This window comes from Emys orbicularis, chromosome 6, assembly GCF_028017835.1.
Source record: "Emys orbicularis isolate rEmyOrb1 chromosome 6, rEmyOrb1.hap1, whole genome shotgun sequence".
NCBI lineage: Eukaryota > Metazoa > Chordata > Testudines > Emydidae > Emys > Emys orbicularis.
The window spans coordinates 119,880,950-120,169,307 of record NC_088688.1 but is presented as its reverse complement, the minus strand read 5'-3'; the positions used below and the strand labels follow the sequence as shown (position 1 = coordinate 120,169,307).

Below are 288,358 nucleotides of genomic sequence, written 5' to 3'. Positions count from 1 at the left end.
CAAGGTAAAATACATTGTATTTTTCATCTATAAAATTGATTTTATTTCATTTGTAACGTGTTGTCAAGGCTGTATCCCCACTTTGAACTTTAGGGTACAACTGTGGGGGCCTGCATGAAGACTTCTAAGCTTAACCACCAGCTTAGATCTGGTCCGCTGCCACCATTCCCAAAGCTAATTCCCTTCCCTGGGAAGCCTTGAGAAACCTTTCACCAGTTCCCTGGTGAATACAGATCCAAACCCCTTGGATCTTAAGACAAGGAGAAATTAACCATCCCCCTCCTTTCTCCCACCAACTCCTGGTGAATACAGATCCAAACCCCTTGGATCTTAAAACAAGGAGAAATTGACCATCCCCCTCCTTTCTCCCACCAACTCCTGGTGAATACAGATCCAACCCCCTTGGATCTAAAACAAGGAAAAATCAATCAGGTTCTTAAAAAGAAGGCTTTTAATTAAAGAAAAAGGTAAAAATCATCTCTGTAAAATCAGTATGGAAAATAACTTTACAGGGTAATCAAACTTAAAGAGCTCAGAGGACTCCCCTCTAGTCTCAGGTTCAAAGTACAGCAAACAAAGATAAACACTCTAGTAAAAGGTACATTTACAAGTTGAGAAAACAAAGTAAAACTAAGACGCCTTGCCTGGCTATTTACTTACAAGTTTGAAATAGGAGAGACTTGTTTAGAAAGATGTGGAGAACCTGGATTGATGTCTGGTCCCTCTCAGTCCCAAGAGCGAACAACAACCAAACAAAGAGTACAAACAAAAGCCTTTCCCCCCCCCCCAAGATTTGAAAGTATCTTGTCCCCTTATTGGTCCTTTGGGTCAGGTGTCAGCCAGGTTACCCGAGCTTCTTAACCCTTTACAGGTAAAAGGATTTTGGAGTCTCGGGCCAGGAGGGGTTTTATAGTACTGTACACAGGAGAGCTGTTACCCTTCCCTTTATAGTTATGACACGTGTGGTTCAATAAGTCTGGCAAATTATTCACAAACTTTCAAGCGTTTCCCATCTTAAGGGCTGATGGTAACAGACCTGTTTTTTTGTTTCCAAAAGGTCTCCATTAATACAGTCCTAGTTAGGCATGTTATTTTTAATAACCTGAATATCCGAATACTAAAAAGTATTCAAATCCAAATCTAAATTTCACATGCTTCAGAAATGTTGGTCATGATTAATCATACATTGTAGGCAATGTTTAAATGACATTCCCACATGTGTAATTTACAGAGAAAAACACCAGTATGTTTTTGTTGTCCTTTTCTTTGTGGTCAGTGGCTGTTTTTGTCATATCCCTGTCATGGAGTTCAGGGTATACTCCAGTCCAGGAAGGGGTGGTCACCTCTTAACCCTGTAACCCTGAGTGCCTCACAATACTTTGCTACTGTAGCTCCCAGCCTGGGACACTCACAGTCAGCAACAAACATGCAGGTCACAGCCTGAGTGTCTGTGTGCTATACAGCCAATGCTGGTTCAGAAACTCTGACGCCAGCAGTCAGTCTACAGCCTTACAGCCCCACTCTGGCTTCCACAGCCTTGATTACAACGAGCAAGGTGGCCCCAACACACTCCCAGTCCCAAATTTTCCCAAGACCTTGTGTTCTGCAATGTCCAGCCCTCTCCTGGACATATCAGAGAAATAAGAAATTCAGTTGTATGTCTTAACACTACATAAGGATTTATGAATGCTTATTTGGGTCACAGACTGTAAAGCGTGATATTAATAAGTATTCATAATTTCTTATAAGGTGTTAATACATACAATTCACAATGATATTAATAAAAGCTCTCATGCAATAGCGTGTTATAATACAGTAATATTCTATACAATCTGGTCTGTATTACAGACCTATATTGATATAATTACATCGCTCAGGGGTGTGAAAAATCCAGAACCCTGAACAACGTAGTTATACTGACCTAACCCACTGTGTGCACAGCGCTATGTCAGCGGGAGAGCTTCTTCCACCAACATAGCTACCACCTCTTGGGGTTAATTAGGCCGACGGGAGAGCTGTCTCCTGTCAGCTTAGAGCATCTTCTTTAAAGCGCTACAGTGGCTCAGCTGCATTGGTGCAGTTGCACCAATGCAGCACTTTAAGTGTATACTTGCCCTCAGTTGATTCAATTGTTTATCACTTGAAGTTCAGCCCCCTCCCCTCATCTTTATAGACCAATAGGTCTACACAACACACTTACTTCGGTGGTAAAAAATCCACACCCCTGAGCGATATAGTTATACCGACCTTAACCCCCTGTGTAGACAGCGCTATGTCAGTGTGAGAGCTTCTCCCACCGACATAGCTACCGCTTCTGGCAGAGGTAGAGTAACGAAGCCAATGGGAGAACTTTCCCCCATCAACTTAGAGCAGGGGTGGGAAAACATTTTGGCCTGAGGGCCACATCGGGGTTCCGAAACTGAATGGAGGGCTGGGTAGGGAAGGCTGTGCCTCCCCAAACAGCCTGGCCCCTGCCCCCATCTGACCCCTCCCACTTCCCGCCTCCCTCAGAACCCCCGACCCATCCAACCCCCCTGCTCCTTGTCCCCTAACCGCCCTCTCCCGGGAGCCACATATTAACTTCTGAAGAACTGCATGTGGTTCCGGAGCCACAGGTTGGCCACCCCTGCTTAAGAGTCTTCAATTTAATTCAAGATTAATTCAAAGGTGTTTATATATTATGAAAGACAGATGATTTCAGAAATTTAGCAGGACCCAGGAAATCTGATACTATGGTCCAACCTAACCATGGTGCTCCCACTTATGGGCTCTGATCTCTCACTGGTTTGTAATGATATGCTACAATCCACATGACAGCTAGAGCCATGGCCTTATCTGTGCCAGTAAAGAGGTTCCTCTGGCTAAAATAGTGGGCAGTGGAACAATCCTTCAGGGCCAGGCTGCCGGTCCTTCCCTTTAAAGACAGGCTATTCTTTCGGGAAGAGTTGGAGAAGATTCAGCAGTCCCTGTCTGTGCCAAAGAACTAGAGTCTGCCCCAAGACTGGTCCCTGAGATAGCTCGTCTTGCCCACACTGAAGAGGCAACAAGTGGCAGAGTACCCTTTCGAGTTTTAAGAAGGGAGCCTGATGCTGAGAGAGCCAAGGCCCAGAACCTGTCATGAAGGAGAAACAACAGTCATGACTGGGCCCAGACAGTGCCCAAGCAATGGGCACTTACCGCAGTATGTTTGGCTAGAATAGTGGGAAAGCTGCAAGTGCTTTCTTGAAAAGAGCTGTAATTGATTTTTCACAAGAGCTCTGCCTAAATTCAAGCCTAAGATTCCTCAGGCATTTTTTCTTCATAGCAGATTTACCTTATTCACAATCTTCCCTAATCCAAAGTATCTGAAGGAAGGAAGACTTCATTACCAGGACATTCAAAGGTCCCTGCAAATTTACATAGAGCAGCTCGCAGAGGTCAATGGATCACAGAGACTATTTATTTTGAACCAAGGGGCAAATTAGAAAACAATCAGACTCCAAAGCTACCGCCTCAAAGTGGACTAAGGTACTAAGCAGGAAAAAAGAACAGGAGTACTTGTGGCACCTTAGAGACTAACAAATTTATTTGAACATAAGCTTTCGTGGGCTACAGCCCACTTCATCCGGTGCCACAAGTACTCCTGTTCTTTTTGCGGATACAGACTAACACGGCTGTGACTCTGAAACCTAAGCAGGAAAACTTACTTCATTATAGGGAAGATGTTACCAGAAACATTTAAAGCACATTTAGTACGATTGTTATGGACAGAAAGTGAGGAATCTGTTTTTAATAGAGATTTGTAAGGCAGACAGACACCTGGGCACCAGCTTAAACCTTTGCCAAGCATTATAGGATACATGTGCAGGCATCCATAGAGACAGCCTTTGACAGGAGAGTGTGGTAGGTGACTGTCAAATCCTCATCCCTCCTGTAGCTTTATGTGAGCTGCTTTGGGAGGTTTCAAGTAGCCACCATAGTACAGAAGACTAAAGAGGACATTTTTCCTCTCTGTTAATTTTCTTCCTTTAAGGTATTATATACTAGCCCAGATAATCTCCCGTGAAAAACAATGTCTTCTTTATGGTTCAAGGCAAGGGTAGTCAATAGGCAGACCTCAGGCCAAATCCAGACCACCAGATGCTTTTGAACAAACCCTGAAATCTTTTTATTTACTTATCTTTTTTTTTTTTCTGGAGTCTGGAGCTTGACTATACCTTGACCAAGAAATTTGGACCTTGACAAAAAAATAGAGTACCCCTGGTTCAAAGTTTAATGCAAAGTTTCTTTGGAAAATTCAAGTTCAGGTTATCACTGTATTAAAGTTCTTTACTGATTATCAAAGGATGGAGTCAGTTTGATTTCTTGGGAACTGCTTTGAAATAGTCAATTGCAGAAAGATGGTTAGACCTTTCTATAGAGAAGCATGATGTCATCAAAAGATTTAGTAATCTGTCTCCATCTGCTGTATGAGAGGATACATCACCCAAATAACTTAGACTAGTATGGAAGAGCTCAAAGAAATAAAATAAACAGGTAGGCAAAATTTCTGCTTTCCTTCATGTACAGTCAGTGTTTGCCTTGCTGAGATCCACAGCAATGACGTGTTTATATTTATATCTATATTTCATTGTGGGAGACTAATGTTCTGAGATGCCAGGACCCTTTATATGACTTCGTGTATGCAGTATAGCTCCTGAGGTTTCTATACAAACCATATATATATATATATTTTAAAAAAAACTTTTTTTCCTTTGTATAGGTAAAAATAGTGAGAAAGAGATACTGTTGTTCAAACATGCTGCTCTGGTGCATCTGTTGGTAACAGTTCGAGACCTCCTATTAATGTGTACCTTGGACACAGCATTAGGTTAGTTTTAACAATAAAAATGTTTTCTCTCTTTATTGTCATTGCCACTGGATGACAATTAATATACCATGAAATTCTACAATCCCTCGCTCATATTTTTGATTGTGTGGTGTAACTAAACACTTATCAAGCCTTAACTTACAGCTTCTGAGAGTTGCCCCCGTCTGCCTGCCTATTTCTACATTCTTATTTAGGGTTGCCAACCCTCCCAGATTGCCTGGGAGTCTACCAGAATCAGCCTCAATCTCCTGGTGACTATTAAAAGCAATCAGGGAGATTTTAATAGGCCAAAAGTCCGGTTGGCAATGCACTGGGGCTAAGACAGGCTCCCTACCTGCCCTGGCTCCGCGTGGCTCCTGGAAGTGGCTGGCATATCCGGTTCCTAGGCACAGGGGCGGCCAAAGGGTCTCCACACACTGCCTCTGCGCCCTGCCCCTAGCGCTGACTCCACAGCTCCCATGGGCTGGGAATCGCAGCCAATGGGAACTGTGGGGGCGGTGCCCACAGGCAGGGGCAGTGCGCGGAGCCACCTAGTTGCCCCTGAACCTAGAAGCCGGACATGCCAGCCACTTCCAGGAGCTTCCTGAGGTAAGTGCCACCTGGCTGGAGCCAGCACCCCTCACTGCCTCCCACCCCTCAGCCCTGAGTCCCCTCCCACACCCAAACTCCCCCCCAGAGCTCGCACCCCTCATCCCCTCCCACACCCCAACCCCCTGTCCCAGCCCTGAGCCCCCTTCTGCACTCCGAACCCCTTAGCCCCAGCCCAGAGCCCCTTTCCACACTCTGAACCCCTCATTTCTGGTCCCATCCTGGAGCCCGCATCCCCAGCCGGAGCCTTCACCCCCTCCCACACCCCAACCCACTGCCCCAGCCTGGTGAAAGTGAGTGAGGGTGGGGGAGAGCGAGCAAAAGAGGAAGGGGAGATGGAGTGAGTGGGGGCATGACCTCAAAGAAGGGACAGGGCAAGGGTGTTTACGTTTGTGCGATTAGAAAGTTGGCAACCCTTTACTCATTAAATGCCAATTCAATGCAAATCGTATTTCTTTACCATTAATACCCGACACATAGTTCATATCACCATTTATGGCACTGCACAGTTTGGGCAAGAAACTTCCATGGGAGTTGCACCCACTTACATCATGCCTGGATTTTGCTCAGTCTCCCTGAACACTGAATTTTGCATGTGAATCTTCGAGTTAGCTGGCAAACATATAAGAAGGGCCAGGGCCGGTGCAAGGAAGTTTTGCGCCCTAGGTGAAACTTCCACCTTGTGCCCCCCCCAGCCCTGCGGCAGCTCCCCGCCCCCCCCCCCCCGCCCTGAGGCACCCCCTGCCGCAGCAGCTCGCCCCCCCCCGGGGAGCCGTGCGGCAGCTCCCCACCCCAGATCACCTCTGCTCCGCCTCCTCCCCGAGCACACCGCCCCCGCTCTAATTCTCCTCCCCTCCCAGGCTTGTGGCGCCAAACAGCTGATTGGCGCCGCAAGCCTGAGAGGCGGGAGAAGTAGAGCAGCAATGGCGTGCTCGGGGAGGGGGCGTATCAGAGGTGAGCTGGGGTGGGGAGCCCTGCGGCAGCTCCCCCGCCCCGCCCTGAGACACCCCCGTGGCAGCTCCCCACCCCCCCGGCCCAGGGAGCCGTGTGGCAGCTCCCCACCCCAGCTCACCTCTGCTCCGCCTCCTCCCCGAGTATGCCACCCCCGCTCTAATTCTCCTCCCCTCCCAGGCTTGCAGCGCCAAACAGCTGATTGGCACTGCAAGCCTGGGAGGCGGGAGAAGTGGAGCGGTGACCGCACGCTCGGGGAGGGGACGTAGGAACGCTGTAAAAAAAAAAATGGGGGGCACCGCTTTTTGGCACCCCCAAATCTTGGCACCCTAGGCAACCGCCTAGTTTGCCTTAATGGTAGTACCGGTCCTGAGAAGGACATATAGGCAGACAACTCCCTGCTGACTTTCTGAGACTTTGTGCATTGTTTATTATGCTGTGCATTTGGAATAATTTATACCTAAGAAATTAGTTTCCCATCTACTCCTTTGAGTTTCAGATATGAAGAGTGAGGCAGGTTCAAGCACAAATGTTAAATATTATTTAACACATTTGGCTCCTGTGTAAAGCTACATCAAAGACTAAAGGCTGAACTGTAGCCCTTAAACTCAGAGATTATTCCATTTTTTAGTAATATGCAGATAAGGATGAGGATATAACAGTTCATCTGCTCCTAATCTCACACCTGAAGTCATAATTCCCTGTTTGTCACACATTCATTTCCACATCTACCTATTGTAATTTCACACATAGGTTTATCAGAATTTAGAGCATATATGATCTCTATTATGAAAAATTTACACTCTACAAAATTATGACTTCATGTGGAGTATAACAGCAGGAGCAGATTAACTCTTAAAACGATTGTGTCTTCATTGAAATGCCTCTAGTAATAAATGATGGGGAAGAGGAATGCAGAAAATAGAATATGTAAACAGAACTATCTCTACTCATAATATTTTTCTAAGAGTTCTATGAGGTGTCAGCATATTTAAAGGTGAACTGCAAAAGAAATTTGAAAATTGAGCCAAGCACAGAAATACTGTATGTCCCCACCAGTCAGGCTGTGGTAGCATTCAGCACATAAGTAAGTGGAAACTAGTCATATATACATACATATTTTATTTATATCTCTCAATTTCTTGGACTGCTTTAGGTTCACTGTTGATTCACAGTATGTATCACACAGGGATGTTACAGGTAGCAGAAATATTTGAAATAATATGAGCCAACTAGTAGGGACTCAGATACGTCACATTTATCTTGTAAGCCACTTTTTAAAAAATAATTAAAAGATTAAACTTTGGAAAATGTGGCATATAAGAAAAAGCCTGATTTAGCTGGAAGCTTCTCGGCTGGTTTAGTGTAACAGCTCAATTTTCTGGTATCTCAAGTTCCAGAATGCTACTTCCGATTTTAGATTTATTTATATGACAACTGGTTCCAAAGTCTGGTTAGTGGGAGCATTCTGCACATATTTCTGTCTTTGGCTAAATTTTCAGCTTTCCTTTGCGAGTTGCCTTTATATGTAACTAAAATGTATGTGCAGATCAAATAGAAAATTGTCAAGATTTCTTTCTCTTTTTGCCAATACTGAGTTTTTGGAATGTCAAATTTAAGTAATTATTCCTTGTTTTGGTTTTTAAACAGGGTATTTGTCCAAGGCAAAGGATATCTATACAAACATCTTAGGTTCCTGTTTGGATAATATTTGGAGGCAGCTGGAGATTGTACAGTATAGCAGGCAGAAAAAGAATGAAATCAGTCCCAAAATAACACAGCTTCGGTGTCAGATGTTCAAGTGGGTGCAGAGTAATACAGATGAAGAGAATCATAAGGTTAACAATTTAAGCAAGTTCTTTAAACAATAAAAACTACTTTAGAGCAATAATTATAAAACTACCTTACTTAAATAAGAGTTGGCTTATGACAGAGGGATAGCTCAGTGGTTTGAGCAGTGGCCTGTTAAACCCAGGGTTGTGAGTTCAATCCTTGAGGGAGCCATTTAGGGATATGGGGCAAAAATCTGTTGGATGATTTAATTGGAGATTGGTCCTGCTTTGAGCAGAGGGTTGCAGGGCTGCCCAGAGGATTCAGGGGGTGTAGGGCAAAGCGGGGGAGCGGACATACTCACTGGGGGGCGCTCCGAGTCTGCGCCGGGCCCTTCAGTCGCTCCGCATCTTCAGCAGCACTGAAGGACCTGCTACCGAAGACCCGGAGCGACTGAAGGGCCCCCCGCTGCCGAAATGCCGCCGAAGACCTGGACTGCCGCCAGTAAAAAGGTGCCTCTAGCCGGGAAAGGGATTCTCGGCCAGGGCTCGCAGGGCCCCTGCGGGGCTTGGGGCAAATTGCCCCACTTGACACCCCCCCCCCTCTGGGCGGCTCTGGGGGGTTGGGCTAGATGATCTCCTGAGGTCCCTTCCAACCCTGAGATTCTATGACAGGAAATTCTATATTTGACTGTCCACTTGAGAACACTTATGAGTAAAGGGTGGCGTGAAGCTGCACCACCTCAGGAATAGCCCAGGGATTCTCTGCTGGCTCCCCACTTGCTCCAAGGGCGAAGTAATCTACACAAGCTTGTTACTAGACACAGATTTCTCCTATGCCAACTCAGCTGTGCTGGCAGGTACCTTTAAGGCAGTGGTGGGCAGAGCCAAGGTGCTGCTCACTCTGCATATCTACCTGTGTACAGATACATCAATTAAATATGGACATGCAATTAGTCAGCCAATTGTATTGAAACAGCAGTTGCACAAATAGGAAACAAGGACCCCATATGAACCCAAATGGTTTTGCTCTTGAATTAAGCACACATTGTTCCTTTGCTATCTTGCATCATTTGTTGAAAATTACAGTATGACTTTAGCCACTAAAGTTCCAATCCCAGTCTCTGGCTGACAAACACACAAGGGTGTGGGTTGAAGTACAACATTGGTTTTAGACCACCTTTGCATTCCTCTGCTCCTTGGCCACCTGTGCAGCAGGCCAATCGCCTGACATAAGTGAGAGCAGCCTTCAGGCTACTCTAATTTACACCAGTTGCAAATGGCCATAAAACAGCTGGGGATCACTGTGGAATAGGTTTGTGGGGAGTAAACAGAGGAATTGGACATAAATATCCAAAATGTATTCTCCTGGCAGTACGGATATTTTTGGAGATATCATTCCTGTGTTTAAATCCCCCACAAAAAAACAGAAGCAAAATCCAGGTTTATCACCAGATGATTTTATTTACATAATGCATAAGCAGCATAATACATAATAAAAGTGAGTAAGGCAAAAAAAAGATCGTGAAAAAATATTTTAGAATATTTTGAGTGAAACTTAAACTTGTAAAGACTCTAGTTCAGTTACATTCAGAGGCAGTTTTTAGAGTGAGCCAGAACAGACAGAAGGAGTATTCCTGTATTAATAAGATGTGAAAGTTCTATTGCATAAGCCATTTACTGTTGTATCATATTAGCATTGGCTAATATGATGTGAAGCATGATAATCTGGTTATACCTTTATATCATATTAGTGAATTGCTATTGATGCAAGATATAATGAGAAATTTCCTTTATAAGCAAAAAGTTACAAATAGAACATGATGGATCTCATAGAAAAAAACCTTATGAACTTTACCATTCTTATTCCATCATCATTTGCATCCACGATTACACAGGAACAGCAGTATATTAGTACAACATGTAGGTCAGCACTTGATGTAGTAATGGTGAGACAACATTGGAAAACTAGGAAGAAAACAGATAAAATGTGTGCCCAGAGTTAGGCCCCTTGACTTTAATGGGAACTATTGGGTGCTCAGCTTTTGAGAATTAGGCCATTTATTTAGTCCTCTAAATGCAGATTTAAGTAACCCGCGACAACAGTATTGAACATCTAGATGCTCCCTTTACAGTCAGTGGAAGCTGTGTGGAGTTTGGAAACCAGGCCACTATTTTAAGCACCTAACTTTAAACATCTGTTTTTTAAAATGTTAGCCAAAGGGACAAATATTCAGAAACTATTTCTGCTATGACAGCATTTAGCACAATGATAACATTTACACATGCAACTACCTCATTGGACCCATAAATCATGAAGTTGGACATGTAAATACTACCACTTGCTCCCACATTTAATTTTGGGTGCAGAATTGGGCCCACAAAAATGGAGGCAGTTGACAACCTCTTAAACATCAGGTCCATAAAGTGTACCCAGACAGTGCCTGTAAAATGGCACGAATCTACTAGGATAATCCTGTGTAGATCATTGTCAAGTCTTTTTAGTTTATTCCTGAAAATTATACTGAGCATATTGATAGTATAGCACATGGTTCACTTTGGTTCATTTGGGTTGGGAGACAAGGTTGAATATCTCCTCCAATGAGAGAATCTTTTAAAAATGCCTGCCCTTGGGTGCAATCTGATCCATTTGAAAGTAAAAAACTTTGGTCATCAGCAGTGTTTAATGAGCCTCACACATAAGCTATTTAGTGAGTTCCATTATGGTCATGGAAATCTTTCCAAACAGCTTTTCAGTTTGGTGGTCCCATAATTTTAACAAGGAGCTCCCAGGAGCCCCTAAAAGGCCCCTCCAGCACATTGTTGTAAGCAAAACTCCAAATATCTTCAATGTGAGTTTTACCTGTGAATGGAGTATGGGATTGGCCTGAAAATCTCCTCCCCATGATGGTCTACCTGGTGCTGCAGTAGGATTTCAGTTCTGTGACAGCAGTTTAAATACTGCCTTTAAATAGTTTTTCTTTCTGTGTGTTAATACTCAGGTGTGAGATATTTTTCTAGAATATCTTTATTCCTGATTCTGCATCTCCTTTCATAGTAATGCTCTTCTAATATCATCTTTTAGTAGTAAGCAAACAATTATCCTTTAGGAAACATGGATTCAGCAGACAGCAAAAAATTAATACTATATTTCATGTATTGTTCCAGGAAAAGTTGTGTAGACAGAAAAAAAAATTAAAATGTTAATTTCTTTTACTTGTCTTACGTCAGGTACTAATCATAACAAGAATGGACTCTGATCATGAAAAAGCTGCCATCACTAAAACCCTTAGTGCAGTAGAAGGTAAATGCTGCTCTTTTGTGCAAATCTTTAGAAGATGAGAAAGGTAACATCAAGACTGTGCTCCACTCCGCTTGCTTATATCTTTGTGTGCATCTCTCACAGATCCCACTCAAGTTCTCCCTCAAGGTCACTCACTAGATTGCTGTGAAGGGACCCAGCTGTTAAGCCTCCCAGAGCCTGAATGGAGTCCAGCCACTGCCCCAATCGTTGGGGTCCCTAGGCTTATTTCAAGGCACAGACCCTTTGTCTACCGTCTTCTCCTGAGAAGTGGAACCTGCTACCCAGCTGCCTAGACCCCGAGCTCAGTGCTGAGTTCAGCTGAAACACACCCTCTTCCAGAATCCCACCCCAAGGTGTAGCCTTCTGGTTTACCGTTTAACTCTCTCAGGAGGCCTGAGGTAACACACACAGACACTTTGCCCAGAGTCTCACACAATACCCTTTACTAGCTCACCCATCCCTTGGGCGACCAGGTGGGCTCACAAATCAGGTAGGCGCTCCTGCCTCATTCAGGCCCTTACATGTTGAGCTGCTTCTCTCTCCTCTTGAGCTGGGAAAAAATGGCTAAAAACCCCAGACAGATCAGTACCTCCCTTTTTACAACTTGTAGCCCCTTTATCAGATGACCTATATCTTGCCAACTTCAACAGGTGATCATAGACTTGTTCCAGGTAAATTCATTGCTCAGGCAACCTCTCCCCTGCTAAACCAGTTCACCTGGTTGGAAGCCAGTCTCTTGTTAGAGCTATTCTGTTTTGATATTATTCCTATTCCATGTAACATCAACAACTCTCCTTTGTTAATCTTTTGCCCCAAACCTTTAGAATTTTAGCCCAACATGGAAGCAAACAGACAATGGAGAAAGCAAAAGGCTGCACCTTCAAACTGGAGTTTGCTACTTGGTAAAGATATCTACAGAAACGCAGTTTTCATAGTAACACTTCATACTGTCAGCCAGAATTCATGTTTGTACACACAGATTTCCAAATTATCATAGCATCTCATCTTATACTGCACCTCTTTCCGCACTTCTGTATAAAGTCCCCTTTTTGCTCCCATTGTCTCCTGCCACTCCTGTCTCCAGGTCTTCATTCCTGATACTTTTTATGATCAGAACAGCCTGTCAAGCACACCCCTCTCTTCCTTCAAATCCCTGTTTTTCACTTGATGTCTTTCTTGGTTGATCACCTCACCAATAGCATATCTGCGCCACCTTGTGTTGAATTATTCTTTTGTGTTTTGTATTAAGATTAAATTGCATACTCTTTAGGACCAGGGACCCTGTGTCTAAAGTGTTTTATAAATGGTGGGTGTATTTGCAACACTATAAATAATGATAAATATTCGCTCTTTTATATCTATTTATTAAATGGCTTAGAAACATAGATCAATCTGATTTGTCTCATCAACCTTCTGAGGACATTTATATTATACAAAATACATATTGTTCTCCATCCTCTGCAACCTGTTAGCTACATCTCTTTCTGTCATATTTTCTGTCATATATAAAATTTAAAAATGCCAGGGGAAAAAAACCCCACTGTTTTCCCAGTTGTTGTTCCTCGCTCATTTTAAGTTAATTAGAAACATTACTTAGCTAAGCAACATGACTGCTCTTGACTTACCAACAGGACTCCAGAATTTACCCCATCCTGGGCCTAAATATACAAGTCTTTCAGTATGGGCAGGGTCACAGCTTGTCAGCCTAGTGAAATGCGAGATTACTGATGACTGCCTCAGGTACAGCACTGTCATCCAGGGCTGTACCCCTGAGGTTATCATTTCCTGATTCAGCCCATGTTTGCTGTTTATCACTATATGTCAATTTACACCTGCAGAAGATCTGGTCCAGTCTCTTTAATTGATGTTTAATTCTTTTTAAACAGGTTTAAAAGCCATGGTTTTGAATCCTGAGAAAAGAGGAGTTTTGTTAGAGCACCATGTCATAAGCAGGTGAGTATAATTCATAATTTTTGTGGCCCAAATCTTACAATCTTTACTCAAAATTAACTTCAGGAGAAAGTAACTCCTGTTACTTTCAAAGTGAGTTTTGCCAAGGGCTTGGGTAAGTATTTCATGATTTGGGCCTATGTGCTTCATTCTGCAAGGTGATGAACATTCTGGACCGATCCAAATCATCAATTAAGTATAGTAGTTAAGTAGTGCTCTGAGTAGTCCTACTCCAATCACTGATGTGAAGAATCCCCAGGGAAAAAAGGAGATATAGATGGGCATTGTCATAGTACTGATGATGCAACATTAAAAGCTAATTTAAAAGACCACCCAGTCCTTTCCAGCTGGGGTTGTAGATACTCTCCTAACTTGTTAGCTCATGCCTGAAATGAAAGGTGATAGCAGGAAATATGAAGATCTAATGCAGATTACTGGAGGTGGTGAAGTATTTAATAAAAATAATTAAAAATTTCTGATACAGAAAGGATAAAATCAGTTTTTAAATTATCCTAAAACAACTGACACTTTCAATTCAAGTGAATACAAGTTTACAAGTTTTTATTTTGTACTGGGAGTAATCACGCTAAAAGATAATTTTCTGGATATTTCTCTTTCAGTTTGAGTAGATGTTCCTGTGTTATTGTACATAATCAGCACATTGGAGCTGACTTTCCATGGACTCTTTTCTCATTAGTGGTGGAGTATGATTATACAGAGAACTCCTGCTGGAATGAGCTGTGCAAAAATTTGAATATTACTTACATAACTTTTAAAACCACTCTTCCAGAAACACTTGTAGTGGGTAAGTAAATGCCTCCTAGAATTCAAATGAAAGGTTGGTCTTGCACCTGAAAAAGGGATTTGTATTCTCTAAAACAGGGGCGGGCAAACTTTTTGGCCTGAGGGCCGCATCGGGTTTCGTAAATTGTATGGAGGGCCGGTTAGGGGAGGGGGTCGTGGCCCTGCCCTCACCTCCTATCTGCCCCCCCCCCCGGGACTCCTGCCCCATCCAACCCCCCGTTCCCTGACGGGCCCTCTAGGACCCCTGCCCCATCCACACACCCCCACTCCCTGTCCCCTGACTGCCCCCGGACCTCCGCCACCCCATCCAACCCCTCCTCTCATTCCTGATGGCCCCCCTGCCCCATCCAACCACCCCTTCTCCCTGTCCCCTGACTGCCCCCGGAACCCCTGCCTCTGACTGCCCCCTGCCGCCCCATCCAACCCCTCCCCTCCTTCCTGACTACCCTCGGGGACCCCTGCCCCCATTCAACCCCCTGTTTCCCCCCGACTGCCCCGACCCCTATCCACACCCCCACCCCCTGACCACCACCCCGAACTCCCCTGCCCTCTATCCAACCCCCCCTGCTCCCTGCCCCCTTACCGTGCTGTCTGGAGCACCAGTGGCTGGCAGCGCTACAGCCGTGCCGCCCAGCTGGAGCCGGGCCACGCCGCCACCGCCACCACGCAGCACAGAGCACCGGGTCAGGATGGGTTCTGCAGCTGCGCTGCCCCAGGAGCTCACAGCCCCGCCGCCCAGAGCATTGCGCCGGCGGCGGAGCAAGCGAGCTGAGGCTGCGGAGGGGCGGGAACAGCGGGGGAGAGGCCGGGGGCTAGCCTACCGGGCCAGGAGCTCGGGGGCAGGGCAGGACGGTCCTGCGGGCTGGATGTGGCCCGCGGGCTGTAGTTTGCCCACCCCTGCTATAAAATGTTTACAGGTATGTGCCCATGAAAGAGAGAATAATAATAATGGCTAAAGCTAAGCATCCTGAGCTAGATCATCTCTTGAATTATGTACATAATAGGAGTAAGATAGGAAGAAGTTTTGGACTTGAGCCCAATCCTGGAAAAGATTAGTAGTCAATCGCACTGAACTCCTGAGAGAACCTCTTTGACTACCTGGTAGTTCAGCATTGATAGAGGCTCTATCCAGTGTTCTTCATGCAGAGGGAGGCTTGCTTCAATGCTGGACAAAACTAGGAAGGGCCTTCTAGCATCTGAAATTACTTGCACAAGAAGAAAATTCAACAGAAATATTTTTAATGGGGGTGTATATAGTCTACATTTTCAAAAAGATATGTCTATTTGAATACCTAAAACCATCACCTCTTATATTCCCTGTTTTGTGAAGCTGTTATATTATTTATCTTTAAATCTGAAAATGTTTCAGGTGAAAATTTTGGCCGCTTCCCTCTGGAGGTGCAAATTCCGTATGTGTTTCTGACATCTGAAGGACTTCTTAACTCACCGGAAATCCTTCAACTTCTAGAATCCAAGTAAGTGAAATTGACTTGATTACTGATGCATCTATCTGTCAATTTAATTAGGGGCCTCATTTGCTATGGGGCAATGTGGGCAGTTGCCCTTCCACCAGACTGGTGTTTGCCTCCTGATTTTTCATAGGTCTATATGCTCCCCTTTGACCCTCCCCACTGACTTTTCAGAATATAATATAATCACATATAATGTTCTATATGCTGACACAACTTTTCTTCCCCTAGAATTTTTCTGAAATGAGGCCCCTTAATTTAATCAATTCTATTTATTTTAGGTTTTTCCAATGCACTTATCACCTTGTTGGTTGATGAGGCTATCTCTCCACTTAGCAATTACAGCGTTAGCATTATAGTGAAGACTACAAGACAAATCTGGCAATCACATTCATGGCTCATTGAAGTCAGTGGTGTTATATGGGTGTGAATCAGAGCAGAATTTGGCCTACTGATATTAATATTAGAGATGTTAATAGTGAAATTGTGCTTTTATTCCAAATTCTTATTTCAATCCTACAACTTTCTCCGAAAATCACCTTTGAGCTTAAATATGTCATGCTTGGGTGCTACCTAGGAGTTATTTTGTTTTAAAAAGTTTTCATAAAAGTATTTTGCTTGTCTTTTTTTTTTTTAATTACCAGGACTCCCTAAATATTAGAAGACAAAAATGTCCCATTTTTCTGATGCTACCAATTTTTCTAATGCTATTTTAAAAGTTAGCAAAGTCAAAAACTGTTTTGGATGTTCAAACTTTGTATTCTCTCCCTGTGGCATGCAAAGAGTTTAGTCTCCTGAGGGCTGTTATAATTTGGTCTAACTCTGGTTGTTGTCTTGGTGGGTGATTACTGGGGGAGGGAGGGTGTTAGTGGCCTGTGATAAACAGGAGGTCAGACTGTGTCATCTGGTGGTCCCTTCTACTTTAAACTCAAACAAGAACTAGATAAATTCATGGAGGATAGGTCCATCAATGGCTATTAGCCAGGATGGGCAGGGATGGCATCCCTAGCCTCTGTTTGCCAGAAGCTGGGAATGAGTGACAGGAATGGATCACTTGATGATTACCTGGTCATTCCCTCCGGCACTGACCACTGTCGGAAGACAGGATACTGGGCTAGATGGACCTTTGGTCTGACCCAGTATGGCCGTTCTTATATTCTTATGTTCTTAAACCCTGTGACTCACCTTGGTATTTACACAATCCTGAATGAGTACGAGCACCTTCAATTTGTTGAAATACCTTTATAACAATAAGAAAATTCTGAAGATTTGAAAATAGTGCACGGCACAGGTGTGTTGTTATTCTCCTTAACAGAAACAATATCCATTTTATTTTCCCCAACAATCTAAAAGTTCACAGAGTAAACAGCACTTTTCATTATGGAAAAAAATTGTGAAGTGTGTTTCTGTGAAGAGTTTAATTACAATTTGCCCTTTTAAGCCTAGTGCTAGTGGTGGCCATCTTGCTGAAAAGCGTTGCCAGGTTTGATACTAACTGTGAGGCACAATGAAGAAGAATGGCAAAACAGTTTCCAGCTTGTTCTTAATAACAATTTAACAGTCCAAAAACAACATTTTTAATTTCAGTATTTAAAAATTTAATAATTTACTTAATGAGTTCTTCTTAGCCCTGAGCTCTGGTTAGTGCTCAGCCTGACTGTGGCAGAGTAGCCAGAGACCCAGTCAGTGCTTTTTACCTAAATTTCCCTGGAATTGTGGGACCATCAAACGGATCAGCAAAGAATTCTGGAATTTCACAGCAGTCTCACCAGTCACACACAGAATATCTGGACACACAAGTTTTTTCCACTGGATATCAAAAAAAGTGCACGTTTCTTGTGTGACTTAATGCTGGCAGAGTCAGTTTTAGCTCCCTTGTGTTTGCTGAGGATGATGCCCCATAGAGTGGCTCCCCCTCTAATCAACTGTGACTCCCTCAGAGCCCTGAGCATGTGGTGTTCATTCAAAGGGTCTTTCACTAACACAAGGAGTGGGGATGCTATTTTGGTTCACTTCCCTCACTCTGGCAATTTGAGGGCCATTAGAGGGGAATTTCACTCCTTTCAGTCTCTCTGTGCTGCACAGTGATAGAGAAGAGGGATATGGCCCTAAATGAGGAAGGAATGGCTAATAATCAGGGTAGCATGTTGCTAAAATCTTTTTTAGTTGTCAGAAGCAATGTAATACAGCTATAGCTTCTCAACAAGAAGTTAAAAGGGTTGACTTTGCTACACTGCAAATTTCAACATCAGAATGTTTTGCTGACTTATAAATATCAATCTCTGCATTACATAATGTTGCGTCATGGAACTGCAACCTTCTGTGCAGACTGTGGCAGTACATCAAGGTAATATTAAATGAATGTGGAATTAAACCTAACAGAATAAATATTGAAATATTGAAGTCTCACTATATTGATTTTTGACCTTTGAATATATGTCTTAATTGAAGTATAGTTGGGGGTTCACAAGAGATCAAGAAATTAAAAATCCATATAATTGGAGTTGAAGAATTAAATAAAAGGACTTCACAACAACATTCCTCTCCTTTTAGGAAGATTTCATCATTTCACTTAAATGAAATTTACTGACAGTTTGTGAATTCTATAGGTACAATATTACTTTTGTTGAGAGAAGTTGCAGTGAATCATTACAGCTTTTTGGAGGTACAGATCGATATGTCGTGATGACAATAGATGAACGCACTGCCATAATTATTGAGGTACAAAATTAGACCAACATGGTCAAATTCCGCACTCAGTTACATCTCTTAATTTTTCCTTGTAAACCAGTCTCTCCAGCCGTCTAGCCATTTTTGTTGTTCCTCTTAACCCCCTCCTTAGGATGACCGTTTCAGATCCTAATAGCTTCTCATCCCAGAAGTTATTCCAGAGTTGAATGAATCCAAAATTCTGTTTGTCATTGAGGCATTTACTGATTGATCTTGTATTGTATCTTCTTTCTACACTTATGCTTGATAACAGAATAGCTGCAAAGCTGACCTGCATTATCCCTGTCGTCAGTTCTGTTCTAAAATCCCTGAAGTGATTTTGATAATATTGAATATTTATTATTAAAGACCCCACACTTGAAAAAGGGGTTGTATAATTGAAAATATTTTGTGAACAATTCAAGTTATAGATGACTGTATCCTCTCATTGATATCTATGTTAATTCCTTTCATTCAACAAGATATACATACTAAGGTAGAGAAGAATTTGCCCTACACTAAGGTTTGAACAACTGAACATGATCGTATAAACTTTATTATTAAAATTCCTTACGTTTATTCATCTATTCAGTGTATGACTGAAACTCTACAGCTAGAAAAACTGATATTGCAAGATAAATTGAGTATAAAATCACATATTAATATTGAAAACAGAACACATCTACGCCCTCCTACAGCGTAGTATTTAGCCACGTTGTACTTTATAAATCCAATACATCCATAGTGTAATACATATAGGTTGATTAAGGTAAAGATTAATAATAATAATTTGCACTTTTATAATTCTCAATAAGCCTAAGAACAAACCTGTGCAGTACATAAATATCCCTTTTATAAAAGGGGAAACTGAGGCATGGTGAGGTCAAATGACTTGCCAAAGTTCACACAGAATAAAAGTCAGAATTGAATCTAGGTCTCCTGGCTTCCAGTTCAGTGAGCTTTATCCACTTAATAAGGCTCCTTCTCAACTGTAAAGTTTACATTACAGTGATGCACATTTTAAATCTTACAGCAGCCTTGTAAATATATTCACTTTTTTTACGTTTTTTGTGCTAATTTTGCGGTAGACTTTGGAAGAACTGAATTATGAGACATCCTCTGATAATATCATATTAAGACTGATGGCACTATCACTCCAATACAGTTGCTGTTGGATCATTTTGTATTCCAAAGAGAGACTGAATTCAGAGTAAGTTAAACATTCATTCTACTAGCATGGTGTTATAAAGCAGAGTTGTCACTATGTGAAATCATTTACTAGAACAAAGTAACTTAACAAAATGTTTAAATTTAATTGCAAGTCATGCACTTCTTTTACAACAATATAAATAGCTACATATTCAACTTCCAGTGTGTTTCCAATTTGCATTGGACTTTTCACTCAATTTCTGTGTTGCCACACTTTTATCTTGGGACTCAGTAAACTGATTTACATGGCAATTAATTTCTTGGTACCCTAAAGGGTCAAAACAGGGTATTTTGAGTTTTTAAATTATTTTTGGTCATGTTCAAGAGATGAACCATTCAGTTTTAAAAATAAATTTACTTTTCTAAGCAGTTAAGACTTAGATCAGACATCCTTTGATATTAAAAAAGTAAAAATCAACATATCTGGAGACAATACTGGCTTGACAACAATAACCATTGGAACCGTGCATTGTAATGGGCTAAAATAAACTAATGTCCTACAAGTGCATGTCCGTTAATCATGGCATCAGTATTATATCCTGCCTGGCAACTATGCATGTATTCTCCAAATCTGTCAATCATTGCCAGCGACCCTTCTGCTTTTGCTCCAGAAGCTCTGCCTCGTTCATAAGTAGTACCTGAATCTCTGATTCTGCTGTCTCATGTAACCACCATTTTCTTCCCATAAGCCTTCTCCTGGAAACTAATGGTAAGCAGTAAATTCTCCCTGCACTGGCTATTTTCTCTTTGCGCTCTTTCCCCCTTATTAACTGGGTTCCCTTCCAGTGCTGCTGCCTCATAGCACTGACTGTGCACTGAAGACTGACATCATTTTTCTCCCTCACAATGCAGCCCCTCCTGTTGAGTGATTCAGCTGCATTCCGGTTGCTCCTTGCAGAGCTATTTGTTAATTAATGTTCACAGAGCTTTAGTTAATATTCAGAATTCTGGTAGGTAAACTACATAGTTACAGAAGACTTTGTCTGTTGTTTTGAAAATATTATATGCAGCTATCAAATATCTCTAATGTATAGTGCAGGGGGGGATGCAACCTCCCGATTCATTAACTCTAGTGTAATTGCAGTATGAAACAAAACAAAAAATAAATACAAAGATAGCGTGATCTATCATTTATATATTATTTCAACAATACTCTACTGGTAAGAACAAAATTAGGAAGCATAATATTGGATAATAATCCAATAAATACCCACAGCAACACCACCACTCTAATCTCAGCCCGTTGTAGAGGTGAGAACCCCAGAGGTAGGGGCGATGGCCTGGCGAGCAAGCCTGCCCCTCACTCACCCCACAGCAACAGCCCCAGTCCTGTGGGTCTGGGCCTGGGCCTGGCACCCCACTCCAGGTGTTATGACCTGGCACACAGGGTCACAGTGCCACTCAGCTTCGGCACCGTTAGTTTCATGATTTCTGTAGGTGTAATTGAACCCAAGCTAAAGCTGCCCCTTGTATAGAGTATTTATAGTGAGTATAATGTAACTCTGTTTCAGGTACAGCCTCACGGGAAAGACTCTGCATCATCTATCCTTAATTTATGCTGCTTTGGTTCCATTTTCACAGAAATCAGAAGACTTTGAAGTGAAGGTAATTTCTTTAGTAAAATTTCTTTTACCTTCAGTATCATAAAACCACCTCCGTGCCATTACCAAAACATTTGATAAAGCATGTACACAAAATCAAACGTATGAAATAGTTTAAATTTAAATACCTGATTAAAATGAGATGTAGGAGCCTGATCATTGCCATTGGATGAGGCTCGGATTGACTTCAATGGACATTGAATAGGGCTCAGACTAAGAATCAGAAATAGCTGTGTTTTACCACTAGAGGTCATAATACTGAGAAAATATCATAATTTTATCAATCCATTATTGTGTATGTGAACCCAGCTGTATTATCTTTTTTTGTAGTGTGGTGTGGCTTCTGCATTTTGACTCACAAGTCAAAGTTAATGTCACTATTTGTAAAAAGATACTAAAGAAGGTGATTTGCAAGATTCTTAAGAGACAAATCTATTGTTTTAAAAGAGGAAAAAAGGCTTTCTCTACTGGTGTCATTTCACCAGCAAACGTTATAATTGGGGCAGAGGGGTGTACTAAGTGTACTAAGAAGAAATTTTATCCATTGTGTACTAAGAAGAAAGTTTATAAAAAAAATTTTCTATAAAAATTTTACCGATATTTGGAGTAGTAGAAATTAAAAAAAGAGGGGAAAGTTTTTGTGATTCATCAAGTTGGTATGTGTGACTAGCTGATACAAATGCATAAAATAAATTGCAAAGATAAGGTGATTTACTGTCACATATACATTAAAATCTCCTGCAAAGTTATCCTAGTCAAATTAGCTGTAGGGAAATGACATATCTGAAAGTCAATCCTTGTACAGTTCAATATGTGTGTTCAGTAATTCACTAGAAAATTACTTAGGCATTCAAAATGCTAAATATCCTGAATTCCTGGAACTTATTACACCTTTACTATAACATATCAAATTTAGGCTTACAAGAATTACCTTTTTTGAAAGGGAGTATTGTTATAGCTACATACTTGATCATATCTAAAAGGTGTTGTAGTGGAATTAATTTTACCTACATAGAGTTTGAGTAATCCAGAGGCAGTGTGTGGTGCTGAAGATGGAGGCTACACCCTCCATATCACTTGCATGGAACAATTTTAATGACTATAGGCCTTTGGTTTCAGGACCATCTTTAAGTTTTCTAGTTTCTTGCCTGCTGCAGACCATTGTGAATACAACCTTTTACTCTTAAGTATAACCTTTGAGCTAACGTATTTTAAATTATTTTAGGTAGCTCTTGTGCCAGGGGTTGAAGAGACAGCATTGTTAATTCGTCAGATTGCTGACAACATTTTGATGTCTTCTAAAACAAATCCTCGTGAATGGTTGGACAGATCCTGGCTTTCTATCTTGCCATCTGAGGTTTGTTTGTCTTTGTGCTAAGTGTAGCAGTTCTCTTGCTGTTTGTAAGATATTTAAAATGCTAGGTTGTTTTCATTATTCCAGTTTTCTATTGTTTTGTTGTCAAATATAAACACAATGGGCCTGAATCACAATGGGCCTGAATACAGGCACAAGTAGCTGCAATTTTCATTCCCCAGTGCTTTCAGGGGCAGCTGTGCTGGAAGAGGGATTCATCCTCAGTGTTAAGAGGCAGTAGAGTATCCCAGGGAGCAAATCAATCTGAATATCTCGGCTGGAAAAGACTCATCCTGTTTTAGGGTGACCAGATGTCCTGATTTTATAAGGACAGTCCCAATTTTTGGGTCTTTTTCTTATATAGGCTCCTATTACCCCCTACCCCCGTCCCAATTTTTCACATTTGCTGTCTGGTCACCCTGTCCTGTTTATTGTGACACTATAATCCTGTGCACCAAATTCTAAAAGCTAAATAAACTGGGACAGATTACAGAACAATGGCCGAATCCTGCAGGGTTCTGAACACTGATTCCAAGCCAACAAAGCAGTTAAGCGCATGCTTAACTGTAAGTATGTAGTTTATCCCATTAAAGTCAATGGGATTAGTCACGTGCTTGCAGTATTGAGCCCAAGATAGTAAACGTTTGTTTATTTACTCACTGGATAATTGATGTATAGATATTTACATGCTGGATGAGCCTGTCTGCATGGGGAAGTGAGATGACAAGATGGGAAGGGAGCTGAGCCCCTGCAGCCGAGGGAGGCTCCCCTATCAGGTGGCTCCTTGCCAGGTAGTGCAGTGTGTAGTAGGGGCATGATGGGCAGGGGAGCTGGGTGATAGTCCCCATCTGCTTTCCCTGCCGGGCAGAGCCGCCTCCTGACTCCAGCCCTTCAGCGCGGCCCATCTACTTCTGCTGAGTTGGGGAGCGAGATGGGCAGGCAGCTGGATCCTGGCAGCCCAGACCTCCCAACTGCTGCCTCCAGTGAGTACCGTGTATCCCTCGCTTCCCCCTAAATTCCCAGAAATTTTTAAGACAAATAAAACCTGAAAACAAAGGGCCTTATGTAGAGTACAACACACAGCTTGGGCAGTTTCCCTTGAACTTGGGGTGGGGGGGAGGGGGAATCTATTCTAACCTGAGAGTAAACATGTGACTTTTTAGGTCCAAAGTAAGTTTTTTAGAAAAGTTTGGGTTGTGTGTTGAAAATCCAGATTAAATGGATCATTTTTGTCAACCTTAGGTATAGAGCAGTTACTTTCATCTTCCTATACACCCTTCTTACCATACAGTTGTGCATAATTTGTTCCCCCCAGAAAGATATTCTATTTATAGATGTTTAGGTAGTGTATACAAGGCCTACCTGCTAGGAATTGTGGTTCTGTGACAGATTCTGTGCCCAGAGATTATATAAAGATGGTATTCTCTTTACCTTCTAATAACAGAGCAAGCTGAATGTCCCAAATGGATCATTTCGGAAGCTGACAGTGACTTTTTCCCCCCCCAGGCAGAGAAGTGCTTGCTTACTTTTCCATGTATAAACCCTCTAGTAGCTCAGCTCCTGTTAAAGAAGGGGTCTTCACTGAAGTGGCTGTTGTTGGCAACTTTTGACCAACTTCAGGAACTCCTGCCTGAGCTTCCAGAAAAAGTTTTAAAGGTTGGGCATAGTGAATTTATATATTTTACTAGCAGTCCAGCTGTCTGTGTAATAAATAAGGCTTTACAGAATGCTTTCTGAGGTTATATGTTTATATTTCCTAATATAATTTTAAAAACTAATCAGATAACTAAGTTGTTATATTTTTTTCATTGTTTACCAGCTGCATTAGTCCTTATGGTTTTAGAGTATTTTTTATTCATATCTGAATTGGCATATATACTAATACTTAACCATTGAGTTGAGTCCCCTTTATATCAGTGTTGGAGGCTTCTAAAACTGTTACTCAAGAGGGGCAGTGTATACCCCAGCCATCAACTTTCTCTCTGGCGTGTTCAGAACCAGGTGTCTTTTATTACCTAGAGCCTTTGTTTACTTTAATGTTAATCTTAATTTGGGAGCTTTTTACAATGAAATGTTTCCTCACCTTTTTCCTTTTAAATTTTCTTCTTTTCATCTGGTTCTCCCCTCTCCATTAAATCTTCTCACAGCATGAAATGCTCCATGCCCCCATTAGTTCAGGAAAGCCACCAGAGAAATGTCATCTATGGTAACTTTTTCTTTTTGGCAGACAGAAAAATGTATCTATGTCTTAGGATCTTGAAAACTAATTTAACTTTTTTTCATATTTGGATTTTATAGTGTTGAATTGTACCATAAACATTCCTTAAGTCTGTTTCTTTCATTTCAGCATTTTTGTGACATCACTTCTTTGTACAACCTAAATTCTTCCACTCCTCCAAAATTACCCAAGAAAACTGTATCACCCCAAGAACAATGGAGCTGCTTCAACATGACCTTTCCTCAGGCTTCGTTTTCCAAGTCTTTGCTCTCTAATATTCAAGGAGATTATCACTATTCAGAATTGCTTGATAACGTACAGAACAGCAGAAGTCAGTCCTTAGATTATTACAAAAATGAGTCTTGTTCTCCTTCGAGATCAAGTGAGAGGCAGAGCATGTTAACATCTTCGCTGTCTTATTGTGGACAGGTCAGTTGCTTTGATGAGACAGACCATGATATAAATGGTCAGCAGTACCTTCCTTTTATGAAAAATGTGGGAACTGAGAGTGCAGATAGTTCCTCATTCTTAAAACAGAGTGATTCAGATGTATTTTCTTTGGAATCAAGCCATGTGAATTATGAAGCCAGAATCTCACCACCAGAAACCCTTAAGGAGTATTACGATTCAGGTAAGCTTTCTTTTCACGTTATAGAGCAGATTAGAATTTATGAATGTATTCCCTTCTTCTTTGAACTGAAATTTCACTGCAGCTAAAATAAGTATACTTGAAAGCATGCATATGGTTTAGTTGAAAGCAAACCAAAATGTATGACCCGGACGAGGATGTCAATTTTATGTTTAATTAGTTTTACATGATTTCCCCCACACTTGTAAAAGTACAGTACAGGTATGCTAAAGAAAAAGTGCCTGGATGAAAAACAGCTTAAATTCAGTGCACCTTAGTAACAGTGAGGTGCCGAACAGTCTATTTTTAGACTACAACTGAGGGGAGAAATAGATACAGTCGCTCAGCTGAAAAGTATGGTAAACTAGTGCAAATTGTAAGGATTTACACCAGGGGTCGGCAACCTTTCAGAAGTGGTGTGCCGAGTCTTCATTTATTCACTCTAATTTAAGGTTTCGCGTGCCGATAATACATTTTAACGTTTTTAGAAGGTCTCTTTCTATAAGTGTATATTATATAACTAAACTATTGTATGTAAAGTAAACAAGGTTTTCAAAATGTTTAAGAAGCGTCATTTAAAATTAAATTAAAATGCTGATCTTACCCCACCAGCCTGCTCAGCAGGCTGCCAGTCTGGGGTTCTGTCCACCTAGGCCAGCAGCGGGCTGATCAGGGCCTGCGGCCGGGACCCCAGACCTGGCGGGGGGGGGGGGGGGGTGTTTCAGGGGTCAGGGCTGGGGGAGGGGGTGCAGGGCAGAAGGCTGGGGGAGGTGCAGGGCAGAAGGCTGGGTGTGTGTTGGGGTGTGGGGGGTTCAGGGCAGAGGGCTGGGGGTGTGTGGGGGTGCAGGGCAGAAGGCTGAGTGTGGGGGGGGTTCAGGGCAGAGGGATGGGGCTGTGGGGGTGCAGGGCAGAAGGCTGGGTGTGTGTTGGGATGGGGGGGTTCAGGGCAGAGGGCTGGGGGGTGTGGGGGGTGCGGGGCAGAAGGCTGGGTGTGTGTTGGGGTGTGGGGGTGCAGGGCAGATGGCTGGGGGTATGGGAGGTGCAGGGCAGAAGGCTGAGTGTGTGGGGGGGTTCAGGGCAGAGGGATGGGGCTGTGGGGGTGCAGGGCAGAAGGCTGGGTGTGTGTTGGGGTGGGGGGGGTTCAGGGCAGAGGGGTGGGGGTGCAGGGCAGAAGGCTGAGTGTGTGTGGGGAGGTTCAGGGCAGAAGGCTGAGTGTGGGGGGGGTTCAGGGCAGAGGGATGGGGCTGTGGGGGTGCAGGGCAGAAGGCTGGGTGTGTGTTGGGATGGGGGGGTTCAGGGCAGAGGGCTGGGGGGTGTGGGGGGTGCGGGGCAGAAGGCTGGGTGTGTGTTGGGGTGTGGGGGTGCAGGGCAGATGGCTGGGGGTATGGGAGGTGCAGGGCAGAAGGCTGAGTGTGTGGGGGGGTTCAGGGCAGAGGGATGGGGCTGTGGGGGTGCAGGGCAGAGGGATGGGTGTGTGTTGGGGTGGGGGGGGTGCAGGGCAGAGGGCTGGAGGGTGGGGGGTGCAGGGCAGAAGGCTGGGTGTGTGTTGGTGGGGGGGGTTCAGGGCAGAGGGATGGGGCTGTGGGGGTGCAGGGCAGAAGGCTGGGGTGCTCAGCTCGTGGGGGTGCTCCCAGCCCCCTGCCCTGAGCGGCTCAGGGCAGGGGGCTGGAAGGGATATGCCCGGTCCCACCCCCTTCCCCAAGGCCCGTCCCTACCTCTCTCTGCCTCCTCTACGGAGCTGTGTGGACGCTGCTGCTCTTCCCCCTCCCCCTCGCTAGGGCCATCAGCTGATTGGCCAGGGAAGGAGAGGAGGAGGGGCCGGAAAGCATCACGCTGGGGGAAGAAGCGGGGGAGGGAGGAAGCTTGGCTGCTGCAGAACCAAGCTTCTGCCTCCTGCCCCCACAGGGGAGAGCGGTGGGCGGGGGGGCTGAATGGGGCTGGGGGCCAGGACCGCCTCAGGGGAGCTGCATGCCACTCAAAATCGGCTCGCGTGCATGCCGTAGGTTGCCGACCCCTGATTTACATTGTCACAAACAAGTTAATGAGAGATCTCCTGTATGTAGTTCTATAGAAATCTACCAATACAGAGGATTATATAACTCAGGGGATTCATAATGGTATAAAGACCTTTGCAGTTCTGTGTTGCTAGTTGAGATTTACTCCCAGTGGGCTGTGATAAAAAAAATTTTTGATCTGACAGCTGTTTGGTGGCTTATGTGAAACGAGATGGTGGCCCATTTTCTTCTCCTACAGCGCTACTTAAAGTTAAAACTTGTAGGGAGATTGTGGACTCTCTGCTGTGGGCAAAAAGGAAGGGCCTCTGAGAAGCTGCAGAACTAAAGAGTGAGCTTACTGGGTGAGAACATGGGACTGGAAAACCAAGTGTTCACAGGTTTGTTGGATGAGGTGGATATCTGGCAGCTCCAGAATATTGATGCTGAGCCTTTTCTGTTCCTCAAAATCAAAATGGGCTCCCCATGCCTCTGAAATTCACATCAGTGGTGATGTGGATTGGACTGGAAGGAGGGAGGGAAAGAGAAAAGACCTGGAAGGACGGGATATGGGATGACCCACAGTCCAGACAGGAAGTCCAAATGGACAGAGGAAGGAAGAAGAGTTCTTCCTGGGAAGTCAGGGAATGGCATCTGATTGGAACAAAGGTGAAGGTGTAAGTGTAAACTGGTCCATACAACAGAGTCCTCATAGGCTGCACATTGATTTAGGAGACAAAGGCCTGGCTGGATAAGAGGAGAGTTAGTCATGGCAGCTGACATGGGCAAGAATGGGGCCAGATTGGGGCTTCTACAAGGAAGCTCTGACTTGTAAGGCCTTTGCCTTCTTGCTTTACTGGTAAAGGGACCCAAAAACTGGCTGTCTTTGCTATGTCTCTAAGGTAGAATAGGAGAAGAGAAGACTATGACAAAAGGAATGATCAGTAAGTAATTTTCCTTTATCGTCCCACTCAATTTTAAAAATGATTGAAAGCTTTAAAATATGGTCTGCATTAAAAATGTTTTTTACATTGGATTACTGCATTTCTCTTCAAATTGTTTTATTATCTAGTGTCCAGCAAGGATACAGAGGAGAGCCTAACAATTCCCATCAGTAAGGATGTTTATGAAATCCTTACGAGAAGAGAGAGCTGTCTACGTGACCTCATTGAAAAGAAGTTTGGTTGCATGTCTCTCCTTAAGAGTATAAGATGTCCCCTTGAAGTATACAGGAAAAGCCTGAAGGAAGGAATTGAGATATCTGTTTGGGTGGATGATATGACAAGACATAATGCTGATGCTTTGGTGAATGCAGCCAATGAACATCTGGACCATATTGGAGGCCTTGCTCTTGCCCTGGTGAAAGCTGGTGGGCCAGAAATTAAGCAAGAGAGTAAACGTTATATTGATCGCCATGGAACACTCACCACTGGCCAAATAGTAGTGACAGGTGGAGGCAGGCTTTCTTGTAAGAAAGTTATCCACACAGTAGGTCCAAGATGGTCTGCAAATGAAAGTGAGAGATGTTGTCACATGCTTGAGACAGCCATTATAAATGTCCTGAAATATGTTAATGCTGCGGAGAATAATATAAAGTCTGTTGCAATCCCTGCAGTGAGCTCAGGAATTTTTGGCTTCCCACTAGATTTATGTGCTCATGTGATCGTACGGACTATAAAGAATTTTGTTGAGCTAGCTCCATTATTTGGCTGGTTCAAAGAAATCCACTTGGTGAACATTGCTGAGCCCACAGTTGCAGCAATGAAAAAGGCCTGTGAAGAGTTGCTGGGCAGGAGTGACATCAACTCACTTCAGGAGACTCCACCAGCTTCAGCAAACCGGCTTCCAGATTCCATCACAATCAATGGTCTTTGCCTACACATCATAAGAGGACACATTGAAGATCAGCAAGTAAGTCTTCACGATGGAGCACGAAGGCCCTGATCTTGTGAAGTGCTGAGCATGGACTTGCATCCCAGCACCTTGCAGGATTGGACACTAAGAGATTAGAAGGCATGTTGTATTGATCCAGTAAATGTGCATCTTGTCCTCTTGCCTTTAATTACCCAACATTAGAATCAGTGGACCAATACATTATATACACAGGTATCTTCTTATAATATGATTATTGAGTTATGAAAAGTGTGAGTGAGCCCTGTTATGAGAGAATAGGAGAAAACAACAGATAGAGTCAGGACAGTCAATAGAATAAAGTTATCATAGAATCATAGAAGATTAGGGTTGGAAGAGACCTCAGGAGGTCATCTAATCCAACCCCATGCTCAAAGGAGGACCAACACAACTAAATCACCCCAGCCAGGGCTTTGTCAAGCCGGGCCTTAAAAACCTCTAAGGATGGAGATTCCACCACCTCCCTAGGTAACCCATTCCAGTGCTTCACCACCCTCCCAGTGAAATAGTGTTTCCTAATATCCAACCTAGACCTCCCCCATTGCAACTTGAGACCATTGCACCTTGTTCTGTCATCTGCCACCACTGAGAACAGCTGAGCTCCATCCTCTTTGGAACCCTCCTTCAGGAAAGCTGCTATCAAATCCTCCCTCACTCTTCTCTTCTGAAGACTAAACAAGCCCAGTTCCCTCAGACTCTCCTCGTAAGTCATGTCCCCCAGCCCCCTAATCATTTTCGTTGCCCTATGCTGGATTCTCTCCAATTTGTCCACATCCTTTCTGTAGTGGGGGGTCTAAAACTGGATGCAGTACTCCAGATGTGGCCTCACCAGTGCCGAATAGAAGGGAATAATCACTTCTCTCGATCTGCTGGCAATGCTCCTACTAATGCAGCCCAATATGCCGTTAGCCTTCTTGGCAACAAGAGCACACTGCTGACTCATCTGCAGCTTCTCATCCACTGTAATCCCCAGGTCCTTTTCTGCAGAACTGCCGCTTAGCCAGTCGGTCCCCAGCCTGTAGCAGTGCATGGGATTCTTCCATCCTAAGTGCAGAACTCTGCACTTGTCCTTGTTGAACCTCATCAGATTTCTTTTGGCCCAATCCTCCAACTTGTCTAGGTCACTCTGGACCCTATCCTTACCCTCCAGCATATCTACCTCTCCCCCCAGCTTAGTGTCATCCGCGATCTTGCTGAGGATGCAATCTATCCCATCATACAGATCATTAAAAAAGATGTTGAACAAAACCGGCCCCAGGATGGACCCATTGGGCACTCCGCTTGATACCGGCTGCCAACTAGACATTAAGCCATTGAACACTACCCGTTGAGCCCGACAATCTAGCCAGCTTTCTATCCACCTTATAGTCCATTCATCCAAGCCATACTTTTTTAACTTGCTGGCAAGAATACTGTGGGAGACCGTATCAAAAGCTTTCTAAAATCAAGATATATCACGTCCACTGCTTTCCCCATATCCACAGAGCCAGTTATCTCATCATAGAAGGCAATCAGGTTGGTCAGGCATGACTTGCCCTTGGTGAATCCATGTTGACTGTTCCTGATCACCTTCCTATCCTCCAAGTGCTTCAAAATGATTTCCTTGAGGACCTGCTCCATGATTTTTCCAGGGACTGAGGTGACGCCGACTGTTCTGTAGTTCCCCGGATACTCCTTCTTCCCTTTTTTAAAGATGGGCACTATACACCTCTACCCCGATATAATGCTGTCCTCGGGAGCCAAAAAATCTTACCACATTGTAGGTGAAACCGCGTTATATCGAACTTGCTTTGATCTGATGGCGTGCGCAGCCCCCTCCCCGCCCGGAGCACTGCTTTACCATGTTCTATCCAAATTCGTGTTATATCGGGTCACGTTATATTGGGGTAGAGGTGTATTTGCCTTTTTCCAATCGTCCGGGACCTCCCCCAATAGCCACAAGTTTTCAAAGATAATGGCCAATAGCTCTGCAATCACATCAGCCAATTCCCTCAGCACCCTCGGATGCATTAGATCTGGACCTAGGGACTTGTGCATGTTCAGTTTTTCTAAATAGTCCTTAACCTGTTCTTTCACCGCTGAGGGCTGCTCACCTCCTCCCCATACTGTGTTGCCCAGGACAGCAGTGTGGAGCTAAGCTTGTCTGTGAAGACCGAGGCAAAAAAAGCATTGAGTACTTCAGCTTTTTCCACATCATCTGTCACTAGGTTGCCTCCCCCATTCATTAAGGGTCACACACTTTCCCTGACCTTTTTCTTGTTGCCAACATACCTGTAGAAACCCTTCTTGTTACCCACTTTGCTAGCTGCAACTCCAGTTGTGTTTTGGCCTTCCTGATTACACCCAGGCATGCTCAAGCAATATTTTTATACTCCTCCCTAGTCATCTGACCAAGTTTCCACTTCTTGTAAGCTTCCTTTTTGTGTTTAAGCTCACCAAAGATTTCATTGTTAAGCCAAGCTGGTTACCTGCCATATTTGCTATTCTTTCTGCACATCGGGATGGTTTGTTCTTGTGCCCTCAATAAGGCTTCTTTAAAATACAGCCAGCTTTCCTGGACTCCTTTCCCCCTCATATTAGCTACTCTCCTTTCTTCCTTTTGTGAGGATCCTGAACTCAATCATCTCATGGTCACTGCTGCCCAGGTTGCCACCCACTTCTACTTCCCCTACCAATTCTTCCCTGTTTGTAAGCAGCAGGTCAAGAGGAGAATGGCCCCTGGTTGATTCCTCCAGTAGTTGTACCAGGAAGTTGTCCCCAACACTCTCCAAAAACTTCCTGGATTGTCTGTACACCGCAGTATTGCTCTCCCAGCAGAGGTCAGGGTGATTGAAGTCCCCCATTAGAACCAGGGCATTAACATTTACTTTTTTTATGTAATATTTTAATAGTTAACTTTTTTTTCATGTATCCCCTAGAAGTTTACTCTCCTAGCTCCTATCACATCAGGCAGGAGTGTTGTAAGCAAGACACGAGAAGTAATTCTTCTGTTCTACTCTGCACTGATTAGGCCTCAACTGGAACATTGTGTCCTGTTCTGTACACCACATTTCAGGAAAGATGTGGACAAATTGGAGAAAGTCCAGAGAAGAGCAGCAAAAATGATTAAAGGTCTAGAAAACATGACCTATGAGGGAAGATTGCAAAAATTGGGTTTGTTTAGTCTGGAAAAGAGAAGACTGAGAGGGGACATGATAACAGTTTTCAAGTACATAAAAGGTTGTTACAAGGAGGAGGGAGAAGAATTGTTCTTCTTAACCTCTGAGGATAGGACAAGAAGCAATGGGCTTAAATTGCAGCAAAGGGGGTTTAGGTTGGGCATTAGGAAAAACTTCCTAACTGTCAGAGTGGTTAAGCACTGGAATACATTGCCTAGGGAAGTTGTGGAATCTCCATCATTGGAGATTTTTAAGAGCAAGTTAGACAAACACCAGCATGTGATTTAAATAGACTTATTTCACTTATTATAACTAGAAAATCTGGTAAAACATGGCAATCCTAGTTATGGGCAAACCAGAAAGGGTGAATAGACTGGAAGCTGCATCACAGCTTTAATGATAGTCTGTTTCTAACAAATCCTGTATTTTACAGAATGTTCCATACTTTGTGTGTTAAAGAAACATCTTGACTCCTTACGAAGTTTGTTTTTATAGATGTGGAAATAAAGGGCAGCAATTATGACCTTTGGTCGATGGGGGAGAAATTCTGTCAACTGACTATAAAAAGTTATATTCCTTCCAAGCAACTGAATGGGTATAGCTCAGAGCCTTGTATTTTTAATTACTCTTAAACAATCAAGCTAAGGTTCGACTCATTATTTCTGTGGTCAAAATACCATAAGCAAAAGTTTTGCATTTCACAAATTCAGTTCCAAATTACAGCAGCCCTAGGGAGTACGTGATGGGCAGAAGGAGAAAGCTCATGGATTTCCATCCTCCCATAGTGCTCCTGCACAGAAGGCAGCCATAATTTTGCAATTCCTCCTGAGTACACAAGATGGTGAGGACTATTAGTGTGACTGGCAGTGCTTACTACTCTAAGGCTACATCTACACTACGCACCATTGTCAGTGGCATGTAGGCTACGTGTAGACGTGCGCCACACCGAAAAGCCTGTTGTATCCACCGCCTGCTGCGGTGTGTAGCTACTCCTGTCAACGGAAGGCTCTGGCAGGCGGAGACAGAGGAGAAAAGCTTCAGCAGCTAAAAATACCAGTGTAGATGGGGAGGCACAGCTTGGGTGAGTAGAAAGCGTGTAAGGGATGTACTTGTGTACATATCCACACCCTTCAGCTATGTTTTGTACTCTACATGCCTCACCAGCTACACTGCTAGTTATGGGCGGGGGGGGAGGGGAGGAGGGTAATGCTGGTATGTGTTCTACCCGCTGCCGAAAGAAGCATGCAGTGAAGATGTACCTTAAAAAGGGGAAGTGTCTGGGTGGGGTGGTGTTTTTAATAAGGAAAAACTTCACCAGCTGCACAGGTACATTTGAAGTGGGGATCTGACTGCAGTGCAGGTAAAATATGCATTTAGCTGAAATAAAATATACTGAGAGCTTGTGTTCTTTTCTTCCAGACTGCAGTCATTGTTAATTCTGTGGTCATGAATGATGATCTCTCAAGAGGAAACCTTTCAAGAGCAATTCTGGAAAAAGCAGGCCTATCTCTTCAGAAGGAATTTCTGTTTGAGTTACAAAAACTTCCTCCATATTGTGAGAAATTCATATTGACAAAAGGATACAATCTTGCCTGCAAGTCTGTGCTCCACATAGTATGGTCCTCACAAAGCAGCAGTGATTCACGCAAGGTGACGTTCAGCTACAGTGGATTTTCACTTCTCTTTTTCAGGTCAAAAAGTAAAGTGAGGTCTAAAAACTCTCCTTTTTTTTTTCTGCAGGGACTAAAAACTGTAATGTCAAGATGTTTGCTTAAGATTCAGGAGTATCAGCTTCCCTCAATTTCCTTCCCTGCAATTGGGACTGGAGTGTTAAATTTGCCAAATGATGAAGTGGCAGATATTATGATTGATGAAGTTTTAAGCTTTGCAAAGGAACATCCTTGGAAGAAGACAGATGTGTATTTTGTGATCCATCCAAATGACAGTTATGTCTATAAGGTAAAACATCTAGCATTAACTATAAGTAGAAGAACCCACAATATCCATGAAGAAAGTTTCTGTGTATTGCTACAAGCTAAAGTACTTCATATACCAAACTAGACATAACATTTGTAAAGATGGATAGCAAGCCTCTGGTGTATGTCCAGGGCCGGCTTCAGGCACCAGCTTGGCAAGCAGGTGCTTGGGGTGGCCACTCCGGAGAGGCTATTCGGCGGCAATTCGGCGGACGGTCCCTCACTCCCGCTCGGAGCGAAGGACCTTCCGCCGAATTGCCGCCGCAGATCGCAATCGCGGCTTTTTTTTTTTTTTTGGCTGGTTGGGGCGGCCAAAACCCTGGAGCCGGCCCTGTGTATGTCTTGGGGCTGGTAGGGAGTATACAGTGAAGGTGCTGCTCCCCACTTAGTGCGGACTTTCTACTGAAGTTATGCCACAGGAAATACATTTAGCAAATTCTGTCACGTCATCTCCCGTACCAGTGTATTGTCACAAAGGGCTTGGCCTGCCATGGTAGAAAAGGCTGTAGACAGGAGGTCAAATTCTCTGTTGGTGATTTCAATGGAACTGTATCAGTTTATGCCAGCAGAGAATTTGGACCAGGTGATTTATATATGGCTGTTTTAGGTATCCATATATTATAAAAATATAAGATTTGATCCTGTTCTCATTGAACCCAAAACTCCCACTGACTTCAGCAGGTGAGGAGTGAGCCTGTATACTGTAGCAAAAGTAACATACAGAGCAATAGAGTGTGGACTGGCAAAAAGGCAACATTATTCTCTTGCTTCTGCTCTGAAAGGCTATCATGGACAATTGAATCGTACTCAGGACCAAATTCAGATGTGAAGTGTAATGTGGTATCAGTAACTGGGCGTAAGGGAGTCTGAGTGTAACTTACATGCTGAAGAACAGAAAAAAGGTGTAGCCACTCCTGACTTCTTCCTCCTTCCTGTTAGTTGCTTTTCCTGATACACCATCTCTTCCATGTCACTGATATGTAGGTTACATCAATTTTGACTCCTAGGTTCAAATAAACCAACTTAAGCCCCTTATTGACATGTAACTTACAGCACCTTGCATGTAAACTCTGAAGTTGCCCCTCAGTTTTAGAAGTATTTACAATAAGAATTTCCAAGTTTAATTAATTTACTTTTGTTCATCTATGCTGTAGACCTGCTGTGCAGTTTCTTCACCGTTTTAGTTGGTATAGTTCAGTGTAAAATCTTTTTATTTTCTAATGTAGTATTAATTTACAATGTACTTTGCTTGGTATTGTCTGAAGATGATTTTTATCATTTTTCCATATGCCAGAACTCTGACAAATTATATTTGGTTGTCATTTGTCTCTGTGTTCCCTTGGACCACATGCTCACACTGCCAGTTGTTTCACTAATGTGCCAAAGCCTGTCCTCTCCCCGCCACAGGCCTTCAAGGCTAAAAAACAACATGAATGCTGTATTTTCACTGCTCAGGGATGCCAATCTGCAGGAAGCCCAAACCTACTGCACAGCACAGAGCAGTGCACCTCAGTGGCTTTCCACATGAGGCTATGGAGAGGAGCTTTGTGACTGTGAGTTAAGTAGGGGGATAGTCAGTGCATCTATGCACAGCATGGATCCACCAGCATAAAACCATAAGCAAAAGAGAGCAGTGGGCAGCTTCTACTCCTGCCCATAAGCTGAAATAGCTGCCATAGCCTGGCTGCCTGAGTTCCCCACATACTACCTGCAAATGGAATTGGAGAGGATGCCATCCATGTCCCTGTACAAAACCCTGGAACCAGGCTTGGCACAGGAAACCAGCATCGGGCCCTGTGTGAAAGAAGACTGACTAAAATTGCTTACCTAACAGCTGGAGAGACCAACTCTGTTCATTTGTTAGTGGTTTGATACATAGCTGGCTGTGAACTGATTCTAAATCTTTCTTTTTCAAGGCTTTCCAAACCAAGTTTGAGTCAGCAAAAAACAAACTGATAGAAGACATGGAATGCAACAAAACTGATGATTTGGGTAAGTAAGAAGCACAAAGGGTGAATAAGGTTCTGAAAATTATATTCTCCTAATAAATATCTATTATTTGGGGGTGAAATCATCACACAGGAGCTCTGCATTTAATTTTTTATTTAGTTTCATTGCGTGTCAAACTGGGTGATAAGAGGGAGAAAAATACAAGACTGGTTTGGGTATAATGGGGAAAATGTGTTACCTCTTCTAAAGTTGTGTTTTGCAAAACTTGTTTTAGTGTTCTGATAGACCGCTTTTGACTTTTATCAGATTCTCATTCATGTAAACAAAAATGTAACTGTTGAGCTAACTATTCAATTCTTCAGACACTTTGCAGTCTTTTGCCCCTTGAAAGACCCATGTCATTCACCCTGATGTTATCAGGAGTTGTGTGAGTGCTGAGAATAGAACTGATCTTAGGGTTTGGTAGCTCAAAAGGAGGATTTCTTAACTGTGAATACAGACTGGAAGAAGCTAAACTATCAGTTATCAATTATTCTCTCTAATCAATCATCTTCATCCCAGTTCCTTCTATTTAAGGAGCTAATGGGCATGATAAATTGTTGACATAGAAGGTTCTAACTGTCGTGCTTTGGCACCTTTTTTCCCGCGTATGCAAACAGGATTTGTCATACCAGGCTCAGGTCCTTGCTCCCCTTACCAATCTTTGGGTAGTTGATGCTTCAGAGGAAGATGACCCTTCTGGGCTCCAATAATTGTGCAGTGCCTTTTCTGGGGCAAGAGGAGTTCCTTTCTGACCCTGAAGCACAAGGTTTAATCACCCTTGTGTATACTGGCTACAAGTCTAGTTAGTGGCCATGAAATTATCTAACCAGTTCTCTCCTCAGCCTAGTTAATTGTCACTGATCCAGTGAACAAAAATAAACTTTAAACATTTCAAATCAAGAGAAAGACCAACAGAACCCTTTGTTAGGTATGGTGGGGCTTGATTCACCCCCTGCGACACCCCACCTCTGAGGGAGGGAGGGAAGGTGTCCCCTGCTGCACATATCTCTGGGTTATGCTGTTGGAAGCAGACATAATCCAGGGCTGAATTGTTCCCTGTGTTGTGGTTTCTAATGAATCTGAAAGGGGTCCCTGTGAAAATTGTCATCATTAGTTGATTTGAGAGAAAACCTGGCTAGGTTATAATACACAGCTTTATCAGAGGCCAGCTGCTGAGAGGACATGAACACAGCTGTCCCTATTCAGCCTGGTGGTGATGAAAGTTGTTGTTTTTCTCAGTTTTCCTAGAACCAGGCCCAGAAGTTTAGTGCACCTGACTTTAAAAAAAAAAATTAAACTTTGGGGGACCCTGGCTGAGTGCATTTTAGCTACTACAGCGTTCCAGAGCTTGTTGTATACGTTTAATGAATACAGTAAAAACCTGCACCTGCAGAAGGCAGTGCCCTGTCTTTAGTTACACTTTAATTTAGCAGTACAGTTTTGTTCAACCTTTGGTTAGGGCCATCGCTACCAACTGCAATCAGTGGGAGTTGATGGCACAAAGTACTTCATGTGATTGGGCCCCTGGCGCCAAAGGGTAGAATTTCAGTTCAAGGAAGGTGAGGATGGTGTCATGGGTGACATTCCTTCCCTCCTTGTAGGCAGGGGACTTGTATTTGCCTTGTGTCTCCTATGTTCAAATTATTGTGGGCAGCACTCCAGCCCATTACCATTTCCATCAGTGGACTCTTTATATCAAGCTGAGATTGTTGTCATTTAAAACATATTCTAGCTAGCTAATCCGAAGCCAGTGTGAGTGAAACACATTGATTTTAGCACTGATTTACAACCTATTTAAAAAAAAACCAGGGAGAACACAGATGTAGTTAAAATGCAAAAGGTACTTCATTTATCCAGAGCCAAACACCAACAGGGATTTAATAAAAGGGCTTCTTTGTAAGTAGGACAGTGTCCTCTCCTTCCTTTCCCCCTAGAACTACAGTGTATTCTCTTAACACAAAAACGGTCCTCACTAGAGACTTAAAAGCAACATGAATATTTTCAGTCTGTGTAAATATTTAATTTCATTATCTCCAGTATCTCCTGAAATAGCAACTTCTGCTTAAACCACCCATTAGCGGAATGTGGGGAAACATGAAAATGAACAAGTTTTTTAATGGTTCAGAGAACAACTACCATTTAATTTGACTTCAAAATAGAATGATGTTTATACATCTGGACTGAAACTGTATTTATTAATTATTACTAGGGGCAAATCCTGGTCCCACTTAAATCAATGAGAATTAGGCCCTTACAGGGAGATTTTCAAATGCAAAATTGAAAGTTAATGAGACTTAGATGCCCAACTGCCATTTGTATCTTTAAAAATCTACCCCTTAGTGCCTGTCGTAATATCCCCATTCTGAACGTACCAGAAGGGCAGTCAGATTCCTTGTGCTGCAGAGTCTCAAGGCTGCGTATAGAGATTTGTAACCGCACTTGTGAACTTTTCAGTCTACCGATTGCACTTGTATAAACTGTACTTCTTACAGGGTCACGCTCCGACAGACAAGCTGAAATACAGAATAAAAAAAATGGACCAGCCATTGAACTTATTGGCAACTGCTATGAAAAACTGGAAGCAGCAAAAATATGGATTGAAGACATAATGCAAGTCCAGGAAAGTCACCTTATCGTTATAGAAAACAATCACATTTTTAACCTTAGCAAAAGAGAGCGTGCAGAACTTTCTCATCTGCAGCGTTTCGGTGTATCCATATTGGAAGAAGTGGTTGGTGGAAAAGCAAGATTAGAGATTCAAGGTCCTCCTGGTGCCATAATTGATGCGGTGTTTGTGATCGAAAACTTACTGTGTTATGTGCAAGAGAATAATAGAACCAAACAAGAGGAACTGCCGCAGTCAGAGGGTCAGTGAAGTTAAGGGAATAAGAACAAATATGAAGCCGAGAATATAGTGCCAATCTATAAAAAGGGAAATAAGGACAACCCAGGGAATTACAGACCTGTCAGCTTAACTTCTGTACCCAGAAAGATAATGGAGCAAATAATTAATCAATCAGTTTACAAACATCTAGAAGATAATAAGGTGATAAGTAACAGTCAGTATGGATTTGTCAATAACAAATCATGTCAAATCAACCTGATAGCTTTCTTTGACAGGGTAACAAGCCCTGTGGATAGGGGGGAAGCAGTAGACAAGGTATATCTTGACTTTAGTAAAACTTTTGATACTGTCTCGCATGACCTTCTCATAAACAAACTAGGAAAATGCAACCTAGATGGAGCTACTGTAAGGTGGGTGCATAACTAGTTGGAAAGCCATTCCCAGAGAATATTTATCAGTGGTTCACAGTCATGCTGGAAGGGCATAACAAATGGGGTCCCGCAGGGATCAGTTTTGGGTCCAGTTCTGTTCAATATCTTCATCAATGGTTTAGATAATGGCATAGAGAGTACACTTATAAAGTTTGCGGACGATACCAAGCTGGGAGAGATTGCAAGTTCTTTGGAGGATAGGATTAAAATTTAAAATGATCTGGACAAACTGGAGAAATGGTCTGAAGTAAACAGGATGAAATTCAATAAGGACAAATGCAAAGTACTCCACTTAGGAAGGAACAATCAGTTGCACACATACAAAATGGGAAATGACTGCCTAGGAAGGAGTACTGCGGAAAGAGATTTGGGGATCATAGTGGACCATAAGCTAAATATGAATCAACAGTGTAACACTGTTGCAAAAAAAGTGAACATCATTCTGGGATGCATTAGCAGGAGTGTTGTAAGCAAGACACGAGAAGTAATTTTTCGCTCTACTCCGCGCTGATTAGGCCTCAACTGGAGTATTGTGTCCAGTTCTGGGCACCACATTTCAGAAAAGATGTGGACAAATTGGAGAAAGTCCAGAGAAGAGCAACAAAAATGATTAAAGATCTAGAAAACATGACCTATGAGGGAAGATTGAAGTTTAGTCAATCTTTGTTTAATCTGTTTGTTTAGTCTGGAAAGGAGAAGACTGAGAGGGGACATAACAATTTTCAAGTACATAAAAGGTTGTTACAAGGAGGAGAGAGAAAAATTGTCCTTCTTAACCTCTGAGGATAGTACAAGAAGCAATGGGCTTAAATTGCAGCAAGGGCGGTTTAGGTTGGACATTAGGAAAAAGTTCCTAACTGTCAGGGTGGTTAAGCACTGGAATAAATTGCCTAGGGACGTTGTGGAATCTCCATCATTGGAGATTTTTAAAAGCAGGTTAGACAAACACCTGTCAGGGATGGTCTAGATAATACCTAGTCCTGCCAGGAGTGCAGGGGACTGGACTAGATAACCTCTTGAGGTCCCTTCCAGTCTTATGATTCTGTGTATGTGTGTGATCCATATTTAGATGAGCTCGTATTTCAGTTTGTATGTATGAAGAATATACAGTAGGGTCAGATTACTCCCTGTGCTTAGATACTATGGTAATGGGCGCTATGCAAAGCTTTGAAAGACTGTGTATTAGTCTGTTGACTTCAGTTGATTCACTGTGCAAGATTCCAGGGGGTTGCAGTTTATCCTACTGGGCTAGCCATGTTGTTGGAGGCAGACGTGATTGTGCTGCCAGCCCTCACTCTGGGGGTTCCACTAGGAAAGGCAGCCTGAAGACCCAGACAGCTGAGGCTCCCTGGAAGATGTGTGGAATCAGTGCATATCCATTTATAGCTGGTCCTGCATACTTTGTATGTAGCTTGTTGCAACTCCCCTCCTGGCATACCCACTGCTATCAGGGTTTCACAGACAGACTTGCTCTGGTGGGAGTGAATCAAGCCCTGTGACTTCAATATAAAAATTACTGAAGTCAATTAATTGATTTCAGTGGAGTTACAAGAATTAATTTGAAACAAGTACCAAAGACCACCTCAATGGGCAACTTCCTGTCTTTGAAATATCCCTGTTTTCCAGCTCAATTTTATTTGGCTTGTCATTTGGATGGTCATTTAAAATGGGTTCCATGGTATAAAAGATAGATACACAATGAAGATGATACATCCTGTGTCTCTTCTGTTTCTGACTTTTTTCATTAGTTCCTTTGGTAGAACTTGATTTAACAGGCATAATATATTCAGCAAATGTAAATGTAAGCTGTAAAGTCCTTAGCAAATTTGAATCAGTTAAAGAATTTCTAGATCTGGACAGATAGTTCTTTATTTAAATGTACAAGAGTGTAGAAAGGTGCTGTAGTGCAGTGGTTCTCAACCAGGGGTCCATGGTCCCCTTGGGGGCTGCGAGCAGGTTTCAGGGGGTCCGCCAAGCAGGGCCAGCGTTAGACTCGCTGGGGCCCAGGGCAGAAAGCCGAAGCCCCATCACCCAGAGCTGAAGCTGAAGCTTGAGCAATGTAGCTTTGCAGTGCGCCTGTGGCAGGGATCCCAGACAATTGCCCTGCTTGCTACCCCCTATCACTGGCCTTGGCTTTTATATGCAAAAAAACAGTTATTGTGACACAGGTGGGCCATGGAGTTTTTATAGCATGTTGGGGGGGCCTCAGAAGGAAAAAGGTTGAGAACCCCTGCTGTAGTGTCCATATCCAAAGTTCATTGAACTCAACAGAAGCCTTTCCAATGACTTCAGTGAGCTCTGTATCAGGCCCCAAGTGTCCTTGATGGTTTTTTAAAACAGAAATCTTAAAAGTAAATCTAATTTAACAGTAAACTCACTACTTACTGGCAATAGCCAGTTAATCCTTACAGCACAAAAGAAGAAAGAGTATCCCAACCTCCCAAAGTCATCACTGCCCTCCTCAAAAGACCCTGTAAAGGAGGAGCCTGGACCGAGATAACCCAAACAGCTTGCTTTGGAGAAGATGTAACACTCCTGTCTCTTAACTAAGCAACTAAAATAAAATATTAACTTCCTCCTCCACTGACTTTGCTGCATTTAGGGTGAGTTTAACAAACTGAAAATCTTACATTATTATTATATATCCTGTTACTTGTGTCCAGGCCGACTGGAAACTAATTATCCTCCAGAAAAACTCCGAGACAAGACAAGGGATACCAAAACGCATTATCAGATCTCAGAAGCAGACTTAAACTGTCAGGAATTCAAGGACCGAGAAAAGCAGTTTGAAAAAGCTGGGCTTTGTATTCTCAAGGTAAAGAGAGTGTCCTTGGTAAAAAGAATCTGAAGAAATCTTAAGGTATTAGACATTTACAAGAACCTGGATGGAATTAAGAAGGATGCATTTTCAAAAAATAACAAGATCAAAATCAATCAGCTCCCTTATAATACTTGAATTAACTTAAGTGAAATTGCAAATGAAACCTAGCTTTATTGCTCAATTAAGATGACTGTTCAGAAAATGATACAGCTGATCATTCAGAAAGATGCAGTTAAATCCTCATTTACCATTTTAGAAGGTACTATATGTTTGTTTTATATTTTGAAGCCTCAAGTGCTCAGTTATAGTGAATTCTCAGGGATTAAGGGGCTGATTCTGCTCCTGATATAGTCAGTAGTAGGGTCTCGGCTCTACTTTAATACATGAAGGGAACACAAAGATGTACAGCATATACATAGAGAAATATAAGCCTCTCTAGTAGATACAGTCTCTGTGGGAAGGAGGGAGTATTGTCTAATGCAGCATTTCTCAAACTGGAGGTCCTGACCCAAAAGGGTGTTGCAAGCCTATTGTGGGGGGGCGGGTCACAGTATTGCCACCCTTACTTCTGTGCTGCCTTCAGAGCTGAGGGAGTGGAGAGTGGCAGCTCCTGTCTAGGTGCCCAGCTCTGAAGGCAGCACCGCTGCCAGCAGCAGTGCAGAAGTAAGTGTGGCATGGTATTGGGGCGGAGGGTGTTAGGTCAACACTTTATTGGAGGGGGTCATCACAGCCTGAAATATTTTCAAAGGGGGTCCCAGCAGAAAATGTTTGAGAACCCCTGCATCAAGGTATTAAGAAGAATTGACTTGAAGTACAAAGACCACCTCACAGGCTGCATTATAACTCTGATTCCAAACATGCACAGTATCTTGTCTCTAAAAAAGATTTCTTTGCAACCTTTAATGACTTTCCATTCCAGCAAAGCTCTAAGAATGTTCAAGGAGAATTTGGAGGCTTGGCATATAGCTGTCCAGAAGCTCAGGTTGAGGAGACACTGTGGAGTGACTATCCATCCAGCCATGCATTGGATTCATTTGCACCTGACCTCAGACTCTGTGATTCAGTTGCAAATCCAGATGAATACAGTAGTTTGAATTTTCACCAAATAGCTGGAGAGTTTTCAGGAAAGAGAAGGTCCAGTGCATCATTATCAAACTTAACAGAAAAAGATGTTTTAACAGGTATGGTAAAATCACACACATTAATCTCCAATTAAACTAAAAATCAGAATATCTGGAAGACTAGGTCACAGCTTTTCTTTAAAATAGTTTTCAAATCAACAGATTTTAATTAGTTACGTTTTAGAAAATTCTAAAATATTATTTGTATTTTTAATGCAAGCAGGAGTTCCTAGCATTTTAAATATGTGCATTTTGGACTCTAATGGGGAATAGGTTTTTTTTGTTTGTTTTTGTTTTTTTTAAATCATGTTTTTCTTTTGACAAAATATTGAAAGAGCACTAGCACTCAGATTTCACAAAACTTTCATGGGCTGCTTAAGGCAAGCTGGCAGTGAACAGAGGAAACGTTATTTGAAGTGTGGTACACTGCTTTTATTTCTCAACCATTGGGAATTAAGGTGATTATAAGGAAATTGTAAACAAACCTGCTGCTACCCCTCTCTCCCTGGGATAAGTCTGAGGTACAGTTTGGTGGTTAGCAGTACTTCAGTAACTGTAAAGGAAATTGTCTAGTCAGAAGAGAAAGTTTTAACTCTAGTAAACCAGTTCTGTAGGAACCAATGACCTGCTGCCAGGTATCCCACTGTCCTGAAAAGCACTGATCTCCAGTTGAACAGGTTTCTGTAATATCAAGAACTGTCATATCAAATCCATACATAAAATGATGAAGCTTACTAAAGCAAGAGGAAGAGATGAGCAGTGGTTTTGTCTTGGCTCTTGCAAAAAAAGTTATTTTTAATAGGGTTACCATTCGTCCGGATTCCCCTGGACATGTCTGGCTTTTTGAGCTAAAAATAGCGTCCGGAGGGAATTTGTAAATGTCCGGACTTCCCTCCCCCCATGCAGAGCGCGCGCAGCTAACAGGGCAGCCGTCCGGATGGTGCCACTTACATGGGGCTCCGACAGCCAGAGAGAGCCCCTCCTCCTCTCCCCTGCAGCAGAGATCACTCCCTCCCTCCCTCCCTGCATTCGCAGATCGCCTCCGGCAGTCTGGAGCTCCTCCTCCACTGCTGCCCAGCGTGCCGGGACGAACGGCTCAGGCCGTTCCTGAGCAAGTTCACAGAGACGTTAGGCGACGGCCAACAACAAGGGAGCCAGGGGGTCGGAGAAGGGACAGGGAGGTTCTGGAGGGGGCAGTCAAGAGACGGGGGGGGGGTCGGGAGTTCGGGGGGGGCCTTCTGGGGGGGGGGGGTGGATAAGGTTTTGGGCAGTCAGGGTACAGGTAGGGGGTAGGGTGCTGGGGGGTATTTGGGGGGGGTCTTAGGAGGGGGCAGTTAGGGGACAAGGAACAGAGAGGCTTAGGTAGGGGGTGGGGTTCTGGAGGGCAGTTAGGAGCAGGGGTCCCAGGAGGGGGCAGTCAGGGGACAAGGAGCGGGGGGGGTGTTTGGGAGTTCTGGGGGGGGGCTGTCATGTGGCAGGGGTGGGGAGAGGGATCGGAGCAGTCAGGGGACAGGGAGCAGAGGGGTTTAGATGGGTCGGGAGTTCGGGGGGGGGCTGTCAGGGGGTGGAGAGTGGTTGGATGGGGCGTGGGAGTCCCAGGGGTCTGTCTGGGGGTGAGGGTGTGGATAAGGGTTGGGGCAGTCAGGGTACAGGTAGGGGGTAGAGTCCTAGGGGGCCAGTTAGGATGGGGGGAGGGTCTCAGGAGGGGGCAGTCAGGGGACAAGAGGCAGGGAGGCTTAGGTAGGGGGTGGAGTCCTGGGGGGCAGTTAGGGGCAGGGGTCCCAGGAGGGGGCAGTCAGGGGACAAGGAGCGGGGGGAGGGTTGGGAGTTCTGAGGGGGGGAAGTGGGAAGGGCAGGGGCGGGGCTAGGGCAGGATGGGGCGGGGCTAGGGCAGGACAGGGGCGGGGCTAGGGCGGGGCTCCTCCCGTCCTCTTTTTTGCTTGCTGAAATATGGTAACCCTATTTTTAATTCACTATTCAGGAGCAGAAATAAAACAAAGACCAGCTCATGCAGAAGGCATTTGTGCATGCATGTTCACAAAGCATGGCCCCATTAAAGAAAAATGTCATGCAACTTCCATGTTTCAGAAGCTTCTACAAAGTCGGTTATTGCACCGACTGTTGCATGTATGATTACCTGCCCTGTGGGCGGGTGGCGTATGTGTGCAGTCGGTGCAAGGAGCTCCTGGCCCTCAGAGACCATGTACGGACTTTGGAGGCCAGGGTGGCGGAACTGGAGGAGCTGAGAGAGGCAGAGAGGTATGTTGATGAGGCTTTCCGGGACACTGTAGAATTGTCCCACCTCCGCTTAGACAGCACCTGTGCTGTTAAGGAGGAAGAAGGGCCCAGGGAAGTAGAGCAGTCAATGGGAGCAGAGGGAAACTTTCCCGTAGTTGGGACCCTCCTTCCAGATGGTTCTGGGGTTGCCTCTCGCACTGAGGTTGCCTCTCCGGGGGAGGGAACTCCAGTTTCTAGGAAAAGGCAGGTGTTAGTAATGGGAGATTCGATTATTAGAAATGTAGATAGCTGGGTCTGTGATGACCGGGAGAACCGTATGGTGACTTGCCTGCCTGGTGCGAAGGTTGCGGATCTCTCGAGGCATCTAGATAGACTTATGTGTAGTACTGGGGAGGAGCCGGTGGTCGTGGTACATGTAGGTACCAATGACATAGGGAAGGGTAGGAGAGATGTCCTGGAAGCCAAATTTAGGCTGCTAGGGAAGAGACTGAAATCCAGGACCTCTATGGTGGCATTTTCAGAAATGCTCCCAGTTCCACGCGCAGGGCCAGGTAGGCAGGCAGAGCTTCAGAGTCTCAATGCGTGGATGAGACGATGGTGTAGAGAGGAGGGGTTCACGTTCATTAGGAACTGGGGAAACTTCTGGGATGGGGGGAGCCTATACAGGAGAGATGGGCTCCACCTAAACCAAAGTGGAACCAGACTGCTGGCACTAAACATTAAAAAGGTTGTAGAGCAGTTTTTAAACTAGGAGATGGGGGAAAGCCGACTGCTGCAGAGGAGCGTGTGGATCTGACACAGACTTCTCTTAGGGGAGAGTCTGATGATAGAGAATCTCCAGGTTATAGTCAGGAGCAGAGGACTGAAAAGTATAATGTAAGGGCCGGATCAGATGATAAACAGCCACATAAAAAAGAATCTGGCACATCAGAAAAAGGCAGGCTAATAAACAGGGACAAGTTTTTAAAGTGCTTGTACACAAATGCCAGAAGTCTAAATAATAAGATGGGTGAACTAGAGTGCCTTGTAATAAAGGAGGATATAGATATAATAGGCATCACAGAAACCTGGTGGACTGAGAGCAATCAATGGGACACAATCATTCCGGGGTACAAAATATATCGGAAGGACAGAACAGGCCGTGCAGGGGGAGGAGTGGCACTATATGTTAAAGAAAGTGTAGATTCAAATGAAGTAAAAATCTTAAGCGATTCCACAGGTTCCATAGAGTCTCTATGGATAGAAATTTCATGCTCTAGTAAAAATATAACATTAGGGATCTATTATCGACCACCTGACCAGGACAGTAATAGTGATGATGAAATGCTAAGGGAAATTAGAGAGGCTATCAAAATTAAGAACCCAATAATAGTGGGGGATTTCAATTATCCCCATATTGACTGGGAACATTTCACTTCAGGACGAAATGCAGAGATAAAATTTCTCGATACTTTAAATGACTGCTTCATGGAGCAGCTGGTACGGGAACCCACAAGGGGAGAGGCGACTCTAGATTTAATCCTGAGTGGAGCGCAGGAGCTGGTCCAAGAGGTAACTATAGCGGGACCGCTTGGAAATAGTGACCATAATACAATAGCATTCAACATCCCTGTGGTGGGAAGAACACCTCAACTGCCCAACACTGTGGCCTTTAATTTCAAAAGGGGGAACTATACAAAAATGAGGGGGTTAGTTAGACAAAAGTTAAAAGGTTCAGTGACTAAAGTGAAATCCCTGCAAGTTGCGTGGGCCCTTTTTAAAGACACCATAATAGAGGCTCAACTTCAATGTATACCCCAAATTAAGAAAAACAGTAAAAGAACTAAAAAAGAGCCACCGTGGCTTAACAACCATGTAAAAGAAGCAGTGAGAGATAAAAAGACTTCCTTTAAAAAGTGGAAGTCAAATCCTAGTGAGGCAAATAGAAAGGAGCACAAACACTGCCAACTTAAGTGCAAGAGTGTAATAAGAAAAGCCAAAGAGGAGTTTGAAGAACGGCTAGCCAAAAACTCCAAAGGTAATAACAAAATGTTTTTTAAGTACATCAGAAGCAGGAAGCCTGCTAAACAACCAGTGGGGCCCCTTGACGATGAAAATACAAAAGGAGCGCTTAAAGATGATAAAGTCATTGCGGAGAAACTAAATGGATTCTTTGCTTCAGTCTTCACGGCTGAGGATGTTAGGGAGATTCCCAAACCTGAGCTGGCTTTTGTAGGTGACAAATCTGAGGAACTGTCACAGATTGAAGTATCACTAGAGGAGGTTTTGGAATTAATTGATAAACTCAACATTAACAAGTCACCGGGACCAGATGGCATTCACCCAAGAGTTCTGAAAGAACTCAAATGTGAAGTTGCGGAACTATTAACTAAGGTTTGTAACCTGTCCTTTAAATCGGCTTCGGTACCCAATGACTGGAAGTTAGCTAATGTAACGCCAATATTTAAAAAGGGCTCTAGGGGTGATCCCGGCAATTACAGACCGGTAAGTCTAACGTCGGTACCGGGCAAATTAGTTGAAACAATAGTAAAGAACAAAATTGTCAGACACATAGAAAAACATAAACTCTTGAGCAATAGTCAACATGGTTTCTGTAAAGGGAAATCGTGTCTTACTAATCTATTAGAGTTCTTTGAAGGGGTCAACAAACATGTGGACAAGGGGGATCCGGTGGACATAGTGTACTTAGATTTCCAGAAAGCCTTTGACAAGGTCCCTCACCAAAGGCTCTTATGTAAATTAAGCTGTCATGGGATAAAAGGGAAGGTCCTTTCATGGATTGAGAACTGGTTAAAGGACAGGGAACAAAGGGTAGGAATTAATGGTAAATTCTCAGAATGGAGAGGGGTAACTAGTGGTGTTCCCCAAGGGTCAGTCCTAGGACCTATCCTATTCAATTTATTCATAAATGATCTGGAGAAAGGGGTAAACAGTGAGGTGGCAAAGTTTGCAGATGATACTAAACTACTCAAGATAGTTAAGACCAAAACAGATTGTGAAGAACTTCAAAAAGATCTCACAAAACTAAGTGATTGGGCAACAAAATGGCAAATGACATTTAATGTGGATAAATGTAAAGTAATGCACATTGGAAAAAATAACCCCAACTATACATACAACATGATGGGGGCTAATTTAGCTACAACGAGTCAGGAAAAAGATCTTGGCGTCATCGTGGATAGTTCTCTAAAGATGTCCACGCAGTGTGCAGAGGCGGTCAAAAAAGCAAACAGGATGTTAGGAATCATTAAAAAGGGGATAGAGAATAAGACTGAGAATATATTATTGCCCTTATATAAATCCATGGTTCGCCCACATCTCGAATACTGTGTACAGATGTGGTCTCCTCACCTCAAAAAAGATATTCTAGCACTAGAAAAGGTTCAGAAAAGAGCAACTAAAATGATTAAGGGTTTAGAGAGGGTCCCATATGAGGAAAGATTAAAGAGGCTAGGACTCTTCAGTTTGGAAAAGAGAAGACTAAGGGGGGACATGATAGAGGTATATAAAATCATGAGTGATGTTGAGAAAGTGGATAAGGAAAAGTTATTTACTTATTCCCATAATACAAGAACTAGGGGTCACCAAAAGAAATTAATAGGCAGCAGGTTTAAAACAAATAAAAGGAAGTTCTTCTTCACGCAGCGCACAGTCAACTTGTGGAACTCCTTACCTGAGGAGGTTGTGAAGGCTAGGACTATAACAATGTTTAAAAGGGGACTGGATAAATTCATGGTGGCTAAGTCCATAAATGGCTATTAGCCAGGATGGGTAAGAATGGTGTCCCTAGCCTCTGTTCGTCAGAGGATGGAGATGGATGGCAGGAGAGAGATCACTTGATCATTGCCTGTTAGGTTCACTCCCTCTGGGGCACCTGGCATTGGCCACTGTCGGTAGACAGATACTGGGCTAGATGGACCTTTGGTCTGACCCAGTACGGCCTTTCTTATGTTCTTATGTTCTTATGTTAAAGTCAAAATAGGCCTTAAAAAATCAGTGTGGGAAGATAAAGTTTAATTAAATCTAAAAACACTTAGGGTGAATGCACCAAGTTATTTTTCTTCTGTAGCAGATGAAGTTCCTAGCTAAGTTTTATGTTTTTCTATATTATGTATTGCTAGGGACAAACAGAATCCTGTATGAAGGATTTATGCAAGATTAAGGAACAAATTTTCAAATATTTTGCTTTTTTTTAAGTGTAGACATTTTTTACTTACTTGAGAACATTTACAGTGTGATCCTGATGAAAAATTTCTAATTACACATTTATTGGAGAGTCTCATGTATCACTCATCTAATATAAAGAAACATTAAAAGCATGCCAAAGTTTGCAGTCCTTAAGTATATCACAGATTGCTTTTGTAAATTAATTCTCAGTTTAAAGTCACAAGATGTTTGTGCAGATACTTCTATTCATGGAATTTATTCTAAAAATAGTAATCTGTACAGATCTCAGTCTGGTTACAATCTTGTCATTCTTTGTACAGTAGCATGCTTTGAAAAGCTACGGCCTGCTATTACTACTGAGAAATGCATTGCCAAGTCTGCACAACTATGGCATTGTTTTGTAGTTAATCACTCCTTTCTTATTTCCCCACTTTCTTTCATAGGTTTAGGCTTTGCACAAGTACCACAGCTCAAAAAAAGGCGACTAACATTTGAAAAAGCCCCTGGAAGAAGTGATGGACAAACTCGTCTTAAATTCTTTTGAATTAAATGTAGTCTTACTATAGACACTTTTTAAATGTGTGAATTGTTTCAAGGGAGCCATTTTAAATTATATAATTATTTCTGACCCAATTCTCTGGTCATTTTCATATATTGAGAAGTTATTGGGTTGAACTTTTTGCATGTTTATTAAAAAGTTTTTTGTTTTTTTTTAACATTTTACCAAACAAGTTAGTTACTTAATCTGCAGAATTACTAGGAAAAATGTCTATTCTTAGATGTAGATTAAGATAAATAAAAACATTTCCACTTTCACATACTGCCTTTTTATCATTTGTTTCCATATCTCATGAATTAATTTTAAAGAACCATATTGTCCTTTACACACACAAAAAGGCAAATAAGGGCCTGGAAGCTATACATTTAAACTCTTGAAGTTTCCTTGATCATTTCAGTGCGGGGATCTGGGTTTGCTTGTGAGGGTAGGGTGCTGGGCTTCTGAACTTGCAGGAAAAAAGATCCAGAGGCAATTCTGGCAATTATGGGCCAATAAGCCTACCTTCAGTACCAGGCAAATTGGTTGAAATTATAGAAAAGAACAGAATTGTCAGATTGATAAACATGCTATATTTGGGAAGAGTCAACTTTTGTAAAATGCCTCTGCCCCTTCTCCCCACTTTCCCTGGCTCTTTAAGACAACATGTGGAGAGTGATGCAGTGCAAGAGAGTGCTGACAGGTCATCTATCTCACAGAATTGAGCAGGGAGAATGCTGATGAAGCCAACCATGCCCTGGTCCTGCCTCCTTCCAGCCTAGTCACACCCCTGCTTGACCCCTCCAGTGAGCTTGTCTAGGCATTTTTGCATCAGTGTAAAGCAGGGCTTGAAACCAAGGTAATTAACACCAGTATCCTTCCCCACCCCCTTAACACCAGTGCAGAACATCCATACCTGAGAACTAACCCCAGTGTAGCTACAATGCAGTGCAAAAAATTCCTCATGTTGACAAGCCTGGAGTCCCAGCCCCACATTTTCCATGGAATTATAATTGTTACTCTAAGCAGAGATACTTCCCAATTAGTGCCTCTGTTCCAGAATCACTGGAATGGCGCATCAGGCCATACATTTGTGTTTTAAAAGTAAGCAAGCTGCAACCATGTTTGGAATGATCTACACCGCTCCAAAGAAATTTCCCACAAGGCCCCTGAGGCCTCTCAACACTTCAAAGGCAGCCAGTCCAAGGCCTATACAATTCTTTGAGCGGAGGCTGCTACTGGCAGTGCTTACCCCCGATATTGGATGGCAACAAACATTGCTGCAGCAGCCTGCTGCTGTAACCTTTAGGTTGAAATATTCCCACTTAATATTAAGTTGTTAAAGATGAGGGTGCAATAAAACCCAACTTAGTTTTCAGGGTTGAGCCTCTAGGTTGGTCACAGGAAATTTATTTAGTAGAGGACGACTTGGTGACACTATAAATGACAACCAAACTTTATTAAAAATTATTATTAGTTAAGCAAACAGGCATACAATTACTACTTACACAATACTGCAATTACACTGACACTATGTGATGAAATGATGTATCAATGGGTGACCAGTCCACTGACAACAGAGTAAAGTACAGGCTGGGATCTAACTATACCCTGTGGATGTTAACTGAAGTTTTCTCCAGTTTAAACAAACCTATTCTTTTTATACCCCATCATAATACTAATTAATATTAAACTGTCCTTTACCACAATTACGTTTCCACCATTTCTTATTGGCTTTTTACATTACACATTATTTAAATTAACATCTGCACCAAAGTCTTTCCCATTCCATCAATGTAGACAGCATTTTAATACATTTACAGTTCTCAAAAACACTTTTAAAGCCTTGCTCAAAATAGTTATAACCAAAACATCACAATACCATAACCTTGGCTCATGTCCTTGCTAACTCTTACTTTCCCATAACACTCTGTCTCCAATTTATCTTTGACTTTTCTCACACTAGCTACTTCAATTTCCCAGACTCCTCTACACTTGGGCCCAAAACATAACTTCTACTTAAGTTAGCCTATTTCTTAAGCCAAACAACACTATAGGCTACACTGCTCCGCCCACTCCACCAGTTTCCTCTAGTCCTTCAGTGTCCTGATCCAGCAAAGCAACTTAAACATGTCTGTAACTCTAAGCACGTGCCTAAATCCTTTTCTGGAGCAGGGTCCTTGTGAGTAGTAAGGATGCTCAGAAGTAGCAACAACCACCTGCGCTTCCTTGGAGGTGGGGGAGGACAGGAGGAAAGAGACAGACTCTAGAGCTCATTGAATAGGGAACTCAGTTGAGTTTTTAATGGCCCAAGCAATGGGACTTTCACCTTTTCTTCCTGCCCTGCCTAAACCGTATTCAGCCTAACTGCTTCCTTTCTCAATTTCATATCACTGCTCCTAGCAATGCCCACTTACATCATATAGGATAGTGTATCTCCTTAGTGTTTGCACCCTTTAGGTATTTGTAGGCTGTCATGATCACTCTGATCTCCTGCATCTTTCTTTTCCCAACTTCCTCCAATTTGTCTCTAATAAGCACCCCAGCATGAACACGGTATTCTAGGTGCCGGTGGCCTAGAGCCATAGAAAGGGGCACTATTATTACTGCCTCTACACATTTGCACTGGCCATTCTTCTGCCATATCACATTACAAATTCATGTATTTGTATTACAGTCGTGCCTGTTAACCAACTGAGAACAGGGACTCATTGTGCTAGGCACTGCACAGGGTCAAGTTCCTGTCCCAAGGATCTTATCATCTAAGCAGATAAGTCAGCCAAAGGATAAGGTAAAGGGATATACAAGCAGATGGCCTGATCCAAAGTCCATTGCAGTCAAATGGGGCTTTCCAGGCCCAGACTGATTGTTTGCAAACATATTAGTGCCATGATTATTCTTAGAGAGGGAACATGTGCCTGTTTAATATTAGTACCACAAACTATTTCTTGCATTACTTGTGTTCCAAGGTTCTCCACCATAAATTCTCTTCCCCAGCCTAACATATTAACTTACAAGTTTCTCCACTTTTGTACTCTTCTATTTTTTTCTGTCCAGGTTTCTAATATCTTTAGATCACATTCTATTGTTTCCTCTAGTATTTCCAGAAAGTCCCATTTTCATATTCCCAACAAGTTATATTTACATTTTTACTCCCTTTTCTAGATATTAATGAAGAGGTCAAAGCAGACCTGGCTCAGCACAGATGCCTGTGGGTAAAACATTAGACACCTTTCCCTAATCCAGTACATCTTATTTTGTTTTTAGTCCCTCAGTCATTTCGCAGCAAGGTTGAAATGTTCTACCTATCAACATGAGGCGGCACAATCCTCCAAAAGTCTACGTTCGGAAGTCTGGGATAGGCTCACACTGGAGGCTTGAAACTCAAGAGTCAGAATCCCGCAAGACATCCAGGGCAGAATTATAAGGTAAGTAATTTTCCCTTTTTCCTACTGTTGCATGTCCCACTATGCCAGGTCTTCCACTTGTCAGTCTTGTACACTAAAGACACTCTGGAACAAGGACTGCCTTTATTTTTGTGGACTCTTTAGCGCTCAGCCTAATGTCACTGCTAAACAAATAGTAAAGAAATTATAACATCAAATGTACCCTCAAGTGCTATACAAGTAAGAAGGAAGACAGAGGTCCCTGTCCCAAGGAATTACAATCTAAGTGGATTATGAAATTATGAAAGGAAGATAGACAAAAAAGCAAGTGATTAAGCTGTGAAATTTAACAGACATTTTATTACTTTTCTTGTCAAGGCTACTCCCAGTTTTCATTTTAGAAAGAATCATCAAAATGTAAACCAACTGCCAGCAATGAAAGCTTTTTCCTTAAAAAAGTTATCCTTAGTCCTTGACAGTCACTGAGATCCTTCAGCACCCACCAGTATCACTCTCCTAATATTTTGAGTGGCTCCTGGTGGATTCTCCAGCACTGGCAATTTTTAAATCAAGGTTGGTTGTTTCTCTAAAAAAATCTGTTCCAGTTCAAACAGGAATTATCTGGAGGGAAGTTCTCTGCCCTGCATTCTACAGGAAGCCTGTAGAATACAGACCTTTCTGGCCTCAGAATACATTTGTGGGTGAGGAGAGAGGTTTCCCGCAGAGGCACTAGCTGCCATTGTTGGCTCCAGTAGAAGACGACAAAGAGACCTGGCCCCCATTCTTCATCTGAAAAGTTGACCTCTGTGAACACTTGGTGGTTAAAACAGCTATAATGCTGGAGAGACATATGGATCAAGCTGTGGGATGTAATTCTCTTCTGCAGGAACGGGTGTACAATATATGGTTTGCAGAGGAATGTGTTTCAGCTCCAGAACGTCAGTTTGTTTTGTGGCCTCTGGCTTTGATGATTTAATTTTTCAGACCCTAAAATATTTAAAGTTTAATGTAATAACTGGGCGTGAGGAACAGATGTCGCAGAATGCTTATACTTGCAGTTAAAAATCATCTTGACCTTAAGCTTTCACCGAGTGCATATTCTGTATCTGAGCAAAATAAATAGATCACCAGAGACAGCAGTTTTGTTTTCAAGAGGAAAATGGGATCCTGGCTCTAAAGTGAGAATTCCTAGAAGTAAATATGCTGAACGATTTCCCCTTGCAGAAGTCCTGCCACAACAGTGACAATGCTACCAGCAGCTTTTAACTTACAGTAGTATCCGAAATTGTTGTTATGCAAGTTGCCTGGGAAGGAGGGTTTAGAAAAGAGCTTTCATATGCAACATTCAAAATCATTATCTTCTGTAGAACTGCAAACAAACCACCTCCCCCCTTACTTTATCCAGAATAGGAGATGGATTTAAATAGACATTGCAGTCCATTTGCTATTTCTAGCCCATTTTTGTGGTCACTTGACCAAACCACTCTCTTTCTATTTGCATCATGGATTTGGTAGTGTTTTTGAAAACTCTCCCCCAAACTGCTAAGCTCAGGAATCTGTTGCTTCAGTGTAAGACTACAGCTCTGCAAAAACTGTCGTAGATAACCACAGGGAGGGAAAAAATACAGCTTCTACTCCCTAGCCTGTATTTGTCCTTTCACACAAAACTTTAATGTGAACATAAATTAAATATTAATGGAGATATCCTATCTCCTAGAACTGGAAGGGACCTTGAAAGGTCATCAAGTCCAGCCCCCCTGCCTTCACTAGCAGGACCAAGTACTGATTTTGCCCCAGATCCCTATGTGGCCCCCTTAAGAATTGAACTCACAACCCTGGGTTTAGCAGGCCAATGCTCAAATCACTGAGCTATCCCTCCCCACATACAAGAAAAGTTAGACAGTACAGAACATTGACAGAGAACCTACAGTGGATAACTTTAAAAACAGATACAGGCATACACTGCCTTCAGCAGGCTAGGTGCGAAGGGAGTGTAACTTGCTGTTTGTATTCCTTTTATGCTGGTCCAGAAAAAAGGGAATTACAAAGCTAGCTGCTGCAACATCTTAAATAAAAAGGAAAAACCCCAACACCCAGTGTTAAACTATTTGTCTTTGGCTCTCTCTCTCTCCCACACACAAAGGCCCACACGGAGGCAATATTACTCACAAAAGAAGACTTTCCCCCATTCATTTAATATTAAGAAATATTAAATGCTTTTAGCTTCTAAAAGAGATGCATTTAAAAAAAAAATCCCAGAATGTTAACACAGAATTCACTAGTGATTTTTTTGGGCAACCCATGTTGTCCAACTCCATCCTTGATGACTCTGTCCCTATTTTTCTCCCACTCGTGCAGAAAACACTTACCTCTAGGCACCACACTGCATCTTTTTGTCTGAGCCCATCACCTTGCAGCCAACCCCACCAACCCTCAACCAAGTCGAATGGTCACAGTTAAATGATAAACCCAAGTTATTGGTAATTTGCTTACTTCCCAGGTGAAATACACCTGAGGACTAGCAAATTTCCTATCTTTCTACAGGCTATTGAGTTGTATCATACAAAGGGGAGGCACTGATAAGGAAGGATGACCCTGCTCCGTCACAAGCTCCCTACATTTGGGCAAGTCACTTTTTCCCTCTGGGCCTCAGATATCCGTCTGCACAATGGGGATCACAGAATTTCCCTGCATTGCAGCAGCATTGTGAGGTACAGACCCTAATAACTGTGAGATGTTCAGGTGACCTAAGATAGATAAAAACAGAAAGGAGCATGGTGGCTGGGAGTGGAAAGAAGTATGCCGAGGAAGGGCATAAATTCTTTCCTGTGGAAGGAGGCAGAGTTCACATTGGCAGGGCACATACATAGGCACTAAACTAGTACGCTCCTCCGCCGTACCTCACCAGAATGAAGGTATTTGTGAAAGATTCAGGGTGAGATTTTCCAAGCTGCCTATGAGATTTGGATGCCCAGTTCCCAGTGACATTAATTGGAAATGAGTGTTCAAATCCCTTAGTCCCCTTTGAAAATCTCACTCTAAGGGTGTATGCTCCGTGCACATTTCTTCCTATAAGTTGGGTTATGATGCCTTCCCTTATTCACACAAAGAAGTTAAACATCTATAACTACTGCTTTTCTATTAACAGGAGACAAACTTTTCTGGATTCCTGCAGTAACCTATGCAGCCCTAAATGCCATGTAATTCATGAGCCTTCCTTCCCATGTCTAAATCAGAAAATCCTCCTATGAACAAACAGGTCTCCTCCTCCTTATAATAAAACAAAGGTCAAAGGCAGTAGGGAAAGGAATTTTATTTCCAAGCTTCTAAAAGATTAATACAAACACTGGAGAGTAAACAAAATGAAAAACTATTAAAAAAAATAAGCAGTGTCTTGTAAAAGTGCTCTGTAAAAAACCAAAGGCACACAACCAACAACATTATACACTCATAGAGGCTTAATGAGTTGTGTATTTCAAGCCTTAATAATTCTGAGTGTGAACTCATTTTGCATTCATGTTTTTCTAGTGTTCTGTGAATATTGTTAATCACATTTTAAACATGTTAAGAAAATTCCAACAAAGCAATATCTTGAGAAGCACAAATAAGAAAGACAGTAAACAAGTTGGACATTCTGTAGTGAATGTGTCATAAGAATCAAGTCTGTGCTACATACTGTCAGGCAATTTCTATAAAAGACATCACATACTGATTTAAAGGCAGCTGCAAAGCAGTCTGAGTTAGCTCCCAAGTCTTAAAAATTTAAAAACAAAACAAAACAAAAAATCTTTCCATTTGGCAACACTGTTCTCTTATTAAAACTGGGTTCTTGTGTATTTTAACATGCACTTAGTGGGTGTCTGTTTAGAAAATGTAAATACCAACTGTGGGTGAGAGGAAGAAGTAATTTAAGTGTGTACAAAAATCCTTAATCCAGGCATCACAATTATTAAGGGGGAAAAAAGTTATTTGGTAAAATTAAAATATTTTTCCTTTCTAAAATGTAAACAACCTCATCATTAAATAACCTTGTGTAGTAACTATGGAAACAATGTTAACTCAGTTATTAAGAGTGCTTTCTCATATAAAATACTTTACACATATTAGCAAAAGATCTAGTCAACTACTGATACACCAGAACAGATTGATAAATATCTAGGAGATTGTTTTGGCCACAGGAAAAGTAGGGCACAGAGATAGTGTTTTCTTGAGAAGGAAAGGCAGCTGTTATTCATTTCATGCTTGAAGAGAACTCTCCACCGACGTTCCCTACAAAAGGAAAAAGAGTTTTATTAAAGGCTGTCTTCGCCTTTCTTCTTTAATAAATTCTTCTCACAAGCTGTAACACAGAAGCCTCTTCACTGTGGGTTAGGTTAAACGTGCCATTGATGGGTGCTAGCTTCCTGGAATACTGTAAAATTTGTCCCCACCATTTTATCCTCATAAAGCAGTAGCAAAAGTGCTATGAAATATCGGTCTATTAGCAAAAGAAGAAAAACATAAAACCCAATACCCATTTATGTACTTCTGGAATGCTTGCAATAAATCATCTACTCGGCTCTTATTCCTCAAACAGGAGAAAAATCCTGCATCTTGACAGGCCAATGTAACCATATGATACTTTATTTCTTAACTCAGATGGAGTCAAGTCCTAGAAACACACATACACAACTAGAATGGCAGCTTCATAAAAGGAACAGAATATGGAAGAGTCACCGTCATCCTAAATATCACATTTGCCGGGACACCTAAGATTATTGTAACAGAGAAAAGAGAAAAAATATTTTTTCTGTTCGTGCATTTGACAGCATTTTGAGCCATCAGTTGCACTGTTCCCCCAGTCAATTTCCCTTTTTCACCCAGCTCCACAGAGGTGGGTTGGCTGAATGGTGAAGGTTGCAGGTTTGAGTCTTGCTCAGTCTCATACTGAAAGGCCACCTCCAGTTCACCCACCTGCAAAACTGTACCTGATCCATAGGGTTAGCGTAGCCAAAGATGGTCAGACAGGATGCTGACCACACCACTCCCTTGTATACCACTGGCTATGAAACGGACGTGCCTTAACCATGTCAGCCCGAGGAGCCATTGGCTGCAGGAGCTTTTACTTTGACACAGCTCCAGAAGAGAAAACAAACATTTAAAAAAAAAAAAATAGGAAAATGTGATTTTTAAAACCACCAAATTTGGCAGAGGGACAAAAGTACCAATTAAACGGAATAGATTTCAAGTTGACAGTGTCCTCTAACAAAGCGCAAGTAAATGGGACTCTCATCATTCCTCCTGTCGTGGCAATTTATTTACCCTCCCTACCAGGAGTTATTACCTTATTTGTCTCTTTTAAAGAATGATGAGGATTGGCTGCTCCTACATTAAACATGCTGCCTGTGCTATGTAAGATTTTTAGGCAAGACCTAGGGGCTTGATCCTGCAAAGAACTACTCACACCCTTGAAGTACCAGGGCTGTCCATATGACTACGGATGGGAATAAACACATAGGTGAGAATGCCTTTGCAGAACCGGACCCTAATGATTTGTCTACACTCGATTTTTTTCTTAATATTCCCAGCTGTTACTACCAGCAGTGCTGGCAATGCAGGGAACACTAGTGTAGACAGCGTTCAGGTGCCTGCTGGTGAGTGAACCACATTGTTTAGACTTGCTCAGAGCAGGTCAACGATGACAGTGGTTACCAGTCTACACTAGGCCCTCTGTTGCTGCCGTCTCTCATGGAGCTGCGCCAGCTGTAACAATGGTGGGGAAAAGCCTAGTGTAGACCCAGCCTAAGTGAACTGCAATACAACATGCAAGTTGAAAAGTGTTGTAACAAGTGGAGAGTTATTTAAATCAGTTCAAATGCTGCAGCCTCATTTGTTTCTTTCAAGCTGCCTGCAGTCTCTTTTGGGACTGCATTAGTTAACAAAGACACTAATCAAGAATGCAGTTCCATTTGATGCACTTCCAGGTCAATCATCAAGAGCTGAAGAGAGTTAAAGGGTGTGAAGTAACAGGAAAAACGGTATGTTTGAAATGCGTTGTAAGAGAGACTGCAAATGGCATTGAACATGTTAAATGCCGTGCTTAAGTTAATTAGAAACTGGATCATCTATTATTGGGTCAACAGAATCAACCATGTATGCTTAAGTTTACTGCACAGTCAATCCTTCCTCTAAATTTCCTTCCTTTCCCCAGATAACTGATCTTCTAAAATAGTACCTCAGCATGAATGCCATATCTGCTGGAAGAAAGCACCCCCTGAAATCACTTCCCAGACAATATTTGTGACGTTGTGCAGTCTATATGGTTTTATAAAAACTTGATAATAAGTCAATATAATGTAACTGGGATAGTTTTAGAGAAAATATGGTAATAAGTGAATATAACGTAACTGGGATATGCTTCATGCAAAAGGTCTCTTGTAAGGTATCATTACAAAGCTTATAATCTACTGAGTATGATCATCTGATTTGTATAAATGTACCACTCTTGTATCTAAAACTAGAAATATAAAATGTAACTCTGAGGGCCTACTGTAATTATGTAAAGTGTGGGCCATTAATGATGGTTTGGAATCTTGATGACTCCCATTAACCAGGACCATTGTCTGCAGATGGTTGTGTTTACCTGTTAGTCTTCCTGTATGTGTGTGTGCTGGCAAGTGGGCAATGAAGTCTTGCAATGACATGTGATCATGTCACCTGAACTGGAATCCATCTTTAACCTGGTGCTTTTCCAGTGACGGGGGGTGGAAACCCAGAGGGACAAAGGGTTCCCGCCTTATGCAAAAGATATATAAAGGGGTGGAACAGAACAAAGGAGAGAGAGGAGCCATCATGAAGAATCCCCTAGCTACCACCTAAGCTGGAACAAGAGCTGTACCAGGGGAAAGAATTGTGCCCAGGCCTGGAAGGTGTCCAGTCTGAGAAAAACTTACTGAAGCATCTCTGAGGGTGAGATTATCTGTATTTAGCTTGATTAGACATAGATTTGCGCATTTTATTTTATTTTGCTTGGTGACTTACTTTGTTCTGTCTGTTACTACTTGGAACCACTTAAATCCTACTGTCTGTATTTAATAAAATCACTTTTTATTTAGTAATTTACTCAAAGTATGTATTAATACCTGGGGGAGCAAACAACTGTGCATATCTCTCTATCAGTGTTATAGAGGGCGAACAATTTATGAGTTTGCTCTGCATAAGCTTTATGCAGGGTAAAACGGATTTATCTGGGTTTAGACCCCATTGGGAGTTGGGCATCTGAGTGCTAAAGACAAGCACATTTCTGGGAGCTATTTTCAGGTAAACTTGCAGCTTTGGGGCAAGTGATTCAGATCCTGGGTCTGTGTTGGAGCAGACGGGAGTGTCTGGCTCAGCAAGACAGGGTGCTGGAGTCCTGAGCTGGCAGGGAAAACAGGAGCAGAGGTAGTCTTTGCACATCGGGTGGCAGCTCCCAAGGGGGTTTCTGTGATCCAACCCGTCACAATATTCATTCCTAAACCACTGTGAATGTAATGTGAAGGCCATCTGGAGATCCAAGCGTAGGGAGATGACTCAACTTTGGGGGAAGGGGAACTGGGTCCCTTACTAGCCATTTTGAGTAGTACGCCATGCTCCTCTGGAGGGACAGTTTCCTACTCTCAAGTGGAGGTAGCTACCTTTTCCCTGGTCACCGCCAATGGAGGAATGGGGATTGAGAGCACGGCTGAGTAGAAACAATCTACAGTTACAGCGGGAGAAGATAAAAGCTAACTTGGAAGTGTGCCATCAACGCCTGTTGCCTTTGATCTCTAAACCCTTCCTAGACTCCAAAATGAAGAAGGGTCTTATCTGAAGTGCAGAGTATCAAACTGATTACGCACCCAACATCCTGCTGTTGCTGAAGACTCATTTTAAAAATAGCTACAGACACCGTATCCGCCAACAAGCGAAAGAAGAGAGGAGGGACGTCCAGAGGGAGAAACATGTTTTAACTCTAGTGCCCAGAGGGACTAGGAATCCATTTGGAGGGCCAGAGTAGAAAAAAAGTAAGCACTTTGCTACAGAAGAGGTATTGTTGGCATGTATGTAAGAGACAGGAAGAGAACCCAATGGAAACTTGTCATTTCTAGGGCTTGGGGTTTACAGCAGATAGCATATACGACTTCTGTCGCTACCCTACCTGACTTCAGAGTAAAGCACAGGACCTAGGCTCCCGGAAAGGATTGCTCCCAGCAGGAACTCCTATTAGCAGGGCATCTTTGCAGGCGTTCTGCATACAATACTGCTGAAGTTCTGCAGCTGCCTGAGAGACCTGTACAAGGAAAAAGAAACACTCATATACACAGGGGAAATCAGTTCATTCCCTGGCATCTAGTAAATAGTTGCTCTTTTTAGTAACCATTATCACAGAGTAGGAAAGCAGCCAAGCCAGCTCCCAAAGCGAAAAGTGCTGATTAAAATAACGCAGATTCAAACGCACAAAGCTCTGACAAGACAGACGTCGCGTCAATGAGTATTTTCAATTCTCAGCCACGGCAGCGTGTGGAATGTAGGTGTTGGTGCCACGGAATTCGGTTCCATTGTGCCACAGAGCAATTCAATTTTCTTGTGTACTTTATTACAAAATAGCCACATAGCAATGTACACAGCGCTTCCCACCATGGAAAACATCATTCCCATCCCAAAGAGCTTACGCGCTAAATAACAGAAGACAAATCAGGCGAGACATAGGATAGCAGCAGGGCAGAGTGAAGAGCTTAAAATTCGAACCTCCCTTAAAAAATTTAATTTAGGTCAAAATTATCAAGATTGGGTGCCTAAAGTTAATCTCCTAAATCTAGATATAGGCACCTGAAGAGGAGTGGCCGGATAGGTCTGAAGCAAGCTCAGGAGACAGAAGGTATTGAGGAGCCTGAGGCATCCATGCTCCTCTCTTAGACAGCAAGCTGGTTAGCATATGCAACTTTTGGAGCTGGACAGAGAGAGATTCAGGAATCAGACAGTGAGGATGCAGACAGCAGTGTGGATCCAGGAAACGTTTAAGGATGGGGTGTCTGTCTGCCAACGTGGTAGGATTTTAGTCAGCCAAAGGGCACTATTGGAGAACACTAACTGGAATCCCCAATCACCAAGTGTGACGTCCTCACCTGAAGCTACACACCAGGCCTTTTTCTGAGCTCAGGAAATATAACTCTCCCTTCCTGTGCAGCGCCCCAGCACTCCCAGAAGAGGGGACTGTAGGGGTTTACTTGCTGGATTGGGACAGTGACCCCAACGTCCCCGTTGCCATGAATGGACCATCCACAGGGCCGTCCTTAGGATTTATGGGTCCCTATTCAGTATTATTAAACTGGTGCCCCATGCCCGACGTCAGCCCGGGCTCGCATGTGTATTTTAGATAAGGGTGGTTTTTTGAAGGATTTATTTAAAAAACTATATGTCTGAAGATCCAAACATTTAAGGCTAAAGATGAATACTCAGATTGTGCATCTAAAAATCTATGCAAGGATTTTTTAGAGATGTGAATTTATAATCTTCAGCAACATACTGGGGGGACAGATAGCTCAGTGGTTTGAGCATTGGCCTGCTAAACCCAGAGTTTGTGAGCTCAATCCTTGAGAGAGCCACTTAGGGATCTGGGGCAAAATCAGTACTTGGTCCTGCTAGTGAAGGCAGGGGGCTGGACTTGATGACCTTTCAGGGTCCCTTCCAGTTCTAGGAGATAGGTATATCTCTATATTTATACACTAATGAAGTATTTTTACAGCAAATTTTATTACAGTAATGCACAACTGTTTTGGTCAAGAAATTCAGAAACTGACAGGAATACCTGGGAGTTGGCAAATGCCTGTTAAATGGCTTCATGATTGGCTCTTTAACAGTTTCAGTGTTGAGCTAATAGGTCTGGCAGGCTGGAGGCTTTTTCACTTTTAAGTACTAGATCCCCTCCAGAGGAAGACTCACCAGGCTTCAGCAGCCAACTGTGGTGGGTGCCTGCAGGAAGGGTCAGAACAGGCAGGAGGGTGAACACTAAGCCCCACAGGTGCCCTACACAGCCACCTATGCTGCATATGCCTACGGACGGCCCTGACCATCCATCCCTAGGGCCTAGTGAGCTTGCTGCCATTCTCAGACTGTCAGATCCAGCAGCATTCCCAAGCACATGGTATGGCTTTTCTCTGCCCTCTTACTCAGTTCCCTTTTTGGGGTCTGTTCTATTCACTGCCAGCCACCACCCCCCTACAATATTAATTTTTCTGAGTATCTCATCCCACCACACTGTGTTCAGAGCCTCAGAGATGCTTGAGGCAGCCTCACCCAAGAGGCAACGGTAGAAGGGACTCTGCAGAAGTAGACTGACTGATTGCCATTCTCCCTGACCGTGGAGCCTCCCCTTCTGGAATGCCTGGAGGGTTTCTTATTCTTTCTCGGTCCCTTTCTGGGACTGGCCTCATCATTTCCAAGCCACGCCATTCTCTGGACCGCAGCACCAGTCGCTACTGAGGAGCCTGAAAACTGGACCCTTTCCTGTTGTGTGACCATGCACCTGAAGAGCTAATTGGTGTATTTAAGTGCCCTATGCCAATACCAAAGTGCAGAAGATAAGGGCAGGGCTACATACACAGTGCTCTGCTATGGAATAATTAGCAGAGTGCGTCCTGGATATGCCATGTTGTACGTTGCTCAGCACCACTCTGCAGCCCTCTTCTGCCTAGCTTTGCTGACACGGGCAAACTTTGCAGCCAGCCGATGAGCAAGGAGCCATATGTATCCTACTGCTGTTGATAACTATATTAGAAGGAGGTGCACACCTTGCGTGCGGCAGCTGTGCAGTAGCAGTCTATGTGACACAGGTTAGTACCGTTCAGTAGCAGGGCCATCTGTCATCATTGCTTGTGCGCTCTCCATGCAAGCCAAATGTACGTTTTCCCCTCTCACTCCTTAATCGATCATATTTCAGCATATGGCAGTAACTGCGCTCAGCCCAGCAGCCCCCCTTGTGCATGTCCCTGTGTGTAGGTATCACTTTCAGACCAGGCTCCTCCTCTGGGAAAGTCTTGCTCCCTGGGCACTCATCTGGAGAGAAGGGCAAAAACCCTACCAGAGCGTGCAATCGTGGGGGTGGATTTCCCTCAGATAATTCATCACATACTCTGAACAGCCAAAAGAGAGCTCTCTTTTCCCCCGCACAGCATCCACCTCAGCATCTTTTAAAATCCACCTGCATGTTGTTTCATCATTATATTCTATTCCTTGGTGTTTCCTCTTTTTATGCCTATTTTACTGTTCTGTGGTCAAATTATCTTGCCAAGAGACATTTTTTTATCTGACTTTTTTTTTAAAGTCCAACAAATAAAACCAGAGAGCCCAAAAAACAAACCAAACACCTTCCAACAAAGAACAAGAGTGGAAATTTCTGCCTGACAGGTGAATGTTATCGAGAGTTGAAAACAGAACATTGGAATGGAAATGATTAGGCACCCTCAACTGTAATAGACAATACCGCACTGCTACAATACAGAAGAACTGTGCACATTTGTACCATTGACCAGGCTATTCATTGCAGATTCCCAAATGTAATGAATGAACATGCAAGCAAACAAATGATAAACTATAATCCCTGTTACTGAATCAGTCTATGGGGACGTCTGCACTACCCGCCGGATCAGCGGGTAGCGATCGATCTATCGGGGATCGATTTATCGCATGTAGTATAGACACGATAAATCGATCACCGATCGCTCTCCCGTCGACTGCTGAACTCCAGCAGTGCGAGAGGCGGAAGCAAAGTCGACGGGGGAGCCACGGCCATTGATCCCACGCCGCGAGGACGCGAAGTCAGTCATTTGAATTCAATCTAAGATACGTCGACTTCAGCTACGCTATTCTCGTAGCTGAAGTTGCGTATCTTAGATCGATCCCCCACTCCTCCCAGTGTAGACCAGGCCTAAATGTACTTTGTCATTTTAACTAATATTGTTTAGTTTTAATTACTGATGAGCCTTCTTGATTCTATTAGTAAATGTATTGGAGAGAATGGTGAGTTGATGTTAAAATACCCTCTTACTTTCACCATGTAATTGTACAGGTCAGGGAGTTACGCGCTTGCCACTTTCACTGCGAAGCAGATGAGCACAAATTGAGAAAGAGCTGAGACTAGATTTTTCTAGTTATAAAATAGCTGGCTAAACGGCCACAGTTTAAAGTATTGAAGCTGTATTCAAATCTGATTTCAAGATAAGCCTGTGTTTTATGAACTGGGCAGAGTAAGGCTGTGTGCACACTTGGGGTGGTGAGAGAGGAGGAAAATACTGAATGCAAATTAATTTTACTTTCATTGTTTTACAGCATGAAACAGGGTTGGACTTTGCACATAGCTAGAAAGAGTTCCTTTATCAAAGCAACTGTGGAACATGGAATTCTAAACATGGATCACCAGCTATAAAACGAGGCTTTTTGTTGGCAGGATTTTAGAAAAGAAATAATGATAAAAACAAACATACACACATCTAGGAATTGGCAGGCCTCATTACAGCCTCTCTATTCAAGTCTAATTGGAAGTGGGTGAGATCAGCAGGTTTGGGGGTCTAGATTATCATGTTTGTGGATCAGCAAAAAGAATTAATGAGGTTCTGCTATATTATTCATTATCGCCTTTTTTCCTGGGAAATGCTCTCCTGCCACACTGATGAGTTGGATTGGCAGGCACCCCACATGCTGCATCCAAGGCTCAGAACCTGTCCCCCAAAGTACATCATTCAGTCACTCTCTCTCCCAGTCCTTTGTCAAAATACCTCAAACTGAAGACAGTTAACCCCCTCCCTGCCCCATCAGCCGGCACAGACTGCTGAAGCACCTCTCCTCCCCATAGCCTTCTCCATGTTTGCTCTTCCCACCAGCCTGGGGCTGGGCCAAGTCCTTGCCTACTTCTGTCCTATTGAGCTGGTTCGGGAAGGGGCAGCTCATTTTATTTAACACCAAACCCTATAGAACAACAGAAAATAAGCCAATGTTAAAAAACGCAATCAACTGATCGCTTTTTCCCCTTGCAAACCACAGACCTGGGGCGCTACTCAGCCATTGGTTTGATGAGACTTCCATGCCAGCTGTTTGCTACATTCTCCTCCTAACATAAACAGAAGCCACCACAGCTGAAGGTATTTCCCTGGATCCCAGCTCAGAAGGCCCCCAGCCCAGATGAGCCCACTCACCTGGGTACCAAGTTGTGCCCAGAAGCAGCCAGCCCCCCGACAGCCTTGTAGAACCTACAATCGCTGTAAGAAGACCCTTTTTTGACCCAGCCAGGTAATGAAAGCCTGGTCACAAAACTCCAGCCCTGTCCCAACCTACTGATCCTTGCAGTGCAGCAAGGCTGGGGAGCACTGATCTCTCTCCCCCACATGCCCAGGTCAGCTGAACAGAGCAGCTGCTTAGTTTGTGCTGCCCAAAGCAGACAAGCCTGTTACAGAACGGAACCTAGACCCATCGGCCTAGACCAACCGCATCCCTGGGTTCCGATCCCCCACAGCTGCTTCCATCAGTGGCTCTCCCCAGCCCACCCCCATCTCTGCAGATTTAGTAGTCAAAGCCCTTTCCTCGCCTCTGGGTGCATGGGCTGCTGCTGTCTGAGATTGGCATAGGGTGACCAGATAGCAAGTGTGAAAAATCGGGACACTTTTTTTTCTGGGGGGAGGGAGGGTACAGTTTCTTATATAAGACAAAGCTGCTAATGTGGGGACATCTGGTCACCCTAGACTGGGTGGTCGGAGCTAGTAGAGTGGTGGCTGGACCCCCAGCCAAGTGCCTTTACCCTCGCGCTGCCCCCCTCCGAAAAGGGGACTCAACCCCCATTGACCCCAATCAGAGCCACACTGCTCGCCCACTTTACTTGCCACTGCCCTCCGATTTCGCAGCGGGCCACCAGAGCCCAGCCCTCCCCCCCTTTGCGGGCCAGCAGCGCCCTGCCTGGGGCTCTCACCTTGATCCTCTCCACCCCCGCCTCCAGCTTCAGCTGCTCCACCAGCCGCTGCATGCTGCTCAGGCTAGCGTTGGAAGACATGCTGGCGGCGAGCTCGGCACCCAGGCGAGCCCAGCAGCCCCGAGAGACGCAGGGCAGCAGGAACTGAGCTCAGAGGGGGAGGAGGCAGCCCCGCTCCGGCCCCGCCACTAGCTCCCAAGGAGCAGGCGCTGCCCAGAGCACCATCTAGAGGCCACCAAGCAGCCGCGACGTGGCACAGCGCCGAGGGTGCCAAGGGGGGGCCCGATCCTGCGGAGCCACGCGTGCCCCAGCTCATGCGTGGCAACCCGCGGCGCTGCGCCTGGCCCCGGGGCGTCACCGCTCGCCCTGCAGTTCGGGTTGTAACTGCAGCCCGGAAACGCAGCGGGAAGGTTTTTTGGGCGGTGCAACGTTATCAACCTGCGGGCCCTTGCGAGTGTCGGCAGCCGGCTTGCGAAGTTATTATACAGATTAATATTGCATTGATTGGGCAGCCCACTTTCTGTGCTGCAGCCGAACCGCCTGTCTTCCAAAGGTCCGGACTCCTGGTCATAGTTAAATGAGGAAGGAAAACAAAAGGCTTCCTTCATTAACCAATGCCCAGAAAATGGGAGGCTCCTCTTTGTTCTAGCTGCCTGCAAACGCAGGAGGACAATGGCCCGGCCTTAAATGGGTTTATCGGAAGAACAATGTAGCAGTGGCTCGTTAGCAGTGTTGTAAGATTCCTTTTGCATTCATGTGCCGCAGTTGCACTTGGATGTTTTCATTAATATGAGTGTAAAAAAACATTCTCCTTATTTGCTATGCACCAATGGTGTTCGTGGAACTGTTTAAAATAAAATCAGGAAAACAGGGTCCCTGGCCTGAAGATCTTACAGCTTCAATCCTTAGGCCTGTAAAGGGATCCAGCCATACATGTGAATCTTTGCCATTGATTGAAAGCTGGTTAAAGTCAATAGGAGTCTTTCAGTTAGCTTCAGGGTTTGGGATTAGACTTTTTTTTGGACTGTGTAGAACTGACCTCACAGAGGTTTGCTTACATGGATCTTTTCAGGATCTGGGCTTAAATATGTAGCTTTGGTGTAGAACAGTTGTACTGCAACCATTAGAATTAGCTACATTCTCCAGATAACAGCTAAACAAAAATATAAATATTGTCCCTACTCCAAATGTGCAAAGTCTTAAGATTAATAAACATCATAAAAAACCCTAGCCACACAGCAGTTAGAAATTGTCACCTGCAGCTAGAACTTGAAAGTTCTTGCAGGTACTAGTGCTCAAAAGTTACAAACTATCCCAATATATGAAGAAAAATCAAACCCCTGAAAGGCATCCAATTCCACACTACTACCCATTTTTAGGCCTGGATCTACATGCATAGACACTGGTGTCTGTACAGAACCCCATTGAAGTCAAGTGAAAGGGTCTCTCTACACAAATCCAAATGCAGGATCAGAGACTTACAGCCGGTCTACACTAGAAAGTGAGGCCAGCTTAACTACATTGCTCAGCACAGAGAAAGGTCATGCCCTGTATAATGTAATTAAGTCAAACCAAACTCTGGTGCAGTGGAGATACCACTAGGGCATGTACATTGGCCAAACCGGACAGTCTCTACACAAAAGAATTAATGGACACAAATCTGACATCAGGAATCATAATACTCAAAAAACAGTGGGAGAACACTTTAACCTGTCTGGCCATTCAATGACAGACCTGCGGGTGGCTATCTTAAAACAGAAAAACTTCAAGAACAGACTCCAACGAGAGACTGCTGAGCTGGAATTGATATGCAAACTAGACACAATCAACACAGGATTAAATAAAGACTGGGAATGGCTGAGCCATTACAAACATTGAATCTATCTCCCCTTGTAAGTATTTTCACACTTGCTTCTTATCAAACTGTCTGTACTGAGCCATCTTGATTATCACTTCAAAAGTTTTTTTTCTCTTACTTAATTGGCCTCTCAGAGTTGGTAAGACAACTCCCACCTGTTCATGCTCTCTGTATGTGTGTGTATATATATCTCCTCAATATATGTTTCACTCTATATGCATCCAAAGAAGTGGGTTGTAGCCCACGAAAGCTTATGCTCTAATAAATTTGTTAGTCTCTAAGGTGCCACAAGTACTCCTGTTCTTTTTGCGGATACAGACTAACACGGCTGCTACTCTGAAACCTGTCATAGGGCAATAGAAGAATTCTTCCATCAAACTAGGTACCACCTCTCATGGAGATGGATTTACCACAGTGACAGAAGAAACCCTTCTATTGCTGTGGTGAGTGTCTACACTACAGCGGCACAGCCGCAGGTGTGCTGCTGTAGTGTTTCTAGTATAGAGCTAGCCTAAAGCCTGGCCTACAATACACTGTTTTGTCGGCAAAAGGCAACTTTTGCTGACAAAACAGTGGAGGTGTACACACTATAATGCTACTTTTGTCACCAAAACTCTATTGTTTTGCCGACAAAATAAAACCACCTTGACGGGAGGCATAGAGCTTTTTGCGGCAAAGTTAAAGCGACAAAGTGTCAGTGTAGACGCTGCCATTTCGCTATGTTGCCATAACTGGCCTCCCCCAGTATCCCACAATGTCCACCGTGACTGCTCTGCTCCCTGCTTTGAACTTGGCTGCACTGCATACAGCTATGCAAGCATGCGCCCCTCCCCTTTCAAAGCTCTAGGAAATTCTGACAGCAGAGCATGTGGTCTCAAAACAGCAAATCATTCACCTGAAATCCTGCTCCCCCTGGGCAATAGGAACGCAGCGGCTGCTGCTGTGGGGGCGGAAGGACTCCTGTTCTGTGGAGAGCCAGGGAGAGAGACAATGGCTGATGGGGGGGGTCCCCCCTGTCTCAGAACTGGTTGCTTCTGGCCTCTGTCTGAACTTAAAGAGACAGCATGCTGCCGACACACTCACTCTTCCCCAACACACACACTGTCTCTCTCACATACAACAACTCTTCCCCCAACACACCCTAGTCTTTGTCTCACCACCACCACACACACACACACACACTCCCTGTCACACACTCTTGCCCCCCACCCTTCAGTTGAAAAGCAGCTGGCAATCTAGTAGGATGCCCGTGGAAGATGGGATTGAGAAACCTGCATCATGTGATGCTGTACCTGCCCCATGAGGCATTGCACCCCTTCCCAAAGCACCCTGCGGCCAGTTGCACAGTGGGATAGCTACCACAATGCACTGCTCTCTGTGTCGATGCAAGAGCTGCTAGTGTGGATGTGCTCTGCTGACACAAGGAGCATAGTGTGGACAGGCAACAGCAGTTTAAATAAAGCAATTTCATTAAGGTGGCACAACTTTTGTTGACAAAACTCTGTAGTGTAGACCTAGCCTAAGGTTGTCTGCTCTTTAGAGCAATGACTGTTTTTCTCTGCATTTGGAAAGAACCTTGCACAATAACCATCTTGCTAACTCTTAGGCTATGTCTACACTACCCCCCAGATCAATGCACCAGGGTTGATGAAAGAAAGAAGGGAGATATCCTATCTCCCAGAACTGGAAGGGACCTTGAAAGGTCATTGAGTCTAACCCCCTGCTTTCACTAGCAGGACCAAGTACTGATTTTGCCCCAGATCCCTAAGTGGCCCCCTCCAGGATTGAACTCATAACCCTCGGTTTAGCAGGCCAATGCTCAAACCACTGAGCTATCCCTCCCCCTAGTAGGTCTAGTGAAGACCCACCAAATTGACCCTAGATTGCTCTCCAGTCAACCCTAGTACTTTACCCCAAACAAGAAGAGTAAGGTAAGTCGACGGGAGAGTATCTCCCGTCGACCCAGCGTAGTGTGGACCCGGCGGTAAGTCGACCTCAGCTACGTCGACTCCGGCTATGTGAATAACATAGCTGAAGTTGCGTAGCTTAGGTTGACTTACCATGGAAGTGTAGACATAGTCTTAGGGCTCACCTTCACTGTTAGCTGGAGGTATAATTTGAGTGTGGCCCTTACCCTGACTCCTGTCCACACACAAAAGTCTCTAGCTTAAGTTAGTTGGTGCTTTAAACTCCAGCTAGCAGGCCCATCAGGGGGTGTGGGTGGAAGCTTGAGTGCCACTGATAGTTGAGCTAATAATGAGGTGGAAATGCAGCCACCTGGTGCTGCTGATCAGCTCACTCTATGCAACTTGAGTGTAATTTTGCAGTGTGGCTGCTCTGACTCAAGCTAACGCTGCAGGGCAGATATATCCAGGATGATAGAACCGTTTACCAGCCAAATACCATGTACTAGAAAGAATTCAGGTTTGGTGGATGTGTTTGGATTTGGGCATAGCTTCTGAAGCTGCTTGTGTACATTTTTCCTATGCTGACTCCTGTGAAGGGGTGATCCATTTGTCAGAGATTTACTTTCCTTTCACTAGAGAACAGCTGTAAGACACTGTCACTTTAATAAAATCGTCCAGGAGGGTAAACACGCCTCCTGTTTCCTTTATGAAGTACCTAATGTCTCTCTTATATATATCCAATATAAGGGTATTAAGAAGCATCTGTTCTGCTAAAAACATTCTTTAGCAACCAATGTAATAAAAATGTGTGACTGTACAGACCAGTGCATTGTGAGGAGCTGTCTCCTATTTCCCAAAAAATTCGCTTTGGGGCTGCCCATAAATTATGTAACGCAGTATCTGTGTGGGTCCTTAATTTTGTGTGTTTTCTTTCAGTGTTATGAAGTGTTACAAGGGGTGGCCGGCTGGATCTTGCAACGCTCCAAAAAATGCATTGCGTGCTCTTGTGGACAGCCCCTTTCGATCCTTGAATGGAACCGGGCTTCCCAGTTCCCAGTGGGGCTGGAGGAAGAATTTTGCCCACTTGGGCACATGGCGGAGGTTAAGGCATCAGACGGGAGGCGGGGCGTGTATCTACATAGCTAAGCCACGTTGTGATTCCCCTGGCTCCACCCCCTCGCTTGGTTCTGCTTCCAGCGCTTGCTTCTGGCCCCACCTCCCTCTGCTAGCCCCGCCCCTATCTAGCCCCGCCTACAATCCTCGCTTTGTTCCTCCTTCCCCGTACCTCAGGACCTGGCCGCCTTCTGGCCCCACCCCTCTTCATCAAGCCCCGCCCCTTTACTCTCCTGGCTCCTCCCCTCTGGCCCCGCCCCCGCGCTAGCTCCTCCCGCCCGCGGCTCCTCCCCATGGCCACGTTCGTTGGCTTGGCCCCGCCCAGGGGCAGCGCGTGCACATGCGCGGCGCTCGGGCGGACATGGCGGCGGCGCTATGTGGCGGCGCGCGGGGCCGGCTGCTGTGGTGGCTGCTGGCGGCCGCGGCGCTGGCCCCGCGGCCGGCTCGGGCCCTGATCGAGGGCCTGTACTGCGGGCGGCAGGTGTGCTACGACGTGCTGGGCGTGAGCCGGGCCGCGGGCAAGGCCGAGATCGCCCGCGCCTACCGGCAGCTCGCCCGCCAGTACCATCCGGACCGGCACCGCGGGGAGCCGGCCGGGCCCGGCGGGGAGACCCTGCAGACGGCGCACGAGAAGTTCCTGCTCATCGCCACCGCCTACGAGACCCTCAAGGTGAGAGAGCGGGACCGCTGCCCCGGCCGGAGCCGCTCCGGTAAGAGACACCGCGGGGGGCGAGCGGGGGGCGTCCTCGGGCGGGGCAAGCAGGCGTGGGGACTAGGGGTTCCCCCGGGGGGGCTTCGGCCCGGGGTCAGGCTGGGGGGGTCTGGGGAAAGCTGAGGGAGAAGGACTGGGTTGGGGGAAGGGGTGGACCTGGGGGGTAGGTGGGGAAGGGGGTGACACGTGCTGGGAGGCTCCCCACACTGAGGGAGGAGGGGGCTGGGCTGGGGGAGAGGAGGGCAATAAGAGGGAGGTAGCACAGGCTGGGGGGCTGCAGGAGATGGGGTATGTCTCAGGCTGGAGGGACACACCCCAGGTCAGGGGCCCGGGTGATGCCAGGGGTCGAAGTGAGGGGTATGGGGATGATGACTGGCTGGCTCTGGGACTCGGCTCACAGCTGAGGTCTGGCCCAGGTTGGTTACAATTGGGATCCTGTTCCCATCAGCAGGCCTGTCTGGTCCTGGGGCAATGGCCAGGTATCAAAATTCAACCTCTGCAATTGGCCCTAACTCACATCTTTGTTGGCACCTTCAGCGGAGAGGGGATGAGCCACTGTCCCCTAGCTGTGGTCACAGCAGGTCAGGGCTGAGAAGTCATCAATCAGGTAGCAGCACAGACCAAAAAACCAAACACACAGCAAATACTGTACTGCCTCGGGACTTTAGCCCTGGGGCTCAGGGCTTCAGCCACACGGGGTTGGGGCTGCAGCTGTGGGGGAGGGCGTGCCAGGGCTCAGGGCGGGGGAGGAGGTGCTTGGGGCTTCTGACCCTCGGGAGCACCGGGGCTTTAGACTGCGGGGGGGAGTGCTGGGGCTTGGGTCTTCGGCTTTGCTCCCAGCTTCAGCCCCGCAGGGGGCGCTGGGGCTAGGGGCTTTATCTACGAGGGGGGTGCTGGTTTCAGCACTGGTGCTCCCCCTGTAGCTATAGCCCCAAGCCCTGGTGCCACCTACCCCTCCACCTCCCGGTGAAGCCAGGAGCGGAGCTGCAGGGCTGAAGCCCCAAGGGTCAGAAGCCCTCCCCTGCCTGGACCCCTGATGCCCCCTCCCTGCAGCTGTAGCCCCACCCCCTGTGTGGCTGAAGTCTGTAACCTCTTCAGAGTTAGGGAACTGGAGAACCTCTATTCCCGAGGTGTCCATAACTCTGAGGTTCTACTGTATTGTCTTTCAGTTGAGACTTCCCATAACTCCTGTAATCTACTAATCCCTAGATATATTGTGGACACATTTGCTATATCAATATTTGAGTTATATATCATTAGTTTTAAAGTTTTTAAGCTACTAACTGGGTGGCAAGGTAAAAAGTTGCTGCTGAAGGAAAAAAAATATGAACAATGTAGAGTAAAATGTGTAAGAACTCTAAAGGTATATAAACATCTTGTATTTTATCTGGAAATAGTCCCCATCTCCAATTGTAGCAAACTACATTCACTGGAGTCAATTACATTAATCCCCTGAACCCAACTTCCAGACGTTTAGAGCATTGCATTTGGTATGTTCATCCAGGTATCCTCTCAATTTAAAAATCACAGTTCTGAATTTTTTTAATAACATTACAAGTAGTGTCTGAGATTCTTATAATTGGAAGAAAGATGAGAGAAAAATCTACTTTTACAGTTTGTTTACTTTGTGCTTTTGGAAACACTGCAGAATCAACACTGTTTCCCCCGTTTGGCTTTCTTACCCAGCAGTAGGGAGGAGGAATATAGTTTAAAAAAAAAAAAAAGTAAAATGTAATCATTCATAAATTAGCAGGGGGTGTTGTGGAGGACAAGCATAGTATGTGAAACGACCCAACAATTTTTAAAAGTAATGTTCCAGACTTTTCAAGTTAAACATATTCCTTTAAAACAGTGAGAAAAGTAATGGATGCAGGATCAGAATGGCTGAAGGGATTTGTGAGGAAAAGATTATAATGGCCAGATAGCTGTAGCTTGGCTAAGCCACAGCTAAGGGATGAAGTAATAGATACAGGAGCAGGTATAAATACATGAAAGGAAGGGGGTTGCTTTACCAAGTGTTAGGTCAGTGTAATGAGATAAAACAATTAACAGCAGGATACCAAGGGAGGAAAAATAGCTTTTGAAGTGGTAAGAGAGTGGCCCATTACAGACAGTTGACAAGAAGGTGTGAGCAACAGTAGGGAGAAATTAGCATTAGGAAAATTAAGTGTAGGTTTTGTAGTGACCCAACACTCCCAGTCTTTATTCAGGCCTAATCTGATGGTATCTAGTTTTCAAATTAATTCCAGTTCTGCAGCTTCACGTTGGAGTCTGTTTTTGAAGGGGGTTTTTTTGTTGAAAAATTGCCACTTTGAGGTCTGTTATTGAGCGACAAGAGAAATTGAAGTGTTCTTCTGGTTTTTGAATGTTATGATTCCTGATGTCAGATTTGTGTCCATTTATTCTTTTGCGTAGAGGGCTCCTTCACCTGCACATCTACCAATGTGATATGTGCCATCATGTGCCAGCTATGCCCCTCTGCCATGTACATTGGCCAAACCGGTCAGTCTCTACTGGGAGTGGTTGGGTCATTACAAAACCTAAACTTAATTTCCCCAATACTAATTTCTACCTACTGTTACTCACACCTTCTTGTCAACTGTCTGTAATGGGCCACTTTCTTTCCACTTCAAAAGTTATTTTTCCTCCCTTGATATCCTGCTGTTAATTATTTTATCTCATTAGACCAGGGGTGGGCAAACTTTTGTATGGAGGGTCGGATAGGGAAGGCTGTGCCTCCCCAAACAGCCTGGCCCCTGCCCCCTATCCGCCCCCTCCCAGTTCCCACCCCCTGACTGCCCCCCTCAGAACTCCCAACCCATCCAAACCCCCCGCTCCTTGTCCCCTGACCGCCCCCTCCCGGGACCCCCGCCCACTATCCAACCCCCATGACTGCCCTGATCCCTATCCACACCCCCGCCCCCTGACAGCCCCCCTGGGACTCCCACCCCCTATCCTACCACCCTCTGCTCCTCGTCACCTGACCACCCCCTCCCGGGACTCCCCGCCCCTAACTGCCCCCGGGATTCCACCCCCTTATCCAATACCTCCTGTCCCCTGACAGTCCTCCCAACCCCTATCCACATCCCCGCCCCCTGACAGGCCCCCCCCTGGACTCCCACTCCCAACCCTCCCTGTTCCCCATCCCCTGACCGCCTCCCCAGAACCTCCGCCCCATCCAACCACCCCCTCCTCCCTGACTGCCCCCACGACCCCCCACTCCTTTACCCAACCCCCCCGCTCCCTGCCCCCTTACCAGCAGCAGGAGCTCGCAGCCACGACACCCAGCCAGAGCCAGCTATGCTGCCCAGCGGGCCAGAGTGTGGCCCACGCGGCAGCGTGGCTGTGGGGGAGAGGGGACAGCAGGGGAGGGGCCAGGGACTAGGCTCCCTGGCTGGGAGCTCAGGGGCGGGCAGGATGGTCCCGCGGGCCATAGTTTGCCCACGTCTGTGTTAGACTGACCTAACAGTTGGTAAAGCAACCCCCATCCTTTCCTGTATTTATACCTGCTCCTGTATCTTTTACTTCATACATCCGATGAAGTGGGTTCTAGCCCACGAAAGCTTATGCCCAGATAAATTTGTTAGTCTCTGAGGTGCCACAAGGACCCCTCGTTTCTTTTGCTGATACAGGCTAACACGGCTACCGCTGAAACCAGCTAAGGGATGGAGGGTGTAATCTACAGATGTTTTATGGGAGAAAGAAGAGAATTATGCTGGATGGTACAAAGGGTATAACTAAGACTAATTAAATGTAATTAAGAGATGAGATGCTTAGGCTAAGTACCAGGAAAATGTTGAGAAAGTGAGATCCGTTAGGCCATGGAAATCTCCCAAAGGAAATGGTAGCAGTCCTGTCACTTGGTGCATTTAATATTAGACTGTCCCCAAAAAACTGAAAAGCATACTCTGTATTTTAAGAGTGTGTGTATTTCAAAACAAAACAAAAAACCTCACCTTGCATTGACTCTGAGATGGATTAGAACCAATTAATACCAACTGTGTGCTTAGTATGTGGCTGTCAAATGCTTAACTGTTTCAAAATGAAATTTCTTCAGACAAGGCCAAGTATGCATTATTCAGTCAGGGCTACATATGTGTTTTAGAATAAACTCGTTTAGGTTACCAGAGTACAGGAAAAGATCTGAAGAATTTTCATAATACCTGGAAAGCAGAAGCTTCTTATTGAATATTAAAAATTGAATTTTTAAAAAAAAATTTCCCTATCTTCCATATACAAATCAGGCTAACACAGATTTTACAACAGTTTTGTGGCTAACGATGTTGTAACACTAAAGTAATTTTGGTAACTAAAAATCACTTCACTACCAAGCCATCTTATGAAATGTTCTGTGTGACACTGATTAAAAGTTTAAGGATACAAACCTACAAAATTTTGTTTTAACTGTTTTCTTGCCAGGATGAAGAAACACGTAAAGATTATGACTACATGTTGGATCATCCTGAAGAGTATTACAGCCATTATTATCACTACTACAGCAGGAGATTGGCACCTAAAGTGGATGTCAGGATAGTGATTCTAGTCACTGTATGTGCTATCTCCGTGTTTCAGGTAAAATATATTTATGCTTATTATGACTATTCTTATAGTAAAATCTGAAATCTAGATTCCTTTACCATTAGTCAGTTACTGAGGTTTTTTTCTTTAATTGTACAATTAGAAGGCTCCACTGTTTCTACTTAAGTGTTGTCTACTATCGTTGGTGTACTAGACAGATATTTGTCCAGTCAGATAAATCTATATCCTGGACCAAGGCTGGGAAGTTAGTGGTACTAACCTGTTTGTTTGGGGGTTTTGTGGTACTATATATTTAAAGGATAAGAAACTTGCACTGCTGGAGAAATAATCTAGTTCCATGGTTCAAAAAAATTAAAGGCTGAACAGTCCATCTCAACAGTAGGAGATAGATTATTGCTCAGTGTTAGACTGAGCCAATTTCTCATTTTTATATCAGTGTTTTAAGAAGCTAATTTTGAAATTCTTCTTGAAAGAATGTTCATAATGATGTATTTAAAACAATCATGCTCCTGATTTCATAGTAGCCATTAAAATAAGAATTAGCTTTGATCAGTGAAGTCTTGCTCTTAAAATGCATGTATTTTGCTGTGTAGAAATTTGTAAATATTTCCTTTTGGATAAGGTAATAACTCTGTATACATCTTTGAGCAATTTTGTTTAAATAGAATAAATTTCTTAACTCTTTTCTTTACCACTTAACATTACATATATTGGAGTTATTGTTCAAGACTTCTATAAAAGATAAAATGTCCGCTAGTTAATATGCTGTAGCTGAAGAAATGATTGAACCTTGCTATCTAATGGTCCAGATGCCCCTCTCAGCATTTTCCCCCAAATAACCCAACTAAGAGCTTTTGATTCCTTAATGCTTATGGCACCATCTGCAGATCAGTAGCTGTCCTAGAGTTCTCACCCTCCAAGCAGTATTCACTTGAACTGGTAGATCCCTAAAGGCTTATACAGCTACATATCCTACTTCTCCTCAAGTCCACTTGGTTCTGATGGTGAAATAGCACCCGTGTCTCCTTCTTTTCCTTGGGTATAAATGGGGAGATTAGTTTTTGCCTGAAATTTTCTAAACTGGAAAATAGTAAAAACTGAAGTCTAGATTCCTTTACCATTAGTCAGTTACTGAGGTTTTGATGATTGCAAAGGCAACATAACCTCACATCTAAATCTATTTGGCTTTCTTTTGCTCTCTGCTGCCTCTGCTATAGCTATTGCCTTAATGCAAGAGTTGATCTTTCCATAAGTTGCACTTCACATCTTTCACTAAGGAGGTGTTGCCCCGGTAAGACTTTGGTAACTATTTGGGTGAATTAGGCAGAGAGAAGGCTGTTTTTTCTCATCTTTCTATCCTTGTTTTGTCTGTTGTCCCCTCCTAACTCAAGAATGAAGCAAGAGATGGAGGGGGATTGAGTCTTGTAAAGCAAATCCTGTCAAGCTAATAAGATTGCCCTTACATAAACTGTTTAATTAACTATTTAAAATGGATAGTGCCACTTATGATGTACTGTACCACTGCTTTATTTGCAAATCCAAGATAATTAAAAATCTTTAAGAACATTTTTGTCCAGTAGAAAACAGTGAAACAGTTTAACATGACATTTTAAGCTAAGATGTATTGTGTGCCAATCTAAACAGTGACTCATAGTCCTGTAATACCATAATATGGGCTAGCTACGGTGGGTAAATCCTCTGATACTGAACTGGAGAATTAGAATTAAGGTCCCAAATTATTTAATGCATTGAAGTTTGCAAACCATAATTCCATTTGTATCAAACTTTTGCTGATAGTGATGTTTGTATGTGGGCCATAATAGGGTTCCACTGTACTGGACAAGTATAGAATTTCTGTCAAGCAGCAAACTCAAAATATGTCCCCTATTATGCCATCATTGCTTGTGGCAGTATGCAATGAGTAAAGAAATTCTGCATATTCATCAAACAAATGTATAAGCAGCTGAGCCACAGTGTTTTAGTATGGAAGAGAAGCATTTTCTTAACTATTGTCGTATTCTGTAGCAAGACATGATGCTTCTGGTAAATTAGTTTCTAGAATGTGCCCTGCAAGCTTCCCCCCATTGTTCTGTAATTTCTTTGTATCTCTGAGAATAAACATAGCAGTTGCTAGTATACTGTGTTTCATTAATAATGTGGGGTTAAAAACCTGTCACTGAGACAGAGAAAATCAGCAGGAAAGGTTGTTAATGTAATCCACAGGATAATCCTTCAGTATGAAAATAACTTCTATCTGATCTAATACATGATTATTATGAAAATTAATCCTTCACTAGCTTACTACTGTTGTAAACTCGTTCTACCTGTCATTAAAAAGAATGAAATTAAATGTTATCAGATTCTTCTTTTCCTTGTACAGTCTAGATTGTGAAATATGTTTTCTTTAGCAGAATGAGCACAGGGTTGGAGTCCAAGAAGTACAGAGTTCTAATCCTGGGTTTAACAATGCTAACACATTGTGGCATTTGTTCCCCCATCCAGTAGCTGGCCCACAAAAAGGTTTGAGTCTGCAACTGGTGTTAAGCCAAGGGGACCTGGTCCTTTAGCTTAGGCAGGAAAATCACACTTAAGTCTCTTCATTCCCCAAAGAAGACCCTTTCAGGGCAGGGATGTTTTTACACTGGCGTTCCTACTGACTTGCTGTAAGACCTTGGGCAAGTCAGTTCATCCCTCTGCATCTATAAAATGGGGATACTACCTCTTTTACTAAATATTATGATGTACCAGAGGTAGTGGATTTTCTTATGGTTTTTCTTCTGTTTTCGTTGTTAAAGCTACTGCTAGAACTAACAAGCTATTACTATTTTATATTCTAGTTCTTCAGCTGGTGGAGTAGCTATAACGAGGCCATCAACTACCTAGCTACAGTGCCAAAATATCGTATACAAGCGTCTGAGATTGCCAAGCAACAGGGCCTACTGAATAGGGCTAAAGAAAAAGGCAAAAACAGACGGTCTAAGGAAGAAATCCGTGAGGAAGAGGAAGAAATAATCAAAGACATTATCAAAAATAAAATAGATATAAAAGGCGGCTATCAGAAGCCTAAAATATATGATATCCTTCTATTCCAAATCCTCTTAGCTCCTTTTTACTTATGCAAGTATATAGCTTGGTATTGTTGGTGGATTTATTGTTTTAATATTAAAGGGCGAGAATATGGTGAGGAAGAGAAGCTGTATATCATACGCAGATACATGAAAATGTCACAGTCTCAGTTTGACACTCTGGAAGATAATCAGAGAAAGACTTTTCTGGAACGGCAACTATGGATAAGAGAGAACTATGAGGTGAGTATGCGGCATGTTGTGAAAATGAACGTTAAATGCCCAATTTACCCAGCTTAAAAACTGGTGTTCTCCCAGGGTATCTATTGTGGTTGTACTGCATGTAAGACTATGATTCATTTCTAGATATCAGTCATTAAGCTGGAGATTTTTGGCAATGAGATTCAGGTTTTCTGACCAAAGACAGTCTTTGCTCATCTATTAATGTGCTAGAATATCACCCTTATAAATTTAAAAACACCTTTTTAACACCACCATTATAAATGCTGGGGGCAAAACGGGGTGTGGGGTGGAGGCTGACAGCTTGCAACTCCCCATGTAATAACCTCGCGACCCCCTGAAGGGTCCCAGCCCCCAGTTTGAGAACACCTGCTCCAAAGTAACTGTTTATCCAAACCATTTGAGATTTTGTTGTTGTTTGTTTTTTATCACTCTACCAATTCAGCTAGTTCCTGACTCTGCCCTCTTTACCCTTCAGTAGTTCTTCTGACTTTCAGTGATCCAGGGTCTGACATACTTCTTGCTGGGCAGTGGCTGTTTTATTCAAGTATAGTGCTCCATTGTTCCAGATCAGAGACTCCACACAATACACAAGCTCTGTGCCCTGGTCCTGGGGATGTTCCAGAGCCTATTACTTTGATTTAAGTATTGACTCTGCTTGTTGTTGTACAAGACACTAGTGGAGGATTATCCTTGTACCAAGGAATTTGTAAGTGAGAACACATTAGGGGCCCTTATAGTTCTTTAGCACAGTAAATCTATATTTAAATGTTTTCTGCCTTACTGTGTTGCTGTGGTAATTTTATGACTATTGAGAGCAGTACTTCGTATTTTGTAATACTGTGCCACATAGTATCTACAGTTAGCCAGTCTGGGGTGCAGAGTTCTTCAAATCTCTTGTGCAGAAAAACTTCAGTTACCATTGAGACACCATGCAATCATCCACTGTTGGAGATCAACCCTATTGACTGTATTACTAGAAAGAAGTTAGCTAGTTCAGGAGCAGGTGGAAAAAATACTAGGAACTGAAAGAATCACAGTAACAGCGGTGCCAAACAGCGATAAACAGGCTTGAAAAAGTTTGTGCAGTCTTGATAATGGGCAAGTTTAACTGTACAGGTGACTTCCACATGGCATGGTGGCTTTTTCATAACCTAATGGAGGGGAAATTTGCAGTCTAGACCCAAGATTTACTGATCCTTTGAAACCTGTGTGTTTAGTACTGTTGTATCCCATGAGGATGTTACATTTTAAAGATTAGAGTGTTGAACTGGTGCCCCGCACCCCCTAAAAAGTAGCTGTCAGCATTTGCTTAGAATTTCCTGGCAATTAAAATATCCAGTTATAATTCTAATCCTAATGCATCAAATGTGGTGATAAAAGCATTTACTTCCACAGCTAGACAGATAAAAAAAAATTAAAAAATCAGATTTAACCACATTCCAAAATTTGTCTAATTAGTCTTGACTACAGAGGGACACAAGTATGAAAACAACTGGAGGAAACAGTTTAAACCAGTGGATCTAGCTACTACATTGAGCAAACCCTTTACTGTATAGGAAATATTCAGTGTCCTGAGTATTGCCTATCTTTGTTGCTGTGACTAGTATTGTCTCCCGCACAAGCATGCGGCTTTTAGCTGACGTTCCTGTGTGTTTTACAATGCATTCTTTTAATGGCTTAATAAATTCGAGATAAAGCCAAATTCTGCTCTTACACCACCATAGACCCTAAATCCAAAGTAACTCAACTGAAGTTAATGGAGCTATGGGCCAAATGCTGCATTCCACCAGCAATCTGAGACTGACCTGACTCTGTATAGCAACCTGGAGTGTGTGGTTTAAAAAAAAAAAAAAAAAAAAGTCTGCAGTTTGATTCATTGTAATAGCTGGAATAGCTCTTGCCTCTAGTATGAGGCTTGCCTTGAGGGCTGACTTTTTCTTGGACTTTAAATAAAGTCACTTTTTTTTTCTGCTATCCAGGTCTACAAGCAAGAACAAGAGGAAGAGCTAAAGAAGAAGATGGCCATGGACCCTCGATGGAAGAGATATAGACGGTGGATGAGGAATGAAGGACCTGGAAGATTAACGTTTATTGATGACTGAAGGCTGCTGAACAATGTGCAGTACTGATAAACCTGACTTGCAAAAAAATTTCATAACTAAATTTTCAGAGTTTTATCTGCTGTGCCTCGGCAGTGATCTAAAACTCAGGAATAATTTCATCAGGCAGAAAATTAGTACAAGTTTACCATTTTTATAAATAAAAGTGAATCTGTTAAACAGAGACTTAGTTCATTGTTTATCTTCTACTTGCTTGTGGAGCTGGAGTTCATTGTTTAAAAAGTGTTTCACATGAAATCTGTAAGAACAAATACCAACCCAACTATACCTTACACCCTTCCAGAAATTTCTTGATGAAGTCTCCTAGCTTTATTTTTGTTTTGTCCCCTCTTTAAAACCACAAGGTTTGTACATTTGGTTGTTAGGGATGTGTAAACGCTCATGTAAAATTCTATATGCAGGGCAATTTTATGGCTCTTCATCTATTTTTCCTCTCTATCCCCACCCAAAAGCTTCCAAAATCTGAGTGATCTTGCCAGATAGTATATTTGATGCAGACTAATCATAATGGGCTTATATATGCCTTTTCCCATGCCCTGTCCAGTTGGAAGCATAGTCTTTATTCATTCTGGTAACAAATGGTGCATGATTGTTCAGCAATGTGACACAAACAGGCCTTAATTTTTGTCTTTGTTCTGCAGAATGATACATTAAGCAGATTTTGCTAGAATCTTAGGTTTGGGTTTTAATCTTTGTACACTGAACTGTAGATACTTGTTTGGAACAAGTGTAGCAGTATTCTACTAAATGTGACATGTTACTTGCACCGTAGTATTGGTATAAGGGAAACTAATCGTTTTGTTTAAAAGGGGCAATTTGATGCCTTATGTAAATAAAAAATAGTTTATTATATTATAACCCCAATTCGTTTCAAATTCTAAAACCAAATTAACGTTTATAAATAAAATATTCTCTTTAGCTCTTGTCTGACTCTTTTGAACGTAGCTATTTCACAAGTCATCTATGAAGGGAAAAAATGGAATGTTTCCCTCTTTACTTCTCACTTATGAAGAAGGCATGGGAGAACTTTTCATTAGGAATTCATTTCTTGTCTGCTTGGGAAGGTTCTGTGGCCATCTCTCTGTTAAGGAACCTTACCGGTGGAAAGACCTAGTGTGGTCAAGGCTCAGGCTGCTTCCACCATTTAATACAGTGCACAAAACCGATATTGTTAGTCACGTGTATGCTATGGCTCCCACTTATACCAGTGTCTGTTCAGCTGATCAGCTAGTGGCACCTGTTAGGGACTTTCTTTAAAATTTCCTCATGTAGTTGAGGCTTTGGATGGCTAGAAAACTAGTGAAATGACAGACCAAGAGCAGGAGTGAAAGCTTGAACAATTGAGAGGGGAAAGGGGTTTAGTCAAACTTAGGGTTACCATCCGTACGGGTTTCCCCGGACGTGTCCGGCTTTTTCAGCTTTAAATAGCCGTCCGGGGGGGGATTTCTAATAAAATAGAAATGTCCGGGATTTTCCCCCTTCCCCTCATGCAGAGTGCGGCGCGGCTGATTGGACGGCTGGGCCTGATTGAAAGCCGCTCGCAGCCACTGGGGCCTCTAGCAGCCAGAGTCCCTCCCGCTCCTTCCTCCCCCACAGAGCAGCGCCAGTGTTTGGCTCCACGTGGAGCCCGCAGCTCTCCCTCGGCCTGGTGGGGGGGGCAGGCAAGGGACAGGGAATAGGGGGTTAGATTGGTCGGGGGTTCTGGGGGGCTGTCAGGAGAAGGGGGTGTAGAGAGCGGTTGGGGCAGGCAAGGGACGGAACGGGGGGGTTAGATTGGTCGGGGTTCTGGGGGGGCTGTCAGGAGAAGGGGATGTAGAGAGCGGTTGGGGCAGTCGGGACAGGGAACGGGGGGGTTAGATTGGTCGGGGGTTCTGGGGGGGCTGTCAGGAGAAGGGGGTGTAGAGAGCGGTTGGGGCAGTCGGGACAGGGAGACTTAGATAGGGGGTGGGGTCCTGGGGGCAGTTAGGGTGGGGGGGGGGTCTCAGGAGAGGGCAGTCAAGGGACAGGTAGGGGAATTCTGAGGGTGGCGGGAAGTGGGAGGGGGCAGGGCTAGGGCGGCACCCCGTGTCCTCTTTTTTGATTGTTGAAATATGGTAACCCTAGTCAAACTGGTAAAATCTGCTAATAGCTATTTAACTCCAATAGCTGTCCAGTATTTTGGAGAATTGAACTTTATTACAGATTTAGCATCATCCACCCTTCAGTTATGATACAACTCTATGTCTGAGACATGTAGCAGGTCTTGCCAGGGAAGATCACGCTTGATATTTCAAAGGTTTAAAAATGGTGTGGAGTGGAGGGGAACAACTTGATTTTTTTTTGCCTTTACACATCATAAACAATAAAATGGTTACTATTTAAAGTCCATTGGAGACCACTTTTAGAAGTACATCCTGTCAAGTGTAAAGTTGTTAAGAGTGTAAATGTGGACTCTTATGCTAACCCATTAACAATTTAATTTGCATTTGTTAACTTCAAAAGAATTGCTAGAAACTTGCTTTGCCACTGGACAGTGCTGCTATAAACCTGACCCTCACTTTGTCAGGAACCTTTTAACATAAAATCTTGGGAGGCCCGGAGTGAGCTGTTTCTGTGCTCCTATGAGGGAACGCTGCAGACCTCATTCTTAGAGTTCCTAGCAGGATCCAGGATGACTGCTGAGTAAAGCTGTTCAAGTATGGGGGTGGGAGGAGCCGTTCCAGGAGTCCGGAACTCCAGGGAGTGGGGCAGGGAGGCAGGATACATGTGGTCTCAAGACAGGAGCTTGCAGGAGACAGCACAGCCTCTCCCCCTGCAAAAAAAGCTATAGCTGCTGTGAGGGAGATGGAACAGAGGCAGGAAAAGTGAAGCTTCTGCCTTCCTCGTGCAGGAAGCAGTGGGAGTGGCAGGGTGGATATGATTTAAATCACCAATCAGGAAGACTTGATTTAATCATGGTTTTCTACATAAAAGTGCATTCTTGTTGGTTGTTATAACCTTAATACATATTCTTCATAACTCAGAGATGTAGGTTTCATTTTTAGAAGGGACACTATACATTTTTAAAGTGATTTGGAAAACTTTTCAGATTAGCTTTACAGCTATATCAGAAAATTAATGATTGGTTATTTCATTTACCAAAGGTAATTGAAGCAGATATTTATGAAGTCATTGGGAGATGAACTATCTCCAATTCAACAGGTTAATCATTAATATTTGGAGGATTTTCTTGCCATGCTGTATTAGGAGGCGAACATCACCAGACTGACATTTAAATTGTTTTATTTAACTAAAACAATGTTATGTATTCTGGATTTTTTTCTTCAACAGCAAACATACTATTTTAACAAAACAAGCATATGAATTTTTGAATTTAGTTAAACATTCAAGTTTTTTAAAATCAGGTTTGTTTTTCTTAAAATTGTTTTTAACTAAAATAGTTAAATGAAATATATATATTTTTAAAAACAAATTAAATTGACTACGTCAGCGAGGTCAACATGAGAAACTTAAAATATTGGCTTCTGCAGCTAACTGTCGTCTTCACTTTCATTTGCCTGTTTATTCATAATCTGGAAAAGAAAAACAAGCTTTCCTGCTTTTTCAGGTCCCAAACAATTTCTCAATTTGGAATGAATTATTCCAAAGGAAGAAAATATTCTTTCTACACTGACAGAAGAAGCTACTGCTGTTAAAAGTGAGATTATCACTTCAACAGTCTCTGATTCCGAGTGCTTAAGTGACTTCCACCAGTTCACTGGTGTGACTTTCTTCATCAGCAAACATATATTTCTTGAATGTTTCTTATTCCCAAACTGGGCCTTTTTTATGGCCTGCTGCCATTATAGGTTTTCCCTTCTAGTGAGAGAATGGTACGGTAGATCTCAAATCAATGAAGGCTACACTCAGGCCAGGTCTACACTAACCCCCAAATTCGAACTAAGGTACGCAACTTCAGCTACGTGAATAACGTAGCTGAAGTCGACATACCTTAGTTCGAATTTACCGCGGTTCAGACGCGGTCCACACGCGGCAGGCAGGCTCCCCGTCGACTCCGCGGTACTCCTCTCGCCGAGCTGGAGTACCACAGTCGACGGCGAGCGCTTCCGGGATCGATTTATCGCGTCCAGACCAGACGCGATAAATCGAACCCGGAACTTCGATTGCCAGCTGTCGAACTACCGCGGTAGTGTAGACCTGGCCTCAGAAAGACCTCAAGACTTCTGGAATATGCTGCTCAAACAGTTTCACTTCTGTTTCTACTGCCTGTCCCTCCCTTCTCCCATTTATCTCCAGACTTCTTCTCCTTGTCCAGATCTATTCTGCCCCCAACAATCTTCTAGTCATTGAACTTTTTGAAACTTTGCACTTTTAGAGAGAGGTAAGGGATTGACACTGTACACAAATTTGCAGAGGGACAATAGGGTTGAGGTCTATTATTTCTCACCTCGATTTATTTATTTATTTATTTATTTAACAACATTTTTGCTCTTAACAAGCATATCATTTATGGAGCCACAAATCCACAGTTTGAGAACTGCAAAACTAAGCATCTCTGATGGTATCTTCTAGACTGAGCACTGAGTCCCATTGGGTAGATAGAAAGATTAACATGAATAATCTATACAGAAGCTCCTGGAACCCCATAAGATTGGGTCCCTAATCCATGAACTATTGGAACTCAGTTACAAAACTTTTCTTAAACATTACATGACTATATTGTCTTATACTATAGAATTGGAATTTATAATCCTTATTCCATGATGAGATATCTTTGAGCTATAATGTATCTTAATTAAAACTATCTTTAGATAGGCTTTTTCCTCAAAAAGCATTTTATCAAAAACTCTTTTTAAATTTTTTTGATATATATATAAAATTTTAAATCATTGATTTTTATCCACCGGGGGGAAGAGGAAGCAGCAAATCCTGAAGAGCAATGGTGCCTCATCTGATGAATGGGTGAGACTGGAGACAAACAGCAGGGGGAGCTACAGGTGATTTTGCAGTCAGGGTATGTCTATGCTGCAGTTAGACACCTGTGGCTGGCCTGTGCCAGCTGATTCAGGCTTGAGGGGCTCAGGCTAAGGGCCTGTTTAATTGCAGTATAAATGCTTTGAGATCTTCCCACCTTGGGGGTCCCAGAGACTGGACTCCACTCTCAGCCTGAAATCTGTACTGCAATTAAACAGCCCCTTAGCCCAAGCCTTGTGAACTTGAGTCAACTGGCATAGGCCAGCCATTGGTTTTTATTTGCAGTGTAGACATACCCTCAGTGGAAAAAAGTTAGCGGTGCTGAGATCCCCCTCTACTGGCTTAACCTAGAATTTTCCTTTCATGCGGAGAGAGTGGGCTTCAGCTAGGATTTACAGGGCCCTGCTGCCCTTGACCATGTCTTGGGAGTAAAAGCTAGAAACAGCCAATGAGAATTTGCAGTGTTCTATTGTATATAGTAGTAGCATCCCCATTAGCTAAGGTTGCCTAAGCATTTCCAACCTACCATCCTATTTTAAGTTCACAAAATGTCACCACCATATATAAAAAAGATTCTTGGGGTGAGGGAAAGGACGGGATGATTTGATTAGAGACTGGTAGCAGGGGAGGGGGCTCGGTATAAAAGGAAAATACTAACTTCTACGGAAAAAGCAACAGAGGGTCCTGTGGCACCTTTAAGACTAATAGAAGTATTGGGAGCATAAGCTTTCGTGGGTAAGAACCTCACTTCAGATGCATCTGAAGAAGTGAGGTTCTTACCCACGAAAGCTTATGCTCCCAATACTTCTGTTAGTCTTAAAGGTGCCACAGGACCCTCTGTTGCTTTTTACAGATTCAGACTAACACGGCTACCCCTCTGATACGTAACTTCTACGGAAGTCAATGTAAGCTGGATCTGACCTTGGAATTCAAGTAAGAGCATATTTTTACATTACAGAAAAAGATACTTATAGAGTTGGAATCAGTTATTTTTCCTCCTTATTCACAAGCACACTTGATAACAAATCTACCAGTTGAAATAGAAAGTTATCACAGGATCAGCAGCACCTGCTTTGAAAAGAAACATTCCCTGCATCAATACTTCACACTCCTATGGAATTTCTCAAAGAAATAAAAAATATGTAGAAATATCTTTCTTGTAAGTCAAGATGATATCTCCCAAGATTTTTCAATGCTGGAGTCTGATCCAATGCCTACTGCGTTCAATGGGAGTCTCCATTGACTTCTGTGAGCTTTGGATCAGTTTGAATGTGTAAGTATGGTATAAAGCAATAATACTCAATCGTGTGCTTGCAAAAAAAGAGTGATGAGCTACAAAATATGTCTAAGTCTGTGTGCAAATACGGACTTGACACACATTCAGTGTTGTTTTGAAGAACCAGAGCTTTAAGATATTATATTGACCCAAACATATTATACCAAAAAGGTCCAGCTATTAAACTCCATCCTCCAAACCTCTGCATAATAAAATTATTTCAGTAATCATCCACATATATAGCTACAATACTTACACAATTTACAATCAGAACAATGTAACAGTTCCCTGCACCTCCCCTCGATCAAAGGTTCTCAAACTTTTTCATAGTGTGGACTGCATCTCAGTGAAGAGAGAGGGTTTTGTGGGTGGCGTCTCCAATACACAACCATACAGACTACCTCTCCTTCTGTTCAGAGCCATATAACATTCTTGACACAGAGACAGTAACTATTTACATGAAATATTAAGTATTTTAGCTGTCTTAAATAGGTGGAAACAAAGAGCAGAGTTAGCACTACGTGACTAGCCTGATGTCCAAGGACAATCAACATGTGATCAGCAGACACGTGCTCTGTTGGCATAAAGTAGCTACAAAGCAACTACAGGTCCCCCATGGTGAATTTGCCCAGGCACAAGGCAAGCATAGTGCCAGGTATATGAGCTTTGCTCTTCTGCAGCAGGAGCTCTGGGTGCAATGGACATATTGGGGATAGGTCACAAGGGACATCACTATGCCCCGGTGAATCCCGGCTGCTGCAATGCCCAAATGAATTATGGCCGGAGGGGGCACAGCTCTCCAGCTTCCCCAACCTGCTCTGAGGGCTCGTGCAGCCCCAGCATTGGGTAGGTGCAAAACCGCCCCTCTAGGTCCCTGGGTGAGAGCTCTGTACCAGCAGAGGGATGAATTCCCCTGTAATGATACAATTCTGCTCTTAGTTCCAAAGGTGTAATTCACATCAATATCACGACAGTTTGGGAGAAATTCAAAGTTGTTAATGTGACCAGGCTCTGCCACAAACTTCTTGTGTGGCCTTGGGCAGGTTACAATTTCTGTCTGCCTCCAACCCCTGGTCTTCACCATACACTCCTTGAGCCTTTCTTGACGCCGGGAGAAATATTACTCACCTACCCCTCAATTCAGGAAGATATTTAAACTTCCTCCTAACTTTTAGCACATGGTGGGTGTTCAGAGTTAGGAACTTGCTTAAGTATATTCCTGAATTGGGGCCCTAGGCCTTGTTTCTGCAGACACTCACACATGCTTAATTTGAAGTGTGTGAGTAGTCCTGTTGCCTACTTAGAGATACGCATGTGTGTGAGCGTTTGCAGAACTGAGGTCTATGTTATCAGTGTGCTCAAGCATGACCCACTAAAGTCAGTGCAACTCATAGGTGCAGGGGTCCTTGCACAATTTGCTGCTCCTCTTACATTGAAAGGGACTTTGAAACGTCCTGTTGAGCATTGATTACAGTTACTGTTCATGTTTTTGAAGATTGACATGTGTATGATAAGATTTTAGTATTTATTGATTATATTTTATATATATCTAGATCAGTGATACTCATCAGACTGAAGCTTGGGAACCGCAAGAGGCTCTTTAATGTGTCTCCTGCCGCTCTTTGCAGCACACGATATTAAAACACTGTGATTTAATTATTAACCAATCTAAGTTACCAAATATCAGGATCAGTTGTAGAATACTTAGTCAGTCATTTTGTTGTGAGAATAATATACCTATGTAGTAAATGAAGCCATGAATTCATACTATTGTGGCTTTTTCAGGTAATGTTGATCGCCAATTTGGCTCCTGAACCACTGAAGTCTGAGTATTACTCATCTAGATCTAAAGCTACACACACACATCTATTATTTGTATTACTGTAGCACCTACAAAGCCTGGTCATGGACTAAGACAGCGGTTCTCAACCAGGGGTCTGTGGCCCCCTGGAGATCCATGAGACCTTTCAGGGGGCCCGCAGGAAACCTAATACCCTGAACTCTGGCGCAGCCCCCCCGAAGTTGGCAGCGGCACGGCGCAGAAGCCGGGAGCCTGGGTGCCCCCCCGCCAGGTCTGAAGCAGGGAGCAGTGTGTGCCCCCTCTCCCCGGTCTGAAGCCAGCAGCGGCGTAGGGCAGAAGCCGGGATCCCCAGTGCCCCCCCCCCAAGTATGAAGCTGGCAGTGCTGCGGGGCAGAAGCTGGGAGTCCTGGTGCCCCCCCACTCAGGCGCTCCCCCTGGGCTGAAGCCCGGAGCACTGCAGGTCTGAAGCCCCAAGCCCTGGTGCTCCCCACAGGCAGAAGCCCTGAGCCCATGGGCAGAGTTAGGGGAGCACAAAGGTGTTGCCCCCACAAATGGCTGTGCCATACCTAGAGTGGGGTAACCCTGGGGGCAGCTCCAGCCCCCCTCCCCCTCCTCATCTCCACCAGTTCCCCATAGGCCCTCTGGGCAGGTTGAATCCAGAGCCAGGCAGTGCGGGACAGCTGGTCCTTTGGCTGGTGGTGCCATGGAGCAGGCAGCTGTGGCTTTCCCCCCGTCTGCTGCGGGTGCCCAGGGGTACGGCTGCTCCTCAGCTCCCAGCCCTCTTTGACTTCTCACGCAGCCGGTAAAGGCCGCCCGGGTGGGGGGACCCGGGTCCGGGGCTGCAGAGCCCTCGGGGAGCAGCCACCACAGGGGGAGCCCTCCTAGCACACAGCCCCTAGCTACCCCCTCCCTGCACCCTGAGCTGCTCCCCTGCCCACACACAGCCCCTAGCTACCCCCTCCCTGCACGCTGAGCTACCCCCTACCCACACACAGCCCCTAGCTACCCCCTCCCTGCACGCTGAGCTACCCCCTGCCCGCGCACAGCCCCTAGCTACCCCCTCCCTGCACCCTGAGCTGCTCCCCTGCCCACACACAGCCCCTAGCTACCCCCTCCCTGCACGCTGAGCTACCCCCTACCCACACACAGCCCCTGCTACCCCCTGCCCGCACACAGCCCCTAGCTACCCCCTCCCTGCACCCTGAGCTGCTCCCCTGCCCACACACAGCCCCTAGCTACCCCATCCCTGCACCCTGAGCTACTCCCCTGCCTGCACACAGCCCCTAGCTACCTCCTGCCTCCACCCTGAGCTACTCCCCTGCCTGCACACAGCCCCTAGCTACCTCCTGCCTCCACCCTGAGCTACTCCCCCGCCCACACACAGCCCCTAGCTACCCCCTGCCTCCACCCTGAGCTACCCCCCTGCCTGCACACAGCCCCTAGCTACCCCCTCCCTGCACGCTGAGCTACCCCCTACCCACACACAGCCCCTAGCTACCCCCTCCCTGCACGCTGAGCTACCCCCTGCCCGCACACAGCCCCTAGCTACCCCCTCCCTGCACCCTGAGCTGCTCCCCTGCCCACACACAGCCCCTAGCTACCCCCTCCCTGCACGCTGAGCTACCCCCTACCCACACACAGCCCCTAGCTACCCCCTGCCTCCACCCTGAGCTACTCCCCTGCCTGCACACAGCCCCTAGCTACCTCCTGCCTCCACCCTGAGCTACTCCCCCGCCCACACACAGCCCCTAGCTACCCCCTCCCTGCACGCTGAGCTACCCCCTGCCCGCACACAGCCCCTAGCTACCCCCTCCCTGCACACTGAGCTACCCCCTGCCCGCACACAGCCCCTAGCTACCCCCTCCCTGCACGCTGAGCTCTACCCCCTGCCCGCACACAGCCCCTAGCTACCCCCTCCCTGCACCCTGAGCTGCTCCCCTGCCCACACACAGCCCCTAGCTACCCCCTCCCTGCACGCTGAGCTACCCCCTACCCACACACAGCCCCTAGCTACCCCCTCCCTGCACGCTGAGCTACCCCCTGCCCGCACACAGCCCCTAGCTACCCCCTGCCTCCACCCTGAGCTACTCCCCTGCCTGCACACAGCCCCTAGCTACCTCCTGCCTCCACCCTGAGCTACTCCCCCGCCCACACACAGCCCCTAGCTACCCCCTCCCTGCACGCTGAGCTACCCCCTGCCCGCACACAGCCCCTAGCTACCCCCTCCCTGCACACTGAGCTACCCCCTGCCCGCACACAGCCCCTAGCTACCCCCTCCCTGCACGCTGAGCTCTACCCCCTGCCCGCACACAGCCCCTAGCTACCCCCTGCCTCCACCCTGAGCTACCCCCTGCCCACACACAGCCCCTAGCTACCCCCTCCCTGCACGCTGAGCTACCCCCTGCCTGCACACAGCCCCTAGCTACCCCCTGCCTCCACCCTGAGCTACCCCCTACCCACACACAGCCCCTAGCTACCCCCTCACTGCACCCTGAGCTACTCCCCTGCCTGCACACAGCCCCTAGCTACCCCCTGCCTCCACCCTGAGCTACCCCCCTGCCTGCACACAGCCCCTAGCTACCCCCTGTCTCCACCCTGAGCTACTCCCCCACCCGCACACATCCCCTAGCTACCCCCTCCCTGCCCGCTGAGCTACCCCCTGCCCGCACACAGCCCCTAGCTACCCCCTCCCTGCATTCTGAGCTCCCCTCCCCCACCCACCGGCCCTAGTTACCCCCTCACTGCGCCCTGAGCTACTCCCCTGCCCGCTCACAGCCCCTAGCTACTCCCTGCCTTCACCCTGAGCTACCCCCCTGCCTGCACACAGCCCCTAGCTACCCCCTGCCTCCACCCTGAGCTACCCCCTGCCCACACACAGCCCCTAGCTACCCCTTCCCTGCATTCTGAGCTCCCCTCCCCCACCCACCCACAGGCCCTAGTTACCCCCTCACTGCGCCCTGAGCTACTCCCCCACCCGCACACAGCCCCTAGCTACCCCCTGCCTCCACCCTGAGCTACCCCCTACCACACACAGCCCCTAGCTACCCCCTCACTGCACCCTGAGCTACTCCCCTGCCTGTGCACAGCCCCTAGCTACCCCCTGCCTCCACCCTGAACTACCCCCTGCCCACACACAGCCCCTAGCTACCTCCTGCCTCCACCCTGAGCTACTCCCCCGCCCACCCACAGCCCCTAGCTACCCCCTGCCTCCACCCTGAGCTACCCCCAGCCCACACACAGCCCCTATCTACCCCCTGCCTCGACCCTGAGCTACCCCCAGCCCGCACACAGCCCCTATCTACCCCCTGCCTCCACCCTGAGCTACCCCCTGCCCACACACAGCCCCTATCTACCCCCTGCCTCCACCCTGAGCTACCCCCAGCCCGCACACAGCCCCTAGCTACCCCCTGCCTCCACCCTGAGCTACCCCCTACCCGCACACAGCCCCTAGCTACCCCCTCCCTGCACACTGAGCTACCCCCTGCCCACACACAGCCCCTATCTACCCCCTGCCTCCACCCTGAGCTACCCCCAGCCCACACACAGCCCCTAGCTACCCCCTCCCTGCACGCTGAGCTACCCCCTGCCCGCACACAGCCCCTAGCTACCCCCTCCCTGCACACTGAGCTACCCCCTGCCCGCACACAGCCCCTAGCTACCCCCTCCCTGCACGCTGAGCTCTACCCCCTGCCCGCACACAGCCCCTAGCTACCCCCTGCCTCCACCCTGAGCTACCCCCTGCCTGCACACAGCCCCTAGCTACCCCCTGCCTCCACCCTGAGCTACCCCCTACCCACACACAGCCCCTAGCTACCCCCTCACTGCACCCTGAGCTACTCCCCTGCCTGCACACAGCCCCTAGCTACCCCCTGCCTCCACCCTGAGCTACCCCCCTGCCTGCACACAGCCCCTAGCTACCCCCTGTCTCCACCCTGAGCTACTCCCCCACCCGCACACAGCCCCTAGCTACCCCCTCCCTGCCCGCTGAGCTACCCCCTGCCCGCACACAGCCCCTAGCTACCCCCTCCCTGCCCGCTGAGCTACCCCCTGCCCGCACATAGCCCCTAGCTACCCCCTCCCTGCACGCTGAGCTACCCCTGCCCGCACACAGCCCCTAGCTACCCCCTGCCTCCACCCTGAGCTACCCCCTGCCCACACACAGCCCCTAGCTACCCCCTCCCTGCACGCTGAGCTATCCCCTGCCCACACACAGCCCCTAGCTACCCCCTGCCTCCACCCTGAGCTACCCCCTACCCACACACAGCCCCTAGCTACCCCCTCACTGCACCCTGAGCTACTCCCCTGCCTGCACACAGCCCCTAGCTACCCCCTGCCTCCACCCTGAGCTACCCCCCTGCCTGCACACAGCCCCTAGCTACCCCCTGCCTCCACCCTGAGCTACTCCCCCACCCGCACACAGCCCCTAGCTACCCCCTCCCTGCATTCTGAGCTCCCCTCCCCCACCCACCCACAGGCCCTAGTTACCCCCTCACTGCGCCCTGAGCTACTCCCCTGCCCGCTCACAGCCCCTAGCTACTCCCTGCCTCCACCCTGAGCTACCCCCCTGCCTGCACACAGCCCCTAGCTACCCCCTGCCTGCATTCTGAGCTCCCCTCCCCCACCCACCCACAGGCCCTAGTTACCCCCTCACTGCGCCCTGAGCTACTCCCCCACCCGCACACAGCCCCTAGCTACCCCCTGCCTCCACCCTGAGCTACCCCCTACCACACACAGCCCCTAGCTACCCCCTCACTGCACCCTGAGCTACTCCCCTGCCTGTGCACAGCCCCTAGCTACCCCCTGCCTCCACCCTGAGCTACCCCCCTGCCCACACACAGCCCCTAGCTACCTCCTGCCTCCACCCTGAGCTACTCCCCCGCCCACCCACAGCCCCTAGCTACCCCCTGCCTCCACCCTGAGCTACCCCCAGCCCACACACAGCCCCTATCTACCCCCTGCCTCCACCCTGAGCTACCCCCAGCCCGCACACAGCCCCTATCTACTCCCTGCCTCCACCCTGAGCTACCCCCTGCCCACACACAGCCCCTATCTACCCCCTGCCTCCACCCTGAGCTACCCCCTGCCCACACACAGCCCCTATCTACCCCCTGCCTCCACCCTGAGCTACCCCCTGCCCACACACAGCCCCTATCTACCCCCTGCCTCCACCCTGAGCTACCCCCAGCCCGCACACAGCCCCTAGCTACCCCCTCACTGCACCCTGAGCTACTCCCCTGCCTGCACACAGCCCCTAGCTACCCCCTGCCTCCACCCTGAGCTACTCCCCAGCCCGCACACAGCCCCTAGCTACCTCCTCACTGCACCCTGAGCTGCTCCCCTGCCTGTGCACAGCCCCTAGCTACCCCCGGCCTCCACCCTGAGCTACCCCCCTGCCTGCACACAGCCCCTAGCTACCTCCTGCCTCCACCCTGAGCTACTCCCCCGCCCACACACAGCCCCTAGCTACCCCCTGCCTCCACCCTGAGCTACCCCCCTGCCTGCACACAGCCCCTAGCTACCCCCTGCCTCCACCCTGAGCTACCCCCTGCCCACACACAGCCCCTAGCTACCCCCTCACTGCACCCTGAGCTACTCCCCTGCCTGCACACAGCCCCTAGCTACCGCCTGCCTCCACTCTGAGCTACTCCCCAGCCCGCACACAGCCCCTAGCTACCTCCTCACTGCACCCTGAGCTGCTCCCCTGCCTGCACACAGCCCCTAGCTACCCCTCTCCCTGCACCGAGTGGTTTTCAAACTTTTTGAACCGAGTCCCCTCTTTGAGTTATAATTTTTGGTTGCGTCCCTCCTGGGTGGCCTGCTGAGGTGAGTCAGGGGGGTGAAGGTGGATCTCCCTCCCTGGACCCCACTGTGTGGAGCTGGCCGAAGGCCCACCGGCCCTTGCCCCCCACCCCCAAATAAAAGTCAAACTACGCCTATGCCCCATCTGTAAACAGCTTTCTGTTTTTTGTAGTGCACTGTGCAAACTTGTAACTTCCTCCTGTAGCTTTATTTGTACTTACACTTAAGCATTTAAAAACACTGCTTTTCTTCTCATATCCTGCTACTGCTTTCTTGATCGATTCAGTCTTGTCTGCTTCAACAAGAAAAGTTTTCTCGTGCTTCGTTTCAAAACGTCGTCGAACACTTGATGTGCGACAAACAACACTTTCACAACAGAAAGCACAAACAGCACGGTCCTTCTTTTGAATAAATCCAAATGTGTCTGTCCAAGAAGGCTGAAATGAACGGACATATAACTTTGCTTTCTTAGGAGCTGACATTTTGTCAAATGTTCCCCTCAACACACAGTGGGGAAAAAAATGGCGACAGAGGGCATGCACAACGTCAAATGCAGTGCGCGGTTCCACGTGCCTGATATAAGCCGCAAATCAGGACTTAAAAATATGCCAGTGGTGCTGGAACGATTTTTAAGGTAGGGGTGCTGAGCTGTGCCCCCACTTGCCCCTGTCTGCACCCCTCACTGCCCCAGGCTGGGGCCAGTGGGCCACAGCTGGGGGTGGCTGCAGAGCGCCGGGCCGAGGCCAGGAGCAGAGCCCTGGGCCAGCAGCCAGTATCCCAGGCCAGCAGCGGGCTGAGCGGGGCCAGCGGCCGGGATCCCAGCTGGCGTGGGGCTGGCAGCTGGTATCCCAGGCCAGCAGTGGGCTGAGCGGGGCTGGCGGCCAGGACCCCGTCTGGCAGGGGGCTAGTGGCTGGAACCCCAGACCAGCAGCGAGCTGAACGGGGCCAGCGGCCAGGACCCTGGCTGGCAGGGGGCTGGTGGCCAGAACTCCAGACCGGCAGTGGGCTGAGCGGGGCTGCTGGCTGGTATCTGAGGCCGGCAGCAGGCTGAGCGGGGCCAGCATCCAGGACCCCGTCTCGCAGGGGGCCGGGAGACAGAACCCCAGGTTGGCAGCAGAGTGCCACTGAAAATCAGCTCGCATGTCACCTTTGGCACACGTGCCATAGGTTGCTGACCCCTACCATACTTCAACAAAAAAACTTCAAAAACAGACTTCAAAGAGAAACTGCAGAGCTACAATTCATTTGCAAACTTAACACCATCAATTTGGGCTTGAATAGGGATTGGGAGTGGCTGGCTCACTACGAAAGCAATTTTCCCTCTCTTGGTATTGACACCTCCTCATCAATTATTGGGAGTGGACCACATCCACCCTGATTGAATTGGCCCTGTCAACACTGGTTCTCCACTTGTAAGGTAACTCCCTTTTCTTCATGTGTCAGTATATTTATGCCTGTATCTGTAATTTTCACTTCATGCATCTGAAAAAGAGGGATTTTTACCCACGAAAGCTTATGCCCAAATAAATCTGTTAGTCTTTAAGGTGCCACCGGACTCCTCGTTGTTTTTGTGGATACAGACTAACACAGCTGTCCCTTTGATACTTTTTTATTTGGCAGCTGGGGATTGCCTGAGGGGGTTGGTAGTTGGGAGACCTGTCAGGATTGGAGAGCTTGTCATTGGTGTTGTGGGAGGAAGTTTAACTTCTGGGAGGAGGGTTCAGAAGCACTCGTCCCCAGAGAGAGGACTGAGAGGAAGTCTTTGCTACCATACTATGTTAACCTTGCCTGGGGCAGTCTGTCATTTTTTGGAATTGGTGTTGGATTAGGATTATGTTGAGACACTTGGAACCATAAATCAGGAAGTTGGAATGCACAGAGATATGGAGAAAATTACAAGGGCATCGTTTAGAGACAGACGCAGCCGCAATTAGATGCAAGACGCAGCAGAATTTATAAGAAAGCTGCTTATTGAAAGATGTCAGTAAGTAATATCTTACTGCCCCACCCCCGCCTTTGAGAAATGTGATATACTGAGTGGAATAGAGGGAAGGGGCATGATAACGGAAAACCAAATTGAATTACAGCTCTTAGATGTCTGTTGATCCTTTGTGCCCAACCTAACAGTCATGATGGGAGGGAAAGGCAGGAGTCACAACATCTTTAGTTGAAATATATTATTCAGCCACTAGATGTCTCATATGCTATATAGAGTTCCAGCCAGGGTGTGGTCCCTTGTATACAAGGGTAACAAAGCTGGTGCTCAAACTGTGTAGAAACCCATTGTTTCTTTGTAATAATAGTTGTTTTCTTTAATAAACACCTCCTGATTAAGAAGATTGTTTATTTCATTCCCCATGACAGCAAGGACCTTGCTGGGCTGTTGTCTCAATTGTAGGGTTTCTTTAGGGGTTTGAAACCAGAAATTAATTTTCAGTCCTTCGTACACTTTCTGACTTCAAAGCAATGGAAATTTCACTTTAAAATCTGTTATGTTCCTAATTATTCGGATCTACTGGTTGTGTGGGAGGTAATGCTAACACCTACACTCATTTTCCATACTGAAGATCTGAAGAACACACTTCCTTGATTGGGATTTACCTGGTGTGGAGAACTGGGAAACTTCTGATTTTTTTAATGAAAGAATATATGTGTGACTCAGTTTCCCCCTCACCTTATCTTGTTGTTACCTGCTGGGTGTAAAGAGGTTAATTTCTTTCTTGGAACAGAGCAAGCAATGAAGTGACTGGGGGGGACGTCGCTAAGCGTGAATGAACAATAAAGCACTAAAATCACTGTGGGAGCGGGAGGGAATTAATGCAATTCCCTAGAAGACAGATACACACGTCTGTAGAAGTACCACTTCCTTGGGGGGAAATTGTGTGTTTTGACAGGGTTCACGAAGCCCAGCAAACAATGACCTAAGAATTGTTTAAAGATTCCAGCCTGATATAGAGAGGGTGTGAGGGCATGTCACTCTCACTAGATGCAAGAACTGAATTGAAATGCCACTGTGACCTAGAGAGCCAGACCCTGCAGAAAGGGTTTGAAGGACTTTGAAACCTACCAGGGTCTCCATGTGGAAGATGGGTGACACCTGGCAAGACAGTCATGCACATAAACTGTTTATTGTTTTCACGATATGCAATGCTTTTGTTCTAAATAAATACTTTGCTTTATGAAGGCTGGTTGGTCACTGGTAAACCCTGTCATAGCCCCTGGGAGAGAACAGTGTGGCAGGTGCTGAACTAAAAACAGATTTGCTAAGGTGATCACTATGAGTTTCAGGAAGCAATTGCAGCCTGAAATCCTTGGTGTAGAAGGAGAGGAACATAGATTAGTGGCCCAAGAAAGATGATGGCTAAGAGGCCTGAGACCTGAGGGAGGGTGCCCTCGAGGAGGCCATGAAGGCCTCTGGAACAGTGACAGCTGGCTTTCCACTTTTTTTCTTAGATGCAGTCCTTAACCTCCCCAATTCCAGCTACTTGCATATTAGACCCAGCCAACAAATGTGCTATCCCTCGCCCCCACCCCTTTTCCGTTTTTGCAACTTGGCTCCCTAGGATCTTGTCAGTTTTCACTCCCCTGCTATTTTCTTTAGTCTCCACTAGGGGGAGAGGCACTCCCCTGCACATGCTCACCTAATTGACTAGGCTGGAGAAAGACTGCAGCCTGAGGCCCTTAGGCTTGTTTTCTTTGTGCTTTCACTATCCAGTCACTAGGTAAACTTTCCTGTCACTTTCAGTTGTGTGGTTTATGTATTTCATTTGCTAATGAAACTGAGGCCGGCTAGAGCGCATCCTTTCATTTCCAATCTGCTTTTCTGATTCCTTAAAGCTCTGAACTCTCAAAAGTTTTTATAAAGCTTGTGGTGTTGGAACACGGCTAAAATACTGGTGGGGAAAAAATCATTTAAAATTACCCCCCCCCTCTAAATTCCACAAAATAGTGTTGATCTGGAATAAAAAAATGCCTGATCAGTGAAAAATGTCCTCCTGAGCCCCAGAAAGGGTGGTCAGCTGCTTCCAAGCATAAAACTGGTTAATATCCTTTTATCTTCTTGAATTTCTGATAAATATGTAATGCATGAACACTTTTTGTCTGTGTCTTCTCCTTGGTAATTCCATTCCACGGATTCACCACTCTCTTTGCAACATAAGGCCTCTTTAAATTATCCCTGCATATGTCCTTGTATCCAATATACACCTGGTCTTGTGGGATTTGTAGCCCTTTACAATCCACTGTGTATTAGAGCAAAGGGGTTTGCCACTCAGCAGATTTACATTGATAGAGACTAACCCTTGATTTCGATAGAATTGGCAGAGGCATTTTCTCAAAATCAGGCCATTTCCAGTAAATTGGGATCTAGTCACCCTATGCAGGAAATTATGTCATAAATATACCCTCCATATTCATTTGAGCTGTGATGCTTTTATCCACTGAAACTGTAGTCCCACCATGTTTTTTCTCACTTATGCTTCCTACAGATTTCTTTGTCTCCTTTCTGCATTAGCAGATACTCTTGCTTGCTTCTTCCCATATCCTTAAATCCTTTTCTTGATAGATGAACACAACCAGCTCTTCCCAGCCCATTCTTTGATAGACCTGACTCTCACCGCAGGGTGATGACGTTTCACTTGTTTGGTTTGTTGCACCTCGCTACAAAAACCAAATAGCTCACTTGTCATCTGGCTTTTCCAATCCTAGCTGGAATCTTCTCCTTCAATTCTTTACCACCTTTAGTCACTTTGTGCAGGAGGAAATCACTGTTAGCATTGTGAATGGGTTTTACCTAACCACAGTTTGAACTCCTGTCCTGTAGCCATTCTGATTAGGACTTGAAGTAGTATGGTGTCCATGTTGTCTTTTTGGTGGCAGCAGGCCAACTGATTGTGCATACACACTCACTAACCCACCCAACTCTTCCTGGGATGGGTTCAGTATTTGGTGTGCCAGCCACTCACTCTCCACTCCCAAATGGACTCACGTAAAGAAAACTGCAACTTCTGCTAACACTGGCAATCAGAGATGAAAGTAAGCCGGTCCGGTCCGGCATACTGGCTACGCAGTGCCGGACTGGACCGGCTTCTCCGGCGGTGATTTAAAGGGCCCAGGGCTCCAGCTGCTGTGGGGAGCCCTGGGCCCTTTAAATCACGGCCGGAGCTCCAGCAGCCGGGCTCAGGTGGGGATTTAAAGGTCCCGGAGCTCCGGCCCCTGTTCCTGTCGTGTGACTATTTTGGTGCGGGAAGGGTGTTTGGAGAAGCATGGACGGCTAATATTTTTGCTAGGTCTTTGTTTTTCTATTATAGCAATTCAACCTTATGTTTAAATTTGCTTAGAATTAACATTTGCCTCCTCTATTAACAGGGTTTAAAAATAATATCTCAGTGAGAATAACCTCATGCTAAAAAAAAGCTTTCAATATGAAACTTCAATTCCTTCCCAAATATTTATTTGCAGAGTTTTTTTAAACATGGCCACAGGAGTGTTGGAGACAGAATTATTCCTTGGAGGATTCTTGTGGTGCGGTTATACCTGACACACCTTGATGCTGATACCCATTCGGGGCTGAAGCACTAAATAAGGAGTGGTGACAATGTCTTTCTTTAAAAGAGCATTTATAAATTAGAAGTACTGAGAGGAGTGGAAGCCTTATGGAGAGCGCATTCTTTCCTGTAGTTTAACCCACTGGAATACACTATTGGAATAAGGTACTCTTATTCTGGAATATGAGTGTCCACACATGAAAAGTAATCTGGAATATGGTAGGATGTGAATTTAAAGAGGCTTAACTATTCCTGATTAAGTCCATGTGTGGACACTCTTATTCCGGCATAAAAGTGCCTTAGTCCGAATGAGTGTATTCCAGTGGATTAAGCTAATTCAGAATAAAGCACTCTTATTCTGGAATAAGAACACGTAATAAGAACACATGGAGTTTTCAGGATTAGCTATTAGGAAATAACTCCCCATGTAAACAAGCCCTAAATTAGATTGTAAAGAAACACTGAAGTAAGGGAGGAAAATCTCTCCTGGAGCAGTTTGAGGGTATGGACAGGAGACTAGTAGCAGTGGAAGGACAGATGGGAGGAAGTGGCACCCCCTGGGAGTGTTTCACACTTCCTCTAAAATCTGTGCCTGACCGGCAGTGGCTCCAAGTCCCAGGCAGCACCTTTCCCAGTTAGAAATCCTCCAGACTGCTACAAGCACCTACCACAGATAGGGGGAGAAACGCAGCCGTTTTGCTGCTGATTGACCTGTTTCTCTCCACACACCCCCAACCCCCCTTCTAAGTGAAGAAAAGAAAGTGCCTCAGCAGCCATGGAGGTCAGCATGGACTCAGGTCAGTTGCCCTCCCCTTGGGGAGGCTGGGTGCAAAGGCAGCAAGAGGAAAGCCACGAGGGAAGGAGCCCAGAGACCCCGAGCACATGGGCAGCAGGCGAGGGCTGCTGGGTTGGGGTGAGCACCTTAAGCCCTCGGGGTTGGGTTGTTTCTCAGGCGCAGGCAGAGGAGGGGGAAATAGACCAGGGAGGGAGAGGGGGGTTGGGACGATGGCTCAGCTCTTTCTAAATATAAAACCGAAGTGAAGCGAGGGAGGCTGGACTGGGGGAGGGTGTGGGAGCCACACTCGCTCGCGCACGGAGGGAGCTGCAGCGCTCGCCCGGCGGCTGGCGCTGGGGAGGGGAGAAGCCAGGCAGGGCCCCTGCCCCGCAGCGGCCCCGCGGCCAGGCGAAGGGGGCGCGGGGAGAGCGAAGGGGAGAGGCGGGGAGGGACCCCACCCCGAGTGACGGGATTGCTCCAGAGCCCCCGCCTCCTCCCGCGGCGGCTGGCAACATGGCTGCGGCCGCCTCCGCTGCCCAGGACGAGCTGAGTAAGTGACACTGACACGGCTCCGTGGCGGGGAGAGGGTGGGGGGTTTCGGGGGAGGGGGGCTCTGGGTTGGCAGGATCCCCCCCCGGTGTGTGCCTGTCCGTGGGGCGGGGCCGGTCCCCTCTCTCTGAGGGGGCGGGGAGCTGGGAAAGGTGGTGTGTGTGTGGGGGGGGGGGATGCTGGTTTCATCGCCCCGTGTGGCCGGGGGTGCCCCGGGCCAGGGGCGGCAGGGGGCGGGGAGGGAGCCGGGGCTAGGCCTCGGCTGTGCGCAGTCACGGTGTGAAATGGAAACTAAAGCCCGGGGCCGGGGCTTCCCCGCCCGTCTCAGCCCGGCCGGCCGGCCGCAGCCCCGGGCCAGGGTCCCCGTGGGGGGTGTGGGGGCTCTGGGGGCACGAGCCTCAGCCAGCGGCGCCTGGGGGCCGAGGCTGAATGTCTCCCCCCGGGGCTGGGCCCCAGGCCGGGCAGGCCGCAGTGACTCTGCTTTCCAGCCCCCACTGGGGACGCCCCGGGGAGCCCCCCGGCAGCAGGGCCGGCCCTGGGCGCTCGGCCCCGCGGGGACAGGGCGAGGGGAGGGTGTTGCAGGCTGATCCGGGCGGGGCCCCGCTCGGGGGTCCCCCCGTTTAATGTCCCCCCACCGGTGTCGCTCTCCCTGCCAGGGGCCTGGGCCCTGCTGTGGGAGGGGTGAGTTTTTGGGCCTGGGGCCCCGGAGCAGGAACTGTCAGCAGCCCTGACACTGATGCTGGCTGGGAAATGTAGTTCTCAGTCCTAGCAAGTTACTGGTGGGCGTCAGCTGAGACTTGCTGAGTGGTTAGAGCAGATGCCTTCCCTGCTCAGTGATTACAGGGGGTCTCTGGCTCATCTCGCCATCATGCTCGCTGTGTGACCTTGGGCAAGTCCCTTCCTGGCTCCATGACTCAGTTTCTCCATCTGTGAACTCCAATTAGTTATGCTCCCTTATCAGACTAGAGTCTTGTGAAGCTTAATGTTTGCAGAGGGCGTAGAGATGCTTGGATCAGAAGTGCTACAGAGGTGCAAAGTATTTTAAAGTTTTGGTTGTTTATATTCCTCTCCAGAGTAGCGTCTGACAGCACACGATAGATATGAATAATCCTTTGCTCATTTCATATTTTTTTCTTGTAATAAGTAGTGCATATATACAAATTCTCCCCTTCCAGAGCTTGATATGTTTTGTTTGAATTTAAAGTAGGAATCTAGTACAAGAATAAAATATATTGGAAAATACGTTTTATCCATTTCAGTTTTCTTCTATTCTGCAAATGATGCCCCTGATCCAGCATTAAAACTCCATGGCAGGTCCTGTGCCCATGCAGTTCTCTGTGCTGATCAGGATGGTAGTCAGAATCTGAGTCACGTAGTTCAAATTTAGATATTTTTTTATTTGGAGGGAAAGGACACCCAGTTTGGGGTGTTTTTTAACCTTCAAATCTACTGCTGAATCTGGTGCAGTAATGATAGATCTGTCTCTGAAGAAGTATAAAATGTTAAGGGAGTGTTTTCTTGTCTTGTTGCTGCATCTCCTGAGATATAACAAAACTAGTTTTCAGATAACCTTGATGAATTAATAACAGCGTGATGTATAACCCAGCTGATCCTGATCCATGGGAGAAATCAGTGGGCTGAGGAAGGTGGTGTTTTAAACTTGGCTTGACTGTGGAATTGATTTCACTACCAGAAACTCAGCAAAAGGAAGAAAGGTTTTAATGCAGACTTTCAAGCTCCAGGCTGTCAGATTTAAACCATGCATTGCTGCTTGATGTATAATTTGATTCTTCTGTCCTCTCTTTAGAGAAAACCCCTTTAGCCTGCTTAGTTTCTACAAACTATTGCAGCAGTTCTCAAACTTCATTCGACTGTGACCCCCTTCTGACAATAAAAATTACTACACAACCCCAGGAGGGGGGACCGAAGCCTGAGCCCGCCCGAGCCCTGTTGCCCCAGGTGGGGTAGCCCAAGCCCAAGCCCCACCGCCTCAGGCGAGGGGACCAAAGTCTAAGCCCAGCCTGAGCCTTGCTGTCCAGAGCTGAAGTCCTCGGGCTTTGACTTCGGCCCCGGACCCCAGCAACTCTAAACCAGCCCTGGCGACCCCATTAAAATGAGGTCATGACCCACTTTGGGGTCCCGACCCACAGTTTGAGAACCACTGAACTATTGGATGAGGTGAATAGACTACGGAACATCAAAATACTGGTGGTGTCCCTGATGCCACCAAAGAACCATAATTTCATGTAGGAATAAGAAAAACCTACAGAATTCACTGATTCTCAGGTCTGACACAAATCGCAACATAATATTATTCCAGTGACAGCTGGGATGAATCATTGTCATGACCACTGTAGTCTAGAAAAATTGATCACAGACTCCATGGTCACCATCAGCCATGAAATTCTTCCTATACAGTCAACTATATATTGCTAGTGTTCCCTTCACTTGCAGACCTTGTAAAACTACTCAGGCCTGGTCTACACTACATAGTTAGGTTGACATAAGGCAGCTCATGTAGACCTACTTATATCAGTGTAATGTACATAGTACAGCCTTGTCCCGCTGATGTAAGTGCCCTACTACACATAACTCCACCTCCAGGAGAGGCTTAGGACTTATGTTAATGTAGTTAGGGTGATGCTGTCTCAGACACTGAGTTACTTACATCTGCTGTTGGCTGTCTTGTCAGTTTCAAGGCTCCCTGCTGGAGTCCTGAAATTGACAAGCAAGCGGGGCAGCTAGAGCCTGGCTGACACTGGCTCCCCAATCCCAGCCAGGCTGCATCCGCCTGGCTCCCCGCTCCCAGCTGGGCTGCCCCTGCCTGGCTCCCTGCTCAGGGAGGTGAGAACCTCGGGTGTCTGGCCCCAGCAGGGAATGGGGAGGTGAGAAGCCCGGGCAGCTGGCCGGGAGCAGAGCGGAGCTGAGAGCCTTGTCCCCCACACTGCCCCTCTTCAGTCGGTGGAAGGACGTGCACCACCGACAGAAGAAGGGTAGTATGGACATCAGCCACCACAGTAATTACTGCAGTGACTGTAAGTTGACCTAACATAGGTCGATTTAAGTCTAGCGTAGACATGCCTTTAGTGGAAGAGTTCCTGCTCGCAGACACAGCTTTATTCGATCTATGGAGTGCTAGTTTCCTCCACCTACAAACTGAATATAACTGTTGCCTGTTTTTGGCAAGGTGTCCTGTGGTTATTGTCACTGGGTTTACAGTCACATTTAAATTTAATCTAAGCCTGGAAGATGGGAAAGAAGAATGTCTTATAGGGTACAATCCAGTTTAGCAGTTTGATGTCACTCTCATCAGATGTCTCAAACTAAGTAAACTATGACTTATCTGTCAGCTGTACCACTAGAGAGTGTATAGTACCACCCTTCTGACTTGAGGGTGGTGGGGTTTTTTGTGGAGAGGGAGGATGGTGATTTTTCCAGTGCTGCCTCTATGAATAAATGAAAACATTGTGCAGTCAAAGGTGGACTTTAACAGGAAGCATAAAAAATTCAGGTGGCACAGAGGGGGAAAATTGGGCAGACTTCTCAGGTAGAAGTGTGTGAGAGATTAAAATTAAATGCATCAAATTGTATTGTGAAAGGAACCCGATCTGTAGGATAATGAGCCTCCTGAAGGAGTAACCAAAATTTTCTTTTAGATCACAAAACCAATTTGTCCCTGTTTTGTAGGCATATAGCGATAAGAAACTTTGATCTGTAGCAGCAATCAAATAGATGAGCTGTTACTCCTTTTTTTGTGTTGAGAAAAGAGTGCATGCTTAAACTTTTTATGAGGATGCTTACGATTTGGTGGATGAATAATTTAAACAGTGATAGCTTGAATCCTAATATAAAATCAGTAAATTGGGCCTAGAGCTGTGCGTGTTCAGAAAGAAAGAAAAGCCATTTTCAAAGAGAATGGGTAGTAATCTAAAGGGAGTCTAAACATGACACGCTGCACATGGAAATCCAAATTCTGGCATTTCAAATCTGTATCTAAACTTTTCTCTGCTATGGAGGAATATGATAAAAATAGAAAAATACATTCCCACAGTAAAAGATCATGTTTTATAAACTTGAGTAGTGACTAGGACAGGTCCCTTGTGGTGCTCCCTTAAAGTCATTTGAGATTGCAATAGAGCCATGAACAGTACCTCCAAACCCTGTCTCCCAGTATGCTGCTATAACCATTCTAGATGTACGTTCCCCAAGGCCTAATACAATTCCAGCAAGAATTTGCCTGGTGTTTTAATGGAAGCATAATACAACTAGATCAGAGTTGGACTCCCAAACTGGGTATCTTGCTCCTCCAATCCAGAGTGGTGCAGAATCAGTTGTTTAGCTTCTGGAGAAATGAAAGCCTCATTTTGCATTCTGTTCTTTTAATGTTTGCTTCAGTCTCCTCTTCTTTCCCCCCAATCATCCCGGGAATGAAGTTGACTGACTGTATCCAGGTAGAATTAAGCACTTATTTGACATAGGGCCTTTTGGAGGAAAATTCCAGGATATGTGCACAAAATAACTTTTATAAAATGGTCTTAGTGCAGTAACAATCAGCTGTTTTTAAGGAAGTGTACATCCTCCGGAATGGCTTTCATATTATGATCACAGGGCTCTTGCTATAAAATGGAGTTTAGGCTGGGGAAGGTGAAGGAGGTAGCTGCCTGCATCCTCTCACAGAAAGTTACTGTCACAACTCCTGGAGTCCTGTTGTTTTCCAGGCTCAGACTGTATGGCTGGGTTGCTAGGATACTGTTGTGCTAACTAGATCAATTGTGAAGTACATCTGGTTTGACATGTCCCAGTCTTAGTAGTCCCTCAAATCTGCTTTCATAAATAGAAGTATGCACTTCATACTTGATATTCTCTTCTTACCCGAATACACATCACAACGTTCTGTAAAGAACAGCTGACTTGCTGTTTACAATGGCTATAAATGCCACTGGGAGCTAATTCTTTAGTATAATAGGAAGGGAGGAGAAACTGGACACACAAAAAATAGCATTTGAACTGAGAGCTGACTTCTTTGAACAGATGGATAAACAGTGAACTACACTGATGAGGCCGAACATCCAGAAGGGTTTATTTTGTTGTTTTAATTGAAGAAATGATAAGAGACGGGTGGCAAAACTGTCTTTTAAAAGGTACAGTATATTAAACTTCTTCCCCATCCCTCCCTTTCCACTATTTCTTATGGCAAACGACCATATAACAGAACCAGAGCAAAGGCCCAATCAATCTCCTATTGGATTTTTGCCATTAACTTCAGTGGCTGAAGGATCCAGCTCTAAGGCTACAGAGATTTAGACGCTCCTAAACAACATGATGTAATGTCTGATCAGAGATCACTGCGGTAAATATGGGAGACGGGGGAAGGGGGGGGTCATAGAATCATAGGGCTAGAAGGGACTGCAAGGGTCATTTACTCTAACTCCCTGCCAAGATGCAAGATTTGTTGGGTCTAAACTATCCAAGACAGATGGCTGTCCAGCCTCCTTTTGAAAACCTCCAGTGAAGGAGCTCCCATAACGTCCCTAGTCACTTACAGTTTGCGGTTCGGGGCCTTGCCATTAATCTGGCTTTGCTTTATAAAAAATATTTATACTCCCTTGATGGTTTAAAAAGAAAGACAATACTTGTGGTTTTATACAATATGTAGTACGAGCTCTGGTCAAGTGTAGGTAGTCTCTTGGTCTATCCAAGGCCGTGATCAAGTGTCTTGATGTTTTGGTCTTTTGGCCTCGAGATGAAAACCTTGCCTTTGTTTCTGGGAACTTGAAGTGAAAAAATTCTCTAAGTTATATCTGCAATCTGAAATGTATTGTTCTTTCTCCTAGCGAGATGTAGTATTTCCATCAATTCTGAAACCAATATTCTTTCACATACTTTTATCATATAGGTTGGAAAAGAACCAGAAGGGGTTAGAAATGACATTAGAAATCCTTAAGTTACCATGGAAATGCTGTTACCTACTTGTGAGAAAAAATATTTCTGCTTCTAAAAATATCATCCATCTATATACACAAATTGACCCTGGTGCTGTAAGCAATGGTCTAAAGATTTCTTCGGCTTCTCTACTTTCCTGATTCTTTAGTGCAAAATGAATGAATATGAAAGGACACCTGAAATCTGATCAGTTTTGTAAAATTAGTTCTAAAGTAGTTTCAGATATTGTACCTGTTCCCGAGTCCCCCACCCAATCTTTGTGGTTTTACAAACACATTTTCTTAAAACTCTCCCCCTGTTACTGAGTGAAAGACCCTACAATAGTAGGAAAAAACAAAGTCGCAATCTTGCAAACACCTACACACATCAGTAGCGCCATTGAGTTATGCGTGAGTGTTTGCAGAATCGAAATGGGACAGAGTAGAACTGACTATAAAAAGCTATGTCAATTGCACACAGTATACAAACTGCAATAAGAGAGAGAATTGTACGCACCGTTTCTTACAGTAACAGGTAAAACATTTTCAGACTGATTTGTTTAACAGTTCATGTAATGATTCTGGTTTTTACTGCTTTCAAATAATCAAGCCTGTTTTAATCTTGTCATGCTACTGTTTATGCTTGTGTTTTTAATGTATTCTTGATAAATAGCCAGTGGCTATCATAACTGGAGCACAATTGGAAAAGGTCACACACATTGGGCCCAACTTCTGGGTTACATGGTGACTAGATTTCATTTGAAAAAAAAACAAGCTGTTTCTAGTCCTCATGGTTGGGAAGAAAAGCTTGAAAAAAGTGTCCCAAGGGTAACTAATGCCGTGATATCTGCCCAGCATCCTAAACAATAGCTCTGATTGGTGAACTGCACCATTAATCATAGTGGGCTGTTAATTCTGAAAGCAACTGCTGGGGGAGGCCTGGCTGATACCACCCCAGCAGAGGATTGTGTGTGTCCCCTCATTGCCATGACACCATTGTGTGGTGGTGGCAGAGCCTCACACGCGCACACTCCTTTGCTCAGGAGGGGTGGGGCTGAGACGTCCCTTCTCTAGGATGGACTCCAGCCCACCTGAAGACAGGGAAGAGATGGTCCATGGAGAGGGAAGGCCCAACCTTCTCAAAGAGGAGTGGGGGTGGAGTCCCCTGCCAGCCAAACAGACAGCTCTTGTGCAGGAGACCTCTTGCCACTTCACTTCAAACAGAGGTCATGGCCACAGTGTGGGTCATGGCCATGGAGTGAACCTAGCGACCCAGAGTACCTTGGTTAATAATTTGGGCAGATTTATATTTGAGAGGATGGTTAAAAGCTATAGAAGAGAAAAGTTATTTCTCAGACAGACTTAATATACGATCTGGCTCCGTTAAGCTATTCTAGCTGCATCTCCTATGAATCCCTCTCTTGTTTCCTATCCCCCTTAAAAAAAAAAAAAAAAAAAAAATTGATCGTATTACCCTCTTGAAAAGGACAGTTCATTTTAGTCACTTGGTCGAGTTAAATTTAATCCCAGACCTCGATCAACATTCTCTTTCCAGTGTCACTATGTTTACCAAAGAATTACAGACGTTAGACATATAGAAGTCAGTCCTTTATGTTAACCAGCTAATATAATGTGTGTTATAGTTGGGAACATGGGGCTAAGGGAGCAGCATATTTTATGGTCCTAAATCTGGAATGTGAGCCTGGATTTGAGACCTAGGAAATACACCTCTACCCCAATATAACACAAATTCTGATATAACGCGGTAAAGCAGTGCTCTGGGGCGAGGGGGAGCGGGGCTGCGTACTCTGGCGGATCAAAGCGAGTTCGATATAAGTTTCACCTATAACGCGGTAAGATTTTTTGGCTCCCGAGGACAGCGTTATATCGAGGTAGAGGTGTAGTCTGGTGTAGAATCTCAAGAGTTCTCCAGATGTAACTTGCATTTCAGTGACGGATGAAATGATGCTTAATTAACGTTCATACCATCATTGTAATCTTCATCTAAGGATTGCAAAATGCTTTACAAATTAATACTAATAAAACACTGACTTAACCAACCCATCAAAATAACAGATTACAGAAAGCATATATGTCAATAGATTGAATTAAAAGCTTCAGTCTTGGTTAGCAGATTGCACGTCAAAGGCTTTTACTTTTTATTTATTTATTATTTTTGGCTAGTGGGCTTTTTATTTTTAATTTGCTACAGTTATGGTCCAGTTGTGAGAAGAGACTTTGTGGAGCAGATCACAGCAGTATGGAACTGCCAGGGCTAATCCAAAATGGATCTGATTACTAGGGCTGTCAAGCGATTAAAAAAATTAATCACAATTAATCACACGATTAAAAAAATTGCGATTAATCACGTGATTAATCACACTGTTAAACAATAACAGACTACCATTTATTTAAATATTTTTGGATGTTTTCTACATTTTCAAATATACTGATTTCAATTACAACACATAAGAACATAAGAACGGCCATACTGGGTCAGACCAAAGGTCCATCCAGCCCGGAATCCTGTCTGCTGACAGTGGCCAATGCCAGGTGCCCCAGAGGGAGTGAACCTAACAGGTAATGATCAAGTGATCTCTCTCCTGCCATCCATCTCCACCATCTGACAAACAGAGGCTAGGGACACCATTCCTTACCCATCCTGGCTAATAGCCATTAATTGACTTAACCTCCATGAATTTATCTAGTTCTCTTTTAAACCCTGTTATAGTCCTAGCATTTGCAACCTCCTCAGGCAAGGAGTTCCTAAGGTTGACTGTGCGCTCTGTGAAGAACTTCCTTTTATTTGTTTTAAACCTGCTGCCCATTAACTTCATTTGGTGGCCCCTAATTCTTGTATTATGGGAACAAGTAAATAACTTTTCCTTATTCACTTTCTCCACATCACTCATGATTTTATATACCTCTATCATATCCCCCCTTAGTCTCCTCTTTTCCAAGCTGAAAAGTCCTAGCCTCTTTAATCTTGCCTCATATGGGACCCGTTCCAAACCCCTAATCATTTTAGTTGCCCTTTTCTGAGCCTTTTCTAATGCCAGTATATCTTTTTTGAGATGAGATCACATCTGTACGCAGTATTCAAGGCTGGAGGGAGGTTACTAGTGGAGTTCCTCAGGGATCGGTTTTGGGACCAATCTTATTTAATCTTTTTATTACTGACAAATTACTTTTTATTACTTGGCACAAAAAGTGGGAGTGTGCTAATAAAGTTTGCGGATGACACAAAGCGGGGAGGTATTGCCAATACAGAGAAGGACTTGGATATCATACAGGAAGATCTGGATGACCTTGTAAACTGGAGTAATAGTAATAGGATGAAATTTAATAGTGAAAAGTGCAAGGTCATGCATTTAGGGATTAATAACAAGAATTATTGTTATTAGCTGGGGACGCATCAGTTGGAAGTAACGGGAGGAGAAGGACCTTGGAGTATTGGTTGATCACAGGATGACTATGAGCCGCCAATGTGATATGGCTGTGAAAAAAGCTAATGCGGTCTTGGGATACATCAGGCGAGGTATTTCCAGTAGAGATAAAGAGGTGTTAGTACCGTTATACAAGGCACTGGTGAGACCTCATCTGGAATACTGTGTGCAGGTCTGGTGTCCCATGTTTAAAAAGGATGAATTCAAACTGGAACAGGTACAGAGAAGGGCTACTAGGATTATCCGAGGAATGGAAAACCTGTCTTATGAAAGGAGACTCAAAGAGCTTAGCTTGTTTAGCCTAACTAAAAGAAGGCTGAGGGGAGATATGATTGCTCTCTCTAAATATATCAGAGGAATAAATACCAGGGAGGGAGAGGAATTATTTAAGTTCAGTACCAATTTGGACACAAGAACAAATGGATATAAACTGGCCATCAGGAAGTTTAGACTTGAAATTAGACAAAGGTTTCTAACCATCAGAGGAGTGAAGTTCTGGAACAGCCTTCCAAGGGGAGTAGTGGGGTCAAAAGACATATCTGGCTTCAAGACTAAGCTTGATAAGTTTATGGAGGGGATGGTATAATGGGATAGCCTAATTTTGGCAATTAATTGGCGTTTGACTATTATCGGTAAATATGCCCAATGGCCTGTGATGGGACACTAGATGGGGTGGGATCTGAGATACTACAGAGAATTCTTTCCTGGGTGTCTGGCTGGTGAGTCTTGCCCACATACTCAGGGTTTAGCTGATCGCCATATTTGGGGTCGGGAAGGAATTTTCCTCCAGGCCAGATTGGCAGAGGCCCTGGGCGTTTTTCGCCTATCTGCGGCGTGGGGCACGGGTCACTTGCTGGAAGATTCTCTGCACCCTGAAGTCTTTAAACCATGATTTGAAGACCTCAATGGCTCAGACATAGGTTTGATACAGGAGTGGGTGGGTGAGATTCTGTGGCCTGCGTTGTGCAGGAGGTCAGACTAGATGATCATAATGGTCCCTTCTGACCTTAAAGTCTATGATTCTATGTGGGCGTACCATGGATTTATATAAGGGCAATAAGATATTCTCCATCTTCTTCTCTATCTCCTTTTTAAAGATTCCTAACATCCTGTTTGCTTTTTTGACTGCCGCTGCACACTGCGTGGACGTCTTCAGAGAACTATCCATGATGACTCCAAGATCTTTCCTGACTAATTGTAGCAAAATTAGCCCCCGTCATATTGTATGTATAGTTGGGGTTATTTTTTCCAGTGTGCATTACTTTACATTTATCCACATTAAATTTCATTTGCCATCTTGTTGCCCAATCACTTAGTTTTGTGTGATCTTTTTGAAGTTCTTCACAGTCTGCTTTGGTCTTAACTATCTTGAGCAGTTTAGTATCGTCTGCAAACTTTGCCACCTCACTGTTTATCCCTTTCTCCAGATCATTTATGAATAAGTTGAATAGGGTTGGTCCTAGGACTGACCCTTGGGGAACACCACTAGTTACCCCTCTCCATTCTGAAAATTTACCATTTATTCCTGCCCTTTGTTCCCTGTCTTTTAACCAGTTCTCAATCCATGAAAGGATCTTCCCTCTTATCCCATGACAACTTAATTTACGTAAGAACCTTGTCAAAGGCTTTCTGGAAATCTAGGTACACTATGTCCACTGGATCCCCCTTGTCCACATGTTTGTTGACCCATTCAAAGAACTCTAATAGATTAGTAAGATATGAAACCATGTTGACTTTTGCCCAACAATTTATGTTCTTCTGACAATTTTATTCTTTACTATTGTTTCAACTAATTTGCCTGGTACTGACGTTACACTTACCGGTCTGTAATTGCCAGGATCACCTCTAGAGCCCTTTTTAAATATTGGCGTTACATTAGCTATCTTCCAGTCATTGGGTACAGAAGCTGATTTAAAGGACAGGTTACAAACCCTAGTTAATAATTTTACATTTGAGTTCTTTCAGAACTCTTGGGTGAACGCCATCTGGTCCTGGTGACTTGTTACTTTTAAGTTTATCAATTAATTCCAAAATCTCCTCTAATGACCCTTCAATCTGTGACAATTCCTCAGATTTGTCCTCTATAAAGGGCGGCTCAGGTTTGGGAATCACCCTAACATCCTCAGCCGTGAAGACTGAAGCAAAGAATTCATGACTTTATCGTCTTTAAGTGCTCCTTTTGTAACACAGAATACGAAGTGTACAGTGCTCACTTTATATTTATTTTTGATTACAAGTATTTGCACTATAAAAAAACAAAAGAAATAGTATTTTTCAGTTCACCTAATACAAGTACTGTAGTGCAATCTCTTTATCGTGAAAGTTGAACTGACAAATGTAGAATTATGTACAAAAAAACCTGCATTCAAAAATAAAATAATGTAAAATTTTAGAACCTGCAAGTCCACTCAGTCCTACTTCTTGTTCAGCCAATTGCTCAGACAAACAAGTTTGTTTACATTTGCAGGAGATAATTCTGCCTGCTTCTTGTTTACAATGTCACCTGAAAGTGAGAACAGGCATTCTCATGGCACTGTTGTAGCCAGCGTCGCAAGATATTTACGTGCCAGATGCGCTAAAGATTCATATGTCCCTTCATGCTTCAGCCACCATTCCATGGGACATGCTGATGACGGGTTCTGCTTGATAACAATCCAAAGCAATGTGGACTGATGCATATTCATTTTCATTATCAGATGCCACCAGCATCTTTTGCTCATCAATTTTACAGTGCAAATATTTGTAATCAAAAATAATATACACTTTGATTTCAGTTACAACACAGAATACAATATATATGAAAATGTAGAAAAACATCCAAAATATTTAATAAATTTCAATTGGTATTCTATTGTTTAACAGTGTGATTGAAACTGCGATTAATTTTTTCAATTGTGATTAATTTTTTTGAGTTAACTGCGTGAGTTAACTGCGATTAATTGACAGCCGTACTGATTACCTTTCTTTGGAATTTGGTAGCCAGGAAAGCAAGTCAGAGAGTTGTTAATCATTTGTATTCTAGTAGCACCGATAGGCCCCTACTGAGATCAGGACTCCATTGGGATGGGTGCTGGACAAATACATAGTGAGAGAAAAATTGTACTCCAAAGAGATTATAGACTAAATAGATGACAGATAAAGGATATGAAGGGAGACAAAGGTGCCGAGAGGTGAGATGACTTGCCAGACATAACACAATCAGGTCAGTCATAGCTGGGAACAGATCTAAGGTCTCCTGAGTCCCAGTCTGATGCCATCTCCGTTGGACCAGATGGAGCCAAATGTGTTCTTTTATTTGGTTCTTTGGGGATGCTCTCCTCTAAAGTACACTGTCAGCTTGAGAAATGACAGAGACAAGATGGGTACGTAATATCTTTTATTGGACCAACTGCTGTTGGTGAGAGAGAAGCTTTCAAATTACACAGAACTGCTGCTTCAGAGCTCTGTGTAGCTCGAAAGCGCATCTCATTCAACAACAGCAGTTGGTCCAACAAAAGATATTATCTCACCACCGTGTCTCTCTAATACCCTGGGACCAACACGGCTACACCAACGCAGCAAACAACTTGAGAAGTGGTCAATTTAGATCATTAAAAGTGGTTTCAGGTGATACAGCTGTCAGGGTTTGTGGGTTTACAGTCACATTTTCTTGTTTTTATTAAAACGTTTTTCCTCTTCCCTGTTGCCATGTGACAAGCCCACACCAACAACAGAGGAAACTGATTTAGTCCATGATCCTGCAAACACCCATGTGCTTAACTTCAAGCATGTGAGTAGTTCCATTGCCATCAGTGGGATTACTCCAGGTTTAAAGTTAAGCACACGAGTCCGCATTTGCGAGACTGGAACTTAACTGACCATACAGAGGAAACCTGTGAAAATAATGTACATGTCAAACACACAAAGTAAATACATTGGGCAGAGAGGAAATTGTTCTTTCTCCACTCTCTTTCATCTTATCATAGTAGTCTTGGGTGCTACTTATAACAATAGCAGAGGAAAAAATTGGAAAGCAGTATACTTTTTGTTAGTTGACCCTTCCCTTTTAACATACGTTTTGCTTGACTGCTGCTTCACAGAATTCCTATATTTCCTGTGGCTTCTACTCTATATCTCTGCTTTTGAAAATTATATATCTTTAGCTGAAGGTTATAATAAATAAATAAACTTATCTTCTTTGCATTCACTGCAATCAAGTCCTATTTATTCTCTACCACAAGAAACATGACATTGGGAAGGCCTCCCAGATGTGGAGTTTGGGTGCACTGCAGCCAGTGGTGAACACAGACACTGCAGGTATTGTTGATGGCTTTGTTAAGGTTACAGAACGCAGTCAGAGTTGCATGTGCCCACTGACCCTCAGGATCAGGCTCTTATTACCCCAGGCTGCTCAATTCATGAAGCATCAGAGAATTCTCAGAAGGCAGATACTTTAGGGAAATGAAATATGACAGAGAAAGGCAGGACATGAGAGAAGCTTTTTTTAAAATTAGGTGGGAAGAATGTATCTTGATTCCCTGAGGCAGCTGATAGCATGAGAAAGCAAGAAAAATCCCCATAAGACCAGAGATTCACTGACAAGTACAATTTGTATTGGAGGAACTGCTGAATTTTGACTTGTAATTCAGCTGGCATTAAAATCTTATAGTCATTTGTCTTTTCAACTGCTTACCCTGTTTAGTTCAACCGGAAACAAAATGTTGGGAGGGACGTGCGTGCGCTTGGTCTGCTGCCTGCAGAGAGATGATACTGTGGCTAAGAGGTCTATACGACCACCTTATGTCGGTATAACTACGTTGCTCAGGGGTGGTGGAGTACCTCTACCGACAGGAGAGCGTCTCCCATCGGCATCTTCGCTAAGTGCTAAAGTGGCACAGTGGCACTGCTGCAGTGCTGTAAGCGTAGACAAGCTCTGTAAGGGCTTTAACAAAGGGATGGGGAAAGTTAGAGACAATAAAGAAGCATTTCCAAAGGCCTTCCTATCTGCATAGTGAGTGTTCAAAAGTCACTTCAAATTTGCAGGTACAGTATTGGTACTTAAACCTCCGTGTTGCCCGTTGAGGGACTGATTCCCTCCATCCCTTGTGTATCCATCCAAAACTCATTGACTTCCGGGGGAGCTTTGGGTTCCCAAGGAATACAGGGTTAAACCTTTGTGACAGGAGGGCCTCTCCCTCCCCCAAGTCTGAGCAGCCCATCCCTCAACCCATCAAATCCTCCTCTCTTTTGTAGGGTATAACTAAAGTTCAAACAAACATTCTCTCCTTTCGGGTGCTTCAAGCAGAAGAGCACTGCTTCCTCCTTACTTGACTGCATTAGACTGGCCCCTCTTTGCTGCTGCTTCCTCTGATATGTAGCAGTAGGGCTTGATAGATTGTCAAGACCAACTGCATGTGGACCATAACTCTGTAGAGCTGATAGAGGATTGACTCTTGACTCTACCTGGGTCTCCAGGTAGTACACTCTGTCACATCCTTTAATGCGTGGTATGGATCATCTAACAAGGGATTTTCCTTCTCTTGTATCGGAGCATCCTGGAGCCCCCAACAACATACTTTTGTCCTGCAAGCATCACAGATTAGGGACAGGGCAAAGGGCATTTCCCCTCCATTTAAGTTAAGAGCAAACCATTGTGGGGCAGTCCATGTTGGAGCTGTAAGGGTTTTAGCTTCCCCTTGTTGTAGGCTGCTTTTTTGCCTGTAATCTCCCAATTGCATTCACCCTGTTAGCAATCCGTTGTAGATCAAGTGTGCATAGTGAAGATGCGGAGAAGAGACGGGAACACTCCTGCCCTTGTGTATCAGAACCATCCTGCCCCCATCCCAAGCTGTGAAAGTGCTGCTTCGGTGTCTTGCTACCCACGTGGCAGTCTGCTTTTCTTCTAGTTTAGCCATCAGATCAGCTAGATCCTCGTGCTTAAAACAGTGACTTTCCCATTTATTAGTCTAAAGCCAGTTGGTCTTCAAGCCAATTGCTTGAGTTGCCGACAGAGGATTTTGGTCTTGTCAGTGTTCCTAAGAGGATCCTTTCCTAGTTCATACAGGAACAGATGCATGTTTTTTATCTCTTCCTCCCCTCCTGATTTTGTATCATTTGTGACTCCTATGTCCTTACTGACATTCATACTGTTATTTTATACTCCTTCCTGGGTTGGGTGGTCCTGAGAGGCGGTGAGAGGGATAGAGAAATGAGATTGTCAGAACACTCCAACACATTCATGTGGGTGATAGGACTTTCAAAGTCTTTTGCATTTTAAGTTATGTCAAAATATCATTACTTTTCTGGCATCCACGTTTAATTCCTATTGATGATGACAGTCTCGCTTGAAAATTGGGTTAACAAATAATAGCAAATCCAGATAGTTTGTTCAGCTTCATAAATGTTTTTCTAATGGTGGCTCAGTGGATTGGTATCAGAGCATAGAGCCTTTCCTCTCTAGGTTGCTGGATCAAATCCATCCCTCGTTACATTGTAAACTCTTGGTGCAGGGACCATCTGTTTGTGCAGTGTACAGCAGCAGGGGGTCCTGGTCCAGACAGGGGTTCTTAGGCTCTACAGCAATATAAGTAATAATAGACCAAAAGTTATTGCCATTCAGTGGCTGTCTGGTGGCCTTTGTTATGGTCTTAGTCCAGAGTCCAGCAGACAGATGTCTGTATCTCAAAAACGACCACCACAATTGACACGTTGGTTGGCGGTCAGAGCAGTGAGGCCAAAGGATTACTAGGTACGGAGGCTGAAGTACTGTCTCCGCCTGTCGGTATTCTAGATTAGGGCTGAGGCCCATAAGTGGGGCAGTGTGTGGAAGTTTGCACTGCTGAACCCGATCTGTGAATAATCGAGGATTGAAGGCCATCAATCCAGCATCTTTCAGCAACGGAAAGTTTGCATGCAGTTTTAAGAATGGAAGATCATGCTTTGTTGAGAGCTTTGATTGAAGATGCTCAATCCTTACCATACTTTCATCCCAGCTGCTGTGTTACAAACCCATAAGTAGGAAAAGATTTGTCTGCTGTTTGGCTTTCTAACTCCAAATTAACTTTATTTTTTTTAAACTACAGATCAACTTGAACGTGTATTCTTACGTCTTGGCCATGCAGAAACAGATGAGCAGTTACAGAATATTATATCCAAATTCCTACCCCCTGTCCTGCTCAAACTGTCCAGCACGCAGGAAGGAGTGCGTAAAAAGGTAAGGGTGCAGTTATTGTAAGATTTCCAGTCACTGGAGATGTAGACATCCATGATGTATCGATGATTTGGTGTTACTGGCTGCTTTCCATAAGAGAAAATATTCTGTGTAATGTTAATGTGATGTATAGAGTCACTCCTGTTTGCTGTCAGACCAGGATACTTGCAATAGTCATTGCTATCATTCACTTAACTGGTTGTGTGTCAGTTCAGGGCAACTGCACCTGTATTTCCCCCTTGGTGGTCCAGCAAGGGCACCCACTCATAGGCTCCCAGCTCCTCAGCTGTCACCTTGTGGGCGGAGACCCACGTCTCTCCCCTCCTGACTGGGTTTTTTCCAGATTGCGCAACTCCCTGCCTTACACTGTGAGTTCCCCAGTAAGTCAGATGGTCTTAATGGCCTGCCCCTGCACTTTGCTTTCTCCTTGGAGGCTATACACAGTGTAATTGCCCTCAGTGATATCACACAGCCCTTTCTAAGAAAGCACGTTTGTTCTTCAGATGAAAGCAATACAGAGAAAACATTAAAAGCAAAAGAAGCTGCACCCATGCTAATAAGCTTATTGGAAATCATCCCCAACTCCAGCAGGGGCTCCGGTAGGAGTCAGTCCTTCAAACCCCACCAAGGGATTCTTCTGTGGTTACAAGTTCCTAACAGCTGGTAGCTCAGAATAGGCTGCCCCAAGTGTCTGTATAAAGTCACTCCTTTATATGGTTTGGGCCTTTGATCTTGGGGGGAGAATCACCCCCCTTCAGGGCAAAGGCTGGGTTTTTGCATAATTGTGGGTGGGGAATTTGCATTCATCTCCCTCCGAGATATTTCCTGGGAAATCCACTTCACATGTGTTGTCCCAAAAGTTCATTCTTATCTGCCACATTGTACATTATAGTCCTTTGATCCTCAAGGCCCTCACTAATACATAACCTTTGCATTTAATACAATGGACTCCAAAGGTACTTAAACTTAATTCAATATCTCCCAAAGATATTGCAGGAAACTGCCATATCTGTTACAGGGTGCACTAGAAATCTGGGAATAGCAACTGAGAGATGGGCTACCACGGAGATTCAGTGTTTTTTTGGAATCTGCCAACCCCCCCTCTCCACCCCAATGTTATCAATCTTGTGCAAGTGGGGAAACTATTGTCCCACTATGGCCAAAGTTTTCTAAAAAGCTCAACACCTACAGTCGGGGCCAGATTTTCAAAAGAGCTCAGCTCCCATTTAAGCACCAAAAACTGGTCCCAATTGTGGGTGCCGAACACTTGAAAATCTGTCACTAGATGCGTATTGTTGTCAACATGCTGAAGGACTGTTGTGAGAGAGAGCATCTGGCTAGCTGGTGAAGTTCCTTAGTGTCTGGGTAGGTGATGTGTTTTCTTCTTTCAAGTTGGAATTTGTGAACCAGATTCATCTGAATGGTTATGCGTAGGAAAAGGCCAAAGACTACAATTTTTAAAAATTAAAAATCTTACGTAATTTAAGGAAGAAACCTTTTAAAATGACAAATGAATATTTTTGTTTCGGTGTGGGCTGAACATTAAATTGTAAACCAAAAAATATTACTCACTTTACTTTCCTGTCTAGACCAAAGTTTGATATTTTCCATGCAAAAGATATCATGAACATAACCGATCATTTTCCTGTGCTCCCAAATGTTTGTAAGGTCCACTCTCGGCAGGGAAATACAGAATCCTGAAAGTTGTTCTTGACAAAATGGGGTGGGGGAGGAATTGACTCTTCCAGTATTTTTGTTTTGAAAATTATTTTAAATCCCGATTTACAGATTATTCTGTTGTTGGTTTTTAATTATGTTTACGGTTCTAATCTTAAACAAATATACAGGAAAATTATTCTAAATTAAGTGTTTAGCAGCCAATCAAAGGTGATTAAAAACCTAACTGACCGCTCGTAAACCTCAGCAAAGATCTAATCTGCACTATGCATTTGTGCAGAGAAACCTGTTTAATGCAAGCTCTGCTTTTGATACATTATTTACCTCAAAGCCTTGCTTTTCAATCTGCGGGCTCACTTTAGTCTCACTTCTAAACTACCACAAGAGACTGAGAAATATGGCATGTTTTCAGACACCAACAACTTTTCAAAATATACCGAATGGTCTGTGCTAACGTTGGCTCTGATTCAGCAAAGAACGTTGGCCTCCCTCTTTAGACCCATCCCTATTCAGCGAAGCACTTAAACACATTTGAAGTCAAAGGGAGCTAAGCACAAGCTTAACTTTAAGCACTTGCCTAAGCGCTTGCTGAATTGTGGTCTGAGAAAACAAAGGCCAATAAGCCAGATGAATGAAATCGGAAATGGAAAGATGCTGGCATAATCTAAGTGGCAAAACCCCTGCAGCGTAGACATAGTTACAGGATATAAAAGTGCTTTTGCGGTATAGCTTGCTCTGATTTGGGAGTTTAAATAAGCTCTAGCAGTGTAAGGCATACTTTATACTGGGATAATTGCATCTACATTGGGGCTTTTACCGGCATAACCGTGTTAGCAAAAAATAATCCCACCTCCTGGTTATACTGGTAAAACTTTCAAGTGTAGACTAGCCCTAAATGTCATTGTTGGTCTTAACGTAGTTTTAGAAGAGCAGGAGTAGTTTCTTCAGTTCCAACCAGTTTTTCCACCATACATAGGGTTTCTCTGACCATCAGTACTTTTCCTCCTCAGGCTTCCCTCCCCTCCCTTTGATTTCTTCCAACTAGCATGTTACTTCATTTCCCTTGCTCTCATCCTGAATTCTTTGACTGCTAGCACAGTGCCAGGTGTCTCTAGGATGGGTCATAGACATGTAGATTGAGTGAGAGGTTGAGGCCGACCGCTTACCTTGAAACCCTCATATACCTTCTTAACTAACTTAGAAAATCTAATACCTCCTCAGTCGAACCCAGACACATCTGATTCCAACCAGCTTCTTTCTCAACTGCCATCCTGAATGGTTTAACCAGGTGTCCCAAACTGTCATTGTATATGGAAGTTCTCTTGCTGTGATTACAATCTGTTATGCTTTGTTCTCCTGCATAATGTGTTTTGGGTGTAATTCCCTCCCCCACTCTGTATAATAGCAATAATATGTGGTTACAGGTGAAATACCCACAATTAACTGCTTTAAGGTTTGCTACATGTGTTGTCTTTGCTGGGTTAGCTTACCAGGTAGCGGTTTACAGACTCTCATAACACCCCAGTTCCATGTTATTGCTCAACTGTCTATGAAAGCTTTTTATGCTACCTCTTGCACTGTGCTGGATCCTTCTCTCCGTGAGCTTGGAGAGGGAACTACATTATATTCCCTACAAGCCCATACAACGAGAGGCTAAGTTAGATCAAAATCAGTTTGAATTGCACCTATAAATAAATGGAAGTGCTAATTGTCCTCCGCTCCATCTGACTTCTGTGGATCTTTGGGGTTCCTCAGCTAGCCAGAGCAGTCTCTAGAGCAGAGGTGTAGTAGTATTTCTCACCGAAAGCATACAGGCAAACAACTGCTTTCTTCACCAGCAGAAACATCCGTTACGTCTTCAGGAGTAGCCCCAAAAGCAGCACGTTGCAGTAATCCCCTCTGGTGGTAACGAAGGTGCAGGTAACCAGGGTGAGCGCTACATCAAAAAGAAAAGGGTTGCAATTTTCATGCCAGTCTAGATGGGAGAAAAAGCACTCCTGGCAACTGCTGCTATCTGCGGCTCCAGGAGTAGCAGAGATTTGAACAAGTTATCCAAGTTGCTAACTTGGGTAACACAAGATGTGCAGACTCTCCCGGCTGAGATAGTAAAGGTCAGCTCTGCTGTTTCCTCCAGTCGTTTTCCCCTAGCCTGCCAACACTGACTCTGTGTTCTCCATGCTGCGCTTCAGCTAGCTAACTCTCATCCAAAGCCCAGTCTCAGCTAGACACCAGGAAGGCTGATAGTGTGTATTGGGTAGATCGTGCCCAGGTGCTTCAGGAACAGAGTTGACCATGTGCAGTCTGGAGTCTTTGACCATGCTGGCCCAGATGAGGCACTTGGGAGGGGAGAAGGTGGTATACAAACAGAGCTGTCCCTTGGGTAGGGCGAATCGGGGCGACTGCTCCGGGCCCCGTGCTTTGGGGGCCCCGTGAGCCGGTGCGGTTGACTGGCGCAGTTGGTCCTAGAAGAGACTAATCCATCACTTCCGCCCCAGGCCCCGCACCCTTCTAGGGACGTCCCTGTATACAAATGTTCTAGCTCAATTTAATTACTGTCTCATTTAATGTGAATCCTTTTTCTTTTCTCAAACTGATTTGGCAAGTGCTAGATTTTCAGTACTAGAATCCTCCTCTGTCCACAGGGTACAGCACTGATGGCACATTGCAACCTTCCCCACATCACTCTGCCAACATTCCTCCATCTTGAGATACAGCTGCCAACTATATAGAGAGAGACACGTTAACTCTCCATAATCATTCCTTCCTTGACATATCTTCCAATCCTGCTAATGAGGGCACCACTTGTGGTGGATGGTTTTGTGATGTGGATGAGAGTCCACTAGAAAGTGTCTGGAGACCACCAACGCATTTCATGCAAGCTAATGGATAATATGATAAATGATGGTAGCCATCTTGTCAAAGAGTTGGGAACTAAGTCATGCAGAACTCTTTGGCCTGTTCTGTGTTTAATGGATCATATTGTATTGGGAACATATTGAACCCAAAGCTGAGGTTAATCGTTTTTTCTCCTTCCCAGGTCATGGAGCTCCTAGTTCACTTGAATAAACGCATCAAAAGTCGTCCAAAAATTCAACTTCCAGTAGAGACTTTACTAGTCCAATACCAAGATCCCGCTGCAGTTTCCTTTGTCACCGTAAGTACTGTTCTTCCAAGAACATTACCTGATTTGTACAAAGGTGAGCTTTCTATTTTTTAGAGGCTCCTCGTGGTACTTAACTCTGCCAGTTCCCTTCAGAAACATATTATTGTGATATGAGAGATGCTTTAAAGTGACTTAAAATAAACAACTATATGCCACTAGCATGGGTGAAACTAGTAGTTTTATGAAACCACTAAATTGCTGACAACTTTTTGTGAGACCACTTCAATTATTCTCCAACTTTCATGAGTACTTGAAATTGACAGATTTGTTGTTTGTATTAGTCGCACCTAGAGGCCCCATTGTGCCAGGTGCAGAACCAGCACCTACTGAGTGAATCTCTGCCCTGAAGAGGTTACAATTTAGGGCTAGATCCTGCAAATATATAAACATGTGCTTGTCTTTATGCACATGAGTAGTATGTGTAAGTATTTTCAGGATCAGGGCCTTGATAGATGAGACAAAGCAGGGAATAATATCCCCATTTTTCAGAAGGGAAACTTTATCAGATTCATTGAGTCTTAAAAAAAAAAAAAAAAAAAAAAAAAAAGACCTAAAACTACTAACCACTTTGTGAAACTAGTGAAGACCATTCTTAGCTGAACTGTAGTGTGTGTATTACAAATACTGATACTGATTTCATGGGAAAGACTGCAGAACACTGGAAAAGACCTGTCTTCCCTCTCATTGCTCTGCTGCTAAGCCATGCATGTTCTTAACGGAAAATAACATCCTTGGGAGCGGAGATGGAAATGTTTAGACTGTTAAACTGTCATTAAGTAGCATTCACTTCCACTGGAGCTCTGGAAGCAGCTGATTGTCCAAAAGCAAGAGCTAACAATGGGAGAAATTCTACATGAGCTTTACCTTGGACGAGGCCAAGGATTTACAAGCGGTTCATATTCTGTAGAACACTGAGAAAAACATCTTGTGTGACGGTAAACTTGAAAAGCAGCTTTGTGTGCCATCGTTGTTGTCTATGGCAAAAATCTGCTGACAATCCTATACTGAAGTGATGTATGTTGTTTCTTACAGTGTAGTCAGTTTTGTGATGTTTTAATAAATACCGTGACTACAAAGAAACATAGCCCAGCTCACCTCTGCATTGTGTTGGTCGGCTTAACAGTGCTAAGAACATAAGAACATTGTGAATCCTTTCCATTGTGAATCACTGCTTATATTTCATTACTGAACATTTGAATTAAATACCACAGAGGTCACCTCAGAATGGTCTCTTGCTAACTTCTCACAATGGTTTGATCTTTTAAAAAATTATTAATCAGATAAACCAGTCAAGGTCATGTGTGCGTGCAAATTGGAGAAGAGCTGAAACCATTTCAGAAGACGATAGTAATTTAGTAGGTCCATGCTTAATTTAATCCAGCTGGAGTAACATGGTTAGATAATTGTTGATAAGAATTTGAAGGCTTTGTTATACTTATCAGACACCTGGACTTAATTTGCAGCTACACTTTGTCTTAAAAAAAGTACTTGGCTCAATGAATCTTCATCCAGGGCTCAAAATTCCTGTTCACGCAAACAGAGTCCTTATTTATCCACAGATCAAATGTACTGATCCAACATTATCCAGCCATTCTGACTAAGCTTTGACTTTGAACGGCTACCTCTACACACTAGAGAGTAGTCATCTCTCTGTGGGGATTTAGTCTTTAGCCGCTTGGTTGAGATTGACAAGACTGCCAACTCTAGTGGTAGTTCTAGTAATATGGGCACTTGTGCACTGCGAATTGGATTGACTCCTGAACCTTAACACAATTGTTTTAACCAGGTCATTGAACAGCCAGCAGGTAACCATTCTACATCACTACAAACCTGAGCTGGATTTGAACCAGCACTTTAGCAGTGCAAGAGGTTCCTCTCCTGTTATCAACCTCTTGTGCTGCCCTATCCCACAGCTCTGTATTTTTAATTTTATTTGCAGCCTTTGACAAGGAGGATTTAGAAATGTTTTCAAAGGACCTCTTGCTTATGTTGCAGAACTCCATAGTTACCCCATAGTTCAGTTTTATTTCCTTTCAGAAATAGGGGCCTGAGAAAGTGAGAGAGAGGCATTCTCGTAAGTGTCTGTCCTGGGGTGCACTCACCGCAGGTGGCGCCTCCCCTTGGTTGCTCTGGAGATTAGCTCTGGCCAGGCATTACGCCATCCTCTGATGCTGTCTCTCCCGTTGTCCTCTCATCCTGCGGACCCAGGAACTGCAGCCTCGGCTTTGTGACTCGGCCCTCTGGCTGGGTCACTACATGGTTCCCCTTCTGTGGGGTGTAACAAGTCTGTCCTGGAACAAATAGTCCTCTGTGTCCTCTGCCTAGTATGCCATGTCCCCAGTGGCTGGTAGGGGAACCCGGGCCCGCCTTATACTTTGGGTTCCAGCCCAGGGGCCTTCTCTTCAGCAACCAAGGTCTGGTCCCCTATTCCTTGCTGCTCTTCCCCTGAGCCTTCTCCTACCTTCCTGCCCCCCGGTTTACCAGCCTCCCAACTCCCTCCTCCCAGGGAGTGACCTTGGACTACCCTCTATAGTCCTGAATGCACCTCCCTCCTCCCAGGGAGTATCTGCCACCTACTTCCCTGCAGCCCCCTTCTGTTGCCAGCTACCTGGCTTTATATAGGACCCTTCTGTTCCTGTCCAGCTGAGCTTCATGTCTGATTAATCAATCTCTGCTCCCTGGCTGCTCCTCCAGGTGCCACCTTTGGGTTAATTAGGCCTAATTTACTCTCTCAGGGCCAGCGTGGGGAGTAGACTCCATCACAGTGCCTTACTCAGGAAACCTCCCATTGAAATCAGCAGTGATAAGAGCTGAATAGGTGCTGAACCTGCCAGTAGAAAACTGTCGGTTAATCATCGTTAGCCCTGGAAATAATTGCTTGGTCTTTCAGACCCTCAGTTATTATATACAACAATGTCAGAAATGTACCATATGGGGCTAGTTTAACAAAATCCATTTTTCTTTTGCATTGATATTACATATATATTTTTTTACCCTGGCAGAATTTTACTATAATTTATGTTAAGATGGGTTACCCTCGTTTGCCTGTGGAAAAACAATGTGAATTGGCGCCTACTCTCCTCACTGCAATGGAAGGGAAACCACAACCACAGCAAGACAGGTATGATTATCTGCACTTGGAATGAAAGAAGCCTATATCGTTAGACTAAAATGAAATGCACTTTTTCTTGGTGATCATTTGATTACCTAGAAAGACTTGCACGATGGATAATATATTCAGAAATCCAGCTTTGCTTCCTGACCATTAGTTAGCATGGAGGACGCCTCAGGGCAGGGATTGTCTCATATGTTGAATCTATATAATGCCCAGCACAATAGGGCATCAATTTGATGGGGGGGTGGGGTCTCTAGGTGGTACTATAGGACAGGTCTGTCTAAACTTTCAAAAGCAGCTGATGATTTGGGGTGCCCAACTTGAGACACCTTAAAGAAACCTGACCTTCAGAGAGTGCAGAGCACTGGCCCTCTGAGAGCTGGGCCTTTTTAAAGTGCGTCACGTTGGGCACCCCAAAATTGAGGCATCCAAACTCGTGTCACGTTTGGAAATGTATCGTAATAGATAAGATACTGACTATTACAGGCCAGGCATAGGAGCTGCTGTGTGCCAAGCACTTCTGGCAGTGTACAGGGGCCCTAAAATGAGTGTAAATGACATCATCTTCACTTACTTGAAAGTGCCTTTCAAGTATGCTACCAGAGTGGTAAAAAGCGGTTTAATTATCAACGAGAATCTGGGGTAAAAGCTTGGCCTTGTTGAAATCAATGGCAAAGTTCCGGTTGACTACAGTGGGGCCAGGATTTCAACATCGGCGTGTAAGTGGGAACTGTTGGGTGCTGAGGCCTTTTGGAAACCTGGATGTACATGTACAGCAAATAGACCTGGTGTAGGTATGCTTCATAACTCTGGGTCTGATCCCATGAGGTGCTCATCTCCCTCTACTCCAGTTAACTTCAATGGGACTTTGAGGGCGCTCAGCCCTGTGCAGGATCAGAGCCCAGGTTTTGAACGAGAGATGTTCTCTGTGAGTCTCTCTTTGGTTGCAGTTTCTGAAGCTAGATTGTGTGTGTTTAAATGAATTCACATAAGTACAACGTAGTAATGTTCTTAAAAATGTGGACATAGATAATTAATTCTTATCCTTGCTTGTGGGTTTGTATTTTTTTTGTTTTGTTTTTTTAAACACAACCCCCAATTTGCTTCCTGCCTCCCATTGTTAGACATGTTGGGTATCAAATGAAAGCTACCAGAATAGGAATCGGTTGACTTCCCCCTCTCCCCACCTAAATCTCTGCTGTATAGTTTGTCTGTTTAATGCTAAGAATCAAAAGGTGTTTTTGTAAATAGTTGCAGTAAATGTAATTGTTTTTCAGCCTAATGCATCTTCTAATACCAACCCTTTTTCACATGAAATATCCTGTTGAACCATCGAAAGCAGCTTCTCCATTTAATCTTGCCGAAAAACCAAAGACTGTACAGCTGCTCTTGGACTTTATGTTGGATGTGCTCCTTATGCCTTATGGGTAAGTGAGGGCGAGCGGCAGCAAAACCCTGTAACGCTTGGAGTATCTTGTATGATGGATGATCGGAAGTATGCACAAAAGAGACTTTTTTAAAGTGTGCTCCTTTACCTCCCGTTCCCAATAAAGTTGATGAGGCCCTGATTCAGCAAAGTTCTTAAACAGGCACCTTATTTTAAGTTTGTGAGTAATCCCATCCCTATTCAGCAGAGGGCTTAAGTGCTTTATTGAATCTGTTTTACAAATCTCTCATTGACTTCCACTGGGAGTAGGATCAAGCCCTTAGAGAGGTAAACTGGTTTTAAATAATCATGATTTTACAATAAAATAAAAATAAAACTGCTTCATCATCTCTCCCCTGCACCTCCCCATTTCTAGGCTTGGTCTGTTGGGGCCCGACCATCCACGGTTCTGAGCACTCCCAACTGCACTAGATAGTAATGGGCAATGAGGGCTCATATCTCACAGGATCGGCCCCGCAGTGACGAGATTTATGTTACGACTTTCTGCTCATTAGAGATGTTGTAATCTGATTAACAGCTGGAGTGGGTGTGCACATCGGCTCCCAGAGCAAGTTTGTGTACACTCATTATTTACAATGCAGTTTGGTTTTACTGATCTTGCTCTTTTGCATATTTAATCAATACTTTTCAAAAGCCACTTCCCTTTGACTCTGTGTTTGCCACTCATTTATATTGTTCCGGAAGAGTTCACTTGGAAGGACATTGGAAATTATTTTAAAAGCAGGACTCCTCCCTCCCCACCCTCCTTGATTGTCACTTGACTGCAGGTGACAGCTGGGATGTTCTAATGCACCTGAGTGAGATAGGAGGACACACCCTTTTGTATTACAGCGAGACTAGTGCTCCTGGTGCACTTTGGGTGGGATTTTCAAAAGCTCTGGCCAAGATTTTCAAAAGTGACCAGTGATTTTGGGTGCCCAACTTGAGACATCTTTAAGAGGCCTGATTTTTTGGAAAGTGCTGAGAGGGTATCTCAATTTGGGCATCCAGAATCACTGGCCATCTTTGAAAATCTTGGCCTCTGTGTGGAAACTATGCATAGCCTGTTTTAACTTTGATTTACCCTTCTTGGCATGAAATTGCTCGGTGGAACTTGCTCTGTGATTATGGTTCACAGGTCGGATTTGGTCCACGTGTACTGAAGCCGTTATGCTGATGAATCTATCAGGAATGAGTGCTGTCTAAATAGACCCTTATTACGTTCTGTTGTATTTAGTGGTGCAGCCTGGAGGGGGAAGGAATATCCCAGTATAAGGCTATGGCTATTGATCAGGTAGTAGAAGGATCTGTATTCCTGTTCTATAGGTGATATTTTGTTACAAGCTGTTTCCTTAACTATGTTCTGATCTGAACTTCTGCTGGAACTGAATCTTGGAGTGAATGACCAGGTCTCTGTTCCCAGTAGCCTACTGCATAGTTGCTTGATTGTTTTGTCTCCTTAAATTTTAGTGCTAAACGTTTCTTGGAGGCTCCAGCTTGCAGTAAGATTTTAAAAAAGGGCTTAAAGGCCCAAATCACGCAGTTGTTTAAACTCTGTACGTCAAAGATCATTCTCTAGAGTTGGGATGAGCAGTCGCCTGCACTGCTGAGATCGTTTTCTGCCTCAGCAGATTCTGGTTGTTCAGAGCAATAGCAAATTGTTCACCTTGGTCTCTGTGCCACAGTTCTCATGTTCTGATTGGTTTAGCTGGCTCCCCAGCACACGGGGGGAGTGGCTGTTACCCTGGCCCCTAGGAGTGCGTGTGGGTGCTCGCAGAAAGACTTGGCTGGTTACTTTCTGAGAATACGTGAACACTGGAGCTGGAGGTGTAACTTCCAGGGCAGGTAGACGTACGTGTTTAACTGATGGAGCTAGCATGATACAAATAGCAGTGCAGCCGTGGCAACGCAGGCGGTGGGATGGGCTAGCCACACGAGTAAGTACCTAGGTCCTAGGTGTGATTGTACTCGGTGGCCAGCTACGCTACTATTGTTAGCATACGAGCTCCATCCGGGCTAGTGCAGGAACATTTACCTGAGCTAGCGTCAATATCCCTACTATGCTGGAAACGAAACCTCCAGGGTTGGGGGGAGGGATAGCTCAGTGGTTTGAGCATTGGCCTGCTAAACCCAGGGTTGAGAATTCAATCCTTGAGGGGGCCACTTAAGGATCTGGGGCAAAATCAGTACTTGGTCCTGCTAGTGAAGGCAGGGGGCTGGACTCGATGACCTTTCAAGGTCCCTTCCAGTTCTAGGAGATGGGATATCTCCATAAATAAAAAAATAAAAAGTTCCAGTGTCGATGTACCCTATGAAGACCAGGGCCGGAGCCCCCAACCTCTGAGTGCCTGAGAATTTGAATTCTGTTGCCTGTCTCCTCTATCAACTCTGCAGAGATGGGCTGTTTCCAAGGGGTGTTTGTTTTTTTGTTTTTTACCACAGCTCTCCCCTCTCTTCACATCTCGGGTTGCCCCCTGAGCAGAAGGAGGCCTGCTTTATGCCTTCTATGTGTTTTCATGCATCCCAGCCTCCTCTGTGAGATTGAGGGGATCATAGACGATTAGGGTTGGAAGAGACCTCCGGAGGTCATCTAGTCCAACCCCCCTCATACAGGCTCCAGTTAGTACTTGTATAAGAGTTTATCAAATACAGTATTTAATGGGTGTTGAATTCTAACACTGCAGAACCTCATTAAGTCTTAATTCACCGATCACTAACCTGCTAATGGTCACCAAAAAACCCTGCTATTCCTCTCCTCTCTCAACAAACATTTACTAGCAGAGCGTTATTGGGAAGCCTGGAGTTACTGGTCCTTTGTTCCTTTTGCAGCATTTACGATAGCAGACCGACTGTTATGCTGGGAAGAATCATCTGAACTACTCGCTCAATTAACAAACTACATTTTGTGATGCACTGTTGTGTTCGCTTACAGGCTAACCTGTAACTTGCAGTGGCTCTCCCTGTCACTAATGCAACTTGGCAAGGCTCTGCTGTATGTTTAAATAGTCTGTCTTATGTATATATGAGACGTTGCACTCCATATGTTTTATGGAAATATGTTTATAAGTGTGAATATGATGTAACTGGAATATGCTTCATGCAAAAGGTCTCTTGTAAGGTATCATTACAGAGCTTATAATCTACTGAGTGTGTTCATCCTATTTGTATGAATGTATCATTCTTGTATCTGAAGCTAGAAATATGAAGTATTACTCTGAAGTCCCAGCTGGAAGGGAAGACGGGCTCAGAGGTAGTTTCAGCACATCAGGTGACAGTCCCAAGGGGGTCTCTGTGACCGAACCTGTCATAATATGGTCAAAAAATAATATTTAAGGGGGAGGGAGGAGTGATATTTATTTTGATCTCTTTAGGTTCTTGTAATGAGGAATTGACTTCAGTTCATAGGGTAGTTTAATAAGTCCACTCAAGTGTTCCTTTTTTCCTTCCAGATACGTACTGAATGAATCCCAGAGTCGCCAAAACGTGCCATCGGCACAGGGCTCTTCTGCATCCAGTAGTGCTGGAAGTTCGGGGATCCCTCAACCTCCTCCAGGGATGAGCTTTTACGCAGCCAAGCGGGTAATTGGAGATAGCCCATGGACACCTGAACAGCTGGAACAGGTAATGCAAATCACGTGGGCTATGCAGGTGTATGAAACGGGAACTTCAGTAAAACGACTTGGTGGGTACAATGGCTGCAACATGCAAGGAATGCACGTTGGTGTGGAAGTAAATGTAGAATTCACTCCAAAAAATGGCTTGCCCAGCTTGTGTGTAAAGCGCACGGTGCCTGACTAGGTGTCTGTAGTCTATGTGCACGTTCTTTTGAAACCTGCACTTCATGCATTAAAGCACCTACAAATGGTGAGAGTGAGACAGAGGTCTAAGGCTGCCACTATTGAGCTGTCAACCATTTTTCCTTCTAACTTTAAAACATATTTTCAGAACTTGCTAGTAAATGCCCAGCTGAGCTCTGTTCTCGCCTGTGTCTTTCTCTTAGATGTAATCGAGTCTCTGAACTCTTCTCTCAGTTCATTTGCAGCAGAGGTTTCACATAACTCTTTGCCACCTAGAAAGCTTAGCTTCTCAGCTGAGGGCATGCCGAGGAGATGGAAAGCGTGAGGGTTTCTCTCTCTAGGATTACAAAAGGCCCAGATTTCGGTCTGCTAAACCTCGACATTAATGTAGCACGTCGGCTGGTCAGTAATTTTTACTTTCTCTTCTACGTTGCGGAGCAGTGTAAACTGGGAATAGTAAAGTTCATTGAAGCTGAGCAGGTACCAGAGCTTGAAGCTGTCATACACCTGGTAATAGCCTCCAGCGACACACGACACAGTGTAGCCACTGCGGCAGACCTGGAACTGAAAAGCAAACAAAGGTAATGGCTTCTGTTTAAGAATTGGGCACTGGCATTTCTAATAATAATAATTGCAATTGATGTAGTGATCCTGAAAGGGTACAGGCTGAGAGGGGACAGCAAGTTTATCAAATGGGAAAGCCACACCACTTTCTGGCAATGGACATTTATCCCGCTGGTTAATCACTTCAGCATTTCCCTTGGCTGTCCTCTTCCACAACAGCAGCAGCAAGGTTTCCGTTAACCCGTCATCTTGCATGATGACTGTCTCCTCCCCAGCCAATGCTGGCTGGAAATAATGCTCCTCCTGGAGGAAAATCTGTGTTTTTTACCTCAGGCCGGCAGATGTAGTTGCTACGGCTATTTGCTGAGTCACTTGCTAAGCAGAGGCTGCTCCGTTCACACGGGAGGCAGCCTGGTGTTCATGCAGCTTGTGGTTGGAGCATACACAAACTGACTTCCTTATTATTGGAGCTGGATTGGTCAGCCTTTTGAATGTGTGGGTGAATTCTGTACTGCTGATAGTGTGGGGCTAAATAGTATTGGTTTGAGCCAAGTACAGCATAAGCAAGTCACGTGACGTCTTCTCCAGTGCACCTCAGTCATGGCCAGAGAGATTATTTTAATTCATTGGAATAATTTGGTTGAGAAAATGACTCCATTCTTTAGAACCTGGTTGTTCACTCCCCTTACGGTGGTATTGTGAGCCCTAAGAACTGCCTTGGCATAAAATACATTTGTTTAAACACCTCTTATATTATGTATGCAGCTGCTAGATGTCCCATATGTTAACCCCATGTTTAGGGCTCAGTTGTTATAGGCAAAAATGTGTGTGCCCTTCTCCTTGATTACCCACCCCCCCCCAGTTATTTTTTTGGCTCATTTGGTTGTGGACGCCACTGTTCAAAGGACAACATAGGACACTGGGGTGAAAGGTCCTAGGTCAGTGATTCAAGCCCAGCTCAGGTCTATAGTGACAAAGTTGTTCTGATCAGCTGGCTGTTTGTTGGCCTGTGTTAAACGGGTTTGGACTAAATCCATTTCCCAGCTTACAAGGGTCCCTATTGCTAAAACCACCATAGTGATTGCCCTCCTGGTTGACAGTCTCATCGGAGAGGCCAAGGATGAATGGGTCTGGAGCTTGAAGTATCTTCTCCCATGTAGGAGTGTCCCAGCCAGGTCAGAGTCAAGGCGCAATGGTAAGAAACTTGTGGTCCTTACTGCCCATGCCAGACCAGTTTTGTGGATAAGCAGAAGTCTTTGTTTTCTAGGGCAGTCACTTGGGCTGCCCCCCCCCCCCCCCCCCAGCACTAAATTCACATCCCCCGCACTTCGTGGGAAAGGAAGAGAAGGGAGCTACTGTGGGTTTTTTTCATTGCTTATTTGGGAAGCAAAAATCCATCTGTGGAGTACCTGGCTGTGAGGACTTGCTTGTAATTCTTTACCTCATGACTGCAGATTGTAGGTGGGCTGAGGGTGAAATTAGACTGCACTTGAAGCTAATTAGATTTAGTTTTTTTTCCTTCAAAACATTACACAGTGCTGTAAAATATATTTGTAAATAATTAAGGCATCATTTTAACTTGTTCCTTTAACAATTCTTTAGCTTAATTGACTGGAATAATCCTAATATCGTCAACAAAATGTACAAAGTGTACCTCGGGGATATACCACTGAAAACTAAAGAGGTAAGACTTGCTTCCAGAGCTGTGTTCCTGCTTTATTCATGAGGATCTTATTTTATTTGCCGTGGTTTATTTGCTGGACAAAGCATCCATTTTTAGTTTGTCACTTCCTTTGATCTTTGTTTTTGCCGAGCAGTTGCTGTTGAGTAAATGTGTATATATATACACACTTTCATGAATTATTAACAATCAAGTAGTAGTAGCCACAGCCAAAGAAATAACTTCCATCTTGTTCCTGACAGGGAGTTGTTCTGAAGCCAGAACTGAAACGAGATCCAGTCAGCACCCGGGTTAAATTAAAGATTGTTCCTCATCTTCTGCGTTCCAGACAAGCTGCAGAAACATTCCCAGCTAACATTCAGGTAACACCTTCACTCCACAGCAGCTATTCATAACATATCTACTATAATTGTATCATTCCTCCAGTGCCTAGGAAAGGGTTGAAACTTAACTATTGCATGTGATAGCTAGGGAAGGAAGGGAATGCAAATAATATTCGAAAATTAAACCAGTCACTGTATCCAATCTTCTCATGCTTCCCACCAGGTGGTATATGATGGACTCTTTGGTGCAAATACAAACACGAAACTGAGAACTCTGTCCCTGCAGTTTGTACATCATATTTGTACAAGGTAAGCAACTTAGATGGTTTATGGTAATAGATGCAAAACTATTTCAAGCGATTTACAGAGACAGCTTTGTATGGTAAATATGCAGTTGTGCTGAAGACAAAGAATATTTAATTCTATTGCACATGGGTTTTTAAAAAATATTGTATATCTTTTTGTATGTTAAGCTGTAATACTGGCAGAACAGAGAAGATGATGATGGCAGTTATAGAAAGCAATCGGTTTTTGGTATCGGACTGTAGGAGGTGCAAAGAATATATCTTAACACGTTTTCTTTTAAATTCCAGTTGTCCAGAAAGTAAAATAAAGCCACTAGGCCCAATGCTTTTAAATGGGCTTACGAAACTGATTAATGAATATAAAGAGGTGAGTTGAAAGGTTCTTTGTTGTAGAGTCACATTTATTTATTTAGCCCTGGTCTACCCTAGGGGGGAGGAATCGATCTAAGTTGCGCAACATCAGCTATGTGAATAATGTAGCTGAAGTCGACATACTTAGATCGACTTACCGTGGTGTCTTCACTGCGGTGAGTTGACTGCTGCCGCTCCCCTGTCGACTCTGCTCTCGCGGTGCTGGAGTACATGAGTCGACAGGAGAGGGCTCGGGGGTCAATTTATCACGTCTAGACTAGACGCGATAAATCAGTCCCCGCTGGATCGATCGCTGCCCACCAATCCAGAAGGTAGTGTAGACATACCCTTAGAGAGACAATGTGGTGAGGTAATATCTTTTATTGGACCAACTTTTGCTGAAGGTATTACCTCACCCAGGGCCATCCCTAGGGGGGTGTGGGGCCCGGGACAAATCCCCCTCCCCGCTCGTCTCCTCACTGTCCACTAGGCGACTGCTTGCCTCTTCCCCCCCACCTGCTGCTCGCCTCCTCACCCCGCTCGCCCTCCCGCCTCACCTGAATATCGGGACAAATGGCGTCCTGGTCTTAAATCGGTTGGGACACAGGCCAAAGGGCTGAATATCGTGACAGTCCCGATTTTATCGAAGCACGGGGACCCTTGAAGCGCGAGGCCCGGGGCGGTCGCCCCGATTCGCCCTACCCAAGGAATGGCTGTGACCTCACCCACCATGTCTCTCTAATATCCTGGGACCAACATGGCTACAACAGCACTGCAAGGATTTATTTGTTTAGATTTATAAAAAAGAAAAAAAATGATTGGTCTGATTTGAACTGATCTGATTCTTATACCTCATTGCTCTTGCATGATGATGTTTATTTTAAAAGAATGTATAAGGAAATATTTTCAGCAGATAGGCCAGAGAGAGGAAAGGTGATCTCATGGTACTGAACTGGGATCCAAGAGGCCTGGACTAAATTCCCCACTCTTCCATAAATTTCCTGTGTGACCTTTGGCAAGCCATTTGGCTCCCAGTCTTGCAAACACTTATGCACATGCATGTGAGTAGTCCTGTTGATTGCAAGATTTCCATGGCACTATTCATGTACACTTCTACCCTGATATAACGCCACCCGATATAACACGAATTTGGATATAACACGGTAAAGCAATGCTCTGGGGGGGCGGGGCTGCGCGCTCCGGCGGATCAAATCAAGTTCGATATAACGCGATTTCACCTATAACACGGTGAGATTTTTTTTGGCTCCTGAGGACAGTGTTATATCGAGGTAGAGGTGTACTTGAAGTTAGCACATGTGTAAGTGTTTGTTTGCAGGATTGGGACTTTATTCTTTCATGCCCAGATCTGGGGAGGTACTTAAGCACATGTATAACTTTAAGTATGACCTTGATGTCATTCACTGCCTGATGAAACTTCCATGTAGTGATCTTCAGGTGTAGTCCCAAGCAGAGTGCATTGCAATAGCTTAATACAGAAATATACAATCGCTTAATACAAAGCATTGGTTAGTGTGTGCAGTCTGCATTGGAGGGATAAGTTCCAACCGTCTGCCCTAACAAAGGCAGAAGACTGCACGTAGCCACGATTGTAGCTTACCTCCCAGGAGCAGCCAAGGGGCCAAATTTAGATTGTAGACCACGTTGCAAGGGTATGTCCATCTCTTGCCAATGGAGGGTGCAGAAACTGCTTCTATCAGGTCCTCTGGATGCTTCTCCATTGTGCATCAGCAACATCTTGCTCCTCTCTGGGTTGAGTTTGCAAAGGGAAAACTGAGGCTGTGCGCCGGCAGGGTTTGAAAAATAAAGAGCTGCAGAGTAGAGTGTGGTCCGCAGGCTGGAGGACTGGTTGCATTGGGTAGACCACTTTGCTGCCTTTTACAGATTTTTTTTGTTTTGATAACAAGCGAAATTGAGCCAGACACATTTAAGAACCTTCTGATTCAGGGGTGTTTTTGTTAACTACCAATTTAAATGCCAAAAGCCTCTCAGATGAGAGGAGAGGGGGGAGGAGGTGGTGAGGACAGGAAAATAACAAGGCAGTAGGGCAGGGAGGCAGTGAGAGGAGTAGGTGAGGAGATGTAGGAATGTTAATGTTGCTGAGACATGAGGGAGTTTGGTAAACAAAAGAAAACTGCATTAGATGCTCGTTACTTAAAGCAAGGAGAAAACAGAAAGGATAGTAGGGTTGCCAGTAAATGCTGGGTGTATAATTTAAATCTCTCTCCCTTGTGTCAGGTGCATTGATAGTGTTTGTGGAATGTCCGTGAACCATAGTGCGGCAGTTCCAGTCAGTGGTGATGGGCCAGGGTAGCCGCGCAGCGATTATTGTGATAGCACCTGGGAGTCGCAGTCAAGGACCTAGACCCCTTCGTGCTAGGCGCTGCACGGGCCTGATTGCGATACCCTAACTCAGGCTGAGGGCTTGTGTATTGAACACGCAGTGCGCGGCAAACGGGTGTGAATCTACCCCACGCTAACTGCTTTCTGTCTAACGGCTAGACGGACAGCTAGTGCGCGGCAGCAGGGTCCACATGGCCAGTTATTGCACAGCAGGCGAGTTTGATTGACACCCAAGCTTGCCACACACTAGCTGTTCGTCTAGCCGTTCCCTGAGTAATACCTTCCTCCATGTGAAGTCAGTGGGACCCAAGGCGGGGTAGGGTACTGTTGGGATGGTATCATTTCAACAGGTACTACCAGCCATAACTAAGGGTGTCGTACTCTGGCCCAAAACACGATGCAGGTTTTCCCAGTGTCATTTCATAAAGCATACTTTTCTAAAGCACGTTACCAGTGCCTGATCATGCAAACCCCTTCCTAGTGCAGATTGTCCCAATAAGTGACTCCAATAAGGCTGTCAGACGAGGTGTACTGATATGAGTGGGGTGGGCCTTTACTTTCCTTACGAAGGGTGTGGTGGGGGTGCATTTAAGTGGTTGTATGGGTGCTACTGGAGCAAAGAGTTTTTAAATAATTGTTAGCCCGGGGACCCTGACACTGTTGTGTGACGGGTGACAGGCTCTGCTGGAAGTTGGTTGGGGTCAGTGGAAGGTGTCTGTCACTTGCTGGCCATTTCACATACCTAGCAAATCCCAGCGGTTTTTCTTTCTTGAAAGATAAAGGCAGCTTTTTTGGCGTAATTTTCTGTTTTTGTGGGAAGAACGTACTGCATCTGTTCTTTGTTTACAAGGTGCTTTGCTCTGGGATTTGATTATTTTCTGGGGCTCTATGTTTCAAAGGTGAGGAGACAGGATATAAAGTAATGGCATAATTGTAAGGGATAGGTAGGTAGGTGTGTGTGTGTGTGTCTCTCTCCTGGCTCTCTCTGCTGACTTGGCTTTTCATTGTTTTATAATTCAAGGACCCCAAACTGCTGTCAATGGCCTATTCAGCTGTTGGAAAACTCTCCAGGTAACTAAAGCGCATTTTAAGTAATGGGATGTCGGAAATTTTTTCCAAAGCAATTTGTAACGCTGTCAGCAGGCAGGCGAGTTAGTGTCATGCCAGATGGCCATTTGCAACAGAGCACAGTGTGTAGAGAAGCACTGTCTTGTGTCATCTCTGCATCTGTAATATGAAACATGGTGGTGGTGGATCGTTCTGCTAGGAATGACTGATGGTCGTTCATGGAAGCATGCAGAGAGGATCTAATAATGGTTCTCTTCTCTAGATTGCTGTGGGTTTGTTAATTTATGATTTTTAGCGGAGGTTAGCATGCATGAACTCCGTGAGCTGTGTGTTCAAAAGTGGACCCTCCAAACTGGTTATCAAATTGGCTGTTTCATAGAATGTCTTGATTTCTGAGCCACGCTGAGTGGTTGTTAATGGGAATAATTGCCCAGTGGTGGAGGTTATGCTTGGAGGTAGAGGTGAGTTGCAAAGAGACGAGGGAAGTGAAATGCAGAGTATGGATATGGTTTTGCTCTCAAATTCTTTTTAAAAAACCTACTCAAATAATTCTATTCCAGTCGAATGCCTCAGCTGTTTACCAAGGACATAGCTCTTGTCCAGCAGTTTTTTGAAGCTTTGTGCAAGGTAGGTGATAACATGGGTTTGGGAGAAGGTTGTTATTTTAATGCTCTGTTTGGGGGGACACATTGGAGAGTAATGAATCCTCTTGTTTTCATATTGCAGGAAGAGCCCGATACCAGACTTGCTATTCAGGAGGCCTTGTCTATGATGGTTGGAGCATATAGCAGTTTGGAAGGAGCACAGCGTACGCTTATGGAGGCTCTTGTGGCTTCATACCTAATAAAGGTATTTTATTAGAGATAAATATCATTTTTTAAAAGAGGAGAGATCCGCGTGGTATGACCCAAATACTCTTTTTTCTGTTTTTAATTTCATCAAGGAACTCCCTCCCCTCCCCACCCAAATTCTGTTTTTTGGCATGAAACTAACGAAAAAAATCAATGATTCACTCAGCTCTAATCTCTAACACTGTCTCCACTATGTTTTGTTAGAGATGTTCCGCTCTTCCATTTTCCTTGTACTGTTACATCTATGCAGAGGCTTTCCATGTCATGAAGTGAAATGATTTGAAAATGTTCTAGTGACTGGAATAATGATATCCGTGCACCTTTATTTTTCTTCAAAATTTCCCTGTATCCAGGCCTGTCTTTTTCAGAATTGCTAGTAGTGCAGCTAATCTGCACCTGGAGGTTCTGCAATTGTATGGATAGTTGTGCATGCCTTTCCTGTGACATACACATTTACCTGTGCAAAACTAGGTGTACAAATGCATGACAGTTTTGCCCTTGCAATTCTAGATATCTGGGCCTCAAGACAGTATTCTTTTAAGAAAGAGTCTGTCCTACCTCTGGAGATTCTATCCAGACCTTGTAGAGAGGCTGGGACTCACTCAGCCAATAGTTCTTTTTTTCATCTCTGGCTACTGTTCCATTTATTATGGTCTAATCCTGCAAATTCTTGTTTTATAACTGCTGAGATGATGAAGGGGTTGAGATCGTGGCCCATGATTCCTAATAGTGTGTGTGTGTGTGTGTGTGTAATTACACATTTAACTATTCTCGCTGTGCTTACTGCAAAAACTGGTGGTGTTTTTTCTGTGTCTTGCTGCACCAAGAATTGGTTTAGAGAGGTGGCCTTGAATTGCCCGAGTAGGGGTTGAGACACATTAGTGTACCAGATAAGAATACTGTTTAAGGCTGGTCAATTTCAAGTACAACAGCCTTTTCGGTGTTCATTTAAGTAGCTACTTCAGTGTTGTGTTCTCTTCACTTCGGTACCAGTTTAGGATTGGAAACGTCACAGGACTGTGTTTGTCCCTCTGGGGCAGAAGTAACACAGAACGGTGTGTAACACAATAGAAGGAAGTATTCTGACCTCTTCTGATCTTGAAGAAAATTTTTAAATCCCAAGTACAGCCACTGTTTTCCATAGGAATTGTCACAAAATGTCTATGAAAAAGGATGTTGCTAATTACGTTTACAGTGGTTGCTATGACTAGATATGTTTCCAAATGCACTTCCATGTTTCCTTGCACCTCCATAATTACTTTTGGCTTAATTGGGTCAGATCTAAAGTGAAGATGATTGAGATATCTGTTTGCACGCACACCACATGGAAATCCTTTGTTGTGGCTGCAAATTATTGTTTGCATTATAGTAGAAACTAGAGGCCCCAACCAAGATCAAGACCCACTGAGGCGATACTGTACAGACACATACGTCTAATTTGTCTAGATCCATAACTTGTAGGGGCAAAACAATTATTTCCTTCTTCAACTGAAGTAAACTTTTTTTTTTATTGTTGAAACAACTGTTTAGGTTCATCTTAAGGTTTTTCTTTCATGCAATTGCCTTTGTTTAAAAAGCTTTTTGTTGTGATGGGCTAATGAGGACTTTTTTTTTTTTAAGCCTGAAGTCCAAGTGCGTCAGGTGGCCGTGAAATTTGCAAGCACAGTGTTCCCTTCAGATCACATCCCTTCCAGATACTTACTGCTTTTAGCTGCAGGAGATCCGTAAGTTTCAGGAGGTGTTAACTTTGCATCTGGGTTAAAATAAATAAAAAATTCAATGCAGTTGTTTGGAAATTGGCCATTGTGTTGTAGCAGTAATGGCAGACTTGCAGAGACCTGAAGCTCTGCCTTATCTTGGCAAGCTAGGGAGGAAGAAGAGAAATCAAAATCTTTCACAGGGTACTTTTGTCTTTTAGTTTAAACCAGAAAAACAAAGTGGGGTGAGGATGGACTGACAATGTCAAAACTTGAAGTGCTCAAGCTTTGATTTACCACACCATCATATAATTAAATCAAGCTAAGTAAATCAGTTGCAGCTAGCGTGTCTTGCACGGCATTGGGTTAGTGATGCCCGGGGAACTGCTGGTTCAGATAAGCACTTCGTGAGAGGACTGGCAATGGGTCAGCTAAGGGCAGGGCCATAAAATGGTGCAAAAGAAGAGGTGAAGAGAGGAAAACAAAACTTCTAGGGTGGGGGAGTAGAAAGACTGGAAACTGAAGGCAGTTTGTATAGCTTGGTTAAGATGCTAGCCTGGTAAGATGGGGATGGTGCTGGATAGATTGAGAACACTGTGATATGTAAGCCAAGAAAGTCTCTTATCATCCAATCTCCTTTCTTCCAGAATCAAAAGGCTGTTTATTTTCTGTAACCTGCAGCTGGTTCTCTGCAGTGTTTAAAAAAGCTTCTTTCTCTGGAGTGTTTAAAAAAGCTTCTTTCCTTAAAAGCCCTCTCTCTCCCCAAGAAATGCACTTGTTGTTTGTTAAATAACATTCGCTCTGTGCTTGTGTGCAAATGACTTTCCTTTCTCATTTTTCCCCTTGAAAGACGAGAGGAGGTGCATGGAGAAGCCCAGCGCGTACTGAGAATGTTTCCTGGTAAAAATGAAAAGGAGAGTGCTGGTAAACAGATGCCTTCCTTCCCAGAAATGGTCCATTACATTCAAGACAAGGTACAGCACTGCGGCAAGGCTTGTAATGATTGCAGGCTTTTTTACCCCCAAGGCAGTGGTGTTAGCTGAAGTTTGAGGAAAGAGCAGATTTGAGATCGCAAGAACCTCCCTCTCAGTTGGTCCCAATAGGCACCATTACTGGCACCCTTGGCAAAGAAACTAAGGGTTAAGTAGGGCTATGGAAACTGGTCCTTTGAAATAACCACCCTTAGGTCAGCGGGGAAAGCTTGCGCTGCTGCTTGTGTTGAATCAGTTGTGTGGGGGGAGTTCAATCTCCAGGGCCGGTCATCCAGCACCTTACACAAGCAGTTACTTCACACAAACAATTCTTAAAGGAACAAAGACTATGTGTTGGCTAACCCAGAGAAAGGGAGGAATATATTGTACAGCACATAAAAGCGTTACAATATATGGAGAGAGAAAATGGAACAAACGAAGGAGGTTGCTATTAACTCAAAGGCTTAATTAATCCTCTTCATAGTAACTCAGTGGAAAAATGAAAATACTGACTGTGTGAGTGACATGTCATGAGTCCTACAGTGGGAGATGCCCCAGGGCCTGACATGACATACTGCTCTAGCAGTTTGTTCCCCTCCGTATGCACTTAAAGGTGACCTGTACGGATTTAAATAATGGGCTTGTGCCCTTCTTCGCTTTTCTTATGAAGTATAAAGTCTGAAATGACTTTTGTTTTAAAAGGGTTTTTTTTCTGCATGTTTTTTTCTTCCTTAGGAATATCAGGGATGTCAAATTGGGACTTAACTGCCTTTATAGCAGGACTTCTGGAAGGTCTCAGGGATGTTTGTGACAGCTGACACTTCAATGTCATAGTCATAGAGTTTAAGGCCAGAAGGGACCACCAGGTCATCTAGTCTGACCTTCTGCATACCGCAGGCCACTAACGCCAGCACACTGAACCCAACAAATGGAATTAGACAAAACTATTGCAGCCCATAGGAAACGAATCTGTATTATGTGCCCCAGGCAGAGCATGGGAGGGACTGAGGTGCGCTAGTGCCCAAGGTCCCTGTAATGGCAGGAAAATGATTGAGATGTATCCAGATAATCCCGGCAAGTGACCCGCACTCTGTGCTGCAGAAGAAGGCGAAAACCCCTAAGGTCACTGCCAGTTCAACCTGGGGGAAATTCCTTCCTGACCCCACAGATGATGATCAGACCCTGAGCATCTAAGCAAGAACCAGTTAGCCAGGTACCTGAGAGAGAATGCTCGGTGCAACCTCAGAGCCCTGGCCCATCCTGTCCAGTGGCTCATCTCCAACCCTGGCCAGCTGTGATGCTTCAGAGGAGGGAGATTAAAATAAACCCAGAATGCATTGAAGGAAAATTCCTTCCTGATCCCATGCAGATAACTGGCTGAAGTCCTGAAGCATGAGATTTAGGCACATAGATAAATTCATGGCTGGTTTATACACATTTGTTCTTGTATCAGCATTGTCCTTTAGCTTAAATAGCTCTTCACTCTCCCTGATGTATTTTTAGAGAGCAGTCATATCCCCTCTCAGCACTGTTTGCTAAGCTAAACAAGCCGAACTCTTCCAGTCTCATCTCATAAGATAGGTCCTTCATTGGCCTTGATCATTCTACTTGCTCTTCTCTGCACCTGTTCCAGTTTGAATTCATCTTTCTTGAACATGGGTGAACAAAATTGTACCCTGTATTCCAAGTGAGGTCCTACCAGTGCCTTGTACAATGGCATTATTGCTTCCCTATCCCCACTGGAAATGCCTCTCCTGATACATCGTAGAATCCCATTTGCCTTTTTCATAGCTGCATCACTTTGGTTGCGCATAGTTATCCTGTAATTGACCAATACACCTAGGTCACTCTCCTCCTCTGTCACTTCCAACGAATGAACCACCAGCTTGTAGCAGAAATTCTTATTAGACACTAAGCACTCTGTGCTATTGAATTTCATCCCATTTCTGTTTCTCCAGTCTTCAAGGTCCTGCTGTATAATATTCCGATCCGCCTCTGTATGGATAATACCCCCCAACTTTGCATCCTCAGCAAATGTCATTGAACTGAGGGGAGATGGTGTTGAATCTCTAGCAAAATCTTCCTTTATCCAAAATAGGAGTCGTTCCAGTTAAATAGGTGTTCAGAAAACCCCCCAGAATTTTCATCAATGTGACTAAAAATCCCTTTCCCTTTCAGTTCCCTTTTTTGTTCTCTTGGCTCTCGTGATATCACCACTTCACTCGGGATCGCAGAGTCCTTCAGCTTTGACATGACCTGAATTTCTAGTGTGAAAAACAAACAGGAGAACCCCCTGTCCACACCCCCACCATTATTCGGGTCTTTTTTTTTTTTTTTTTTTTTTTTAACAGAAGCATCAAAGGATACAAGACTAATTTTTCCCCTTTGCTGAGACACTTTAAGTGTTTGTTTTTCATATGCAAGTGGTGAATAATAAATATGTGCTGGAGCTGGTCCATATAAGAACGCTTTACGGCCAGGGTCAGTGTGCAAAATGACTTCCCTACATAAATGAGCTTAACTCTTGTCTTCAAAGTCTAGAGAACTAAATTTAAAGGAGGAGTAAGATCCAGTGTTTCGAGAGCCTGGAGTAATGGGCTCTGATCCAAAGTCTTCCACTCATTTGACTTTGGACGCTTGCTTAAGCTGTCTGTGCCTCATTAGGGCCCCAATTAAGCAAAGAATTTGAGGACGTAATTGATTCCACAGTTGTTGAATCCAGGCCTAGAGCCATCGTACATGCTGATAAACTAATATCTGCCGACCTTATTGGGGTGCTGAAAGTAGGGCTGGTTGGAAGCTTGTCTGATGGAACCTTTTACTCTTGGAAGATGTTGATTTGTCAGAATTGAAACATTCTGTGGGAATGTGTTGATTTTGATTTGTTTCCAGGGGAAACCAGGCTGGTTTCCTGCTGGCTCCTAAGCTTCCTGGCTTCTTGCTAGCCTGAGCTGGCAGTCTCCAAGCTTGGAAGCTTTTTTGGAATTTGGTTTGAAATTTTTGAAATGAAATGTGGTTTTTTTTGTTTTTTGTTTTTTGTTTTAATAATTTTTTTTGAAGTTTCTAGGTTTTCCTGTGGAAGGAAATTCCAGCTCTCGTTGTGAGCCTTAATTAATGATTCTAACGCACTTTTGAGATCTTCTGGTTAGCTGCATTATGCAAATGCACAGTGTTTTGTTTATAATTACATTTGCTGAGTGGAAGATAGTGGTACAATTAGTTGCAGCAGAAAAGATTATTACTAAGTATGTGCGCCATTTCAAGCCTGGCGTGTACCCCTGCTAAATGTATGTGTTTGTTGTTTAGGCCTCTCACCGAATGAAAACTCCTGCTAAATACATGACCGGAACTGCAGTCCTGCCTTTCAATCCTGCTACGTTTGGAGAGGTAATTGTGTCTGTCTCACAGCAATAGTGATACATTCTTACATGTCATTATTTAACCTATGGGACACTGGGAGAACAGTGGTGATAGGATGTCAGGCACTGACCTGGGACTCGGGCAATCTCAGTTCAGTTCTTTAAGGAATTCTGGGGAGTTTACCTGACTGACTTTGCCACAACCTCCTCAATAATCTTCCCTAAAAAGGGAGATTTGAGGTAGCTCAGTAGTTGGTGTGTCACGGTCAAGGGATGGTTTTCTGAGGAGGATGTGTTGACTGTGCCTCCTTGCACACACCTGGCATCCTAACCTCACAAAAGAAGGCACTGACGGTCTTTCTTCCCCCCCCGTCCCCCCAACAGTGGGAAATCAAAGGCAGAAAATACTGCACCCCCGAGACATTGCTCGTATAGCTTGGTAGCAGGTAGGGTGGTCCTGATGTCAATGACTCAATGAACCAAATTCAGAGGTGATGTGTTACTTACACAACGTGGGCTAAGGGACGCTAAATTGGTATAACTTACATGCTGAACTGGCTGAGAAAAGATGCAAGTTACTCCAGTTTAGAAGCACCTTTGTATTTGACCCGTATGACTTAATCCAGCAGTTTTCAAACTTTTTTGAGCTGAGCACCCCCTTTGAGTTACCATTTTTGGTTGCACCCCCCTAGAGGGGCTGACGGCCGGGGGGCCTGCTGGATCTGACTCCTGTTTCCCTGTGAAATACCTTTAACCCTATCTTGTTCTCTTTTCTGTTTAGATAGTCCTGTACCTGCGAATGTGTCTTGCTCATAGCGCAGGTGTGGTGCCATCCTCTCAGAACTTAGCTGACATGCAAGACCATGCTCCAGCAATTGGCCGTTATATCAGAAACCTCCTGTCTGGCAACTTCATATCTTCCTCATCATCGTCATCTTCCTCAAAAAGTGGAGAAACCAACCCAGTGCAAATCTATATTGGCCTTCTTCAGCAGCTGTTGTCTGGTGTTGGAGGTGAGGAACCATAGGCCATGGTGCTGAGGAAAGAAGAAAAGCTCTTTCTATAACTTATGAATGAGCGTTGGCCAAGCACACTCAATACCCTGAACTTCGCTTCAATGACCATAGGTTGTAATGAGAACTAACCCAAACTGTCCTATCCCAGTTTGTGGTTTAGAGTTATTCCCTCGCACACAATTGTGAAAGGGGTTAAGGAGAGAGAGAGAGAGAGAGAGCGCCACAGGGTTGGGGTGTCAGAATTTCCAGGTCATTGTCAGTGTTTATTACAGTCTTTGCACACCTGAACAGTTCCCTTGTACATAGGCGCCAACTCCATGGGTGCTCCAGGGCTCAAGCACCCACTGAAAAAAGTAGGGGGTGCTTGGCACCCACAGGGCTGGATTAATCTTTTGTGTGCCCCGATGCCTGGACTGTGGCCTGCCCCCTGAGGCCCTGCCAGTGCCCCTGTCCCGCCTCTTCCCTCCAAGGCCCCGCCCACCACTCACAGGGGAGGGGAGGGGAGGGGAGCACCCACAGGCAAAAACAAAAGTCCATGCCTGTGCCCTTGTAGAACGACACTCTTCATCAACTATCGGAGGCAATTTAAAGTTTCGTCACAAACTACTGGTGTACCTTTAAAACAGTTTACTAGAAATATGCATTCACATACTAACTATTTGCCTGTCTGACATCCATAAGAGAGAGAGTACTCAGAAATAAAGTTATGACTTTGACATTCCATATTATCTGAGATATTTTAAATTTGCATTAAACTGTTTGATGCAGCATTATCTGCCTGTTTTTTCCATTAGTTGTAAATAGAAAAAATTGTATTTCATTTTCCGAAACTTGATTCTTTAATTACTCTTTAGGTTTGCCAGTCATGTACTGTCTTCTAGAAGTTGTTTCGGTGTATCCAGAAAAACTAGCTACCAGATTTGCAGACAAAATAGATTGGATAAAGGTACGTTGCATACACATGTGGATTTTTTTTTTTTCTGTTCACCTTTGCAAAATCTGGCATCTCAAGACCTAATAATTTTCCAGGCAGCTGATTAGATGATCAGTACTATCTTGAGGAGTGAGAGATTATTTTTTGCCGCATTTTTATTTCCTGTGTCTCTTGCGGGTTTCGTTTGCACTGTTCAAAGAGTTCTCTCTCTTTCCGTTCATTACTCTGTGATCGGGTATATGTTTGCTAAGTCATAGTTTTAGGTAGGAACTGATGCTACTAAGTGTACATCTCTACTGCAGCTGGGAGTGTGCTTCCCTGCGTGGGTTGATAGACACGTGGTAGCTGTGCTTGAGCTCGCAGGCTAAAATTAGCATTGTAGCCGGGGATAGCACTGGCGGTGGCTCGGGCTAGCCACTTAAGTACGTACCCAGGGAGCTAGCCCAAGCTGCTGCCCATGCTACCCCCAGCTACACGGCTATTTTTAGTGTGCTAGCTCAACCAGAGCTAGCGCCGGTCTGTCTACTTGTGCTGGAGAGCACGTTCCCAGCCGCAGTGTAGACATACCCTGTGTTCCTCACATTGGTAGACTCTGAGGGGTATGTCTACACGGCAGTTAAACAGCTGTGGCTGGCCTGTGACAGCTGACTCAGGCTTGGGCTACAGGGCTGTTTAACTGCAGTGTAGACATTCAGGCTTGCGCTGGAGCCCAGGCTCTGGGACCCTCCCCCTCCTGGGTTCCAAATCCCAGCCTAAAGGCCAAGCCAAACATCTACACAGCAATTAAACAGCCCCATAGCCAGATCCCCGCAAGCCCAAGTCACCTGACATGGGCCAGCTGCCGGTGTCTTAGTGCAGTGTAGACATACCCTGAGGGCTAGATCTTTCACTTCTGTCAGAGTAGTTCTGTTCTTTGGTAGTTCATGGGTATGCCTTCACCCTGTAAGAATCTACCAGTGAGAGGAACTGCTCTGGCAGCTCTCTGAGGTGGGTAGGTGGAGGGCAGTCTAATATACTGCTGTAAGTTTTGAATCATGCTATATAACTCCATTGGCAGTATTCTGGTAGTGATCAACTCCTTTCCCCCCCCCCCCCCCCGGATACTCTCAGGTCACCTGAATCCTTCCGTTTGGGGGTGTGTGGGGGTGTGTGTGTGTACACAAAATTCAGATGGAAGGATTCAGGCGACCTAAGAATGTTGTTTAAGTTTATACCCCTACTTTTTGCATTTCTCTCTCGCTACACACACACAAGCGTGTGTGTGGAGTTAAATGCAAATAGTAAGGTTATAAACTTAAAAACACAAGTCAGGAAACAAATGTTTATATTATGTTTGTTATGCTAACGTTGCCATAATAACCAGACCTTTTTAACAGTCTAGGTAATAAAAAATACCACATACAAACAACATGGGTGAATTAATGTTGCTGTGAGAACTGTGACTTTTCCATTTCTTGACTTCTGTGACATTTGCAGCCTTTGCATTAAGTAGGTTTAATCTCTTCAGCTCTTTTTCTTTTTATCAAGTGAAGAGGAAAGAGCAAACGAAAGGAAAACCTACTCTGTGGCACTATGGAATTGTTGTCTTGTACAATTCCATGCAGTTATTAGCTCCCTATGGCTGGGGAACATGAAATTTCTTCTTTAAATGCCTGATTCAGCAAAGCATTTAAGCATCATGCTAACTGTAAACATGTGAGTAGTCCCCTTGAGGGCACTAGGACTATTCATGCTTAAACCTAAGCACATGAGTGCTTTGCTGAACTGGGTCCTAAGCAAGTTACTTAGTGATGATAATAATACTCCAAGGGTAAAAAAGACTTTAGAGTAAAATATGGAGTGTAGGTGGGTAGTTGCATCTGAACGGTGTGCTACTGTATTAAAGGTAGAACATCAGTGAAGTATGTTCCATCTTTGTCGTTGTGTTCTTTTGGTTTTTTTTTAAACGTAGAGTCTGATGAATACAAACAAGGAAGAGATGCGTGAGCTGGCAGCACTGTTGTATTCTGTAGTGTTGTCTACAATGTCTGGAAATGAACTGAAGTCCTCTGTACAGCAACTGATCAAGACAGCAAAAGACAATCATGTAATTACATTCTTTTTATCCATTTCATGTATTTTTTTTTAATTGGGACATTTTAATTGAAGATGTTAATCTTATAGCCGTCCAGAATTTATTACTTAGTGATTTTTAAAAAAAAATGGAAAAGCACCATTGAATTAGTTAGTTTCTTGTTGGAGGTAGGAAAAAAATGTTGCTATATTTGAGCAGAACAGCTTTTCTAAGTAAATAAATAATTGAAACTATACTCAGTCAATATTTGACATTTCTCCTAAGCACAACCAGGACAGGTAGGAACCATTATTAAGAAGTTTAGTCAGTTAAACAGTCATCATCCTATTGCATGATAATGGGTTGCACCAGCTACCTCCAGTAGGTATAAGTTTTGTTTTTATTGATGAGCAATTAAAGGTAAGCACAGATTTTAGGAAGTATTTAGCTGGTCACTCATTGCCCTTCCCCTGGCTAAGCCATAGCTCCCTCCCTCCCTTCACCGCTGGCCAGTGAAAGCTTCTCCTACCCAGCAGCCTTTGCTAGGTAGGGCATGGTTTTACGGTCCACAGCCTTCACCTCCCACGACTGTTCTCACTACTAGATGGGGTTTCCTTCCTTCCCTCTGAGCCCCTCTCCTCCTCTCATTATTCATAGATCTGGAGCTTACCTGAGTTCCTTGACTAAAAGGATTGCAAACAATGAGGAATTCAGCCTCCCTCCCTCCCCCCCAAAGAAATCAGGCAAATAATTTTCTTGATGCGACTCACCTTCCGCAGTCTAAGGAAAGAGTTAGATCCTTTCCCCAAAGAACTATTTTGATTTTAATCCCTACATAGATCTCAGTAATCTGCTATTTTACTAGTACCTTAACACCATGTTCTTTTTGAAGTCAAATGGGACTACTCCCAGGTTTAAAGCTAAGCTGAGACATTAGAAACAAAATAGTCTTTATTTTACTCAGTTCTCTCTTAAAAGAAATACTTTTTATGAGAACTTTCATTCTCTCTTTGAGATCTTCCAGTCCCCCCTAGATCTACTCTTTCCCCTTCCTTTTTACAGTAGTATGTTGAAGATCAAACAAAAGCATTAAAAAAAAATGCAGTTCTGTTGTTTGCATCTTTTAAATCTTGAAGCCTTATTCCTGCAGAGTATCCTTTCAAATGAATCCAGACTATTGGATTCTGAATCCGGAACAAGACATTAGCTAGACATTTCTAATACAAAGATCAACGCTGAAATAATTAATGTTCTTGCTTTAACCTTATCTAGAATGATGGGACCAGATTGTGCACTCACTTGTGAATTTTGAGTAACTCCACTGAATTGAAGGGATTTTATCTGGAGTAAGCAAGAGCAGAGCTTGGCCTCTTGTTTCAGTCTCTTGTATGTGCAAACTGGGGAAGACCGCACTGCTCACATTCGGAAGGATATATTTATAAACCTAAAGGATTACAGATGGTTTTTTTTTCTCCTGGTAACTTGAGGGGGAAGTTTTCAAAAGATCCTAAGCAATTTAGGAGTGGAGGTCCCAGTGACCTTCTGTGTGTCTTGAGCTCCTAAATCCCTTAGCTATTGAAAATCTCCACAATTTAGGCTTCCAGGGGAGAAAACATTGACAGTACCGACAACCTATGGAAAGCCCCATAGGCTGGGCTATAGCTCAGAATTTTCGTGCTGTACCTTTCCAGCGGGCCTACCTATACATCTATCTTTTCATGTACGCTTTATGTAAAATGCATGATTGTGTCTATGTAGATTTCCTACCATGTTGGTATTGTCTGTAGAACCCGGAGATCCAACATGGATCCTTGTTGGCTTTGGGATTCACAGTAGGAAGGTACCTGGCCAAAAGGAAAACCAGAATGATGGAGATGCATGACATTGAAGAGCCAAATATTGTTGTCATGCCAGAAGAAGACCAGCTCATAAAGACCACAACAGAAACAATAGGTAACTTCACTCTTGGCTATTGTATTGCACCTTGTCATTGATGGTTCTTGACATGAGAATCTATGTAAGCATAGTTTCCAGTCACAGCTGGTTCAGAATATTTCTCAGGTTGGCTGCATGAACTGACAGTGGCCTTAATGCTGAGTAACACTTGTCTGATGGATTTGCCAGTCTTTAAGACTGTCTCCATCTCTGTTGTCTGATCAGGTGTAAACAATGCTCACTACTCCAATATTAATTAAGAAATAGACTCCCATGTGAGAGACGAGCAGGTGCACACAGGTGTACGTTTGTGGTATATTATTCTCACTTAAATTGGTTTTACTTTGTTACTCTGCCTTCACTCCTGATTCTCTCTGTTATACAGGAGAGCAAAACCTGGCCTCTTCTTTTTAAAAAAAAAAAATATATATATATATTATACTTCTGACTGCACTGTAGGGACAAAAACCAAGTCATCCTGTTGCTTCTCTGTAGGTTCCTTTTTGGACAGCACCTCTCCGCTCCTGGCAGTTGCTGCTTGTACAGCACTGGGGGAAATTGGCAGGAACGGCCCCTTGCCAATTCCCAACGAAGGCACCGGGTTTACAAAACTGCATCTTGTTGAAAGTTTACTGACCAGAATCCCTTCTGGCAAAGAAACAAATAAGGTAAGATTTTTTTTGGTTTGTTAATTTTGTTTCTGGCATATTTTCTCTCTGTGTTTGTTCTTGTTTGTTTCGGGTTAAAGTGAGGCTAACGCGATTACCTATCAAGTTAAGAGAGACATCACCCTTACAGTCTTGGTGATGACATTTTCAAAAAGTGCTCAGCCTTGGTTTAACTCTGCTCCCACTGAAGTCAATAGGAGTTTTACCCTTGGCTTCAGTGTAGGAGAGCTAGGCCAAAGGCTGTTAGAAAATTCCTTGAATGAATAATAGTTTTTGTGTTTTTTATCTTCTTGGGATGAAACTGAGGGTATGTCTTCACTACCCCCCAGATCGGCGGGCAGGGATCGATTCAGCGGTGGTCGATTTATCGCGTCTAGTCTAGACGCAATAAATTGACCCCCGAGCGCTCTCCCGTCGACTTCTGTACTCCAGCTCGGCAAGAGGCGCAGGCGGAGTTGACGGGGGAGCGGCAGCAATCGACTCACCGGGGTGAAGACACCATGGTAAATCGATCTAAGTACGTTGACTTCAGCTGCGTCATTCACGTAGCTGAAGTTGCGTAACTTAGATTGATTCCTCCCCCCGCTCCCCCCAGTGTAGAAAATGGGATATTGTGGCTGAAAATCAGGAAGAACTTCTCTAACAGTACTGTTTGAAAGGGACGTGGCTCTGGACTGGACCTCAAATAGAATGAGGGGAAACTCCACCACTTGGGTCATTTTCCAGTGATTTATTTTATCCAGCTAGTGCTGTGCTGTAGGGAAAAGTTATGCGTTGGCAGGAGGATGTACTGCATGACCTAGTAGGTTTTTCCCATCTCTGATTTCTAGGAATCTATGATAGCTTGTGATTAAACTCAGTGGGAAGGCGTGAAAGAGTAATAATAAAAGCTCTGGATTTCAAATTAGGAGGCATCTATGTTGAAAAAGTGCCTGCTGGGTTTATGAGTAAAATCTTGTGATTCTATTTTTAAGATGAAAGAACGAGCGATACAAACACTGGGTTACTTTCCAGTGGGAGATGGAGACTTTCCCCACCAGAAACTACTGTTGCAAGGACTAATGGATTCTGTGGAGGTAAGGCACTAACGTTCTCCCTTACACCACAATGAGCGTTTCAATTAGTATTGGCCTTCTGAATACTTTGGGCCACATTTACAAAGGGAAATGGGAGCTGCTCTTTGAAGTGACTCATTCCATTTTTCACATCTGTTGTTTCTGTTTGCAAGTAGGCTGGTAGAGGGTGAAGAGAAGTTTTGTGTATGTAAAACCTGTGGCCTCAGTTTTCTCTCCCAGTCCCATAAACACTTACATATTGTCAATGGGACTGCTTACGTCTGTAAAGTTAAGCACGGGTGTAAGTGCTTGCGTTAATGGGCCCTTTTAGAGGCCACTTCTGAAAATCTGGTCTTTTAAAATTACTAAAGATACACATTGAATGTCAAAATATCTTGTTCCTGTGACAAATTTTAAACAAAGGACAGAAATTGTATTGGAAAGACGTTGAGTGGTGTAGCTCAGCTGAATTAAGCATTTTAGAAAAAATCAGCAATATTTTTTTTTTTTGTTAATCCCGGAACTCTGCTCTATATTGGAAATGTATTTTGTTCCATTCTGCACAGTATTTCAGAGTTGCTAATTTACTGAATGAGATGCTGGAAGGGAGAATGAAAAACTTCTTGCACATTAGGGTAGTGTTCTGCATTTGCATGTTGGTTTTTCCCTTTCTCAGTTGATCATAATCACATTGAGCAGTTAGCAAATACAGAAGTGACTAGTGAATATCCAATATGCTGCCGTGGCCAAGCCCTGTAATATGACATGATTGTAAAAGCAACAAAAATGACAAGGTCATCCTGTTTGTATCTTCAAAGTGGGCCTTTCAAAATGCAGCGCTTCTCTTCCTAGAACTTTTCCAAGGACAGGAGAGCTTCCTGTATAAAATGTTTACTTGAGCACAAGGATTTATGTGAGCTTGCAGGAAACTAATTTGGAAAGACTATAAGCTAAGGGACTGATTCTGCCAAGAACTGAGAAGCTATTGCTCTAATTGAAGTCAATGGGAATGCTCAGCGGCTTTGAAAATTAAGCCTACGGGCTACATGTCGTAGTAAAAAAAATTATGTATATATAAATTAAATGAGTAGCAAAGTTCCGTGCCTGTTCTGCTCCTGATGCAGGTAAAAGGAATAGAGAGGAAGTGGTAGAGGGACACAGAACAAAGCTAAATCTTACTCGCGTGTCCCTGGTGAGTGGAAAAGAATTTCTTTCCATCTCTTGAAGTTAGAATGTGCGGCTCAGCTTTTCAGTGTGTCTGGATAGAACATTTAACAGCAGTTTGTTCCCTGAAGTGGTGGGTAGGGGAATCTTTTATTTTACTTCTGCCTAGTACAATAAAACCTCAATATTTCACACTAACGACTGGGATTGCTGAACAAAGTGAATAAACCTTTTGTTTTTCAGCCAAGGACACTGCATCACCTTTGTTCCCTGGTTTGGACAAACGCAGAACAGTTTTAATGACTTACAGTAACACTTTATAGCAGGCTGTCAAATATTCCATAAAGCATTTTGTAAAAGTAAAAGCCTGAGGTTTTCAAAGTTGCCGTGGGGGTTTGTGCACTGAATTGCCATCAATTTTAACGGGCGGCTGAGCATCCAAACTAGGGAGCTTTGAAAATCTCTGCAAAATGCTACTTGACTGCGGCGCTCTACTCAGTACTGGGGTGAGAATTGTTGGGGTTGGTCAGTAACAGGGTGATTGTTTAGCGAGGACCTCTTGTATTTTCCAGGCCAAGCAAATAGAACTTCAGTTCACCGTTGGTGAAGCCATTACCAGTGCTGCAATAGGAACCAGCTCAGTGGCTGCCCGTGATGCTTGGATGGTCACCGAGGAAGAGTATACTCCTCCTGCAGGTATGCATTGGTGATGTGGGAGATTTGGAGGTGGAATGAAGAACCTGAGGCCCCTGTCCTACATGGAGTTGAGCACTTCTGGGACACTGATTCTAGTTAGTGGGAGTTAGAGGCTCTTAGCAGTTCCCAGGTGGTGCTCAGTACCCTTCACCGGTCCGTTTGCCTGTTTTTTACTAGTTAGTGGCTTTTCCCCCCGTTTGACCGGCCTGAAAAATATCAAGAGACAATGAAAAGATTTTTGAAGTGTATGCTGTTTATATCAGCTTCTTACTAATATACAATTAACTGCTTTACGCTTTGATAATTTATTCTGCTCTCCCACGCTTGTTTCATATCTAATATGTATAAGTCCTTTAAAACAGTTAGAGCCAAATTTCCCAAAGCAGACTTTAAATCGGAATCTTCGGTTTTTCCTGCCGGAGGTTTTGTACACAAACGCTTGGATTGCTATGAACAAACTGCATTTGCGTGTGCATGGACCCTTGGATATCTACCCGATTTTTATGCACCCTAGTGCACATTTTGTTCGCTAATCGGATTTTTGGATATGGAAGAAAGTGAGCATGAAAAATGCTGCCTACAAAAACCATAGGTTCAATCTTAGGCCCCATTCCTGCAAACGCTCGCATACGTGCTTAATTTTATAGGTATGAGTAGTCCCATTGATCTCAATTGTGCCTAGTGTTAAGCACATGTATATGTGTTTGCAGAATCAGGTAGAAGCTAGGTTGAGTCCCTCTGGGGAATTTGGGTACTAATAAAACACGAACACATTCAGTCATAGTCTGCACCATTCCTATTAGTCCAAGGATTGTTGTGTGTTTTTACCGGATGTTCAGAATCTTGGCCAAGGATATTTTAAGACTGGGCCAAGAGGTGCCTATTTAGCAGTCCTTACTCATGCAAAACTCCCATTGTCTCCCGCAGGGCCTTTTAATGAGTAGGCAGTGCTGAAGGTGCAGGGTGAGGGCTTACACCATAATAAAGAGCTTGATAATAATAAATGAGTTGATTGAATGCGTTCAGTGACAATAAGCATGTGTGTGTTTCAGTGTCGATGTAATGTTCCTCATCTTTTTATTCCATCCAAACAGATGTGAAAGTGAACGACGTGGTCCCCTGGGTTTTGGACCTCATTTTGAATAAGCACATTGTCAGCCCTAACCCCCACGTCAGGCAGGCAGCCTGCATCTGGCTTTTGTCACTGGTGAAGAAGCTGAGCACACACAAAGAAATTAAGGTGACAACCTGCCTCTGTCTTGCTTTGCCGCCTTCCTTCTCTCCCCTCGCCGCTGTTGCCTCTTTCCTTCCTTATGTACTCGCTGAGATCTTCATGTGACACCTGCATGCCCTGTGTCGCTGGGATGATACTGCTCCTGGAGTCCTACAGCCTTAATAGGCCTCTTAACTTCCACTGACGTCATTGTGGGTTTGGTTTCCATAAGGGCTGCAGCATACTGCCCCAAAGACCTGTTCTCTTAGGCAAAGGGGGTTGGTGTCACTGGCATTTTAAAGGATTTCTCGTTGCAGAACATTAAATCTCTAAGAATAAATCAGTTTGGAAATTTCCAGACTACTTGGAACCACAGGTTCAAATCCCAGCAGGGTCAATTCTGCCCTCCAAAGGCAGATAAACTAATATTGCGTTTGGGATCTTTTGGACGAGACCTTAAAACTGAGGGCCTGTCCACTCTGTATGACCACTAAAGATCCCCTGGTCCTCTGCCTAAATACAGGAGTTTACCCCAGTGGTTTTGGCCAAAACTTCCTCTCCCCACCACTCTGATGCAATAGGCAATGATGAGCCAGTTGGCTGCCACCTTCCATCCCAAGGTGGCTGAATTTCAAGCAAGGTGCCTGTACATAGTTGTCAAAATGCTTTGGGATGAAAGATGCTACATAGGTTTAAACTATTACTAAATTTCAAACTGGCCCAGTTGCCCCACATCAGGTTATTTTTGCAGAGTTCTCATCTCCATAATGGGGCTTCAAGGAAGCAATACGATCTTCTGATTAGCACAGGGGCTAGGAGTTTGGGGTTCTCTTTCTGACTTACTCACTTTGTAGCCTTGGACAAGTTACTTGACACTCCCCCTCCTGCATCTCCCCCCCCCCCCCATCCTTTCTTTCCCCATCTGGAAAAAGGGAGTAACACTTATGTTACTTAGTAAATTGCTTTGAGGTTGGAGGGAAGATGTTCGATGAATGCAAAGTATTATTATCTCAGAACTTCAGATGGCCTATTTCTAACTTCTCAGGAAATGAGTGCAGTCCTTGTAATGTCTGTTTGAACTACAATTGTGACAGCAATGAAATAGTTGGAGTGTATCTGCTAGACAAAATTGAGAGGAGGCAAAAACACAGAATAAAAAATACATGTTCTTCTTTCATCTTTCAGTCTCATCTCAAGGAGATTCAAAGTGCATTTGTTTCAGTTCTGTCTGATAATGATGGTAAGTAGTACCGTATCTGTGTGCTTTGTCTTTGAACAAACAGTTTCTTAACAGAGGGGAGAGAATCTTTTTGCTATTCAGTGCAGTTACATAAAACCATCTAAACCTTTATTGTTCAGCACTGAAAGATGTTTGTAGAAATATTAATTTTCACTGGAAAATGGACATGTTTGCATGCTGTTGTTGGCAGAAATGTCAAATGAAACATTTCTCTCCCCCTTAACCTAGTTGCGTCAAAATTTCCATGGGAAGGCATGCTTTCCCCATCTCCTGGGACTATAGTAGAGTGGAGACCAATGGGGCTCCCCTGTTTGGTTTGTGTACCAGGGCTCCAATCCTGCAATTGGATCCACATGGGCAAGACTTTTGGCTGTGCTCCATTTAAATCAGCAGGGGTCCACCTGCATAGATCCAGTTGAAGAAATGGTGCCTAGGGGTCTAATCTAAAGCCCACGGAAATCAGTTGGAATCTTTCTATTGATTTTGCTGGGTTTTGGATTAGGCCCCAGCACCTTTGAGGTATTTAACCATGTCATAGATCCCATTCTTTAGCTCCTATTTTAATTGTCTCTCTTCATTGGTATTTTTCTTACTACTTACACACTTGGCTTTTATGGTATGAAATCTGTTGCAGAACTTAGCCAAGACGTTGCTTCCAAAGGCCTTGGGCTAGTGTATGAACTAGGTAGTGAACAAGATCAACAGGAGCTGGTCACCACGCTTGTTGATACACTTATGACTGGGAAAAGGTACGGTGAGCACAGAACTTCCAGTGTGTGTGTGTGTGTGTGTGTGTGTGACAGGTCTGTGGAGAGAGGTTCCTTAGGATCAGAATGGTGGAAATCAACTTTCACCTACTCCCCACATGTCTGACAGTGTGTGATAACTAAGTACAATGAACTGTAGCCTATTGAGCTGTGCTGAATGGTTGAAAAGTTAAAAAGGTGTTTTGGGGTTTGCCTTGTGGGTCAAATGTATCTTGTGCTGATCAAGTTTTAACGAAGAACTATTTCTTTTTTGTGCAAAAGAGTCCAATGTCCTTTCTGCTTTGGATTATTTACAGTCCCAGCAGCTTTCTGCAGGGGAGTACCATTGCTTGCCTGTTGCTAGGAATAACGGCTGGAAATTAAATTTTGCTGTTATATTTCTAATATTTTTCATAGTTAAAAAATGTTTGATTATAGCTAAAATGGCCACATAGCAAGTATTGATGGTTCTGCGGTAGAGTGGATAGCTCTCCTGCTGAGAGGAGGAAGCTGTTAGGTTAGACAAAGGCTAGAAAAACTCCCACAGAAATCAATAGGAGTGTTGCCACTAACTTCAGAGGACCATAAACGGAGGGTGGGGCAATATAGGGAAAATTCCAGTGGTAGCTGGGACTAAGAGGCAGATGGAAATAGTATTTTGCTCTTTGGAACGGGATAGAGACCTTGTCTAAATATGTGTTTGGATCCTTGCCCCAGTGATTGGGAACAGATACAGGTAGAAGTAAAAAGCAGCTGTTTATATACGCTGCATCTTTTAATTTAGAATTGAACAGTAAGATCCTGACCTTTCAAAGACTTAAACACGTAGGTAATGCTCCGCCTCGCTGGAGTCAGCGGGACGCCTCGCAGTGTGTGAGGTTAAGCATGCACATAAGTCGACAGGATCGGGTCGCAACTAACAAGGATTTACCAGGCAAATACAGTGAAACAAATTCATAGGTATTCGAATGTACAGCGTGTGAATGATAGCCTGTTCCCGGACAGTCACGGAAAAGCTAATGCTGGGCCTGTTTTATCACCAGGGTCAAACATGAAGTGACTGGAGAGACAGTGGTGTTCCAGGGAGCCCTTGGCAAAACCCCAGATGGGTAGGTTTAGTGATGACTTTCCATGAGACAGGTGCAATTCTGCATCAAACTGCTGTTCTAGAGCTACATACTCTTCTTGTAAATCCTTCCTCGGTTTTTACTTGTCTAGAATTTTGATTGCGTTACTCTTGTTACCTCTCTAATAGTTACTATAGCTCTTTCTCTGTAGTACTGATTGGACACATGTTTATATCTTAGCTGAATTACTTACTGAATTCTTGACTCTGTGGAGTTATAGGTATGATGGCTCTGTCTGAGACTGAAAAGTGACGCTAATTTTTCCTTCTTGCCTTCCCAAGTCAGGGTCTCTCTACCTACAAGGAGCTTTGTTCACTGGCTAGTGACCTCAGCCAACCAGACCTGGTGTACAAATTCATGAATCTGGCCAACCACCATGCCATGTGGAACTCGCGCAAGGTAACTTGATACAACAATGCAGATACCTATGTGAGCTGTAAAAAAAAACAACAAAAAAAACCCACCACCCAGTAATTGCATCATTCCTCTTATAACAATTGGGGTGCAATTTCTGGCCATAGATACTGTGTTCTAGTGTGAATCTACCAGCATATGAAATGGTGAATTACAGATTTCTTCAATTATTCCAACAAATCATTAATACTATTTGGATTGCTTGAATCCACACTCCACATTCCACTCTGTAATTAATTATAGTTAACATTATTATTGATTATTTGTACTGTGGTAACAAATAGGGGCTAAGGGCCCAGTGTGGTAGCTGCTGTACAAATATTTTTAAAAAGAGCTTAAATCCTAAATTTAAGGCAAAAAACAGGTGGCTTTGACAAAAAGGATGGTGGAGCACAAGGTAGCAGTGAGACGATTGTGATAAGCAGTGGTCACAGCACACCAGCTGTTTTAATCACTGTCCTTGAAATAATGCTCTTAATTTTATTTACCAAAAGATCAACTACTCACATTCTTTAGCCATTATACCCTTTATCAAAGCCACAATGTGACTTGTCATGCTTCCTGAAGTTAAATAACCATCATTCCTATTCATTCTAACTCATTTTTAAAAAAGTTTTTGTTTACTTTAACTTTTTTTAATTAAGATTTGATTAATGTGACATCCTTTTTCATTAGCCCATTTGAAATACAAAATAAGTTGTTTTAACAACCGAGCAGGCAGTGCTGCTGTGTGCTTCAAATAACCTGTCCGCTCTGCACAAGTTCATCACGTGCCCCCTTGCTGGGATTTGGCTTTATTGGAAACTCCACTTTAAGCAGAACATAAGCCTCTGCCTAAGCTTTCTTCCAAAGCTTGACTATTCAGTGTTTCCTGCAGGACTTCCCTATCTCTGCCCTTCGATTCCTATAACCAGAGGTTCACACCTTTCTCTTATAGCCTGGTGGAGTTAACAAGCTGCACCTGCTGTAATGAGTCAGCAGAATTTACACAGCAACTCCATCCTCTGTGGGGTCATAGATTCTGCCCCCCTGTTACAGTAGCCTTATGGTTTGTCACTGATCTGAGATCGCTGCCACAGCAGGGGAAATGAAGAGGGAGCTTCTTTGTATTTACTTGCCATGCTTTTTAAAAATTTGTGACGCAATATTCTACCTGAAGCAAAATGGCAGCTGTGATACAATACTGACTGTAGCAGTGCAAACAGTCGTCACTATGGGGCTAGACTCTGAACCTCTGACTTCCACGGCTGAGAAGTTATTTTGCTCAGTTACACTGATGTTAATGGGACTACTTGGTTGAATAGCTACACATCAGCATGAGGGTTGACAGTCCCCCTTTCTGACTACAGAAGGGCTGATGAAGTAGTGCCATTTGAGTTCTTCTAAACAGGGCCGGCTCCAGCATTTCTGCTGCCTCAAGCCAAAAAAAAAAAAAAAAAAAAAAAGTCGCGATCGGCGGTGGCAGTTCAGCGGCAGGTCCTTCGCTCCTAGAGGGAGTGAGGGACCTGCCGCCCCCGAATTGCCGCAGGTGCCGCCCCTCTCCCTTGGCCGCCCCAAGCACCTGCTCGTTAAACTGGTGCCTGGAGCCGGCCCTGCCTCTAAACCGTGATGAATACAAAGCAGTAATCCCAAGCATTTTAAAGAAATGCAGAGAAGTGCGCGCTCCCTCTCTCTCTCTCTCCTTTTAACCTTAGATTTTTATTTGTTTTAAAAAGTCCTTTTATAAATGCAACATAGTTTGTGTGCAGGGAAAACTCCTAGTTGGCTGATTCCTTTTGGGAACACATTTTCTTTGGAAAATCTGCTGCTTATTGTAATGCTCACTGCTGCACAGATTTATACCCCCCTCACTCACCATCTCTAGATAGGAGGGCTGAGGAGATGCCTCAAAATGAAAAGGAGTGAGGGAGAGAGAATATGTGATACCTTATTAAGTTATCCTCCCTTAACTGCAAATTCGCTGCATTACCTGTTGGGAGGCTGATTGTGTGACTCAAAGCTGTGGGATTGGTCCTTAAGGTCAATATTTGGCTTCACTTTAATACTAACCAGATGACATAGGGAATGTAACTAAGCGATGACAAATCAGGGGTGTGACAGGGATCTGATCCTACATTGCTTACCTCTGTGGAAGCTTTGCCATTGACGTCAGTGGGCCCAGGATTGGGCCCTAAACGAGTAAAATAGATGCACTTGTCTGCTGAAGCGAATCAAATACATCCATTCTTCCTCATTTTAGGGAGCAGCGTTTGGTTTCAACGTGATCGCTACAAAGGCTGGAGAGCAACTGGCTCCGTTTTTGCCCCAGCTGGTTCCCCGTCTCTATCGTTACCAGTTTGACCCCAACATGGGCATTCGACAGGCTATGACCAGCATTTGGAACGCGCTTGTCACCGACAAATCTGCAGTGAGTGAGCATGAGTTCTCATGTCCCATTTGGGTCTGTAGGGTGTTGGAGTGAAAAGCCACATGCTTGAGCATCTCAACAGGATTCTCGGCAAGAAATAGCCGAGGAGCGTCTTGTGAAAGGCATTGATGATCTGTGCTGTATGAGAAGGAGGAAACCTCTTACTATGTAGAATAGGTTCTAACATAGCCAAGTAGAACAGGGGATGTGGAATTTATTGGGAGAAATAGAAGATGCACAGATGTCTCCACACTGCCTGTTATGCATGGAAGGATCTTCCTGAGCTCATCTGCAAGGGTCACGTTCAAGTTCTGCTTCCCCATAAAGTAGGGGTTGCAGCACTTCCTGCTTTTTTTATGAGAAGCCCCTAGGGGCCCCTGCTGCTTTGTGAGGGTACAGTTCACCCGTCAGTGGCTGAAGAGGGCTCTGGGGTTGTGGCAGCCAAAGATCAGCTGATCAGCTTCCCTGAAGTGGCGAGGAGGTTGCTCGTTGGAAGAAGCAGATGCTGACTCAGTGGAAGAAGCTGTCCCCAAGTTACAGGAGGTAGGAGAGTTCAGTGGTAGCCCCTCTCTTCCCTGGGCTCCTGAAACTCTGGAATGGATTAGTGAGTTTTCTTCTTAGCAGCCCCAGTCCTACCTCTCCCCATAAAAAACTGCATCAGTAGATTCGGAGGCTCTCAGGCCTGTGGAAATATCCTGCTTCTGCTCTTTCTAGAGACCTATTTGCTTCTGCTTCCAAACCTCTCCATAACAAAAGAGCTGGAGGGCTCTAGCTTTCCTTTCTCCACATGGCTAATGTGGCTCCCCGCAGCCTTGGGCTCTGAACCAGCCTCTTCCAAACTGGAGCAAGAGAGCCAGTCCAAGCAGAACAGGCTCATGCAAGGTCAGCTCTGACCTTTCACAGTCGATCAGGATTTGCTGTACTTTGGCTGGTAACTCTGGGGACGTTGTGTCTCGTCCACAAAGACCTTCCTTAGAAAGGTGGAAAATCTTGGCAGGTACTAGCTAAAGACCAGGACTTTTGCTTGCTACGGTCCCAGTCGTGCAGTCAGACCCGTGTATGTGGATCCAGTTGCAAGGCCAGAGCCTTGATGGGAAGCTGCAGGCTGCTCCTGGTCTATGATTTTTTGTCTTTTCTTCCACCAGATTGATAAATACATGAAGGAGATTCTGGATGATCTGCTCAACAACCTGACCAGCAACATGTGGAGGATCAGAGAATCCAGGTATAGTTGAACAGTGACAACACATCATTAGAAATTCTAGTGGATTTAGAAAGGAAAAGGGCCGAGGGGTGGGGCGGGGTGTGTGGGCAGAATGGAACCCACCACCAGAATAGAGTCGTGCTGAAGTAGGATATACCGCAACTCCTTGTGTTTCAGTGTTGGATCCCATTCAGCCCTGCTGTGATACTGGGCTAAAGGCTCTGAAGAAAAGGGTCTTCTGATTGCAACGTTCTTGGGGGGGTCCCAGAGCCTGAAAAGTTTTAGGGAATGTCTACACTGCAAACTAAAACCAGTGCGGCTCAGAACCGGGCTTGTGCTGCAGGGCTCAAAACAGCCATGTAGATGCTCGGGCTGGAGCCCAGGCTCTGAAACCTGCCGAGCGGGGCGGGACTCAGCGCCCAGGCTCCAGCCCAAGCAGAAATGTCTGCACTGCTTTTTTTTAGCTCCGTAGCATTGGCCTGGGCTCTGAGACCCGCTCTGTGTGTGGTGTGTGTGTGTGGTTGGGGTTTTGAAGTGTGGACGTATCCTGTGTCATGGTCTGAGTCTATGGACAGTCCATTTATCAGTGTGTAGTATAAGGACTTGGTGATAGGAGGGTGCAGTTAGATACAGCTCTGATAATGAGTTGCTGTTAGTTACACATTTTTTGATATAGCTCATCAGCAAACCAGCATAAACATCTAATCTGTGCTCCAAACCTGATCCATCGAATGTCTCCGTTCCACCTCCCTACCCGGAGTTAGATGGATTCATTAGAATATCATGCACTGGAAAGCAGCGGTGAATCAGGGCTGGGAAATATAATGAAGGTATCTGTTGAAGGAGATGGGGCTTCATGAGCTATTGCTTTATTCTGGAGACAGGGAGCCTGATTCTCATCTACACAAAGTCACTTTGCATCTCTCTGGCAGTGTAAAGGGGCTTTTTAGTGGGTGTGTATTACGTTTTCATTGACTCTCAGGCCCCTTTACACTGCCAAAATGATGCAAAGTGGCTTTAATGTAAATGAGAGTCAAGCCCAGAGGGCTTTCCTGCCAAGGATGGCCTGCCTTTGGAAGTAAGTTTAGGTGACAGTAATGTGTGGTGGGGTTTTTGGGTTGTTTTGGTTTTTAGCATTTTATTTCTGTATTGTATCCCTGTCTGAAACAAAACCGTGTTTGCAGCTGTCTAGCACTGAATGACTTATTAAGAGGCCGACCACTGGATGACATTATTGATAAACTTCCAGAAATCTGGGAAACCCTGTTCCGAGTGCAAGATGATATTAAGGTAATACAGCTTCCTGTTACATTGTCAGCTCTTACAAAAAGTATAATTATCAAATCTGGAGGGAATATCTCATCTGCTGCAAGTTTAGAAAAGTATCTCTGTGAAGAATCAGTTATTAGCTAGGGTCTGGTCCTGAGAACATCTCCAGCTCCCGCTGAAGGTGCTCACCACTGTTCAGGTCCCAGTGAGTAAAATGCTTGGGAAATTCTTCATATGGGTTCCTCATAATGTTGTGATTCCTTCTGAGACCTTCTCCACTAGGCTTATCCAGAGCATCTTGTGCAGTTCTGGGAGAGCAAGTAGGTTTGAGGGGGCGTATACAGCACACACTGTTTTCTATTCTGCTCAATCTTACAAAGTGCTGAGCAGTCTGGCCCTGACCCAGCACAACACTTAAGTGAATGCTTAACTTCAAGCGCATGAGTAGTCCAACTGGGCTCGCTCACGTGTTAAAGTGAAGCACACGCTTAAGTGTTCTGCAGGCCAGAGTGTTCAGCATCCTACAGGATCAAGCCTTATGTTTCCTAACATCCAGCCCTGCCTGTTCAAGCAGGGCTAAAGCTTCTTTGCATCTGAAATTGGGCTGTGATCGGAGGGGCAGAGGTTAGGCCTTGTTGCTTTCACAAACTCAGCTGGAATTGCATCATTTTCGCTGTGTGTAGTGAAAGGCAAAATAAAACCAGTCCTAAATATGACGTTGGTAAAAACAGTATAACCGAATTCTTCAGCAATGCTTCTGAGTAGAGAATAAAGCATACAGGAGAGATTTTATGCTTCCTTTTGGAAAAGGACAGATCCTCCAACATTAGTGGCATGGAAGAACAAAGCATGGGAACTCCTTTAAATGGAAAAATGACAGCTAGTCGTAAATCAGGATCAAATTGGTTTCATAGCACACGGTTCCCATTTTTTGGAATCTGAACAAAATAAATACACACATAGTGATAAGAGGTTGACCATACACAAACAGCTCACAGATTATGAATCAGATTTGTCAATACTTGTCTGGAAAGTCCAGGTAGGTCAGTAATGATAAAACAAAAAGTTTAAATAAAATATTAATGGAATTTTAACTTCTTCTGTAGGAGTCTGTACGAAAAGCAGCAGAACTAGCCCTGAAAACGTTAAGTAAGGTAAAATTGAACTTCTTCATTGCAGACTGTGTATGTGGAGGGTGTATTATATGTGGTGATGTATAATAGTTAATTTCCACCTGTCCAAGAATGACCTTTGATTACAAATTACTCTCATGTAAACTACCCTGGTACTAAGGTGCAGTGCTACGTTATAGCCCAGTGGAGATAAATATAAGTGTGATCCTGCATCCTGTACACACTGATAACCCCTGTTGAAATCAATGTGACATGTTGGAGGAAAACATCTGAAATCTGCTTCCCTGTGTGCCCTTCTTTTTCTAGAGGGTTAAAGAGCGGTGTTATGTACAGTATACAGCGCGTGCACATGTGGATAGAAATGGAGCTGACGAGACAGGGTTTAGCTGCCCTTCCTGGGGTTTGAGACTCTCCTAATTTGGGACCTGCTGTTGCAGCCATTGACCATTTGGGCCAATCTGGCTGAAATAACCTGCACAGCAGCTGTTTCCATTACTAGATCCAATTGTTGAGGGCCAGGGCGATGCCATGCCTGGGTTTGGAAGGCAGCACGGTTCCTGTCTCCACGCCCCCGTTCAGGAGCGAATATCGATATAGCACTGAGCTGGAATTTGGCTGAGCGTTTAATCCCCCATACAAAAATAATGGTGCTCTAACGGGCAAACCCAGACCTGACATGACCAGGCACAACTGCGTTGACTTCCGTGGGCTGCACCCACGTACACGAAGTCTGAATGTGACCCAGTCTCTTGGCTCTGGTTCCTCCGTAACTTTTCCCATGGCACGCGGGAAGGCGCTGGGTTAAATCTGAGGAAAGATTTAGCCGTGTGTGACGTCTCCTCTCCTATTTATCCTTAGGTGTGTGTGAAAATGTGCGACCCCGCCAAAGGCGCAGCGGGACAGAGAACTATAGCGGTGTTGCTGCCCTGCCTGCTGGACAAAGGAATGATGAGCACAGTGACTGAAGTTCGGGCTCTGAGGTTTGTTTTACAGTCTGTACGTTCCCTTGGGATTGGGCATGTGTTTGTTCCAAGAGGATTTGGTTTATTCACCTGAGCTGCAGCGTGTCTGTTAATCACTTGCCGTTTTAATCCGCTCTCCCCATCCCCAGAAAAAACAGCCCTCTCGCCTCCCCCTGCTTTCGTCCAATTAAAACAGCAGCTCAGAGAATTCTAGTGGTTTCCTAGAGTGCGATTTCTTTAACTAAACAGGGCTGGTGCAATAGTGTAAGGGCACGTCTTCACTACTCGCCGGATCGGCAGGTAGCGATCGATCTATCAGGGATCAATTTATCGCGTCTAGTGTAGACGCGATAAAATTGATCCCCGATCACTCTGCCATTGACTCCGGAACGCCACCGCAGAGAGAGGTGGAAGCGGAGTCGACGGGGGAGCAGCAGCGGTTGACCCACCACCTTCCTCACAGCCAGGTAAGTCGACCTAAAATACGCAACTTCAGCTACGCTATTCACGTAGCTGAAGTTGCGTATCTTAGGTCGACACCCCACCCTCCCCACCATAGTGTAGACCTAGCCTAAGTCTCCTATTCAGAATATCCAGCCTCTCTGCACCTATTGAGTTCCTGGGGGCATCCAAAGGCCCCTCCCCAGCCTAAGGACAGGCGCTACTGAGCCCAGGGCTCAAGTCAAGTCTGGGGACAACAATTGAAAGACTCTGCAGTTGCACAGGTCACATCTCAGCAGGAGTCAATCCAGCCTTCCATCTTTCTGCAGCAAGTAAACTGACCCCCATGCAGTTTGTAGTATGTGAGACTCTTCTATTGGTCCTCACAAGCTGATGGTGTGTACATGTAAAGTGCTCATGAAAAGGGATTTACCCTTGTGTCTCCTTGGCCAACATTTCTCCACTGCTCCTCCCTCTGCATCGCTCTTTTTCAGCATTCTTTGGGCTGGTTGCGCACACTACAGAGGTGGCTGCATTTCAGTGGTGCTGAATGCTTGTATTTTAGTTTCTGTATCCCTTTAGGATCCTTTGAGATGAAAGAATGGCACTTATTGCCGTTGATTATTATTTTGTAATCCTTCTGCGTGGAATAAATGAAGCAGTAACCAAGGTTCTGAAGTTAGCTAAAAGCTGAAGTGAAGCTGTCTTTTGCAGGAATAATATGATCCCATTAACATTATTATCCAGCAAGATTAAAAAAAACAACAAACCGTAACAAATCTCTCATGAATTGTTTTCTTCCTTGTGAGAGTTTGAAAGTACTTTGTTGCCTTCCTGATTTTCAAGTGACAGTCCATTAGCACACGTCTTGGGCCACTAATTGTTTGAGGGAGGGTATAACACATGAAATGTGTTTGAGAGCAGCAGCCTGTGTGGAATGGAGTGATGCGGTTGAACATATTGTTTTAAAGGGTGGGGGTTTCACTTGTGCAGAGATGACTGAAGTTTCTGAGCTGATTTTGCATAGTGTCTCTTAATCTAATAATCTAGCTGCTTCCTGTTTCTGTGTTCAAATGTGTCTAAATAATATTCTCTTTGCAACACACTGGATATGCTAGGCAATCTGGGCGAGAGGATAAAATAGCCTGAACAATGTTTAAGTATCAGTAGAGACTCTAGGCAAGATTCTGGTCTCAGTTAAGTTGAAAAGACACAGAAAAATTCCATTCGCAGACATACTCCAGATTCGTACGGATGCAGCAGATCTGAATCTGGTGCTGTGTCAGCACAGAGTTACCACGGATGCCAGCTACACTTGGGGAAAGGGCTTTTGTAAATGATTAGAGTTGTAAAGGCTCTGGGATGACATGAGCTTCAATTCTTTTCCAGCATTAACACTCTTGTGAAGATCAGTAAAAGTGCTGGTGTTATGCTGAAGCCTCACGCGCCAAAGCTCATCCCAGCTTTGCTGGAGTCCTTAAGCGTGTTGGAACCCCAGGTTCTCAATTATTTGAGTCTCCGCGCTACGGATCAGGAGAAAGTAAGTGTAACAACCATGGGGTACGTTTTCACAGCCGTTTCACAAGGATTGATAGCGTCAAGGCTCCCACAGACATGAACAAAATAAATCAGCAATTCTGAGCGAGAGGCACCCCAAGGTGTTAAGGGAATTAGCTAATGTATCTACTGAACTGTTATCTGTTACTTTTATATGACACTGAGAACCATGGAGTTACTGGAGGATTTTTTTTAAATGCACTGTGTGCCCCCAATCTTTCATAAAGGGAAAAAAAGCAATCTTGACAATAACTGTTAATAAATCTGACTTCAGCCCTGAGTAAAATTATGGAACACCCAAAGACCACTGTAAAGATGTAGGCTGCATCTACACTAACAAACCTGGCACCTATTTCCTAGAAATGCAACATCTGAAGCACCATTGCTAGTTATAATGTAAGCTCCAGTGATCAGATTGGGGGTGTTTTCAGCACCGCCATTAAACCCTGGGCTTTCCTAATAGAGAGGGGTATTAGACTGCGGTGATCTCCCAAGGCCCCATTGCTGACATCTGCTTCTTGCCTGTAGTTATCTGAAAACATGCACTGGTCAGAGTTTGTGGGGAAACACATTGCATTTGATGCTGAGCTGTGGTGGCTTTTTCCACTGGCTTCAGATTAAGTCTATTTTGTTTGTTCTGTTTCCTTTAGGCTGCAATGGATAGTGCAAGACTTAGTGCTGCTAAATCATCTCCCATGATGGAAACAATTAATATGGTAGGTGTTGGATTTAGGAAAGGTCCTAAAGTAGACGTGTGGAGGGTGGATAATGACCAAAGTGGTAACATGATGGGGAACTTCTCTCAGGCTTTTATCAGACAACCATTCATTTGATTGTCAGAGTTCCTCAGGTATGGGCTCTTGTCCACCTCTTAGTTTAGATAATGCCTTCTCTTCCCCTCCCCTCTCCCCCAATACCTCACACAGGTAGCTGCTGGCCTTCCTTCTCCTTCATAGCAACTGCCATGCGGCCAGATGGGGAGATCCTCATCTGGTGTCCATTGTCATGAGTCAATTGAGGTCAGTAGAGTTGTGACAGTGGGCACCAGCTGAGGAGCTGCCCATGATGTGGTGAAGAGCATAGGAGTGTTTTGTTCTTAAGGGTGACAACTAATGCTCTTCCGTGGGTGACCCAACAATTTCGGGGATGCTGAATGCTAGCATGGAGGGACTCCTCCACTTCTTTAAGAGCCCAAATACTTCTCCTCTGTAGTCTTATCTCCACTTGCCCTAGGATCTGCACTCCTAATTTGTTCCCAGCTTGGGTCCCCAGGAGGCAGTGTGAGGGAATTGCTCCTGGACACTGGCTCAGAGCTCTGTTATTTTTCCCTTTCTCCTGTCCTACCAGTGGTTTTTAGTGCTTTAGACATTTAGATCTGGGCCAGGACAGTACTTCAGTGGGAAACCTTTGGGGAAAATCCAGCTGCTGTTGGAAATGGTGTAGGTTATTCAGTATTCCACACCCGTTTTTCCTGAGTACAGCCTTCCATGGTGCCCAGGCACCCCGCCACGAGATGGCGTTCTGCTGGAGGAGCTGCCTTCTGAGTGAAAAGTACAGCTGTGGCCTCTTCTTCAGTTTGAACTCTATGGCCGTCTTCAGAAGGGATGGGGCTGTGACCGCCACTCTTTACCCAGCCTGTGACATGAAGGCAGACAGGAATATAAACACCGACGCTGTCAGCTGTCCCAGTTGTTCTTAATAAAACCTCCATTGTGTGAGGTGCTGGGGCCATTCCGTGCCATTGTGGTCTCGGTGATGTGGTCTCTGAAGCACCTCACTGAGACCCCAGTGCTCCCTGAAGTAGTCAGGCACAGGCCCCACTCCGCTCACAGCGAAGCCATCCGGTGTAAAGGGAATCAAAACCATCTTGTTTTCTGTGCATCCCCTGCTCATGTGGACGCAATTTCACCTGGCTTGGAGAAGCAGACACCCTTGTAAAGGGCAATAGCAAATTACTCACAGGATGTATTGGCCTTGGAGGGCTGTCCTTGAGACATAAGGCCTCCAGTTTATGCACCATGCCTTGGGCTCCACCCAATGGCTCAGTTTTACCCTTGGTGACAATGTTGCCAAATGTCCTAATAATCTGAGGGCTTCTGTATTGTCAGCATAACTCCATGGGCAATATAACTTGGAATGGGAATGCTTCTTTTTTTTATTACTGAGTTAAATCTATAGAAACCTTAGGAAGGAAATGGAGAAAAGTGCAATGCTTTTGATAGGATTTCTGGTGTTAGAGACATGATCATTTAAAAAATCATGGTTTTTTAGAAGAGAAATTTCCTTCGATTTGCTATTAACATCGTAGACGATTGAGATTGGAAATAACTTCAGCTTTGTCTGGTTCTGATGTGTTAGCGCTGCGGTGTTGAGGTTTCACATGGCTCCTGGGGAATGTTTACATCCCCGCCAAAATTTACACCCACAAATTTATTTAGTTGATAGCAGTTTTATTTTATAGCTTCTTAAAAATACAAAGGGCCCAAATCAGCACTCTGATGCACCAGCTCTACAACGGGGCAAGCGTTGATTTCAGTGAGGTCGCCCCAGTGTAACTGCATGATGAATCAGGCTGCTAATCTATATTTGGGGCCTGACCGTGTCCCTTTAAAATGAATGCTACACAATACAATAAGCTCCCAAGTGCAGTGAAGTAAAAGCAAATAGCATCTTTTCTGTTTATGGTACAGGCCTGGCTTCAGTGTCTTCTCCTCAAGATTTACTCTTTCATCCCTTCCCTTTCCATAGTGCTTGCAGTATCTGGATGTGTCTGTCCTGGGTGAGCTGGTTCCTAGGCTGTGTGAGCTGATCAAAAGTGGAATAGGCCTGGGCACTAAGGTACGTGTGCAGCTTTACTAAGACAAGGGGGGGCGTGGAGGGATAGCTCAGTGGTTTGAGCATTGGCCTGCTAAACCCAGGGTTGTGAGTTCAATCCTTGAGGGGGCCATTTAGGGATCGGGGCAAAAATCTGTCTGGGGATTGGTCCTGCTTTGAGCTGAGGGTTGGATTAGATGACCTCCTGAGGTCCCTTCCAACCCTGATATTCTATGAATGGGGGAGGCAAAATGCTGCAATGCCAATCTTATTATGGTGCTTTTGACTCTGAAGCAGCAGCTGTAATAGCTGAAAACTGCTCATTTCCGATCGGGATTCCTGTCCGCCCACATGACTTGCTTTTCGACGTGTGTACTAATAACCTCACCTTTGTTGTGCAGCTGGTGGATTCGGTAGAATAAGCTAATAACATCGATTTTTCTCTTGCAACCTTTCAGGGAGGCTGTGCCAGCGTCATTGTGTCACTAACCACTCAGTGTCCCCAGGACTTAACGCCGTACTCAGGTAAGGTTTCCTTTCAGAGAGGGGTTTGGTTTAAGTTGCTTTTAGACTCTCTTCTGAATAGCCAGCACAGAGTGCTCTTGGTGTTCTCCGGCCCTCCCTTGGAGCTGCTTCCCGCAGAAAAGGGTGGTAGGGATAAGTCCTAAGAGGGGTTGAGGGAGTGGCTCAGGAATGGGCCTAGGGCCTCTCCCTGCCAGGTCTGAAGCAGACTAGCGATAACTGTTGTAACTGCGGTTGCAAGCACGTTTTCCTTTGCCAGCATGACCAGGGATGAAGGGTATAACAGGGCTGTCCCCCGACACAGCTAGAGCACGTTTCCTCCCTGGAATGGGGCTTCAGCAGTGCTGCCCAACTGTGTGGAAACCTCCTTTAATGCACCGGCCAGCTGTGTCTTTGTTCCGCTGCAGGGACTCGCTCACGCGTAGGAGTCTGCTGCTGCCTTCAAGCAGATGGAGCTGCTGCTTCAGCTCAGGCAGTAGTGGCTCATGCTGTTAGACCTGTAAGTCTTGTGTTCAGTCCCCACTGGCAACCTAATCGGGGTCACAGCTACGGTTGGAGCATCCAAGGCTTTATTGTGATTTGGGAGCCTTGGGCAGGTCTCGTCTACGTTACGAGAAGGAAATATAGTTTAATGGGTTGGGGGACAATGGGGCTGAAACCAGATGCCCTTGTAGACCAGCTATGGCTATGCGTGTCACTAGCTGCAAAACAGCAGAATTGTCCTCCTGGCTGCGCTCCAGTGACAGCTGTTCTAACAGGTTTCGGTTTTGCGTGTGTACATGGGGCCAGATGAAGTTTTATCATCCTGTTAAAGGACACTTTCCTGCATAATTAACAAACTAAAGAAAGCGACTGGTGCAGAAACAGAAATGATGTAATAAAATTCAGGCGCTGTAACCCATAGCAGTCCAAGTCCAAGTTTGCGTTACCAGAATCAATCCTGTCTCTTTTCAAACAGGCAAACTCATGAGTGCTTTACTCAGTGGGCTGACTGATCGCAACAGCGTGGTGCAGAAGTCTTTTGCATTTGCTATGGGGCATCTAGTTCGGGTGAGCTGGTGTCTTTTAATTGTGTTTATGATATTGTTTTTTTTGGGAGGGGGATGGTTACGTGTATTTAAATTATTTGAGTCTCTCTATGACTTTTTTTAAAGACCTCCCGGGATAGTAGCACTGAGAAACTACTGCAGAAGCTCAACAGCTGGTACATGGAGAAGGAAGGTATGTGGTTTTTGGTGGATTTCAGGCTTGCTGTATGAGGCAGGGAACCAGCTCCTGGGGGGGGAGACGCTGGGGAAGGCGTGTTCTAGTATTTTCATCCCCATTCATGCAGTGCGCTAATGTGTGCATTTACTAGATGAATAACTAATGGAAAACACACAGTGCTACTCCTCTCCTAAACACCCATGTGACTCCCTCCCGTGCTCCCGCGGAGTGACTCTGGATTCTCACCAGCGAGGGAGAGAAGTCTCTGGCTCCAAATAAGAACATAAGAACATAAGAAAGGCCGTACTGGGTCAGACCAAAGGTCCATCTAGCCCAGTATCTGTCTACCGACAGTGGCCAATGCCAGGTGCCCCAGAGGGAGTGAACCTAACAGGCAATGATCAAGTGATCTCTCTCCTGCCATCCATCTCCATCCTCTGACGAACAGAGGCTAGGGACACCATTCTTACCCATCCTGGCTAATAGCCATTTATGGACTTAGCCACCATGAATTTATCCAGTCCCCTTTTAAACATTGTTATAGTCCTAGCCTTCACAACCTCCTCAGGTAAGGAGTTCCACAAGTTGACTGTGCGCTGCGTGAAGAAGAACTTCCTTTTATTTGTTTTAAACCTGCTGCCTATTAATTTCTTTTGGTGACCCCTAGTTCTTGTATTATGGGAATAAGTAAATAACTTTTCCTTATCCACTTTCTCAACATCACTCATGATTTTATATACCTCTATCATGTCCCCCCTTAATGACCAAACTGTGTCATTGTTTTCTCCCCTTGTCCTTCAGAACCGGTCTATAGGATAGGCTGTGCTTTAACTGTTCATGCCATCGGGCGCTACAGCCCGGACGTGTTGAAGAACCATGCCAAACAGGTCTTGCCTCTGGCATTTCTGGGCATGCACGAGGTCCCAGATGAAGAGAAAGGAGAGAAAGATGATTCTAATCTGTGGACCGAAGTGTGGCAGGAAAATGTACCTGGTAAGTTGATCTGGAGATCGGTAGACGCTTGCTTATTGCTGGGAATCTAGAGGAAACGTCATCCACAAAATTTGCGAAAAATTTAACCTTTAATACTTCTTGGAGTGCTTGCTCACGTCCATTCCAGAGTAGGTGTGTGTGCTCGCCACATGCACCGGTGCCGGAAGTTTTTCCCTCAGTGATATCCATAGTGGACCCACTTTGGCGCCCCCTGGAGTGGCACGCACATGCACATAAAGGTATGTGGCCAGCTCCCCCCACCCTCAGTTCCTTCGTGCCGCCAGTGACGGTGCTGGAACGTCTGCTGCTTTGGCTAGCTTTTCACTTTGTTCAGTGTGTCTCACGAACGTTTTTTCCTGTAAAATAGTTGTATATAGTTAATAGTTACCTTTAGTGTGTGTTCTAGTTAGTTGGCTCCAGAAGGGACACAGCCTAGGGACGGGGCATGCCCCGGTCCCCAGGCTTTCAGCCATGCGATGGTTGTAAGTGGCCTGTGCCCATCAGTGACCCACATGATAGTTGTTTAAGGTGTCTAGGCAAAAGACACATAAGCGACAAGTGTCACATCTCTAAATCATTTAAACCCCGAACAAAAAAGGAGAGAGACATCCATCTCAGGGCACTCCTGAGTCGGTGCTGACCCTGGCACCAGAGTAGCGGGCCGACTCGGCCCCGAGCACTGCAGCGTCGGTGCGGAGTGCCCCGCTGGCACCTTCTACAAACCAGCACCAATCCCCCTCCCCGGCTCCAGCCAAGAAGCCCAAGAGGACCGTGAGGGGAAGATCTCTCACTTCCCATAAGGAGAGGGCCGGAGGAGAGCCAAGACCCATGCTGGGCAGCTCAACACCTCCGTCAGGGAGTCGAGCCCCAGCTCAAGTCGAGCAGTCTAGCCCATCCCGTACCAGGGGCGGCTCCAGGCACCAGCGCAGCAAGCGCATGCCTGGGGCGGCAAGCCGCGGGGGGCGCCCTGCCGGTCCCTGTGAGGGCGGCAGTCAGGCTGCCTTCGGTGGCATGCCTGCGGGAGGTCCGCCGGTCCCACGGATTCAGCGGCAATTCGGCGGCGGGTACGCCGAAGGTGCGGCACCGGCGGACCTCCCGCAGGCATGCCACCGAATCGGCATGACCAGCGGACCGCCCGCAGGCGCGCCGCCGAAAGCCGCCTGACTGCCGTGCTTGGGGCGGCAAAACACATAGAGCTGCCCCTGCCCCGTACCATGCCTGCCACACCGGACATTGACAAGGGCCTCCGTCAACTCGAAGTCCCGTCGACACCCGAGGCATTGCAGGCAGCGCAGGAGATCCTGACGCTACTGGTGCCACCCACGCCGGCTCCAGCGATACCCAAGCCCAAGGGTAAACCCGCCTTGGGACCGTTCCACGTGTCCCCACCTCAGTGGCACCGTCCCCCATCGTGGGGGACGTCCCGCCAGCGCTCACCCGCACGGAGCTGTCATGCCTCAGAAGTAGGGAGACAGGCTCAAAGAACCCCTCTTCCATCTCCGGACCCTGGGCACCGACAGGGGGATTCAAGGCGCGGCTCACTGGTGACCTGGCACAGACCTGTGTTGGCATGCGCCCCACGGCATGTGCCCTGAGACCGACCCTTCATGTCTCCAACGCCTCGGCACCGATCAGTTGAGCGGGGCGGCCTGAATCCCGGCAGGGCGGCCCAAATCTGCCAGGACTGGGGAGAAGTGCCTCTCCCCCACCCCCCACCCCCTCCGGGGGGGAAGTCCTCTCTCTGCGCCAGAGCACCCTCCTGCACCCCAAACCCCTCATCCCTGGCCCCACCCCACAGCCTGCACCCCAAGCCAGAGCTCTCATGCCCCCCATCCCCATCCTGTGTCCTAGCCCTGAGCCCCTCATCCCCAGCCCCACCCTAGAGCCCACACTCCCAGCTGGAGTGCCCCTTACCCCCTGCATAGGTTGTGAGGTGCTGGATACTATTGTAATGGGGGATATCTACTTTTTTTTTTTTTTTTTTTTTTAAATCTCAGCCCAGGATTCAAAAGCTTTATGGAATGAAGTTTGCTCTGTGCAGGTGCTGATGTGGGGAGGGGTATTAAGGCTGATGGCCCAGGGCCTGTGCTAGCCTGATGGAAATTGAAGATCTCATTTGATTTGGGATCCACTAGGTGGTGCTCATAGTATTAACTCCAGAGAGTGGGTGTTACCCAATAGGAGGGCTCTAGATATCAATTTCAACACCTTTATGTCCTGGGGTGAAGGAAGATGCAGCTGTGTAATTTGCCCCTTTGCGAGTGACATGCTAGCTCTTTCTTTGCTGTTTAGTGACCTGGTTTCAAAATTCCCAGCCAGTCAGTAGGTTACTGTTGCAGACCTTTTCCCCAGGACCTGAGGAGCTGCTGCCATCAAATTAGTAAGGGATGTGGTTTTTTAAGAAAAATAAAATTTCCCTAGAAATTGACAAGAGAAATACCCTAATCCCCACAAGATCAAGGGATGGAAATTGGCTCTTCTGTTCAATTGTGTATTGAAGACCCTCTTAAATCAGCTCTGAAGGGTCTAGCAAACAAAACCGTTTTGGTGAGGAGGAGCTGGAATGACTTCCAGTTGTTTGGCCGTACGATGAGTCACCTGGAGGTTATTTGGTGACTCAGCTCACAGCCAGAAGAAAAGAATTCTTTTACTGCTTGAGGATCAGCTTTTTGTTCCTTTGATGTCATAAAATTACAGCTTTTCTTTGTGTTTGATACACAGGCACTTATGGTGGCATTAGATTGTATATGCAGGAGTTGATCGCCATTACCCAGAAGGCTCTGCAGTCCCAGTCTTGGAAGATGAAAGCCCAGGGAGCGGCTGCCATGGCCTCTATTGCCAAACAAACTGGTTCCCTGGTACCGCCCCATCTGGGAATGGTGGTTGGTGCATTGTTGCAAGGTCTGTCTGGAAGAACGTGGGCAGGAAAGGTAAAGAAACAATTGGGGCCAAGTGGCTTGAGAGAGGCTCAGGTGTTCAGTCCCTTAGCCCAGAAACGGAACATAGTGAGCCATAAACATTCCCGTTCCTGCAGGGAGTGGGATTCCAAATGTATCTTGCTTTGGTTGATGGTCCCTTCCTGACCTGTGTGTTCCTGATGCACAAAGAGGGGCACTGAGGTGTTCTGGCCCGGACATGCGGCTGTTCAATGGCTCAGATACCCAAACTGCTTTGTCCCTATTCGATTTAGAGCGAGTTTTTAAATGACATGTTTTTGTGAGCATGTTTTTAAACGACAAGGCATGGAACCACAGTAACTAAAGGTGGTGGAAATGGGGAAACTCCAGTCGGTAATGGAAATAAGTGCACCAAGTAGCATACGTAAGCCTGTGGAGTTTAAAAACCCCCCAAAAACCTTAATGTAAATGAGAATCTGGTTCTTCAGACTACTTTCTATCCCTCTGGCAGCGCACATTTAGACACGTTGAGGCCCAGCTATGCAGCCAGGACAGTGTGAGTGAGAACCCGGCCGTGTCGTGTTTTTGGAATGTAGGCATCTAGTGAGCTAGTTTACCACGGGAAGAATGAGTGATGGGGGAGGAGGAGATTAAAACAGTGCAGTTTACAGTGGAGTGATGGAAAGAATGTGCCCCTTGTAGAGGTGAGTGGCATTTGGATGCTTCTGCAGCATCTGCCTGGGCCACAGAGTTAGGGATACCAGTGAAAACTGCAGGAGGAAAGCACTGTCTCGCGGTGAAGTTGTTCTCATGAACACGTCTCACTTTTGTTTTAATGCTCACAGGAGGAGCTGCTGAAAGCTATCGCCAGCGTCGTCTCTGCATGCAGGTAACCGTCCCTATAGCGAAGCATTGTTTAATCAAACGGGTTCCCTGTGCCTGTTTATGCGTGGCCACTGCCTTTTCCTGTGCTGAGGGAGAATTCATTGCCACCTGCCCTTTCCAGAGAGGAGTAGGAGGTCATAGGAACTGGATGCCACCCTAATCTCCCCCTGTGACATAGACGCTTTATCTCCTCTCCCTGCTGATCTGAGGCTGGGGGCTGTTGGGCAGAAGCCGGAGTTGGCAGCAGAGCTCCTCAGTGGGTGTAGGGACAGGATGGGAGGCGTGGGATGGTGAAGGTGGTGAATGGATGGGCGAGTGGACTATGGGGGTGGGAAAGACAGAGGGATGGGATTGAGAAAGAGGATGAGGGACAGAGGAGGAAGTGATGGGAGGGGTTGTGTTGAAAGTATGTGAGGAGGTAGGGGAAGAACACAGGAAGTGGGGAAAACGTGAGGAAGAAGAAAGGAAGAGGGAGCAACAGATACTGCAAGACTGAGGAAGAGCTCAGGTACAGAAATGTACTTACAGGGAAGGAAGGGAGAACGAATGGAGCCACAGAGAGTGAAACGTTGCCCTTTGAATGGAGGGTGCGTGTATGTACGCTGGTTAATGCTGGGAGAAGGAATTCCCTGCCTCTGGTGGAGATTCGCACACTCTGGAGCTAACGGGTTAACTTTTGTTCATAGAGATTTGTTCTCCCGAATAGCATTTTTCCCATTTGCGAATGCCCCAGACTCTACCAAATGACAAGGAACCCCTGCCTCTTCCGAGAAAAACTTCCCAGAGGAGAGTGCTATTAGGATGCACCTCCAAGGGCTGCATCTTCTCCTTGCAAATTACTGGATATTTTTGGGGATGGCCAGAAGATCTTGTCTAGAGCACTTTGAACTGGCCATACCAGGCCTAGAAAAGGGCCCAGTCCGGCTCTGAGCTCTTCACTGGCACCAGTAAGACTGTGTGTGTGTGTGTGTGATAACCCATTTTATTTAACCTGTATTAAAATAAAAAGGATGGAAAGTCTGAATTGTGGCAGTAATTGTGTGGCGTCCTGGGTTCAAGGTGTCGGAGCTTACTTAACTAACAGCCTCGTGGGGGTGTAACTTGTGTTTGACCTTCCATGTGCTTCTGGTGTTTCAGTGTAGAGTTGCAGAAGTCTGTGCCCAATCAGCCCAGCGTCAATGATGTTGTCCAGGCTGTCCTGAAAGAGTGTCGCAAAGAGAACCTCAAGTACAAGATGGTAGCGCTCCGATGTACGGCAGACGTGCTGAAGGCGACAAAGGAAGACCGTTTCCAGGAGCTGGCGGACATCGTCTTTCCGATGATAAAGAAGGTGACGCATCAGCTTTTTGATTCACTTTTTTTTGAAAACCAGCTGGTGGTGGTAGGCCTGCCTGGGTGAAGTCATGTCCATGGGGCTTTTTCTCCTCAGAGCTGATGCTTTGAAAAGCTCTCCCCATTCAGACTGGTCCAGTACAGGTGTGAACGTCTCCCACTTGTAATCTCACAAGGTTTTTCCCAATCCCCGCTTTTTTTGATTTGTCTAGTCTTAGCCCCTCACCTTTTCAGTGAAGCTAAACCAGAGTTCCATGTGGTTTCCGGCATGCGGTGCTTCTCTAGAAAGACATTAAAACCCAAGTCCCTGGCTGCTCTGCTGGAAACTAAAGATCCCATGACACTATCTCTAACCACAGGGTTTTCATAGCATTTCTCCTCCAAACCCACCGTTGCGCAGTGTGATGTCTACCGGTTGCAGCCCCCCATCTGAATCTTGAAGAGTGTGACTTTTCAAGTGCTGCACATCTGCAGCTTGGGCTGAAGCCAATGGGAACTACAAGTGTGCTGCACCTCTGAAAACTCGGCCCTGTTGTTAAAGCGCTTTGGGGTCCTGCTGGATGAAAGACAGCCTAGAAATGAATAACATTGCTGTAGCTTTTCCTGATGGCAACAGAACTTCAGTGAATTGGGGTTCTCTAACTATGTGGTGTGTGTGGATTATATGATGACTAGATACAGGGGCTCGTTGTTAGCAAAGCGTACTGTGGAATAAACAAAGCATAATATCCTGTCTCCCCCCCCCACCCCCCATTCCTGGTACCTCTCCAGAATTCTCATGAGAGCGTAGGAGCTGGTTCACCAAAGAATGATGATGACGAGAATGAAAAAGAAAAGGAGCTTCAGATGGAATCTCTGCTCTGTGCCTTTGAGAGTTTGGGCAAGGCCTGGCCTAGGAATCTGGAGACACAGCGTAAGTTGGATCAGACAAATAATGAGCAAAGCTGGCAGAGTGTGGATCAAAGAGCGTTTGCTTAAAAAAGGGACTCAACCAGAAAGCAGGTTGAGGGATGCGGAGGAATGTCCAGGGCTTTCAAGAGCCATTTGCTTGAGCAGCTGGGTCAGTTGGAGCAATCTGCCGGATACGCCATCCTGGCAGTAATTTACAGTAACTGGGGAAGATGCTGTGTTTTGCACTCCAACAAACGTACACTGCATATCCGGTCTTTCCCCAGGCTCACCCCTGAAGAGTCCTTACAAGTGCACTAAATGCCATGCACCAAGCTGTTTCGAAGGCGAAGAGTCATGTGATGGGACATGTAGGCCAATGTTTTCTAACTGGGGGTGCCTGAAGCAAGACCCATAAATAAGTGGCCTGGTTTTCCTAGGTGCTGAGCACCCACTATTTCCACTAATGTCAATAGGAATTTCAGGGGCTCAGCACCTCTGAACGATCAGGCCCCTTTTTATTGAGATGACAGAATGTGGATTTAGTTGCCTGTGATTTGGCCCCCATGTATGAAAGTGTTGCCCCATCAGGATTAACCAGGGTTTCAGGGGCCTGTGTGGGAGGAGGATGTTTTGATCTCCTTGCAGTGACTGAAGCCAGATCTAATTTGGAACATGAACATAGACAGCGATATTAGTGTGAAGTAGGAATGTTCACATCTTCCTTTCCCTTATTAATGTAATGACACCCTAATTTGTTGTTTTCAGGCTGCTATTGGCAAGAGCTGTGCAAATTAATGTGTGAGCGTCTGAAACTCAGTACGTGGAAAGTGCAGCTTGGAGTGCTACAGGCCATGAACGCCTATTTTCAAGGGTAATTTTCCTGCTTGTGCTTCACTTTTATTTCCTGCCTTCACTCAGGCATTTCAATCCTTTTCATGATATTGTGACAAATGCGCTGTTACGTTGGCTGTAATGATTCCTCAGAGTAAGCCAAGCAGATCCGTAGAGTGGCTTGTTTCCTTCGGCACGAGTCTCACACTGCTTTTACATTTGCTAGGTTAATGCTTTTTGAAGAGGCGCACTCAGACCCTGGGGCTTTGACAGAAATCCTGTTGGAAACCTGCTCATCTATCACACACTCTTTAGGTAAATGTATTTTCCCAGCAGGCGGCTGGTGATGAACAGCTCGTGTAAATGCTTGTCTTCTGGGAGCTGGCTGGTGGATATATTTGAATCTCTCTCGGGACATGTTCACTGAAGTGTAATCTGTAACGTTAGAGCCCGTAACTTTGAGTTCCCTTTAAGCTCCCTCCCTTGGAATGGCTGCTGACGACTATTGCCCGTGATGCTTTGACCAGAAGTGTCTTACTCTTTTAGAGCAGGAACACCCCTTCCTCTCCAATAGTAAATACCTTGATTTTGGAGGTGGTAGATTGCTGTGTGGGCTCCTGTACTTTCTACGTATCCATAACTTCACCTTTTTTAAGTGTCCTCCTTGCAGAAGATGAGTCACGTAGGACTGGAGAACTGAATGAAACATAATTTTCCCAGTCTCTTCATTCAGACTTTTTATAGCTAGGCCAAGTTCACACCTGAAACAATATCCCATATTTATCTCTGGTGTAGTTCCCTCAAAGTCAGTGGAGTTACACCAGAGACTATTTTGGCCCTGTATATCCATGATCATTGTCTAGGATGGAAAATCTCTTACCCAAGAATCTCCTTTCTGCTGGCAGCATCTCCCAGCATTCTAATATGTCTGGGTTGCTCCCCTGCACTCTGCGGTTCCTGGAGGCAGTTCAGAGCCGCAATGCAGCGTGCGCTGGGCATGCCTCCTCTTGCTGCTTGCCATCAGATGAGTCATTTCAAAGCTGTATAAAAACTCCTATGCAGTGTTGTTGTAGCCACCTTGGTCCCAGATATTAGAGAGACAAGGTGGGTGAGGTAATATCTTTTATTGGACCAACTTCTGTTGGAGAGAGACAAACTTTTGAGCTTACACAGCGCTCTTTTTCGGGTCTGGGAAATGTCACAGCTAAATACAAGGCGGAACAGATTATTTAGCATAAGGAGTTAATACGTATTTCAAGGGACCATTCGAGGGAAAAGTGGCCCATTAACATAGGTCTCCAGTCGTAAGGGGGCGGGGAGGAAGCTAGGGGGTGGGGTAGGTTAGTGGGTTATAGATTGTTGTAATAAGCCATAAATCCACTGTGTCTATTCAGTCTGGGATTTTTCATGTCTAGCAAAGTTACGAAGTTAAGCTTGAAAATCAAGCACTAAAAATCATGGCTTCCACTCTCCTGTCCGTTAGGTCTTAAGGAATAACCATGTCCCTAGCTAGGGAGGTTACTGTGGCACTGGGCTTCAGTGAGAGCATTCTCTGGTTCTTGCAGCTAATAGAACCGGAAGTTGTGATCGCTGATACGTTTAACCTGTGTCAGACTTGTCCCGGATTATGTCTTTGAAGGAGGAGCGCAGGGGACTTGCTGCCTCGGGGGAGGATTTGGAGGGAAGGTATTTGCTTTGAGGCTTATCCTCAGGAGCCTGCTCAGGTTCGATCTGGACTGTGGCCACAACCTTTTTGCACATGGCCTCAAACTTCTCAGGGGGAAAAAAAATTGTTGCATTTTTTCCAAGTCTTGCATGGAGTTGGAGTCCGGAAGCTTTCCTTCCTCGGCAGAGGGGGAGGAGTCTGACTCAGAGGAGGTGTCTCTTCTGGAATATTTTTGTTCTTTTTTCCTCCCCCTTTTTATTCCTTGTGGACTTTTTTGACTTTTTTGGCGAGCTTTGCTGGAGACGGTGACCAGACGTGGGTTGCTTTGTGCAGAGCTTGGAGAAGTTTCTCCCTGGCAGTGTGCTCCTTCAGGATCCCATGCTTCTTGAGCAGGAGACGGGATCTCATTATCACGGTTCTCTGACTCAAACTGGGGGGGCTGGATATAACCCTGAGGGTGCTCAAGGCCCATTCCCAGATGTACCCCTGGGTCGTCTGGATGAAGTCCTCCTTAGAGCCTGTTCTGCCCTGGGTCTCCTGGTCAGGCTTTTCTGGGTGGAGTTGTGGGGAGGGGTCCCAACATGCCTGTCTGACTCAGAGCCTCGCTCCCATGCGGGCGCTAGGGTTGGCTGCCTGGGAGGAGGCTGGGCGTCATTCGCCCTCTGCTGATCCTGGGAAGGCTCCCTCGCTTGCAGAGCACCATCCGGGTCTAGCCTGGCGTTTGTGCCAGGCCAGTAAGGGGGCAAAGGGGCTCAGCAGGAAGGCGTTGCAGTGGAGGCTCCAGGGCCTGGAGCTGCACAGACCCTCACCCAGGAAGAAGGAAGGAGAAAAGGCTCACTACTGCCTGAAAAGGGCAATAAAACAATAAAGGGACGGGAGTAAATGAACTGTCACTTTGCTGCTGCAGAGGCAGGAGATCTGGCAGCAAGTGGGAGGAGGGGGCATGACCAGCACATGCTGCATCCCAGCTGTGAGGCGCTTCCGGGACCTGCGGGGTGAAGGGGAGCAGCCCCGCCCCAGACCTCTCAGGATGGTGGGAGGTGATGGGCTGAGATAAAAGGTGCACCACAGACTCTCAAGAGATTTCCCCCCCGTGTTGGGGGAATCGTCCCCTGGGCAGACATAGGGCTCTTAGGGCCCCTTTATGCCACTTCCATCCTTTTATGTGGCTTAAAGGGGCCAGTGGGATAAGGATATCACCCCAGGGGCTGAGGACCGTGGAAACTCTTGTGCAAGTTATGGTCACAGGAAAACAACTTGGTCTCTGGTGACTTTGGCTGCAAGCTTTGGGTGAAAGCCCATATAACATAACCTAATATCCTATTTGTTTAGGAAATACCTGGATGATTATTTTAAGCATTGCCAAGCCACAAGTTGATTGAAAGGCGATTCCTCTACATAAAGAGTTTTCTCAAGGGCTCCGATGTAGGAATATGACTGTACTGCAATTTCACCAGCTTTGTTAGCCTCCAATTCCTCTTTAACCCATGGAAGGGTTGCATTGTGGGTACTGTACCAGAAGGCTATGCATGATGCTTTTCTAACATGGTGGGGGAGTCTGTGTATTTGCAGACTCCATACTGCTAATACACCTGACTGTCTTGGGGGGGGGGGGGGTTTCTGAGCTGGCCATATGATGGACAGAAGTGTTTGGAGCTACAAAAGCTAAAGTACTTTGTGGAAAGGAATGGCTAAAGCTGTATTTGTGCCACTGATGTATACTCCGCTTTGAAAGTTGGAATGCATTCTTTCTCCATAGAAAATAGGAGCTACACCTCCATCAGAACAGAAGCGTTGTCTGTGATAGAACTGCTGCTTACCAGACTTAAAGGTGAGGTTCTTTGTTTGCTTATCATGCGGAAGAGCCAAGGCTGAGATTCCAGCTCAGTGTGTGGCCCCAAGGCCTGGAAGGGCGGAGAAGGCGATGCCTTCTGTTGCTCTGCATTTACTCTGCTGGGTGATTTAGGAGCAACGTTGACCAGCTGCATGTAGCCCTTCGCACCTGGCAGGACAGCGCAGCACTGACATGGGGTGGAGGTGGGAAAAATGGGAGGGAGAAATTCTGAGTTAGGCGTGGAGAAGCTGTGGATGAATCTAAGGTCGGGAATACAAGGTCTGCCCCCTTTGGCGTGAGAACCCTTCAGGAGAGTTAGGTGGAGACAGCACATTCTTGGGAGGCAGGATATCGAGGTTCATTCTCCAGCTCTGTCTCAGACTCACGGTGCCAGATTCTGCATTGTGCTCTGTCCCTTCTATGCTGCTCCATGGCTGGCATTGGTGGAAATGCTGCCTGCCCCCTGGAGGGCTGGAGGAGGTTTTGCTGATGCAGGAAGTGCTTCTCTTCTTGTAACACCTGTGCTGAATTTAGCCTCTCCGTTTGGGGTTCCATCCCCTTTAAGGCCTAAACAGGTGTGTTCCTTCAAGTGTCCTACGGGGCTGCAGTTGCTCTTTATTCAGTGAACTTTCTCCTGTGAGCCTTTAGGTTTCTGCTCTAGCTCCGTGTGTCTCCTTCAGTGGAAGAGGGCTGTGTATTCCTTTTTCCTGCTGCTCTTCTGGCTGTTCCATGATTCACTTGGCGCAATCATGAAGTGAGAAAGAAATGCCCCCAAACCCCTTTCCCTCACGCTGAGCACTGTGAAGCACATTCAGCCAGGCCTTGGTGGGCACAGCTCCTGTGCCAGTCCGTGGGACTTGCATCTGTGTAAGGCAGGCTGAATTTCTCCACATGGTTGATAATCCTGCAGGATCTCCTCCCTGAATAGCGATTTGGATCAAGCGTAGAACTCGAAGCAGTTCCTGTTTCATGATGTCCGGGGGCCTAGTTACTTTGCATCGTTCTGGTATTCATTTGAAAATGCAGCTGTTTGTCTCTTTTTATCCACACAGAGTCTAAACAATGGGGCAGCCTGCCACTGGAAAGTAGAGCGCTCCTCATTGGCTCACTTACTACCATGGTATTGGACAGCAGACCTGAGCTGCAAGAGAAAGCATCTTTATTGAAGAAAACACTTGAAAACCTTGACTAAATTGTAAAACACCAACAGCAAAGTGCCATGTAAAACAAAAACAAGTGCAGTGTGATCCGAAAACCAAGTGGGGAAATGAAGATTAATCTGTAGCATGCATCATTCCTTGGCCAAAATAAATAAAAAATGCCTTAAATTCTTTCCCCCATTAACTGTATTTTTACTGTTTTAAGCAACTTTGAAGTTGTGGAAAAAATAGTTGTATCAGTAAATACCTCTAATGATCTGCCCTAAAAGACTTATAGGTGTGTGATCTAAAAGAAGTATTAAGGGCAAGAAGCATCTGATTCTTAAAATAGGCAAAGGATGTAACTTAATTTACCCTAGATCCCAAATGCCCCTGTAAAGAATTGTTGAAGGTGGCTGAAGAACCAACAGCTCTGGAAAGTTTAAATGCTTGTTTTCATTTCACTGAACCTTGCATGTGGTGGTTTAATACTTGGTGCCCAAATAGTGATTCTTTAAGTCTCTCCAGGAGATCGGGGCCAACTAATATTTATATTAACGAGGGTTGAAATCCTGCCTCCGTTTAAATCAATGGCAGAATTCCCATTGACTTCACTGGGGGCAAGATTTCATCCCAGAACTCCCAGCTCACTGCTAGCCCAGTCTGGTCCTCCCTGGCACACGCTCCCAGTGTTTGTGAAACGTGAAAGGCAGAATATTGTTGACTTATTTCCTCCATCTCTGACTTGAGTGGATTTAGCAAATCCATGCCCCCTTCACAGCTAATGGATCCCTGCCTCCCACATTTTAAACAACAATGATTTTCTCCAAAAGTGTACACCTGAAAGAGCACTTTAATGAGCTGCCTGGGGCTGAGGGGGTTTGGATCTGTAAGAAATGACAGGTGGGGAACACTGCTCTTCTCAAAGTTGTTTTGCATGACACTCCTTAACTGCGGCAAAAAATGACCCCCCCCCCCAACTTTTTCTAGAAAATGTTTTTCCAGAGTGTTCAGTTTGCCATGATGGAAACTTTTATAGTAGTTGTCTTTTTTTCATGTTTGTAACTCTGTTCTTGCTTTGGAAAGCTGTAACAATTTAGACTTCTCAATGTTTGTAACAAACTGAATAATCGATATCATCTATCAGTCGCCAGCTCACACTGGTTTCTAGAAAATACTTTTAATTTGCACTTAATAAGAAAGACCATATCTGCATTAACATGGAGTAAAAATTCTATTTGATTAAATGGCCACGCTCCCCTATCCCCCCTCTTTCTTAGACAAAAGGCGTAAACCTGGATGCTGTGACGACAGGCTTTAGAAATGTAAAATGACCACTGTAACCTTAACGTGGGTAGTTCATCGCTTTGCTGATTATGAATAAAATCATGAGCGTTGGCAACCTCACAGCCATGGATTTCAGCAGAGAAAGACTTGTCGTTTTCTTAAAGATTCCCTCCAGTCCCTTTCTGACTTTCTCTCCCCCAGTAGATTATCAAATAACCTTGCCAATCATCATTGCTCTGTGTTGCTGGCATATTCAGGATTGAGTGTTCAGTACCTACCTTTCCCTCAGGTCTGTGCTATTTCACGTACATTGGAAAAGCATTGAACTAGCTTACTAGTCTGATGTACCTAGGGGGGAGGGGCAGTGCAGTCCATACCCCTCTCATCAGAAAATTTCAGCCAATGTTGGGGTAAGACTCTTCATCTTATGGCACTTCTGTATCAAGCTCTAATGCATCTTGTATTAGCACACATTAGGCAATCCCTTGGTGCTGAGAGCTGGTGCTAAAACATTTGATCTATGACTTAGTGGCAGGGAGCTGCTGTTTGTTTACATTGTTTGGATTACCAAGCACATTTGTAAATTTTAAAAGCTTATTGGGCAAATCACTTGCATAAGATGGTACCATTTAAACAACTTGCCTTCCATGAAATCTTTCCACAGGAGCTCATTTTTGTATGAATGAGAATTCCCCGTGTTGCTTTGCTGTCGCCGTTGTTCGTCTGACTTATTCTTTTTCATATAGTTCAAAGCAACAGACAGTTACAGGAAACCAAGCGCTCCCAGTCGCTGAGCCCCTGATTTCAGCAGGGATGTGCGTGTTGGGAGGCAGTACCTAAGATTATGTAGCCCTAGCTAGAGCAACTGGGCTAGCTGCCGTAACAAATGTTTTTCTGCTAGGGGTTTATAGTACATAGAAGAAGAGGTTCTAGAAATTCTACTGATGTCTGGATTGACAACTGTGGCCAGGATTACTGGGAAGCTGGAGATGGTGTATTAGAATCTCTCTGACTCATAAAGCAATATGTTTTTAATGATTAAAAGTACAGATTCAGAATTCTTCTACAGCATGTGCCTATACACAGAACCTACCTGCACAGAAGTTGATATGAATTTAAACCAAGGTCTGATTTCTACCCCCCTTTTCATTTGTAAACTTGACAGGAAAAAAAAATAGATGTGGCCTTCCTAGAGTTTTTCCTCTGAAAGTGATTGCACTATGTAAAACACACTGTACTTTGCCCAAGATGGGCATTTCTTGTGCTGCTGCTTTGTAGACCAAGAGTGAGGTGTGCAAGTCTGACACTAGCACTCATTCTAACCTGCAAGCTGTTGCTTAAATGGATGTATATTAAGAAAAGTTTTCTAATGTTGCAAGGTCTCCATCAAATTCATTGTGATCTGTACTTGGATGTTGAAGTATGTAAATGGACTGATTGAAAGAAAACCCTCCCGCTTACCAAAAAGGTAACATTAAATAAAGGTGCATGACCTGTTCTTGGAAGCAACTGGTAATTTTTTCCCTATTAATGTGTCAAAATTTAACCTATCCAGCACTTTCTAACATTCAAAGCTGGCATTAATGTTATGAACTAGTCCTACATGACTGGTAACTTCCCCCCTCCCACCTTAGGAGCAGTTTAAGCTGCTGTCTCATCTCTCAGCTACTCCCAAAGTCTAAATAATATACAATGGTTTTATTTCAAATAGTGGCTTTGCTCCAAGCCATGGCCCCTCTAGCTGGGTTACTGCCAGTTAGAATAGACTGCATTTCTGGCCTGTTGAGGTCAGTAGGGTTGCATAGATGTCAGCAAAGGCAGGACTGAGCTGTGATGTTGAACGTTACATAATAAGCAATGTTAAAAAAAACCCTCACCTTTTGAACTATTTATCAAAGCTACCAAAATACACAGGAACCCCTCCCTGAAAAATACAGTGTAGACTATGTTGGATGTTTTTCTACATTTTCATATATATCATATTCTGTGTTGTAATTAAAATCAGTGTCGATGTTTGCTTACAAATATTTGCACTGTAAAAATGATAAAAGAAATAGTATTTTTTTATTTACCTGATACAAGTACTGTGGTGCCATCTTTTTATCATGAAAGTGTAACTTACGAGTGTAGATTTTTTGTTACATGACTGCACTCAAAAACAAAACCATATAAAACTTCAGAGCCTACAAGTCCACTCAGTCCTACTTCTTGTTCAGTGAATTGCTTACATTTATGAGAGATAATGCTGCCTACTTCTTATTTACAATGTCACCTGAAAGTGAGAAGAGGTGTTCACATGGCACTTTTGTAGCCAGCGTTGCAAGGTATTTACATGCCAGACATGCTAAACATTCGTATGCCCCTTCATGCTTCGGCCACCATTCCAGAGGGCATGGTTCCATGCTCATGACACTCATTAAAAAAATAAGCATTAATTGAATTTCTGACTGAACTCCTTGGGGGAGAATTGTACATCCCCTGCTCTGTTTTACCCATGTTCTGCCATACATTTCCTGTTTTAGCATTTTAAGAACACTTTCACTGCAGATTTGACAAAACGCAAAGCAGGTACCAATGTGAGATTTCTAAAGATAGCTACAACACTCAACTCAAGGTTTAAGAATCTGAAGTGCCTTCCAAAATCTGAGAGGGATGAGGTGTGGAGCAACACTGCAATGCAGAACCCAAACCACCAAAAAATAAAATCAGCCTTCTGCTGGTGACATCTGACACAGATCATGAAAACAAACATGCGTCGGTCCGTATTGCTTTGGATCGTTATCAAGCAGAACCCGTCATCAGCATGGACGCATGTCTTCTGGAATGGTGGTTGAAGCATGAAGGGACATATGAATCTTTAGCGAATCTGGCACGTAAATATCTTGCGACACCAGCTACAACAGTGCCACGAGAACGCCTGTTCTCACGTTCAGGTGACATTGTAAACAAGAAGCGGGTAGCATTATCTCCTGCAAATGTAAACAAACTTGTTTTCCTACTCTAAGGGCTAGTCTACACTTACCGGGTAGTTCGACGGCTGCGGATCGAAGTTCCGAGTTCGATTTATCGCGTCTGGTGTGGACGCGATAAATCGAACCAGGAAGTGATCCCCGTCGACTGTGGTACTCCAGCTAGACGAGAGGAGTACCGCGAAGTCGACGGGGGAGCCTGCCTGCCGCGTGTGGACCGCGTCTGAACCGCGGTAAGTTCGAAGTAAGGTATGTCGAATTCAGCTACGTTATTCACGTAGCTGAATTTGCGTACTTTACTTCGACTTGGGGGGTAAGTGTAGACCAAGCCTAAGCAATTAGCTAAACAAGCAGTAGGACTGAGGGGACTCGCAGGCTCTAAAATTTTACATTGTATTATTTTTAAATGCAGGTTTTTTTGTATATAATTCTACATTTGTAAGTTCAACTTTCACAATAAAGAGCTTGCACTACAGTACGTGAATGAGGTGAATTGAAAAATACTCTTGTTTTTTTACAGTACAAATACTTGTAATCAAAAATAAATATAAAGTGAGCACTGTACACTTTGTATTCGGTGTTGTAATTGAAATCAATATTTGAAAATATAGAAAACATATTTGAATAAATTGTATTCTATTACTGTTTAACAGGGCAATGAATTGAGATTAATTTTTTTAATTGCTTGACAGCCTTAGTAATTATATCACTCATTACTGTAAGGTACAATTTGTGTATGACAAGTTCTAAAGAGCTATCCTGCTTGAAAAACCAACATGGCAAACTGAAGTGGTATTTAGTTCAGTTTGTCTTAAAAAGGGACCCAGAATGGGTTAGCCAGAATGAAACTGCTTCCACAGGAGAGGGTGAGGGAGCCCTACATCAGATCATCCCATAGCTCAGTGGTTGGCCCACACTGCTGTAAGGTGAGAGCCACCTCTTCAAATACTTTCTCCCCGTCTGGCAGAGAAGGGGGAATTGAACCCTGGTCTCCCATATCTCCAGCAAGTGCCAACAGCAGCATCACCTCATCTACCTGATTTTAGGTGGTGGGTTCCCAGTTGTGGCTCACTGAACAGAGCTAGACAACTTCCTACAACCTGGATTGATTTAAGGGCAGGATTTAGGACACACCACTGTCATCAGCATCTCACATGAGCTAGCTTTGGCAGCTCCCTGGTTAGTCTGCTGGCTTTTGTGGATTGCATGCTAAGGCACCTATCTGTCCCAGTTCACTGGATAGGGAACCTTGTCCGTTAACTCAGCTTTGTGGATCACAGCGTTGTTCCTGTGTTTTCCTAGGTACCTAAAACGTTAGGTGTTGCAATGTGAAGTATCACAGCACCTAAATCGCTGCTTGGTAGCTGGTTCTCAGATTTCTAACTTTCAAAGAAACAAGATGACAGGTCTTTTTACTGTGCCAGCTAGTGCAGAATTACTCCTTACTCGCTCCAGGGGCTGCTTCTTGTCTTCAATGATCCAAGCAATGAGGCGTCTCCTGCTTCCTTTGAACAAAGTCACTGTCTACGAGCATGGCAATGTCAATCAACTTCATTACAAACAATTCCTTTCCTATTCCTTTCAGTGAGAACTCTGTATGCCTTACGTGTTACCCTCCACACTGCACCGAACACTGAAAACGAGTGGGGGAAAATCTGTATTGTGGCAAATGAAGGATTCCTTTCAGGGAGATGAGGTAGCGGAGGCTAGCAATGGTTTGTACCATACCAAAAAAAAATTAAGCAGCCCCTGCTGTACAACTGAGCTGGTGCACATTGACCTGGCCAGAAACAGGCCTAATCGATGCAGGTGAGGGTCCTTTTCTACATGCATGTAACTGGGAGCTACTCATCTTATTTCTGAGGAGCAGCTCATGGTTAGATCATACTACCAGATGACTAAGCTCCATTAGTAACTTGATAGAAGCAGAGCCAAATTACCATTGGAAGTACCCTTTGGCCACAGGTGCTCCAGACAGTCAACTAGGACACATTGTTAAGAGCCTAGAAAGCTGCTATGACAAGGGAGCAACTCATAGGCAGACTTCGATTGTAGCTCAGGTGGGGAAAAACAATGTATTTCTAAAACTGCACTGACTAAATAAAACAGTGATCAGTAAAATGGAACTATTGGAAAACCAGATTAGTGCCCAACAAGAGGTGGACTGGGATTTCAGGAAGAGCAAATGAAAAAAAAAAAAAAAAAACAGTTCAAAACTTGGTCCTGCCCTGCTGAAGATGCACTGCATATTGACAGCATATCCAGTTAAAAGGAATCACCGCTGGGATTGATACAATGGAGCATCTGGTTTTTCGCTGTTCTGTTTTTGATATAACAAGAGAATGTGTCCACTGCAGGGGAACAAATCTACTGATATCCTTTCCAGATCCAGCATCTACACACACAGCTGAAAGCTCCAGAAACAACTTTAAGGGACTTAGAAGAAAACCAGTAGGTCTTATGCCTCCCTGGCAAAGCTCCAGGTAAGTTTTGACCGAGGGAACCCCTCTTTTGAGCAGTAGTTTTTCCTCAGAATTCTTCAGATAGCAGTCAGCAAGATACCTTAAATGTTTGATCCAGAATCAAACGATTCCTGCAGAGTATCTTTCCCTTTGTTCTTGTTTAATTCAACTAGTTAGACACTGATGTTATGAACTACATAACTAACCCCAAGACTAGTCGGAGTAACGTACTTCAAGCTTATTTCAAACTTGCCCAAGCATAGTCACATGCCACTCTGCTAAGTGGTTACCTACAAGGTGAGAAAAGAAACCAAAAGTGAAGTTAGGCTTCATGTTTGAGCTAAAATCATTTATTGACAAGACAAACAAAATTAAAATATTAACATGGCAATTTTAGCAACTGTCCCAAAGTTATAGTTTAGAAGGATAAGAAGTTCCTTTCCTGTTTTGCTTTTTGAAAAAAGTCAGCAGTATAAACATTAGCATTTCATTTTTATGTTGTATTCTTTAGCAATCAAGCTTCTCTCATAGTATTTTCAATTGCTTTTTGATACAAGATTTAAGAACTCAATTAAGTAGTCCCTATTCACCTACCTTACTGAAATTTCACACACATTTACATGATGTCAGAATATAAGAACCCGTTTCTCGTTTTTAAGGAATCATGATAGAAAGAAAAAAGCAGATTTTAAAAATGGAGGAAAACATTGAATTGTGAGTGGGACACATAATAGAAGTAGCAATTGTTCATGGTCGGCCTGGCTTCAGCCAATACAATGGCAATGCTTTGCCTGAGTGGAGAGGACAGAGTTAGAAATTCAGGTATGAAAACAAAAAAGGAAGGTATGTAGGATAAAACAGAGGACGTGTCTAGAAATGAACAAGTGGAAAGGCAAAAGTGAGTGGCTATTTAGTCCAGATTTCTCTTTAGAAAACCAAGTATAATGAGAATTTTAAACATGAATTACAATTAGAGAATATATAGAATAAAACTGGCCAGAGTATTCACTGACTCCCTCATGCTCACTTCAGGGTTTTGTTGTTTTTTTAAGTTGGCCATTTAGTAATGTGTTTTTATAATGGCATTTCCAGTCTCTTCAACTTAAAGACAAGAAACACAGGACATTCCAACAGAAAGTGCTGCAGGTGGAAGTTTGCTCTTCAAGCATCCACATAGGGTCTGGGTCTATTCTTCTGTTTTGCCTTGTCAGCTTTTTGCTGTGCAGATACATTACTTCCATTCTGTGCCTGAGTATATCTTGCCACGGTGGATACACCATCTACAAACTTGGTCTTATAGAGGACATTTGCATTGTTGAACATCCCATCCTTCAAGGATACCACAATGAACTAAAGAAAGAAAAATGTTTCCACAGCATGAAAACCATAATCTGAACGTAAAAGGACAATAGAGATTTTAAAATTAAGATTGATAAAGCTTTCATAAAGTCATATAGGTATGGAAATAGTCTAAAAGCAACAGTTTAGATACACTGCTCCATTTATCCTAATTGGCTATTGTCCTGGGCACTAGTTCTCCAGGAACATTCTGAATAGGTCACCTGAAACCATAGCAAAATAGAAACCTCCCCTGCCCAAACCACAGAGACAAGATATAAGCCCAGTTCTAGGGTTGGGATCTTTTGGTTGGGCAAAAAAATAAGGTAAGCCCCATGTATTAGGCCGTCCCAAATTAAGTCCCTGATGCTGAACAAGGCCCCTTCATTTCAGATCAAACCATGAACAAACAACCTGTCACTGACAGATATGAGGTGAGCCTCCTCCCTCATAGTTGGGAAGGGCACTTTACTCTCCCTTGTGACAGCCAGAAGATAGTTCTCTCTTCTTCAGTCCTTCCCACTTGGCATGGGTGGGTCTAGTCCATTTGTTTCACAGAAGCACTTTGCTTAGCCCTAGGCAAAGAACACTTCACGGATACAGATAGTACAAGTAGCATGTTCAGAGCTCTCAAATTTGTGCAGGTGAGAATCTAGTCTCAATAACAGGAGGAAGACAGAGACCAGACTGGGAAGTTGGGGTGAGGTATGTCAAACCCATACTGATTCTGTTTCAGATTGTGTGTGGACCCTTCAGTTCTACCACATGAACACACAGGATCACCTGAAGAACAAACTCCTCCAGCCCTATACGTTTTCCTGCCCAAGTTGGAGTGATATGAACATTCTCTCCACTGATTCCTGGCACACTTCATAAGGGCCCAAAATAGAAGAACAGAAGTTATACTTTTAAGGCGGGAGTCCTCAAACCTCTTTAAAAAAGTGTGGAGCTTATCTTAATAGATGGATTAATTCACGGACAGAGCCCTTCCCATTTGCTACTATGTACCAGCTCTGTTGGTTACAGCAATTGGTTACCAAGAAAAACAACATGAGGAAAGTAATGAGTTTTATACTAGAAGGTGAGAGGACGACTAGAACAGGACTCCATAAAAATGTTTCACAGTTTGCAGAATAATCACTGCGACCTCTGTGTTTTAGGCCTCATGAATACAGAATATCTAAGCACTTACGCTTCCCCAGTTGTATATGCTCGCACTCTCGGAGAGTAATGAACTACACAAACAGACCACCACATATAGATATTTGCAAGATCATACCTGGGAATGTCTGAAGTGAGTGCGAAGCATCTGTCCAATGTTCTGTGTGTGAGAAAGATCAAGGGCTGCATCCACTTCATCTAAGATGTAAATTGGAGCAGGTTTGAAGAGAAGCATGGCTAAGATCAGGGACAAAGCCACCAAAGATCTAAAAACAGACCAAAGACAGTTAATTCTTGATAAGCTACAGGGGAAAAAATATTCTCTCCCCCCTTTGGCTGCTCCACCAAAGCACAGTTGTGCTGCAGCAAGGACATTCTGTGAGTGTAGACAGATACTAGAAGCTCTGGAGCAGTAGGACAGATAGCTAATACCATGGTTTGGTATACTGAAACTCAGATTTCTGCCCAAAACTTAATGAAAGATATAAAATAACCTTTCAAAGTCTGAATGGTTGGATTGTTACTTTGAAGTTCATGCTGTTGTTTTACCCATTTCCAATTGTGAGTTTTGCTACATTCTCACTGGTCTACATTGTTGCTATGTTAGCCAGTAGCTATTCTGGATGATTCTCTCCCTTCCCCTCAAGAGAGTCCTCTGCTTCCTTCACCATGCTCCCAACAACTGTCTTCTAGTCCTCCACTTTCCAGATCCACCTTTAAAAGACACTGCATAGCTTCTGGCAGAGAGAATGGTATTCTCTTCACAGTAACTTACTCCCCCTCTTTAATATGCTAGAGGGGTAGAGAGCTTTCAGTGCCATGGGGGCACTTCTTTTGAACCAGAGGAGGAACACATTGTATCTAGGAGCCAGAGACTACAAATCAAACATGGGAATAGTACTACACATTCCTCAATACGATCCATTATTTTTAGAGTTATGGCAACTCTCCTGTAATTAATTTCACTTATGCCACTTCTCTGCAGAAACACAGTTTATCTTAATAGCTGTGAAAAGCAGTGTACTCATCTATGATTTAAATTTCTCTTTGTTCTTGAATGTCTCCATTATGTAGATACATAAAAGTTAGCTCAGCACTTTATGTTATATGCTCTGGATGTTAAAATGTGAATTGATAAATACATGTGTATTTTATTTAAGGAAAGCAAAACAATCTACCTCTGGGGGAAAAAAAAGAGGACAACAAAGGAAAAGGAAAACAAAAGCATCACACCAACCTTTGACCTCCACTAAGTTCTGTTAAATTTTCCTTCCAGGTATTTCCTAAGGCAACCTTGAATTCCAAACCATCTAAGGCAGTTTGCCCCTCAGGGGCTGCCAGCATAGCATTGGCCCCAGGTAGAAGAGTAGAGAAAATTGAACCGAAGTCTTTGTTCACCTACAAATCAGACCACCACAAATATTTTCTAAAGGCCTTTGAATCATGAACAATTGCTGTATACTTAAACTAACAAATAGCATTATAAACAAACACTTCATTTCTGCCTCCTGGAGTCAGTTTCTTTTAACCCGATGGAATTGGATGTCCAACGGAAGATTAGCATGTGCTAGATGGTGAGAAGACAGACTGTACAGAATCCTTTCTTTGTTCCATAATTCAAGACAAAAACATGGTCTAGATCAGAGGTCCCCAAACTGTGGGGGGCGCAAAGCACTGTTTTGGGGGGTTGCAGCTGGGACCCGGGCCAGCCCCCACGGGGGGGCATGGAGGGAGCGCCACCCAGCTCTGCTCCTGGCCCAACTTCGGCCCCTGCCCCCAGCTGAGCCCAGCCTCAGCCCCCTTACTCCTGTCTGCGTCCAGTCCCCCCCGAAGCCGTGGTCCCACTCCCGGCCCGGGGGGGGGGGGGGGGGGAAGGGGAAGATAGAGGGAAAGGCAGACAGGAGTAAGGGGGACGTAACCCTGAAAAATTTGGGTACCGTTTTCTTTAATAATTCCAATGAGGAAGTTAAACACATTTGGTTGCATTTCAGTAGTTCGTATGTCAGGTGATAAAATGCTTTGGGATTTCATCTGGATGAAAGGTGCTATTAAAAATAGCAAACTCCTCTTTGGACACACACATATGCAGCCCCCCTACTTAACTCCCTTTGTTAAACAGTAATGGGAAAATATTTGACGTAGTCTTCAAAATCATAGCCTATATTGAAATGCTCAGGGTTGGGACTGTGCCTTTATTTCCCAGGCAAAGTTACTGTGTACTTCTGCACACCTATGGCACTATATTAAAAAAAAAAAAATTATGTAATTTCTAATAGATGTCAAGAAGTACCACTGTTTTGTCTTTTGTTGGTGATACCTTAAATATATGCAGCAATAGTTTACATTTGTAAATTAGTGTCTGAAATTTAGATATATTTTAGATACTCTTAAGTACATCCAATCATAAATTAGACATGTCAAAACCCAAGAAGTTATTTAACAAGTATCATAAATTTCTTTTTTACCCACAAAAGCTTATGCCCAAATAAATCTGTTAGTCTTTAAGGTGCCAGCAGACTCCTCGTTGTTTTTGTGGATACAGACGAACATGGCTACCCCTCTGATACTTGTATTAGGTGAATTGAAAAATACTATTTCTTTTGTTTTTTACAGTGCAAATACTTGCATTCAAAAATAAATATAAAGTGAGCACTGTACACTTTGTATTCTGCGTGTAATTGAAATCAATATATTTGAAAATGTAGAGAACATCCAAAAATATTTAAATAAATGGTATTATTATTAACAGTGCGATTAATCACAATTAATTTTTTTAATCGCTTGACAGTCCTTAAAAAAAAAAAAAAAAAGGAATAAAGTTGATCCTCCATGTTTAGAAAAAAACACTCTAAAATGTGAAAGCTAAATCTGAAATAACATACCTTTTGCCAGGCAATGTTCAAAGCTTCATTTTTCTTTTGGTCAAGCTCCTCGATAGTTGCAAGTATTTTAGACTTGTCATTCTCTACAATTCTTTTTTTCTTCATTAAGTCATTATACTGGTTCAATTAGAAGAGAAAATTGGTCTCAATTAACTTTGTACTTGACATGTTTGGCTCTAATCCTGTAAATACTCAGATGCTTAACTTTAAGCATGTGAATAGGCCTACTTACAAGAGTAAACTTAAGAATATGTATAGAACTGCTTGCAGAATCAAGGCTTTCAGTACTTTATTCTAAAATATATTCTAGAAATTTGCTACAATAATTAACAAAGGGTAAAACTAAATCCTGAGGGACACTTCTCTCCCTCATGTTAATAGTGGTTCATTGTAATTTTTACCTATTAATTGGTACAAAAGGATAATTTCTCCTAATCCCGAAAAATGCACCAATCCTAGCCAACTCCAGTGATACTAAAATGTCAACTGGCCAATTCGTCCTGAAACACCAGGGGCTACAACCCATAGTTTTGGCGAGGTTTTCATTTTGATTTAAGACTCAATCAGGCATTGCAGTAGGCATAGTAATGCTGGACTGATATACTCCGAATGGAACTTTTTAGAAGGAAACCAATCTTTTGTCACGGGAAGTCAGGATTTTCCCCAATATCAATTGCTGATGCCCAGTCGGTTAAAATGTATTAGCATCCAAGAATAAATAAAATGGGTCATGCTATTGACTTCTGAATTAGACAATGTGTAAAACTTAAGCAGATCACTTTACTTCTTTGGGACACCGAGTAGTACTGTGCAGGTGATAGAAATTACACTGCCCCTAAACAAAGAGATAGGCCACAAATTGTCCAGACTCTTGAGGTTAAAGCAAGAAATTTTTACCCTTTCTTCTGCCTCTGAAAGCATGTTCATAGCTCTCATATTGACATTCCTTCCCAACTTCTCTTTTTTTTCCTGTAGTTTCTGCAGCCTCTGACCTGCTTCTTTAGGATTGTTAGTTTTAAAATCATACGCTGTGTTAGGCTGGCCAAAAAGTTGTTTCTCTGAAGCTATCCACTCATAGTCTTTCAGCAGTTTAGCCACCTGGAAACATGCACAAAAGCACACATGTTGAGAGCATTTACATGAAAAATATCAGCATCCTAAGTTGTTATACAACATTAAATCTCAGTATACAAAATGCAGCTTTGCTGAGCATCAAAAGAACACTGACTTATATCAAGTACTGAAGAAAAGTCAGGAAGGTCAAAACATGGGGAAAGTTTTTGAATGAGTTTGACCTTGTGACTTGAACTTAGATTTCCCAAATGGCAACACAATGCTCTGCCACTGTGTCTCCAAGTCAACCTTCTTTAATGGGTACTTGGTTTGTCCAATAGATATGACTGCATCTGCTTCATTGGTTGTCTCCCATACTGACATGCTCTGTTTGCCTATGGGACAATGTATGGATAAACACTTGTGATTTTGCTGAGATGTTTCTCAGAGTTCAGGATGTACCATTATACCAATGCTTATTAGATAAAGGAGAATATTTCCATTGCTCATGGTGACTGAAATAACCACCTCTGGTTACAGAGGCGAAGAAGGGTAGAGTTCTGGGATACCTTGGCAGCAGCATCAGTAGTTTCTCGCTTGTGTTTGTTGATGTTATGTTCTAGCTCTTTAACCTTAAGCTGTGATTCATTATTTTGTTCTCTATATTTTACAGCCTCTGCAGATTTGGCTTTAATTTCTTTATCCTGGGCCGTGATTATTTCCTTTTGCTTAGCCAGCTCCTCCTGAGCTTTCTTTACAGATGCCTGAAAAACAATGGAGACAATCATTTCTCTTTTTTAACCAATTTATATTATACCTTTATTATGAATAAAGGAAAACGACTAGCAGGAAAAAAGGGGAAAATATAGAAATTCTTTGAGGGTGAAATTCAAAGGATAAAAAGTCTGCAGAAAGGTCCTGTAGGCTATGTACCTCCTGTGAGGTGGGAGAAAAATCCATATCAAATTGAATAAATAATCTATAGTATAAGGTTTAATAGTTTCCATTCACAGCTACACACAGATGGAAAAATATCAGAACAAAGTTGTCTTTGGTATTGAAAGTACCTCCAGTTTTGCCAGACCTACCTTTGTCTTGGACACCTCAGATGCCATAGCATCAATCTGATCCTGGTAGGATTTGATAGCTTCATTCACAGCCTCAATCTGTTGTTTATAGGAGGCCTGTTCTCGCTTTAGCTCTTCTAATTCCAGAACTAATGCTTCAACTTCCTAAACAGACGACATGTTCAACATGTATTAAGGACTATACTTGAATAGAAAGATTTAATATTCAGCTTGCTTCTGAGTAAAGACTGCAGAAGAAAGGTCGAAAGTCAATGGCTCCACAACCACAACTATAATATCATTATAATCAGACAGCCTCACAAAGGGAGAATGGAGCATATTTATGATTCTAGAACAAATCATGCATCACCAATTTCTATATATGTCAATGACTACAAAATAATATCAATGCACTGAAACTGATACGGTTTAAGAGAATCATAAATCTCTGCATACACTTCTGCTCCATTGTGGCCATTTTTCAGGATTGTTAAACTTGCTACCAACAGTGAAAGATTTACCTGCTGCTTTTCTTTCATTTTTTTGCTGGAAGCATCTGCCTTTTTTTTGGCACCATCTAGCTTCTGCTGGGCATCTTTCAATTCTCTCTCACGCTCCACTTCGGCATTTTTCATTTTGTTCTCCAGCACTTTATATTTTTCTTCTGCCTTTTTTTGGATTTCCTTGGTTTTCTTTAGTGTCTCTTCACTTTCCTCTGAATCCAAAAATATAGTATTGATCCTGGGAGTTCTTTCAGCCCCTGACTAAACTTCTACACATATACTTATAACTCAGATGTCAAATCAATTTTAACAAAGGCTTAGTACAAAAAAAAGGGTAATAAGAATTTTTACTAACTTATGAGATCAGCAATTTCAGTGTTCCCTTGTCCATGGGTCAGTATAAATATTGCCCAAATACTAACATCACAAATAAAATATATGGGACGGTACAGCAAGATTGAAATTTGTTCATTAAGTTAAATAAATAAGCTCTCCCTTTATATGCCAGATAAATATACACTTTACATACCACAGCATGAACAAATTAATACACTGAATGGTAGTCTACCAATCTGTGGTATCCTATCAGTTCCTTCACTCATGACACTGTTTGAGACACTCCCACTACACATCTGCCTATTTCTTCCTCTTGAACCTGTATGCTTTTGCTATTCCTTCTTTCCAGATCTCCTTTATCTGTATGAAAACTAATATTTTTCAAATAATTTCTCAGGATTTAAAGTATGTATAGTGCAAATCCTAAATACAAGAAAATCAGCAACCTTAACTGTATCCTCATTTTAGTCGATCTATTGTTATTTTAATTTGTAATATCTTTTGTATTTGTTAAACAAAAATCCCTAAAAAACAAGTTTCAGGTTTTTAATGGAATCTAAAAGCTATTAGCTTTATACAAATCTCAAAAGCAAATAAAAGGATTCCACTATGAATAGCCAAATAATGTCCTTCACATTTTCAGCAACTTGCTATCTCACCAATGGTTTTCTTAAGGGTATCCAGCTCCTCTTGCTGTTTGTGATAGGCACTTTGCTGAAGTTTGGTTTGCAATAGCTCTGCTTCTTCTGATTTCATCTCCCACTGCTGCTTCAGTTGGCGATATCTTAGCAGATTATAGTAGACATAATCAGATGTATTCGCATGATAAATTACAGGCATATCACTTATGTAGGGTACACAGAGCTTTAAATTTTCAAGCTATACATGAGATAAATAGACAAGTATTTATATTTCCATTTTACAATGAGGAAAATTGAGGCTATCAGCCGTGAATTGGGAGTTCCTGCCTTCAAACCTCATGCCATATCCTTTAGGATAATATGACAAACATTTACACATCTGCAATGATAAATCCTGTATAGTCTCATCAATAATGAAGTTTACAGTAGAATTCCATTTATCTGAATGGCCTGGGACATCCAAAACATTTGGATACCTGGACACTTGGATAAATGCAAGTGCTATTTTAAACTGGAGTTTGATATTTTCATACTGCAGTGATGCCAGTTCCTGAGGATGGAGGAAACGGGGAAGGAAAGGAGAGAAAGGAGTAGCTGCAGAGGATAGGAGTCTCCTTGGTGCTGCTGAGTGCTTCCTGGCACTGAGAGCCCTAGGGGAGGGAGCCAGTCTTAGCCCTTGCTATTTGTACTGGTGGTTTTAGAGCTGGGGGCTGAGAGTGCCTGGTGCTGCTTGAGCACTTCCCAGGAGGCTCCTGTCTTCTGCAGCAACTTCCCCGCTCCTTCTTTTCTCTTCTCTAGCTTGGGGACTGGCATGAAACTGTGAAATTGCACCTTAAAATTGCATGTTCATTTATATGAATGTCTGATTATCCAAAAGCTACATTGGGGACACACTATGGCTGTGGATAACTAGGATTTTCAGATACATGGAAAATGTCTGTTCAAACAATTTAATAAGTACATAAACCTTACTAGGGCTGATCATCAGTGGCTTAATTAAACTGACTCCTCTTAGTGGACGTGCAGCAACTGCACTATTTATCAAAAAGCAAATAAATGAAGATGTCTAACTCACAACTAAATCTTTTTAACTGTACAATATCAGATTCTAGATGAAAGTGACACAGAAATGTTAAAAACTAAGTTTGAATCTGGTTTGCTCCGTTTATTTATGTTTTTGGAAAAATCATTAAAATGGTTGAAACAGGGTTTGAAAAATAAGTACAACATGTACATAGTGTACTTTATTTTTAAGGACTCTTATTTGCTTAAGTATATTTCATAGAAGACCTTTAAATAAAAAGGAAGATTCCACAATTATTTTTAATTGAAATTCACACAGAAATATTTTCTAAGTAAGAAGATCGAATTTAAATTCCCAAATAGCAAATATTTTGCGGGATACTGTTGCAATTTCAGTGTTTTTATAACTCGCACCTACTCTGATTTTATTCTCTAGAAGCTGAAATTCTGCATAGGAGTTATAGAATAGGACCCAAGGAAAATCATTTGGCACTTCAGTGAATAGGAAAAGCAGAAAACTGAATACAGTTTTCAGGAAAGCACCAGTGTGTACTAAAATGCTATTTTCCCAAGCATAGCAACAATATAAGCTTTTCTTGCTACTATTTTCCTGCAGATGTTGTCCAGAAATCTCCTTGCCTCCCCATGAAATTGTGTAGTGAAGTGGTCACACTATTCTGGCTTTCATACAAAACCTGATTTGACCCTCTGTGCTCCTACAGTATTATATAAATATAAATAAAAGAGAAAAAGAATTTATAGAAGCTTGTATATTTTAACCCTTACTTTTCAGCAGTGTTCTTTAAGCTTGCCAGCTCCTTTTCTACTGTGTCTAGCTCAGACTCCTTTGTTTTTAATTTTTCTTGAATATCTTTCATTTCCAGAAGCTTGGACAAAACAGGTGTAGACTGTGAGCGTGCGCCTGATTAGTGAAAAAACAGAAAGCTGAGATGATTGATTGCCTACCATTACTTACTTAAACTAAAGGATGTGTTTAAAAATTGGGCTACTCACACGGCAGACATGAGAGAACAAAACTAGAGTCGCTTATAAAGCAAAGATTGAACATATAATAGTTCTCAAACACAGTCAGAGACTATTTTCTCACTCTGGAACTAAGGCATGTTTATCTACAACTATTTTCCCTAGATTTTCTGGAATAGAAGTATTACTAGAATCTAGTATTACTGGACTGGAAGCTCTCAATGGAGCTCAATCCAAGTTTTTATGCTATTGCTTAACGAGTTGGGCAAAGTAGGGTACGTTTGGCTGAACTTGCAGGGTTTTGAAGTCCAGTAACTCTTCACTTAACATTGTAGTTATGTTCCTGAAAAATGCTACTATATATAAAACTACACACACTCACGGTCTAACAATTTAATACTGTACACAGCAATGATGATTGTGAAGCTTGGTTGAGGTAGTGGAGTCAGAGGGTGGGATATTTCCCAGGGAATGCCTTGCTGCTAAATGATGAACTAGCAATCGGCTGAGCCCTCAAGGGTTAACACATTGTTGTTAATGTAGCCTCACACTCTACAAGGCAGCACTAATGGAGGAAGGAGACACAATAGACACATGGCAGTGGCTGCAAACATTCCCTGCAGAAACAGAACCCACGCTGATGAACCCAGGCTATCCCACTGGAGCACACCACTCCCTCCACTTTCCAAAGTGCTGGGAGAAAGGAGGGGGAGGGAAAAATGCGCGTGTGTGTGTGTGTGTGTGTGTGTGTGTGTGTGTGTGTGTGTGTGTGTGTGTGTGTGTGAGAGAGAGAGAGAGAGAGAGAGACGCATTGCCCCTTTAAGTACACTGATCCCACTCTAAGTACACTGCCTTTTTAAGTAGATTGACAAGTTGAGATAGCAGCTGCTGCCGGCAAGTTCCCTCGGTCCTGAGCCGACGTGTACCTTCCTGCTCTCTGGAGATGGGGTACAGGAGCAGGGGGACACCCTGACATCAGTACTCCTCTTCCCCCCCCTCTGCACAGGAAGCAGGAGGCTCCCAGGAGCAGCTCCAAGGCAGAGGGCAGGAGCAGCACATGGCACTGGGAGGAGGGACACCTGAACTGCCCAGCAATTGATAGCCTGCTGAGCGGCTGCTGCACAGGGAACTTAGGGGAGCTGATAGGGGGGCTGCTGGCCCACCCTGGTTCCAAGCCCCCAATGGGGCTACAATGGGCTGCTCTTCCTGCAAGCAGTGGACAAAGCAGCCGGCTGCCAAACAACGTTGTAAGGGAGCATTGCACAACTTTAAATGAGCATGTTCTCTAATTGATCAGCGACGTAACAACGAAACAGTGTTAACCGGGATGACATTAAGTGAGGAGTTACTGTACCTGTCTTACTGGATTATTTAATTATGTAATAAATAGGTTTTGGGGTTTAACTGAAATACTTAATTGAAGATATTTTTCCCTGTTAAATGGGCTCCCCTTCCTGGTTAAAGCTTATGACATATGTTATTTGGTACCAAACAAAAGCTGATTTATTTTTCCTGGATTGGAGATATTTGTCTATTACATTTGTAAATGGATTATCCAATACATTTCACGTGCACAGGGAACACTATACAGTCATAACTTTTAATTAAAACAATTTAAATAAGGCAAATATTTTTGTTCCAGTATTTTCATTTATGTCTTGCAGAATTCTTTGAATGGCCATTTTTCTTAAATCAAGGGACTAACTGGGATTTGACTTTAAGTAGAATACATCTTCAGTCAAATAGATTTCAAAGTTATCCAGTGTAAAGTTCTAAATACAATTTTACTGTTGGCATTTGTTAAGACATTTAAAGCAGTACACTAGTCAGCGGAGATGATATGGTAGGAAACCAAAATAATGATTACCTCCACTCAGAGTCCCCTGAGGATCAAAGGTATCTCCTCCAAGAGTGACAGTTCTTTTCATTATGTTTTTGTCAAAAGTCACTTTCTTGGCATTATTCATGTTATCACAAACCAGTGTTGTTCCAAAGACATATTCCATTGCCTTCTGCAGTTCAGATTCATACCCAACCAGAGAGAGGGCCAAATGCACATTATCAGCACCAACCTAACAGTAAAAGGAAATGGTATTAGTGTTCCACAAGAATTAGATAAAGAGTTTTTAAATCCAGTTTCTTGCTCTCCTTATAAGGTTTTGTAACATATTAGAATTCCTCAATACCATGTCCTAATACATCAGCAGCAAGTGCCTTTGAACTACTTGACTGTAGGTAAAGAACTCTGACTCAATCTCTCCCCTTCTCCAGTCAGAGTACTAATAGGCACCACAATCAAATAAGTTCAGCAATGCATCTCCCCCAGACATCACTCCCTTCTTTGTGACTGGCAACACAAAACTTTATTGTTGTGCTCAGCTCCTCCTTCCTCTATCTAACAGTGAGTTCAGTTCTTTGCCCCACTCCCACTCAGCCCATGTATTGTCTATTGTGCTTTTCAGAATGGTAACAGCTAACAAAGCATTTCAATTTTAAGTAACAAAACAAAATAAAATAAAGAAAAACATATACACAGCAAAAGAATATATCTAAAGACATACCAAGCGTTTTGCCGCCATCACAGTTTCTTGCCTAATACACTGTGCTGAAATTTTATTTAGTGGAATTATGGTGTATCGACGCTTCAGTTCACCTTTTTCTAGCAGTTTTTTACCAATAACCTGAAATTTAGGGGGGGAAAAAATGTACATAAGGGTATCAAAACACATGTCAAATTGTGAAAACTAAGACAACTGAAAAAAATTCTTACAGGAATGATACACATACTGGAAAGTTTAACATTTGGCCTAAGGAGGCATGACTCCATTGACCTATATTAATTCATACTCACTAAAAGTAAATTCACTACTTGCTAAGGTATCTGCTTAAGGATACCCTATTGGTATGGGGCCAAGATTTTTAGTGGTGACTAGGGATTTGAGGGGGCCTCAAATTTGGGAGTGGGGACCAACTGGATATACCTTAAAGGCGCCTGATTTTCAGAGTGCAGGTGCTCACCACTTCCAGAAAACCTGCATTCTTTTAAAGTGTCTGAAGTTGAGGCCCCAAGTCACTAATCGCTTTTGAAAATCTTGGCCTTAATGCACAAAGTTTTAACTACACATCTCCCAGGAGGGTCCACAGAAGTTGCATGACTAAATCACAGGGTTGAATACAGCCAAAGGGATGTACTCAAAAGTTATATGTTAAGAAACATACCTCTGTGTCCACCACAATGTTATAGAGTTTTCCCCCAGCTACTACTTCTAGAGCTGTTGCTGTGGAGATCTCTTTCACGGTGATTAGAGAGGCAACAAGCCCTTTTATATGGTTTGGGTTCCAATTTTTTTCTGGATCCCTTAAAATAAATTAAAATGATATGATAGCATACAAATTATGTTTCTTTAGGATGAAAACAGCTTATGACAAACTCCAAACCTACATATATTAATATAAAAATTCCATAATATGCAGAGCTATAATATTCTGAAGCCACGGACAGCTAAATTATTTTAAAACTTCATAACAAACAAATAAGGTTTTCCAAGTAAACTGTCAGCTGTGAAATAAATAAAACAATCCTGCCTTCAACATTGCCTCAAGTTGTTCATAAAACTTGGCACTACAAATAGTTATGCAGAACTGACTTTATTAATACGCTAACAAAATTTGGGAGCATTGCTAATATTTCTAATTGACATATAAACGGACATATTTTGGCATTAAATTAAAGTTACATGAAGCAAGCCTATTCATTAGGTACGAGGTATAAATCTTTCATTAAAGTAGTTTTTTTACATAGTTACATGAAGGAGGTTTGGGGAGATTATGAAGACGTTCATGAAATTATATTTCTTGAATGTAAGAAGTTATTGATTTTTTATCATTTACATGTTATCACTAGCCTTTTAGATTTGAATGAACTTGTCAAAGGCACTATTTAAAGAGGCACACATACAAAATTTAACAATATAACAATGGATCATAGCAAACTTTAGACAAAAAGATATAGCATGTTTCTCTAACTGAAAATACTAATGCCTATGGACATTTAAAGAAAACTGCATTTCTCAGTAGTGACAGTATAAAACTGATCAGTATTTAGCTGCCATAATATTTCTATGGGAAAAGGATAACATAGTTTTGATGATATATCATCAGAAATTAGCGGCTAACATTTGTAAGCATATAATAAATGCATCTGCTGTTTTCACTTTTACTTGTCCCAGTGGATAGTGCACCGGACTGTGGCTCAGGAGACCTAGCCCTGCCACTGGCAGGATGGACCTTGGGCAAGTCATGTTACTTCTTCATACCCCAATTTCCCCATCTGTAAAAAGGAGATGATGATATTTACCGCCTTTGTAAAGTGCTTGGACATCCGTGGGAAAAAGAGTTGTGTGAGTGCCAGGTAATATATTATTGTCCTAAATACCCAGGCAGATTAATCATGCCATAACAGAAAGTCAGTAATGGAAAGGGAAGCAAACTATTGATATACCAATAGCAAAATAATGACTTCTTGAATTGTCGTCCTCCCGAGTTCACACAATCTTATAAAAGTTTCTAGAGGACATTTTTTTAAAATGGATGTTTAGCGAACATCAGAGTACAATTCTAAGGCCTTACTTATATTCAAACCGTAGACTGGGAAACTTGGCCATTAAGGCTTCATATGACTCTCTCAACTGATTGACATCACGAGACAGCTCTCTCCGTTTTGCTAAAAGAGTTTCTTCTTTTTTGTCTAAAAGAGCCAAACAAACATATCACTGAACTTTTTAGTCACAATCTTTGCAGATTTAGATATGAAGCAGTTTAGAAGCAGGTACACAGCATGTAGCCCAAGCCATAATGAGAAGTCCTTCCTTCTTCCAAGATTCTTACAGCTATAATTTAAGCAAAATATTGGCACCCAAATATTCCAAACCGACATAAATCAGAAACTTGGAATCTTGCAAGCTTCAGTGAGATTTATAGAAAAACAATAATTGGTACTTTTAGCTAGATAAATGCCCTTTTTGCAGTGAGGGGGACACACAAAAAATTCCAAGACACTTTACCTTGTTTAGGACATTTTCCAATGTAGGTGCCTAAAGTAAGACACTTAAACTGGTTAGATTCTCAGAAATGGCGAACACTGGCATTTGCTATTGACTTTGGGCTGGATTTTCATTTACGCTAGAGCCTCTTTATACTCTGGCTCTGCATTTGCACTGTAAAGGGGCCTCAAATTGGATGTGAGTTACACTTATGTTGACAGAGTGGTGTGAAGGTACCTTAATGAAAATGAAAGTCATTGCCCTTTACTGGGAAAAGGTTGGGGAAAACTTTTAATCTGGTGTCTCAATTTAAATACCCAGAGTTTGTAAATCTTGGCCTATAAATTTAAACTAGTATCCTTTTACCTTCAACGGGCAATCCTACAGCCCCAACCTGCAGCTCTGGGATCTATGAACTCTTACCCGCTGCAAGTAAGAAAACTGCATATTTTCCCATCTAATTCTATTGTGCTACCTCCACTATACTAATAACCATTCATTACAATGGCAGAAATATTAATTTCTTCAGAGTTCTCTTCCTATATTTCCAGGCTCTTTCTTTACACCAGGTTCTTCTAGATCGTCCTATACTTCCCACCCACCAATCCCAAAATTGCTATTCTACCAGTAAGTCAGTACAACAAACCTTCATAGTTTAGCTTTTTCATTTCATTTTCTAGTTTTTCTTTCAGCTTTTTGACAGCTTCAAATGCTTCTTGATCTTTCTTGTAGCCACCATCCATCTTTTTTACTTCCGCTTGTTTTGTCTTTAATTCTTGTTGAGCATGTTTCAACTTCATTTGAGCCTATTGTGAAATACAGGACAAACACAGAGCCTGGAGGTTTTATCACAAACCACTCGCCTTAATAATACAATATGCTATCATGCATTGCCTGTTACAGAACATCCCTGTAAAGCATTTTTTGATAACCAAATGGAATATTGCTGAGCAAGCTTTTCAAGACAAAGTTAATAAAAACATCAATGCTTGTTTGGGACATGGTTAGCTTCTATTCTTACCTGCTTAGCCTCCGTTTCTGCTTTACTAATGTCATTCTTACACGTCATCATCTGTCCAGCAAGAGTTGCTTCTTCACCATCTTCATTGCTGGACAGACCGGCAGACACGGCATTAAAATGTTGCTGTGCAGCAGCCAGGACATTTGTATCTTTATCACTTGCCTCCTGCAGAGCATTTAGCCCATCTTTTATCTTCTTGACTTCCTTCTCCTTGGCCACGACAGCCTTAGAATCCTTTAGCAAAACAAATCAGATCCATCAGATCCATTTGAGAGAGTAACATCAACTTGAAATCTAAACAGGATTGAAAAATAAGTGGCAACTAGTTTAAGGTACTATGTTCCCAAGCCCCCTTGCCATTATTTGTGATTGTACAATCACATTTATATTTATTTTAATGTTTTCTTGCCTGTATTGTTGCATGAAAGAGCCACACAAACAGGGCAAACACAAAGTGTTGCACAAAATACACTGGAAAAATAAATTACTGTAACTGATACAGATTAGAGGGGAAAGTTTTTTTTAAGTATTATTGGTAACAGTAACAGGTAAAAAGATATGACAGAAATGTGAACCTTGACAGTCTCATTTAATCTTCAGAGCATTGATATTCTTATAGAGCAACATATTTTAAAGTTATTGTGATCCTCCCTGAACTTCATAAAAAATAAAATATTAGCTGAGGGGGCCTATTCTGTTCATGCACACACCTAATTCCTAATGGGAATATATTCTTTATATCAGGCTACACACGAACACCAAGCTTAAAACAAAATCCGTCTCTCAGGTGACACTGAAGGGGGAAATCAAATCTTTATTAAAGGGAAAATTTAGACTACTTTACATAATACATGATATTGTAAAAAGGCAATGCCACTTATTCTTTATCTCTACAGAATACAGACCCTGGACTTCAGAAAAGCAGACTGACTCCCCTCAGGGAACTGACGGGCAGAATCCCCTGGGAGGCTAATATGAGGGGGAAAGGAGCCCAGGAGAGCTGACTGTGTTTTAAAGAAGCCTTATTGAGAGCACAGAAACAAACCACCCCGATGTGCAGAAAGAATAGCAAATATGGGAGGCAACCAGCTTGGCTTAACTAAGAAATATTCAGTGAGCTTAAACACAAAAAGGAAGCTTACAAGAAGTGGAAACTTGGACAGATGACTAGGGAGGAGTATAAAAATATTGCTCGAGCATGCAGGGGTGTAATCAGGAAGGCCAAAGCACAATTGGAGTTGCAGCTAGTAAGGGATGTGAAGGGTAACAAGAAGGGTTTCTACAGGTCTGTTAGCAACAAGAAGGTGGTCAGGGAAAGTGTGGGACCCTTACTGAATGGGGGAGGTAACCTAGTGACGGATGATGTGGAAAAAGCTGAAGTACTCAATGCTTTTTTGCCTCGGTCTTCACAGACAAGGTCAGCTTCCAGCCTGCTGCACTGGGCAGCACAGTATAGGGAGGAGGTTAGCAGCCCTCAGTGGTGAAAGAACAGGTTAAGGACTATTTAGAAAAGCTGGACATACACAAATCCATGGGGCTGGATGCAATGCATCTGAGGGTGCTGAGAGAGTTGGCTGATGTGATTGCAGAGCCATTGGCCATTATCTTTGAAAACTCGTGGCAATCAGGGGAGGTCCCGGACAATTGGAAAAAGGCAAATATAGTGCCCATCTTTAAAAAAGGGAACAAGGAGAATCCGGGGAACTACAGACCAGTCAGCCTCACCTCAGTCCCCAGAAAAATCATGGAGCAGGTGCTCAAGGAATCCATTTTGAAGCACTTGGAGGAGAGGAAGGTGATCAGGAACAGTCAACATGGATTCACCAAGGGCAAGTCATGCCTGACCAACCTGATTGCCTTCCATGATGAGATAACTGGCTCTGTAGATATGGGGAAAGCAGTGGACATGATGTACCTTGACTTTAGCAAAGCTTTTGATACGGTCTCCCACAGTATTCTTGCCAACAAGTTCAAGAAGTATGGATTGGATGAATGGACTATAAGGTGTATAGAAAGCTGGCTAGATCATCGGGCTCAACTGGTAGTGATCAACGGCTCTATATCTAGGTGGCAGCCGGTATCAAGCAGAGTGCCCCAGGGGTTGGTCCTGGGGCCGGTTTTGTTCAACATCTTCATTAGTAATCTGGATGATGGGATGGATTGCACCCTCAGCAAATTCAAAGATGATACTAAGATGGAGGGAGAGGTAGATATGCTGGAGAGTAGGGATAGGGTCCAGAGTGACCTAGACTAATTGGAGGACTGGACAAAAAGAAATCTGATGAGGTTCAACAAGGACAAGTGCAGAGTCCTGCACTTAGGATGGAAGAATCCCATGCACTGCTACAGGCTGGGGACCGACTGGCTAAGCGGCAGTTCTGCAGAAAAGGACCTGGGGATTACAGTGGATGAGAAGCTGGATATGAGTCAGCAATGTGCCCTTGTTGCCAAGAAGGCTAATGGCATATTGGGCTGCATTAGTAGGCGCATTGCCAGCAGATCGAGGGAAGTGATTATTCCCCTCTACTCGGCACTGGTGAGGCCACATCTGGAGTATGGCGACGTTTTGGGCCCCCCCCCTACAGAAAGGATGTGGACAAATTGGAGAGAATCCAGCGGAGGGCAACGAAAATGATCAGGGGGCTGGGGCACATGACTTACAAGGAGAGGCTGAGGGAACTGGGCTTGTTTAGTCTGCAGAGGAGTGAGGTGGGATTTGATAGCAGCCTTCAGCTACCTGAAGGGGGGTTCCAAAAAGGATGGAGCTTGGCTGTTCTCAGGGGTGGCAGATGACAGAACAAGGAGCAATAGTCTCAAGTTGCAGTGGGGAGAGGTTTAGGTTGGATATTAGGAAAAACTATTTCACTAGGAGGGTGGTGAACCATTGGAATGGGTTACCTGGGAAGGTGGTGGAATCTCCATCCTTAGAGGTTTTTAAGGCCCAGCTTGATAAAGCCCTGGCTGGGATGATTTAGTTGGGGTTGGTCCTGTTTTGAGCAGGGGGTTGGACTAGATGACCTCCTGAGGCCTCTTCCAACCCTAATCTTCTATGATTCTAAACGTGTGGTGCCCTTGCATGTTTATGCCATAAATTTGTCCCAACGCTCTTATCCCTCTTGGACATACATTACAGAAAAGTAATAAATAAATCACAACATACAGCTATTATATATTACTGAAGATGTTTGTAGTGCACCAGTTTAAATATTTTCCTGAAATTTTAAAAACAAGGGCCTTACTGTTTACCTCCTCCATGCTTTTTACTAATTCTTTACATTTCTTCTCTTCACTTTTTAAGTTTTGCTTCTTGAGATCAAGAGCACTTTGTGCTTTTGTATCAACTCTCTGAGTTTCTGCAAGAACATCTTCCAGTGAACGTAGTACGCCACCAACTTCCTATAACCAAGACCAAAAAAAAAAGTAACTCATACTAAAAGAAACCTGTTTAATAATCATAAGATATTGTACATTCTATACAGCTGCATTGAAAAAAAAAAAAAAAAAAAAAAAAAAGTTAAAAGCAAATATCCTTACCACTGGCACTTAAATTTTTTTAGTTTTAATCATAATTACAAATAGGGGCCTACCAAATTCACAGCCCATTTTGGTTAATTTCACGGTCACAGGATTTTAAAAATCGTAAATTTCATGATTTCAGATATTTAAATCTGAAATTTCATGATGATGGAACTGTAGGGGTCCTGACCCAAAAGGGAGTTGTGTGTGTGTGTGTGTGTGTTTTGCAGTATTGCCACTCTTACTTCTGCACTGCTGCTGGCAGCGGTGCTGCCTCCAGAGCTGGTTTCCCAGCCAACAGACACCACTCTCCACCCGTCCAGCTCTGAAGGCAGCAGCGCAGAAGTAAGGGTGGCAATATTGCAACCCCCTCCCTCCCCACACACAATAACCTTGCGACCTCCCCCACAACCTCCTTTTGGATTGGGACCCCCAGTTTGAGAAACGCTGGTCTCCCCTGTGAAATCTGTATAGTATAGGGTAAAAGTACACAAAAGACCAGATTTCATGGTCCAGGACATGTTTTTCCACGGCTGTGAATTTGGTAGGGCCCTAATTATAAATCAAGTTTATTTTTCACTATTTATGCTGGTCACTTGATGCAAATCTCCATGCAACGAACACACAGAGCAAATAGCTTCATTTAAAAAAAAAAAAAAAAAATCAGTTTCAAGTAAGCTTGACTTCCAGGTTCCGATTTGATAGCAGGGTGCTGCTATATTTGGGTTTAAATAATACAGGGCAACGTTAAAAAAGGCTACATTTAAGAATCATTTCATTGGCACTGGAAAATAGGGTAGAAACATTTCTATTATCTTGCGTAAATGCTTATTTTTATAAAACCTGAATTTTGAACCCAATTTGACTTGCTGAAGTGTCTTAACCACAATATAAAGTACACAAATATAACATTTTTGTCATTTTACATTAAAGAAAGTGGATGGGAGGCATCAGAGAATGAATTGTTTTCCAATGGATCTAGAAGGATTTTCATTCATTTATTCTGAACTGTGGCATTTATTTCTCTTCTAGTAAATATGTTGCCTTTCAGGCATCTTCTCTCTGGCTGGACATCTCCCCCTCTTTCAAAGATACAAGAAAGTTCATTCTCAAAATGACAGGGTTTTCTGAGTTTTAGAACATCTGAATGTGAATCCTCCACACCAAGCAAAGATCTACTTCCACAAATATTATTTATGCACATGAGTCGAGCTACTCGCATGCGTAAATATTCAAAGAATCAGGGCCTAAGTATGCTAAACTATGTTCCTATTTCCACTGGCATGGAAGATAGAAATTGTGAGAATATGACTGCACTTGGCTTAGTTCTTCTACAGTTATAATACCATTGAGATAACTGCATAATCTGGTGTTATGTGAACTATAAAATATCAGTGTTTATATCATAATAAAGTATCATGCTTATTTGTTATTAAATGGATGCCACCAAATAGAAATCTGCTCAATCTCAAAAAGATGCTCAAGAACTACAAAATCCCTCTGCCAACATTTGTGGTGTATAGTCTTATTTTCTTTTTCTTAATGCTATTTTGTCCCTAAACTGTGTGAAAGACTCACACAAACAAGTGGGGACACAAGCCAACCAAACTATCAAATGAAAAAAGTAAAAATAAAAAGCCTGAAAAGACAGTATTTCTAATCTTTTGTTTATCTTAGGTATTACTTGTAATGATAGGAGGTAAAATATTTCAGATGGAAGTATAATTATTAAATCAACAGGGTGTCTTTCACATAATGGCTAAGAATTACAGTATGTAGTGTATAAACATAAGCATATCAAATCCAAAGGAAATCGTTCTATCCTAAATTCCCTCTAAGCTACGCAGCTGCCTATTTAGCCAGCACAGGGGCTCAAGGCTGCAGCGGGGAAAGGCGCCCCTCCCTGCTGGCCCCAGCACGGTCCTGCTGTAGCGGGGAGAGGCACCCCTCATACGGCCCCGAGCTGCTGCGGTGAGAGAGGGCTGAGGGGAGTCCTCCTCTCCCCACCGCAGCCCTGGGGCAGCCTGCACCCCAACCCTCTGCCCCAGCCCTGAGCCCCCTCCCGCACCCCGAACCGCTCATCTTTGGCCCCAACCCAGAGCCCGCACCCCGAACCGCTCATCTTTGGCCCCAACCCAGAGCCCGCCCCCCCCCACACCCCAACCCTCTGCCCCAGCCCTGAGCCCCCTCCCACACCCCGAACCCTTCGGCCCCACACCCACCACATTAATTTTGTTATGTGCACCAATATGAAGGTGATGTGTCGCACATCACCTCCATATTGGTGCACATAACAAAATTCATTCTGCACATGAATGTAAAAAATTAGAGGGAACGCTGGTTAACTTCTCTCTATATTTTAATTCAGAGAAATGAAGTTATTCCTTTCCGATTTAATCCCTTGTGTTAATATATACATCGACATAAACATATTTGTGTTCTCACTTACCTGATCTCTCTTCTTTTCCATCTCTGCTATTTCTTTGTTAAGTTCCTTCACCTTTTTCTCATTCTCAGCCATTGTTTCCTGAAGTTTCGCTATGTTAGCCTGCATTTCCTTTAACTCATCGGCAGAACGTACCTTCGTCTCTTCAGCCAAAACAAATTGATACGCAACATAGAGACGGCTTAAGTGTTCTATCTCTCGCATTACCTTCTGGTACTCTAAATAGGATGATCGTTCCTGAAAGAAAGGGCCACCAATAAAAATAAGCCAGCATTAACAAATTTTTGTAATACGCCCATAGTATTTCTAAAAAGTTCTATATAATTTTATGATCAATATTTGTAGCTATACAAGCCAAGACGAGTAATTAAATCTCATGCTTCAAAAGATATATGCCAATTCCCCTAGAGGGATGAGAAAGCAAGGAAGGATTCTCCTTTCCTACATACAATAGTACCCAACTGGCTATATGCATTACACTTTTGCCTTCCCCTGAAGCATCAAATGCATTATACATACACATGCCTGCTTAGCAAAATGTTAGCAAATGATGCTAATACAACAGCCTGTTCTGTGCAAACAACACTTGGATATCCTTTCATGAACCAAGTTAAAACTTCATCTTGCTATTGTCTTCTAGGGTTTTTCCCCCCCTATAATATCTTGCAGGTCCTGAATGTCCAACGTTACCATAATAATTAGACATCTGAAAATAAAATCTCTCTATAAACCATGATTTCCACATTAAAAAAATATTCAGACTAGAAATGCGTGTAGATATTTTAGAGTCTAGAAGAGCATTTTGTTTCAAAAAAATGAATCGTTGAAGAGATTATCCGAGTTAGTCAGGCTATTTTCCGATATTTTAAAAATTGCCCCCCAGTGTAATTTCACCCAGTGTAACATTAAGTCTGTTTAAAAGCCAAAGATGTTTTTCCGGTCTAAAGTTCAGTACCGCTTTCAGTTTCTGTAAGGTTGGAGTGATTTCTTCCTCTAAAATCTGAAACACAAAAACAGAATATATTTTCAGATTCGTAAATCTGAAAACTCTCCCAAATCCTACTACTCTGACCACATGCACATAGCCTTAGACAGAGAAAGCAAGCTTTCCACAAACCATAAATATACAACAAATGGGGGCGGGGGAAAGAGAAGGGACCATGGCAGTGCAAATGGGTCAAGTACATCCTCTTCTATTGTGGCAGATAAGATTTTGTTCTTTCTAAGGCTACACAACAGGCAATTGAGTCATTCAAGTCAGCTTACAACTGCTATCACTGATGTTATTCAATTTATGTAAAGCATTAAAAAGCCACACAATTGCAAACAATAGTACCGTTTGAATTTCTTTCAGTTTTGCCTCTTTTTTCTCTATAGTTTTCTGGGCAGCTATTTTCTTGCACTCATACATCCTTGTACCAGCTGCTTCTTCAATCATAGCTAAAATCTGGAAAAAAAACAAAACAAAAAAAACCCCCAAGCTTATGAAATAGCTTCAAAATCACCAGTGTTAAACAAAAAAATTTCTCTACCCACCTTTCTTCAAAATACTGTTCCAACAGTCCTGAGCAAACAGTCAACTCAAAATTTTACACGTATAAAGGATATCAAGAAAAAAGAGAAGGAAAGGAAACGTCAACTGTGTTCTCACCTCTGGAGGTTTCATGTTTAGAACCTTGGTAATTCGTCCCTGGAAATAAAGGCAAAAATGATTATGGCCTTTAAACTCAAAGTGCACTACACTGTCATATACAGTGCAAGATTTTTATATATTAAATTCTCAATCAAAAGTTTATCAGGTAGTATAATAATTTTTTAAAGATAAATTTATTTTCTGTCTAAAAGAATAAACCTGGTTTGACTTCAGTTATCTAATTCTTGAAAGTTCAGATTCAAATCTGAAACAGCTTGTGTCACATTACATTCAGCTGGTAAGTAAGATGTGCTATACTTTATAACTTTGCTTATGCTGCGTCCCGCTATACGTAGTTACACTGATCAGGGACATTGCTTTCACTCCCTGTTTGGAACCTCTTACTGACTGACTGATTTTGATTAAATTCTTAGTCACAGTTTGGCTTTTGAGAGATTTAATTGATGTCAGTCAATATGTGGAAGCCTCTGTGGTAATAGAAACAACGTGTAGAGCTAATGCAAAACAAAATTCCCAAATCCAGCAACAAAGGAAGTAAGTTTTTAGGAACATGTATAGAATACCTGCATAATAAGAAAGTGAGGGTTGTTGACATTGAGTCCAACAGAACAGAAGAGATCCTGCACTCTTGTGTTGTTTGCATTCACACCATTGATTAGATACTTATTTCTACCACCAATGACGACCTTGAGAAAAAGAAAAATGGGATACTCAAAATGAACTAAAAATGGCTTTACTGTTTGAGAATACAAACTAACGGAATTCTTAGATGTAGGAATCTGAGCAAACAACAAATGGAAAATAGTTTCAATGTGTCCTGAGGAAATTAACAAAATTACAAAATACACATATCAAACAAACCCTCTCATCAGTTTGAAGTACCATTTTTAAAATCCTCTACCCCAACTGCAAAAATGTGAGCTAAACCATCACGGCAAGTACCTTTGGCAATTTCTTGGCAGTCAGGAACAAGGGAAAGTCTCTCAGTTCAGTGTCAGACCAGAAAAAAAAATACCACCACCACAACTAGCAAACTTGTTGTCAGTTTTATCAGAAAGGTTATGGCTAAGGCTATGTTTTACTCACAGGTATTTTTAGTAAAAGTCATGGACAGGTCACAGGCAGTAAACAAAATTCACGGCCAGTGACCTGTTCATGACTTGCACTATGCCCTTAATTAAATCTTGGGAGTGCCGCGGCTTGGGGGGCCAGTCCAGGGAGTGACACTGGTGCTCTGCGCGGGGGGGGGGGGGGAGGAAGAGAGGAGGTTGGCGGGGCTGGCATGCTCCCTACCTGGCTTCTTGGAAGCGATGACATATCCCTCCCTAAGTTCCTAGCTCCGCACACTGCCAGCTCCACAGCTCCCATTGGCCGGGAACCACAGCCAATGGGAGCTGCGAGGGCAGTGCCTGTGAGCTGCGAGAGCAGTGCACGAAGGTAGGAGCTGAGGGACATGTTGTCGCTTCCGGGGAGCCCCCCCGAAGCGACAACCAGAGGTAAGCACCGACCAGAGCCCTCACCCCCTTCTATGCCCCAACCCCCAGCTATGAGACCCCCCCCAAACTACTCCTGCTGATGCTAGCGGGTGGGAGGAAGGCGGTGGCCTGAGTTTGCCCAAGCAGCGGCCGGTGCGACTGGCCCAGGGGCTGCCTGAGCTGCTCGGGCAGCCCCGGAGCAAGCCACACCGGCCGTTGCAGAAATCACGGAATCTGTGACTTCCATGACAAACTCGCAGCCTTTGTTATGGTTAATATGGGTCATGGAAACCAATTACTTCTAGAGGTAGTCCCTTTGTGTCAAGTCAAAGCACACTCTGAGGCAGTGTAGGAAAGCTTGCAGTGCTCCTGTCTGTACCATATCTGTTCTGTGAATAAATGAATTCAGTATCCCAAGTGGACAACCTAGCATTTTTCAATATTAAGGTCACTAAAAAATTAGAAAGAGAAAGGAGAAAGGCAGAAAAGGGAAGCACATCATTTTCTGTAGGGGACAATATAGCTTGCTCCAGGAATAACAGGAGTACTTGTGGCACCTTAGAGACTAACAAATTTATTAGAGCATAAGCTTTCGTGGGCTACAACCCACTTCTTCGGATGCATATAGAGTGAACCATATATTGAGGAGATATATATACACACACATACAGAGAGCATGAACAGGTGGGAGTTGTCTTACCAACTCTGAGAGGCCAATTAAGTAAGAGAAAAAAAACTTTTGAAGTGATAATCAAGATGGTTCAGTACAGACAGTTTGATAAGAAGCAAGTGTGAAAATACTTACAAGGGGAGATAGATTCAATGTTTGTAATGGCTCAGCCATTCCCAATCCCTATTTAGCCCTGAGTTGATTGTGTCTAGTTTGCATATCAATTCCAGCTCAGCAGTCTCTCGTTGGAGTCTGTTTTTGAAGTTTTTCTGTTTTAAGATAGCCACCCGCAGGTCTGTCAAAGAATGGCCAGACAGGTTAAAGTGTTCTCCCACTGGTTTTTGAGTATTATGATTCCTGATGTCAGATTTGTGTCCATTAATTCTTTTGCGTAGAGACTGTCCGGTTTGGCCAATGTACATGGCAGAGGGGCATTGCTGGCACATGATGGCATATATCACATTGGTAGATGTGCAGGTGAACGAGCCACTGATGGTATAGCTGATGTGATTAGGCCCTATGATGGTGTCACTTGAATAGATATGTGGACAGAGTTGGCATCGGGCTTTGTTACAAGGATAGGTTCCTGGGTCAGTGTTTTTGTTCAGTGATGTGTGGTTGCTGGTGAGTATTTGCTTTAGGTTGGGGGGTTGTCTGTAAGCGAGGACAGGTCTGTCTCCCAAGATCTGTGAAAGTAAAGGATCATCTTTCAGGATAGGTTGTAGATCTCTGATGATGCGCTGGAGAGGTTTTAGTTGGGGGCTGAAGGTGACAGCTAGTGGTGTTCTGTTATTTTCTTTGTTGGCCCTGTCTTGTAGGAGGTGACTTCTGGGTACTCGTCTGGCTCTGTCAATCTGTTTTTTCACTTCAGCAGGTGGGTATTGTAGTTTTAAGAATGCTTGATAGAGATCTTGTAGGTGCTTGTCTCTATCTGAGGGATTGGAGCAAATGCGGTTATATCTTAGAGCTTGGCTGTAGACAATGGATCGTGTGGTGTGTCCTGGATGGAAGCTGGAGGCATGTAGGTAAGTGTAGCGGTCAGTAGGTTTCCGGTACAGGGTGGTATTTATGTGACCATCGCTTATTAGCACAGTAGTGTCCAGGAAATGGACCGCTTGTGTGGATTGATCTAGGCTGAGGTTGATGGTGGGATGGAAATTATTGAAATCATGGTGGAATTCCTCAAGGGCTTCTTTTCCATGGGTCCAGATGATGAACATGTCATCAATGTAGCGCAAGTAGAGTAGGGGCGTTAGGGGACGAGAGCTAAGGAAGCGTTGTTCTAAGTCAGCCATAAAAATGTTGGCATACTGCGGGGCCATGCGGGTACCCATAGCAGTGCCGCTGACTTGAAGGTATATATTGTCCCCAAATGTGAAATAGTTGTGGGTGAGGACAAAGTCACAGAGTTCAGCCACTAGGTTAGCTGTGACATTATCGGGGATACTGTTCCTGATAGCTTGTAGTCCATCTGTGTGTGGAATATTGGTGTAGAGGGCTTCTACGTCCATAGTGGCCAGGATGGTGTTTTCTGGAAGATCACCGATGGATTCTAGTTTCCTCAGGAAGTCAGTAGTATCTCGAAGATAGCTAGGAGTGCTGGTAGCGTAGGGTCTGAGGAGAGAGTCCACATAACCAGACAAGCCTGATGTTAGGGTGCCAATGCCTGAGATGATGGGGCGTCCAGGATTTCCAGGTTTATGGATCTTGGGTAGCAAATAGAATGTCCCTGGTCGGGGTTCTAGGCATGTGTCTGTACAGATTTGTTCCTTTGCTTTGTCAGGGAGTTTTTTTAGCAGATGGTGTAGTTTCTTTAGGTAATCCTCAGTGGGATCAGAGGATAATGGCCTGTAGAATGTGGTGTTAGAGAGCTGTCTAGCAGCCTCTTGGTCATATTCCAATTTATTCATGATGACGACAGCACCTCCTTTGTCAGCCTTTTTGATAATGATGTCAGGGTTGTTTCTGAGGCTGTAGATGGCGTTGTGTTCAGCATGGCTGAGGTTATGGGGCAAGTGATGTTGCTTATCCACAATTTCAGCCTTTGTACGTTGACGGAAGCAATCTATGTAGAAATCCAGTTTGTTGTTTCGACCGTCCGGAGGAGTCCACGCAGAATCCTTTTGTTTGTAGTGCTGGTAGGGGGGATTCTGTGGGTTAGTATGCTGTTCAGAGGTATGTTGGAAATATTCTTTGAGTCGGAGACGTCGAAAGTAGGATTCTAGGTCACCGCAGAACTGTATCATGTTCGTGGGTCTGGAGGGACAAAAGGAGAGGCCCCGAGATAGGACAGACTCTTCTGCTGGGCTAAGAGTATAGCTGGAAAGGTTAACAATATTGCTGGGTGGGTTAAGGGAACTACTGTTGTGGCTCCTTGTGGCATGTAGCAGTTTAGATAGTTTAGTGTCCTTTTTCCTTTGTAGAGAGGCAAAGTTTGTCTTGTAAATGGCTTGTCTAGTTTTTGTAAAGTCTATCCATGAGGAAGTTTGTGTGGAAGGTTGGTTTCTTATGAGAGTATCCAGTTTTGAGAGCTCATTCTTAATCTTTCCCTGTTTGTTGTATAGGATGCTGATCAGGTGGTTTCGCAGTTTCTTTGAGAGTGTGTGACACAGTCTCTCAGCATAGTCTGTATGATATGTAGATTGTAATGGATTTTTTACCTTTAGTCCTTTTGGTATGATGTCCATCTGCTTGCATTTGGAAAGGAAGATGATGTCTGTCTGTATCTGTACGAGTTTTTTCATGAAGTTGATGGATTTCCACTCCATACGGCTAAATGCAGTGCCTTGCATAATGACAGGTTTCAGAGTAGCAGCCGTGTTAGTCTGTATCCGCAAAAATAACAGGAGTACTTGTGGCACCTTAGAGACTAACAAATTTATTAGAGCATAAGCTTTCGTGGGCTACAACCCACTTCTTCGGATGCATATAGAGTGAACCATATATTGAGGAGATATATATACACACACATACAGAGAGCATGAACAGGTGGGAGTTGTCTTACCAACTCTGAGAGGCCAATTAAGTAAGAGAAAAAAAACTTTTGAAGTGATAATCAAGATGGTTCAGTACAGACAGTTTGATAAGAAGCAAGTGTGAAAATACTTACAAGGGGAGATAGATTCAATGTTTGTAATGGCTCAGCCATTCCCAATCCCTATTTAGCCCTGAGTTGATTGTGTCTAGTTTGCATATCAATTCCAGCTCAGCAGTCTCTCGTTGGAGTCTGTTTTTGAAGTTTTTCTGTTTTAAGATAGCCACCCGCAGGTCTGTCAAAGAATGGCCAGACAGGTTAAAGTGTTCTCCCACTGGTTTTTGAGTATTATGATTCCTGATGTCAGATTTGTGTCCATTAATTCTTTTGCGTAGAGACTGTCCGGTTTGGCCAATGTACATGGCAGAGGGGCATTGCTGGCACATGATGGCATATATCACATTGGTAGATGTGCAGGTGAACGAGCCACTGATGGTATAGCTGATGTGATTAGGCCCTATGATGGTGTCACTTGAATAGATATGTGGACAGAGTTGGCATCGGGCTTTGTTACAAGGATAGGTTCCTGGGTCAGTGTTTTTGTTCAGTGATGTGTGGTTGCTGGTGAGTATTTGCTTTAGGTTGGGGGGTTGTCTGTAAGCGAGGACAGGTCTGTCTCCCAAGATCTGTGAAAGTAAAGGATCATCTTTCAGGATAGGTTGTAGATCTCTGATGATGCGCTGGAGAGGTTTTAGTTGGGGGCTGAAGGTGACAGCTAGTGGTGTTCTGTTATTTTCTTTGTTGGCCCTGTCTTGTAGGAGGTGACTTCTGGGTACTCGTCTGGCTCTGTCAATCTGTTTTTTCACTTCAGCAGGTGGGTATTGTAGTTTTAAGAATGCTTGATAGAGATCTTGTAGGTGCTTGTCTCTATCTGAGGGATTGGAGCAAATGCGGTTATATCTTAGAGCTTGGCTGTAGACAATGGATCGTGTGGTGTGTCCTGGATGGAAGCTGGAGGCATGTAGGTAAGTGTAGCGGTCAGTAGGTTTCCGGTACAGGGTGGTATTTATGTGACCATCGCTTATTAGCACAGTAGTGTCCAGGAAATGGACCGCTTGTGTGGATTGATCTAGGCTGAGGTTGATGGTGGGATGGAAATTATTGAAATCATGGTGGAATTCCTCAAGGGCTTCTTTTCCATGGGTCCAGATGATGAAGATGTCATCAATGTAGCGCAAGTAGAGTAGGGGCGTTAGGGGACGAGAGCTAAGGAAGCGTTGTTCTAAGTCAGCCATAAAAATGTTGGCATACTGCGGGGCCATGCGGGTACCCATAGCAGTGCCGCTGACTTGAAGGTATATATTGTCCCCAAATGTGAAATAGTTGTGGGTGAGGACAAAGTCACAGAGTTCAGCCACTAGGTTAGCTGTGACATTATCGGGGATACTGTTCCTGATAGCTTGTAGTCCATCTGTGTGTGGAATATTGGTGTAGAGGGCTTCTACGTCCATAGTGGCCAGGATGGTGTTTTCTGGAAGATCACCGATGGATTCTAGTTTCCTCAGGAAGTCAGTAGTATCTCGAAGATAGCTAGGAGTGCTGGTAGCGTAGGGTCTGAGGAGAGAGTCCACATAACCAGACAAGCCTGATGTTAGGGTGCCAATGCCTGAGATGATGGGGCGTCCAGGATTTCCAGGTTTATGGATCTTGGGTAGCAAATAGAATGTCCCTGGTCGGGGTTCTAGGCATGTGTCTGTACAGATTTGTTCCTTTGCTTTGTCAGGGAGTTTTTTTAGCAGATGGTGTAGTTTCTTTAGGTAATCCTCAGTGGGATCAGAGGATAATGGCCTGTAGAATGTGGTGTTAGAGAGCTGTCTAGCAGCCTCTTGGTCATATTCCAATTTATTCATGATGACGACAGCACCTCCTTTGTCAGCCTTTTTGATAATGATGTCAGGGTTGTTTCTGAGGCTGTAGATGGCGTTGTGTTCAGCATGGCTGAGGTTATGGGGCAAGTGATGTTGCTTATCCACAATTTCAGCCTTTGCACGTTGACGGAAGCAATCTATGTAGAAATCCAGTTTGTTGTTTCGACCGTCCGGAGGAGTCCACGCAGAATCCTTTTGTTTGTAGTGCTGGTAGGGGGGATTCTGTGGGTTAGTATGCTGTTCAGAGGTATGTTGGAAATATTCTTTGAGTCGGAGACGTCGAAAGTAGGATTCTAGGTCACCGCAGAACTGTATCATGTTCGTGGGTCTGGAGGGACAAAAGGAGAGGCCCCGAGATAGGACAGACTCTTCTGCTGGGCTAAGAGTATAGCTGGAAAGGTTAACAATATTGCTGGGTGGGTTAAGGGAACTACTGTTGTGGCTCCTTGTGGCATGTAGCAGTTTAGATAGTTTAGTGTCCTTTTTCCTTTGTAGAGAGGCAAAGTTTGTCTTGTAAATGGCTTGTCTAGTTTTTGTAAAGTCTATCCATGAGGAAGTTTGTGTGGAAGGTTGGTTTCTTATGAGAGTATCCAGTTTTGAGAGCTCATTCTTAATCTTTCCCTGTTTGTTGTATAGGATGCTGATCAGGTGGTTTCGCAGTTTCTTTGAGAGTGTGTGACACAGTCTCTCAGCATAGTCTGTATGATATGTAGATTGTAATGGATTTTTTACCTTTAGTCCTTTTGGTATGATGTCCATCTGCTTGCATTTGGAAAGGAAGATGATGTCTGTCTGTATCTGTACGAGTTTTTTCATGAAGTTGATGGATTTCCACTCCATACGGCTAAATGCAGTGCCTTGCATAATGACAGGTTTCAGAGTAGCAGCCGTGTTAGTCTGTATCCGCAAAAATAACAGGAGTACTTGTGGCACCTTAGAGACTAACAAATTTATTAGAGCATAAGCTTTCGTGGGCTACAACCCACTTCTTCGGATGCATATAGAGTGAACCATATATTGAGGAGATATATATACACACACATACAGAGAGCATGAACAGGTGGGAGTTGTCTTACCAACTCTGAGAGGCCAATTAAGTAAGAGAAAAAAAACTTTTGAAGTGATAATCAAGATGGTTCAGTACAGACAGTTTGATAAGAAGCAAGTGTGAAAATACTTACAAGGGGAGATAGATTCAATGTTTGTAATGGCTCAGCCATTCCCAATCCCTATTTAGCCCTGAGTTGATTGTGTCTAGTTTGCATATCAATTCCAGCTCAGCAGTCTCTCGTTGAATGTTGTCTTATGACTAGGTGCGTTTCCATTTAAGGGAGTAGAGTCATTGTTTATGGAATATGGAATACTACAAAATTTGTAGTGTGAAAAGGCAACTAGTTGTTATATCCTTATTTAGTTGCTTAGCTCAAATCTTACATAGTTTGTTATTGAGTTCACTCTGGAAACATTGCTTTAATAGCACAAGTTCATTGAGAGAATATTTAAAAAAGAAGAATTAGTGCACAATCAAGTAAAAGAAACCAAGTGTTCTTTAAAACCTTACCTGAAGGAATCTTGATTAAGCAAAATAACTTGAGGCGTAAGGGTAGAGAGCATTAAAAAAAAAAAAACCTACAACATTGAATTCTATATCATCTAGTTGAAAAATAACAATCTGCCTTTGATCTTAGTATAGTCATTTTCCACTGAGAATGGTGGAAATACGTAAATCTTTGTGGACAAACACAGATGTTAAACACTCACCTGCCTAGTGACTGTGATCTCATCATGAGCCTCAAATCCCAACGGACTCTGTTTCTTGTCAGAATTATCAAAGGTGATTGATACAGTCGCTTTAATAATTCCAGCCTGACCATTTTTGTAAACCAAATCTTGCAAATTGGATGCTCGCACCTGAAAATGTGGAAGAGGAATACATTTGTTAACAGAAAGCCATTGCATTGCTTCACACTGTGCACTATTAATTGCTAGAATTTGAGGAAAAATGTATGAAATATTTGAAAAATAGGAATACTGTACATTTAGATACTCTAGCAGCTCACAGGTATAAAAGAGCATGGAGAAAACGTGCAAGAGGGTTGCACGGTAAACTAACACACAGTAAGTCAGCTAAGCATTTTTTTTTTTTTAAACCAGATACATGAGAAAAATTAAATGCTTAGATTTAGAAACCAGATGACAAGATCAATTAATACATAAGTGCCTTTAGGTAAAGTGTTTGATTTCATGACACAGTATGTGTGTGATTGTAAAGATAGCATAATAGGATTTACTTGCAATTTTGCTGGATTTCTCTAGAATTCCAGAGCAGCATTGTTTAAAGACTGGGATCCAAATTTGCTTCAAAATGCACACTTTTCATATAAGTAGCAGTATAGGCCAGTGTCTTTTAAATAAAAATCATTTCAACAAAACCTGCTTTCTGTTTTTCTGATGAGTCAGCTAATAGTGTTCTCAGACCAGCTCCAGGTATGCCAAAGTTTATTATAGAGAAATAAGTTTATGTTATATTCTGTGATTGTACTTTTACCTACCAAAAGTCTGCAGTTCCAACCTACTACTTCTTAACTTGGCATTTTTTCCCCTGTGGTTCTGGGCTGCATAGTTTGTATCAATGTATGATTATTACTGCTATACAAAGCTTACATAATAATAATATAATAATTAATATATAGAGATATACCTATCTCATAGAATTGGAAAGGACCCTGAAAGGTCATCGAGTCCAGCCCCCTGCCTTCACTAGCAGGACCAAAAACTGATTTTGCCCCAGATCCCTAAGTGGCCCCCTGAACTCACAACCCTGGGTTTAGCAGGCCAATGCTCAAACCACTTAGCTATCCCCCCCTATATATTTATAGTCTTCTACAAAGTGTTTGAAAAGAATTCCCTAGTAATTGTAATAGGCCTCTGTAAAAGAGTATTGACACTGTAGCTATGATTGTAAGTCAATTTTGAGAAGAAGAGTCAGTGGTGATTACAAATTCATATTTAATTATCAATAAAAATATTTTTTTATTGGACAATTTGAACCCAGCCAGAAAGTGGCATAGAAAATGCCAGTCTGTCTCATTTTGGTTACAAAGTAACACCAGACTCCACAACATTTTGTGAAGATTAACCTCAGATTTGTTGCACAAGGATGCTATTCAGCACAAAGAGGAGTTTCTCATTGATTTTTCCTAACTGCAGTATTTCTCCTTCCTTTTTACCTGAGATAGGTTGGAGATGCCCAACAGAAAACAAATAGAGTCCAGGATGTTGGACTTGCCACTGCCATTTAATCCGGTGATAGCATTGAACAGTGGGTCAAAACCGTTGACCTCTGTCCTCTGGGCATAGGACTTGAATCCTTCAAGAATGATTGACTTGATATGCATCTTTTCTGTCTCTCTGGAGGACCCGGCCAAGCCCCTCTCCAAGGGGTATGAAGAAAGATCTCAGATTTATAGTCCTGTGTGTTTTAAAACAACAAAAGCAGACTTACTAAAATGAGAGGGCACTCCTAATATAAACCAAAGTATGAAACAAATGGAAAAGAATATAATACTACTCTAGCATGGACAATGGTATTTGGACCCACATGCAGGAATGTGATAAGATTTTTTTGCCACAACAGTACAACCTCAGTTATCTGAATCTCAGTTATCCAAAGGAGGGATAATTGAGTCCCCCAGCAAATATTACTCAAATTTAAGATTTCCTTGATTACATGAATTTATTCAATATGACTCAGGATATTCAAATAGAAGTTGTACTGTGGCACAAAACAGGTTTCTCATCAAGAAAAAAAATTACAAGACTAGTAGGGGGCAAAAAGACAAGACTAAAGTCTTTTAGGAGAAAAGAGAGAGGAAGAAATTTAAAAGGGCAGTGCTGATGGAGTACCTTGTGGACTGTTATCTGTATCCAGAGTTGAATGTGACTTTATGTTAGTCTTAAAATTATGTTAAAATAGTTGAGAACTTCATAGGGAAAATATATGTAGCTAAAAAACCCAGACTGTTCTGTATTTCAAATTGTTAAACTATTAAAAAAAAAAAAATCCCAATACTGTCTGCTATTTTTACAAATGTTACTTTCAGATTATCCCAAACTGAGATTAGAGAGAAATGTCTCCTTATTCTGTACACCTGGCAGCACTTTGTTTATAGCCAGTTTCACTGTGTGACTTTGTAAATCTGACAGCTCCTGGGCACAGTCGCTGTCCTCTGTGGTTCAGGTCACCCAGAAAAAGGAAAAGACAAACATTAGAAGAACAGGGGCTTGCAAAGGCAGTGACTGGGGGCAGGCACAGGCCTGGGGCTGTTGTAACTCAGTGACTAGATTTAAACTGACCAATTTTGCACCCTCCCCCTCCTCCATGGGTTGAGTGTGTGTGTTGAGAGGGCTTGTGCCCACAGGGCAGGCATGCGGGGCCCTTCGCTCCCTCACTGGTATCAACCCAGACCCCCCCAGCCACCCGCACTATTGAACAAGGCCCTTCTGGGGACACTGAGGGAAGGAGCCAAGTATCAGGGGGTAGCTGTGTTAGTCTGTATCCACAAAAACAACAAGGAGTCCGTGGCATCTTAAAAACAAACAGATTTATTTGGGCATAGGCTTTCGTGGGTAAAAAACCTCACTTCTTCAGATGCATGGAGTGAAAGTTACAGATGCAGGCATTATATAATGAGACACGAAGACCATTTCAGATTTGGGGACAATGTATACCTTTAAGTCAGTGGCACTGCTATGGGTACCTGCATGGACCCACAGTATGCCAACATACTTTTATGGCTGCCTTAGAACAACGCTTCCTCACCTCTCGTCCCCTAGCGCCCCTCCTCTACTTGCGCTACATTGATGACATCATCATATGGACCCACGGAAAGGAGGCCCTTGAAGATTTCCTCCTGGATTTCAACGATTTCCACCCCATCATCAACCTCAGCTTGGACCAGTCCACACAAGAGATCCACTTCCTGGACACTACAGTGCAAATAAGCGATGGTCACATAACCACCACCCTATACCGGAAACCTACTGACCGCTATACTTACCTACATGCCTCCAGCTTCCATCCAGGACACATCACATGATCCATTGTCTACAGCCAAGCCCTAAGATACAACCGCATTTGCTCCAACTTTGTCCAGAGACAAACAACTACAAGATCTTTATCAAGCATTCTTAAAACTACAATACCCACCTGGGGAAGTGAGGAAACAGATTGACAGAGCGAGAGAGGTACCCAGAAATCACCTACTACAGGACAGGCCCAACAAGGAAAATAACAGAACATCACTGGCCATCACGTACAGCCTCCAGCTAAAACCTTTCCAGCGCATTATCCACGATCTACAACCTATCCTGGAAAATGATCCCTCACTCTCACAGACCTTGGGAGGCAGGCCAGTCCTCGCTTGCAGACAACCCCCCAACCTGAAGCAAATACTCACCAGCAACTACACACCACACCACAGAAACACCAACCCAGGAACCAATCCCTGTAGCAAACCTCGTTGCCTACTCTGTCCCCATATCTACTCTGGCGACACCATCAGAGGACCCAACCACATCAGCCACACCATCAGGGGCTCGTTCACCTGCACGTCTACTAATTTGATATATGCCATCATGTACCAGCAATGCCCCTCTGCCATGTACATTGGCCAAACCGGACAGTCCCTACGTAAAAGGATAAATGGACACAAATCGGACATCGGGAATGGTAACATACAAAAGCCAGTAGATGAACACTTCAACCCCCCTGGACACTCAATAACAGAATTAAAAGTAACTATACTTGAACAAAAAAACTACAGAAACAGACTTCAAAGAGAAACAGCAGAACTAAAATTCATTTGCAAATTCAACACCATTAATGTGGGCTTGAATAGGGACTGGGAGTGGCCGGCTCACTACAAAAGCAGCTTTGCCTCTCCTGGAATTGACACCACCTCATCTATTATTGGGAGTGGACCACATCCACCCTGATTGAATTGGCCCTGTGAACACTGGTTCTCCACTTGCGAGGTAACTCCCTGCTCTCCAGGTGTCAGTATATAATGCCTGCATCTGTAATTTTCACTCCATGCATGTGAAGAAGTGAGGTTTTTACCCACGAAAGCTTATGCCCAAATAAATCTGTTAGTCTTTAAGGTGCCACCGGGCTCCTTGTTGTTTTTGAGGGAAGGAGCCTCCCCCCAACAGCCCAAAGGGGAAGAGGTGTGTGTGTGTGTGTGTGTACATCAGACCCCCCTACCACACACACACACACACGGCCCCTACAAATGTAGCAGCGAGGGATGCCTAGTCCTTAAGGACCCCTTCTCCTTCTCCCCGCGGTGCACCCGCTGAGCCCTCCCCCGGAGACAGACCGGGACGGGACCGGCCACGACCCGCCCCCTGGCCAAGGGTGGTGGGGCTGGGCTGCGTCCCTGCCCGGCCGCCCCCGCCGCCTCTCACCTGCCGAGCCCGGGGAGGGGGGTCTAGCGCGGGGGCAGACGGTTAGCCGCGGGTTCTAGAATCCCGGCGGCCCCCTTCCGCTTACTTGAATTTTGGCGCGCAAGGACTGACGGGAGCGCTGCGGCTGCCTGATTGAGCTTTGCTCGCATGAGCTCATCTAACCCACGCGCGGCGCGGCGCGGCGCTCCCGGGGGGACTAGCGGGGCGCGAAGGAGACTGCACCACAGAACCCCACGGCGCTGTTTTAAACGGAGAACGTATTGATTCCGGCGTCTGCCGTGGACAGACCCGGTCAAGAGAGGACCCCCCCCCCCCGCAACCTGATAGGTGGAGATGGAGAGTGGGGGCTTCTTCAGCGCGCGTCGCCTGGCTGCTGCTGCGAGTGCGCATTGACGGGGGGGCGGTGTATAACAGCGCGAGCCTTTACTCCCTATTTCGTGGGGGGTGGGGTCATAGAGGGGAGCGCGGGTATGCAGCAGGGCGAGCCCCTGCTCCGGGGGGAGGGGGGCAGTAGAATAGAGCTAAGAAAGGGGCTTGTGCGCGCGCGTTCCCGCTCCTGCGGGACAGCTGTGCACGAGCCCCTGTTCCTAGGGGAGCAGTAGGAGTGGGGGAGGGGGGCTGTGCACGCGGTGTGCGAGTCCCTGTTCCTAGGGGAGCAGTAGGAGTGGGGGGGAGGCTGTGCACGTGGTGTGCGAGTCCCTGTTCCTAGGGGAGCAGTCGGGGGCTGTGCACGCGGTGTGCGAGTCCCTGTTCCTAGGGGAGCAGGGGGGGGGGTTGTGCACGCGGTGTGAGAGCCCCTGTTCCTAGGGGAGCAGTGGGGGGGGGGGGGGCTGTGCACGCGGTGTGCGAGTCCCTGTTCCTAGGGGAGCAGTAGGAGTGGGATGGGGGGGAGGGGGGCTGTGCAGATGTGCCGTGTGCAAGTCCCCGTTTCTGGGAGGAGTAGAGGGCCAGTGCATTGGGGGAGAATGTCTCCATCACTTGGATCAGTCCGGGATTATTCTCCTCTACCCTCTAGTTCCCAGGCATGTAGGTGCTCCATAGTGTTCCAGGGGAATAGCAGGATCCTAGAATCAAAAATGTAGGGCTGGAAGGGGCCTTGAGATCGTCAGGTCCAGCCCCCTGCACTCAGGCAGAACTAGGGGCTTGTCTACACTTACATTTTATAGCACTCTAACTTGCTGGCTCAGGGGTGTGAAAAATCACCCCTGAGCGCAAGTCCGAGCACTTTAAAGTGCTAGTGTAGACAGGCTCCCAGCGCTGGGAGCCAATCCCCTTGTGAAGGTGGATTATCAGGAGCGCCGGGAGAGCTCCCTCCCAGCACTCACACGTGACCACACTCGCACTTCAAAGCGCTGCTGTGGGAGTGTTCTTGCAGCAGCGCTTTGAAGTTTCCAGTGTAGACATGCCCTTAGGGCATGGCTACACTTGCAGATTTAGAGCGCTGTGAGTTAAACCTGCCTTTGGAGAGCGCAGTAGGGAAAGCGCTGCAGTCTGTCCACAGTGACAGCTGCTTTCGCACTGGCGTGGCCACATTTGCAGCACTTGCAGTGGCATTGGGAGCGGTGCATTATGGGAAGCTATCCCAGCATGCAAGTGACTGCATCGTGCTTTTCAAATGGGGGGGTGAGGTGGAGTGTGACAAGGAGTGTGTTGTGTGTATGTGGGGGGGAGAAAGTGTCAGCATGCTGTCTTGTAAGTTCAGACAGCAGCAGCCCCTCCCCCCTCTCTCACACACAGCTTTCCACACTAATGGTTGCTTTGTCTCAGAGCAGATAAGCAGATGGCTGTCAGAAACGGAGCTTTCAAAGGGCATATCTGCATTCCTACAGTGATTCAAAACAATGACAACAATGGCCACCTGACTTAAGGGGATTATGGGACGTTTCCGGAGGCTGATCAGAGCGCAGTAATGCAACACCTTGTCCGCCCGGGCGTGGTAGCCAAGGCGCAGCAAACATTATTCCTCTCGCCGTGGTGGAGTATCAGGAGCGCTCTAGCTGCGGAGTCAGAGCGCTCTGCGTGCCTGGCCAGTGTGGACGGGGAGTGAGCTAGTGCGCCCGGGGCTGCTTTAATGTGTTGTAACTCGCAAGTGTAGCCAAGCCATAAGTAAACCTAGATTGTCCCTGACAATGGTTTTTCCAAACTGTTTTTTAACACTTCCAGGGATGGGGATTCCACAATCTCTCTTGGAAGTGTGTTCTGAAGCTTAACTTTTTCTTAATATCTAATCTAAATCTCCCTTGTAGAGTAAGTAATAGTGGTCACTATTACCAAGTGGTCCAGCTATGTTCACGTCTTGGACCAGATCCTCTGCTCCACTTAGGACTAAATCAAGAATTGCCTCTCCTCTTGTGGGTTCCAGGACTAGCTGCTCCAAGAAGGAGTCATTTAAGGTGTCAAGAAACTTTGTGTGCATCCCAGCCTGAGGTGACATGTACCCAGTCAATGTGGGGATAATTGAAATCCCCTATTATTATTGAGTTTATTTTAATAGTCTCTCTAATCTCCCTTAGCATTTCACAGTCACTATCACCATCCTGGTCAGGCAATTGGTAATATATTTGTACTACTATATTATTTATTAGAGCATGGAATTACTATCCATAGAGATTCTATGATACAGCTTGGTTCTTTTAAGATTTTTACTTCATTTGATTCTATGCTTTCTTTCACATCATATAGTGCCACTCTCCCACCAGCACGACCTCTTCTGATACTTCTGAAAACAGATTATGGAATGGGTTTGCAAAGTTGTCTGAAAGTGGTTATTTACAAGACTTTGAATGATCAGCTAAAAACAAGCAGTGATAGGGAAAGTGGGTATGTGATTAGTATTCTATTAAAAAACATTATCTATAGTCATGGCATTCAACTTAGTATCTTAAAGTATTTTTATTTAACTTTTGTCTCTGAAGAGAAATACATTGACACAGATTTGTGAGAATCATATTTACAATATAACAATACAAGCACAAACTACAGTTAGATGTGACCCAGAGTACTTAGTTTCCAAAAGCTGCAATAAGGGAAACTATCACATAGAAGGATAAAAGTTCAGAAGAATTAGTTCAGTTCTGTTCCTCCAAAAAAGGTAAAAGCAAAATGTGTTGCTGTGATAAATTGAGGGTTCTGTCTGTACCGCTTCTGAACTGGGGATAATTTAATGAAATTGTATAACAACATTACTGTGTCTTGGAAAGACTATGTATGTGGATCCCCCTGAGTTAGCAGGGTTACAGTGGTGAGTGATCAGCACTCAAGATCATCTATTCAAAGTAAAACAGTCTGGCACAATGGGTTTGCTCTAGCTGAGAGAAGACACTTCCTCTTGTCTGAAGGGGACAGGTGGGTTTGAGAGCTGTGGAAAATTACTGAAAGGCAGAACAAAGGAAGCAGGAGTCTATGAAGGGAGTCACAGGTGAACTGGGGAAGAGAACCATTTTGTACCAGGTTAAGATGAGGGAGGCTGCTGCAGGGGTATGGTAGGCAAGGTGCATAAAGGACTCTGCCTCACTGACAGAGCACAGATGATCCTCCAAGGTCTCCCAGGAAAGGGTGATCTAGTGAGAGACAGTGCATTAGGATGTCTTATATTATATGATCTGTCCTCTACATGATTAGATATGTATCAGAGGGGTAGCCGCGTTAGTCCGGATCTGTAAAAAGCGACAGAGTCCTGTGGCACCTTCTAGACTACCAGATGTATTGGAGCATAAGCTTTCGTGGGTGAATACCCATTTCGTCAGACGCCTGTCATGCATCTGACGAAGTGGGTATTCACCCACGAAAGCTTATGCTCCAATACATGATTAGATATATTGAGGATAAAGATGTTAGACTGTACAAAGTGTGTGTGTGTGGGCTGCTTCACAACTACTACGTGCCCCTGAGAGAGTTAAACTGTAAACCAGAAGCTTCACACCTGCTGGCCGGAATTCTGTGAGAAACGTGTGTTTCAATACTGAGGAGTCTGAAAGGTTTTATTTTTCCTGATGAACATGGCATAATTTTTAGGGATACATCCATGCTTGCAGACAAAGGACAATATCTATAATAGCTGTAAGATTTGATGTATAAGTCATTTGTAACCGTTAGTGGTTCCTTGTCCATGAGTGGTAGACTCGTTCTCTGTATGTATTAATCAGGCCAGCTGCATATATACTAAATAATTAAATCACTTGAAGAATAAATTGCTCAGTACCTTCAAACTTCTACATGTGCATTTAATTAAATACTCCTCCAAATAAACAGTATCTTGAAACAACATGTCAATCTTTAATCTGTGCATTAGTATCTGATACTTAATATGTTAGCCAATCATAATTACTAAGATGCCATCTGTTGTCATGGTCAAATTATTTAGTGCCTGATCCATGGTATTTTATCATGTCATTAAAGTCCATATCACAAAAAGCAGCAATTGCACATTAACACTGTAGCAGTATTTCTTTACTGTGTGCATTCCTTCGGGTGTCTTTTGGGGGGAGGAGGGATATCCATATAGCAGTGTGTGCAGTCCATTCTTCTTAAGACACTTCTGAGTTATATAGAACCAGTAGTCTTTTAATTGTAAATGTGAGCAAGAAGAACTATACTTGTAATAGAACAGAGCTATCAAAATTCTGTAGGCCAAATGACAGATAATTGACAGGTCACAACAGCAGCTATATGCTTGAAAGAAGCCAGTATAAACTACAGCTAGTCTTACCATTACTTTCTGTAGGGTAGTTCTTGTAACCATGGCTTTAAATTGCTAAAAATCACAACTCACAGACTGCTCACCTAATTAAAATCTGTGTATACAATCTGTCAGGACACCTTGCATTCTACTATATATTTCCCTTGCCACTTGTCATTTTATTCTTTCCTAATCATGAATAATAAGATGGCAGCAGATGAATGTGAAATAACATCTTTGAGCAGAGAGCAGACAAAGAAATGCAATATAATATGCATGCTTTAGGTTCAAAATACTGAGTAAAGTGCAGATGAACTCTCGTGAAGTTAAAAAAAAAATCACAAAAAATGTAGGTAAGTTTGGGATTGGGTAAAATCTGGAATAGCCCATAATGGCATTTTAATAAAAAAAACAAACTTGCTTTAAAAACAGTGGAAATAGTTCAGCAACCTTGAGAACAAGAGGATCAATTAATAGCACGTCATTAACCCTTCTGGCTCAAAAAGGACCCAAATGGTTGTTTCCAGAGTTGCACAGTATAATGAAAATTATACATATAATACAAATAGGTGGGAATAACATAATACTAATGAAAAACCTGTCCGAATCGACCTTTAACTGGCCATTCCAGACAATAAATAGCTTCACTACTAAAACCACTCAACGCTGGGTTCTGAAGTGGCATGGGGGAAAAAATGATATATATAATAAAACAGAATAAGGCCATACTACAGAAAAATGTCTAAGCTGACCTTTAATCTGACATAAACAGCTTTATTACCAAAACAGCCTGTAACACTCAGTTCCAAAGTGGCATACAGGATGAAATTGATAAATCTAATACAGCTAAGTGTGAGCAACGTAATACTTAGGGAAAAATGGGCCAAAACAACCTTTAACTGCCTGTTCCAGGCAATAAAGGGGTCAATTATTAATAAAGCCTCCTGGAACACTCAGTTCCGATGCTGCACAGAGAACAAAATTATTGCATATAATACAACTAAGTGAGAATAACGTAATACTGCCAAAAAACCCCAATCAAACCAATTACCAATAAAACTTTAATTACCCATTTAAGTCAATAAATCAGTGTATTATAGATTAAAAATATCCAGAACCACTTATTCTCAAAGTGAAGGGAGAGTAAAAATAATTCTTAGGCCTATGTAACACAGAGCCATGACCGAAAAAAATAATACCTGTCAAAACCCAGTTGAAACCACTTTTTATATTGTAAGACCTTCTGTATAATAAAACATTTTGTATTATTACTATTGTTGTTGGTAGTAATAGGAATAGTTGTAGCCTCTTTATATAGTATTTCCATACAGTCTAAGAAATATGGGCCTAAAAAGGCTCTGTTTAGGTCTTGATACAGATATGAAATATTTTACTGCTGGAACCATTTCAAATAGTTTTTGTTGCTGTTGTTTTGGTTTTGTAGAGAACCCTATTCCATAGGTTCTATGCTACAGTCTAAATTGGCTTTTTAAATCAAAATGGATTGTTCAACTTTCCCTTTTCCCTACAATGGAATATAGTGAGGCCCTATTTGTACTTTGTATGAAAGGAAGTGATAAAGTAGCTTTATTTTCACAAGTAGGCCTACATTGCACTGGTCTGGAATTGTTGGTTGCTTATTAACTGCAACTGTTTGATCTAATTTTAAACAATCTATCATTAACATAATTATAGAGCTACAAAAATTTCACATTTATATTGGCACATATTTACTGTCTGGTTTGTTTAATACAAGATTTTTTTTCTTGCAAGCCAAAATACTTCTGTACAGAACTAGCAATGAACCAGTTGAAACTTTAAACAGCCATAGAGACTTATTGAAATCTTGATGGTTTCATAAAGAACCCCATGCATACCACCAAGGCTCATTTTTTCTTAGGTGACTGATGTCACTGGCTGTCAGTGGGGGATATTGGGCTGCATGTACAGGGAAGAGAATATTTTCAAGTTGAAATGGGTTAAGTAAGTAGGCCTACATGTAGAGCAAATGCATAAGATCATTGTGATAGAGTAGTTTGCCCCTTAAAGGCAGTAGTACCTGGTGGTCAGCCCATCTCGCCTCGTGGGATGACCCTTGAAGGGTTTGAAAGGTCCAATATAAGAATCTGTGGGTGATGTGGTGAGAGAAGAAGCGGTCTCAGGAACGAATGATGCTGGGAGGAAATCCTTTCACTGTATCTTCAAGGACCTGGGGCCAGGAGCCTTGCAGGCTCCTGTCTCCCCGTAACCAATTAGGAATGAACTGGAAAAAGGAACCACCATAAATACTGCCTCCTCCCTCATATCAGCCTGTAGGGTAGATGCAGACTCTGCAGGGAGTACGATGGCTCCTTAATGAGTACCTGCACTGGATATCTGCCGCAAGGAGATGCCAGCAACGTAACTTGGCTGCCACCCCCCACCCTCATCCTCTGCCAGGTTCCCAGATATTTACTGATTTCTTCCTTAATATAATATATTAAGGACAAAATATATCTGCTCCCTTGTGGGATATGTGTACCCCATCCTCCCTGAATAACATGGGTGCCAAATAAGATATGTCAAACTGAGAAATCTCCAGCCCCCCTTAATTATGTATGAATTTAACCACCTCCCTAGTCACACACTTCCAGGTTATCTCACCTCATGGAGACTTTGTGGCTCCCTGTCGCACTATCCACTTTGTAACGTGTCAGACCAATTGATTCTAAGTTTTTATTTAACCTGATTAAACATAACAAATAAGATTCATTAACCCTTCTATTTCTTCTTCCAAGAGGGAAAGCCTAATCTTATAAGAGCTCTGTCATGCTGGTGTGCCTGACCGCAGTCTAGCTCTCTGGCCTCCTCTGTGATCCCATTCCCTGTCTCCTCAGGCCTTGTCTACACTGTGAAAAAATGCCCCCCTGAGCAATGTAAGTTTCAGTGCTGTAAAGTGACAGTGTAGACAGTGCTGGGAGCTATTCCCCTCGCGAGCTCTCTCCCAGCGCTGGAGCCGCGACTACACAGCCACGTTAAAGCGCTGACAGAAGCCAACTGACCATCCTTCAAATTCAACAAAGTCTGAAACAAGCAATCTGGATGGAGCTTCTATCCAGGAGTCCAAGCCTCTGTCTCTCTCTGCACACAGCAGCCTATGTTCTTTTTGATCTTCATTCCTTAAGATATCACATAAAATTCTGCTTAACACTTACTCTGTAGCAGCATCTCATAATATAGTCCCTTCTCCACAGCTGGACTCGCTCAGATGCAGAGAAGTGTCTCTTTGGTTGCTATGCCATATATATGTCTATAAAGTTAAACTTGTGCTAGTGGTTTTGGATTGGTCCCATCACCATAGTATCTGATGTTGGATTTTTATTGGCAAAAATGAAGCCTGTGGTAGTGGTTTTGTTAAGATCTCCTGAAAAGTTGCTCGGGGGACCATACATTCTATACTGGCTAAGGGGATGAAAAATGAAATTAGACAGTTAGGAGCTAAATGGCCTATCCATTATGAGGAACTTATTTGTGCCACTGCCCATGTATTTGCTTTAAAGAAACAATCCTTATCCTCGACAAGTAGCCAGTGCCTTCCCTTTCATTTGGAAATTGTGAGCTACTGTAAACTGATAAAGCTTCGCAAAGACACCAGTCAGGATTGGGACGTGGTTGTGCTAGGCACTGGACAAATACATAGGTAGAGGTGCTCCCTTCTCAAAGCACGTCACTAAAAACAAGTGAGAAACTAGTATGGGAAGTGGAGAGAGTTGATGTGGGTGACAGTAATAGGCTGCAATTAGACAGGACGTGGTGCACAACTTGATGATTCCAAAGTTGTTTAAAACTTCTCTATCAAATCAAAAACGCTCTGTGCTTCCTTAACAGTTACACCTCCTCTTTCCACACACACCGGAAAAATTGACTGGGCTTGCTGCCTATCTTGTGGTTCTTCCCGCCCCTTTCTGTATAGGCTCCCCAGTCTGCCTTCTAACTAGCATCATCAGTTCTGCTTTTTAACAAACTATCCTGAAAACTGAGACAGTGAGTGCCTGCTCCACATGAGTCTGGGATATCACCAGGCTCCCTGGGATTCTGTCACTGTTCAGAGGGTAGATTTGGGTTCCTGCAAGAAATCAGAAAAATCATAGATCAGCTATGCGCTATGCTAGCAGTATGTGACCTTGGGCTCTGAAAGTGCCCCCAAGGCCTGCCCATCACCTGGTCCTCCTGAGGTTAGCTTTCCTCACTCAACAGTCAATCTCCCAACTCCACAAAGCAACTCGGAGCCTTAAACTGACACTCATCATGTCACATAAGACTGTATGGGAGCTGTCCCTGATGCTGCTGGGATTCTGCCCCAAATTCTATAGGTGCGGTGAGGTTGAGGATAGGGGCTCAGCCATCTCCAGCTCCATAGAGCTGTGGAATTTTTCACTTGTCCTAATGGGAATTGCAACTTGCATAGCTATGTAGGGGTTAAGCAGCTGCTGCATTATACCCCAGAGGTGGTTGTATTTCAGTAGTGGGCAAAGTGGTTTTATGCATAGTTTGATTATCTGCTATTTAAGGCTCTAACACACTTCAGAAATTTGAGTAAGATAAGTGTGGATGCTGCCCAAAATGTGTTCATGTCTGTGCTCTTTATATTTTGGCCTGCTTCTGCAGGGTGAAAGTTGGGAATTTCCTCCAACTGAAGGATATGGACTCTTAATGAGACAAGCTCCTGGAGTGCACCATGTGACTCTCAATGAGATAAGCTCCTGGAGCATAAGAGCAAATGGGCAGAATGGGACTGCCCACTTGACTAGCTGGTTGTTCTCCAAGGAATGCCAGTCCACTCAATGGCAAGTATTTGCACTTGGGATGTTGGGTGGTGGATGTTCAATGCATTCTGTCTCAGATATTACAGGTGGAACTCAGTTTCCTGACTTGCCAGGTGAAAATGGTATGGCACTGATGGGTTTTTGGTGCTGTGTTTGGAGAGGCATGTCTAAGTGCTGCTAACTTAGATCCAACTGAAGTGCAAGTTGCCACTGCTGCTAAACTCCATGGAAACATGCTCCACACTGGTGCATAGGTTGAATGCCACCAAATTTGCAAAAGATTTGTGTAGGTGATTGCTGGCTTCACTGGGGGTGATGTACTAGCTGTCAGGACTCCAGCAAATGCACAGCGACTCCCAAAGTAGTTCTCAATCATGCTGCTGCAGGGTATAGTGTTGGCACTGAGCATTTCTTGTTGCCTTGGAGGAGACTTAGATGCACGAGGCACCAGAGGAGTTTGTGAAGCTGGAGGCATGTCCCATCAGTTCCAAAACAGCTACTGGTAAGACATCAGGCCCCAGTTATAAGTACCCCATGGCGCTCTGTCCCTAGACCTGCTCCTATGAAAGCATCAGTGTTGAGATATGGATCTCCCTGAGGCGGGTGGGGGCAAATTTTGAACCCTCCCATAATCAGACCTGGATATGTAAGATCTTACCTTCAACTCCAAAGAAGAGTAGGAGCAATCCAATGGCCATGGAGCTCTGGTACCAGGTGATGTAAAAGGAGTTGGCAAGTGGGATGGATGAGGCGAAGCAGTAGGTGTGGGTGAAACATTGGGGGCTTGGCTGCTGACAGTACCAAGCATCTGATTTGGAGATGTTCTGAAGACTGGTAGCAGTCATCCGTACCAAGGGCTGCTCTGTAGAAGTCAGTGTTGAATGGGCGAATGCTGAGGATGTAGTGGGTACTGGCGCTTGCATTGAAAAAGACAATGCCAGGACATATGGGCAGGAGTGGAGAGTCTGGCACTGAAAGGCAGAGGAGGTCCTTGGCCACTGTGGACACTTCTGGTGTTGTCAGCACAGAGAACTTTAGGTAGATAGCAGCATGCAAGAGAAAAGTCAACTCTGTAGATGGCCCTGGCAATGGAGTCGGCCTCAACAGTACCAAAGTTGGTGCCAGAGTCAGGGGCCCCAAGCATGGCAGTCCGCTAGTCACGCAGATTTGGCGGCATGCCTGCGGGAGGTCCGCTGGTGCCGCGACTTCAGCGTCCCCGCCACCGAATTACCGCCAAAGCCGCGGGATTGGCGGACCTCCCGCAGGCATGCCGCCGAAGGCAGCCTGACGGCCGCCCTCACAGCAACTGGCAGGCCACCCCCTGCGGCTTGCCGCCCCAGGCACGCACTTGCTGCGCTGGTGCTTGGAGCCGCCCCTGGCCAGAGTCAGTGATTCTAAATGAGTGGCTCTGAAATAGAGGTGGTGCTAACCCACTGGGGGCCTTAAGCAGAGATATTTTTGCCCTCCCCCTCACAACACATAATAAAAAACGAATAGTGGTGCCCCCTTGAGCTTCTCAGGGCCCTAACCAATTGCTTACTCTGTTTATGCCTGGCGCCAGCTCTGTCAAGGAAGTATGCGTTACCTGGTAGCACCTAACCGGTTCTCTGAACTCAGTACCTGACTTGCTCCTGGAGGATTCTGCTGGAGACTGAGTGACGATGAGACAATTTCATAAACATCTGAGAAACTGGATTTGAGTGCTTCCCCCGCTCCTTACCCCTGTTATTCTTACCCAGTAGACGATCCCAAGCCAACTGGTTGGCCAACATTTGTGAAATGTTTCATTTTATTGTTGGGAAATTCAACCAACTGGCAGCTTCTTTTCATCTATCAGAGAAACTGCAAGGCCAAAGAAATATCTAGGTTGTGTGTGTTTACTGTGAATTACAACATGTATAGATGGTGAAATGCAGACCTTAGGCACCGGACAAACTGCCTCTGCAGGTCTCAATATTGCAAAGTTGGAGCAGCCTTATTGTAAGAAAGCTAAGTGGACGGATTAGAATTAAAAATGTGTGGACCGAGATTTTTCAAAAGTGGCCAGTGATTTCGAGTGCCTCAAATTTTGGGTGCCCACCATGACATATAATAAAGGGGCTTGAATTTTAGAGGTGGGTGTTCATCCATTCCAAAAATCAGGGATCCATTTAAGCTGTCTCAGTTTGGGCTTTTACCCCAAAATTGAGGTATTCAGTCACTATTCCAATTGATCAAATTTTTCCTCAGCCTTACAAGGAGAGGGTCTCAAGGCCACATTTGTCCCAAGGTCACATTTGGGCTCCCTTGTCATAAAGTTAATCTACATACTATAGTATTAACTGCTAAAGAAGTACTACAGGCACCAGAAACTGTCAGATTCCAGTGTGGTTTTTGTTCAGGTCACCTCTTTCAAAACTTCTAATTTTCAGACTATTATATCCAGGTGGCTGATTTCATCCCTGCTGTAACTCCATTGAATTAGTTGGAGTTACACTAAAGATGAATTTGACCGAGGGTCTTTCCCTGGTTAGGAATGTCCATGTTTTGTTTTTGGGTGGGAGTGCACTGGGAGTCACAGTACAATCTTCTACAGTGGTGATCCAGAACTCTGCAGCAATTAAAACTCTGTGTAGGAGGAAATACCTTTGAACTAGTTTAATAACTTTCTATAGCAGGAGGGGACAAACTTCTGGTTTTTGTTATTACTTGCCTTCTGCTAGGGTTACCATACGTCCGGATTTTCCCGGACATGTCCGGCTTTTTGGGCCTCAAATCCCCGTCCGGGGGGAAATCCCAAAAAGCCGAACATGTCCGGGAAAATAGGGAGGGGCTGGCGCGGCTGGGTGCTGGGCCGGGGCCGGTGGTGCTGGGCCGGGGGTGCTGGGCCGGGCCGGGGCCGGGGGTGCTGGGCCGGGGCCCGAGCTGGGGCCGGGGCCGGGGATGCTGGGCCGGGAGCCAGGGCCGGGCCGGGGGCCGGCGGTGCTGGGCCGGGGCCGTGGGTGCTGGGCCGGGGGCTGGGGCCGGGCCGGGGGCCGGCGGTGCTGGCCCGGGGGTGCTTGGCCGGGGGCTGGCCTGGGGCCGGCACCCCAGGGCCCGAGCCGAGCCAGGCTGGAGACGCTGGGGCCGGGGCCGGCCGCCGGAGGGAGCCGCTCGGTTGGGGGGGCCAGACTGGGCCGCGCCTCCTCCCCCCACCCCCACCTTACCTGCTGCCTGCTTCAGGCTTCCCGCGAATCAAATGTTCGCGGGAAGCAGGGGAGGGGGTGGAGTTGGGGCGGGGACTTTGGGGAAGGGGTGGAGTTGGGGCGGGGCATGGGCGGGGCTGGGGGCGGGGCATGGGCCCCGTGGAGTGTCCTCTTTTTGGACACTCAAAATATGGTAACCCTACTTCTGCAACCCTGAAGCTATACGCGTGAGCCAGAGAGTGCCAGGTGAAAATCACTGTTCCCTTCCTTCATTCCAGTTGCATTTTCTTGTTTACCACCTCCTTAGCTATCTTCCCCATCCCGATATCGCTCTTTCATTTAGTCTCTCCAACACCCAAACCCAGCAGTGCTGTAATGTTAACAGGTTTTTCTCTGTAGTACAAGCAAATGGATAGCATCTCAGATGTGTTCTAGGTGCAGGAATGATTTTCCATTTTAAAAGGGAGACAGAAGTCAGGAGAATATACAAGTCCTTTTAGAAAACATTCAGTCTAGGAACTCAGCCTTTCCGCAGCGCTGCTAGAGAGCTATTAGTTGTAGTGATACAAAGATGCAGCAGGTGGCATCAGAGGAAGTGCAGATAATTACAGTGGAGTGAACTCTACTTCCTTGAGCCAGAAGAGTGGTAAAGCAGAATAGAGGGGTCTAACTTCGGTGTTCAAAGAAACTGCATCCGGTAACTGTTGCACAGGTTAGTAACGGGTGATAGGAATGAACAATAGTAACTGGCACTGAGCTGATGATAATTAAAACGCATCATTATCTAGGCTCTTACACATTTGCAAAGTCAATCCAATTCTGTGTCTTATCTCAAACCAATTCTGAAAGAGAAACTGCTGCTCAGAGTAGGCCAAAGTTTAGGTTTTGTAATAAACAGCATTTTCCAGAAATCTAAGAGTAATAGAAATGTTTCCTTAAATTATAAATTGAAGTGAAAACGTATTTTAGATAGTCCCATGCAGTGTTAGTAAGCCAAACACTGCAACGCCAGACTAGTGCAGGAGAACCAGAGAGTGAAACGGACTATAAAAAAGGGAAGCTAAGTATATTTTCATTGTCTAGACCAGGAGTCGGCAACCTTTCAGAAGTGGTGTGCCGAGTCTTCATTTGTTCACTCTAATTTAAGGTTTCGCGTGCCAGTAATACATTTTAACGTTTTTAGAAGGTCTCTTTCTATAAGTCTATAATATATAACTAAACTATTGTATGTAAAGTAAATAAGGTTTTTAAAATGTTTAAGAAACTTAATTTAAAATTAAATGAAAATGCAGAGCCCCCTGGAACGGTGGCCAGGACCCGGGCAGTGTGAGTGCCACTGAAAATCAGCTCGCGTGCCGTCTTCGGCACGCGTTCCATACATTGCCTACCCCTGGTCTAGACTGAGTTTAGGGCAGGAAGGAAACATGAGCGGTGAGAAACGTTGTAAGAGCTAAATTCTGACCTTAATTTCACTAGTGTCAATATATTAAAGTTAATGGAATTATTCTGGGTTTATACGGGTGCAAAGAAAGAAGTATATGGCCTCGAAGTTTTAAAAAATTATTTGTTTCATTAATGTAAGAGTTTATTAGTATCACACAGATTATGAAAGTTGTGGTTTGTTTGTTTTTTGTTTGTTTGTTTTAAATTAGGCTTTAACTTGAGAATGTTTCTTGAATCTGGCAGGTAAATTTTTTGAAAAATCAATCTGTTACTCCAGCCCAGAACTCCTGAGTGAGACCTGTAGTAACAATCAGTGTAGACATTCCCACCCAGGTTCTGAGACCTGGCGAGGAGGGTGGGTCTCTGGGCCTGGGCTCCCAGCTAGAGCAGGAATGTCTACACTGCTATTTTCAGCTTCTATAGTGCAAGTCCTGCGAGCCCAAGTCAGTTGACCCGGGCTCTGAGACTCGCTGCTACGGGGCGGAGGGGTGTTCAGTGGAATCCTAAGGTAAGATTTTTCACAAGCACTCAGCACATTGGGTGCTGCCTATGAAAATATGGCCTTTTATTTTGGTGCCTGAATGGGAGTTGAACTCTTGAAAACCTGGCCTTAAATTAAGTGGATTGGAAGTGGGGAAATGCCAGTAAAGAAACCTGGCGGAAAGTTTTTCAGGCTTCCTACAGACTGGGATAAACAAGCAAGTAAAATTTATTTTAAAATTTTGAAAAATGCTTTGATATCAGCCTCTTAAGAATCGGTATTTGTATAAAGCTACTTCAGAGATGGTGGGCAAGATAGAGCCACAGCTTCCTAACAATCTGGGTTAACAACGTAAAAGTCGGATTCTGCTCTATGTAAATCAGTGGGAGTTTTGCTAATGACCTTAGTGGAAGCAAAATCTGACATAGTTATCGGGATCATAGTTAATGTTCTGAAATCTGTTGTATTCTTTCTTCATAATTTTAGATATGCTGAACCTTTGTCCTGAAATTTTTATTTACTGTGTAGCAACACTAGGAATGCATGATAGTCTGTCCCACTGTTCTCAACCTTTTCCATAGTGGGGACCTCATTCTTCACACCAGGACAGATATGGGGGCCTTTGTCTGTCTAGCTTGGATCCCCCTTCTACTTAATAATATGGGTAGGGTCAGGGCCGACGGGGGGGGGAGGGGGGGGGAAAGCCGGTACAAATTACCAGGGCCCGGCAGTCCGGAAGGAGGCCCAGGGCCCAGCTTCCCCGCCCTCTCGTTGACCCTGTTTAGCCAGTCCGCCCTTGCTGGGGGGCCCGAAAAAAATCCGGGCCCGGCTTCCCCCCCCCCCCCCCATTGGCCCTGTTTAGCCGGTCTGCCCTTGCTGGGGGGCCCGAAAAAATTTTTTCACCGGGGCCCGAACCCGCTCTCGGCGGCCCTGGGTAGGGTAGTTGCAACTGCCTGCCACCTGTTGGTGACAGTGCTGGGAGTTGCAACCCTGAGGTGGAGAACCTATCTTCTATCCAGCCCCTGGGGAGACGTACCCTGAGCAAGCCAGTGCTGGTCAGTGACCTATTTAGCAACGGCAGAGCTGCATTCAGCCAGGAAAATCCTTATGCATTCTCTGTGCTCAGACACGCAGTTCAGATCTTTGTCATTTGAAAGCCAATGACCCCAGAGCTGCCAGTATTGAGTGCTCATTTCCTCACAAAAAATAGCCAAGAGGCATGCATTAAAAAAATCCAGAACTTTTACAGCCTCATCAAGTCCTCTTTTCAGCTCCACTGGAATCCTGTGAGCAGCTAAAGCTTCCCAGGGAGTTGAACAATGTGCCCAAATGGCTTGGGGTGCAATAGATTGGATTCTGTTCACTGTCTTTTTCTGTGGTAGCTTGGGCACCATCAGTGCAAATACTAACACAGCAATGCCAATCCAACCTGGCTGCAAGCAGGGCCGGTGCAAGGAAGTTTCGTGCCCTAGGCGAAACTTCCACCTTGCGCGCCCCCCCCCCCCCAGCCCTGCGGCAGCTCCCCGCCTCCCCCTCCCCCTCCGCCCTGAGACGCCCCATCCCACAGCAGCTCCCCCCCTCTGCCCTGAGGCGCCCCCCCCACGGCAGCTCCCCACCCCAGCTCACCTGTGCTCCGCCTCCTCCCCGAGCACGCCGCCCCCGCTCTAATTCTCCTCCCCTCCCAGGCTTGCGGCGCCAAACAGCTGATTGGCGCTGCAAGCCTGGGAGGCGGGAGAAGTGGAGCGGCGACCGCGCGCTCGGGGAGGGGGCGTAGGAACGCTGTAAAAAAAAAATTTGGGGCACCGCTTGTTGGTGCCCCCAAATCTTGGCACCCTAGGCAACTGCCTAGTTTGCCTAAGTGGTAGCACCGGCCCTGGCTGCAAGAATTGATTGGTGGAAAGCTTCAAAGATTTCCCACCTCCGCCCTGTAGCGCGCCCTGAGTGGACAGCAATACAGGGAGTCCTCATGTATGGATCCTTCCTACCTGTATTGAACTCATGTGGGGCAGAAGACACATCTCTAGTTTCACCCGGTTGTGTTGAGAAATTGTGGCTCTCCTGAACAGGTGCTGCTGACCACTGGAAGCCATATTGTGAATTCATCAGCTGACTATGTCATGGGAGAGAGGAACTGCTTGGCTTGACTGGCAGATCCCAACATAACATTAACAACAGCTAAGAGAGACGATGTAATTGTTGTTTCCACAATTATACAAGACCTGGAAGCTTTTAGTATTCACTGCGAACCCAAGTCTGAGGCATGCAGGTTTTCATGCCATTTAATAAAACAGGCTGCTGATTTTGTCAACCCATGCATTGCTGCTCAAGGAATATCATGGGTTTCTTTAGTAAATGTAAGGGACTGTTGGCCTCTTACTAAAACTCAGTGGGGTTTTTTTGGTTGGCTAGCTCCGAGTAACAAAAGAAAGGGGAAGGGTCGATGGGAAATCAGGACCCTGAGACTTAGAGTCCCCAGGGGGAATGGGGAGAGGCCAGTGCTCCAGGTTAGCGTGATTGGCAGGGCGGGCAGGCTAATGAGGGAGTCAGGAGGCCAGGGAGGTCCTCCCTGTGAGCTGGAATTGCCTGCCTGGGTCAGACAGAGTGGGGCCGAGCTAAGGAGAGAGTAGGGGCCCGAGCTGAGCTGGGGAGCAGAGTCGTGCCAACCAGAGAGAACCAGAGAAGGAGCCCAGGGAGCAGATCTGTGCTGGGAGCAAAGCCGTAGCAACAAAAGCCAGAGAAGCAGCCCAGAGAGCAGGTCAGGGCTGGGAGCAGAGCCACAGAAGCAGCCCAGAGAGCAGGTCAGAGCTGGGAGCAGAGTCACAGAAGCAGCCCACGGAGCAGACCTGTCCTGGGAGCAGAGCTGCAACAACCAGAGTCAGAGGGGCCAGAAAAGCAGCCCAGGAGGCTGGAGGCAGAGCAGCAGCAGTGCTGAGGCAGAGTGGAGCTGGACCAGTCCAGAGCCGGGTGTGGTGAGCAGCTGGGGAGAGTGAGAGGGACTCTGGGCAGCAGGCCCAGTGCAGGGACACGCCCCCCAGCCAAGACGACTTGCAAGCCAGACTTGGAGGGGGATCGTAATCCCGACAAGGTGGGGGTGACGCTGGGAAGAAGGGTCCTGCCACCCTAGAGATCAGGGCGTGTGGCCACTGCCAGAGCAAGTGTCCAACCCGCAGCATCCCTGCAGCACAGCCAGGGCCTGAGAAGGGGCCTGGAACTTGTGAGGAACAGACTGTGAACTGCCCTTACAGTACAGAGATACTGGTTGTGATGTCCCTGTGCCACAGAGCGGGGTGACGTGTTTTTCTTTAACCGTTCTCATTTTTTTCCTTATTTTTTTAAAAATTGATTGCTGTTTAATAAACTGTATTTGCTTTGAACTGTATGAAATGATCAGTGCGTCAGGGAAGCATCCAGTGCAGAGAGAGCACCCCGGAGTGGGGACACCCTAGTCCCTGTCCTACATGACCGCAGCAAGGTTGGGGGTCAAGCCCCCCAGGAATCCTAGGCCCAGCCTTGTCGGGGTTATGAGGATTCTGCCACAAGGAGAGTGGAAGGGGAGCCCTGGAGGTCAGGCAGGCATCTGGGTAAAAGAAGTGGGAGCAAGGACTCAGATCCTTTCGCTAGCTCATTTCACCAGGGTAGTGTATAAGCCAGGAAAGTTCCCCACAATAGCGGGCCTATTCCCCTGCTTACATAAAGATGATCGCTTCCTCTCCACATGCCTCAGTGTTCCCTCCTTTTGATGGTCATAAGTAAGGCTCCATGTTAGTCACGGAAAGTCACGGATTCCGTGATTTTCTGTGACCTCCGTGACTTCTGCAGTGGCTGGTATGCCTGGCCTGGGGGCCGCCTGAGCAGTTTGGGCGTCCCCCGGGCCCGGTGTACTGGCTGCTGCTGGGGCAGTCTCAGGCCACCACCTCCCAGCAGCAGGAGTTTGAGAGTGGGGGGGGGAGGGGCTCAGGACTGGGGATTGGGGTGCGGGTTGGTGCTTCCCTGGGGGGCTTCCCTCCCTTAGCCAATGGGAGCTGCAGAACCGGGACTTGGAGTGGAGTGGAGGCAGCATGTGGAGCTCAGGAGGCGCCAGGGAGGGAACCTGCCCCAGCCCCGCCAACCCACCACCCATGGCACCCCCCAGGCTGCGCTCCCGCTGAGCACCTGCGGTGCCCCCCCCGGGCTGCGCCTCCTCCCCAAGCACCCACGGTGCCCCCTGGGCTATCCCCCCCCCCCCAAGTTTTAGTCAGGGGTACATAGTAAAAGTCACGGACAGGTCATGAATTTGTATTTACTGCCCGTGACCTGTCCGTGACTTTTACTAAAAATACCTGTGACTAAAACGTAGCCTTAGTCATAAGGAAACCTCAGAATCCTTTGCCGGCTGCTGTGAAAACTCCTTTGAAATATCACAGTAGCTGAGAAGCAAAGCATGCTTGGGTCTGGGTCCCCAAGTGAGGAAAGTCAGCCTGCAAGAGGCAGATCCGTAAAGGAGGGGAAAATGGTAAGAAAGGGAGGCAGGGCCAGATTAAGTTATGCTGAGGCCCTAAACTATGTCAAGTGTAAGAGGCCCCGTACCATTAAAAAAATCAATTTATTATTTTCACGGAAAGGACAGTGAATATATAAACACGAAAGCTTTATATTTGCATATATAGAAAGGTGAAGTTTTAAAAATAGAAAAATAATCTTCATTTGCAGCAGCCCTCTCGGTAACGATGACTTCATGACAAATAAATTTTAGACAAATTCTTTGAACTAATTGCGTATGTATGTAACCCTTCTGCCCATCAGAGTTGGCAGCAACAAGGGCCGGGTTCAGTATCTAGGGGTTCCGTTTCAATAACACAATGCAAAACCGACTCGAGCCCCCACCCAGTGACCTGGGACAATTACATACCACCTCTCTGGGCACCTCTAAGAGGCAATACTTCCCCTCTCGCAAGCCCAGAGTCTGAGCGTAGCAAAAGCCTTTTAATAAAGGAGGGAAATAATGCGGCATTATGCTGGGGAAACCACCACAAACAGGATTCATAACACAAACCATGAGCAACAGAAGACCCATCCCCAAGTAGATTGGGCCGTATCCCTTCCCTTTGGTTTTTGAGTCCAGCAACCCAACAGTCACCCCACCCACAGTTTCTGCCCTTGGTCAGTGCAGCCCCAGAGTGATTCTTGAGTCCAGCAACCCAAAAGTCACCCCACTCACAGTTTCTGTCCTTGGTCAGTGCAGCCCCAGAGTTCAGAAGTTCATCTGCAGAGTTTACCTACCAGCCTGGGTGGAGGTATGATGTCACCTTACATGCTCCACTGCTTGGGTTGACAACCAATTACCATGCCTTTCCATGGGGTTCTGCACCCACCAACCAGGTACAGGTACCTATCCCCAACCTCTCTCAATTCACTGGGCTTTGGAACCCATGTCCCTTGCTTAGCGAGTGCTGCTTAGTTGAGGGCGAGTCCCTCAGTCATAAAATGCCAAGTACAGTTCTACTGTCCTTGCTTCACATCACCAGGATAACAACACTTTATTACTCCTGCCCCAATAACAAAGAGACTGGGGATCCCACAGCAGCTAAAGTGACCATTTGGGCAAGCAGTCCCATCATGCTAGCCAGGGTGGGTGTGCCCATGCAAACGAGATCAGCCCCTGAAGTCCTTTTCCACAACTCACCACCAGATGTCAGGGAAGAGCTCATTCTGACTCTGCTTACATCCTCCCCCCAGCCGAGAATTTGTCGTCCCGACAAATCACACTCATTATACCAACTCATTGGTTCCCTCCAAAGGGCCTCAGGAAGCCCACTATGGCTTCAACAAGCCTGTGTGCTAAACTTATTGGTTCCTCACTAGTCACCCCGGTGCATCATAAGTTAACCATTTTAGGGGTCTCATTATGCTGTCCCGTCTATTGAGAATCTCCGTTGCAGGGGTAAGGGGAACATCTTCTTGAGCGACGGATGGAGAGGTTTCCGTTGAGGGTCCCTTGGCTACTGGCATAGGCCCCTGCACCTCTGGTTCTAACAGTGGAAGGCCCAAGATGCCCAGGGCACCCTCACCTGTATGTCTCCACTGTCTAATAACCTGAGTGTGTCATCACAGGGGGGGGTCCCATCGGCGGCACAGGGGTGCCAGTAATGGGCCTAAATACTTCCACCATGGGGTTTAGGGCTGAGGAGGGGGAGCTCTCTCTTGGTTCAGCTGTTCGAGACCGAAATCTTGTCTCCATTCCAGGATACAGAGCCAGTCCCCAATACCCTCTCCTGCACCCCAAGCCCCTACCCCAGCCCTGAGCCCCCTCCCAGAGCCAGCACCCCTCACCCCCTCCTGTGCCCCAAGCCCAGGCCCCAGCCCTGAGCCCCATCCCAGAGCCAGCCCCCCATGCCCCGTCCTGCACCCCAAGCAATATTACCAATAACGGTAATATTACCATATCAACCAACAAAGAACTCAGAGGGTTCAACCATCTGTTTCGGGTTGATGTGCCTCTCACATTGAAGGTTTTTTGCCAAAGTGGTCCCCTCTTCAAAAATAGTGAAGAGCACTGCCCTAAGCTGTAGTTTAGTTAGCTTATACCTTCATCCGGCACTGAAGGGAGGGTGGTCCCAACTGCCCTGCCGCCTGGAACAGAGCAGGGGCACATAAACTGTAATCCAATTCCTTTCCCTTTGAGGGGAGAGCTGGAGAGTAAGGCATCTGCATACAGATCCCATTAGGACAGGGAGAAGAAGCAAAATGCCAGGCTCCTGGCTGCAACAAATTGGAGAATTCTGTGGCTTGTTGGAAAAATGACACATTCCATGCCACAGAATTAAGAGTCCACTGGGCTTTGGCTGTGACTAATGGAGCAGTCATACCTCTTACAGCTATTGTTTCTGGCTGTCTGTGGATTTTAGCCAGGGCATCATTCCCATTCTAAAGCAGTTGACCCTTGGCTTATGGTTTTGAAGTTTTCTCCATGACCCAAAGGGCTAGAAACGTAATTTAAAAAAGAATAGATATGGTAGTTAAAGCCCCCTGAAACCTATTGGTGACCCTTGGAGGTCATGACCCTCAGATTGAAAACTACTGGTCTATCCTGTCAATCACCAATTTCCTGAAATAGTCTGGGCTATAAGATACCCATAGTCTTACAATTTAGTTTTGTATATGTCCAGACATTATAGATTTTAATGGGCTTTTTAGTACTGTAGAGTTGCTCACCTTTCCAAAATTCATGGGAGGTTCTCAGTTTTCTCAGGTTCTCACTGGCCTTGTCCTCCATCCTGTGAGTCTACACTGTAGGGCAGGTAGACTATTGAATTTTGACCTTGCAACATCATGATGTTAGGTTGTAGTGCAGCACTGACACATGATGACTTCGCATTTCTGTACTGTGATATCCTGTCAGCTTATGATAACAGTGCTGAAGGAACTGAGAATGCAGTATCATTGTCCTATAATGCATTGTCATGACAGTTTAGCAATTCCAATTTCATGATGCAGTGTCAGGAATTTGTCCTGCAAATAATTTCATTATTAATACTTGGCACTTATATCGCACATTTTCCCCCATGGATCTGAAAGTGCTTTATGAAGGTAGGAAAGCATTATTATCCCCATATTACCAATGGGGGATATGACATGCAGATAGGCTTCAGTGGGACCTGTGGTTGCTCAAAATATCAATCCTTAAGTGACATAACCAAGATCACTTATCAAATCATTGACAGAGCCAGGAGTAGATCCCATAATGTCTGATATTGTCCAGTCCCCTGATGTCACCTCCAGACTATAACCTGTACAGTCTAGTATTTATAAAGTCCTTCAGGTTCTTTCATTGACGGGTGCTTCAAAAATGTTAAGTATTGTTGTTATTATTATTTTTAGAGTGTCAAACAACTGCGTAGACCTGGTAAGGAAGAGAGGTAACAGGGTAAGATATTGTTTCTCTGAATAATTTCTCTAGTTTTTTAACTCTGGGCATCTGCCCACAACACAAAACCACCACTGAATTATTGCACAGTGAATATATTGTGCTCAGGAATAAATATTTTCATTTCAGTCATGCACATCTGAAAGCTTCTAAGCCGTTTCAGAGAGAATATGAACAAAACAGACCTTGGTCTAACACACACAGCAGTATGGCCAAATGAACTGAGATTGGCAGCAAAACCAAACTAGAGTCTGACTCAAAATTTACAATAAATAAAGAATTCAGGGAGAAACAATATTAACTGACAAAGGAATTAAACAAAGCTGCACTCTGACATGAAACCTTAAATCAGCTCAGCTATGTTAAGGCAGAATAACTTCCCAAATGCCTGGAATGTGGGACAGTCAAATGTGCTGATCTGTTGATACAATTGACATAAAAGCAAACTTGGTCACTTAAAACTTTGCTTTACAGTGTGATTTAGATGCAATCAGGATACACGTTGCTTTTGGGTATGTGTTGGAGATGGAAGCAAAAACCTTATGGAGTGTTGGAATATGTTATCAATAGCACTGCAGGCAAATATGTAGATAGAAAGGAATGTGCAAGTCTTTCCCCTTCTTATTTCCGTTCTTGTAAGATTTTTGGTGGATGGGGTATGTCCAGCCTTAATAGCCATTAAACGTAATTTTGCTAATTGTATATCTGTTGTGCAATCTTACAGAAATATCTATAGAGCTATTCAGTAGAGAATTCTAATTATTATATATGTTTAAAGAGAGCTCCTTTAGTTTAACAATAAAGCAGTATAAGGCAGCATGTCATACTCCGTGTTCTGTGAACCTCAGGCAAAACCAAGGGCTTCAAATGCATCTGTGAATTGCAGACATGGAGTGCAGTGATTGAGTGGTTTTATTCCCAGTCTAAAGTGGACATAATAATCTGGACACAGAGTTACAGACACTCTTAAGGAATCAGCTCATAGGTGAGCTGAAGTGTTTTTAAAAGAAATTGACACAGCAAATGATCTCTAGGATTGTGAGCTATATTAAACATATGATTTGTATGAAGTGCAGGGGGTAAGTCAGGACAAAGTTTGGCCAATGATGTTTTTTCATGCTGACTGGATTTTAAAAAATCACCAAGTGAAATGAGTCTTGTTTCCTTAGGTTCTACTTGTACAATAACTCTTTAAGATATATTAGTGCAGCTGTGAGGGCTGACATTTTGTATTTACAGATCAGGTGTATATCAGAGTGGGAGAGTCAGTTCCTGCTCTTTTATTTGTGTTCAGAGTGCCCATTGCCACAGATAACAATTCCATCTGGCTTTTCCTCTAATCCTGATCATGCAATAATTGATTATGGGGAGCTGTTTTTAAGGTGGCTCTGTTAATAACCTTAAATGCATAGGGGCTGTATGGGAAAGACAGAACCTGAAGTGAAAGGTGTAATGTTCTTGCTGGGATTTAGGGTGTCTAAAGCAGGTACAGACAAACAGTGAATGGGAATTCATGGTGTCATATAGGTTTATCCCCTTGTCACGGACTCACAGATCATGCCCACTCTTGGCCCCGTGCGGTCCGTGGGGGGGTGCCCCTTTCAGTGCGACAGCCCTTCTCGGGGGTCCACTCTCTCTCGGGGTCATGCCCCTCCACCTCCTGGAGCCGCACCTCTCTGAGCCTTAGCATGTCTGTCTCTCGCCGTGGGTCCCCTCAGGGAGTCCACTCGCTCTGGACCCCCCGGGCCTCCACCCCCGAAGGGGTTGATGCAACCCTGTTCTCTAGACCGGAGTGACACTCAGCCAGAGTAAAACAGGAGGGTTTATTGAGAGTTGAACACAGCACAGGAAACTCTCAGGGCCTCAGGCCTGGCCTCCCTCAGCCCAGCACATCCCAGTCTCTCTGCATCCAGGTGGGCTCTGCCTGCTCTCCCTCTCCAGCCCAGAGCCCCCCTGCTTCCCAGCTCGGCATCTGAGATCCCCGGCCCCAGGCCCCGGCTCTGTCCATTGTCTTCTCTCCAGGTAAACAGGGCTGTAAACTGGGGCCTCCTCTCCTCGCTTCTGTCCTCTGGCTGGAACCGGCTGGTTAGGTCACTGGGTCCTCACTCTGTAGCCCATTGTTCTCCCACTGGCCAGAACCAGCTGCAACTCCTGAGCTGGGTCTCCGGGTCGGGGTCTCAGGTCACCGGTCATCCTCCAGGCCATTGGCTGGGGTCCCAAGTTCCCTCTCCGGTCCTCTGTAACAACAAACTCCCTCTCCCCTCACCTTGTTAAACCAGTAACACCCAGGGAAACTGAGTCCCACCCCCTCCGCATGCAAACCATTGAAACCCCACCGAAAACAAGAAAAAAACAAGAAAACCCCCCACTTCGTCACACCTCTTTACCGCATGTAAGTAGCTTGCTTCTAATCTTTGACACAGTGGGTGGATGAGTATTGCTGGTTATTTGTGAAATCAGTTAATGCACTTGTGCAACATGCATGGGTGCTGAACGTCTGGGATTGTGGTGGCGTTCTTTTTTTTTTTTTTTTAAAGCGGGCCAAAGTAATGTACACCTTGTGTATGTTCTCCATTGGCCTACCACAAACCCCACACTTGTGCCTTTTAGTATCTGAAATCGGTGCAAAGTGTTTAACTGCAAAGTCACCATTCCCTAAGACTCTGTCTTGGCTTGTTTGTAGGTAGGCCAGGTGCTTTGTGCTGATTCTTTCACCTTGTTAAATCCTGCATAGACTTTGAGCTTGGTGGGTGTGGTTATTGTGACAGGAAAGAGTGATTGGGCCCTTCAGTAAAGCCCAAGATAATGAAGTCTGTTTGGAAGCCCTCTCACACCACACAATTCACTGCAATGCGGTGAAGTGCCAAAGCTTATTAATATTTAACAACTTGTTGACTGCTAAAGGAGAGTGGCAGTACTAGGTGGATAATCTGAGACTATTGTTAGAAATAACGAGTCTATATATAGGTATATATGGTCAAAATTTCCAAAGAGCCTAAATGACTTTATAAGCCTAAGCCCCGTTTTCAAAAGGAATAAACCCTCAAATCCTCAGTTATTTAGGTACCTAACTTCCATGAAATCAATGGGAGTTAGGCACTAATACCTTTGAGGATCCAAGCCTCAAGAACCTAAGTCTCATTGAAATTTACTTAGCTCCATTTTGGTGCTTTAGAAAACTTTACTCATGGGCCCCAGGAAACAAAAATGTGTTTAAAGATAAATAGGGTTGTATTTTTCTTATGATGGTCTTTAAAGTAAATTATGACCGAAAGATATAGGTTAAAAATAAAATTTGTGAAAACAGAACTGAGTTCTAAAACAGAAAAGTTGCTGAAATTGCTTTGTCTGCAAAAAAAGAGTAAGAACATAGGCCTGCTTTGAGAATAACAAGGAGAAAGTGGTAGTAGTGGTGTGTGTCATATGTTTGGACCCATTTTTGTTTTGCTAATGGTTGGATGCATTGAGTGACTGGTTTTAGTTCTTTTTTTTTTTTTTGAGGTTAATTTTTAATGATTGGATTTTTGTATTGGACTTTCCATAAAAGCTAGTGAGATGATATCTCCAGTGGACTCTTGCCAGCTGCCCCAAAAGCAGTGTCTCTTGTCTGAATGGCAATATATTTTTTGGAGGACTCCAGGATCAGCAGTCAGAGTGACCTGCTAATGTTTCGTGTATTTAAAGTTGCTTAGTCATGAGGCGACCCTTTTATGAGTTAACGTTTGCTGAATTGGAACTTTTTCTACAAATGAACTAATTGACACTTGATTGGACTAAGTCAAATCACTTATGAACCTGATTTGCTAATGGTTTGAAGATAGGCACTGTAGGGCGGAGCAAGGGAAATTCATATCCATTGTGAATAAAAGCAGAGATCTTTGCCGTTGGCTACCCACTTGAGGAAAGACAGAATCTGTAAGACGGATCACCTTGCAGAGAAGAAACCTCGATATCCTGAGGTTGGCTATTCCAGTCTCTGCCTGGGCTTCTGCTCTGATCCGCTGAGCCTGTTGACAAAAAGCAACCAGCAGAACACCACCTGGTTCCTTACCAGCAGGAGCTGAAGAGAGGCAAATCTTTATTATAAGTATCCACTTTTCTCCTTTTCTTTTGTCGAGGGGAGGGTCCATCCAATTTTTTGAAGGGTATGAAAGAGGCTGTGCATGTGTGTATAAACACCTGTCAGATTCACCTGGGAAAGTTCCCTAGGATTGTCTTATGGAAAACACTGATTAAAGGGTGTTCTCAGTTTAATGTGCTGTACTTCTAAACTTGAGAAACTCTAATGTCATTGTTTGAAACATTTGGTTATTAAAATCTGTGTTTATCAGGTGTATCAATCTGTTTTGTACCACCTATTGGCAGACGTGTGGGGAAGGGTTAGCCACGGTATCAGGGTTAAAATGTAGAGGCTTTATTTGCCTTTGCAGCTGTGATTTGAACTTTGGCTAAAACTGGTAACAATTGGTTTTCAGTGCTGAGTCCATTTAACCAGGCTGAATTTGTAGATTTAACTGGTATAAGGAAAAGCCTTTAATTGAGGATTTATAGCCAATCAGGCTGCCACTTTTTTAGATTTCTTTTAGAATATATGGATGAGATTCTGTGCTGTGTCTTTAAGAACTGTGGCACAGAATTCACAGCCCAGTGGAGGGGGGGCTGAGATGACTTTAAGCCGCCTTTATGCCCTCCTGTTCCTGGGCTGTTCTAGGACTAGAATGGTCCCTGGAGTAACTAACACAGCTCTTGGGCGTCCTTCACTGAGGCAGGGAAAGGTACTTTAAAAAATAGTAAACTTTGGTAAGTGCAAGTATAAAAGACTTGACAAACTCTTTTGCGCAGTGGCAGTATTGTAGCCAATGAGGTTAATCCGAGGTGCGATTATTGCTAATTGAAAATGTTTTCGGGGTCAGTGCTTAGCCTGAAATGGTTAAGCACAGAGATGGAGATGCTCAGGCCTGACATGGGTGCCTGACAATATCTAATCTTGCAGCGGGAGGGGAGGGGGGGGGGGGTCAGAATGGCTGTGCAGCCATTTGTATTCCAGCTTTTGATTTTGATTGTGCTGTCTTCTCATGCAGGTGGTACAGGATGGTGAGAGCCAAGTCTTGGACGCTGAAAAAGCATTTTGAGGGCTTCCCCAAAACAAGTGACCTTGAGCTGAAAGAGGTAGAGCTGCCAAAGCTAAAGGATGGAGGTAAGGAGAATGTTCCTTCATGAAGATGGTGTTAGGACTATATTTTGTCTTTCTACTCATAGCGCAGTGTGCAAATCTAGAATAATTAATACATTTCTGTGAACTGAGCTTTACAAAAGTACGAGCAGGCTGGGATTTCTCCATTGACCTACCACAAACCCCACACTTGTGCCTTTTAGTGTCTGAAATCGGTGCGTGTGACTCAGCAAAGAATCCCCTGAGGGTCACGTGCCGAATACCTGGCTCAGCAGTGTTCATGTGGATGAGCAGACATTTAGGGCGGAATTTTCTAAAGTGCTCAGCATTCACCCGTCTCTGCTTCCACTGAAATCAATCAGTCACTGACTCTGGTGGGAGTTAGATCAATGCTGGGTGCTTTTGAAAATCCCCATCCTTACCATTAGGGGTCTGGTAACAGACCCACCCAGTTGACTGCAAATGAGTAAGAATGTCTTGTGGGCTGGGGGGGGGGGGGGGTGGGGGGCGCGTCTGCTACAAAGATGTACTGAGAGCTATATACTGCTAACCAGGACTTGAAAATTCCACTTGGCCACAAGCCGGTGACAAGTAGGAAATTTGACCTGATGAGTTTGGAGGCCTAAGGTCCAGAAGTCTATGGAATATAAAGTTTTATTTATTTTTTTAAATTACGCCAGCACCATCATATCATCACGTTGTAAAGATAACCTTCCAAACGTGAATCGATTATAGTGTTCTCTTCCTCAGTCTGCAGACAGGCAGAGACTGATCATACAGAAGGGGAATTAAATGAACAAGACTGGTCATTTTCACTGCTTCTAGTCAGAACCCTGTGGGCAGCAGAGAAATTATGGAGAATTATGTCATTTTCGTGCTGGTGCTGCTGCTTGGGACAGTGGCAGATGTGCGTATGTTCAGGGCCGGCTCTGGCTTTCTGGCCGCCCCAAGCAACAACAACAAAAAAACCGCGGCGGCCAGAACAGCAAAGCTAAAAAAAAAATAAAAAAAAAAACCCGCGGTGCGGCCGGAGCCAGGGTGCAGGGGGGACTTCCTGCCCTGAAGATGTGCCCCGGCTAGCGGGGGAAGGGGGAGGGAGCGGGGGGAGAGAGAGAAGGGGGGCGGCCAGGGCTTCAGCGGGGCGCTGCCACGCAGCCCCTCCCGCCGTGCCCCCTGCCAGGAGGGCTCCACACCGCTCCGGTCGGCTGGGAGGGAAGGACGCGGGCTGCCCTGCCGGGCTTGCTGCAGGGCGCTCCCGTCCTCCGCGCCGCCGCCCCCTACAGGGCGGCCGGAGCAGAACAACAAAACAAACAAACAAAAAAGCGGCCGTGCCGCCCTAGGATTGGGTGGAATGCCGCCTCCTACAAGCTGCCGCCCCAAGCACCAGCTTGCTCGGCTGGTGCCTGGAGCCAGCCCTGCGTATGCTCCAGTTATTCACCAGGGAGTTGGGCCCAAAAACTAGAGTAGTCGACACCTGTCCTCACACTAACCAGGAATCTCTGGAGTGGGGAAAAGATACAGAAAACTCTTCCCTTCTAGCAGCGAGAAGGTGCTTGAACTTCAAGTGCATGAAACACTTGCTAGCCAGAGATTGACATGAAAGATGGAGGCCCTAAACCAGAAGCTGAGGGACTGGGCTTTCACCAGGACAATGCTCCTGGACCCCACTGGTGCCTTTGGCCCTCACTTCAAACCTGTCCTTGATCTCTTTTCTGGCTAGCAGGTTTAATTCTCCAGCCAGTAAGGATCTGGCAGATGTTTCAAGCCTTATTATTGACACAGCAAACCTGGAAGCTTGCCCTGTGCTCCCAGCCAGAAGGCAGGCCTAATTCAACAGAACACGCATGACTGGATTTTTATTTAAAAAAAAAAAAAGTGCAGCTCCAGCCAAGAAAAGGTTTGCACAGGAACACAACAGGGAAACTCCCTCCCAGGGGCACCTGCTCCAAACCCCCTGCAGTGTGTGTGGGGGAGGAGGGAGGAAAAAAGTGCACCCTTCCCCCCTGCATAGAACAGCAATTTAGGAAGGGAAATATTTGTTTACAGGGGGATGAATGGAGAAAAACAACAGGGGGAGAAGATGGGGGAGCAGTAAAACAGGGTTACATGCAACACACGGACCCATGTGCTCAATGGTACCCCAGTATGAAGGGACAGACACTGACCAATGCGTCTAGATCAAGAGTTTGGGAGTCCTGGGCAAAGTTCCAGTCTGGCAGCGAGTCTTGGGTGCTCCCGGTCATCTTCGACACCAGTAAACTTTCCCCAACAAACTCCTCCGGTGCCCTCTTCTGCGGTTCTCTGCAAACCCATCCAGAGTGACAACCTCCCCACGTAGCTAGCTACAGCCTCTCTCCTTTTTCCCAATGCAAGGTCACAAGCCCCCGTACTCACGACCCCATACAGCTCTGGGCAGCTGTGATTCTCATAGACTCATAGACTTTAAGGTCAGAAGGGACCAATATGGTCATCTAGTCTGACCTCCCGCATGATGCAGGCCACAAAAGCTGACCCACCCACGAAGAATCTTCCAGCCTGCGACCCCTGCCCTATGCTGCGGAGGAAGGCGAAAAACCTCCAGGGCCTCTGCCAATCTACCCTGGAGGAAAATTCCTTCCCGACCCCAAATATGGCGATCAGCAGAACCCCGAGCATACCGGCAAGATTCTACAGCCGGACCCTCATTTTACCCGCGATGGCACGTTAATGCCTAATTGACTAAAATCACGTTATCCCTTCAAACCATTCCCTCCATAAACTTATCAAGCCTAATCTTGAAGCCAGAAAGGTCTTTCGCCCCCACCGTTTCCCTCGGAAGGCTGTTCCAAAATTTCACCCCTCTGACGGTTAGAAACCTTCTTCTAATTTCAAGCCTAAACTTCCCCACGGCCAGTTTATATCCATTCGTTCTCGTGTCCACATTACTACTGAGCTGAAATAATTCCTCTCCCTCCTTGGTATTAATCCCTTTGATATATTTAAAGAGAGCAATCATATCCCCCCTCAGCCTTCTTTTGGTTAGGCTAAACAAACCGAGCTCCTCGAGTCTCCTTTCATAGGAAAGGTTTTCCATTCCTCGGATCATCCTAGTGGCCCTTCTCTGTACCCGTTCCAGTTTGAGTTCATCCTTTTTAAACATAGGAGACCAGAACTGCACACAGTACTCCAAATGAGGTCTCACCAGCGCCTTGTATAACGGAAGCAGCACCTCCCTGTCCCTACTAGAAATACCTCGCCTAACGCATCCCAAAATCGCATTAGCTTTTTTCACAGCCACGTCACATTGCCAACTCATAGTCATCCTGCGATCAACCAGGACTCCGAGGTCCTTCTCCTCCTCCGTCACTTCCAACCTATGCGTCCCTAACTTATAACTAAAATTTTTATTAGTCATCCCTAAATGCATCACCTTACACTTCTCACTATTAAATCTCATCCTATTATTGTTACTCCAATTTACAAGGTCATCCAAGTCTCCCTGCAGAATATCCCGATCCTTCTCCGAATTGGCAATACCTCCCAACTTTGTGTCATCCGCAAACTTTATCAGCCCACTCCTACATTCGGTTCCGAGGTCAGTAACGAATAGATTGAATAAAATCGGACCCAAAACCGAACCTTGAGGAACCCCACTGGTGACCTCCGTCCAACCCGACAGTTCACCTTTCAGTACTACCCGCTGCAGTCTCCCCTTTAACCAGTTCTTTATCCACCTCTGGAATTTCATATCGATCCCCATCTTTTCCAATTTAACCAATAATTCCTCGTGCGGCACAGTATCAAACGCTTTACTAAAATCGAGGTAAATTAGATCCACCGCATTTCCTTTATCTAGAAGGTCTGTTACTTTCTCAAAGAAGGAGTTCAAGTTGGTTTGGCACGATCTGCCTTTCGTAAACCCATGTTGTAATTTGTCCCAATTGCCATTCACCTCAAGGTCCTTAACTACTTTTTCCTTCAAAATTTTTTCCAAGACCTTGCATACTACAGAAGTTAAACTAACAGGCCTGTAGTTACCCGGGTCACTTTTTTTCCCCTTCTTAAAAATAGGAACCACATTAGCTATTTTCCAGTCCATCGGTACCACCCCCGAGTTTACAGATTTATTAAAAATTATCGCCAAGGGGCTTGCAATTTCTCGCGCCAGCTCCTTCAATATTCTAGGATGGAGATCATCCGGTCCGCCCGATTTAGTCCCATTTAGCTGGTCAAGTTTGGCTTCCACCTCTGATACTGTAATTGCAATCGCCCCTCCTTTATTCCCCTCTGTCTCGCTCCCTCTATTCCTAAGCCCTTCATTAGCCTTATTAAACACCGACGCAAAATATTCATTTAGATATTGTGCCATGCCTAGATTATCCTTAATCTCCACTCCATTTACATGCTTCAGCGGTCCCACTTCCTCTTTCTTTGTTTTCTTCCTATTTATATGGCTATAAAACCTCTTACTATTGGATTTAATTCCCCTCGCGAGGTCCAACTCTACACGGCTTTTGGCCTTTCTCACCGCATCCCTACATGCTCTGACCTCAATAAGGTAGGTTTCCTTGCCGATCTGTCCCCTCTTCCATTCTTTGTATGCTTTCTGTTTTTTCTTAATCGCCCCTTTGAGACGCCCGCTCATCCAGCTAGGTCTAATTCTCCTGCCTACTAATCGTTTCCCCTTTCTCGGGATCCAGGCCTCGGACAGCTCGTGCAACTTCAGCTTGAAATAATCCCAGGCCTCATCTGCCTTTAGCTCTCTAAGTATGTTAGCCCAATCCACTTCCCTAAGTAGTTGCCTTAATTTATTAAAGTTGGCCTTTTTGAAATCGTAAACCTTAGTCACAGTTTTATTTCTGTTAATCCTTCCATTTAGTTTAAACCGAATTAGCTCATGGTCACTCGAGCCAAGGTTGTCCCCTACTACCATTTCCTCAACTAGGTCCTCACTACTCACCAGCACCAAATCTAAAATGGCATCCCCCCTCGTCGGTTCAGCTACTACTTGATGAAGGAATTCATCTGCTAGCACGTCTAGGAACATCTGAGCCCTATTATTGTTACTAGCATTTGTTCCCCAATCTATGTCTGGGAAGTTAAAGTCCCCCATGATCACACAGCTCTTATTAGTTTTTACTTCCTTAAAAACATTAAATAGTTCTCTGTCCGCATCCAGGCTAGATCCCGGCGGTCTATAGCACACCCCAAGCAGTATCTCAGGGGAGGCTCTAGTAGTTCTTTTACCCAGTGTAATCATTGCCCAGACAGACTCTGTCTTATCCATTCCATCACTTATTATTTCTTTACATTTTAGCTCATTATTCACATACAGTGCCACACCCCCACCTTTACCTTTTTTCCGGTCATTCCTAAACAGCACATACCCTTCGATACCTGTACTCCAGTCATGACTACAGTTCCACCATGATTCGGTTATTCCTATGATATCAGGTTTCATTTCTTGGACCAGGAGCTCCAATTCCTCCATTTTGTTACCTAGGCTTCTCGCATTGGTGTATAAACATCTTACCGTATGCTGTCTATCCTTTCTCCCATTAGTTATGCACTTTGGTACGGACCCCGTAGTGTCCATCCGCCCCCTCCTTCTAATGTCCAATTCCCTACCCCTATCTATATCTGTGTTTATCTCTTTGCCCTCTTTTTCAGTGTTGGAATCTGGCGTGGAGATTAACTGGACATCTCCCAACCGTCTCCCCCAAGTTCCTAGTTTAAAGTCCTTTTGATGAGATGAGCCAGCCTCCCTCCCAGAAGTCTATTTCCTTCCCTACTCAGGTGAAGTCCATCCCGCGAGAACAGCTGTCTGTCCCCGAAAGCCTCCCAGTGGCCATACATCCCAAAGCCCTCCTTATAGCACCACTCCCTCAGCCAGCTATTTATCCTCACAATTCTGTCTGCCCTTTGCTGTCCTTCTCTAGGAACAGGCAGAATCCCACTGAAGATAATCTGAGCCTCAACTTCCTTTAGCGTCTTCCCCAGCCTGGCATAATCTCCCTTGATTCTCTCTAGCGAGAACCTAGCCGTGTCATTCGTTCCTACGTGAAGGACGATCAAGGGGTTCTTACCTGCTCCTTTTAGGATCCTTTTCAACCGCAGGTCCACATCCCGTATCTTAGCGCCCGGCAGACAGCACACCCTTCTGTTTTCTGGGTCCGCCCTGGTCACAGGCCTGTCTAACCTCCTCAGTAAGGAGTCCCCAATCACATAAACCTGCCTTTGCCTAGGGGCAGCGCAATCTACCAATCTATCCCCTGTTCCCTGCGGCCGTAACTCCTGTCTGTCTCCATTTTCCCTTATAGTCCCCCTATTGCCATCCTGTATCCTCCTGGGGCCGAGTATTGATGCCGTCTCCATCAACTCCTCCCCCCTGTCTATTGGACTAGCTGCCCTTCTTTTCTTCCTCTGCCTCCCACCATCAGTTACCTCCTGCTGCGTCCCCTCCTCGTTAGCCAAACACTCAAACCTGTTCCTGAGTTCTATTTCCCCCTCACTAGCCCTCCTTTTCCTTGGCCTGCTTCTCACGGTCACATGCTTCCACTGCTCTTGTTCTCCCCCCGACATTCCCCCCTCACAGACCATAGCCCCCGCTTCCACCTGCACCCCCGAGCATTCCCCTTCGGTCACCCCTTGCCTTTGCTCCATTAGCTGCTCAAACCCCCTTCTAAACTCTACCAGGGTCCCCACCTGCATCTCCAACCCCCGAACCTTTTCCTCTAACAGGGCGAGTAGGCGGCATTTCATACAGACATACCTCTGATCAGGTGCACCTGCTAGGACTATATACATACCGCAGCTGCTACATGCTTTCATTTGCATTGTGTCCCCTGCTGCCTGGCTCATGGCTGCCATGGTCTCTGCCTGCAGCCTCTGAGGGAACAAAGCACACCGACCACCGTGCCCTCCTGCCTCCCCTTCCACCTCCCCCTGTAAACTCCCACTTAAACTCCCCTGTTGCCGACCGCTGCTCGCTGCTTGGCTGGGAGGCCTCTTTTATAGGTCCCCTAATCAGCCAAGCTCCGCCCCCTAATCAGGGCTCGGGGCTCAGCACACTGCCCCTACAGGCCTCTACACATACAAGCACTACAAAGACAGACGCAAGTACAGATACCTTGTCCTCCAATGAGACTCACTCCCACTTAAACTCCCCTGTTAGCCGCCCTGTTTGCCGACCGCTGCTCGCTGCTAGCTGCTCGCTGCTTGGCTGGGAGGCCTCTTTTATAGGTCCCCTAATCAGCCAAGCTCCGCCCCCCTAATCAGGGCTCGGGGCTCAGCACACTGCCCCTACAGGCCTCTACACATACAAGCACTACAAAGACAGACGCAAGTACAGATACCTTGTCCTCCAATGAGACTCACTCCCACTTAAACTCCCCTGTTAGCCGCCCTGTTGCCGACCGCTGCTCGCTGCTAGCTGCTCGCTGCTTGGCTGGGAGGCCTCTTTTATAGGTCCCCTAATCAGCCAAGCTCCGCCCCCTAATCAGGGCTCGGGGCTCAGCACACTGCCCCTACAGGCCTCTACACATACAAGCACTACAAAGACAGACACAAGTACAGATGCCTTCTCCTCCAATGAGACTCACTCCCACTTAAACTCCCCTGTTAGCCGCCCTGTTGCCGACCACTGCTCGCTACTGGGCCAGCTCCGGTTTGTTCCTCTCACGAGAGCTGGAGCTACAGAGACATCCTCACCTCCGTCACTCTCCCTCTTTCCAGCTCTCCTCTGGAACAACCAGTGCTTCCTCTGCCTCATGGGCCATGCTCTCTAAACCCTAGGAGTATGTCTACACTGTAATTACACGCCCGCGGCTGGCCTGTGCCAGGCTCTAAGGGGCTGTATAATTGCGGTGTAGATGTTTGGGCTGGCAAGCTCTGGGTCTTCCAACCTCACAAGGTCCTAAAGCCCAGGCTTCCGCCTGATCCCGTAAGTCGGCACCGCAGTTAAACAGCCATTTAGCCCAAGCCCTGGGAGCCTGAGTCAGCTGGCCCTGGCCAGCTGCAGGTGTCTAATTGCAGTGTAGACACACCCTAAAGGGGTTACAATAGCAGAAAGGGCTTTGAGCCCAGAGAGAGGGAGCTATGGCTGTCTAGCCAATCTATTTGTAAGGCTCTATGGAAACAGTCTGCTTACTGTACCCATAATGCATAACTTAGCAGAGTTGGCAAAATTAGAAAATTCCCCCCCGATTGACTAGGTCATATTCCTGAATTTCTGCGTTTTTAAAGCAATGCTCCCAACACTGTCCGGAGAGAAATGGACATCCATGCGTGTCACGCTTACTATTTCACCCCTCTCCATTCCATACTACCTGGCCATGTCCAGCAGTCATTCCAGGGGAATTTACAAAAATCCGAGGCTTTTTAATACACTGCCTGCCCAGAGAGACAACATAGAACGGACCTGCATGTGCCTGGGATTGTGCATTGTTTTTTTTACAATCTGAATATATAAATAGTTGCAACAAGTGTTTCCTTGCCTTTGGCACTAGCCACACATCTGAGCATTAAGGTATGATGCAGCATTACCTAATATATCTGTTACATGATTAAGAGTCATAGAGATGATGTTAAAACATCTGGATATGGTTGCAGATGGCAGGTTTGAAATGTACATCCATTAAAAAGGAAGAAGCCAGTTTGCAGGGACTCTTAAAAAATACAATTCCATTCCAGCACGTATTTAAGAAAACTTATTTGTTATTTCCCTTCCCTTTAAATCCTTAAAGTGGAGATGGGGATACCTTTAGGTTAAAGTACAGGTCTGTCGCATCTTACACGCATTTAACATGCGCAATTTCAGCTTTACGCGGTCGGCAAAAAAAAACCAACAACAACAAAAAAGAGAAAAATAACAATTTTAATACTGTACCTGTAGTGCGGGCGATTCCGCCCGCCATTCAACTCAATGTAATTTTGACTATACGTGGTTTTCGCTTTACACGCTAACCGCGGAACGGAACCCCCACGTAAGATGAGACTCGCCTGTAATGTTATTTTTAAAAAGCAGCTTTCCCTCCCTGCTACTTAAATGGCTTTGAATGCAAAGAGACTAATCCGTTTAACTTTCTGGCTCTCATGTACTTGCACAGTTCTCTAATGGCTGGGTTGTAATCAGTGACAGCAAGAGTTTGTTAACACAGACACCTCCAACCCCAATCTCTCACCCCACGCCCCGGTATTTATTGCTTTTAAATGATAACTTTTCTAATACCATTTGTTCTTGTAAACCACTTATGTTAAACAAACCAAACCAAAGTGGTCCAGAATTACCAAACAACATCCCCCCTTTGAAATTTAAGGGAGAAAAAGTAAATGGGGTATTAATGTCCAAAGTAATCTGCCTTGGGGCCTACGGGTGGGTGAATGTGGTCTGTCAGCACCCTCTGTTGGTTGAATAATGGTAATAAAGGGTTTTATGCATGGGTCTTAAAAGGTAACAGTTCTCTGTGTGGGTGCCTGGACTTTTGAGCTTCTTACAAAGGAACGAGATATAGCGGGGATGGGCAATGCTAAGATGGTAGAGGGCCGCAGAATCCACTGAAACCCTTTGGCAGGCCATACTTTTTGTTGTTGTTGTTAGAGACGATGTATTGCATAACTTAGAAATGTTTGCTACAGTACAGCATGTTAGCATACAATTATCTGTGTATTAACCATGTAAAAGAAGTGTTCTTAAATATAACAGCCCCTTACAGAACAACCTTTAACTACAACCCCCCACCCCAAAGCCCCAGGTTAAACATACATCCTTCACTGACTGACCTTTTTTCAGTGTGCAGAAGAGCACACCAGCAGAGACACCTGCCCGCCAATGTTCAGCTCCGCGATCTCCAGGAAAGTGGACAAGCCCATGTCCCCGGACACCACCCCTGCCCCAGTCCCTGCCACCCGGGATGCACAGCCCTTGCTTGGTAACCCCAGGCGCTGTCCACCAGGGCCATCCTGGAGGGATCCCGCTGTGATCGAGGTGCTGCCTCCTCCTCCTGCCCTTACTCCGGGTGGTGGGAAGAGCCGCCTCTCTCCCTCTTTCAGCATCCTCTGTTCGGGGCTGGCAGAGCCTCTTGCTGCTTCCCTCCCTCTGGGTGCAGGCAGAGCCACCTCCTCTCAGGCTCTGATTTGGATGGGCCTGGAGTCTAATTGGGTGGGCGATGGTCCACTCGGGCCCACCTGTGGCTACACCCATGGTGGGCCAAATAAAATGCTCTATCTGGCTGTATGCGGCCTCCGGGCCCCTAGTTGCCCATCCCTGGGGCACAGGAAAGGAAGACAGGCTGTGTGTCCCAGAAACCTTCCTTCCACCATGGTCTCAAAAACAAAACAGAAAGCTATGTCTGTTTGCCTTCTCTGCTAACAGTGTAGCAGTAACTTAGGCCTGGTCTACACTAGGAGTTTATGTCGAATTTAGCACCGTTACATCGAATTAACTCTGCACCCGTCCACACCACGAAGCTATTTAGTTCGACATAGAGGTCTCTTAAATTCGACTTCTGTACTCCTCCCCAACGAGGGGAGTAGCGCTAAATTCGACATGGCCATGTCGAATTAGGCTAGGTGTGGATGGAAATCGACGGTAATAGCTCCGGGAGCTATCCCACAGTGCACCACTCTGTCGATGCTCTGGACAGCAGTCCGAGCTCGGATGCTCTGACCAGCCACACAGGAAAAGCCCCGGGAAAATTTGAATTCCTTTTCCTGTCTGGCCAGTTTGAATCTCATTTCCTGTTTGGACATCGTGGCGAGCTCAGCAGCACTGGCAACGATGCAAAGCTCTCCAGGAGAGATGGCCATGCAATCTCAGAATAGAAAGAGGGCCCCAGCATGGACTGATCGGGAAGTCTTGGATCTGATCGCTGTGTGGGGCGATGAGTCCGTGCTTTCTGAGCTGCGATCGAAAAGACGGAATGCAAAGATCTACGAGAAGATCTCTAAAGCCATGGCAGAGAGAGGATACAGCCGGGATGCAACGCAGTGCCGCGTGAAAATCAAGGAGCTGAGACAAGGCTACCAGAAGACCAAAGAGGCAAACGGACGCTCCGGATCCCAGCCCCAGACATCCCGTTTCTACGAGGCACTGCATTCCATCCTAGGTGCGGCCGCCACCACTACCCCACCACTGACCGTGGACTCTGAGGATGGGATATTGTCGACGGCCGGTTCCTCGGACATGTTAGCGGACGGGGAAGATGAGGAAGGAGATGAGGAGGACGAGGCAGTCGACAGCGCTTACAACGCTGATTTCCCCGACAGCCAGGATCTCTTCATCACCCTTACAGAGATCCCCTACCAACCGTCCCCAGGCGTTAACCCGGACACAGAATCAGGGGAAGGATCAGTCAGTAAGTGTTTTAAACATGTAAACATTTATTTTTAACAGAACAGGAATATTAACAATATTAACAATGGCTTTTTCATGATTAGTTTGCCCTAGGCGCTTAACGTTTCAGTCCTTGGCAGTGCAACTACTGAAAAAAAATCTAACAATGTCCAGTTTAGCATGATTGTTTTGCCCTAGGCGCTCTACTGTTTAGTCCCTGCCAGTGCAGCTACAGTAAAATCCAGTCTATATGTCCGGGGATAGAGCAGAAATCCTCCTGGGACATCTCCACGAAGCTCTCCTGGAGGTAATTGGAAAGCCTTTGCATCAGGTTCCTGGGGAGAGCGGCCTTATTGGGTCCTCCGTGGTAGGAAACGTTTCCGCGCCAGGAGACAATCAAGTACTCGGGTATCATTGCCTTGCATAGCATGGCGGCATACGGCCCTGGTCTTTGCAGGCTTTCCCAAAGCATCCTTTCTTTCTCGGTCTCTGAAATCCTCATCAGAGTGATGTCGCTCATGGTGACCTGCTTTGAATTAGGTAGGGGAATGTTAGTATTGGGAGTGATTGCCTGTTCCTTTACAGAACTGTAACCGGCGGTTTACAGCCACGCAGTGGAGGCGGCAGAGGGGCAGCATACAGGGATCTTTCCCTGGGACAGCCGCGAGGGGGTGGGACAGGGGCAGAGTTCATGCTTGCCGGATTGCTGGCAGCAGGGACTGGCATTGCTTTGAACGTGAAAGGAGGCCAGTGCTATTATTAAAGTTTTAAGCAGCCACAAGTCTACGGCTTACCATGTCAGCCTGTTACCCAAATTCCGCTGTCCTGTCCCGCTTGTCTGATCTGCACTGCAAGACCCCAGGCACTGAATGCGAAGGCCGAAAATTCGACCTTGTCCTGAGTGCGCATGTGATAGGTGCTGTGCATGGTCTTGTTCACAGAGAAAGACTATGTTCTTTGTTCAACCAAAAATTTATCTTTCTGAGGAATTCACTCCCTTTTTCCCATCCCACAGCTGCGACTGTCTCCCGAACTACCCTGGCATCACACTCCCAGAGACTAGCGCAGATTAGGCGTAGGAAGAAGAGGACACGGGGGGACATGTTCTCGGAACTTATGGGCTGCTCCCGAGCCCAGGCAGCCCAGCAGACCCAGTGGAGGGAGAACTTGTCCCAAATGCACCGATCACACATGGAACGGGAGGAGAGGTGGCGGCAGGAAGACCAGCAGGCGACTCAAACGCTGCTTGGACTAATGAGGGAGCAAACGGACACGCTCCGGCGCCTTGTGGATGTTCTGCAGGACCGGAGGCAGGAGGACAGAGCCCCGCTGCAGTCTATCTCTAACCGCCCTCCCCCGCCACAAAGTCCCATACCCCCCTCACCCAAAATCCCAAGAAGGAGGGGCGGCAGAGTCCGTGAAAACTCTCACTCCACCCCTGCAGACTGCTCAAGTACCAGAAGGCTCTCATTCCCAAAAATTTGATAAGTCCTTTCCTTCCCGCCTCACCCAAGCCCCCGTCCCAGTTTCATCCCCCAGTTTCATGTGTAGTTGCTAATAAAAAATACGTTTCTGTTAATTACTGTTTCCATCATGTTCTTTTACAGGAGAGTCTGTTTGAAGGGGGGGAAGGGGGTTGGTAATTGGACAGGACAGTCACCTTTACCAGGGTACAGACGCGGGGGCAGGTTCAGCAGCAGGGCACACACACATTGCATTCACTAGTTACCCTGCTCAGTCTGGGAGGTGGTTTTCATGTTCTGTGTGTGTGGGGGGGGCTATGTGACTTTGTGGCGGGGGAGGGCGGTTAGAGATCTTATGCAGCAGTCCTTATCCTGGATCACAGAGCCACGCAGCAGGGGATCTGTAACCGTCCTCCCCCTGCCACAAAGTCACATAGCCCCCACACACAGAGTCCCGAACAGAAGGGGTGGCAGGCTCCGTTGAAACAACCAGTCCACCAGTGCGGAGCCTGTCATTCCTGGAGTTTAGAAGCGTCCTTTGCATCACTACATTACACCCGCTCCCCACCACAGTCTGCGTCCCAGGTTCAACACTTTCCCGCGAAAACAGTAATAAAGAAAACGGTGTTCATTAACAAATTTCAAGTGATTTTATTTTTAAACGTGTGTTGGAAGGGGGGGAACGGGGGGAACGGGGTATGTAACTGGAGAGGATAGTGAACATTTACTGGGTAAAGAAACGGGGGCAGGTTCAGCTTCTCTGTAAACAAACTTAATAGTCACAGGTTACCCTGCTCACTCAGGAACCTAGCTTTCAAAGCCTCCCGGATGCACAGCGCATCCCGCTGGGCTCTTCTAATCGCCCGGCTGTCTGGCTGGGCGTAATCAGCAGCCAGGCTATTTGCCTCAACCTCCCACCCCGCCATAAAGGTCTCCCCCTTGCTCTCACACAGATTGTGGAGCACACAGCAAGCTGCAATAACAATGGGGATATTGGTTTCGCTGAGATCAGAGCGAGTCAGTAAGCTTCTCCATCTCCCCTTGAGACGTCCAAAAGCACACTCCACCACCATTCTGCACTTGCTCAGCCGGTAGTTAAAGAGTTCTTTTTCACTGTCCAGGGCGCCTGTATAGGGCTTCATGAGCCAGGGCATTAGCGGGTAGGCTGGGTCCCCGAGGATGACTATAGGCATCTCCATATCCCCAAGAGTTATTTTGTGGTCCGGGAAGTAAATACCTTCCTGCAGCCGTCTAAACAGACCAGAGTTCCTGAAAACACGAGCGTCATGAACCTTGCCCGGCCATCCGACATTGATGTTTGTAAAACGTCCCCTATGGTCCACCAGTGCTTGCAGCATCATTGAAAAGTAGCCCTTTCGGTTAATGTACTGGCTGGCCTGGTAGTCCGGTCCCAGGATAGGGATGTGAGTTCCATCTATAGCCCCACCGCAGTTTGGGAATCCCATCGCGGCGAAGCCATCTATGATGACCTCCACATTTCCCAGGGTCACTACCTTTGAGAGCAGTAGCTCAACGATTGCGTTGGCTACTTGCATCACAACAACCCCCACGGTAGATTTGCCCACGCCAAAGTGGTTCGCGACTGACCGGTAGCTGTCCGGCGTTGCAAGCTTCCAGAGGGCTATGGCCACTCGCTTCTGGACAGTCAGGGCTGCTCGCATCCGGGTGTCCTTGCGCTTCAGGGCAGGGGACAGCAACTCACAAAGTTCAAGGAAAGTTCCCTTCCGCATGCGAAAGTTTCGCAGCCACTGTGATTCATCCCAGACCTGCAGCACTATGCGGTCCCACCAGTCCGTGCTTGTTTCCTGGGCCCAGAATCGCCGTTCCACAACATCAACATGACCCATTGCCACCATGATGTCCTCGGCGCGGGGTCCCGTGCTTTGTGACAGGTCTGTGCCACTCTCAGACTTCAGGTCCTCACCGCGCTGCCGTAGCCTCCTCGCCCGATTTCTCAGCATCTGCCTCTGGGAAAGGTGGACGATAAGGTGCGAGGTGTTGACAACGGCCATAACTGCAGCGATGGTCGCAGCGGGATCCATGCTCGCAGTGCTGTAGCGTCCGCGCTGTCACTGACCAGAAAAGTGCGCGAACTGATTTCCCGCCGGCACTTTCAGGGAGGGAGGGCGGGAGTGACTGTTGGATGACGACAGTTACCCAAAACCACCCTCGACACATTTTTTTCCCCAGAAGGCATTGGGGGCTCGACCCAGAATTCCAATGGGCAGCGGGGACTGCGGGAACTGTGGGATAGCTGCCCACAGTGCACCGCTTCCAATGTCGACGCTTGCCCCGTTAGTGTGGACTCACAAAGTCGAATTACTGTCCTTAGTGTGGACACACACGTTCGACTTTGTAATATCGATTCCACATATTCGATTTAAGTAAAATCGAACTACTCTCATAGTGTAGACATACCCTTAGACAAAGCCTAGAAACTTGATTTGATCTCTGTCACTTTCGCTTAGCAGCTCTGAAGGGAATCCAGAGCACTCTGCCATAGGTCAGTGCACTGTCTTGTAACATTTGATATTTACTTACTGTAGGTCCTAATGTAACCGCTAATCCTTTTTATTGCAGATGTGCTGTTTGAATCTGTGTTTCTCAGTGTTGATCCTTACATGAGGTACGCTTTTCTTTCTTCCTTTTTAGATTAGTTTACTACTTTGAATTGCTACTTTGAATCCTAAAAGCAGTGCTTATTCAGAGCATCTGGCTTTCCATGGTCCTCTCAGGGGCTACCTGCCCTATAGAAACACCAGAGCCCCACCTATGTCTTCACCAACGTCTACGCTGTAGCAACGACCACATTGGTGGACCTGGTTATTACAGCACAGTATCCTCCCCACTTCCACAGCATAAGGCTAAAGCGCAGCTCAGTCATGCAGAGTAGACCGGACTGAACTGTGCAATAACTATACTACAGCCATAGAATTTCACTGGGCTTTACTGGATTTTAATGGACCGTTTGGGAATTCGGGTGAAATGCAGTTCTGTTCATCTATGCGGCAAGTCCTAATTATTATTATTACTATTTATATTCCAACAGAACCTAGTGGCTTCAACTGAGCTCAAGGCTCCACTCCGCTAGGTGCTGTGTCTACACTCAGCAAGAGACACTCCCTGCCCTGAAGAGTTTAGTCTAAATACATAGAGAAGGGGCATGAGAATGGAAGTGTTATTATCTCCATTTTATAGATGGGGAACTGAGGCACAGAGAGATTAAAGTCACAAAGGAAGTTTATGGTAGAGCCAGGAATTAAACCCAGTTCTTCTGAGTCCCTGACCCGTGCCTTATCGTGAAGGTACTAGCTGTGTTCTCTAATTGTAACTGTAACCTCGTAATGGCAGGGGATTAGCATTTTGTAATAAGTTATCCCAGCACGGTAGTTGATCAAGGGGCATCTCCACTCATGAGCGGTTGGCTAGGAACAATATTTTATTTTTGTTAACATGAGAATGTAACTCTCTCTCTGTCTCTCTGCAGATATCTGGCATAGTCAGCAGTGAGAACCTCCGTGCACTGTGTCTTAATCAGAAAATGGACAATAATCTGTAGTGACTATTTTGCACTTAATTAAGGCTCTATCTCCATTTTGTGTGTTTCAGACCTTATAGTAGGAGATACATGAAAGAGGGAGACATAATGATAGGCAGCCAAGTTGCTAGGTAAGGTCTTCATTAGTTGCTTGATGTCTTTTTTCCTAACTCACTATCATCTTTCCATACAGGAGACTCAAAGCACTAGAGAAGGTACAATGTCACTTATAAGAGATGGTTGCATGCAGCTTATATTACTTTCTGTTAGCCAATGCAGCACATTAATAGGTATTATGTGCACGATACTAATATACCATACATTATATACATAAAGTTATATAATACATATGTTAACTGTATGCCTTATGGTCTCCCCACGATTCTGTTCACCCATGTCTGTTCACCAAGTATCTCACAACACTGTGACTCTGAAGTCAGCAAATTGGCATTAGAAAAGCTGTCAAAGACAAGATACATAAATGGTTTGTCCTAGCAGAGGTTGGGATGTACCTCTATTTCCAACTTGTTTGGAATGTGCTATCCAAAAGAGAGAGAAGGAAAGGTTCAGAAAAATAAGTTAAGGAACTGGTGGGTTAGATCTTAGATGATGTATAAGGTGCTTTTTAACTTGTAATCAGCCATGATATAAATATGAGTGGTTTTGGGGGTGTATCATTGAGGCACACCTTCTGTGTAAGGAGAACATGCTGTGAGATCAGAATTGCTTCTGGGAAGGAGGGTACATATGTCTCCTTTTTGTATTGTGCTGTTTTGTCTTTAGACAGTAAATTTGTCTAAGTTTGGTTATTTGGTGTCTCAAACATTTTTCATTACGAACCACAACTGGCTACATCTTTTAGTCAATACTTCTTTGTGTGGTCCCATATTTCTTGGCAACTACTTTCTTTATCAGTCTGTAACCCGTCAGAAAGCAAGTGCATCCTATGAAACCTGCCTTCTAGTACTACTTAGAGCTTGTTCGGAGGCCTTGAGACTACCCTTACTTGTGTTACTCACATGAGCAATGCCATTGAAGGGAGTTCTTACAAGACAGGGCAGGAAAGGCTAACATTGCACAAGTGGTCATATCCTGAGGTGTCATCTTGTATGCAGGACGTAATGTGCTGTATAATAACTGCTCACCCAGGAACGGTACAGTCAGCAATTCCAGCTGAGACTACTCTTCAGTCACCTTACTCCTTTTGCTGATAAGGCGTATGGCGACCTCACCATTGCCAAGGAATACTATAGAGTCTCCATCATCATCAGACTTCTTTGTGGTCCTGTGTGGGAAACCAGAGGTTGGGAGGAAATTTAAGCCCTAATCCTCTGAGCGAGAGGTCGGGTACCATCAATAGTTGTAACACTTCACTTGAAATGAGCTGAGGAATTCGCTGCGTCTGGTGCCAAAGGATCGTGTGCACCTTCTGCTGAATTTTGTTATTTTTGTTCGACTATCTTCATTATTAGAGTCCCAAACCGATACAGTTTTCAAGCTGTTCTTAAAGAGCCCTTCCTGTCCTACAAGAGGAGCAGCCTTTAGGAGGTGAAATGTCTTCAGCCTTTGAAAAGGGACCTGGTTTACTGAATAGGGAACTGCCTCTTCTGCTCTGCCCCTGTGAGATACCATTTCCCCAAACTTCCTCTCTCCTTCTGGTCAAGCTGCAGGGATCAACTCAGGATTCAAACCGAACTGGTGTTTCAGTCAGGGTTTTGGCTTGGGATCCTCCCTAACATATTAGGAGCATAAGTCTGATCCAGTATGGTAATTCCTATGGCCATGTACCAGCTGTTTCAGAAAAAGGTGCAGGAAATGTGCAGTGTAGCTAGTTTTTTGTGTTCACCTGCCTAAAGGGAGCATTTCCTCCTAATTCTCACACAGCCCCAAGCCCTATGTAAATATTTAGCAAAGCTAGGGAGAAGGAGCTGTTTGTAAAGTGTGGCTTTCGTTTGTCTTCTCAGAGTTGTGGAAAGCAAGAATCCCACCTACCCAGTAGGGACCTATGTTGTGGCTAATTCAGGCTGGACAACTCACTTCATCTCTGATGGGAAAGATCTACGGCTGCTTCCTCCTTGGCCAGAAAAGATCCCCAGATCTTTGGCTCTTGGGACAATTGGCATGCCAGGGTAAGTCATAGCACAGGCTATATAAAGACTAACCAAACTTCGCTGCATTGAGATTTCCAGCCATCTGTGTGCAGGCTCTACCACGCCACACTTGAGCCTAATCAGTGCATGCTCTGAGAGGCTCTTGCCACTGAAGAGGGACTGAATTTTGACCCATCCTGTGTGTGCGAGGCTTATAGCTCTATGTCTCCATTTGGAGCCTCTTTTCCCCCTACTTGGAGACCGCACAGTTGCTTCTTGGCCATATGGGATGGGGACAGAGTATTGTGCTGGAATTAAAAAGCAGACCAAAGGCCCAGTCCAACAGACATTAGAGTTGATGGAAGGACTCCTTTTGATTTCAGTGGTAACTAGCTAGGGCTCATAAAATACTGATCTTGCTCTGCTGATTTCTCTGTATTTCCAGAGTTTGCACAAAGATGGAAACATGCAGCTGTAAAATTCTACAGTCATATAGCAGCATCAAAAGCACATCAATACCTGTTGAACAGAGCTACTGTTCATGGTAACCCTGCCCTAAATACAGAAGAAATTCCATTCCACTCATGCTTTCTCTTGCCTAGTTCCTCCTAACTTGCTTCTTTTCTTACCTCTATATTTGTAGGACAAGCCACATGGAAAGCTTGCAACTTGCTATTTGTGATCTGGGCAGAACAGAAGCTTCTTAACATTTATTTTAAAAATGGGCAAGATGTGTAGCTTTCCACATTCAAATAGTTTGAATGGATTTTGTACACCTTATAAATAATTCCGAGCACTTCATATAGAATCTCTAGTGGGATGAGATATCCCCTCCCCTGGACAGCTACATGAAGCATGACCCGACTTTGTGTTTGTAATGTCTCCACTGAACATTTCCTTTCTCTTTCAGCCTCACTGCATACTTCGGCCTATTTGAGATCTGCAAGATTAGAGCAGGAGACACCGTGCTGGTTACTGCAGCAGCTGGAGCTGTGGGTTCAGTGGTGGGGCAGATTGCTAAAATTGGAGTGAGTGGCTTGAATTGATCATATGAACACCATAGACTGTCAAGCTAAGGAGAGGAGTGGAGGGATTTGAGTGCGTAGGAGGAAGGGGGACAAAGCATCTCTTAGATGGGACTTGCTCCAAGATCAGTTGTTTAACTATAATAATAATAATAATAATAAAAAAAAAACAACTCTGGCAAGGCACTTTTAGTAGGAGAATTAAATTAAAATGATGCAGTTGTTTCCAATTACTATTGCTCCTGGGGACTGCTAGCCCCACCCTGTGAAGTCTCACTCAGTTGAGAAGCCCCATTGCCTCCATGTGACTAGGGCTAGGCCTGGAAAGAGCATCAAGCTATTGACCCCAGGAGCATAGGTAACAGTTTGCAATGTGTATATGTCACTGATCTGTTCTCCCTGTCAATAGTGTCCCCATAATCCGCTAAAGCACACAGGCTTACTGCAAGAACCAGGATCACAGATGCAGTTAGCTATGCGTATCTAGCAGTGTGGTAGTGAACAGCCAGATGAGAAACATAGTATTGCCCCCAGGGAATAAATAAAATATGCCATGACCAATTCCTGCCTGCATTTATCATTCAGCTGGTGCAAACCTTGCAACCAGCACTCTCCTTAGTCAGTGATACAGCACGTGCTTTCCTCATACATATTGCCACTACTCCACAAGTAAGTCTTCACCTGTCAGCACCATACAATATATGTACCTTACAGCAGTAGTTCTCAACCAGGGGCTGGGGCCCCCGGGGTGGCCGTGAATAGGTTATAGGGGGCCGCCAAGAGGGCCAGTATTAGACTCACTGGGGCCCAGGGCAGAAAGCCAAAGCCCCACGATGCAGGGCTGAAGCCTGGGACCCCCCTGAAGCCAAAGCCTGAGCAACTTAATTTTGCATGGTCCCCTGTGGTGTGGAGCTCTGAGCAATTGCCCTGCTTTGCTAACCCATAACACGGCCCTAGCTTTTGTATGCAAAAAACAGTTGTGGCACAGGTGGGCCATGGAGTTTTTATAGCATGTTTGTGGGGGGGCCTCCGAAAGAAAAAGGTTGAGAACCCCTGCCTTACAGGAGATTAAAATGTGGGGGGAGGAGGGAAGGGAGGAGTGTACACACACTTTTAGAAACATTTTTCTGTCTCTGTCAATAACACAAAGAGAAATGGTCTGAAATGTGACTGTTAAGTGGTTTGTATCATACGTCATATATTTAACCCCTTCAGTGATGGATCCTTGAAAATGACACTCTTGAAATTGTATTTGGTATCTTCCTTGTTTGGGTCCCCGTAGCTAAAGCACTAAAATCTAGGACAGAGGCTAACTGAACACCTATAAAATACCTTAGTGTAGAGTTCAAAGTCTCATGTCGCTTGTTGACTACTTTCTGTGCAGGGCAAAGAGAAGCAGGGGAGATCAGCTTTCACAGGCCGACTCAAGGCTGTGGGAGCTGGGGAACCTGCAGCATTCCAAAGCTGTGCAGGGCAGGGAAAGGCAAGGGAGAGTTGCAGGCTCTGCTGCCTGGTGGCATGTAGCATCTCATTTGCATCTTGTATTTTATTCTGAAACCACCTCTGAGTTAAGACACATTTTCTTTTCCTCCAGGGTTGCAAAGTGGTTGGCTGCGCTGGCTCAGATAAAAAGGTTGCTTATCTGAAACAGATTGGCTTTGATGAAGCCTTTAACTATAAGACTGTAGGATCCTTGGAAGAAGCACTGAAGAAGGCCTCACCCGATGGCTACGACTGCTACTTTGATAACGTGAGTTCAAACTGGGGTTGGCAAGAGTGCAGTTTGTTGCAAATGTTCACTTCTTTCTGCTGTGCACGTGCCCATGGAATGTTGTGGCCTAGTCCTGTGAGAAATAGCCCCCTGAGAGAATGTCCGGGCTTACGCTCTCTTTCAGTTTTCCCTTTCAAATTCCTCTTTTGCTAGCGAAAACTGCTGGCCTGTGTTTTCATGGAATTCTGAAGTTCCAGTTCAGGAGCATTGGAAAGGAGGAATAACGATGAAACAGGGAGCTGGTTTGCCCAATTGTTCTTGCTTTCCCTGGGGGAAAGGGAGAGGAAAGTTGTATTTTGGTTATATGTAAAATGAATCTAAGGTGGCTTGTCAGTGTCAGGTCTGAGGGGTTCTGAGAGTGGAAGGATGGTCATGTATTTAAGACACTCGAATGTGACTTGGTAGATCTAGGTTCAGATCTAGGTGTGACAATGGGCAAATTACTTGATCTCTTCGTGCCTCAGTTCTCCATCTATACAATGGGGATAATAGCACTGTTTTTATTCTGCTCTTTGTCTCTCTTTTCTGTTTTAGATTGTAAGCTTTTGAGGGCAGGGACTGTCTCTCTATGTCTGCACGGTACCTGGCACAATGATCTAATTTGCAGCACTGGAATATAAAATAATACTAATAGGGCAAGCTCATTATAATCAAAATACCCCTTGTTTTACTGTAGAAACTGTGTAAAACGAAAAACATGTAACTAATAGTTTAAAACAACTCCCCCACTGCCAGCTGGCTCAGGAAGGCCAGCATGACTCTCTCTCTTCACCACCACTTCTCCCCTCAGCCTCTGCAAAGGCAGTGGGAACAGCAGCACAACACCGCTATTCTTAAGCCAGCAGGCGGGTCCAACTTTTTCCCCAGAAAGATCAAAGCAGTCAAGGAATCCCTGGCAAACCATTGGCCTTGATGATGAGAGTTCTTGCTTATTTAATCTTCCCTCCTGCCCCAATTTGGCAGCCCTCAACGTTTTCAGGGGAAATGGTTCAACAGTTACCATCACAATGCCTCCCCCCCCCACACTCTCCTGCCCCAGCAACATGGAAAAGTCCCAAAATGTCAGTAATTACAGATTTAAAAAAAACCCTCTGATCTTCGTAGGTTTTCTTGACAAGCACACACCCTTATTCATAAGGTGTGGCTTCATCATGGAAGACACTTACAAAAGTCACCCTGGGCTAGATGATCAGCTGATGTAAATTGATGTAGGTGCATTCCATTCAATGGTGCTCCACTGACTTTCAGCAGCAAAGGACCTGTCTACCTAGGTGTGATAGAGCCCTTGACACACTGTCTTGGGTGGCAGGTCAGGAAAATAGCCATCAGTACCATGACTACATCAACCATGTTTCAATTCTAGCTGTTCAGCCTCATCTAGGATTTAAAGATGTGGTGTTAGACTGCATGAGCTAGACTGATTTCACGCAATGTAATAATACCTTCAAAAGCTCTAGTCAAGGCAAGTTGTTCTTTAGTAGATCCAAACTGGTTAAGTTAAAGCCTAGGCTCCCATCTGACATGATCTCACATCACACCTTTAAATCCCTGTCTCCGGTGCCCTGCAGATGTTGGGGTGAGCATTTGGAAAAGTAGCCTTCCTATAGACAGTGTTTTAATGAAAGTCAATAGCTGAGAGCATATATGTGGGGAGGGTGGTAAGGATGAAAGAAACACAGAAGTTGTTTAGTGTTAATACTCTCCTAAAATGCTGAGGCATGCCCTTTGGGAATAGCTTGGCTCTGGAGCAGGATTTACAACCTTTTCCCAGAAGCGGGCTGACATCAGCACAGCTGGTGCACAAATAAAACAACAACAACAAAATCTCCACTTAGAAACACAGGGAAAAATATTCAATATTTTGCCAAGCAAATGGAAAAAGCATGTTGCCAGTGAAGCTTTGTCAAGCTGAGGAGAGGATGTTACAAAATACTTCTCGCACAGACTCCTATGAGAAAGCTGTGGAACAATAGCTTACTACTGTTTGTCTACCCATTTAAATAATTAGCACTCCTGCATCAGGCAGGCCATTTGGAAGATCTGATCATTCCAGTGCTGGAGTCCTCCTAATGGGATATACTGTAAATATAAATACTGTCAGCAGAAATTCTTGCTTGGTATTCTGGTGCTATTTTCAAGATCCTGCCCAGTCTCTCTCTTAGCACTTATGGTCTTCCAAGCCCCCTTTGTGCCTGCACTCTTCCAGCTCCTTATACCTCCATCAAAGCCTTCATCTTGTCCACTCCCCTTTTCACATTCTCCCTAGATCAGCTGCTTCCCCCCCCCACACACACATACACCTTCCTAAAAAAACTCTACTTCTGGTTAGATTTCACCTGCTAACCATCCACCTCCTTCCTCATACCATGCCTCTATCTGTTTAACCTCACTTACCTTTCCAGGTTGATATTAAATTAGATCCAAGGTGTTCATCTTGCTGCTCTCAAACTCAATCTCTTCCCTGTCCTTTGTCTAATTTAGATGAACATTTCAGGGCAGGCACTATGTCCTCTTATGTGTTTTTAAAATGCTGTGTACAGCTGGGGCTATCTAAATAGGAAACGGCGTGCCAAGACGACCCTGACCCTCAGTCTTGATATTATGGGACTGACACATAACATATAGCAGAGATGGACCCAGAGCCGTGCTTCTGAGTCAAACACTTCCAAATAAGGGCCCTCTCCTACAAGCACTTAAGCTTATGAGTAACTTGACTCTAGTGACTAGCCCCTCAGTATATCTGCACTGCTCAATGGGGTAACTCACATGAGAAAAGTTATTTACATGCTTAAGTGTTTACAAGTTCAGCCCCTCAATGATCAATAGGGGTTTTATCTGTAACTTTATCTATGTTCTGACTACCTTAGGTGGGTGGAGAGTTTTCAAGTATTGTTCTGAATCAAATGAAGAAATTTGGGAGGATTGCTGTGTGCGGAGCCATCTCTGGATACAATGACACAGTGCCTCAGAAAGGTATGAGTCTTTTTGTCAGTTAGTTACTTTTTATGGTGGAAAAAATAATGAAGAAAGAGAACTTTCCTCTCTGAATTCTTTTAATGGTTTTTATGTTGCTTGTTTTTATGTTATGAAACAAACCCTCAAAATTAAAATATATATTTTGTGGAGCAAACGCATCCCCAATGCTGCATTTTTAGGACAAAGTTAATCACAATCATCTTGTATTCTGTGCCTCAAAAACAAAGCTGTATTTTCCCAGAATTAAAAAGCAAATAAACATTTAGTTCATGGCCCTTTCCCACCACGGAATGGTAAAGCTTCACAGACAAACAGCAAGGCTCATTGTAGTCAAAGCTTCGTCTGAGTAAACAAGGATGCCCCTCAAATGGGAGAACCCCTCACTTCAACAATTTATAACTGATCTTTGATATTTAACATTAAACAGTTCCAGATAGTTAAATCGCATTGCCCTGTTGTCCATCTACCAAGAGGAAGGGAGGGGAAAGAGTAGTGATGGGCAACAACCATAGAAATAAATTGTCCGAGAAGTGTAAATTACTAATTTTCAGCACAAGCAGTGACTGGACCTCTCATCTAAAATGCCAATAGCAGCAAGAAAGGAATCCCTTGCAGAGTACAACCAGAGAATGCACCATATAACAGACCTGGTGACAGTTGGTATATGTGATTTAAATGAGACTTTACTGCAGAGTGTCACTCTTGCACACCACTAGGGGGCAGTAGAAAATGATGAGCTGGTTTGTTTCAAGGATTCCAACTTTTTATCTTTAGGGTGTTATTTACCTAACAAATGTTTTTAAGTAAACATAAACAGCAATGGTAAAACAGCCTGATGCATGCTATTTCTGTAGCAAAGCGGATTACACAGTTCCATCATCTAGATGGAAAAGTTCTTTCCCTAGGGTTTTAGATGGTTTTACTTTTATGGTAGGATTTGCATTGGTAGTCAATTGAAGTCAGTATTGACTGTAGGTGAAAATCAGGTTAGGCATTTCTAACATTCCAGGTTCCTGGGTCAGTGCTCTACCCACTGGGCTATGGGTATGGGGGGGAGGTGGTCTGCACCACCACTGTGCAGGGCCCAATCTGGTCAAGAAGTGCAGCCTTGGGCTGACTAGCTTGGCTTTATCAGCATCTCAGCTTCTCCTTACTGCACATTGGTTTGGTTTTAAACAAAGTAATATTACCACAGTTTTGTCTATTACCATTTCCAACAGGACCTTATGTTCAGATCCCAATGATCTTCAAGGAGCTTTACATGGAAGGATTTATCGTCTCACGGTGGAATGACAGGCGTGAGGAGGCCCTGAAGATATTGTTAAGATGGGTTGTAGAGGTAAGAGGTGTGGCAGTTTCTCAGACTACAGTATGTGAACTTATACTGCTACTTCCCTCTTTACAAAAGACTGTCTACGCTAACACGAGCCAAGTCTGCTCTCATACACTGCTCTTCAACACCCAACATGTCCCTCTAGCGGGTGGTGTGTGTCAGCGTCAAACCATGCTGAACACAATACAGAAGAGAGGAATAGGGCATGCAGCAGACAAAACTATGCTTGGCCAAAACTGAAGGGGCAAGGTACCAAACTCAGCTCATCTCCACTGTAAGGTCAGTCAGCTGACGAGTGAGAAGGGGGCCTGGGATATCCCTAAATTTAAATGCAAATCTCTTAAGACCCATTTCAAAACTAGTCCAACTACCTTTTAACTCTGCCTTTTTTTGCCCCCTGCCAAATATTTAAAGTACTTGCTCTATTCCTTACCCCTCCACTTAAAGCATGGCCAATTCTTGTGCATTTTTTTTATTACCTCAGTTTGGTTGCAGAGAAAAGCTTGAAAATGTGAAACCTAAAGACAGCACTAAGCATCAAAGCACCCAACAGTTGTTGTGGGGCTTATCAGTTGGGTTGGCACTACTGCACTTACTAGGGGAGGAAGAGAAATCTTGTTTCTGGAGAGTTCTAATGCTCCACATCTGAAGACTTAGTTCTGTTAGACCTAGTGCAGTTAGCTTCTGCAAAAGTAACTGATGTTCCATAGAGAATTTGGCATCAGTCAGAGGAACAGTGGTAGATGGGCCACCAAAAGCAGCAACCATGTTTAAATCACTTTTGCTGAGCAGGATTGAATAGTGAGAGGTCACTAAAACAAATAATCTTACACTACAGACATTACCCTTTACTCTCAAAGGGTAAGCTCTTTAGCTGATGTAAACAGGTTCAGCTCCATTGACTTCAACAGAACTACCACAGTTCACATCAGCTGCTAGGAATGATATGAGTTGAAGGAATCTAGCTACAGTTTAGACCACCTGCACAGTAGAAGAAAATTGAGTAAAATTGTTGTTTTTTTTCTTTGCACAGGGGAAAATTAAGTGTGAAGAACATGTTACTGAAGGATTTGAAAAAATGCCAGCAGCTTTCATGGGACTGTTAAAGGGAGAAAACCTTGGAAAAGCAATAATAAAAGTGTAAAGGGCATGTGGTTCATTCCTTTAGGAAAGCCATACCAATAGCTTATCTGTCTTGTTGCCAAATGCTCAGCCACAACTTTTAATGGGCTAAAGTATACTCAAAATAGACAAGTCTCCAACTGGTTTGGGGAAAGTGATGCTTCCTCAAATAATGCAAAGCTACAACAAATTGTTGCTCCTGCAGCTAAGTGATTAATCCACTTTATCACTGCTATAATCAGTCCTCATTGATACATGTGATTCTGAGACTTACAAGAATACTCTAATTTCATGGGCATTTTGAAAAAAGCCAGCCAGGTAAACTGTCAGTGGAGCTATATGGCTTTATACTAACTGAGGATCTGACCTTATTTTTAAAAACAAGGAACCTTAACTGAGCTGCTTAAGAGCTTGATGTTATCTAAGGTCCATGCAGAGAGCAGAAGTCAACTGCAATCTTTTAAATAGCATCTGCTAAATAGTCATTAAAATAGATTTGTACTAGATCCCCTTAAAATGTAGATTTTATTCTGTAGCTAACATGTTTGTCAGTCACAGCAACATATAACCCAGCAGTAATCTGATTAAATAGTTTAGAGCTGTTCTAAGATGCTGTATGTTTATGCAAAGAAAAATAACCCATTAAAATCTTAATAAAATGGTTCTTATCTTGACATGAAACTGACTACATGGAGTGGCAATATTTATGACTTGTTCTGTTTTTGTGCATCAAATAACCTGACTGATCTATGCATTCCACATTAATTTGGGAAAGACTGACATCTGCCAACTTTGTAATTTAATTTGAATCTCTTTCCCTCCAGCTGTAATTTACACACCATCTCCTTCCCTCAGACTACACCCACCATGCCAAGTTGAGGATAACTCCTTATTTTAACTCAGACAGCTCTTCACACTCACTAGGACAAGTATGTATCCACATCTAGGAAATTCTGCAGGAATTTAGTGGTCATAGTCTTAGGCACTCATGCCTTTACCTCCTGTGAGCTATCTCGTGTAGTGGAAGAGTAAGGGAAGCCCAGATAGACAAAATAGTGCTCAACTCAAAAGATATTGAAAATAGCCTAAAATGGAGAGCTTGTAGTAGTGAGTAACTTGAATAACATCAGAGCTCTATCTGCAGATGCACATAGAGTTCGCTGCTTCTATGGAGACAACAGGGAGGTCAGAACCCCTACAAATGATGAATAAGGTGCAGACAGACTGATGCCTTTCACCTGGCAACTAAAAGGTTCACACAGCATGCTCATATCATCCAAGTCGGGGCTCATATTATATTAGCTCTACTGGCTATCATGCCGATAAATGAATGCTGAATGTATTAAGTGCAACAGCAGTTAATGCATCTTAAAATTTGGCAGCACTCTGTTGCCAAGACAGATTAGATTCTGCATGGGCTCCAGGAAGCCAAAGGGAGTCCAAATAGGTCAGCCGTGACAGGTT

The 288,358-nt window shown here is 44.7% G+C and overlaps 5 protein-coding genes and 1 pseudogene across 5 annotated transcripts; 4 read left to right on the top strand and 2 right to left on the bottom strand.

Annotated features, from left to right (window-relative positions):
* Positions 1-57,273: 57,273 nt before the first annotated feature.
* Positions 57,274-68,113, bottom strand: GNG10 (G protein subunit gamma 10). The gene is made up of 3 exons (XM_065406132.1): positions 67,933-68,113; positions 62,134-62,265; positions 57,274-58,244 (listed from the first exon to the last, which is right to left on the bottom strand). Exons 1-2 carry the CDS (start codon positions 68,011-68,013, stop codon positions 62,140-62,142), a joined length of 207 nt encoding a protein of 68 aa, XP_065262204.1. The 5' UTR covers positions 68,014-68,113; the 3' UTR covers positions 57,274-58,244; positions 62,134-62,139.
* Positions 68,114-73,150: 5,037 nt separating this feature from the next.
* Positions 73,151-83,716, top strand: DNAJC25 (DnaJ heat shock protein family (Hsp40) member C25). Its single transcript, XM_065406811.1, has 4 exons — positions 73,151-73,480; positions 77,942-78,094; positions 80,899-81,369; positions 83,349-83,716. The coding sequence occupies exons 1-4, from the start codon at positions 73,151-73,153 to the stop codon at positions 83,469-83,471; spliced, it is 1,077 nt and encodes a 358-aa protein (XP_065262883.1). The 3' UTR covers positions 83,472-83,716.
* Positions 83,717-104,145: 20,429 nt separating this feature from the next.
* Positions 104,146-188,507, top strand: ECPAS (Ecm29 proteasome adaptor and scaffold). The gene is made up of 49 exons (XM_065406150.1): positions 104,146-104,189; positions 120,617-120,747; positions 125,459-125,575; positions 128,587-128,705; positions 129,977-130,126; positions 133,575-133,746; positions 134,364-134,503; positions 136,089-136,170; positions 136,410-136,529; positions 136,714-136,799; positions 137,084-137,162; positions 140,529-140,578; positions 141,136-141,202; positions 141,302-141,424; positions 143,047-143,150; positions 143,974-144,097; positions 147,401-147,481; positions 148,235-148,466; positions 149,324-149,415; positions 151,355-151,489; positions 153,244-153,409; positions 153,887-154,059; positions 155,034-155,135; positions 156,851-156,974; positions 158,069-158,214; positions 159,373-159,427; positions 160,062-160,176; positions 161,217-161,282; positions 161,582-161,699; positions 163,954-164,121; positions 165,267-165,346; positions 166,510-166,615; positions 167,701-167,748; positions 168,586-168,707; positions 170,520-170,670; positions 171,338-171,403; positions 173,436-173,525; positions 173,960-174,026; positions 174,982-175,073; positions 175,178-175,244; positions 176,031-176,222; positions 178,944-179,152; positions 179,965-180,008; positions 181,142-181,334; positions 182,108-182,249; positions 182,993-183,098; positions 183,285-183,373; positions 186,484-186,555; positions 187,611-188,507. Exons 1-49 carry the CDS (start codon positions 104,153-104,155, stop codon positions 187,748-187,750), a joined length of 5,550 nt encoding a protein of 1,849 aa, XP_065262222.1. The 5' UTR covers positions 104,146-104,152; the 3' UTR covers positions 187,751-188,507.
* Positions 188,508-195,576: 7,069 nt separating this feature from the next.
* SMC2 (structural maintenance of chromosomes 2) lies at positions 195,577-229,527 on the bottom strand. Its single transcript, XM_065406313.1, has 24 exons — positions 229,360-229,527; positions 227,891-228,040; positions 219,646-219,768; positions 219,080-219,118; positions 218,765-218,875; positions 218,384-218,428; positions 217,432-217,665; positions 214,713-214,862; positions 211,467-211,700; positions 211,092-211,251; positions 210,033-210,150; positions 208,623-208,761; positions 207,965-208,084; positions 207,271-207,475; positions 205,206-205,341; positions 203,415-203,539; positions 202,438-202,631; positions 201,938-202,081; positions 201,419-201,613; positions 200,694-200,894; positions 199,797-199,913; positions 198,152-198,312; positions 197,033-197,180; positions 195,577-195,765 (listed from the first exon to the last, which is right to left on the bottom strand). The coding sequence occupies exons 1-24, from the start codon at positions 229,525-229,527 to the stop codon at positions 195,577-195,579; spliced, it is 3,606 nt and encodes a 1,201-aa protein (XP_065262385.1).
* Positions 229,528-245,876: 16,349 nt separating this feature from the next.
* PTGR1 (prostaglandin reductase 1) lies at positions 245,877-287,569 on the top strand. The gene is made up of 10 exons (XM_065406382.1): positions 245,877-245,956; positions 260,153-260,268; positions 275,620-275,665; positions 276,649-276,708; positions 278,542-278,706; positions 279,578-279,695; positions 281,287-281,442; positions 284,331-284,436; positions 285,660-285,778; positions 286,806-287,569. Exons 2-10 carry the CDS (start codon positions 260,163-260,165, stop codon positions 286,914-286,916), a joined length of 987 nt encoding a protein of 328 aa, XP_065262454.1. The 5' UTR covers positions 245,877-245,956; positions 260,153-260,162; the 3' UTR covers positions 286,917-287,569.
* Positions 259,902-260,030, top strand: LOC135880720 (U4 spliceosomal RNA; annotated as a pseudogene).
* Positions 287,570-288,358: the final 789 nt, after the last annotated feature.

Bases quoted from the DNA above. Each gene is read 5' to 3' on its own strand.
- GNG10 (XM_065406132.1), bottom strand. From the start codon at position 68,013: ATGTCTTCCAACGCTAGCCTGAGCAGCATGCAGCGGCTGGTGGAGCAG. The intron at 62,266-67,932 runs GTGAGAGCCCCA...TTCCTTGTACAG, and splicing joins CGGGGGTGGAGAGGATCAAG to GTCTCTCAGGCAGCTGCAGA.
- DNAJC25 (XM_065406811.1), top strand. From the start codon at position 73,151: ATGCGCGGCGCTCGGGCGGACATGGCGGCGGCGCTATGTGGCGGCGCG. The intron at 73,481-77,941 runs GTGAGAGAGCGG...TTTTCTTGCCAG, and splicing joins CCGCCTACGAGACCCTCAAG to GATGAAGAAACACGTAAAGA. The intron at 81,370-83,348 runs GTGAGTATGCGG...TCTGCTATCCAG, and splicing joins GGATAAGAGAGAACTATGAG to GTCTACAAGCAAGAACAAGA.
- ECPAS (XM_065406150.1), top strand. From the start codon at position 104,153: ATGGCTGCGGCCGCCTCCGCTGCCCAGGACGAGCTGA. The intron at 134,504-136,088 runs GTAATGGCTTCT...ACAATTCTTTAG, and splicing joins GAACTGAAAAGCAAACAAAG to CTTAATTGACTGGAATAATC. The intron at 141,203-141,301 runs GTAGGTGATAAC...TTCATATTGCAG, and splicing joins TTTTTGAAGCTTTGTGCAAG to GAAGAGCCCGATACCAGACT.
- SMC2 (XM_065406313.1), bottom strand. From the start codon at position 229,527: ATGCATATCAAGTCAATCATTCTTGAAGGATTCAAGTCCTATGCCCAG. The intron at 228,041-229,359 runs GTAAAAAGGAAG...CCACATTTTCAG, and splicing joins GCATCTCCAACCTATCTCAG to GTGCGAGCATCCAATTTGCA. The intron at 202,632-203,414 runs GTGAGATAGCAA...TTTTGGATTCAG, and splicing joins TACCCTTAAGAAAACCATTG to AGGAAAGTGAAGAGACACTA.
- PTGR1 (XM_065406382.1), top strand. From the start codon at position 260,163: ATGGTGAGAGCCAAGTCTTGGACGCTGAAAAAGCATTTTGAGGGCTTC. The intron at 260,269-275,619 runs GTAAGGAGAATG...TTTTTATTGCAG, and splicing joins GCCAAAGCTAAAGGATGGAG to ATGTGCTGTTTGAATCTGTG. The intron at 285,779-286,805 runs GTAAGAGGTGTG...TTCTTTGCACAG, and splicing joins TGTTAAGATGGGTTGTAGAG to GGGAAAATTAAGTGTGAAGA.